General features: G+C 43.9%; 7 protein-coding genes and 1 long non-coding RNA gene across 58 annotated transcripts; 3 read left to right on the top strand and 5 right to left on the bottom strand.

The window, feature by feature from the left end:
- The first annotated feature begins 5,705 nt into the window (after positions 1–5,705).
- Positions 5,706–20,802, top strand: SLC22A7 (solute carrier family 22 member 7). 6 transcript variants are annotated; one of them, XM_036916799.2, is made up of 11 exons: positions 5,707–6,168; positions 6,801–6,904; positions 7,047–7,201; positions 7,312–7,480; positions 8,308–8,431; positions 8,752–8,861; positions 9,327–9,541; positions 9,697–9,805; positions 10,429–10,635; positions 11,021–11,078; positions 11,482–11,876. In XM_036916799.2, exons 1-10 carry the CDS (start codon positions 5,779–5,781, stop codon positions 11,073–11,075), a joined length of 1,638 nt encoding a protein of 545 aa, XP_036772694.2. In that variant the 5' UTR covers positions 5,707–5,778; the 3' UTR covers positions 11,076–11,078; positions 11,482–11,876. The 6 variants fall into 6 exon arrangements, with proteins under 6 accessions (XP_057349825.1, XP_057349826.1, XP_036772694.2 ...); XM_036916798.2 differs by having other exon boundaries at positions 11,021–11,876; XM_036916800.2 differs by having other exon boundaries at positions 5,736–5,805; positions 11,021–11,876.
- On the bottom strand, positions 11,836–20,341 carry CRIP3 (cysteine rich protein 3). 13 transcript variants are annotated; one of them, XM_036916803.2, is made up of 9 exons: positions 14,497–20,322; positions 14,262–14,312; positions 13,760–13,821; positions 13,544–13,663; positions 13,322–13,372; positions 12,710–12,781; positions 12,487–12,581; positions 12,334–12,391; positions 11,836–12,175 (listed from the first exon to the last, which is right to left on the bottom strand). In XM_036916803.2, exons 1-9 carry the CDS (start codon positions 14,619–14,621, stop codon positions 12,114–12,116), a joined length of 696 nt encoding a protein of 231 aa, XP_036772698.1. In that variant the 5' UTR covers positions 14,622–20,322; the 3' UTR covers positions 11,836–12,113. The 13 variants fall into 13 exon arrangements, 12 of the variants coding, with proteins under 12 accessions (XP_036772698.1, XP_036772703.1, XP_057349835.1 ...); XM_036916808.2 differs by lacking the exon at positions 12,334–12,391 and having other exon boundaries at positions 14,497–20,341; XM_057493852.1 differs by having other exon boundaries at positions 12,334–12,581; positions 14,497–20,339.
- A 34,784-nt stretch (positions 20,803–55,586) lies between the features above and the next one.
- Positions 55,587–82,888, bottom strand: ZNF318 (zinc finger protein 318). Of its 8 annotated transcripts, none has more exons than XM_036916809.2 (12): positions 81,100–82,873; positions 78,519–78,670; positions 73,196–73,832; positions 70,669–72,114; positions 68,239–68,338; positions 65,989–66,290; positions 63,074–63,109; positions 62,546–62,620; positions 61,851–62,054; positions 61,291–61,390; positions 60,290–60,408; positions 55,587–60,005 (listed from the first exon to the last, which is right to left on the bottom strand). In XM_036916809.2, the coding sequence occupies exons 1-12, from the start codon at positions 81,583–81,585 to the stop codon at positions 56,679–56,681; spliced, it is 6,984 nt and encodes a 2,327-aa protein (XP_036772704.2). In that variant the 5' UTR covers positions 81,586–82,873; the 3' UTR covers positions 55,587–56,678. The 8 variants fall into 8 exon arrangements, with proteins under 8 accessions (XP_036772704.2, XP_036772705.2, XP_036772706.2 ...); XM_036916816.2 differs by lacking the exon at positions 55,587–60,005 and adding an exon at positions 61,645–61,742 and having other exon boundaries at positions 60,389–60,408; positions 81,100–82,887; XM_036916810.2 differs by lacking the exon at positions 63,074–63,109.
- A 1,811-nt stretch (positions 82,889–84,699) lies between these two features.
- Positions 84,700–116,973, bottom strand: LOC118928033 (uncharacterized). 5 transcript variants are annotated; one of them, XR_008994470.1, is made up of 5 exons: positions 116,788–116,973; positions 112,631–112,694; positions 98,632–98,717; positions 96,953–97,034; positions 84,700–87,996 (listed from the first exon to the last, which is right to left on the bottom strand). It is a non-coding gene; the product is annotated as an uncharacterized LOC118928033 (long non-coding RNA). The 5 variants fall into 5 exon arrangements; XR_008994469.1 differs by having other exon boundaries at positions 84,702–87,996; positions 96,953–98,717; XR_005031056.2 differs by lacking the exon at positions 84,700–87,996 and having other exon boundaries at positions 89,964–97,732.
- ABCC10 (ATP binding cassette subfamily C member 10) lies at positions 116,780–135,990 on the top strand. 5 transcript variants are annotated; one of them, XM_036916820.2, is made up of 22 exons: positions 116,780–116,913; positions 117,279–117,450; positions 119,420–120,638; positions 121,941–122,168; positions 122,805–122,961; positions 123,234–123,343; positions 124,939–125,018; positions 125,633–125,804; positions 127,012–127,110; positions 127,517–127,706; positions 128,475–128,552; positions 128,694–128,888; positions 129,323–129,476; positions 129,641–129,830; positions 131,515–131,858; positions 132,157–132,326; positions 132,795–132,955; positions 133,273–133,526; positions 134,485–134,630; positions 134,717–134,814; positions 135,056–135,168; positions 135,499–135,990. In XM_036916820.2, the coding sequence occupies exons 2-22, from the start codon at positions 117,290–117,292 to the stop codon at positions 135,650–135,652; spliced, it is 4,473 nt and encodes a 1,490-aa protein (XP_036772715.2). In that variant the 5' UTR covers positions 116,780–116,913; positions 117,279–117,289; the 3' UTR covers positions 135,653–135,990. The 5 variants fall into 5 exon arrangements, 3 of the variants coding, with proteins under 3 accessions (XP_036772715.2, XP_036772717.2, XP_036772716.2); XM_036916822.2 differs by lacking the exon at positions 116,780–116,913 and adding an exon at positions 116,921–117,039; XM_036916821.2 differs by lacking the exon at positions 116,780–116,913 and adding an exon at positions 117,101–117,185.
- DLK2 (delta like non-canonical Notch ligand 2) lies at positions 135,922–140,717 on the bottom strand. Of its 6 annotated transcripts, none has more exons than XM_036916826.2 (6): positions 140,680–140,717; positions 139,549–139,679; positions 139,222–139,285; positions 138,119–138,249; positions 137,524–137,668; positions 135,922–136,836 (listed from the first exon to the last, which is right to left on the bottom strand). In XM_036916826.2, exons 2-6 carry the CDS (start codon positions 139,622–139,624, stop codon positions 136,101–136,103), a joined length of 1,152 nt encoding a protein of 383 aa, XP_036772721.2. In that variant the 5' UTR covers positions 139,625–139,679; positions 140,680–140,717; the 3' UTR covers positions 135,922–136,100. The 6 variants fall into 6 exon arrangements, with proteins under 6 accessions (XP_036772721.2, XP_036772723.2, XP_057350277.1 ...); XM_036916828.2 differs by lacking the exon at positions 140,680–140,717 and adding an exon at positions 140,516–140,664; XM_057494294.1 differs by lacking the exon at positions 140,680–140,717 and adding an exon at positions 140,526–140,655.
- Positions 140,718–151,840: 11,123 nt separating this feature from the next.
- On the top strand, positions 151,841–177,191 carry TJAP1 (tight junction associated protein 1). 14 transcript variants are annotated; one of them, XM_057493662.1, is made up of 13 exons: positions 151,841–151,914; positions 152,376–152,519; positions 162,786–162,915; positions 167,557–167,706; positions 169,605–169,702; positions 170,390–170,512; positions 172,214–172,242; positions 172,961–173,122; positions 173,309–173,375; positions 173,590–173,619; positions 174,374–174,481; positions 174,583–174,666; positions 175,396–177,191. In XM_057493662.1, the coding sequence occupies exons 6-13, from the start codon at positions 170,414–170,416 to the stop codon at positions 176,494–176,496; spliced, it is 1,680 nt and encodes a 559-aa protein (XP_057349645.1). In that variant the 5' UTR covers positions 151,841–151,914; positions 152,376–152,519; positions 162,786–162,915; positions 167,557–167,706; positions 169,605–169,702; positions 170,390–170,413; the 3' UTR covers positions 176,497–177,191. The 14 variants fall into 14 exon arrangements, with proteins under 14 accessions (XP_057349645.1, XP_057349641.1, XP_036772727.2 ...); XM_057493658.1 differs by having other exon boundaries at positions 170,387–170,512; XM_036916832.2 differs by lacking the exon at positions 167,557–167,706 and adding an exon at positions 154,632–154,712 and having other exon boundaries at positions 170,387–170,512.
- A 126-nt stretch (positions 177,192–177,317) lies between these two features.
- On the bottom strand, positions 177,318–181,014 carry LRRC73 (leucine rich repeat containing 73). Its single transcript, XM_036916851.2, has 6 exons — positions 180,130–181,014; positions 179,359–179,519; positions 178,904–179,026; positions 178,463–178,563; positions 178,100–178,322; positions 177,318–177,936 (listed from the first exon to the last, which is right to left on the bottom strand). Exons 1-6 carry the CDS (start codon positions 180,399–180,401, stop codon positions 177,866–177,868), a joined length of 951 nt encoding a protein of 316 aa, XP_036772746.1. The 5' UTR covers positions 180,402–181,014; the 3' UTR covers positions 177,318–177,865.
- Between the last annotated feature and the right edge of the window lie 85,571 nt (positions 181,015–266,585).

Genomic DNA, 266,585 nt, shown 5'->3' with positions numbered 1-266,585 from the left:
GAATGTAGCCTATGACCCAGAATCTCTACTTCTAGAAATATTATCCAATGGACAGACTAGTAAACTTACAAAATTTTGTGTGTCCAAAGTTATCTACTACAGCATTTCTGTATAGCTCCACAAAGCCTCATCTGCAATTCTGACACCCAAAAAGTTCTGAGAACTGGAAGTTTTTTCATTAAATTGGCACAAACTCATTTGGTACCAAAACCTGACATTTATAATCTTTTAAAATTCCACTTGGTACACATGTTTGCAGTGGAAATATTAATGTGTTTGATTATGGGGTACTGCCTTAGATCCTCTTAGGGTGTTTCTTATGGAATATGCACTGAATTGCCTTTGTATATGTATGTATATGTCTATTTAAGTTGGAATTCCAAAAGATACCTGATCCCAGCGGTTTGGTCAACACTGCAGACCTGTTAAAGCAAAAGCTCAGAAGCAATCTAAATGTGTGTTAATTGGGGCTGATTAGTAGAGCATGGCTGCCCCTACTGAGGGGACCCCATCACAGGTACTGCAAAGCTACAGTGAAGGAAGTGGCTCTCTGTTAGACTTATGAACTGGTCTCCAAGACTAAAATGAGCAGTATGTATAATGTGCACCTATCTAAGTGAGTCAGAGGTCTCTGGTTGCTTTGGGGAGGAGGGCTGGGGGAAGGGAGGCCTTACTGTAGTGTTCTTGCTGTAGCTTTTGCATTTTGGACCCTAGGTTCACTGGGTGTAAATCTTCTGTCTAGGCAGTACATAAACAATTTCTGTCCCAGGACAGGCTCTTGGGCCTGCCTGGATCAGAGGTAAAAAAGGCTGGGGCTCCAAAGTCCTGCTCTCCCTCTGAAAAGACCTCTCAGAAACAGCTCTGACATCCCAGAACCTATGTAGCCATCCCTCAATCCCCATCATGGCCTCCTAGGACCCCCTTTCCTCCCATGTGGATGCCAGGGGGCGGGGCTCTAGGGTCTGATTCACCAGCCTTCAGTGGGGCCCTCAGATGCTTTCACCTTCCTCATTTTCCAGACTGTCAAAAGCAGGTTGTATTTGTAGTAAAAAGGCAAATGCTGAAAACACATAGAACATGAAAGTCCCCCATCCACAAAGCTGGCCATCTAGAGGTAACCCCTGTGAATGGCCTGTTGTGTACCATTTCAGACCTTCTGCTTTATGTTTATAGTAATTGCACTTGCTGTCTGTATATATATTTCTTATAAATAGAGGAGGGTGTTATAGCTACTACTCTGAAACACGGTTTTTACACTCAACGTTTTAAAATACAGATCTTCCTTGTTTTTAGTATATTTACAGAGTTGTGCAACCATCACCACAATCAATTTTAGAGCATTTTTTCACCCCAAAAGGATCTCCATACCTACTGGCAGTCATTCCTATTCTTCCCCAACCCCTCCAGCCCAGACAGCCACTAATCTGCTTTCTAACTCTATATAGATTTGTCTGTTTTGGACATTATGGTGGAACCATATAGCATGTGGCTGTTTGTGACTGCCTTCTTTCACTTAGCATGTTTTCAAGTTCATCCTTATTGCAGTATTTATCAATACCTCCTTTTCACAGCCAAGTAATATTCCATTGTATGGCTAGACCATGTTTTGTTTATCCATTCATCAGTTGGTGGACTTTGGATTGTTTCTACTTTTTGGCTATTGTGAATAATGAATATTCACAGTGTTTGTGGAGACATATGTTTTCATTCTGTTGGGTAGACACCTAGAAGTAGAATTGCTGGGTCATATGAAACTCTGTGTTTAACATTTTGAGGAATTACCAAACTTTTCCACAATGGCTACACCATTTTACATTCTCACCATAATGTATGAGGAGTCTCATGTTCTTTTAATGGCTACACTCTAGTCCATGGCATGAATGTTCCATTATCTATTTAACCAGCTCCACATTGATTTTTCATTAGATTCTTTCCAACTTTTCACTATTTCAAATAGTGCCAAAATTACCACCCTGGTTTCAGTCTTTGCTTACTTCCATATCTAAACCTAGGAGAAATCCCCAGAATAATCAAAATAGATGAAAAATAGTATCTTGTTCTATATTAAATTAATTTTATTATTATTGAGAATGAATGAATTTCATGGATAATTCATTCATTATTTAGCATCTTTCAATCATTCATTCATCAACTAATTCTGCAGGCTATGTTAAGCCCCACATGTACCAAGAGGCTTTGCCATACATGGGGCACAGTCTGGGAAGTGAGACAAAGCACAGTGCTCCCTCAAAAAGGTGGTTAATTAGTTTTCACTTTACATGTGCCATCTGAGAGGCTCAGACAGGGACACCCAGCCCAGAGTGGGAGCTTCAAGAAAGGCTCTCAGATGGATAGAGTTCATAGACTGACTTTAAAGAACAAAGAGGAGATGCCACAGGAAAAGGAGAGCACATTCCCAGAAGAGGGAGCAGCACGGGCAGCATGCGAAGTGTGTGTGGTGGTCACAGGTGTGAATCAGGGAACACAGAGAGGAGTGAAGGGGGCCAGGACCAGGCTTGGGGCAGGGTCGGCTCTGCCAAGGAAGATGGCTTTAGAAGGCTACAGAGAACCCCTGCCCACTCCTTGTCCCCAGGAGCCTGAGATCTGCCAGGCACACTTTCCTCCCAAGGCCCAGCTTGGCTGTCAGGGCCCACCTGATGCTTCATAGGTGAGGACCTGCCCAGCCCCTGGCCAACCTTCTCCCCACTCCCCTAGAAAGATATTTCTCTTTTCTGTCCTGTGGCCAAGAGACCTCTGAGTAGAGGGACATAGAGAAATTAGTGGCTTGAACCAGGTTGCTAAGTCAGGGGCTAGAAAGGGACCACAATACCAGGGACATTCGAAGGGCCTTTGTTAGTAGAGAGAGGCCCCTTGGGGACACCCTGGAGAAAAGAAATCAGGGTAGGAGTATGGAGTGTCCTGTTTCTGGTCACCAGACACTGGGGCCTGCTGGGATTTTCCTACCGGCTACTCAGGAGTCAAGGCCAGGATGAGAGCTGAGACCAACCCAAGACTGAAGGATGGTCGGGATGGCCTTCTAAGTCCTCAGCGGATGCAGAAGCCTGGTCATTGCCCAGGGTGATGTGGTGACAGGGGAGGCGAGACTGCATGGTCATGGACATTTGGCCATAGGTCAGAGGGCAATATGATGCAAGCCCATTTTCATCACTTAGGTGGCATCTTCTGTAATTCTCCTCCCATGTACCATTAAATGTAACAGTTCTAGTAATAATTTTAACTAACAGGCTGTTATTTTTCCAGTGTACAAGGCTTCTTCCCATCTAGTCTGGTATAAATGAAGTTCTCCTCCATCTTGGCCTCTGTGCTGAGGTTTGTATTACAAGGTTGGAGGGGGATGGGGATGGTTAAAATTCTAATTAAAACCAGCTCTTAACTGGTGATTCAGTACTGATCTGCCCTCTGGGTAAGTTCTTGGCATCTCACAACTTGCCTGTCTAGCTCCATCATCTGCCTCTAAACATCATAGTCACTGTCACCACATCTCCTCAATCACAACAGAGAGGAGAGCTGCCATTTGGGATGGTGGCAGCGAATAAGATGAAGCCAGGGGTACAGTTAATGCCAAAGTACTTTATGTAAGAAGGGGCTGCAGATTTAATTTAAGAGATTTAGATTTAGATCTGAGTTTCCTAGGAGCCAATACAAAGAGGGAGAGGTGACTACTATATGACTACCAGCTACTTCTCATGTTAAAGCAGAAGAGGATTTTTCATTATTAAAGCAAAGGCAGCACAGCCAGTGCCTAGGGTTGGTCCCACTGGTTGTCCTCTCTGGCTGTGGAAAAAACTCAGAGTATCCCCCTGTGGAGCCACTGGATGGAGCATGGAGATGAGATGCTTGCAAAACTTTCCCCTCAGGAGCTGTGAAGGGTATTGGCATTTTATATTTTTATATAAATGATATGATTATATGGTATTAAATGAGAGAGGAACCAGCAGTGTGGGGGTCCCATTTGAGTAAGAGCAAGGAGGACAGAGATTGTCTTGCCCTTGAGCTGGTCTCCAGGGCAGCGTGGGCATCCACCAGGTAAATAAGAGGGAAATCAGTGCTGCCCAAATACTGCAGAGGTGTGAGGTGCCAACCAGCTGGTGTGTTTGGGGACAGGAGGGAAGGGGCATGAAGGGGAGAGGCCAGGGGTAGGCTGGTGGGGTGGAGCCAGTCTTGGGGGTCATGTGGACCAAGCTAGGGAGCTGGGCTTTTACTCTCTAGTAGTTTAAACGCAGACATTATCCTGTCATATTTGTGTTTTAATAAGTTCATTGTGGTGGGTACATGGAGAGAGGGTTGAAAGGGGCGAGGCTGGAGGCAGGGGGTTTTGTGTAACTTGTTTTAACCCTCCAGCTAGACTGTATGCTCCTGAGGGCAGGGACTGTGTCTGAGGCATCTTTGTAGCTACAGAATGCTTGAGTGGCACTAGAGACTCAACAAGTATCTCTTACTATTATCACCTGTCACTGCTGCCAAATCTCTGCCCTCACTCCCACTAAGTACCATTAACATGCACCACGTCACCAGTTTAGGTCTTCCCCCAGAGCTTTCTCAGGGAGCCCAGCTTAGTGCAGGCTGCAACATCTCCAGCTCAGCAGCTTGCATCAAAGGCCTGGGCGAGAGTGGGGGCCCTGGTCCTCTCTTCAGCTCTGTCACTGAGTCACTGTGTGAACACAGCAACAGCACTCCCCTGCCCACCCTCTACCCGCACCATGTTTCTTTCCTGTTCAAAGTGGGGGCTAAATTAAACTAGTGGTTTTCAATTCTTTTTTAAAGCTTGGGCCCTTTAGAAGCCCATTTTCTTAGAAATCTGGAAAACAATTTAACAAACCCCCAGCTCTATCAACCCAGTGTTTGGAGAATCAGATCAGAATAAACCTCACACTGCTGGCCTCTGCTGTCCTTTCACTGCCAGGGCCATGAATGAGAATTCAGTGGGGGAAGTCAGGCAAATCCTGAATCATATGCATTGCAGGTACCTATGGCAGGACCCTGGCAAACTCTGGCCTTCCCTGAGCCCACCCCCCAGGGATAATTGGAAAGCTCCTGCAAATAGGGGCAGGGAGCAGGCAGAAGGGGTAGTGTGTGGGAAGAGTCCCTGGGTGAAGAAGTGGGAGGGTGACAGTTCTGGGATCTCCTGATTGGCCAAGCTTCCCAGTGTGGTTCCAGGTATGTCTCCAGGCCAGGGCATAAACTTCAGGTGGGGGCCCAGGGCTATAGGGAGGCCTGTGGCTTAGCAGAAAGAACCCTTCACCAGGTTAGAGCCTGGGCCTCAGTCTTGAATCCTGGGCTATGCATCAGGTTGTGGCTGCAGATAGGCAAGGTTAACAGAAGACTTCATAGGACCAAGAGTATCCAGGGAGAGGGGGCACCATGCCCCAGGGGACCCCTCCTCTTATGGACCCTTTGAGCTCTGCTGATTAAGGGGCTAGGGTCTCACCTCTTTCACAACTAATTACCCCATCATGGCAGCCTTAGGATACCCCACTTGGTCCCTATGTAAATCTTAGAGCCATGGAATCAGTGACCTCTGAATGGATGACAGCCCCTCCTCCCACGTCCTGAGCCACACAGGTAGAGATCTCTGGAGACAGGGTGGCAGGGGACGGCCCAGTCCCTGGCCAGCCCCTTAGGGCTGGATTCTGGCTGCAGGTTCTCCACCCATTAGTTCATCTGTTCCCGCCTCCAGAGTCCAAGGGTCTAAGTGGGGGGTGTGCGCTGGGCACTGCAGAGGGAACCTGTGCTAAGGACAGTTGGTGGGTGGGCAGCATGAGATTTGAGGAGCTACTAGACCAGGTGGGTGGCTTTGGGCCCTTCCAACTACGGAATGTGGCCCTGCTGGCCCTGCCCCGGGTGCTGCTGCCCATGAACTTCCTCCTGCCCATCTTCCTGGCTGCCGTGCCTGATCACCACTGTGCCCTGCCTGGCATACCTGCCAACCTCAGCCGTCAGGATTCATGGTTGGTGGCCCATCTGCCCCGGGAGCCTGATGGCACACTTAGCTCCTGCCTCCGCTTTACCCACCCCCAGGCCCTCCCCAACACCACGCTGGGGGAAGAGGGGCAGAGTTCTGGGGAGCTTGAGGAGCCCTCCACAGTGCCCTGCTCTCAGGGTTGGGAGTACGACCACAAGGAGTTCTCTTCCACCATTGCAACTGAGGTACCCAAGCTGGGAGGTTGGGGGAAGTGTGAGTGGGATGGGTCTGCCATTATCTCAGGTGATTACTAGGTGGGTATTAGACACATTACTTTCCCTGTTAGCCTCAGTTTACCCACCTGTAGACTGGATTTATGAATTTAAAGCACTGAGCTTGGTTACTGGCTTGCAGTAAGGAGTCTGTACATGGGACCTGCTATTATTATTAGAAAGGTGATTAAGGTAGGGAAAGTCTGAGATGGCTCCAGGAGTTGAGAAGGGTGTTTCTGTAGTAAAAGGTGGAGAAACAACAGAGGCCTCCTTCTCTCCCTTCCTCTTTTTGGGCCCCAGGTGTGGGATTTATGTAATTCAGCTGGAGGTGAGGGCAGATGGGAGCAGAGTCTCTAGGGAGGAGTAGGAATCTTGATGTCTTGGTCAATGTCCTCCATGGGAAGCTGAGGCTGCAGAATTTGGAAAGGGTAAAGTCTCCCACCCCCCCAAGCTGGGGCAAATAGTTGGGGGTTTATTATCTGACATAGAGGTACCAGGATGGCACAGATGACTTTAGAAGGCCCTAGAGTCTGGAGAGGGGGGATTGGTGCCAGCTGGAGTGGGACCTGTGCCCATGGGAGGCCCCTCCCTGCCTGTCCCTGCAGTGGGACCTCGTGTGTGAGCAGAAAGGCCTGAACAGAGCCATTTCTACCTTCTTCTTTGCTGGTGTGCTGGTGGGGGCCGTGGCCTTCGGATACCTGTCTGACAGGTGGAGTGAGGTGGGAGGGTCAATAAGGGTGTGGGGTGGAGCACCCTCTCCCATTAGTGGGGGTTTGGGCCTAGTCTCCTAGTCTACCTCTGTCTTGGGACTTCCCTTCTACAGAGAGTTGACCCTGCATGACCCCGTACAGGTTTGGGCGGCGCCGTCTGCTGCTGGTGGCGTATGTGAGTGCCCTAGTGCTGGGCCTGGTGTCTGCAGCCTCAGTCAGCTACATTATGTTCGCCATCACCCGGACCCTTACTGGCGCAGCCCTGGCTGGCTTCACCATCATCGTGATGCCACTGGGTGAGGCAGGCAAAGGATGAGCAAGGCCTAGAGGGCTGGAGGGAGGCAGTGGTAAAGGGTGAAATTGAACCCTTCTGGCCTTTCTGTCTTTGGCTCTTGCCCTGGACCAGAGATGGAGTGGCTGGATGTGGGACACCGTACTGTGGCAGGTATCCTGAGTGGCACCTTCTGGACAGGGGGTGTGATGCTGTTGGCATTGGTCGGGTACCTGATACGGGACTGGCGATGGCTTCTGCTGACTGTCACCTTGCCCTGTGCCCCAGGCATCCTCAGCCTCTGGTGAGCCCTGCAGGCTGCTGGGGAGTGGGAGACATAAGAAGCTGAAGACAGGATTAATCAGAGGCTGAGATTTAAAGACAGAGAGACTGAGAAGTGATGTTAAAGAGAACTAGTGACCAAGAGAAGGAAAGAGACAGAGAGAGAGGAGACACGAGACCAGTATGAAGAAGATGGCACCGTTCATGAGACGCAGAGAAACAGAATGTATAGAGACAGAGATGGAGAGACAGAGACAGAACCTGTGAGACAGAGCAAGTGACAGAGACCAGGACTGAAAGGCAGATTCAGAGGGACAGATGGAGATGGACACATGTGCAACATCAGAGACAGAACCCAGCACATAAGCACATTCTGAGGCTGGCACCCTGGAGGGGTGGGGACAGGAGCAGGGCAAGCACAGGGGTAGGAGATCCAAGCAGGAGGGAGGGAGGCCAGGCAGGGTAGGCATTTCGTTGCCTTCCCAAAGTGAACTGGCTTGGATGACCCCTCTCGGTATGTCTGTATGTCTCTCCTTTACCCTGTGCTCTCCTGTCTCTTGTGGGAGAAGTGGGTGGCTGGTGCTGGTGGCTGAGGTCTTGGGGCTGAGGCCAGACTGTGGGGGACCTGGGCCTAGGAAAGGGAGTGTGGGCAGAGGTAGCTTTTAAATTTGGTCTTAAAGGAGGAATAAAAGTTCACCAGGTCAGGAGGGTTTGGGAAGGAGAAGACATTCCAGGTGGAGAGGACTGTGTGAGCCAGAGCCTAGTGGCTGCCAGCCTGTGGTGTGCTGGGGAAAGATGGGTAGGGGGTATGGCTTAGGGTGCTGACTGACTGTAGGGCTCCTGCTCCAGGTGGGTGCCTGAGTCTGCCCGTTGGCTTCTGACTCAAGGCCGTGTGGAGGAGGCCCACAAGTACCTGCTCCGCTGTGCCAGACTCAATGGGCGACCAGCGGGTGAGGACAGCCTGAGCTGGGAGGTGAGGGTGAACATGCTGTGTGAGTGCATGCAAGTCACGTGTGTGTGTGGCCTATGTGAAGTGCCCCTTTCCCGGGGCCCATTGTGTGTGCAGGAAAGTCATCCCTGTCTCTCCAGTGGGGAGTCCCAAACTCTTCAGGATGCCCTACCTGGCTCTGGTGGGCCACACCCTTGACTTAGGAACTACCCTACTCAAGCTCTCATGTGCATCCCCACCCCGCTACTGCAGAAGAGAGGAACAGAGACCCAGAGAGAGCTGTGTGCCTTGCTAAGGCTGCAAAGCCAATTCCAATGTCACAAACTCTCCTCCTCCCCCACCAGACCCTGAACAAAGTGGCCACTAGGGAGCGGGTGGTCCGAAGACCTTCCTACCTAGACCTGTTCCGGACTCCGCGGCTTCGGCACATTTCACTGTGCTGCATGGTGGTGTGGTGAGGAAGGGCTGGTCTGGGCTTTGGGGGATGAGCGGGCAGAGGAGGGCGCGGACTCCAGGATGAGCAAACTGAAACGGGGAAGAGCCCTAGGATCAGCCTCTGGCGGGGCGTAGGGCTCTGGAAGGTCAGAAGAGGGAACAAGCTTCAGAGGCAGGTGGGTTCAAATTCAGACTCTGTCATTTCTTACTGTGACACCGTGAGGAGGTCACTTAACACTGTGAGCCTCAGTGCCCTTCTGCAAGACGGGGCGCTGTTGGTTCCTACTTCACAGGATTGCTGTGAAGATCAGGTAAAGGCGCTTGGGCCACTGACACGTGCTGCACCCTCGGGGGGATTATGGGACAGGGCAGCGGGCTCTGACGGCGGGGGAGGTGGTTTCACTCAAAGGCCGAGGCATCCTGAGGAGAAGGGACACGCGGGGCGGGAAAGAGGGCCCCTGAATGGCATCGCGACCCCCCTCAGGTTTGGAGTGAACTTCTCCTATTACGGCCTGAGCCTGGACGTCTCGGGGCTGGGGCTGAACGTGTACCAGACGCAGCTGCTGTTCGGGGCGGTGGAGCTGCCCTCCAAGCTGCTGGTCTACCTGTCAGTGCGCCACGCCGGCCGCCGCCTCACGCTGGCTGGGGCGCTGCTGGGCACCGCCCTCTCCCTGGGCCTCAGACTAGTAGTGTCCTCCGGTGAGTCCCGCCCCCTGGCCGAACGCGCGCCCTTTCCTGGAACCTCCAGTCAAAACCAGTTAAGACCCGCCTTCACCCGAAGCTCCACCTCCCGTCCTGGAAGCCCTTGGCTCTCGCACCAGGCGCGCCCACTGCCGGAACCCCTTTTCCTCCAGAGATGCTGTCCTGGAGCACCGCCCTGGCGGTGGTGGGGAAAGGCTTCTCTGAAGCTGCCTTCAGCACTGCCTACCTGTTCACGTCGGAGTTGTATCCTACCGTGCTCAGGTGAGGGGAGCCCGGGTCCTCGTTAGTCAGGTCTCTTGCCAACACCTTCACATACACAGGCTGCCCCCAGTCCCTTTCACCCACTCCTTACCCCACTTCCGGATTACAGAGCTAACCAGGGCCCTCTGTTTGCCTAAATCCGGGAGAAGGCAGGGCATTTTCTTTACTAAGTGACCCTGAGTGAGGTCAGACAACTCTGGGCCTCCTTTAGAAGAGAAGCTCCCATCCCATTCACCACAGGGCCATCCCAGGGGGTTGCCTCTGGCCATACGTCCTGGAGCCCTTTAAGCTGTCTGTTGACAGGTGGGAAGGACACCTATAGGCAGCTGGGTAGGTTTAGAAAGCCATTTGTCTCCTCTAACAACAAGGCACGGTCTGTTTGAGCTGCTGACACTTCCTTCCACATTCCCCTTTCCCCATCCCCTTATAGTGGCTTTTCCTTCAGTGGCACCTTATTGGTACTGTCAGAACGGAGGCCCCAGGAGCCCAGCCTGGAGGTGGGTGGGTGGGAAGGCCACCTGAAAGAAGCCCCAGCTTTCCTAGCTGTCTGGGGAGCCCTAGGAGGCATGACCCCAAGTAGCTGTGAGCACCAATCCCGTCCCCCATCTTTCCTCTCCGAACAGACAGACAGGGATGGGGCTGACTGCACTGGTGGGCCGGCTGGGGGGCTCTTTGGCTCCATTGGCAGCCTTGCTGGATGGAGCATGGTTGTCACTGCCCAAGCTCATTTATGGAGGGACTGCCCTGCTGGCTGCCTGCACTACCCTTTTGCTGCCAGAGACAAGGCAGGCACAGCTGCCAGAGACCATCCAGGACGTGGAGAGGAAGGGGTACGTGCCCAGAACTGTCTGTGGATATAGGTGCTCAGGTACCTGACACCTTAGGTAGGAGTCAAAGGAAGAAATGTCCGTTATGTGTATCTGGAGCACGTATGGGAGTGTGCACAGGTGTGTAAATTGCATGTATAAAAGTGTACATGAGTCAATATGTATGTGAGTGTATGTGTGTATACAAGTATCAAGATTATCCAGGAAGAGATGGATGTGTGCTCACTCAGGCATGCCCACACCTCAGGGATGTGTACCAGCATGTGTGGGTACACGTGTCTGTACGCCAGGAGCTGGGGGGAGCCCTGGGTCAGCCCTGATGGGGCAGGCTGGACTGGTAGGCTCAGGGGCTGAATCCCACCACTGCTCATGACTGTTTCCTCCCCAGTGCTCCATCCAGCCTTCAGGAGGAAGAGATGCCCATGAAACAGATCCAGGACTGAATGGTATCCAGGGCAGGCCCTCCACACAAGTTCTTCAGCAGGGGGTAGGAGAGCAGAAGCGCAGGCCCTGTGACCAGGGCTGGGGACATAACACCCCCTGTCCCGGGATGGAGTTGCCACCAATGCCCCCTCTCTGTGCTCATCCAGCCTTAGCTATTTGACCTCCAGCAATAGGGTGACTTCCCAGAATGCAGTAGGCTGCTGAAGAATTCTGGCATCCCTAGCATAGCTGGGGGGAATCCTATAAATTAAAGTGCCCTTTGGGTTGGGGCAGCAGTGTGGGGCTGTGAAATGAGCCCTGGCTGGGAAGAAAAGCCACTGACTTTGGCCCTGGATTCTGATTATGGCTTTGCCACTGATTTGCTGTGTGACCTTAAGCATGTGGCTTTCCCTCTCTGGGCTTCAGTCTGTTCATCTCTCAAATGGATAATGAAGCCTCTGAACAGACTCCACCACAGGATCTCTCTGTTGTCATGCTCAAATGAGATGCTGAATTAGGTGCTTCCTCTGGAGATGATGCTAAAGAAGGAACTGTCCTGTGATGACTTCTGGTACCAACAGGGCTGGTAGGCATGCTGTCCAATGTGGGGTGCTGGGGGCTGCCCAATGCCAGGGCCAAGGAACCAGGAGAACAGAGGTCTTTGTTCCCATGGCTGGCTCTGCTACCTCCCAGGCATTTTGCAGGGTAATCCCTCCCCCTCATCCCCCACCCCACTATCTAAGCCCCATGTCCAAAGAAGAGTTGGCATGGGAGCCAATATTTTATTGGAGAAGCCAGAATAAAACAAGTTTTATGAGTAACTTGAAGCTTCAGAATTTGCTGGGGAAAGGGATTGGGAAGCCTAGGAGGCCAACCTTCAAAACGGAATCAGACAGGAATGGGAAAGGGAGGAATTGGCAGAAAAAGTCTAGACCCAGGTTGCCAGAATCCCACCGTCTCCCACCCCATGGGACTGGAGAATTCTGTAGGTCCCACTGAACCTACAATGGAGGCAATGGTGGGAGGCCCAAGTTCAGGCGATCTCTCCTGTGAGCATCTCATTTGGATTTTATCTCCACAGGGTCATAGATGTAGCAGCCCACATCACCAATGTTCACACCTGAGGGAGAGAGCCTTATCACCATGGGCCTTGGGGGTGGCTGGGGGTGCTGGGCTGAGGGCTGGAGGGAATTGGGAGGGGCCTGAGGCATGTTTGACCACCTGGGAAGTTGTCAACAGATTCCCCCAGACCCACATGTCTGGAGTGGGGCTGCCCACCTTTGGGGCCAAACAGGTAGCCATAGCAGGGGATGTGGCAATAGGGAACGCCATCATGCTGGGACACAAAGAGAGAAAACCATCTGAGCTTGGCTGTCTTCCCATCTTCAGTCTCCCTCCTCCCAACAAAACTACCATCCCTTCCCTGTTCACCTCTGCATGACTCCCAGCAGTCAGGGTCTTCCGGCAGCGCTGGCACCTCAGGCAGGGTCGGTGCCAGTTTCTGCCCAGAGACATTACCTTCTCAGCTGGTGGTGGAGAGAGGTGGTCATCCTAGGGGCGGGGCAGGGAGACCCACCTGCCTACTTTGTACGGCCTCCCTGCACTTTGATGCCCATCCTGTACACCCCTCCCCAAACTTCCTGTTGTCACTTACCAAAATAGACAGGTTCCTCACAGCCAGGGCACAGTGAGGTCTCCCCGGTGAACGTCTTCATGTGGGGAGGGCCTTTAAGGGGAAGAGGCCCTGGCTAGGGCTGAGGTGGGGGCCAGGCCTAAGCAGGGCCCACCAGCACCAGCCGGCAGAACACTGTCTTCTTCTAAAAGCCATGCTTATCCCAGAGCCTCCCACCCAGGTGACCATTTGTCTGCCTCCCTTGAGCAGAGCTGAGTCTCCTCTCCCCCGACCTCCTTCCCCATCTCTGTGTGTAGGAGGGACCACCTGCTTCCTTCTTGGAGCTTCCTCCCAGGAGCTCAGGTGCCCACAAGCCCGACTCTATCAGCAACTCAATCCTCAGGAAACCTAAGCTGATAGAGGAGCGGGCCAGGGCAGGGGTGTCAGGTGTTGGGGAGCAGGGGAAAGGACTAAGGAACAGGGAGGGGAGAGGCAGAGGAGTGGGAGGGCTGGCTCTGTCTCAGTGACCCCTTACTCTTAGGTCCATCCCTCCATGGCTCTTGCCTGGGAGTGGTCTCAGGCCCAGGCCAGCTTTGCCTCTAACAGCGTGACTACACAAGGTCACTTGCCCTCTCCAGACCTCAGTGTCCTCACCTGTAAAACGGAGATGATGCCATCTGCCCAGTCTACCTCTTAACTCAGCAGCTGACATGAGGGAACATCCAAAAAGGGGCCATGGCTAAGAGAAAACTTTGCCATGACCAAATTTGTCGGAACGTGAAACAGAGGACTGAGTAGGAGACAGCCAGCTGGTCCCACCCATTCCAGCCTAGGGAGGGTCAGGAGGAGGAGTAGCCACAGGCCAGCCTCACTTACTTTTCTTGCCCTGGGGGAAGCCAATACTGGGCCTGGGGGGGCTGAAGCTGCTGGGGCTGAGAGGAGCGCAGGGAGTGGGGGAATTGTAGAGGTAGGAGCCCACCCCACCAATATTCACCCCTGCAGAGAGAAGAGGGGAGGGAGGTCAGGCTTGAGCTCCAGCTCCCAGCCACAGGCAGGGTTCTGCTGCCCCCTTGGCCCCTTCCAGGCTGGTACTTACCCCTGGGTCCGAAGAGAGCCCCATAGCATGGCCTGTGGCAATACGGCCTCCCATTGTGCTAGGCACAAGCAGAGGGAAGGGGGTTGCTCAAGGCCAAGGGGGGACCTCACCTGTGCCCCACAGGCCTTCCCCCAAGAGAGGCTGCCAGGTATGTCTGTTCACTGGCCTGGGCTGGTGGGACTGGGAGGGGTAGGGAGTGGCTGGCGTGCCAGTGTTGCCACTGTGGTCAGTGAGAAAGGGCAGGGGCAAGTCAGGAAGCAATGCTGCTTCTCCTCTCTCCCCCACCCAAAAGGCCTGGGGTCCACTGGCACAACTCATGCTCCCCAAATCCTGGCTGGTGGTCTTCTGAGTTGGCTGCTGAGGTCGCTTTTGGTGGGCCTCCAGGGCCTAAACTGAGGGCTGGTGCACGTGGACGGTGACAGACACAGGGCTGTGTGTCCTCGCCAAGCCTCACCTCTGCATGCCCTCCTGGGGATAGGACGCTGTGGCAGTGCTCACATTTCAGGCAGAAGCGGTGCCAGTTCTTGCCCAGGGAGCTCACTTTTTCCGCTGTGAGGAACAAGGTGGAATAAGAGGCTGCCTAGAGCCAGGCCAAGCAGCGGGCACCCTTCTTTCCCGGTTCGCCCCGCTTGCCCTGCTTCCCGGAGACTATGGGGAGTGTCTCCCGGAGGCCGACTCCATCCCGCCCGAGGGACCTGTGCCCCACAGGTGGAAAGAGGGTCTGGAACCACACCGTGGCCCGCTCCTCGTGTCCTCGGGGAACCCAGCAGGTCGCACTCTCCCTATCTTCTCCCCTTCCTCAGTCTGGGCCTCACCGAAAAACACGGGTTGCTGGCAACGCGGGCAGGTCCAGCTCATGGCTCCGCTCGGGGCTGCCGGTGCCTCACACTGTAGGCACCGCGGTGGGGCTCCGTTCCCGCCCCCTCCGCTGGCTCCGCCCAAGGTTCACCTTTGAGCTTCATTGGGCTGAATCCGCGGCTCCTTGGCACCCATTGGCCGCCAGAAATTTAGAACTTCTCCACCTGGGGGATGCAGTTGACTTCGCAATTGCACCCAAGCACTAAAGCCTCCACAACCGGGGGAGAGGGGAGAGGGGAGTGGGTTTTGAAACCTGACTGGGAGAGGAAAGAGCAATAAAGACGCCCGGGTGGCCGGCCCTACTTTCTGGCTGGCTAGGAGGAGAAAACTGTCCAGAGTGTAGACGCCGTTAAAACACTATTAATAATTTCGACGAGAGGTCATGGATGTAAAAAAATATGGTTTAATTCTTTCCTGGCAGTCTCACAGGCGTTAAGGCAACGGAATCTGGAGTCCATTTGTATTACTTCCTAACTCTTTGGCTTCAGGCAAATTACTTAATCTCCCTCTGCCTCCGTTTTCTTATATGTATAGTAAGTCTCTACCTTAGAGGATTGTTGTGAGAATTAGATAAATTAATACGTGCAGACTGTCCAAACAGTGCCTGCCATATAAGTGCCAATAAAAGCAATAGTTATCATTATGAGGGGTCCCATAATGAACTCAAGACTCTTAGTTTGGAAGCCTTAAAACATGGTCTGCATACAATTGTTTGCAGGTTAAATTATAATTAAATTTACATAATTTAATAAATACTTATTAAATTTAAAAGTATAATTCAGACACTACACATTCCTAATTTTGTTTAAGATTTTTTAATATTTGTTAAAAGTAGCTCAGCAGTGCTTCAAGGGACATTTCAAGAAATTTAAGCCTACGTAATGGGAGAAAACATTCAAGAACATATATCTGCTAAGGGTCTAACAACCAGAATATACAAAGGACCTTAAATTCAACAATAAAAAAAAACCCAATTAAAAAATGGGCAAATAATGTGAGTAGACATTTTTTCCAAAGAATATATACAAATGGCCAACAAGCACATGAAAAGATGCTCGACATCACCATTCATTAAGAGAGATAAAAATCAGGACCACATAAAGTACCACTTTATACTTACTAGGATATTTAATAAAAAGATATAATAAAAAAGATGAGTAGTAAGGATTTGGAAAAATTGGATTGCCTCATAAATACTTGATGGGAATATAAAATAGTGTTGCCCTTTGAAAAAACAGTCTGGCAATTCCTCAAAAGGTTAAACAGAGTTATCACAGGATCAAACAGTTGTACCTCTGGATATATACCCAAGAGAAATGAAAGAGTATGTTCACAAAAACCTTATACATGAATGTTCTCAGTACTGTTATTCACAATAACCAAAAGGTGAAACCCAAAGTCCATCAACTGATTAATGGATAAACAAAATGCAGCATATACATGATAGAATATTACTCGGCCATGAAAAGGAATGAAGTACTGATGTATGCTACAAAATGGATGAACCATAAAAACATTATGCCAAGTGAAAGAAGCCAGACACGTAACACCATGTGTTGGATGATTCCATTTATATGAAATGTCTATAATAGGGAAATCCATAAAGGCAGAAAGTAGATTAGTGGTGGCTAGAGGTTTGAGGGAGGGGGATTGGGCATATCTGCTAATGGGTATGAAATCTCTTTGTGGGATGAAAATGATATGGAATTAAGATAGTGGTGATGGTTGCAGAACACCATGAATATACTAAATACCAATGAACTGTACACCTTAAAAGGGTGAACTTTGTTATGTGAATAATGTCTTAATAATGCCTGGAGGGCTCTTTTTTTAAAAAAAAAGGTAGCTCAGCAAATGAGGAGCAGGAAACAGAGCTGATTACCTTGTACCAGTGCCCCAGCAGAGGAAATAATCCCTGAATGAAGTATCACGGTGAAATGAGGAGTTTGAGTAAATCCCTCTGTTTTGTCAAATCAGCTTGGAAAAGGCTGATGGGAGTATGTGTGCTAAACTCATCTCTGGGCTGCAGTGCTGTGTCCTGCCAGGTGAAAGGAGTCCTATTTGCATATTGGGAGCGCCAGACCCTCTCAGGACTTCAGTTCCCTCAACTGGGCAATGGGGATGGGAACTTCCATTCAACACTCCTATTTCCTCACTTGTCTCTATCAGTACTTTTTGCTTATAGTGACACTTGTTTTATCCTCCTTGTTGACTTTTAAAGATAGACGGCTTGCACACTGTGAAACAAACTTTTCTATACTTGATCATTATTTGTTTTTTGTCAGGGACTATTCCAAGATCCTCAGTTTTATAACCATTTTTTCACAGGCTTCTTTAACAAACTTGAAAAATATTAGTTTTAACCTCCTCTGTTATTTTACTCTTGTGTTTCTGCCTTTTCCATTTGTTTCTTCTTGAAGAAGGCAACTTGAGGTTCACTGTCATTTGCTCTCTATGGCTCTCATGGAAAAGGCCCCACTTCAGGAGGTTAGAAGGTCTTCATTGTTATATTTATTCTTAGATACGTTGCTTTCCCTTAGGAAGGCTAGCTTCATCTGCCCAAGGAGCTATCCTCAGAATTTCTAGGGCATATCAAATAATCCTTTTCCAAGGCTCCCCAGCTCTGTGTTGGATCACCTTCTGTGCATGCCTCAGTCTCCTGGACGGGCAAAGGGCCTCACACAAAGAAGCAAGTACTGGAGTATGAGTACCATGTTGCTTTCACACAACTTACAATGAATCAGTGGGGCAAATGCTTTACTACTCCCCATCTTCTGTGACCTTCCCATATTGTATGGTCATGACAGTCAGCGTATGCCTTGGCTCTTCTACTTCAGTGTTCAGCAAAGAATAGTTGAAGTTCCTCCTTTCCAAATATTTGCTATCAACATGCAGGCACAGAAAACCACAGTGTTCCATTCTTCTTCCTTGCCTGGTTTCTATTATTCCCACTCTAAAAGAGGTTTTGTAAGGAATGCTAACAGAAAATTAACATTTCTTGTAGAAATGTATTTGCAGTTACCGAGAGTGGCTGCTCTGAATACTTTGTGTGACTAAAGCCTCTAAAGTGATATTTTAACAAATACACAAATGGATAAGTCCAGTTGAGTATATGTATTACCTACTCAACTGTCAGGGTGCAGGTTGTGTCATCTCTTATAAGAGGTAGGCCCCTTTCATAAAGATGACTGCTCCCTTGGTAGCCTACCTCCATACCCCCTGCTTTTTCCTGAACAGAATTCTGTCACAGTATCTATAATATTGTATTATACCCATTTACTTGTCTTTCTTCAATTTATAGGATTGATTGAGACTTACTTTTGTGTCTATAGCACCAAGTATATAGTGTAGGTGCTCAGTAAATGATAGCTACTATTATTACTAAAATCTTCCATTAACACCTTTTACTTCAGTTTTTAAGCTCTATTTTTGGGTATGTATATGTTGTATAGTTGTTGTGTTTTCTTGATGAATTGATAAAAGATTGTTGTTAGGTTGAAGAAACAAGCTTATCAACTCTAGGTGAGTGGTGGTGGAGATAATGACCTCAACCACCTGGAGGGCTGTCACATGGAAGAGGCATTAGGGGCACTACGGAGACCCTGGATAGAGGTTACATGGAAGCAGATTTGGATTCAGTCCAAGAAAAGAACCTTCTAATAGAGCCCAAACATGGAGTGGCTGCTTGAGACACTAGTGAACTTTCTGTCTCTGGTTATTATAGTAATGTTGGACAACAAACCAACTGACTGTCAGTGCTGCAGTAGGAATGCAAGCATCATATGTAAACAAACCTTTAAGGTTTCCTCACAATATGATAATATACGATTCTGTGATTTCATTCTCAAAGAGGAGTTTGAAATTCTGTTAGCAAAAGAGCATTGTGAACATAGTGATAGCTACCACCTAGGGAGTGCCAGCTACCAGCACTGTACTTGTTATTTCTGATGAGGGATTTAAATGTACATTACCAATTGTGCAGAAAACAATTGCTCAAAAAAGTTTGGAAATTTGTTTAACCTCATACAGACCCAAGCATTCTGACTCTCAAGCTCATATTCTTTCTACTCTCTGCTCCTAAGCATGATTTCTGCTAAACTGCCCATGTGTTTCAGTCTGAAAGGATTCTACAGTTGTCTGCATAGCACCTCTGTCCCAGAAAGTAGAAGGGCCTATCCAGGTAAATAATGGGTTGAGATGCAAGAGGCAGGGAAATGTCATTAAAATTTTTCCACAGCTTCTCAGTGCCCTCAAGACAAAGTTTTTTAACTTGGTTATAGGACCCTCTACCTTTCCAGTCTTCTAGCCATTTCTCCTGTTGCATCAACCCCTCCAACCACATGAAATGAACTTCTTAAGCCTGCTAAGCTCTTTCTTGCCTTAGGGCCTTTGCAAATGCTCTCTCTTTTCTGGGAACTTGCTTCCGCAATATCTTCACCTTGCTAATTTCTGTCTAGCCTTAGCTCCCCTTCAACTACTCAATATCCAGCTACTGGTGCCAGGCACTCTTTCCTGTAGCCTCCTGTGCTGGGGGATAGAGGGAGTACAAGCTATGACAGCAGGATTTTCCCTGCCTGAGTGCTGAATCAAATGAGGGAAAAAAGGCAGATGGAGACCTATGATAAAGGCCATGTTTGTAGCTTAATGGGAGAGTATAATAGATCTGCCAACTTCCTGACCACCTACCCCACCCGAGTCTAGGTTTTCTCTATCCTCTTAGTCTGAGAACTCCATGAGGGACCAGGACTGTTTTGCCAATCACTGTGTATATTTCCAGAGCCTTGCTCAATCTCTGGCATTGTGCTCAATAAATATTTATTGGTGAATGAATGTTAAATGTTAAGCACAACTCTCCCTCAAGTGTGAGCAGATGAGGACTAGTGGGTGAGATGTGGGATTAGGAGGGGACTGGTAAGGGTTGAGAATTTTATGACAAAAGCCCTAGAGCAAGAGAAGCTCAGCTACCTAGATGTAAGGACTCAGGAGTTTGTTTCTTAATATACATGAAGATCAGCATGTATGATGCAAAGTAGAATATGATATAAACTGTTCCTGATTATAAATACTAGGTAACTAATAAAGTAAAAAGAGAGCTCAAAACTTGCTTTGGCAGCAAACCAGTCCCACTAATTACAGTCATTCACAAGAACTTACTAATTAAGCTTAATTAGCATATAGCACAATTATGTCTATCATTAAATATATGGCAAATGTGAGAATGTGAGAATGTGTTACATAAACTGTAAAGCACCTTACAAATATGGCTGTTATTATGTGCCAGGTTAATGTTGCAGTGAGTTTTGATTACAACTATAAATTCCACTCATTTTATGTCTTTGTAGATTTGTTCAAGTGTATGCTTGTGATTTTTAAGACATTATCAAAAACTTTGCTCCTAGATGATTCTTTTGAAAGATTTCACTCAGTTCTGGTATGCTAATGAAAAATCAGTCCTACCTCTTTATCAGTATTTCTTAAACTTCATTACCCATAACCTCAGTGCTTTCTCACTCCATCTTCTGCATATACCTCCAACTAGAAAGCTTTACCTTCTGCATTTAATATTACTAAAGAAGAACAAAAATAAAAATAGAAACATACATACAAAATAAAAACATATTGGAATGCTTTCTTAAGAACACACTAATCCTTCCATCTGTAGAGCACTGCTGTACATTATTAATGGCTCTATCAAGTCTGATTTTATTTTTTCCCCTTGTTTTCCAGCATCAACCTGCCCTCGCATGAACCTCTTGAGGGCACTCTACATAGCTACTTGTGGTTAGCTGCTTGGGGCTATTGAATACGCTACATTTTGTGATTCAGTGGCATCAGCTGGACTAATTTAGAATCAAGACTGCAGGAATGGACCCTGACCCATTGTCATGACTTCTTTCTACCTCTGCTTGTGAAGAAATCAAGAACAGCTTTAGGTGATGACTTCCCATGCAAAAAAAAAAAAAGATGGATTTAGTTTCTCAAGTATTACTTGGAAATGATCCCTCAACTAAAGTAAGAAATCTATTTCATCTGAAAGTATATAAAATAACTACCTCCAAAAGACAAGTACCAAATGATTTCACTCCTTTGTGGAGTATAACAACAAAGCAAAACTGAAAAAACAAAACAGCAGCAGACTCACAGACTCCAAGAAGGACTAAGGATGACCAAAGGGGAGAGGTGGGGGAGGGCCGGTGGGGAGGGAGGGAGAAGGGGATTGAGGAGCATTATGATTGACACACATGGTGTGTGTGGGGGTCATGGGGAAAATAGTGTAGCACAGAGAAGACAAGTAGTGACTCTGTGGCATCTGGTTATGGTGATAGACAGTGGCTGCGGTGGGATGTGGGGGGGAACTCCATAATATGGATGAATGTAGTGATCACAATGTTGTTCATGTGAAACCTTCATAAGATTAATAAACAAGAAGTAACTACCTCCAAATAACTGGCAGCATAAAAATGTTTCCATATGCTGGAAACTAAGAAGAAAAAGAGAGAGTGAAACTTGCTGGTCAGCTTGCTTATAAATCTAATGGTGCCAGTGCTTCTTCCTGTAAACTACCAGCAACTTCCTCATCATTTTAGGTCTGGGGGAGAATTTTTTCCAATATATAAAAATAGTCCTTCCAGGTCATGAGGCTATGTTAATAAGACTAAAACCATCTTATGATTTCAGACAATTGCAAATGCTTACCCCTCTTCATAGAAGAGTCTTTCAGTTCCCTATGCAGCTCAAGGTCACAGAATCAGGAGTCAAGTTCCAGCCTCTTCCCAGCTCCAAAATGAGTGGTCTTTTTCTCTTCTTTTCCTGAGCTTTTGGAACAGGCAGAGTTATAAGGTCTTTATTTCTCATCTTTTATTATTCCCCCACCCAACAACCACCACAAAAGAGCAGCAATTACAAGTATCTTAGTGAGGACAAGAACTTCAGCACCAATCTCTTGATAAAAAGCCACAAAGAGAAAGGCTACAAAATGCGGCCCTGGATCTTTGCAGCTTTATAGGGGACATTTCATTTTCTACTTAGAAGCACTTCCTTTGGAGAACCTCATCTGCACCCATTCCACATTAATTCAACTTAGTCTAGACTGTTCACTAGAATAGAATCTGCCTTCCATGGTGAGCTTATGACAAGAGCCTGATCTAAGTACTTCACCCACCTGGCCATACTAATTGTTCAGGTATAGAAATCACATTAGTCATTCTCCTTGAGACTTTCTGGTGTAATAAGGAAAGATATAAAAGATATACTCTCATTTTCAAGATAAAAGTCTATAAGGATCATGGCAGCTTGAGACCACAGGGGCTATTTTGCCTGAGTGGAGAGAAAATGAGACTGAACAGAGCTGTGGGAATGGGGAACAGAGAGACCTGATGACATCTCTGATCTCTTGGATATAACTCTGCCTTGGTTTTCCAGCTACCAAGCCCATCCATTATTTCCTTAAAGTTGTTTAAGTTTCTGTTACTTACAATCAAAAGTAACTAGCAGTTACTTTTGGTAGTCCTAATTAATACCACATGTAACTTTCTACAGGTAGAAGAGCTTCTTATAGTTAAGAATTATTTCATATTGTGTAAAGTTCTGACACTGCAGATAGCTTTATTTTATTTTCATTAAGGTATCATTGATATACAATCTTTTTGTGTGTGTGTGCCTATGCTTAACACTTTCCCAGTAAAAACATCTGTATCAAAGCCAGTACCTCCCTCATTAAAATAAAAGCTCCTTCACCAGAGAGGTCTGAGGCCCCTGAGGGTCCCTTATAACACTCTCTGGTTTTCAGTCTTTAAATCACTTCTTTTTTTTAAAATTTATTTATTTTTTATTCATTTTATTATCATTAATCTACAATTACAATAAGAACATTATGGTTACTAGACTCCCCCCTTCAGCAAGTCCCCCCTTACAAACCCCATTACAGTCACTGTTCATCAGCATAGTAAGATGTTGTAGAAACACTACTTGTCTTCTCTGTGTTGCACATCCCTCCCTATGCACCCCCCAACCTTATACATGGAAATCGTAAGGCCCCTTTTCTTTTTCCCTGCCCTTATCCCTCCCTTCCCCCCCCTTCTGCCCAGTCCCTTTCCCTTTGGTAACTGTTAGTCCATTCTTGGGCTCTGTGATTCTGCTGCTGTTTTGTTCCTTCAGTTTTTCTTTGTTCTTATACTCCACATATGAGTGAGATCATTTGGTACTTGTCTTTCTCTGCCTGGCTTATTTGACTGAGCATAATACCCTCTAGCTCCATCCATGTTGTTGCAAATGGTAGGATTTGTTTTCTTCTTACGGCTGAATAATATTCCATTGTGTATATGTACCACATCTTCTTTATCCCTTCATCTACTGATGGACACTTAGGTTGCTTCCATTTCTTGGCTATTGTAAATAGTGCTGCGATAAACATAGGGGTGCATCTGTCTTTTTCAAACTGGAGTGCTGCATTCTAAGGGTAAATTCCTAGAAGTGGAATTCCTGGGTCAAATGGTATTTCTATTTTGAGCTTTTTGAGGAACCTCCATACTGTTTTCCACAACGGTTGAACAAATTTGCATTCACACCAGCAGTGTAGGAGGGTTCCCCTTTCTCCGCAACCTCGCCAACATTTGTTGTTGTTTGTCTTTTGGATGGTGGCGATCCATACTGGTGTGAGGTGATATCTCATTGTGGTTTTAATTTGCATTTCTCTGATAACAAGCAATGTGGAGCATCTTTCCATGTGTCTGTTGGCCATCTGAATTTCTTCTTTGGAGAACTGTCTGTTCAGCTCGTCTGCCCATTTTTTAATTGGATTGTTCACTTTTTGTTTGTTGAGGTGCGTGAGCTCTTTATATATTTTGGATGTCAACCCTTTATTGGATCTGTCATTTTATGAATATATTCTCCCATACTGTAGGGTACCTTTTTGTTTTATTGATGGTGTCCTTTGCTGTACAGAAGCTTTTCAGCTTGATATAGTCCCACTTGTTCATTTTTGCTTTTGTTTCCCTTGCCCTGAGAGATATGTTCATGAAGAAGTCACTCATGTTTATGTCCATGAGATTTTTGCCTATGTTTTTTTCTAAGAGTTTTATGGTTTCATGGCTTACATTCAGGTCTTTGATCCATTTCAAATTTACTTTTGTGTATGGGGTTAGACAGTGATCCAGTTTCATTCTCTTACATGTAGCTGTCCAGTTTTGCCAGCACCATCTGTTGAAGAGAGTATCATTTCCCCATTGTATGTCCATGGCTCCTTTATCATGTATTAATTGACCGTATATGTTTGGGTTAATATCTGGGGTCTGTATTCTGTTCCACTGGTCTGTGGCTCTGTTCTTGTGCCAGTACCAAACTGTCTTGATTACTGTGGCTTTGTAGTAGAGCTTGAAGTTGGGAAGTGAGATCCCCCCCACCCACTTTATTCTTCCTTCTCAGGATTGCTTTGGCTATTCGGGGTCTTTGTTGTTTCCATATGAATTTTTGAACTATTTGTTCTAGTTTGTTGAGGAATGTTGTTGGTAATTTGATAGGGATTGCATCAAATCTGTATATTGCTTTGGGCAGGATGGCCATTTTGATGATATTAATTCTTCCTAGCCAAGAGCATGGGATGAGTTTCCATTTGCTAGTGCCCTCTTTAATTTCTCTTAAGAGTATCTTATAGTTTTCAGGGTATAGGTCTTTCACTTCCTTGGTAAGGTTTATTCCTAAGTATTTTATTCTTTTTGATGCAATTGTGAATGGAATTGTTTACTTGATTTCTCTTTCTATTAGTTCTTTGTTAGTGTATAGGAAGACCACAGATTTCTGTGTGTTAATTTTGTATCCTGCAACTTTGCTGTATTCCAATATCAGTTCTAGTAGTTTTGGAGTAGAGTCTTTAGGGTTTTTTATGTACAATATCATGTCATCTGCAAATAGTGACAGTTTGACTTCTTCTTTACCAGTCTGGATTCCCTGTATTTCTTTGTTTTGTCTCATTGCCATGGCTAGGACCTCCAGTACTATGTTAAATAACAGTGGGGAGAGTGGGAATCCCTGTCTTGTTCCTGATCTCAGAGGAAAAGCTTTCAGCTTTTCACTGTTCAGTATGATGTTGGCTGTGGATATATCATATATGGCCTTTATTATGTTGAGGTACTTGACTTCTACACCCATTTTGTTGAGAGTTTTTATCATGAATGGGTGTTGAATTTTGTCAAATGCTTTTTCAGCATCTATGGAGATAATCATGTGGTTTTTGTCCTTTTTTTGATGTGGTGGATGATGTTGATGGATTTTTGAATGTTGTACCATCCTTGCATCCCTGGGATGAATTCCACTTGGTCATTGTGTATTATCCTTTTGATGTATTTTTGAATTTGGTTTGCTAATATTTTGTTGAGTATTTTTGCATCTATGTTCATCAGGGATATTGGTCTGTAATTTTCTTTTTTGGTGGGGTCTTTGCCTGGTTTTGGTATTAGGGTGATGTTGGCTTCATAGAATGAGTTTGGGAGTATTCCCTCCTCTTCTATTTTTTGGAAAACTTTAAGGAAAATGGGTATTATATCTTCTCTGTATGTCTGATAAAATTCTGAGGTAAATCCGTCTGGCCTGGGGGTTTTGTTCTTGGGTAGTTTTTTGATTACCACTTCAATTTCTTTGCTGGTAATTGGTTTGTTTAGATTTGTGTTCCTTCCTTGGTCAGTCTTGGAAGGTTGTATTTTTCTAGGAAGTTGTCAATTTCTTCTAGGTTTTCCAGCTTCTTAGCATATAAGTTTTCATTGAGGTCTCTAATAATTATTTGTATTTCTGTTGGGTCTGTCGTGATGTTTCCTTTCTTGTTTCTGATTCTGTTGATGTGTGTTGATTCTCTTTTTCTCTTAATAAGTCTGGCTAGAGGCTTATCTATTTTGTTTATTTTCTCAAAGAACCAGCTCTTGGTTTCATTGATTTTTTTCTATTGTTTTATTCTTCTCAATTTTGTTTATTTCTTCTCTGATTTTTATTATGTCCCTCCTTCTGCTGACTTTAGGCCTCATTTGTTCTTCTTTTTCCAATTCTGATAATTGTGACATTAGACTATTCATTTGGGTTTGTTCTTCCTTCTTTAAATAGGCCTGAATTGCTATATAATTTCCTCTTAAGACTGCTTTCACTGTGTCCCACAGAAGTTGGGGCTTTGTGTTGTTGTTGTCATTTACTTCCATATATTGCTGGATCTCCATTTTAATTTGGTCATTGATCCATTGACTATTTAGGAGTGTGTTGTTAAGCCTCCATGTGTTTGTGAGCCTTTTTGTTTTCTTTGTACAAATTACTTCTAGTTTTATACCTTTGCGGTCTGAAAAGTTGTTTGGTAGGATTTCAGTCTTTTTGAATTTACTGAGGCTCTTTTTGTGGCCTAGTATGTGGTCTATTCTGGAGAATGTTCCATGTGCACTTGAGAAGAATGTGTATCCTGTTGCTTTTGGGTGTAGAGTTCTGTAGATGTCTATTAGGTCCATCTGTTCTTGTGTGCTGTTCAGTGCCTCTGTGTCCTTACTTATTTTCTGTCTGGTGGATCTATCCTTTGGAGTGAATGGTATGTTGAAGTCTCCTAAAATGAATGCATTGCATTCTATTTCCTCCTTTAGTTCTGTTAGTATTTGTTTCACATATGCTGGTGTTCCTGTGTTGGGAGCATATATATTTATAATGGTTATATCCTCTTGTTGGACTGAGCCCTTTATCATTATGTAATGTCCTTCTTTATCTCTTGTTACTTTCTTTGTTTTGAAGTCTATTTAGTATGATACTAGTATTGCAACACCTGCTTTTTTCTCCCTATTGTTTGCATGAAATATCTTTTTCCATTCCTTGACTTTTAGTCTGTACATGTCTTTGGGTTTGAGGTGAGTCTCTTGTAAGCAGCATATAGATGGGTCTTGTTTTCTTATCCATTCAGTGACTCTATGTCTTTCGATTGGTGCATTCAGTCCATTTACATTTAGGGTGATTATCGATAGGTATGTACTTATTGCCATTTCAGGCTTTAGATTCGTGGTTACCAAAGGTTCAAGGTTACTTTCCTTACTGTCTAAGAGTCAAACTTAACTCACTTAGTATGCTGTTACAAACACAATCTAAAGGTTCTTTTCTATTTCTCCTCCTTTTTCTTCCTCCTTAATTCTTTATATATTAGGTATCAAATTATGTACTTTTTGTCTATCCCTTGAATGACTTTGGGGATAGTCAATTTAATTTTGCATTTGCTTCACAATCAGCTGCTCCACCCTCCCTACCATGGTTTTACTACCTCTGGTCACAGTTGTCCAACCCTAGGAACACTTCCATCTATAGCAGTCCCTCCAAAATAGACTGCAGAGATGGTTTGTGGGAGGTAAACTCTCTCAGCTTTTGCTTATCTGGAAATTGTTTAATCCCTTCTTCAAATTTAAATGATAATCTTGCTGGATAAAGTAATCTTGGTTCCAGCTCCTTCTGCTTCATGGCGTTAAATACATCATGCCACTCCCTTCTGGCCTGTAAGGTTTCTGCTGAGAAGTCTGATGTTAGCCTGATGGGCTTTCCTTTGTATGTGATCTTATTTCTCTCTCTGGTTGCTTTTAGCAGTCTGTCCTTATCCTTGATCTTTCCCATTTTAATTACTATCTGTCTTGGTGTTGTCCTCCTTGGGTCCCTTGTGTTGGGAGATCTGTGGATCTCCATGGCTTGAGAGACTATGTCCTTCCCCAGATTGGGGACGTTTTCAGCAACTACCTCCTCAAAGACACTTTCTATCCCTTTCTCTCTCTCTTCTTCTTCCGCTTGGATTGGTCACACAGTTCTCTCAATATCTTTCATTCTTAGAGATCCTTTTTTCTCTCCGTGCCTCAGCTTCTTTGTATTCCTCTTCTCTAGTTTCTATTTCATTTATTGTCTCCTCCACCATATCCAACCTGCTTTTAATACCCTCCATCGTGCTCTTCAATGATTGGATGTCCAACCTGAATTCATTTCTGAGTTCTTGGATGTCTTCCCGTACTTCCATTAGAATGTTGATGATTTTTATTTTGAACTCCCTTTCAGGAAGAGTCACAAGGTCCATTTCATTTAAATTTTTCTCGGGAGTTGTATTAATAATTTTACTGTGGACAAGGTTCCTTTGGCGTTTCATGTTTGTATATGGCGCCCTCTAGTGTCCAGAAGCTCTATTCTGGAGCTGCTTAGCCCCTGAAGCAATGTCAGGGGTCACAGGGGAGCGGTACTGGTGCCTGGGGGGAGGAAAGAGCTGTTTATTGAAATAAACAATGGATGGATTTAAAAGCAGATTAGATGAGGTAGAGGAGACAGTAAATGGAATAGAAATTAGAGAAAAGGAACACAAAGAAGCTGAGGCACAGAGAGAAAAAAGGATCTCTAGGAATGAAAGAATATTAAGAGAACTGTGTGACCAATCCAAATGAAACAATATTTGCATTATAGGGGTACCAGAAGAAGAGGAGAGAGGAAAAGGGATAGGAAGTCTTTGAGGAAATAATTGCTGAAAAATTCCCCAATCTGGGGAAGGAAACAATTTCTCAGGCCATGGAAGTGCACAGGTATGCTAACATATTGGTTAACCTAGAAGAAATGGACAACTTTATAGAAAAATATAACCTTTCAAGAATGACACGGGAAGAAACAGAAAATCTGAACAGACTAATTACCAGAAATGAAATTGGTAATCAAAAAACTACCTAAGAAAAAAACCCCTGGACCAGATGGCTTCACCACTGAATTTTATCAAACATTTAGAGAAAACCTAACCTATCCTCCTTAAAGTTTTCCAAAAAATAGAAGAGGAGGTAATATTTACAAACTCATTCTATGAGGCCAGCATCACTTTAATACCAAAACCAGGCAAACATACCACAAAAAAAGAAAATTACACACCAATATCCCTGATGAACATAGATGGAAAAATACTCAACAAAATATTAGCAAACTGAATTCAAAGATACATCAAAAAGATCATCATGATCAAGTAGGATTTATTGGAGGGATGTAAGGATGGTACAATATTAAAAAATTCATCAACATCATATACCACATCAACAAAAAGAAGCACAAAATCACACGATCATCTCCATAGATGCTGAAAAGCATTCAACAAAATTCAACATCCATGCATGATAAAAACTCTTAACAAAATGGGCATTGAGGCAAAATACCTCAACATAATAAGGGCCATATACAACAAACCCACAGCCAACATTATACTTAACAGTGAAAAGCTGAAAGCTTGACCTCTATCTACTCAAGATGGCAGCATGAGTAGGGTGGCGAAAATCTCCTCCCAAAACCATATATATTTTTGAAAATACAACTATTCCTAAAAGAGATACCAGAGGATACAGTACAACAGCCAGGCTATATCTACATCTGTGAGAACTCAGCATCTCACAAAGGGGGTAAGATACAAGCTGCGGTCCGGTGGGACCTGAGCACTCCCCCCACCCCAGCTCACCAGCGAGAGGAAAGGAGTTGGAGTGGAAGCACAGGACTACTAAATAATCAGCCCTAGTAATCTGCACCAGGAGCACAGACACACATTGCATGGTGTGCTGGATATTAGAGAAACGGAAGGGTAGGGTCCAAGACGGAGACTGTGAGTGGGTCCCCATAGCTGGCTCCCCTGGGACAAGAGAAAAGCAGGCACTTTTTAAGTCTTAAAGGGACAAGGGCTTAACAGTTGAACAAAATTGTCCCAGCACACTCAGCCTAGCAGTTTGGGAATTTTGATGAACTTTGGGCCCTCCAGCGCCTGGGGGATAAAGCAGCCCCAAAGCCCCTCACGGCAAAAAGCAGCCTACCATTCATTCTCCTGGGCCGGCACTGCAAGTGGACTGACTGACCTGCCACACCTGCAGAGCCGCCCTGCCCATATCAACCACACAGTCTCCTCCCAGCCCACAGCTAATCGGGACAGGCAGTGGAAGCTGGAACAAGGTCCAGAAGGCACAAAGGGGTGCCATTCTCGCAGGAGAACACACCCGGCACAGCTGTGACCCCCCGCAGTGCTCTAGGCTAGCCTGAGGGTGACCACACCCACAGCAGCTGAGATTATCCCACAGACTGGCTCACAGTGTGCAGGTAACCACACAGGCAGCGGAAGCTGGAGCAAGGCCCGGAAGGCACAAAGGGGCGCCGCTCTTGCAGGAGAACACACCCAGCATGGCTCCTGCAGCACTCTAGGCTAGCCTGAGGGCATCCCCACCCACGGAAGCTCAGGAGATTATCCCAGAGACTGCCTCCCAGTGTGTGGATAACCAGCACAGGCAGCAGAGAAGGGCAAGGCAACCAACAAGCAGGAAGAGACTTTGTTTTCCCAGCTGACACATGTGCCACCTGCCTGTGACCACTTCTATCACCATGAAAAGACAGAAGAATCTGGTCCAGTCAAAAATCACTCAGACAACCCCAGAGAGAGGGCCTGGTGAGATAGATATAACGAATATTCCGGAAAAAGAATTCAAAATGAAAGTCATAACCATGCTGATGGACCTGCAAAGAAATATGCAAGAGCTAAGGGATGAAGTCCAGAGGCAAATAACAGAAATGAAACAATTGATAGAAGGGTTTAAGGGCAGACTGGATGAGGTGCAAGAGACTGTTAATGGAATAGAAATCAGAGAACAGGAATACAGAGAAGCTGAGGCAGAGAGATATAAAAAGAATCTCCAGGAATGAAAGAATATTAAGAGAACTGTGTGACTAATACAAATAGAACAATATTCACATTATAGGGGTACCAGAAGAAGAAGACAGAGAAAAGGGATAGAAAGTGTTTTTGAGTAAATAATTGCTGAAAACTTCCTCAAGCTAGGGAAGAAAATAGTCTCTCAGACCATGGAAGCCCACAGATCTCCCACTGCAAGGGACCCAAGGAAGATGACACGAAGACATATAATAATTAAAATGGCAAAGATCAAGGACAAGGACAGAGTATTAAAAGCAGCCAGAGAGAGAAAAAAGATCACATACAAAGGAAAACCCATCAGGCTATTATCAGACTTCTCAGCAGAAACCTTATGGGCCAGAAGAGAATGGCATGATATATTTAATGCAATGAAACAGAAGGGCCTTGAACCAAGAATACCATATCCAGCACAATTATCGTTTAAATTTGAAGGAGGGATTAAACAATTTCCAAACAAGCAAAAGTTGAGGGAATTTGCCTCCCACAAACCACCTCTACAGGATACTTTAAAGAGACTACTCTAGATGGAAGTACACCTAAGGCTAAATAGATGTCACCAGAGAAAATAAAATCACAGCAAAGAAAGCAGACAGACCAACCAAATACTAACTAGAGGCAAAAAATAAAATCAACTATCCACAAAAACAGTCAAAGGAAACAGAAAAGAGTACAGAATAAAACACCTAACATATAAAGAATGGAGGAGGAAGAATAAGAAGAGAGAGAAATAAAGAATCATCAGACAGTGTTTATAATAGCTTAATAAGAGAGTTAAGTTAGACGATTAGATAGTAAAGAAGCTACCATTGAACCTTTGGTAACCACGAATCTGAAGCATGCAATGGCAATAACGACATATCTATTGATAATCACCCTAAATGTAAATGGATTGAATGCACCAATCAAAAGACACAGAGTAATAGAATAGACAAAAAAGCAAGATCCATGTATATGCTGCTTAGAAGAGACTCACCTCAAACCGAAAGGTATACAGACTAAAAGTGAAGGGATGGAAAAAGATATTTCATGCAAACAATACAGAGAAAAAAGCAGGTGTTGCAGTACTTGTATCAGACAAAATAGACTTCAAAACAAAGAAAGTAACAAGAGATAAAGAAGGACATTACATAATTAAAAAGGGCTCAGTCCAACAAGAGGATATAACTATTATAAATACATATGAATCCAATACAGGAGCACTGACATATGTGAAACAAATACTAAGAGAATTAAAAGGGGAAATAAAATATAATGCATTCATTCTAGGAGACTTCAGCACTCCACTCACTCCAAAGGACAGATCAACCAGACAGAAAATAAGTAAGGACACAGAGGCATTGAACAACACACTAGAACAGATGGACCTAACAGACATCTACAGAACTCTACACCCAAAAGCAGCAGGATACACATTCTTGTCAAGTGCACATGGAACATTTTCCACAATAGACCACATACTAGGGCACAAAAAGAACCTCAGTAAATTAAAAAAGATTGAAATTCTACCAACCAACTTCTCAGATCACAAAGGCATAAAACTAGAAATAAACTGTACAAAGGAAACAAAAAGGCTCACAAACACATGGAGGCTTAACAACATGCTCCTAAATAATCAATGGATCAATGACTACATTGAAACAGAGATCAAGTAATATATGGAGACAAATGACAACATCACAAATCCCCAACTTCTGTGGGGCACAGGGAAGGCAGTTCTAAGAGGAAAGTGTATTGCAATCCAGGCCTAATTAAAGAAGGAAGAACAATCCCAAATGAATAGTCTAAAGTCACAATTACTGAAACTGGAAAAAGAAGAACAAATGAGGCCCAAAGTCAGCAGAAGGAGGGACATAATAAAGATCAGAGAAGAAATAAATAAAACTGAGAATAAAACAATAGAAAAAATCAATGAAACCAAGAGCTGGTTCTTTGTGAAAATAAACAAAATAGATAAACCCATAGCCAGACTTATTAAGACAAAAGGAGAATCTACACACATAAACAGAATCAGAAATGAGAAAGGAAAAATCACAATGGACCCCACAGAAATACAAAGAATTATTAGAGAATACTATGAAAATCTATATGCTAGCAAGCTGGAAAACCTAGAAGAAATGGACAACTTCCTAGAAAAATACAACCTTCCAAGACTGACCAAGAAACAGAAAATCTAAACAGACCAATTACAGGAAACGAAATTGAATTGGTAATCAAGAAACTACCCAAGAACAAAACCCCCAGGCCAGATGGATTCACCGCTGAATTTTATCAGACATATAGAGAAGACATAACACCCATTCTCCTTAAAGTTTTCCAAAAAATAGAAGACGAGGGAATTCTTCCAAACGCATTCTATGAAGCAAGTATCACTCTAATACCAAAACCAGGCAAAGACTCCACCAAAAAAGAAAATTACAGACCAATATCCCTGATGAACATACATGCAAAAACACTCAAAATATTAGCAAACCGAATTCAAAAATACATCAAGAGGATCATACACCATGATCAAGTGGGATTCATCTCAGGGATGCAAGGATGGTACAATATTCGAAAATCCATTAACATCATCCACCACATAAACAAAAAGAAGGACAAAAACCACACAATCATCTCCATAGATGCTGAAAAAGCATTTGACAAAATTCATCATCCATAAAACCTGTTAACAAAATGGATATAGAGCGCAAGTACCTTAATGTAATAAAGGCCATATATGACAAACCCACAGCCAACATCATACTGAACAGTGAGAAGTTGAAAGCTTTTCACCTAAGATCAGGAACAAGACAGGGATGCCCACTCTCCCCACTGTTATTCAACATAGTACTGGAGGTCCTGGCCACGGCAATCAGACAAAGAAATACAAGGCATCCAGATTGGTAAAGAAGAAGTCAAACTGTCACTATTTGCAGATGACATGATATTGTACATAAAAAACCCTAAAGACTCCACTCCAAAACTACTAGAACTGATATCGGAATACAGCAAAGTTGCAGGATGCAAAATTAATATACAGAAATCTGTTGCTTTCCTATACACTAATGATGAACTAAGAGAAAGAGAAATCAGGGTAACAATTCCATTCACAACTGCATCAAAAAAAGTAAAATACCTAGGAATAAACTCAACCAAGGAAGTGAAAGACCTATACCATGAAAACTACAAGACACTCTTAAGAGAAATTAAAGAGGACACTAACAAATGGAAACTCATCCCATGCTCTTGGCTAGGAAGAATTAATATTGTCAAAATGGCCATCCTGCCTAAAGCAGTCTACAGATTCAATGCAATCCCTATCAAAATACCAACAGCATTCTTCAACAAACTGGAACAAATAGTTCTAAAATTCATATGGAACCACCTAAGACCCTGAATAGCCAAAAGCAATCCTGAGAAGGAAGAATAAAGCATGGGGGATCTTGCTTCCCAACTTCAAGCTCTACTACAAAACCACAGTAATTAAGACAATTTGGTACTGGCACAAGAACAGACCCAAAGACCAGTGGAACAGAATAGAGAGTCCAGATAGTAACCCAAATATATACGGTCAATTAATATATGATAAAGGTGCCATGGATATATAATGGGGAAATGACAGCCTCTTCAACAGATGGTGCTGGCAAACTGGACAGCTACATGTAAGAGAATGAAACTGGATCATTGCCTATCCCCATACACAAAAGTAAGTTCAAAATGGATAAAAGTCTTGAATGTAAGTCATGAAACCATAAAACTCTTAGAAAAAACATAGGCAAAAACCTCTTGGACATAAACATGAGCAACTTCTTCATGAACATATCTTCCCAGGCAAGGGAAACAAAAGCAAAAATGAACAAGTGGGACTATATCAATCTGAAAAGCTTCGGTACAGCAAAGGACATCATCAATAGAACAAAAAGACATCCTACAGTATGGGAGAATATATTCATAAATGACAGATCCGATAAAGGATTAACATCCAAAATATATAAAGAGCTCACACACCTCAACAAACAAAAAGCAAATAATCCAATTAAAAAATGGGCAGAGGGAGGGGTGGAGCCAAGATGGCGGCGTGAGTAGAGCAGCAGAAATCTCCTCCCAAAACCACATATATCTATGAAAATATAACAAAGACAACTCTTCCTAGAATAAAGACCAGAGGACACAGGACAGCATCCAGACCACATACACACCTGCGAGAACCCAGTCCCTCGTAAAGGGGGTAAGATACAAGCCCCGGTGCAGCGGGACCCGAGCACCCCTCCCCCCAGCTCCCGCTGGGAGAAGAGTAGGCAGAGCGGGAGGGAGACGGAGCCCAGGACTGCTGAACACCCAGCCCCCACTATCCAGACCAGAGCTGAGACACAGTGTGTGCGCGGGGCCCTGGATACTAGGGAAACAGGGTAGCAAGAACGGTGAGAGGGTACCGGAGGCCTGGCGCCGGAGTACATAAGAAAAGCGAGCGGCCATTTTTTTTTTTTTTTTTGCTGTTTTGTTTTGGTGAGCGCTTTTTGGAAGTCTTAAAGAGACAGGGAACCCAATACTAGGGAAACAGGGCAGCAAGACCAGTGAGCATATGCCTGAGGCTGGCACTGGAGAATAAAGAAAAATTTGACGGGTGCTTTTTGGAAGTCTTAAAGGGGCAGGGCGGGACACTTAATCCAGAGATAGGGAATCCGGGGATCTCTGGGCATCCTAATCCCCTGGGCTGCAGGGAGCACGGAGGCCCCTTACGGAGATAAATAGCCTCCCAGCCGCTCCCCCTCCAACGCGACTCCACCACTTTGGAGAGCAGCCTGAGCCAGGCCACGCCCACAGCAACAGCGGAGATAAACTCCATAGCAGCCGGGCAGGAAGCAGAAGCCCTGTCTGCGCAAAGCTACCCAGCACAAGCCACTAGAGGTCGCTGTTCTCCCAGGAGAGGAGGGCCACAAACCAACAAGAAAGGAAGTCCTTCCAGCCGTCACTCGTCCCAGTTCTGCAGACTATTCCTATCACCATGAAAAGGCAAAGCTACAGGCAGACAAAGATCACAGAGCCAACACCAGAGAAGGAGGCAGACCTAACCAGTCTTCCTGACAAAGAATTCAAAATAAAAATCATAAACATGCTGACAGAGATGCAGAGAAATACGCAAGAGATATGGGATGAAGTCCGGAGGGAGATCACAGATGCCAGAAAGGAGATTACAGAAATGAAACAAACTCGGGAAGGGTTTATAAGCAGAATGGATAGGATGCAAGAGGCCATTGATGGAATTGAAACCAGAGAACAGGAACGCATAGAAGCTGACATAGAGAGAGATAAAAGGATCTCCAGGAATGAAACAATGTTAAGAGAACTGTGTGACCAATCCAAAAGGAATAATATCCATATTATAGGGGTTCCAGAAGAAGAAGAGAGAGGAAAAGAGATGGAAAGTATCTTAGAAGAAATAATTGCTGAAAACTTCCCCAAACTGGGGGAGGAAATAATCGAACAGACCACGGAAATACACAGAACCCCCAACAGAAAGGATCCAAGAAGGACAACACCAAGACACATAATAATTAAAATGGCAAAGATCAAGGACAAAGAAAGGGTTTTAAAGGCAGCTAGAGAGAAAAAGGTCACCTATAAAGGAAAACCCATCAGGCTAACATCAGACTTCTCGACAGAAACCCTACAGGCCAGAAGAGAATGGCCTGATATATTTAATACAATGATACAGAAGGGCCTTGAACCAAGGATACTGTATCCAGCACGACTATCATTCAAATATGACGGTGGGATTAAACAATTCCCAGACAAACAAAAGCTGAGGGAATTTGCTTCCCACAAACCACCTCTACAGGACATCTTACAGGGACTGCTCTAGATGGGAGCACTCCTAGAAAGAGCACATAACAGAACACCCAACATATGAAGAATGGAGGAGGAGGAATAAGAAGGGAGAGAAGAAAAGAATCTCCAGACAGTGTATATAACAGCTCAATAAGCGAGCTAAGTTAGGCAGTAAGATACTAAAGAGGCTAACCTTGAACCTTTGGTAACCACGAATTTAAAGCCTGCAATGGGAATAAGTACATATCTTTCAATAGTCACCCTAAATGTTAATGGACTGAATGCACCAATCAAAAGACACAGAGTAATAGAATGGATAAAAAAGCAAGACCCATCTATATGCTGCTTACAAGAAACTCACCTCAAACCCAAAGACATGTACAGACTAAAAGTCAAGGGATGGAAAACATATTTCAGGCAAACAACAGCGAGAAGAAAGCAGGGGTTGCAGTACTAATATCAGACAAAATAGACTTCAAAACAAAGAAAGTAACGAGATAAAGAAGGACACTACATAATGATAAAGGGCTCAGTACAACAAGAGGATATAACCATTATCAATATATATGCACCCAACACAGGAACACCAGCATATGTGAAACAAATACTAACAGAACTAAAGGAGGAAATAGAATGCAATGCATTCATTTTAGGAGACTTCAACATACCATTCACTCCAAAGGATAGATCCACCAGACAGAAAATAAGTAAGGACACAGAGGCACTGAACAGCACACAAGAACAGATGGACCTAATAGACATCTACAGAACTATACATCCAAAAGCAACAGGATACACATTCTTCTCAAGTGCACATGGAACATTCTCCAGAATAGACCACATACTAGGCCACAAAAAGAGCCTCAGTAAATTCCAAAAGACTGAAATTCTACCAACCAACTTTTCAGACCACAAAGGCATAAAACTAGAAATAAACTGTACAAAGAAAGCAAAAAGGCTCAAAAACACATGGAGGCTTAACAACAGGCTCCTTAATAATCAATGGATCAATGACCAAATCAAAATGGAGATCCAGCAATATATGGAAACAAATGACAACAACAACACTAAGCCCCAACTTCTGTGGGACACAGCAAAAGCAGTCTTAAGAGGAAAGTATATAGCAATCCAAGCATATTTAAAAAAGGAAGAACAATCCCAAATGAATGGTCTAATGTCACAATTATCGAAATTGGAAAAAGAAGAACAAATGAGGCCTAAGGTCAGCAGAAGGAGGGACATAATAAAGATCAGAGAAGAAATAAATAAAATTGAGAATAAAAAAATAGCAAAAATCAATGAAACCAAGAGCTGGTTCTTCCAGAAAATAAAAAAAATAGATAAGCCTCTAGCCAGACTTATTAAGAGGAAAAGAGAGTCAACACAAATCAACAGTATCAGAAACGAGAAAGGAAAAATCACGACGGACCCCACAGAAATACAAAGAATTATTAGAGAATACTATGAAAACTTATATTCTAACAAGCTGGGAAACCTAGGAGAAATGGACAACTTCCTAGAAAAATACAACCTTCCAAGACTGACCCAGAAAGAAACAGAAAATCTAAACAGACCAATTACCAGCAACGAAATTGAAGCGGTAATCAAAAAACTACCCAAGAACAAAACCCCGGGCCAGATGGATTTACCTCGGAATTTTATCAGACACACAGGGAAGACATAATACCCATTCTCCTTAAAGTTTTCCAAAAAATAGAGGAGGAGGGGATACTCCCAAACTCATTCTATGAAGCTAACATCACCCTAATACCAAAACCAGGCAAAGACCCCACCAAAAAAGAAAACTACAGACCAATATCCCTGATGAACGTAGATGCAAAAATACTCAACAAAATATTAGCAAACCGAATTCAAAAATACATCAAAAGGATCATACACCATGACCAAGTGGGATTCATCCCAGGGATGCAAGGATGGTACAACATTCGAAAGTCCATCAACATCATCCACCACATCAACAAAAAGAAAGAGAAAAAACACATGATCATCTCCATAGATGCTGAAAAAGCATTTGACAAAGTTCAACATCCATTCATGATAAAAACTCTCAGCAAAATGGGAATAGGGGGCAAGTACCTCAACATAATAAAGGCCATCTATGATAAACCCACAGCCAACATTATATTGAACAGCGAGAAGCTGAAAGCATTTCCTCTGATATCGGGAACTAGACAGGGATGCCCACTCTCCCCACTATTATTTAACATAGTACTGGAGGTCCTAGCGACGGCAATCAGACAAAACAAAAAAATACAACGAATCCAGATTGGTAAAGAAGAAGTTAAACTGTCACTATTTGCAGATGACATGATACTGTACATAAAAAACCCTAAAGACTCCACCCCAAAACGACTAGAACTGATATCAGAATACAGCAAAGTTGCAGGATACAAAATCAACACACAGAAATCTGTAGCTTTCCTATACACTAACAATGAACCAACAGAAAGAGAAATCAGGAAAACAACTCCATTCACAATTGCATCAAAAAAAAAATACCTAGGAATAAACCTAACCAAAGAAGTGAAAGACTTATACTCTGAAAACTACAAGTCACTCTTAAGAGAAATTAAAGGGGACACTAACAGATGGAAACTCATCCCATGCTCATGGCTAGGAAGAATTAATATCGTCAAAATGGCCATACTGCCCAAAGCAATATACAGATTTGATGCAATCCCTATGAAACTACCAGCAACATTCTTCAATGAACTGGAACAAATAATTCAAAAATTCATATGGAAACACAAAAGACCCCGAATAGCCAAAGCAATCCTGAGAAAGAATAAAGTAGGGGGGATCTCACTCCCCAACTTCAAGCTCTACTATAAAGCCATAGTAATCAAGACAATTTGGTACTGGCACAAGAACAGAGCCACACCAATAGAACAGACTAGAGAATCCAGACATTAACCCAGACATATATGGTCAATTAATACATGATAAAGGAGCCATGGACATACAATGGTGAAATGACAGTCTCTTCAACAGATGGTGCTGGCAAAACTGGACAGCTACATGTAGGAGAATGAAACCGGACCATTGTCTAAACCCATATACAAAAGTAAACTCAAAATGGATCAAAGACCTGAATGTAAGTCATGAAACCATTAAACTCTTGGAAGAAAACATAGGCAAAAACCTCTTGGATATAAACATGAGTGACCTCTTCTTGAACATATCTCCCCGGGCAAGGAAAACAACAGCAAAAATGAGTAAGTGGGACTATATTAAGCTGAAAAGCTTCTGTACAGCAAAAGACACCATCAATAGAACAAAAAGGATCACTACAGTATGGGAGAATATATTTGAAAATGACACATCCGATAAAGGCTTGACGTCCAGAATATATAAGGAGCTCACACGCCTCAACAAAAACAAAAAACAAATAACCCAATTAAAAAATGGGCAGAGGAACTGAACAGACAGTTCTCCAAAAAAGAAATACAGATGGCCAACAGACACATGAAAAGATGCTCCACATCGCTAATTATCAGAGAAATGCAAATTAAAACTACAATGAGGTATCACCTCACACCAGTAAGGATGGCTGCCATCCAAAAGACAAACAACAACAAATGTTGGCGAGGCTGTGGAGAAAGGGGAACCCTCCTACACTGCTGGTGGGAATGTAAGTTAGTTCAACCATTGTGGAAAGCAGTATGGAGGTACATCAAAATGCTCAAAACAGACTTACCATTTGACCCAGGAATTGCACTCCTAGGAATTTACCCTAAGAATGCAGCAATCAAGTTTGAGAAAGACCAATGCACCCCTATGTTTATTGCAGCACTATTTACAATAGCCAAGAATTGGAAGCAACCTAAATGTCCATCGATAGATGAATGGATAAAGAAGATGTGGTACATATACACAATGGAATACTACTCAGCCATAAGAAAAGGGCAAATCCAATCATTTGCAGCAACATGGATGGAGCTGGAGGGTATTATGCTCAGTGAAACAAGCCAAGCGGAGAAAGAGAAATACCAAATGATTTCACTTATCTGTGGAATATAAGAACAAAGGAAAAACTGAAGGAACAAAACAGCAGCAGAATCACAGAACTCAAGAATGGACTAACAGGTACCAAAGGGAAAGGGACTGGGGAGGATGGGTGGGTAGGGAGGGATAAGGGGGGGAGAAGTAGGGGGGTATTAAGATTAACATGCATGGGGGGGTAGGAGAAAAGGGAGGGCTGTACAACACAGAGAAGACAAGTAGTGATTCTACAACATTTTGCTATGCTGATGGACAGTGACTGTAAAGGGGTTTATAGGGGAGACCTGCTTTAGGGGAGAGCCTAGTAAACATAATATTCATCATGTAAGTGTAGATTAGTGATACCAAAAACAAAGCAAAACAAAACAAAACAAAACAAAAAGGGCAGTTCCTGTGTGGTAACCTCCAATGAGTTCTACACAAGGGTATAAAGGACATATAAAAGTGTAGGCAAAGGGTCTGTTTGCGTTTATACAGAAGATCAAAGCCTAATTGGGCTACCCCGAAAATGAACTAAGATACGATATGAAAGAGAACTTCCAACATCAGCACTCTCTGGAAGACTCATGCCAGAAGATGATCATCAAAAAACCCCAACAAAGATCCACGCACTGCTACAGCTGTAGATGCACTCATCCCACCGGTTCCTGCACTTGCCATGGGAATGAGGAAGGAGATATCTAAGCTGGCCTGTGCATACAGTAAAACAACAAATTTGACTGGATCTATACTGTTGGAACTCAACCAAGAATTAGGAGAAGTGCAAATTGTAGCGCTCCAAAATCTTACAACTACAGACTACTTACTGTTAAAAGAACATATGGGATGTGAACAGTCCCCAGGAATGGGTTGTTTTAATTTGTCTGATTTCTCTCAGACTGTTCAAGTTCAGTTGGACAATATCCACCATATCATAGATAAGTTTTCACAAATGCCTAAGGTGCCTAACTGGTTTCCTTGGTTTCACTGGAGATGGCTGGTAATTACAGGTATGCTTTGGTTATGTAACTATACTCCTATTATGTTAATGTGTGTGTGCAATTTAAGTAGTAGCTTAAAACCTATACATGCTGAAGTTACTCTACAAGAAGATATGTCAAAGAAATAATCAATCTTCCCATGTTTTCTGCCGCCTGCTACTTCTATAGTTTTTCTTCTTCCTTCCTAATTACAACCCTTAAATAGAATTTGTGCGTCATATCAAATTTACCGAGTATCATAATTCTTCCAAGTGGTAAAGATACCTCAAGACAAATGCTGGGCATAGAAGCCACAGGGCATAAATATGCAAAGAAGTAAAAAGCTAACCATTTCAAACAATAAGGCTTCTCTCTCACTTACCAACTTTACATTTCCCTGTATGGCCCCGGAAGATGACTGGTTAGCCAGAGACGGGTAAGATTCCTCAAGGGAGGAACAACCTAAGACAGGCACAGTCGCAGGGGTGTCATCAGGTGAGAAATTGGGGATCAACAGAGGTGAGGCTTAGAACCTCATCCCCCTGTTCTGAGAGAAATCTTCTGCATACGTGGATGTTTTATTGCCCTTGTCTAGCTTGGATTAACACCTGGTCTACAGGCACACACCTGATCATCTACATTTGCTCTCTTACAACACTAAACTATGTTTTCTACCTTTATCTTGTATCTACCTACCGCTTCAGCATTTTATTAAAAATAATAATAATAAAGGGAGAAATGTGGTATCCACATATAAGTCAAGTATAAAAACCAAATGAGTATTCATATTTGAACTGACTGTTTATAGTTCATAATGCATGAGCAAAACCGAAAGTTTCTGTGATGACTGCCCTTGTACTGTTCACCATGTAACTTATTCATTATGTAAGAATTTGTTCTCCATGTAAGAACTTGTTTGTTATGCCTCAGAAGATTGGAGACTGACGAAAATTAGGCTTGGGGTGGATTAATGATTGTGCATTGAGCATTGACTCCCCTATACAGAATTTTATTGTCGTTAACAACCATTTGATCAATAAATATGAGAGATGCCCTCACAAAAAAAAAAAAAAAATGGAGACTTCCAATGGTAAAATAAATAAGTAACCGGGATGTAATGTATAGCATAAGGAATATAGTCAAGATATTGTAACAGCTTGGTAGGGTGATAGCTGGAACCTAGAATTATGTATATAAATGTTTTATCACTGTGTTGTACACTTGAAACTAATGTAATGTAATACTGTGCGTCGACTACCCTTCAATAAAAAATAATTATCTAAAAAAAAAAAATGACACATCCGATAAAGGCTTGATGTCCAGAATATATAAAGAGCTCACACGCCTCAACAAACAAAAAACAAATAACCCAATTAAAAAATGGGCAGAGGAACTGAACAGAGAGTTCTCCAAAAAAGAAATACAGATGGCCAACAGACACATGAAAAGATGCTCCACATCGCTAATTATCAGAGAAATGCAAATTAAAACTACAATGAGGTATCACCTCACACCAGTAAGGATGGCTGCCATCCAAAAGACAAACAACAACAAATGTTGGCGAGGCTGTGGAGAAAGGGGAACCCTCCTACACTGCTGGTGGGAATGTAAGTTAGTTCAACCATTGTGGAAAGCAGTATGGAGGTACATCAAAATGCTCAAAACAGACTTACCATTTGACCCAGGAATTGCACTCCTAGGAATTTACCCTAAGAATGCAGCAATCAAGTTTGAGAAAGACCAATGCACCCCTATGTTTATCGCAGCACTATTTACAATAGCCAAGAATTGGAAGCAACCTAAATGTCCATCGATAGATGAATGGATAAAGAAGATGTGGTACATATACACAATGGAATACTACTCAGCCATAAGAAAAGGGCAAATCCTACCATTTGCAGCAACATGGACGGAGCTGGAAGGTATTATGCTCAGTGAAACAAGCCAAGCAGAGAAAGAGAAATACCAAATGATTTCACTCATCTGTGGAGTATAAGAACAAAGGAAAAACTGAAGGAACAAAACAGCAGCAGAATCACAGAACTCAAGAATGGACTAACAGGTACCAAAGGGAAAGGGACTGGGGAGGATGGGTGGGTAGGGAGGGATAAGGGGGGGGGAGAGAAAGGGGGATAGTAAGATTGGCATGCATGGGGGGGTGGGAGAAAGGGGAGGGCTGTACAACACATAAAAGGCAAGTAGTGATTCTACAACATTTTGCTATGCTGATGGACAGTGACTGTAAAGGGGTTTATAGGGGAGACCTGGTATAGGGGAGAGCCTAGTAAACATAATATTCGTCATGTAAGTGTAGATTAATGATAACAAAAAAAAAAGGTAGTTCCTGTGTGGTGACCTCCAGTGAGTTCTACACAAGGGTATAAAGGACATATAAAAGTGTAGGCAAAGGGTCTGTTTGTGTTTATACAGAGGATCAAAGCCTAATTTGGCTACCCTGAAAATGAACTAAGATACGATATGAAAAAGAACTTCCAACATCACCTCTCTCGGGAAGACTCATGCCAGAAGATGATCATCAAAATACTCCAACAAAGATCCACGCACTGCTACAGCTGTAGATGCACTCATCCCACAAGTTCCTGGACTTGCCATGGGAATGAAGAAGGAGATATCTAAGCTGGCCTGTGCATACAGTAAAACAACAAATTTGACTGGATCTATACTGTTGGAACTCAACCAAGAATTAGGAGAAGTGCAAATTGTAGTGCTCCAAAATCTTACAACTACAGACTACTTACTGTTAAAAGAACATATGGGATGTGAACAGTCCCCAGGAATGGGTTGTTTTAATTTGTCTGATTTCTCTCAGACTGTTCAAGCTCAGTTGGACAATATCCACCATATCATAGATAAGTTTTCACAAATGCCTAAGGTGCCTAACTGGTTTCCTTGGTTTCACTGGAGATGGCTGGTAATTACAGGTATGCTTTGGTTATGTAACTATACTCCTATTATGTTAATGTGTGTGTGCAATTTAAGTAGTAGCTTAAAACCTATACATGCTGAAGTTACTCTACAAGAAGATATGTCAAAGAAATAATCAATCTTCCCATGTTTTCTGCCGCCTGCTACTTCTATAGTTTTTCTTCTTCCTTCCTAATTACAACCCTTAAATAGAATTTGTGCGTCATATCAAATTTACCGAGTATCATAATTCTTCCAAGTGGTAAAGATACCTCAAGACAAATGCTGGGCATAGAAGCCACAGGGCATAAATATGCAAAGAAGTAAAAAGCTAACCATTTCAAACAATAAGGCTTCTCTCTCACTTACCAACTTTACATTTCCCTGTATGGCCCCGGAAGATGACTGGTTAGCCAGAGACGGGTAAGATTCCTCAAGGGAGGAACAACCTAAGACAGGCACAGTCGCAGGGGTGTCATCAGGTGAGAAATTGGGGATCAACAGAGGTGAGGCTTAGAACCTCATCCCCCTGTTCTGAGAGAAATCTTCTGCATACGTGGATGTTTTATTGCCCTTGTCTAGCTTGGATTAACACCTGGTCTACAGGCACACACCTGATCATCTACATTTGCTCTCTTACAACACTAAACTATGTTTTCTACCTTTATCTTGTATCTACCTACCACTTCAGCATTTTATTAAAAATAATAATAATAAAGAGAGAAATGTGGTATCCACATATAAATCAAGTATAAAAATCAAATGAGTATTCATATTTGAACTGTTTATAGTTCATAATGCATGAGCAAAACCAAAAGTTTCTGTGATGACTGCCCTTGTACTGTTCACCATGTAACTTATTCACTATGTAAGAATTTGTTCTCCATGTAGGAACTTGTTCGTTATGCTTCAGAAGATTGGAGACTGACGAAAATTAGGCTTGGGGTGGATTAATGATTGTGCATTGAGCACTGACTCCCCTATACAGAATTTTATTGTTGTTAACAACCATTTGATCAATAAATATGAGAGATGCCCTCACAACAACAACAACAACAACAAAAAGTACACACTTCCAATGGTAAAATAAATAAGTAACCGGGATGTAATGTATAGCATAAGGAATATAGTCAAAATATTGTAACAACTTGGTATGGTGATAGCTGGTACCTAGAATTATCATGTATATAAATGTTGAATCACTGTGTTGTACACCTGAAACTAATGTAATGTAATACTGTATGTCAACTACCCTTCAATAAAAAATAATTATCTACAAAAAAATAAATAAATAAATATAAGAGATGCCCTCACACACACACAAAAATAATAATAATATGGCTTTTTAAAATCCCCCCCCCAAAAGTGGGCAGAGGATCTGAACAGACACTTCTCCAAAGAAGAAATTGAGATGGCCAACAGGCACATGAAAAGATGCTCCACATCGCTAATCATGAGAGAAAAACAAATTAAAACCACAATGAGATATCACTTCACACCAGTAAGGATGGCCACCATTCAAAAGACAAACAACAACAAATGTTGGCAAGGATGCGGAGAAAGGGGAACCCTCCTACTCTGCTGGTGAGAATGTAAACTAGTTCAACCATTGTGGAAAGCCGTATGGAGGTTCCTCAAAAAACTAAAAATAGAAATACCATTTAAACCAGGAATTCCACTCCTAGAAATTTACCCTAAGAATGCCAGCAGCCCAGTTTGAAAAATACATATGCACCCCTATGTTTATTGCAGCACTATTTACAATAGCCAAGAAATGGAAGCAACCTAAGTGTCCATCAGGAGAGGAATGGATAAAGAAGATGTCGTACATATACACAATGGAATATTATTCAACTGTAAGAAGAAAACATATCCTACCATTTGCAACAACATGGATGGAGCTAGAGGGTGTTATGCTGAGTGAAATAAGCCAGGCAGAAAAAGACAAGTATCAAATTATTTCACTCATATGTGGAGTATAAGAATCAAGAAAGAAACTGAAGGAACAAAACAGCAGCAGACTCACAGAACCAAGAATGGACTAACAGTTACCAAAGGGAAATGGACTGGGGAGGATGGGTGGGAAAGGAGGGACAAGGCGGATATGGGGCATTGCGATTAGTAGACATAATGTGTGTGGGGGCACGGGGAGGGCTTTACAACACAGAGAAGACAAGTAGTGATTCTATAGCATCTTATTTTGCTGATGGACAGTGACTGTAATGGGGTATGTGGTGGTGTCTTGATGATGGGGGGAGTCTAGTAACCATAATGTTGCTCATGTAATTGTAGATTAATGATACCAAAATGAACAAATTTAAAAAAATGAAAACTTTTCCTCTAAGATTAGGAACAAGACAAGGATGCCCACTCTCTCCACTTTTATTCAACATAGTTCTGGAGGTCCTAGCCATGGCAATCAAACAACACAAAGAAATAAAAGGCATCTAGATTGGTAAGGAAGAAGTTAAACTGTCACTGTTTGCAGATGACATGATGTTTTACATAAAAAACGCTGAAGAATCCACTCCAAAACTACTAGAACTAATGTCTGAATTCAGCAAAGTTGCAGGATACAATATTAATACACAGAAATCTGTTGCTTTCCTATACACTAATGGTGAACTAGCAGAAAGAGAAATCAGGAAATCAATTCCATTCACAGTTGCATCAAAAAGAATAAAATACCTAGGAATAAACCTAACCAAGGAAGTGAAAGACCTATACCCTGAGAACTACAAGACACTCATGTGAGAAATTAAAGAATATACCAATGAATGGAAATACATCCCATGCTCATGGATAGGAAGAATTAATATTGTCAAAATAGCCATCCTGCCTAAAGCAATCTACAGATTCAATGCAATCCCTACCAAAATACCAACGGCATTCTTCAATGAACTAGAACAAATAGTTCTAAAATTCATACTGAACCACAAGAGACCCCAAACAGCCAAAGCAATCCTGAGAAGGAAGAATGAAGTGGGGGGGATTATGCTCCCCAACTTCAAGCTCTACTACAAAGCCACAGTAATCAAGATACTTTGGTACTGGCACAAGAACAGAACAATAGACCAATGGAACAGAATAGAGAGGCAGATATAAACCCAAGCATATATGGTCAATTAATATATGATAAAGGAGCCATGGACATACAATGGCGAAATGACAGCCTCTTCAACAACTGGTGTTGGCAAAACTGGACAGCTACATGCAAGAGAATGAAACTGGATTATTGTTTAACCACATACACAAAAGTAAACTCGAAATGGATCAAAGACCTGAATGTAGGTCATGGAACCATAAAACTCTTTGAAGACAACATAGGAAAAATCTCCGAACTATAAACATGAGCAACTTTTTCCTGAACACATCTTTTCGGACAAGGGAAACAAAAGCAAAAATGAGCAAATGGTACTACATCAAGCTAAAAAGTTTCTCTACAGCAAAGGACACCATCAACAGAACAAAAAGGCATCCTACAGTATGGGAGAATATATTTGTAAATGACACATCCGACAAGGGTTTAACATCCAAAATATATATAAAGAACTCACAAGCCTCAACACCCAAAAAGCAAATAACCTGATTAAAAAATGGGTGGAGGATATGAACAGACAATTCTCCAAAGAAAAATTCAGATGGCCAACAGGCACATGAAAAGATGCTCCACATCACTAGTTATCAGGGAAATCCAAATTAAAACCACAATGAGATATCACCTCACACCAGTTAGGATGGCCAACATAGAAAAGACTAGGAACAACAAATGCTGGCAAGGATGTGGAGAAAGGGGAACCCTCCTACACTGCTGGTGGGAATGTAAACTAGTTCAACCATTGTGGAAAGCCGTATGGAGGTTCCTCAAAAAACTAAAAATAGGAATACCATTTGACCCAGGAATTCCACTCCTAGGAATTTACTCTAAGAACGTAGGATCCCAGTTTCAAACAGACATATGCACCCCTATGTTTATCACAGCACTATTTACAATAGCCAAGAAATGGAAGCAACCTAAGTGTCCATCAGTAGATGAATGGATAAAGAAGATGTCATACATATACACAATGGAATATTATTCAGCTATAAGAAGAAAACAAATCCTACCATTTGCAACAACATGGATGGAGCTACAGGGTATTATGCTCAGTGAAATTAGGCAGGTGGAGAAAGAGAAGTACCAAATGATTTCACTCATCTGTGGAGCATAAGAACAAAGCAAAAACTGAAGGAACAAAACAACAGCAGACTCACAGAACCCAAGAATGGACAAACAGTTACCAAAGTGAAAGGGACTGGGGAGGATGGATGGGAAGGGAGGGAGAAGGGGAATAAGGGGCATTATGATTAGCACACATAATGTAGTGGGGGACATGGGGAAGGCAGTATAGCACAGAGAAGTAGTGATTTTATAGCATCTTACTACACTGATGGACAGTGACTGTAATGGGATATGTGGTGGGGACTTGATAATGGGGGGAATCTAGTCACCACAATGTGGCTCATGTAATTGTATATTAATGATACCAAAAAGAAAAAATCAAAGGAACTAGAAATTAAAAAAAAAAAAAAAGCTTGGGCAAGTCCCTGGACCAGAAATGTTTTGTTAAAAGTTTTCTGGTGTTTTAATGTTTTAATAGAGATCACATGATGTGAAAAAAAAATAAGACCAGAAAAAAAAAAGAAAAGGTGATTTCTACCTCTATTAAAAAATTCAACAACCAAGAAAACACCTAAGATAACAGAACAGTGGTTATATTTTGGGAAAGTAGTGACTGGAAGAGGACATGAGGGAGGTTCAGAGGTATCAGTCACATTCTTATTTTTGATTTGGGTATTGGCTTGTTCACTTTATTAAAATTGTTGAGCTTAATACTTGTGTGTATGCTTTTGCTTATGTATACCTTATACTTTAATACAAAATTTATTTTAAGGAAATTAAGAGTTGTCATATGACCTAGTATATACCCAAGAGAATTGAAAAACTTATGTCTGCACAAATGTTCATAGCACCATTATTTATAATTGCCAAAAAGTGGAAATTACCCAAATATCAATCAGTAAATGGATAAACAAAATGTGACATATCCATACAGTGAACTATTATCTAACTATAAAATAAAATGAAGTTCTGATATGTGGTAAAAAATGGAATAAGTGAAAGAAGAACATTATGTTAAGTGAAGGAAGTTAGATACAAAAGACAACATATTAGTCAAATGATGATGGATAAGGTCATTTATTGGTCTATATTGGAAATGTTAAATAAACAATGTGCCTGCCCCCCCAAAGTACTAAATAAATGGTAACCATTATAATTATCATTACTATTATCATCATTAATTCTATTTCAAAATTCAACATGTCATACAATCACAAAAGGACAACTATGGTTTGGTTCCTTTTATATAAGGTTCCAAAGGTTACATTCATAGAGACAGAAAGTAGAATGGTGGTTACAGGGGTTGGGAGAAGGTGTGGGGAGTTGGTATTTAATGGGTACAGAATTTCAGTTGGGGAAGAAGTTCTGGAGATGGGATGTTGGTGATGGTTGTACAACAATATGAATGTACTTAATGCCAGAATTGTATACTTAAAAATGATTAAAATGGTAAAAAAAAAAAAAGACAACATACTGTATGACTCCCTCTATACGAATTATCCAGAATAGAAAGTCCATAGAGACATTTTGGTCTCTAGAACAGACTGGTGACTGCCAGCAGCTTTGGGGCAGGGGATAATTGGGAATGCCTGCTAATGTGTATGTGTTTTTTATAGGGGTGTGATGGAAATACTCAGAAATTAGAAAATGGTGATTGCACAACCCTGAAGATAATTAAAACCACAGATTATACACTTCAAAATAGTGAATCTCATGCTATTTAAAATTGAATGTTATATGAATTACATTTTAGTGACTAAGAATCACAATATATGTGAATCTACCATATTAAGTAAAAGAAGCCCAAAGGAAAAAATATTATTCCAAAAAATGTTCCCTTTCCTCTCCCCATCCCACAGATCAGCACATCTTGGAGATGGACTTCAGATACCAGAGGAGAATGGAGGTCTCAGCAGCATACCAGGGGCTGATAGGTAGGTAAGTCACAGTCACAGTTAGGAATGAAAGTTGTGACCAACATCCTTGATTGTCCCCAAGCACAGGAATGTGGTAACTGATGAGAAACAGATCTTGGGCTGGAGCAAGGGAGAGAAAGTAGAAAGTGGTGGTGACAAAGTGTTGGCAGTCCTGGCACCAGGCTGCTTTCTATTGCTTCATCCACAGGGTCACACCCAGGAATGAGTAGTCCTTAACTGATAGAAACTCAGCAGCAAGAGGCCCTGAGATACCTCTTACCCCTTACTTCTTATTCTATTGGTAGCTTTGAGATGTACATTATGCAGTTCTTTATATTTGCAGTGTTATAAGTATTCCCCAAAGTTCCCCAAAGCTGTAATTAATTTGGGCAGTAAACTACACATCCAGGGCACATCTTCTATTGTACACGGATTTAAAAATCAGGAACAAAACTAGACTTAGTTTTAAGGATAAGTCAAGAGCTAGGACAGTGCGGATTTAAATGAATCTCAGAGTTTAAAGGACTTTCAAGAGAGCTAAATTTTATTACTGGGACAACCCACAGTCCCAAGTTACCATAAAAGCATCTGCTATTGGCATTTTAGATGGTCAGAGTGTAAGGTTTTCCTTGGTATTTTGAAATGATGCGTTCCTGCTTCTGTATGCCACACATTTCAACGTGTGTAGGAGAGGTCTAAGACTGAATGGAAACTGGTAGACAGTTGTCCTGAAGTCTTAAGTCCCAGAATTTTTTAAATACTCCCTTTGTGATTTTCTCCACCCTCCTTCCTTGAGCCTCTTTTGTCTACGCATACTCCACTCCTCTGACATGCCCATTTTTTACCTGGATTCTTGTGTGAACCAGTAAGGAAGAATGAAGCTGAGATAGGATATATTCTACTTGCTGGGAACATCTAGATCAGGGCCCAGGAGGGATAAGATCTGAACTCCACAGCTTTAACATAAGTATCATGGCACAAAATGAGAGATGGAAGTTAGGAGATAATTTGACACGAGGAATGACCAGCTTAACATATATACCTTCTACACCTATCATCTTGTTCCTCTACTGGCACAAAGATACAAACATACATGACATATTTGCTCACTCAACTCAACATTTCCTGGCAGCTAAAATGACAGGGCCTTTTCCACAACTCATTCCTGCCCCAGCAGCCATACCCACCTCCTGGAAGTCACACCTTGGAGATAACTGCCTACTGGCCCCAAGGATGCTCATCATTTCTGTCGTCTCTCATGGCTTCTATACCCACCTCCCTGGAGCGGAGTTCTTCTGCAGTCCTTCCTTCTGGATATCTGAAGATTTCTGCAATTGTTTCTGAAAAGAAAGGAAGATAGGTGGGTGAGAGTCAGTAAACATCATCATAATCATCCTTATGTGGATAAGCTATAGGAGGGCTGAATAGAACTTTAGCAGGGGCAGGGTATCAGAAAGATGAAAGATGTACATTAATGATATCAAAATAAAAAAAATTTTTAATATAAAAAAAGATGAAAGAAATATCTCAATATGGTCTTTATCTTTGTTCTCTCTACATCCTCTATCATTATGTAACTCTGCCTCCATTTTTACTCAGTACATTTTCACTTCACTTAAACAGTTTTTACGCTCATTTCCCTTATTTTCTACAAAACTGCTTTGTTGCTTGATCCTTTACACATGGAAGGAAAAAATGCCTATAAAGCTTTCAGTCAGTACAACTAGATTTGCATTTTTTTCTGTCCTTTGTGATACCATTTACCTGCCTGCATTAAAGTAAGTTTGTGAAAAAAGGTTATCTTGATTTATATTGTTTAATGTCCAGGTGTTTGTACAGCATGAATGGAAATGCATAACCAGTTCAACAGAGGCAGGGGGAAGAGAAAGGGAAGAGGAAGAAGGAACAAAAGAATGGTATTCTTCAAGAATGGAGTTTCTTGGAGAATGTATATTGCTCAGCCTTGGAGTTAGAGGAATTTAGGAAGTCTTGAGGGAAAAGCAACAGGCTCTGTCTGCAGTGAGGGAAAACTGATGACAGAAGTGAAGACAGGATGTACTGAGTGGAAAAGATACAACTTAAACAAAATACTATCTTTTAATGCATACAAGTATACAGAAAAAACCTGGTCTATAATTCCACAGTACCAGATAACCCTTACAGACATAAAAATTATATATTTTATGTGTGTATGTATATTTCATATACTATAATATATATATATAAAAGTATATAATAAAATAAATTTTCATGGTCAGAATGTTGAAACAAAAAAGGATACAAAATAAAAAGTGAAAGCATGACTTCTCTCTTACAAAGACAACCTTTTTTGGTTAGCTTTGTTTCCTTTCAGAAACAAAATCGATAGCTTGATTTCGTCTTGATGAGGTGACAAGAGGATCTTGGGCCATAAAGTGTTGGAATTACTCCTTCAGCCCGATCAGAGGAATCTGGGCTTTGACTGGCTGGCTTCAACATGCCTATGGAATCTGGCTGGAAGGAGAAAGGGAGGCATCTGAAAATCAGTCCGCAGTGGCCTTTTATTGCTAACTCTTACAGTCAGTTTACCTCTCTTCCCATCTTCAGTTTTCCTTTAGGAGTTCAAGGGCAGTGTGTACCCCTCCTGGACTAGCACTATTCCAGAATGCTGTTGAAAGGAAGGGGCCATGGGCAGCCTTGCTTGATATGCACTCTTCGCTATAGACAGTGCTTTGTATACAAAAATCCAGGGCAAAAGTCAGAGGACAGTTGACTTCTGGAGTGCTAAGCACCCAGACAACACAATCGGCAATTTATAGCTTTTATCCACTTATAAATTGTTATTTGCAATCAAGTTAATAAAAAATTGCTCTATTACCACATCGATTCTTTAAATGAATTTTTATTGAGTACTCTTTCTGTGCCAGGCAAATGGGCACTGTAAATACAATAATGAAAAAATAGTAAGCAAAGACATACTTCTTGGAGAGTTTATAATCAAGTTGTGGGGGAAGGAGGCAAATATTAATCAAGGAAACACATGAATGTATAATTACAACCACATTTAAGTGCTACAACAATGTACTTGTTCTTTTGAAAGCATAATAATCACCACCAGGATGGTGGTGATTTTTTTAAAGGTGTAAGATTTTCATTTTAAGTTCACCTGCTTGGCTTATCAATGAATACTGGCAGGGTAGATACAATTTTTTATTAAAAATTACAAAATCATAAAATTAAACCCTAAAGAAATGTGCTCATAATCCCAAACTATTTTCATTTGTCCATGCTCTCACAAAATTGTTAATAAATGAAGAGCTTACTTAGGTTCTATTCCTGGGCTTAGTAGGTAAGCTCTGTTAAGATGAGAACCAAGGTTTAAGAATATGTATTTTTAAAAAACCCCACCTCACTTCCTTTACAGGCTGTATTCTCACTGAACCCATCTTCATCTTCTTTTAAATACAATCAACGTCAACAATTGGATCTTTTATGTCCAATTCTCCCACCCTCACTCCCGCTCCCCATTCCTCCTCAGTCCCTGAACCTGACAGTCTGAGTGGGTTTATGCTCTGGCATGTTTGGTTACCAAACATTAGCTAACTTTTTTGGTTTTTTTTATAGAGAAGGGATGGCATGGGATAAAGTGAGAATATTTAGCAGAACGCTTATTTAGAGTATTATGTGCCCTGAAGCTAGCTGTGAGTAGGAAAAAGACGGTTATCAAGCAGGCCTCTATTCACAATGCCAAGGGGAATTTTTAGGGAGTTACTTATACAATTTAGGTAAAATTTGGTGTTTGCATGAATCTAAACCTGACTGCTGATCATCTGTTCCCATAGTTGAGTGAGTCCAATAAAAACTTCCTGATGTTTGCAGAAATTTAAAACATAATTATGACACTGTAAGCTGCATGTAAAGTTTAGGGTCCACTCCTTGTATATCCCTTTGTCTCCTAAGGTGAAAGTTTGTTCAGTACTAAGACAGTGCTGAAAATATAGCCCTACCTTTAGGCACTGGCAACTGGGTTAGTTCTGTCCTCCCTTTCGCATGGCTTCTCTGGATGGGCTCCAAAGCTAGATCCCACTGATCAGAGAAAAAGGTAGCAATACTTCCTGCTCAGACTACAGAATCCTAAAGCTCTCCCTCCGCTGGTTCAAGGAAGGTATGAAGAATGTTGCTGCTTCAACTCTTGGAAGTGGCATTACTCTAGAAAAAGCCTGAGATTGGTAAATGTCTAGTAAAAAGCCTTAAGTTATCAAAAGAGCACAAGAGTAGTTGCTCAACATACTCCAGCCCCAATTACTTTAGTTCTGCCCTTCCTAAATTTGACTTTCTTCCCTTCCCTACTCTTCTCAAGTGGCCCCTACTAACATAGTAAGACTGTGACTCCCTCTGAGATGGAGTGAGATTAGGAGTGGGATACGGATAGGATTAACCCCTCCCCACTCCTTTCCTAAATCCACCCTTCTCCCCACATGGAGGTGGAATTTACCAAGTTAACAGCTCTGAAAATCAGTAACAACTTACATTTTTAAATCTTAAGTTCTCTGAATTCCTATAAACTCCTAGAACGTGGAGTAAACAAGTATCTCTGAAGCTCACCTGGGTTTAAGTTCTTCTAAAGGGCACTTTCTGAGTCAGTCTATGGTTTCCAGGCCAGAAAAGTGCCTTAAACTTAGGTTTCAGACAAAAAAGCAGGCCTAGGAAGACTAATCAGGATGGCCTGACCCTGTACACATTTGGTGCTGAGATGGAGATAATGATCACCTTAAGGAAGAAAAATATCCCTGTTGGCACTAAGAGGTGAAGTAACTTGTCCAAAATCACAGCAAGGCAAACGGCTGAGGAATATTCAAAGACCTAACTCTCCCAAATCTGTGCCCCTTCCACAACATGAAGAGGAGGCCAGGACTTCTAGACATCAGTCAAAGCTCTCAATAAAGTAAGCAGCTTCCCCAAACTCAAATAGGGATTCTACAGCTCTGCATGCAAAGACACAGGGAAACAAGAATTAGGAAAAAAAGATCAGCAAATGTGCATTGTTTTTGAAGGGTGGGTAGAACAAGACTCTGAAGCCTCTGCTGAGCCAGGTTTTAAACTGCTGACAACAGGGATGTCAAGAGGAAACTGAGACAGAAATTAGGAAATCTGAAGACCTCGATCCTTGATCCCTAAGAGTGCCCCCAACAAAAATACTAGGAGTGTCCTTGGCAGAGCTCAGTTCCCAGATGAACACAGGGAGATCCAACATAGGGAATATAAAAGCTTCAAAATAGGAAGATGCCAAAACCAAACCACTGTTGCCTACTCACTACACACCAGGCAACACTGGGCTGGATATATAACCTAACAATCGGACATGAAAGAACTAGCCCAGATAAGGGGACAAGAATAGTTGGGGGTGCGGGGGAGAAATAAGAGGGCAGCAGGAGTTCATTGTTTTAGTTTTCCTGAGTACAAATGCATGTGGTTTTAAAACAAAAATCCAGAAGGAAACATGAGATTAATACATTTATTCCAAGTAAACACATTAAAAAATAAAGTTAAACTTGTCCAGGTCAACTCATAAATTCTTTAATTTTTTGAACAAAATGTACAACCCCAAACATCACGCTATATGGTGGATATAATCTGGGAAAGGGAGAGGTAGAGGAAGGAATACACATGGGTTGTGGAACAGAGAATGAGTCCAATCCCAAAACAAAGTTTTCAGATGTACCTCTTCAGAACAGAAAAGGCTGCTAAACAATTTAATAGAAATTGTTACTGGATCACAATACAATGAACAAAAGTCATTTTGTAAATAAGTGATCCAAAAAGCATATCTGCTCCTGGGACCGAGCCATGAATAAGCCTGACTGATTTGTAGTCTTGAAAAAGTGAGCCTCCTATATTTTTTTCCATGTTTACTGAAGCCATTTCCAAACAGGCTTGTGGGTTAGCATGACCATCTCAAGCAAAGGCAACAGAATGAGGGAGGTACAGGGGTTGACATGCCACAAGGAAGTAAACAGTAAACAAAAGAGCTACTCACGCTTCATTTCAAACAATGTTAAGGCAGGCCCATTGAAATGGAAGCCTAAGAGATGAACAATCTGTTTCCTTCGTTAGTAGTTTTCCATTTCAGCAGACTTTGTTGCTTCTCCCAGAGATCCATCAGCTGCCCAGGAAATTGGGTGGTAATACAACACAGCAATTGGAGAAGTAAGCTGTCTCCCTTCTCCCCCACATTCCAGAAAGAAATGTCAGTCAAAGCCAAAATACAATCAAAGCACACTATGTGGTGAGCCAGATAGACATTTGATTTTTAATGACAAAGAAGGAGAAAATAAATTGAAAAAAATTAACAGAAAATATTTTACAGTTATGTATAGAAGTTATGATGGATTTGTCTGGTATCTTAGAGAGAAAGGAAAATAGGAAAGAAGGTAAGGTTTTTTTGGCTTCCATCAACATTTACTTTAAGATGCTGACTGTATCTCTTGGTGGAGATTCCAGATAAGATAGCCAACTAGTCCTGGATCATCTGGGCACCTGATTTCTAGAAGCCAATTCCATTCATCTACAAGTAGATCTGGATGTGTATTCTTAGTCATGAACACCGGATTCTGTGTGGTCCTGGATGGCAGCAACTGCAGCTTCTTGTGCAGGTATTTCCTGAGGGACCATATTGCCTCCAAATACCTGCTCCCTTGTAGGGGACCCTGAAGCCAGAGATTTTACCAAATTCAAAGGGTTGTCACTGTCCTCATCTACTTGAGAAATTGCTACCTCTGTGATGGATGTATTCGGTATTTCTAGCTGCAGTGGTCCCATCTCCAGGGAACTACACTCAGGAGGGCTACCTGGCTCAGAGAGAGGAAAACATAACTTCTCTTTTTGAACTCCAGATGTCCGTGTGACGAAGTCCACAAGGTCTGGAAGGCAAGGTGATGGCTCAAAGCCTGCAGGTTTAACTGTTTCTGACCGCAATCTGAGTGAATCTTGATTCTCTAATTGAGAAATTTCTTCTACTTCAGGCATGATTCCTCCTGCTAAAAGGTCAAGGGCCTGGTGGGTTCCCTCTAGGCTCCCCAAGCCAAGGTCAACATTTTCTACAGGAAGTCCGGTTTTCAAAATGTTAGGAGTGATCCTCCCACTTATGAAATTAGATGATGTTTTTCTACCTTCTGCTCCAAAGTTCAGCACCAGGCTTTTGGGAGAATCTAATGGAAACTCAGACAAGGATGGGACTGGTTGAAAGTCAGTGAGAGTGGAGGGATTACATCCTACAAGTGACAAAGAGTTTTCTTCACACGCCTTCTGAGACAGGGCAGTTGGGGATTTATGTGCTGGGTCTACTTGAGTACTGCAGAAATCAACATCCATATTCCCCAGGTTCCCTAGGGCAGCAAGCTTTTCTACTTTCAAGTCTGTAACTTCAAAGTCTTCTAAGGCCTTGGTTTCTATTGTCACTGTTAATTCTGGATGGATACCTCGTAGTTCCAGGGCTTCTGCTTCTGGCTTCTCTGGGCTCTCCCAGGTCTCTGGCTTCTTCTTGTTCTCATCCCAAACAGCCAGTTCATAAATCATTTTACCTTTAAAGTCTTTTGATCTTTCTCTCTTGAGTTTGAGGCTTTTGTATCTAGAAGTTCTAGAAAGTGATTCTGGAGCTGAGTTTTCCAGCCAATCTTCACTAACAGTTGAAACTCCTTGCTCTTGAGCACTATCTGTTAAACACACATCTGACCTGGCTGGGGACTGAAGCAATTCTGGCACAGAAATTTTCACAGGTTTATCCTGTGGGTTCTGGATTAAAGACCTAGCTTCTGATGGAAATGAATCTATTTTTGCCTTTGTATTAGAGAAAACCTGTGCACTCAACTCAATCACTACTCTATTTTGAGTTTCACTTCTTGTCATTAATTTCTTGGACTGTTCTGCTTTTTTGTCAGTCATCTGCAACCTGGGCTGTTCTACTTCTCCCTCCCACATATATCTGTTCCCATGACTCAAATTAGAATCCTCAGTGCTATTGCACACGTTGATACCTGTTTCCTCTCCTACCATCCTCTCAGAGACCTTTGCTCTCCTTTCTTTTAGTTCATTGTTTGTCTTTACCTCACTTTTCCCACAATCCTTAGATTGATGGAGCTTTTGACTTTCTTTATCCTGGTTACCAGACTCCATTATGTGGGTTTCTACCAACCTCTGAGATTCCATGGTATGACCATGTATATCTGACAGGTGAGGGGCTTGTTCCACACCTGGTGGCCCTGGCTCTGTCAGGTCAAGCTCAGTTTTTCCCTCTGGAGATAAATCCCTATTAGCATCACCCTGGAAAGAACTGGAAGTCCACATGGCCAAAGTATTTGTTTTGGGGGTAATAGTTTCATAAGGCCTGCTATGGCACAACCTTGTTAATGGCTGCAGGAAGCCATAGCTGCTGCCTCTACTTCTTGAGTCTATGTGTTCTACAACTGACCATTTCCCTAAAGACACCAGAGTTTTTGCAATGGGCTTTTCAGGGTTGCTGACTAAAGAAGCAGAGACCAAACTTCTATCTGGAGGCAACTCCTCTTGGGATGCACTGATGTTCAAAGTAGAAGTGGAAGAGGTGTCTGAACTTTCAGCTCTAGAGAGGTTGCTGTTTTCCCCATTGGCCAATGGACCACTACTGAGCTTAGTCTCAGGGGCCCCCTTTCCACCACTACTGTAGAATATGTCATACAGGTCCTTAGCATTGGCTGTAGCTAAGCATGAATTTCGCTTTTCCAATTTTTTGGCTTGTTCACTGAACACACTTGAGAGGGGAGGTGGAGGACGCACTAACACAGAGAACAGGGTCTGGTCCCGGTCACTCTCACTCACCCCAGGAGCTGTCTCATCAGAAGGAATGGCAGTTGGCTGTGCTGAGGCAATGATGGCTACTGGCAACACTGGGTTCAAAATGTTAGGACCCAGGAAGCCAGGGCTGAGAGTATGAGATACAGATGGGTTTGATTTCACTGGAGCTAAGACAGCATTTGCTTGAGCAGGAGATAGGGTAGCTGGATGAGGTATAACTGGGGGTGGTGGAGGGGGTGGTGGAGGGGGTGGTGGAGGAGGTGGTAGCATTTGTTCAGGTATATGGGATGGCTCATTCTTTTCAGCCAGTACCATTTTTTCCTCTGGAGACCCTTTCAGTATCACCTCTTCTCCTCCAAATGCTTTGGAGATGATGTCAGGAGGCAAGAGGAGATCAGCTGAAGACTCTTTAACCACTGGCAAAGGCTTAGCTGTGGTTCCAGAGGACTTGATGGATAGAAAGGTGTTAAGAGGAGCTGGCTTACTCACTGTAGCTGAGCCTGACTTGCGGAGTACTGTGGATGGGATAGGCAGGTTGGGTCTGATCTTCGTTTGGGTTGAAGTTGTCACAACGGGCATCCAAGGGCTAGTATGTGCAACAACCGTTTTCCCAGAAAGCTTGATTTTAATGGGCTTTGCCTTTGCAGTTTCAGTTTTACCATCCTCTTTGTCCTTATTGCTTTCTACAATATCCTCCCTGGGAATACTTGGAGCCACTGAACTTTTTTCTTCCTCTTTTTCTGGCTTCTTCCAGCTGAATTTCCCAAAGGAGGAAGATATTGGTGATTCTTTCTTTAATTCTTCTTTTAATTGGAGTTTGATGCTAGCTTTCCTTTTATTTTCCGCCTTTTCTGGGGAGTTCCCACACTCAGAAAGTTGGTCCTCTAATTCCTCAGAGACCTTGTCATCCTCCTTTACTTCTTTCATGATCTTCGCCTTTTTTTCTTTCTTCTCTTCCTTTGGTTTCTCACTAAGTTTGCGCTTCAGCTCACTCTGCCGCCGCCGTTCTGTCTCTAAGACAACAGCCAAGCCAGCTTGGCGGTCCAGATTCCGCCGTTCCTCATACAATGGGTTTTCAATCACATATTTCTGGGAAGAAAAAAGATAAAAGCTCAACAGCTAGTCAAAATACTACAAGAGAGAAAATCTTAGCACCGCAACTGTTAGAATTTAGTAGAAATTCCTAGTCACCTTCCTCAAGGATAGATAGTTCTATCAGGTCAGTATCTCTCACCAGGACTGAGAACTTCCTAGTGATTATAAGGAATTTGAAGGGGCAATAACTTTTTCTGGCTCTAAAGTAGTTTGATAGAGTCAAAAGTCAAATCACTGCAGAAAGTGGGGAAACTCCACATGCTACTACAAAGACCAACCTTGTATTTCTCATTGTGTTGGTGACCCTTCACATGTTGCTCTCCAGAAATTGGATCCCCCAAAAATTCCTCACAGAGCTGGCAATAATATCCCGTGATAGGAATCAGAAACTCAGAGCCTGGAAGAAGCAGAAGAAAGTAAAAAAAGTAAGTCACTTCCACCCAGGATGACAGCAAAGGAAATTCCACTTCCCATTTGCAGTAAAATGGTTAATGGTATTGAGTACCTTACCCATTTTTGAGTCAGAAGTAGCATTTATATGAATCATACTGGCATAGTGTTTCCAACTTAAAGCTTGAACTCAGGACTTCTACCTCTTCTTCCTCTTGAGAACACTAACTGGTTAATTCAGGAGTTTCCTGTGCCATACTCATTTGTTGCTGATTCTCCTCAAACTCCAACTACCACTAGCATCTTAGGAGATTAAAAAACTATACTCCCAAATAGCCAAGTACCATTTGTATAAGATCTCTCGTGTTGATATTAATCACCCAGGAATCTATCTTCTACAGATCTAAAGGATGTAGCAGCACTGACTACCTAAGAAGGTAAGAAATTGAGAAGTTTGAAGACAAAGAATCTTTCTACTTCTCAACTTACCCCCTAATAACTATTCAAAAATATTTTCTGTTTCTTAGTTGAAAAGGCAGTTAGTTAAATTACTGTACCTCATACTGTTTTTTCTTTTAACTGGATTTCAAATAAGTAAGATTTTGGTACATAGGCCAGTGACAAAGAAAATTACATTTTAAAATGGTATGTATATGTTTAACATCTGTTAGATTTGGGGCCATACGGGTAGAGAACATTCTTGTCTTATAGAGCTCTTTATTTCTTCAGGACGTGGTGTACTGTTTTGCATTTAGAAGGCATTCTTACAGCTTTGTTAAAAGGAATGGGTATGTCTCACCCTATGCAGCTTCCTAGCACCTTAGTTCTGGTACATCTCTTCTTTGGCTGACTGTAAGGAAACCACAAAAGAGGCAGTGAGGAAACATACCTTTTGCAGGAACAGTTATCTTGTCAGTGCGCTTTACAGCATCTTGCTTGGCCTCACTCTGAGTCTTTGAAGCCCAAGGTCTGTTGTAGGGATCCAATGTCTATTTGCAAGAGGCAGAGGTGCTCACACAACAGCACTAAAAACTCAATGACCCACTTTTCTCTCTTTTTCTCCCCAAAACCAGGGGGGACAAAGAAACCCCCAGCTACCCACCCCCACCCACTCTGCCAACTGTTTAAATGGAAATCACCTGTGGAAAAGGTAAACACATGTTAGAGCAAGTATTAGCAATGGATAAAATGAAACAAATAATCAGGTTCTCAAGGAATCAAAAGAGGCAGAAGCCTCACTTACACTTATCATGGTGTTTAGTTACAGGCAGGTCCCCTGGACTGAGCCCTGGGGATGGTGTCTCCTTTGTTGGTATTGCTTGGTTCTTCAGATTGGGGCTCCTGCCCATATGAGAATGTTTCATTTTCCAGCTTTGTAATGCAGATGGGGAACAGAAGTTTGAAGGGAAGGAGGGCAAGAGTGGAAATAACAGAGGGCAGGGTACCTACCTGTGTGTGCTTCTTATTGTGCATATGAGTGAAGAAGTCAAACATGGTCCCACAAATGGTGTTGCAGTCTTTGCACCAGTGATTGCCAGCATCATAATACTCATAGGCAGCAATGGACTGATCAGACTGCTTAGCAGTTGGCTGGAGGCTCTCAGCAGGCTTGGGGCTCTTAGTATGGGAATTCTCATAGTTTACCTTTGATTCCTGGACAGGGGGAATAAACCTGCACTTAAAAGGAATTCAAGACAGTCTATATCTGTCTTTCCTCAGAAAAAGTGGCCTACTGCAATAATAGAAATAAGGCCAAATGATATTTCCAGTGCCTAAAGCTACACATACTGGGGAAAACCCCCTAAGAAATCTGTCTGCAAGGCTAAAACAGAACTAAGTAGACTCCACAGTGCAATCTTATCATGGAGAATAAATCATAATGGCAATATATTTACTTGTGTATCCTAAAATATCTAGAAAAAGACTCCAAGATTATGGAAACACTGGCTGCCTCTGTGGAAAAGTAGAGAATAGGATGGATAGGAGCCTTTTTTACTATATAATCTTTGGTAGATATTGAGTGTTACCTATGCAATTAGTTACATTTTAAAATCATAATGACAACTAGGGAGGGAAGCAAACCAAAATGGCCAAGATAATGGACAGGATAAGCTAATGCAGAGAATAGATGACAGTGAACTCACTATCGCAGACACATCCTGGTATGACAAACTGGAAAGCAGAGCTGGTGTTGTGTATAGATACAGCAGACAATTCACCTATGTGGGATGATGACTTAAATATGAGTAAAGTATTTCTAACTGCCTAAAATACCACTAGAATTTAACACCTTTGAGTTAACATGAATTCTCTTTTAAAACATATAAACTCTCCAACATTAAGTTATCAATAATAAATACTTTAGTATGAATTCATTTGTCAGCAAGCTGGAAACAAGGTACTTAGGAAATGAGAATTTTGATTAATGTTGGGGACTGAGACACAGAAAAAAGATAGTTTTGGAATGTGGGAAGGCTAAGTATGAATGAAGTTCTATAGTAGACAATACCAGGTATAACTGGGCACCTGGAATACTGGCCAGTGGGGAGAAGAAGATAGGATGGAGAAAGGAAAACAATTAGGACTTCAAAGATAATCTTTCCCTACTACAGTCCTATTTAAGGGTCATTAAAGAGATCATACCCAGAGGTAAAGAATGGGCAGATACATACATGCATACACTGCTGGCAGTAACTGGTACCACCTTTCTGGAAAATAACTAGAAACACATATTACATATACCAAAATTCTTTATACCCTTTGACCTACCAATTCCACTCCCTGACATTTATCCTAAGGAAATTATGTCAAACACGATTTGATTGGTTAGATTTTGGTATCCATGTAGGAAAAATTAAGGTTGTTAAAAATGGTATCACTGAAGTCTGTTTACTGGCATGGAAAGATGTTCATGATATACTGAGAAAAGTAAGTGACAAAAGACTTTTGAATAATCAATAAATATATGTAAATAGGCATAGAATGTCAAATGTCACCTATCTGAAAGACTTCCCCTAACTACTCTATATCCCTCATCCTGTTTTCTTTTTTTAGGCCCTTGCTATTCCCTAACCTGTACTTGTTTATTTATTGTCTATCTTCTCCTATTTCATGAGAGTAAAGACTTTGTCTATATAGTTCCCTGCTATGCTTCCCATATCTAGAACAGTACCTGGCTCTTTCTTGGAGATCAATAAATATTTGTTAAGTGAACTGATGAACAGAAGAATATTTACAACATACATACACCAAGGTATCAATAATAACTGTTTCTAGGTGGATGGAATTGTGTGTTTATTTTTATGAAATGACTACAAAGAGAAAGAAAACCTCAAACCAACTGTGCATTTCAAAGGGAAGCAAAGGAGGAAGAAATACCAAAGATATGTAGGAAAGAGAAATTGCAGACACAACTTTCCTTACTGGTGAAATGAAAACTGAATGCAACATATCCCTATTAGCTTCAGAGAATATGAAGACTCTCTCAAATGAAGATGATAGATTACCATGGGGTTGGTATATAAATGGAACACCAAACAATGTTTAAGTCAACTACAAAGGGCCAGAACTTTCAAGCTCTTCTCCCATCAAAAGCCCTGAACTCCATAATGCTGGTATAAAAGGAATATAGTCCTACTTGGCTGACAAAAAGAACTTTCCCAGGAATACATGGAAACCTCAGAGCACGGCTGATAGAGAATAGAGAATAGCCTCTTTTCTCCCCCATCCCCCAACATTAACTGAGCATCTACCATGTACTAGACATACCAGATGCTGTGAGAAACACATACAGATAAATAAGTTATATTCTTTTATTCTCAAGAAGTCTCACAGTGGAAGAGACTGGCATGTGAACAGCCATGATTTTAATCGTGTTTTAATCAAGTCAGAATGAGATCAATCTTATAAGGAAACAAAGTAAAACATTATGGGAATGCTACAGAGGGGCTGCCTAAATCTGGATGGAATTCAGGAATTTTTCACAGAGGAGGCGGCACTCAAGTTGTGCTTAGTGGATGGGTAGGGTTGGGAGAAATATTAGCCTAGGATAAGAGGATTATTAATTCAAAATCAGGGAGGCATAATAGCCTATTGCACATCTGGGGAAGTGCAAGCATTCTGAAGTGGTAGGAGTAAGATGTATTATTTCTTGAGCACTACTCATTTACACTATATGCTAGGCACCAAGCTATATAATGGACTATACTGGCAAACGAGACAGATATGGTTCCTGATCCTTTGAACCTTAAAATCTAATTGGAGAACACATGTAATTATACAATTACAACTGTCATAAATACTAAGAAGGAAAATTAAAAGGTATTATGAGAGTGTATATAAGGCAAATTTAACAGTCTGGGTAATCAAGAATCAGGGAAAGAATTTAAGCTGTGATCAGTAGGATGAATATGGGTTAGTAAGAAGTGGGAATAAGGAAAGAGTAGGGTTTGCATGGCAACCAGAGGGAAGAGAAGACGCAAAGACATTAGAGGGGATGATACATTTGAGGAATGAAAAGGTCAATAATGAAATTGTAGTGAGCAGGGGAAAGAGAGGCATGCAACAAGGCTGAAGAAGTGGGCGAGAGAGTATCTTGACCACTGGCTGTATGTGGAGAAAGGATTAAGAGTGCAGCATTACAAGCAAGAACTAAAGGCTTGAACTTGGATGACAATGAAGATAATATGGTAAGATGGATGGAGGTTTACTTTGGAGGGAGAACTGGTGGAATCTGTAACTGATTTGGTATGGAGCAGTTAGGGACAGAGAAGCACTAAGCATACTTTTCAGGTTGCTGGCATGAAAACTGGTGCACAGTGGTGCCATTCATTGAGATGGGAAACACTGGAGAAAGAAAAAGTCAGAGGGAGGTTGAGCACAAGCAAGAGTTTAGTTTAGGATATGCTGATCTTGAGATGTCTATGAGACAATGAAATAGAAATGGTGAATAGTCTGTTGGAAACTCAGGTTTGGACCTCAGAAGAATCATTTGAACTAGAATATAAAACTGGAAGATGTCAGCATGGTATTTCAGCATAGGACTGATGAAACAACCTAGAGAACAGAATTTTGGAGAACTGAGCTAGGACTAAGTTCTGAAAAACTAAAATACTTCAAAATGAGGTATAAGAGAGTAGGAGGCAAAGGAGACTAAGCAGCAGCAGCCAGCACACTAGGAGGAAAAGAAGTATGATAGAAGCCAAGAGAAGATAGACAGTGGTTCCTCATATCAAATACCAATTTGAGAACTGAAATGCATTCACTGGCTGTACAACATGGAAGTGACTTTTTTGCTAAAGTTATGAGAAGATTAGAAGCCTGGCTGGGGTAGGTTAAGCAGTAAATGTTAGAACAGGAACACAGAGGGCCCTGAACGCTGAGTATATGGGATTCTAATCTGTGGGTAATGAAGAATTGCTAAAATTCTAAAGCAGAGTAACATGATGTGTCCTATGTTTTACAAATAACTCTAACAAGAGAAAGAACAGACTGTAAAAGGAAACTAAAAAAATGATTACTTAGAAAGCTTCTCTAGGACTCCATGGAAGTAAAAGATGTGACAGAAAAGGAAAAGCTGAGTTGGTACCTTGCTGTTGGAAATAGAGTTTGAGGACGACACTTTTTCTGGGCTCTTAGATTTTTCTGCTTTCCCAGGCTTCTCTGTAGGCTCTTTACCATCATTTGAAGACTTCTGAGATTTATCCAAAATGTTAATTCCCAATATCTGAGCCACTTTGTCCAGTTCAGATTGCTTCTTTTCTGCCTCTTCTGCCTCTTGTCGAAGTTCTGCGATATCCTTCATAATGTTATCCTGAAGCCGACTCACCTCCACCAGGAGTGGGTCTTTGTGGCCATCCTTCTCCCTTCGTTTCTTGCGCAGCATTTCCCCTAAGTAGTCAAATGTCAAGAGAAAGAATGCAAGGTAAGTTAGTTAAGGTGTTTTTCAGTGATAAGTAGTAATCTTTCAAGACTTTGTGAGAAAAATATTTTCTCACAAAACTTTCAAAATCAAGGGAAAACTCTCCTTCCACATGGGCTGGTTTAGGGGAAGATTCTATGGAGGTACTGGATGAGTGGCCACCTTATCTCTTATGTAAGGGTTATTAGCCCAGGATCTATGGACAGGCTTCAGGAGCTCCATGAATCCCCCAAATGATATACACAAGTTTGTGTGCATGTGTCCTTCAAAAAGGCAAATAAATGCATGAACTATGAATCCACTGGCTATCCTCTTCAGAGAAGCAAAGAATTATTCAAAGGATAAAAAGCATCCAGTCACACATTTGACTTTATCTGATTCAAGAACCCTACACTAATGCCACAGTTGTAGGTTTTGCCTCAGGCTCCCCTAATGCTATCTCCCATTCCAAACTGCAGGTCCTCATAAATTAATCCTCACAGGATTAAAAACTAAGTTTCTCATCCCTAAACTGTCCAAATGCAAACAGAAGAAATTATATCTTCTACTCTCTGTTCTTCCCACTATTGAAGCTATAGCATTTAGAAGCTTTGTTATGTTTGTTCTTTCTTCAGTGTGTATGTGAATTCCTAAAAGCACAAATGAAGAGATGGAATCAAAGAAGGCATAATGGAACATCTTTTGGTGCCTAAAAGTAAGGAAGTCCTCAAAAAAATGATGAGGACCTATCAAAAAGAAACAGGAGTCAACTTAAAGGGGTTCCCACTGGTCATATCTGGGGTAATTTGAGCATGAAAATAATAATGACAGTAACATATTATATCCTATTGTATGAAGAACCCAAGAGTTCGTTCATACTGAATTTCTATCATTTATCCATTTCTAGGATAAATAAATGGAGATGGGGGGATGGGGTGGGAGGTTCCTCTTTGAAAGTCAACTAATAAAGGTAGAAAGAATGATGAAATTAGAAAACCACCAACAACCAACATAACTGATTCAGGCAAGAAACATTAATGAATGCTAAAACTGGTGGGTATAAGTTTAAGAAGTAACAGAATACTTACACAGTCTCAAAGCATCTCCCTTACAAGATACTTATTTAAAAAAGGTAAAATAGTAACTTTATAGTGGAGAATCCAGCAGATACCACCTTAGCCAAAAGACCAAAGTTCATACCATCAGTAATGGGACAAAAATCAACACCTTCTAGAACTCAGCATCATTTCTGTGATATTCTTGCTGAAAATGCATAACCTGAATTTAATCATAAGGAAACATGAAACCAAAATTAAGGAATAGCCTACAAAATACGTGACTTTTCTAAAATGTCAGTGTCATGAAATACAAAGATTCAGGAACAGTTACAGATACAAAGAGATTAAAAGAATATGATAACTGAATGCAATGTAAAATCCTGCATTTTCTTTTGGTTTTGGACATTATTGGGACTAGTGAAATATTAGTATCGGTAGACTAGTATTCATGTAAATTTCCTAAATTTTGATAAGTGTACTATGGTTATGCAAGTGAATTCCTTGTTAGGAGGTACACCCTGAGGTGTATTTAGGAGTAAAGGAGCATCATGTCTACAACTTACCAAAATTATACATATTACATTTTATGTTTCTCTTTTAAAGAGTTCAAGAAAAATTACACAAACACACACACACGGGTTGAAAGAAAGAAAAGAGTAAAATTTAAAAAGGAGTTAAAATTAATAATCACAGAATACCTGAGAATTATTTACTCAATTATTACAACTTTTCTGTCAGCCTAAGACCTAATGTTAATTATGTCAACATTTTTTAAAAGTGAGGCTTTAGGTCACTGAACCTGAGAGTCCCCAAAGCTTTCCATTTGGGTCTCCTACTCAAATTACTAAAAAAGGTAGTCATGCACAGGAGTGTCTGATACCTTGTTGTTTATGAAGCCGTTCCAACTCAGTCCTGAGATAGTACATCTTTTTCTGGCGAGCTTCCCGGTCACTCTTTAGCTTTTTCCTCTCCTCAATAACCTGCAAAGTACAAAGTGGTGAGAAAGTCCTTCAGCCTCTAATGTCTTCCCTTTTCTGCTGCTCTCTTCCTTAAGTCCTCATTCTAGATAATATCTAAATGCAAGGATCTAAATGCCTGCAGAGAGGCTCTGACTTTATAGTAAAAGTGGTATTTCATTCCAATCCAAGTTCCAGAATTAGCCTTTTTAGAGCTACATTGCCCAGAAAGTATTATTGTTATGCAGGAAGCACTACTCTATTGATGTTAACTTAAAGCTACTGACAGCAACTATTAGATAGTGGTTATGAGCCCAAAGGGACCCATTAAGAAGGGAACTAATAAATGTCATGGGTGAGGCACTGTGTTAGTTGCATCTCATATATCATATGTATCATATGATCTTACTTAGTCCTCATATCTAATTTATAATCCATATCATCTTATTTAATCATGACATTACCTGTTTTATAGTAAGAAAACAGATTGTGGAAGATTAACACATCCAAGACCATAATATAGTAAGAGGACTTAAAATCCAAGTATATGTCACCTGCAGCTCATGATCTTTCAACTGTATTACTACCACCTACTAGAAAAAGCAAATCAGGCTTATCTATAATGGGCTAGTGTAAAAAGCCTGTGTATTATCAGCCCTGAATTAAGTGCTAGGTTCTTAAAGGGTAAGTTAAAGGAAAGGACTCAGTCTCCAATGGTGTCTCAGTCTTAGGTTTTGGCTTTATCGAATTGAACCCCCTCTTTTCCAAAACACTTCAACAAAACAGGGTATTCAAGTTTTGGATAATGGAAAATTAAGAGGATATGTTTTGTCTTCCCACGAATTAACTACACTTCTTTTAAACTGGAAAAAAATGAGATTGGCCCTACTATTTTTCCTTTTTTTCTCCCCAGATCTGAATTATTTTTATTACCAAACCAAAATTATACATATTACATTTTACGTTTCTAAATAAGATTATTAGCTACTAAGAACCATTAAAAGTATTAATTTTTCCATTTGAAATCCTTCTATTCTGTATTCCTTATCCCCACATAATTTTTTTTAACTATTTCTCTAAAACATCTAGAATTATTAGATCTTTACACCAGCCATTGCTACCTTCATGCAGCCTGGGAACCCAATGAACCTTGACAGTATAGATGTATTTAAAAAGTATCATAAATATACAGTTCTTCCTGGACTCTAAGACAAACCAGAACAAGTAAAGCTTCTCTCTTGGTTTAATTACCAAGCAACAACTAGTTATTAGCTTTTAACCCCCATAATCACTATAGAAAAAGGATCCAAAACTCACTGGGATAAAGCACAGATATTTATTGATTCTCCTTCACCCAACCAAATTTTGGGTCCTCATTTCCCAATGAGGACCTACTAAAGAGTTCATGGCTGAGGATGTGGAGAAATAGGAACCCTCCTACACTGTTAATGGGAATGCAAACTGGTGCAACTACTCTAGAAAGCAATATAGTGGTTCCTCAAAAAACTAAAAATAGAAATACCACTGGACCCAGTAATTCCACTCCTAGGAATATACTCAAACAAAATCCCTGATTCGAAAAGACATATGCACCCGTTTATCATTGCATTATTTGCAATCGCCAAGATATGGAAACATCCTAAGTGTCTGTCAACAGATGAATGGATAAAGATGTGGGACAAATATGCAATGGAATATTATTTAGCCATAAAAAGCAAAGAAATCTTGCCACTTGCAATAGCATGTATGGCTCTAGAGGGTATTATGCTTAGTGAAATAAGCCAGGTGGACAAAGACAAATACCATAAGATTTCACTTATTTGTGGAATATGTAACAGCAGTAGACTCATAGACACTGAAAGGTGACTATTGATTACCAAGGGGGAGGAGTTGGAGATGGGTGTGGGAGAAGAGGGAGGGGGATAAAGGTACACAATAATTCATAATCACAATGTAAGTTGATCATGGAGACTGTTGAACCATGGTGATGTACATTTGAAACCAACATAAGACTGTGTATTAATGATTTTTTTTTTAAGTGAGGAAAAAAGAAAAGAATTCAGGGCTCCCAGGTTCTATATACATTGTGTCCTAAGGCCAATAATTCTGCCAGAGAAATAAACTTAAAAATGAAGTCTAGCTTCTTAAAAAATAACCTAGAGCCAGATTTCAATTTAGTCCTAAGGAGAAAACATGTGAGAAAAACAGAGAGGGTATGTACATTACTTAGTGGTGACAGCAGCCACCAAAGAACTTAAAGGGCCTTACAAATTTCCAGCTCCCTCTAAAAGACAAACACAAATTTCTATTAAAATAGAAGACTCAGACACAAGATGCCCAAAGCTAATATTCACCTTCTGCTTCTGGGAAGCACGGTTCTTCTCATCAGAGATCTTCTCTGGATTATATCTTATGAGTGATGGGATGGATACCTGGACAGGCACTTGGGCAGCAGGAATTGAACCTAGCACTGACTCCTTCTTCTTGGGCTTGTCAGGAGTCACAGTGGGGATCACACGAAGATTGGGACGGCTACGAGTAGCTAGTTTGGTAATTGGCATTACCCTATGTGGTTCTGGTAGAGGATGGTTTGATGGCTGAGAGGCTGGATACATGGGCCACCTTGAGGCTGCATATGCCATATAGTGCCTGTAGGCATCAAAGGAAGAAGGGGGAATGGCAGGTCCCTGGTAGTTTGGAGGTATTCGAGCTGCAGCAAACTGAGATGCCCTTGGCATATGAAACTGAGACAAAGAAGCAGGGTGTGGTAGTCTAATTGGGGCAGATGGGGCTGAAGGCAACATGCATCTGACTGCAACAGATGACTGAAACCCACTGCCAACTACCTCTGGTCCTGCAATATGACCCACTGGATGGTCAGACTTTAGGAACGGAGGGCTGTTTTTTGTGAGCAGGTAAGGATCCACAGGGGAGACTGGGTGTGGATGGGACACCTCTGGGGAGTGGGTATTGCTATGGTGTGCCTCTCTGTTCTCCAGTCTGTGAGGATCTAAGGAGCGCAGATCAGCTGAGAAATGGTGGTCAACAGAGGAACCGCGGTCTGCTGAAAAGTGCTGGTCAACTGAGGAACGGCGGTCAGTGGAAGAACGTGTTGGCTTTTTGCCATGAAGTCGTTCCTGGGTGCGTGCAGCCAGTTTACTAATCTCTACTACCCCAATATCCAGCCCTATGGTCTTGAGCAAGTCGTGAATCTTAGCATATTCTGGATTGGCTTCTTCTATGGATTCTAACTTTACAGCTGGAGCTGAAGAGGGTAATGAGCTTGCCTTCTGCCTCATAACTTCACTCTCAGAGCCCCCAAGGGGCTTTGCTGGAGATTCTACCTTTAAATCCTCTTCTTCATCCCCATAGAGAAATTTCTCCTCATCCTCAATGTCAGGGAAACTACGTCGCCTTTTTTCCTGTGTGCTGGTAGAATCTGCCAACAGGCTCAGAATGCGGGAAAAACCACTGCCATCCTGGCTAGCTCTCTCATGGGGCAGCAACAAGTCTGTGGGTCGCTCAGGTCCCTCAGCCTTCATATTCAATTTCTCCTTGTGGTACAGAAAACTCCCAAACTTCTCTCTGAGAGGACTGTTGTCTTTGGGCATCCCAGGGAGGGGACCCCATTGGTAGAGGTTGCCTTGAGGTTCCTTCAGGGTAGCCTCTACCACAGTCTCCTTGTTGTTTTCCATCTCTGAGGCAAAGGCAGCTATAGCACCACTTAATGGAAGAGATGGATGTCCAGAGAAGACAGGGTGATTGTGGCTGGAGCTGGTGCTGCTGGAAAAACTCTCAAGCTGCAAAGATAAACACAACTGATTAAATCTCTATGCACAATCTCAGAAAACTAGTAATTGAGATAAATACTTGAATACTTTGTCTGAATTAGCAGGGGAAAGGTAAGTATGGATGAAAGGGAGATACAGTATCCTTAGACAAGTTCAAGATTTGGGTCTTCATCTCTCCAGATGTTTCTGGTGTAGCAAGGAGAAAAAGAAATCAGGCAGACTGGACTGAGTCCTCACTTTTGCCCATTTATTGCAGTCCTTATCAAGGAATTTGAATTCAAAGGGACTTTTAAAGATGCCCTAGCTTACTTATTTTCTTTTCTATGGATGCCGAAGAAAAAAGAAAAACATAAAATGGAACTGCTTTGATAATCATTTGATCAATAAATATGAGAGATGCCCTCTCAAAAATAAAAAATAAAAAAATAAAAATGGAACTGCTTTGGTTGAAGTGGAGTCAGAAACTCTGAAACCCTAACTGATCATCCTCCCCTTGCTCCCATAAGTGCCTAAAGTCACTTCTTCATAAGCCTTTAGCTTCTAAGACGACAGCTAAAAACTAGAGCTCATGCCTGACCATCTTTTCATAGGTAAGGAAAAAATACCAAGGCCCAGAATGGCGAGGTCACTTGTATAAAAACAACACAGAAAGTTGGTGGCAGAGGTGGGCCCGGAATCAGAATTCTTTGATTTCTGATCTAGTGTCCTACCACTCATACATTTTGTCTTCTCTCTAAAGAGACATGAGGAAAATTCTGATCATCTCCTCTCTCTGCCCTTCAAGCTTCATTTCCAAGAAACCCATATTCAAAGATTCCTACAGGGCTATCCAACTGAGAGAAAAAATTTAGAATTCTCTAGAAATGTCTGTTTAGAAAGCTTAATATGTGACAATAGGTGGCCTCTACTGATACATTATAAGGCTAATAGTTTCCTTTAAGGTGCAGCTCATAGGCATAACAATGTTGGTCCAGCATATATTACGAAGATATCACTAGAGACACAGCCCCCAGGAAAGTAACTTAAGCCTCCCAGGCTTTAAGATATTAGAGAGACTAGCAAGGAACTCCAGGAAAAATGCAGCAGAGACCTGCATGGAAGGCTCCGTGTCCACCTCAATCCTCTTCTTCAGAATTGACTTCTTAGGCATCACAGATACTTCCTCAGGCCGATGTAAATATCCTGGCTCTGATGCTGTTAGGACACTGGACAATCCAGGAATGGGGCAACTAGTGCCACCACCATCAACTCCTACCAGTTCCTGACTCAAGCTCCTACTTCGTTCCTCCTCTTCCTCTCGTTTTCGCCTGGCAAGGTCCAGCTCTCGAAACTCAGGGTCAAGAAACCTAGGGCTCGGGCTCCGTCTACGCTGTCGATAGTTGCGTGTCCCTGATGTAAAACTTGGATGGTCACTTCCCACACTGTGAATCTTCTCTGTGTCATCATAACGGGGCCGTTTGGCTTCCCGGCTCCTTTCCTCAGGTCTTATAGTGTAGGAACTTTTTAATTTGTCTCTATTCCGTTCTGTTCCCCGCAACAGCTCATCATGACAACTGATATGGGGACTATAATCAGCACGATGCAGGAAAGTTTCTCTTGTTCGGTAGTCCTCATCAAGTTGTCCCAAGAAGGGACTGAGAGGCCCCTCTTCCCGGGAAAGATATCGTTCTAGACCTCGAGAGCATGCGGAGCTTCGAGTGAAGACAGAATCATCAGTCATGTCATCCCTGAGGAAAGAGATAAATATCACTGAATACTATGGACTTGGAAAGAGGACGACCAGACAGGCTGAGAGAATGACATTCAGCAAAGGGGCTACAGAATGCTTAGGACAAAAGACAATAATCATGAAGTCTGAAAACAGATCTATGTATATACATGGAACATTTCCTTTCCAGGGACACAAGCAACTTCAGCCTCCAAAAGGAGATATTTCTAATCTAGCTAGACCTAGCTCTTAGGCTAATCTCTTTGATTATATTTTGGGGATGCAGAATATCATGCTAGGGTTTGGGAGACGTGAAAACATCACTACCAGGCTACAAAAAGCCCTCAGTCACCCACCTCTACACTAGTTATACTCTAGCTCTTTGCTACTGAAAGTGTGGTCTGAATAGCAGCATCAGTATTACCTGGAACTTTTTAGAAATGCAGGTTGTTGGGCTCCACCCAGGCCTCCTGAATCAGAATCTACATTTTAACAAGATCTCCAGGTGATCTGTATGTACTTTAAAATTTGAGAAACACCAGTCCAGATCAACAATTTTCAAGCAATGTTCCACATTTTGAAGAGATTCTGAAGAGTACACAGAAGATGCCTAATGGAAGGAGGGGCTAGGAAGGCAGAACCCACATGGCTCTGGGTCTTCCACCTCACTGAAATTATACTGGCCCCAGCTTAATTTTTTTATAAAGTAAAGTTCTGTATGATATTTCATTTGAAAACAGGATTTTGCTGGGCGGAAAATATTTTTTAACTACTTTAATTGGAATGGTTTTCTCATAAGTTTATAATCTGTTTTGCTGCCTCACATATTAAAAACCATAAAACTTCATCACAGCCTCTTTTGTTACTACCCTCTTTCCTGTGTCACCTGGATATACACAAGAACTCTACTAATATTGGGCCTAGGAAAACTGTTGTGATGGTTTGGCTCATTATGTATTTTTATTTCAGAGATAAAAAGGTCTTGGACCTTTGCAGCAACAAGGTCAAACAGGATGGGACATCTGTCCTTTGAGCTCAGAGCTCTACACCACACATAACTGTCCTAACCTTTTTGGGCACTATAGTCAACAAAGCTTCTACTTCCCACCACTCCAAATTTCTGATTTAAATCACAGATAGAAATACAGATTGTCTAGCCCTTTAAGCATACAACTTTTAAGTAATATGAAAGAAAACTTAGATGTTACTCACATTCCAGAGTGAATTACTACCCTCCTGAGAATGGTACTCTTTGGTGTCTTCTACAGTTTCTAGTAGCTATTTTTGTTTTGGGAGTTTTTAGTAATGACTTTGCCTTTTTATAATTGTTTTCTTATATCTGGGACTAAGCACAACATCAAAGAGTTGCCTTTTCTTATTCACCAGCCCTTTTTTTGTTCAGAGTTTTAAACCTAGGTAACAGCTATAAATAACTTTATGAAAGACTATCAAGGATAAACTTTATCACCTCCTCTAAAAGAATGCCACCTGTGGGAACTGGCTCCTGTTATTCATCTCTTCCTCAAGAATCTGAGGAATTTTGAGGTCTCAATGTATTATAAAAGAGCAAAGAATGGAAATGAATCAAGGACAATCTCTGAAATCACACATAACTAGAGTAAAATATTTTACTCTGTAGGTTTGTCTCCCACGAACACACCTATTTCCAGAGAGGAATGTCTGTGAGTTGAGTCACTTCATTGCTAAAACACCATGTACTGTACAAAAAGTTTCTGATCATATTAGAGTAGGGGGAAAAACACAGGCTTCATGGGTAGTGGCAAGTTTATCCATGCTCCCATGTTCAATTTTCCACTAAAACTATTACCAAAAGACAAAGTGATCTAATCCAGCACAAAATATCAAGAAGCTAGAAATGAGATAAATCTGAGACTCAGAAAGTCTCAGTCCAGATCTACAATCCAGCAAAAGGAGACAAAAAACAATGAAAGGCATAAAAACAGTTAAAAGAATGAGCTGTCATATAAATACAGGCAGAAATCAGTTCGCCTGTTAGAAGTTTATGTCCTTCTTCCCCAGATCCACCAAAGGATAAGAGAGAGAACTTGCTGCAGTAAAAGTTAGACCTAAAAAGGGCCCCAAGCCCTTGTAGCTCAGAATAGCCCAGTGACAGACTCTCTCTGAAAGCTTTGGTTAAGTCCAACTCTTTTCTAAAATATGGTCTATTTAAAAAACTGATTTTTGGATGTGGGTGATAGGTACTTGGGTCTTGTATTCTCTCCACTTTGTGTTCACGAATTCCATTACACAAGTTAAAAAACATATATGACAACATACGTCCACATAGAAATTTGTATACCAATGTTCACAGCAGCAATATTCATAATGGCCAAAAAGATAAAACAACCCAAATGTTATCCATCCATTAATGACTGATAAATGGATAAATAAAATACATACAATAAAGTATTATCAGCAATATAAAGGAATGAGGTACTATTATTATATGCTACAACATGAATGAACCTTGAAAACATTATGCTAAGTGAAAGAAGCCAGTTACAAAGGACCATATATTGTATGATTCTATTTATATAAAATGTCCAGAATAGGCAAGTCTATGGACAGAAAGTAGATTAGTGATATGCATGGTGGGAGGTGGTGGGGACTAACAGCTAAGGGTACAGGTAAAAAAATGTTCTAAAATTGATCATGATGATGCATGTGTAATTCTGAATATACTAAATCTCACTGAACTTCACACTTAAAATGGGTGAATGCATGGTACATGAATTATGGCTCAATAAAGATGTTAAAAAATGTATAATAAAAAAAAGAAAAAAGTTCTTCCAGAGCCCAAACTTCCAATTCTTTTCCTGCGCTGATCCTCCAAAATGCCTAAAGAAAGCGGCTTGCTTTTCTGTTTTTTCCTTAAGGAAAATCACAGGGAAAAAAATCACACTCCTTCAACCTATGTCAAGGAAAAGAGGAATTAGGTGATAAGAATTCTATGCATGAAATACATAATGGGCAGAGTTATATGTACAGGAGAAATCGATCTCATCCACAAGTCTTCAGAAGTTAAGTGTCTTCACACAACCTGTTCTTTCTCCCTTTTCAGAATAAGTTATAGTTCTACACAGAGAGCTGCCAAAGTGAGGACACTGACTACCCTGGCAATCTGGCTGTAACCCAAACTTGACATAAAATTTGAAAGATTCAATAAAGAAAGAGAAAGAACATCACGGTCTCAGGAAAAAATAAACACCTACATATAAAGGATGGAAACAGCCTGTTTCATTAGCTGCAGACAGGACTGACTGTTAGGAGACATCCTGAGAATGCCAATGGTCCTATGGCTTTATTTTCATGGAAAGTAATTATCCACACAAACCATGCTTGAGCAAGAGTGTGAGGGGCAAAAAGTCTAAAGAATGGCATGGCACCTCCTTTCAGAACCTTAATCTCACTTTCTCTAAAATAGACCTGTCTGAAACACATGATTTTGCAAAGAATACTATCCCAAACTCCCTAAGAAGAAAATTTTGATTTTTATAATGTAAAAACAGTTGGCATCTGAAGCACACATGAATAACAAAGCTTATGGAAAAGGGAGATGACACCTTAAGACCTAACAAGAGGAAATGCTCAAAACCTCAGCAAGGAAGGAAAAGAATCACACTGCGTACCACCTACTTGGACTGCCTACTCAATCATCGCCCAAAATAGCAGCAGCCAGAAGGGCAAGGGCTGTTGCCTCAATTAAGTAATACAGTCACATACCTTGAAGGGCTATCTTCAGAAGCTTCAGTGTTATATGACACACAACTGTCCTGCCTTGCTTCACTGCATCCAATGGCCTCTGGGGCTTTGAAGGAAGTATTACTGAAAGGCAGCACTGGTCCTCAGACTCCTGCCTAGCTGTCCCCAACCTGCCTGCCTATGCTGTCCATCACTGCATAGACAGTCTCAGTTTGAAAGAACATTATGTTGATTTATTGCTACTGCTAATCATTTGTGAAAACTCCCAATGTCCCAATGTGCTGGGCAGAGACTGTAACAGAAACAGTTCTCAGCTCTCAGAAAGAGAGCTGCACTCCCATTCTTATTTTTTCACTTTTGTGAGGTAAAAAACACCTAATGTGATTATTTACTTACCACATATAGTTAAAGTTCCTATTATCTGAGATCTTTATTTAATATTCTGGAGTGTATTTGCTCTTCATCAGCACTCAATACCACTGAAATTAAACATTTTTAAGGATTTGTAACTTTCTATTAATGTTTATGTATTTAATATAATAGCACATATTAGACATGAATTTATCTAAACCCTTTCTGAATCTATATTTAAGCCAGGACAAGTAACGCCATTAAAAAGAGTTTTCCTATTTTGCCCAGAACTTGCAGAGGTCTAGGACCCCTAGGTTCCAATATTTTGGAATCCATATCATCTCAACTGTTTTTAATTTGGGGAGACTTAATGTCATCTCAGCTTTCCCCTTTCTAGTTGGGCCAGAATGCCCTTTAAAATGTCTTTTCTTCTACACAATTCTTTCTGCAATAAGCCTGTGTCAATATACTCTCCCCACTCAGAATGCCATTTCCAGTACTATACTTTCTACTGGACACAGGGCTTAACTTCTATGCTGGTACTACTCTTTCAAATACAGCATTCAGAAAAACAGCAACATTTCTGCCTTTAAGAACTATTATAGTGCACCTTGCCTCAGATGAAGCCTACCTGTCCACATCCTCCAGATTATCCACTGGTGACCCCAGTCGGTCACTAAGCCGCCGCCGTTCTGGTATGCCAACACAGAAGTGGTCGTTGCCAACAGTGATCCTTAAGCTCTGTTCCAAAGAGGAGTCAGAACGCAGACCAGGAGACCGTCTCTACAAAAGTGAAATATAAAAGTCAATAGGGTCAAGACATCCCTATACTCAAAAATCTTTTCCTTCCTAGTCACAAAGTTGTGGTCCAACAAGATGAGAAATGGCTATGGTAAGACACTACCTCAAAAACAAAGCCCTTTAAAAAATAACATTTTCTTAGATGAAAGCCTATACTTCTAACCCTCCCTTATCAGTGACCTCTCGTTCTTTCATTTACTGGTACTGGGCGGACAACTAGAGGAGTGAATTACATCAGCTCTCAGAAGTTATACATTTCTAGAAGGCAAGCCAAAAACAGGTGTGTGTGCGTGTGTGTTAAAGTACTTCTGAGAGTGATAAGTGCCATAAAATCATTAAAACACTGGTAACATGAAAGAGATCGGAGAAAAGGAACTACTTCAGATAATCATTAAAAAAGGCTTTTCTGAGGTGATACCATTTAACCTGAGGCCTGAATGATCAGATGTCAGCCTTGCAAAGGACAGATAGAAGGATGTTTCAGGCAAAAAGAACAACCTCTGTAATGAGCTTTGTGTGTTCTGGGTAACAGAAAGGTGGGTAGTATGACTGCAGCAAAGTGACAGAAGAGAAGACAGGCAGAAGCCACAGTTAGGAAATCTGGATTTTCTTCTTAGTGTAATAAGCAGCCACAGAAAGGTTTCAAGCAGAGGAGTGATATGATCTGACTATCCTTTCTCCAGTGCTTGCATTGCTTATACCCTCTTTCCTTCCAGAAGGTCTTCCCTGGCTACCCTATCAAAAATTGTAACTCTTCTCTGCTTTTTTTCCTTCTTAGCACTTAGTCACATTTAACATGCCAAAACTTTTTACTTCTCCATCTTATTATTCAACTTCCCTGGCTAGATTATAAACGCTAGAAGGCAGGGGTTTTTGACTGGTTTGTTCCCTGTTGTAACCTCAGTACTCAGAACAGATGTTTAACAGCTTTTATACTTTTATACATTTTATACTTCTCAGATGTATAAAATGAAGGTTTAAAGAAATCATTTTGATTGCTAGTACAGAATAAATTGGGCCATAACAACAGTGTGGTATAAAGGAACCTAAAGCAATAATCCAGGCAAGAGGTAACAGGGTCTAGGCTAGTGATGAAAGGAGGGCAATTTGGGGGGATGTAGTCTGAAGGCAGAGCTGACAGATTAGGCAGATCAAGATAATCTTACACAGCAGATATGCAGAAAAGAGAGATGATCACTGTTTCTGGCTGAGCAATGGGTGATGTAATTTACTAAGACATAAGAGTGAAACAATGAAACAATAAGGTTGTGCATCAGAGAAGAAATGGGAGGTTATGGAAACTAGTATTGTTTTCCTTGCTTCCTCTGTAGTGATTAACACTCAGATTACAACTGCTCAGCTACTAAAACCTTAACATAGTGACAAGTCAATTCACCTAAGACCAGAGTACCCAGAGCACTTGCATACTATTAACAGCTACTGAAGAAAACAGAAACTTTGTTACAGAGTTTAAAAAGAAGCCTGGTTGAGCTGAAAATAAGAACAAATTCCAAAACACCAGACCCTGCCCAGAGGTTGTACTAGAGTGGTGGTTATGGTGAGAGATCAATATTATGTCTAAACTTCTTTACCTTATGCTCTGTCTCTCTACCAGGGAAACATAACGGTTAAAATCATGGGTGCTGGACACCAGGGATATATAAATTGAATCGCAGCTCTGCCACTTCTTAGTTGTGTGGCCTTGATTAATTATGACCTCTCTGGGTTCCTCGGCGGTTCAATAAGGAATAATTTTAACTGCCTCACCTAGAAGAGTTGTGAGTGCTGAAAGAGAATGTGTAAAAGGAAGGGCTAAGCACAATTCCTGCCACAAAACCCAGTCAGTGGTACTGGCTATTACAATGTCTGTGGGTATGCACACTTCATTTCGGAGAAGCAGCTCCAATGTAGACAGCTAACCATTTACACTCTAGGCGTCTACTTTGTACACTTAAAGCAACCTAACTCGCCACAAAGACATCCAAATTCTTTTGAAAGATCCAGCGGGGCAGCTCAGGTCTAAGGGGATACAAAACCACGGAACACTGAGGAAACATCAACTGAAAAAGTACCAGCACACGGTTTGGAGGAAACTCCCCTCGGCCTGGCAAACTTTTCCACACCTCACCCAGAGTGAGACAAACAACCTATTCCTAGGAAATGGTGCACGGCCTCCCAACCAGGCGCCCGGCGAGTCCCGGGTCCGTTACTGTGCAAATGAAGTTCCCGGAGCTGACGGAACCTCCAGGTTCCGACGTCGTCGAGGGGGCCCAACCGCGTCGGGGGCCTTCAGTTTTGGCACCCGGGCCTGGGGGCCTACGGGAGCCTGGGCTGCGTACGTTTCTGGAAGCGGGAACTCGCGGGGAGGGGGCTGGGGTATGGTGCGAGTCCCGGTAGAGGGGTGGGATTACCCGGCAGCCGCCGTCGCCTGGATGTTCTCCGCGGCCGTCCCGGGCGAAGTCGGCGCAGGACTGCCCCCGGCTGCTGCCTCGGAAACCGGCCGGGCCCGGCGGGAAGAGTCGTCGGCCCCGCGGCGGTGACGGGGAACCGCGACGGGCCCGCGGCGGTGACGGGGAACCGCGACGGGCCCGCGGGGGGGACGGAGAGACGCGACGACCCCGCGGGGGGGACTGCGAGGCCCGGCGGCCGCGGGGCGGGGACGGGGAGCCACGGCGACCCCGCGGCGGGGACGGCGAGGCCCGGCGGCTGCGGTGCCCGGAGGGCGAGCGGGGCCGGCGAGCAGCGGTCCGCGACGATGAGGAGCCAGAGGACGGCGGTGAGGTGCGGCGAGCCGGGCCTGAGGAGGAGCCGGAGCTGCGGCCGGTGCGCGGGCCGCCCCCGCTGCTCTCTTTAGGCCGGTGCGAAGAGACTGAGGAGCGGGCACCGCTGCGGTACATGGCTCCGGCAGCAGCGGCCCCGGCGGCAGCTCCGACCCGGGGGCGCCCCGGACGCGGGGCCCCAGCGCGCCGCCGCAACTGCCGCCACGGCCGCCGCGCGCCGCCCCCGCAACGGGAGCAGCCCCCTCCCCTCGGCCCCGCACCGCCCCTAGGGCCCGGCCGAGCGCGCCCCCGCGGCTGGCTGTTGGAGGGCGCGAGCACGCGTCCGACACACCCCCACGCCCTCCGGGGATCCCAGCTCCTCCACTCAGGGACCGGCCACGGGAGCCAGAAATGGGGAGGAGCGCGGAAGCCGACGCGAGGCTGGGCGAGGGGAGGGGAAATGAAGCGCGCAACCCGCACTCCGCAAGCCCCGCCTCCAAGCCCGCAAGATGGCGGCCGATGGGCCACCCACTTCCCCCTCCCCCTATCACCACGTGACTCAAGGGCCACTGCGCCGGGTTGGGGGGGGCCGGAGCGGAAGAGAAGGCATTAGCGGGAGCAGAACCGGATATTCCCCGGGTTCTGGAGGGTCTGTGATGCTGCGGGCTTCGAGGCGGCGGGAGCCCCTGCACCCTTTCCTTGTTCCTCAAGCTTGTTAATTACATGGGGATAATAAATGGTCTTAAGTGGCGGGAACATAAATAACCCCAAAACGTTAGGTACGTCGGAGTTAGAATGCACCTCGGCAAGAGCGGCCACCGAAGTGCGGGCCCCTGCAGAAGCCTCACAGCAGCCATCAGTTTACTTCACCGTTTCCTGGATTTCTAGAGATTGAAATTGAGTATGGGCAAGTGCGGAATGCGGGCGTGATGGGGATAGAGAATTGAACACAAAGCAGACATCAGAGTAAACTGTCAGCTCTCTCAACCAGAATACTTACTGTCACTGGGAGGACCGGCCAGGGGTCCACATTATGACAGGAGGTGAGTTATTCAGAACCCCTAATCTATGACCAAGACTTTCCTGGACGCCTGGCTGTAGTAGTTCTCTGTCTCAGGGCTTTTCATACATACTAAGTACAAAAGTCAAAAAAGGTCAACACATACGAAGAAAAACAGTGATCAAACATGAAAAAAATGTTGACAGGAACCAGTAAAACTTAAAGAGAAAACGACGACTTGGCAGTTTTCACCTATCAACTAGGAACACAAACCTTGAAAGTGGTATGAAAATCAGGTTTATGATTTCCAAGGCAAAGGCAGAACTAAGAAAATGTTAACTATAAAAGATGTCTATTTCGAAGTAGTGATTTTACAGCATCTTACTATGCTGATGGACAGTGACTGTGAAGGGGTATGTTGGGGGGACTTGGTGAAGAGGGGAGCCTAGTAAACATAATGTTCTTCATGTAATTGTAGATTAATGATACCAAAAAAAAAAGATGTCTATTTCTCAGTGACTGCAATGGGGTATGGGGGGGACTCGATAATATGGGTGAATGTAGTAAACACATTGTTTTTCTTGTGAAGCCTTCATAAGAGTATATCAACGATAACTTAATAAAAAAAAGATGTCCATTTCGAATTCACATGTTTCTATATTAAATTTAAAATATATCCAATTTCATGTTTGTATAATGGCATATGCTCAGTAAAAACAAAAATTTTAGTAGTTGATTTTTCTTCCACTCTGCTCTTGCTTGCTCCCTTGAATTTCTGATTCCTGACTTTTGGGTTCTGTGGCTTCAGGAGCCTTCACCCTGTCAAAGTTATTAATATATTCTCCTGTATATTTTAAACACATTTTGTTTTTCATATTTACTTCATATGGAACTTTATGTATAAAACCAAATAATCCATTCAATTAAAATCTAAACTTAGTTTTCACAGACAAATAGCCAATTTTGTCTGAAATATGAATTAAAATTACCTGTATACTGGAAAGTCATAGGGAATGAGTTACCCTGTAATGAATAAGCCTTGCCAAAAGTTCATTATCCACATCTCAATCCACAGTTGAGAGACAGCAAAAGCAATTCTGTTGTTTTCTGTTAGGGGTGTAATTTAACAGTGAAGAGACTTTTTAAATGTGATTTCTCTATTGAAAAGGAAACTAAATACCAGGATTGATGATAGAAGTCAAATAAAGTAAAACAATCTGAAAAACTGATGGCTCTTAATCAGAAAATGTGAGTTATATGCGAGATTTTGAGCAGTCCAGGTCATATTTTATAATGTGTCCAGAGCACATTGCAGGGCAACAGAGACCTGCAATCAGACTTTTGGATACACCAGCTCAGTAGTACAAAAGGCCTGTCAGAGAAGGGTAGCAGTCTGTGTATGTGAGGCTGCCATATAAAACAGCCTAGAGAAGTTTATTTTCGTCATCTTTGGCTGGGTGGGATTAGGAGATCTAGGAGACATTACCAAGGCTCACTGAAATCTGTGTCTCCTCTCATTCCGAGCATGAGGAAGACATTTCCTCCCCATTTCAGAAAGGTGGCAGAAGGGATGTGACTATTTCTAGCCACTATGGGCTGTGTGAATGAGTAGAAGCATCTTTTATCACTTCCAGGCCCAATCAGGAAAGAGTAGTTGTAAGACGTCCATGCTCTCTTCCCTTGCTGTGGCAGCTAAGGAAGCCACATGTTTTAGATGGTGCAGCCTCTCAGCCTGGGTCCCCGGCTGATTGTGTGGAGCAGAGTACCACAAGCATGAACGAAAACTTTGTTGTGTTGAGCAGTGAGATTATTTTATTTTATTTTATTATTAAAAAAAAATTTTTTTTAAATTTTGGTATCATTAATCTACAATTACATGAAGAACATTATGTTTACTAGGCTCCCCCCTTCACCAAGTCCCCCCCACATACCCCTTCACAGTCACTGTCCATCAGCATAGTAAGATGCTGTAAAATCACTACTTATCTGCTCTGTGTTGCACAGCCCTCACCGTACCCCTCCCCACACTGTACATGCTAATCATAATGCCCCCTTTCTTTTTCCCCACCCTTGTCCCTCCCTTCCCACCCATCCACCCCAGTCCCTTTCCCTTTGGTAACTATTAGTCCATTCGTGGGTTCTGTGATTCTGCTGCTGTTTTGTTCCTTCAGTTTTTCTTTGTTCTTATACTCCACATATGAGTGAAATCATTTGGTACTTGCCTTTCTCCGCCTGGCTTATTTCACTGAGCATAACACCCGCTAGCTCCATCCATGTTGTTGCAAATGGTAGGATCTGTTTTTTTCTTATGGCTGAGTAATATTCCATTATGTATATGTACCACATCTTCTTTATCCATTCATCTACTGATGGACATTTAGGTTGCTTCTATATCTTAGCTATTGTAAATACTGCAACGATAAACATAGGGGTGCATCTGTCTTTTTCAAACTGGAGTGCTGCATTCTTAGGGTAAATTCCTAGAAGTGGAATCCCTGGGTCAAATGGTAAGTCTATTTTGAGCATTTTGAGGAACCTCCATACTGCTTTCCACAATGGTTGAACTAATTTACATTCCCACCAGCAGTGTAGGAGGGTTCCCCTTTCTCCACAACCTCGCCAACATTTGTTGTTATTTGTCTTTTTGATGATGGTGATCCTTACTGGTGTGAGGTGATATCTCATTGTGGTTTTAATTTGCATTTCTCTGATGACAAGCGATGTGGAGCATCTTTTCATGTGTCTGTTGGCCATCTGAATTTCTTCTTTAGAGAACTGTCTATTCAGGTCCTCTGCCCATTTTTTAATTGGATTATTTGCTTTTTGCTTGTTGAGGTGTGTGAGCTCTTTATGTATTTTGGATGTCAACCCCTTATCAGATCTGTCATTTATGAATATGTTCTCCCATACTGTAGGATGCCTTTTTGTTCTATTGATGGTGTCCTTTGCTGTACAGAAGCTTTTCAGCTTGATATAGTCCCACTTGTTCATTTTTGCTTTTGTTTCCCTTGCCCTGAGAGATATGTTCATGAAGAAGTCGCTCATGTTTATGTCCATGAGATTTTTGCCTATGTTTTTTTCTAAGAGTTTTATGGTTTCATGACTTACATTCAAGCCTTTGATCCATTTCGAATTTACTTTTGTGTATGGGATTAGACAGTGATCCAGTTTCATTCTCTTACATGTAGCTGTCCAGTTTTGCCAGCACCATCTGTTGAAGAGACTGTCATTTCCCCCATTGTATGTCCATGGCTCCTTTATCGTATATTAATTGCCCATATGTGTTTGGGTTAATGTCTGGAGTCTCTATTCTGTTCCAATGGTCTGTGGCTCTGTTCTTGTGCCAGTACCAAATTGTCTTGATTACTGTGGCTTTGTAGTAGAGCTTGAAGTTAGGGAGATCCCCCCCACTTTATTCTTCCTTCTCAGGATTGCTTTGGCTATTCAGGGTGAGCAGTGAGATTTTGAGGGATAATCTGCTACCAGTATAACCTTGCCTAATATGACTATTATGGAGATGGTTTTATTTTCTTTTCCATATTTTCTGACTTTGGGTTATTTATATAATCTATAAATTTTTTAAAACCATAAAATTTATTTTAATTGAAAAAAATCAGTGAAAAAATAGGAGGTATAAAGCCCTGTCTTTATTAGCCTATATATGAATTTTGATTATTCATGCTTTTGGTGGGACCTAAATAATGTGAAGAAAATGTAAATAGGTATTTATAGATATTTGGAGTTAATACATTTTAAATCAGGGTTAGTTATACTGTGTATCAACTTTTCCTCTCCAATCCCTCTCTGATACTGAATAACTGTTTAGCCGGCTTCCATGGTATATAATCGGAAAACTCTCCTGCTTCCCCTTCATATATGCCCTACACATAGTTCTTGCCATGTCCTGCATGAAGCATCTTGCCGATCCCTTTGTTTTTCACACATTTTTCAGTCACAAGTAGTCTTATTGAAGGAGTGAAAATATCTTGTCCAAGGTGACAATTACAACTCTAAAGTTCAAGCTCAAGGTTCTCCCCTCCCTGTGCTGATTCTGCTTCAGGTGCCACTTTGCTGTAATGAAGAGAGGTGTGCCAGGCTTCTCCACATGCCTACCTTTACTCTTCAGTTTACTCCTCCTCTCCCACTGGCTAGCTGCTATTTCTTAACCCTCCACTCCCAGGGCTTGGTGCAGGAGAAGAAGGGACTGGGAGAGATGGCACAGTCATTCCTGGTTAATGCAGGATGCTCTTAATCTTTGAGAGTTGGTTCCCTTTGGACATGTAGGACTCACAAATGCTGGCTTTTTCCTTTATGTCACCTTTGCGGCCTTTTATTGTCTCTATTGCTGGAACTTAGGCAATGCCTCTCCTCTTTTGACAGCCTATGACCCTTTTCCCCATAGTCCTTGGCCTTCTAGAAGTTCATCCCCTGTAAAACTCACTGTCCTGGGGTCCTTCCCTCTCTGGGCATCCCTCATAGGAAGGACCCTTTTTAAATGACTCCAGGTTGGTTCCCTCTAGGTACACGTGTCCTGCAGGACAACTCACACATCTTTCTCACACATCTTTGCCCTGCTGGCAAGGGCAGCACAGCTCCCTTGCAACCACCACAGTGCTCCATATGATCACCTTACTTGCCATCCCTGGGCAGCTAGTCAGCCAGCACCGTGCTTTGCAACCTTCTCAGTTGGGAGTTAGGATATCAGTCCCCATGGACTTTGTCTTGCCAATGGGTTTCAGCCCCGGGCAAGTTTTCTATGGATTGAGTGTGACCAAAGAAATCGACAGCAAAACGTTCTTGGGATGAAAGGATTATACCCAACTTTATTTCCAGGTGGCAGGTCAGTCACTAAAATCCCGTTCACTCAAGAGCAAGTCTGCATGCAGCAAGCTGGTCTCTGCCTCTGGGCCCCTATGTCTGCACAGCTGTCCTTTAGGCCCTTCTTTCTGCACAGCCATCCTGCTCATCTGTCCTCTGGGCCTCTCTGCAGTCGTCCTGCACAGCCATCCTCCGGGCCTCTCTGCACAGTCGTCCTGCGCAGCCGTCCTCTGGGCCTCTGTCCTTGGCGCTGCCACCACTCCAGCCTCTGCTCTGCTCTCCTGCAGCCTTGCAGCCCTGCCACTGTGTCGTGTGCAGAGCACTGGGCGGAGCTCTTTATATAGAGTCAAATTTCCCACAGATGTGCAGTGAGCTAGTCAACCAGGGCCAGGTGAGAATCCTGGCCACAGGAACTCATTTTATCCACAGACTTCCAAACCCCAGGAGATATATACCAAACACTCTGAGAGATGCTAATTGAGGCCTCTATCTCACTTGGCTTCAGGCAGAGAATGACCTCTCTCCCTCCCCAGAGTGGAGGGAGAGGAAATACAGAATGTGCATGTAGCTCCGCAACACAACTTCCATTCTCTCACATAGACTCAATCTGGATGATTAGTAGTGCTGGCAGACTGGTTCACCTCTCTTCCCATCTCCCTTTGAGGGAGATGGGGGAAAGTGGTACCTGGCACCTATTATGTTGCTTTCTGCTTTGGAGGCCTTTGCTGAAACTTCAAAGACAACAAAGAGAATTTAATTAACATCCCGTAACAACTGCTGTCTGTCATCAATTAGAGAAACTCTTACTAATCTGATGAAAATGTTTGATAAGGAAAAATTCTGAAATGTCCTAAAATTAAGTGACTTGAGGGCCAAATGAGAGAGTCAGTCAATTGCCACAGGCTGTAGCTAACCAGAAACTCCATATTCCTGGAGGAAGTCAACAATTATCTAGCAGGTCCCCAGAACCACTGCATCCCCCTTGCACACGAGTTGTGTCTGACCATCATCAACAACCAATGCCCGAGCCTTCACTATGGACTCACCACCTATCTCCAGACTTTCCCTACTTTGCTTTAGCCCACCTTCCTTATCTGTAGCCACCGTGAATTAGAGAACTTTTTTTCCTTGAGACCCCTCTTATATATGCCCTGTGTCTTGAATCTGGCGGACAAGTTATTTCTGTTAACAGGCCTTGCTACTGGTGAAGCAGAAATTTCCTGTCACAGGACTCAGTCCTTATCTGGCTGCATCTGTAAAAGCACAATAAACCCTTTTATTTCGGAGATCTCTGTCTCTAGAACTTTTTGTCATGGTGAAATAGGTTAAGTCTCTCTCTCTTTCTCTCTCTCTCACACACACAAACACACACACTCTGTAGCAGACATATAGCAATGACAGATAAAACATGAAAAGAGAAAAGTAAAGCAACCTAGGCTTTAAAATAAGATAACCCTGCTCCCCCTGTGAACATGCTGAAGCCACAGACCTCCTGGTTTTTGAAATAAGTCTAGAAGCAAGGATAGCAGTCAGAGATTTGGCTCCTGTGGATGGAGATTAAGGGTCTCCCATTAGGTGGAGGGCCTGGACCAGGTTTTCATCTTAAAGTCAAGGATATCCCTGCCCCTACATGCAAGCTGAACAAAACTATTGCCAACTTTCTGCTTGGGGCGATAGCTTTATGGTAAGCTGTGTGCCAAGTGGGTGGGAGGGCAAAAGTTTTGACAGTCTTTAAGTGAGAACTGAGCCTAAGCACTCCCTGCTTTGTGACTACAATGGGCAATACTTAGATATCACCAATGTTCTTATACGCGAGTAGCAAGCAATTAGAAAATATGATTTTAGACCCCACTAAAATGATAGTAAAAGGCTTTTTTTTAAAGGTATAAACTCATGTGCAACCAGGAATGGGAGGGAGATAATTCCCCATGGGGTAGAATTTTGGTCAATGGGACAAGCCAGTGAATAATTTCCCCCATATCTTCCCTTATCTCACCTCCCCTAGATGGGCTTGAGATGCAATTTGTTAATTGAGGACAGTTCCCAGCAATCAGTTTAATCTAGTAGCAGCCAGGTTGATGAAACATCCTTCTATTGGTTCTCCTTTCCTTCCTGCTTGATGCTCCTTGTCCCTCACACCTGCTCCCTGGACTCCCTGATAATAAAATGGGTAACCAAAGCTAACACAACTAACAAGAAAAAGATTGATATATTTGATTTCATTAAAGTTAAGAACTTCTGTTTATCAAAAGACACCATTAAGAGAATGGAGTGGGAAAAGGCATATGCTACACATAAAAAGGACTCATATCTACAATATATAAATAACCACTACAAAACACTAAGAAAAAGACAGACACCCCAATAAGAACTGTTCAAAATTCTTGAGTAAGTACTCAAAAGTGGAAATCCAAATGGCTAGTGAATATGTGAAACCTCATGGATGATCATGAAAATGCAAATTAAAACTATAATGAGATATACCACTTTACATTCAACAATAGAGCTAGAATTCCAAATATTGGTGAGGATGTGAAACAAGGGCATTCCCATACATTGCAAAGGGGGAGTATAAGTCAGCACAGCTACTTTGGAAACAGTTTGGCATTACCTACTAAAGTTGAAAATGACTACACAATTCTATTCCTAGGTATATATCCTACAGAAATGCAAGTACAGATATACCAGGAGATGTGTATGGGAATGCTCACAGCAGCTTTATTTGTAATAGCCAAATACTGAAAATTGTCCACATCTTCTTCAACAGTAAAATGGGTACATTTCAGTATGTTTATAAACATTCTATACAGGATTGCAAATTAACAAACTGCCTCATTCAGTAACATAGGTAGATCTTAAGAACATAATATTGAGCCAAAAAATTTAGACACAGAACTACTACATACTGGATGATTCCATTTACATAAAAATTTTAAATTGTCAAAACTAAACTGTATTGAATAGGAATACAATCTTAGGTGGTAAGCTATAAAGAAAAACACATGGAAAACTGTAAAAATCAGCATGGTGATTGTTGCCATAAGAATACCACCACTACTATTTACTTAATATCATTAAAAGTCAACTTAAAATTCTTTTTAACTTTGGCCCAAATTTAGCAATATTTGTGAAAATATGTGACGTGTCACCATAAGGATGGGAAGGGGAGTGTTGTCATTCACAAGAGTGGGGAGGAGGCTTCTGGGTTGTTGACATTGTTCCATGTCTTAACCTGAGTGATTGCTTTTCCACAGATATTAGCTTTTTAATAACTTAATAAGCTGCACATTTGTCTTATGGACTTTTATGCATATGTGAAATTTTTCACAATAAAAAGGGCTAGAGAGAATTTGCAACAACATGGATGGATCTAGAGAGTATTATGCTCAGTGAAATAAGCCAGGCAGAGAAAGACAAATACCAAATGATTTCACTTATTTGTGGAATAGAAAAACAAAGTAAAACAGCAAGGAACAAAATAGCAATAGACCCGTAGACACTGAGAAGTGACTAGTGGTTACCAAGGGGGAGGAATAAGGATGGGTGTGGGGAATGGGGATAAAGGGCACAATAATTTGCAATTACAATGTAAATTGATCATGGGGACTGTTGAACCATTGTGATGTACATTCAAAACCAACACAAGATTGTATACTAACAACACTTTAATAAAAACAAAAAAGGCTAAAGAAAGAGAAGACAAAATTGTAATTTTATGAAATTTGAAGCTCAGGCAGTATTATTTGTGTGCTAGCAAGCAATTCATGTTTCTAAGATGTGGCCAGCCTCCAAGATGACCCCCTGGTCACTGTCTCCTGGTATTTACACCCTTATATAGTCCCTTCCCATATGGTACTAGGGTTGATTTGTGTGACCAATAGAATATGACAGCTTATCAAATTATTAAAAACTAATATAAGAATTATATTAACAGTTAACACAATGTTCATTATGTACCAACCATTTTCCCAATTTTTTAACATGAAATAGCTAACATTTACAGCAAAGTATCCCAAAGTGTAATATGCATAATGAGGAATCTTAGAGATTAATGTAAAGCAAATATGAAGTTTTATACATTATGTATTTGCTTAATTGTATTAAAAATGACTTGCACATCAAATTTATATTTTCACAGGTATTGCTAAATTTGAGGTAAATTTAAAAAGAATTTACAGCTGACTTTTAATGATGTCAAGGGAACAATAATACTGGTGTGGTTTTCTATGGCAGAAATCACAAAGTCTGATGCAAATACAGGAGGAATGGGAAACACCAATTTATAATCACTGTGTTAGATGCATGGAATAAAGAGTAATCAAAAACTGTCATGGACCAAAAAATCCCAAAAGAAATTAAGAATATCTTCATGACCTTCAGGAGGCAAAGATTTCTTAAATAGGATACAAAAAGCACTAATGTAAATGAAACAATTTTTAAACTAGACTATATTAAAATCAGCAACTTTGGCTGATCAAAAGACACCATTATAAGAGTGAAAATACAAGTTATGGAATGAAGAACAAAACTGCAAAACACTTAACCAAAAATGTATTTGAATCCAGAATATATAAATAACCCTTTTACACCAATAAGAAAACTATAGGTAATCCAGTTAAAAATGGGCTAAAAGGAAAAACAAATGGGCAGAGGACTTGAACAGTCATTTCACAAAAGAAGCTATCCAATGCCATCAAGTATACGAAAAGGTACTAAGCTGTCTTAATTATCAGAGAAATTGAAAAAAAATTACTACACATTTACCAGAATAATTAAAATTTAAGAGACTGATAACACCAAGTATACGCAAGGGCACAGAGCCATGGGAACCCTCATACAGAGCTGGTGGGCATGTAAATTGGTATAGCCACTTTAAATAACTGTTTGGCAGTATTTAGTAAATTAAACATACACAAACCCTATGATTTAGCATATCCTAAGTATATGCCCTTAGGAAATATAGACATATGTTCATCAAGAAGACCTGTACAGAAAAAGTTCTGGAAATGGACAGTGGTGATGGTTATACAGTATTGTGAATGCACTTTGTGCCACTTAATTATACACTTAAAAATGGTTAAAAGGTTAAACATTTTGATATGCATGTTTTACTACAATAAAAAAGATATGTACAAAATGTTCTTTTGGCATTATTTGTAATAGTCAAGATTTCAACTGTAGAATGAATATACTAGATTCATACAGTGGAATACTACTCAGCAACGAAAAAAAACAGATTACAGCAGTTATACACAATAACAATATGAATTTCACAGATACAATGTTGCACCAAAGCGGCCAGACACACAAAAATAGGAACTGTATGACTTTATTTATACTGAGTTCAAAAAGCAGGCAAAATTTATTATGGTGTTTTAAGTACAGATAGTGCTTATACCTGCTAATGTTCTATTTCTTAATCTAGATGTGTTCACTTTGCAGTAATTCACCACACTAATCACTTAAGATGTTAAGTTTCATTTTTCATGTTAGGTTTCAATTTTAAAAGTTTGGAGGAGGAGAAGAGGGAGATAAAGACATAGTCCCTCTCTCATAGAACTTAAGGTCAAGCTAAGGAGACATAAATGATGTAAAATTACAACTGTGATAAGTACTATGAAGGAAAGGCACAGGATGGTCTGAGAACATATAGTCAGGAGATCCAACATGGTTAGAGAAGTTAGGAGGTCACCTCTAAGGAGTGATGTTGGAGCTGAGGTCTGAAGATGAGTAGGAGAGGAAAGCCTTCCAGGCAAAAGGGAACCCCTTATCCAGTGCTTCCCAACATTTACCTTTTCTTTTGTCTTTGGCTCTCCCTACTTCAGCCCACTGGAGGGTCTCCACCCATCTTTATTCCAGGGCTGAGAGGAATCATTCCTTGACACACTTGTTAACACCTTTCTGACATAAGATTTTGGGAAGCTCTGCCATATACAAAGGCCCTGTGGCAGGAGAAACCATAGTGATTTCAGGGGCCAGATGGAAGGCCAATGTGGCTGGAGGGCAGAGAAGAAGGAGGGTGAGGCATGGAGCTGAAGAGGAAGGCAGAGGTTGACTATATTATCCACTATATTAAGTATTTTTAATATTAACGTACTCATGTCTGTGTATATGCTGTATTTGACTCAACTGTTTAATCCTGTTGTATATTTTTTAAGTCCAATATTGATGAGGAGCAACTGACTCTGATGATGGGGTTGCTGGCACATATCCAAACTGGCTCATGTGTCCAATGACTCCAGCCTTGCATATATAACAAGTAGGCCAGAAAAGGGACAGCTAGCCATCTAGAAAGAATGGTATGATGCTCAACTCACTCATGAATTGTTATCTAAAACTGTGATTCATTGTTTGTAGGATGGCCAGGCAAAATACTGTATTTCTACTTACTAAATCTGGCAACCCCACCTGCTAGGATTTTGGGATCTGGAAACCAATTCCACCTACTATCCAGGAGATTGTTAGAACTGATTTATGTACTGTGCTTCTTGCTCATTGCTGACATTTCTTAGATCCTCCAAATAAGTAAACGCAGGTGGATTTACCCAGGTAGTAACTGCATGTGTTTTTTTCATCAATACAAGTCTACTACTAATGCAGTTATATCAAAATATCATTAAACTCAGAGACCAAAGAAGAAATCATAGTGAAAATTAAAAGGCACTTAGAACTGAATGGTAATGAGTATTTAATACATTGAAACTCGTAGGGTGACATTTGTCAAAATTTATCAAATGGTACATTTAATATGCATGTATTTCACTCTATAACAATTTTACTTTAAAAAAATAACTAATTTGTACCACAGGGCCAGCCTGGCCTTGGGCCCCAGGCTTGCCAGCTGGGGACTCTGCACCTGTGCCCACCTGGCTGCTGCATAGCACCTGAGTGTCTGGGTAGTCCTTGAGTACAGCAAGTCCATGATGACAGATTACCATGAGGAGTGGCACAAGAAGCTGGAGGCTCTGGAGTCCATCTACCCTGACTCCTTCCCAGCTCAAGGGAACATTGGTACAAGCCTCCTGACAAATGGTCTTCCAAAATATAACTGGACTCTCCTGACACCACATTCTCCTGCAGGAGTGTTCTGCCTGACATGGTCCTGCTAAGTATTATTAGAAAATCCACCCAGCTTCACCATTATTGTGACATCTGAGGCTGGAGAAAATAACGAAATTGTCTAGATACTCTCAAGTTTACATACAGTAAGAAATACCCAGACCAGATGAAACCCCACCCATGAAGTATTCTCCCAGGAAAATCTAGGATAATGGTGGTGACTCAGATATTTAAAAATTATTAGCATTATAGGCAGAAGAAAACCTTGGTATGGTAATCTTTTCTTTGGTGATGGCTGTGCAAGAAAATTTAAAGGAAATAGTCAATCAAATAAAAACTGGGGGAAAAAAAGAAAAAGGAACAAAAAGAAAAAGCAGAAGTTGAAAAGCAGTTATTTCATGGCACTCTCATTACAACTGAGAATTTAAGTTGGAAGGCCAAGTTTGATGCAGAACCATTGGAAATTAGTGAGAAACAAATGAAGGAAGAACAAGCAGGAAATAAATTAAGTAAGTGGGAAACAGCTATTTGAAACAGATCATAGGCCTAACACATCTGATATCCTGGAAGATGCTGGAAGTAATGTGGAGGTAGCTGAGTCTTTGTTCCAAGAAATGGATCACATGGAGCTGGAGGAGGGTGAGGATGGTAGAGACTACAATCCTGCTGACCCAGACAGTGCCTGGACAGACTAACAGACCATCTCCATCTGCTGGAGAGGCGTGACTCCCACACCATCTGTGGCTATGTGAGATGATGTTTCTTCCCTTTCTTCTCTCCTAATAAGAAATAATTTTCAGGAGAATATTCTTCTGATAGTTTTCATCATTGAATTAAAATGAATAATAGCCTCAAAATTTCCATAAATAAATAAATTGAACTCCAGATAATTGTAGGCATGCAGAGATGTTTAAGAGCAAAAGGTACTGATGCCTGTAACTTCCTTGGAAATGCATTAAAAATAAGATGTTTGATGAATGGATAGAAGGAAGGTGGATAAATGGAAAATTGCATGATAAGGTAAATTTGGTGGAATCTTAACTGTAGAAATTCAGTGCTGGGCATTTGGGTATCACCATGTAATTCTTTCAACTTTTATGTGTGAACATTTTCAGAATTAAATAAAAACCTCATAGGATGAAGATACAGTAATTCACGAAGAGAAATGTAGAGTCCTAAATGCTTATATTAAGGAAGAAAGGTAAAAAATTATTAAGCTAAGCTTCCCTGGGAAAAAAAACAGCACAATCACCTTCAAGAAAGAAAAAGAATGGCCGTAATAAAAAATGAAAGCACGAATTAATTGAAAATGAGACAAAGACACAAAAGAGTTTGCAAAAAGACAAAATAAAATTATTTGAAATGAACTAATAGAAAAGGCAAAACTCTGGCAGACTTGACCAATAAAACAAAAGAGGGCAAATCAACAATCCTGGAAAGAAAAGAGGGATATAGGTAAGTTAGAGTCAGGCCACAACTAGCCCTCACAGAGAGTTAGGAAAAGAAAAAAACCCACCCCCCTGGGTGGTAAGCAGCCTCACCCTGGGTTTGTTACTTGGAAACCTGGGTGAAGGCTGCTCTCATTCATTCCTTGTTCAGATAAGCTTATGCAGTAAACAATATGTGCAACTGTATTGGCAGCCCTGGATTAACAGTTTAAAAAAGTTATGAGATAATATGAACAACTCTGTGCCAATTAATTTTGAAACCTTGAACAATTAGTTCCCTTGAAAAACATAATTTATCCAACTATATCAAGGAAAAGTAGCAGGCTGAATAAACCTCTAAAACATTAAAACTAACATATAAGTAGTAACAAAATTGACTTATAGAAAGTGTGAAATTTCTTATTTTTTTATGCAGTCTAGCATAATTAAACACTATTGGAATCATCTGTTTGCTTAAAGATAGATATAATGCAGCTGTGAAGCCACTTTGTTCTAGTGCCACCTTTCTTTTTAATTGAAGTATCACTGATATACAATCTTATATTGGTTTCAAAAGTATAACATAGTGGTTCAACAGTTATCCATATTATAAAATTCTCACCCCCTCTACTGCAGTTACCATCTATCAATGTGGAAAGATGTAACAGAATCATTGACTGTATTCTCCAAACTGTGCTACCGTCCCCATGACCAACTTATATTGTGATTGTGAATATTGTGCCCCTTTATCCCCTTCACCCTTCCCTGCAAACCTGCCCCAACCTCTCCCTATTGGTAACCGCTAGTTACTTCTTAATATCTGTGAGTCAGTTTCAAACCGAGGAGGACCACATAGTAACCAGCTCTTGACGAACAGCTTGAGTTGCACAGTCATTCTGTGTCCAAAGCCTAGCAGTTAGCCAAGAGCAGATTCTCAGTGGGAGAATATTTGCCAAAGGTCATGGTCAAAGGGCTTCTGCAATGATGCCCCTGTCAGAACTTGCCACAGCTCCATACAGTACCTCGATTTGCCACAAACACTGTGATCAAAAAGATTGTAAGGACCAAGTTGCATGGCAGACTGCACCAGCTGGAGAACCTTTTTTCTTCTGAGTCTCACTCAAATGTGGCTTCACTTTAGGTGACCAGGTAAAGTCAGAGAAGTACACCTGAATATGGTAAACATTGTCTCTAAACTCACCTGAGTGATGTCTCTTTGTTTTTTTCATTTAGTAATAGGTTTCACAAGTAAAACAATTTGTCCTTCATTTGGAGGGGACTGCCTGTGTGCAAAATCAAAAAGCACCAAGAAATTTCAATGAAGTGAAAAGCTCTTGTCCTTTAGTCTCCCTGCCTTTTGCTATACATGTATTTCCTTAAGCATGCACACTACCTGCTGTTTTATACTCAACATGTCCTGTCAGTCTTACATCATCAGTTCAGTGGACCAGTTCAATCTGATATGGCTACAAATCAGAGATTCCCATGGCCCCTTTCTCAGGCTTGGTTATTTGCTATAACAGCTCACAAAACCCAAGGAAAAACTTTACTTATTATTACTAGTTTATTATAAAGGATACACATGAATAGCCAGATGAAGAGATATCAGGTAGGCCCAGAAGGGTCTGAGCACTGTGGATGGGTTCACCAACCTAAAAGCTCTCTAAGACCCACAGGGATTTTTATGATGGCTTCATCACCTAGGTGTCATTGATTATTAACTCATTCTCAGCCCCTCATCCTCTCTCCAGAGGATGGGGGTTGGCGGTTAAAGTTCCAAGCTTCTAATCATGGCTTGGTCTTTCTGGCAACCAGCCCCCATTCTGAGGTCATCCAGGAGCCCCCCAAGACTCACCTCATTAGAACTAAAGATACTCCAATCATCCAGGAAATTCCAAGAGAATCAGGAAGTCTGTATAAGAGGCTCTATTACCCCCATCACTCAGAAAATTACAAGGGTTTTAGGAGCCTCTGTCAGAAACTGGGGGCAGAGATCAAATATATATTTCTTATTACACCACAACCAGCAAGATCTTACGGGATGGGTAAAATGACCAAGATCTCCATGTATTAGATTATGGCACAGAGCCAGATAATTCTTCTAACCACGACACAGTATGATAAATGTATATTGTTGTGTATTGTGTCTGCTGTTTTCTTTCAAATAAGCCAAAGAAAAAGACTTCACCAGTTCAGTATTCTCTTTGTGCCCCTTTCAGTAACACTCCTCCGAAGAAGATGAAACTGCTCTTCTGACTTCTAATATCCTTGATGAGTTTTTCCTACTTTTGAACTTCATACACCAGTAGTGTACAAGTATTACAGTTGTTCCACATCCCTGCCAGATTTTGTATTGTCAGTATGTCTCTCTAATTTAGCCTTTCTAGTAGATGGGGCGCTAGTCTGTGTTTTCTTAGATACTGCATCTATTTGGCATCCATTAATCACAGGACCCTACTAACAGCCCAAGTGGTTTATATCTCCCCTGCAATCCAGCTTTTGCAAATATGCAAAAATCATATTACAAACCTCCCAACCCATATTAAGCCCATCTCCCCAATCCCTTCCTTTACCTAACTTTCACACACTAAGCCAATATTTCCCCTGCCCTAAATCACCCAGGGCCAGGTGCCAGACAACTAGAGACTGTTCCAATAGCCCAGAGCCTGCTCATATTATTCAAACCAACCAATCCTAATCTGTATACCTTGCCTTTCTTGAAACAAATAAATAAATAAAGGCTGTGGCCTCTGCTTTCCCTTCACTTCCGCTTCTGCCTCCTGACCAAACCTGGTGCTTCCACATGTGACCCTGCACGGTGTGCGTACCCCTTTCTCCTGAAAACACTAAGTAATAAAAATTTTCTCTCAATGGCATTACCTTCTTCATGTCCTCATTTAGTCACCTCTGTGAATCCTGGAGATATAATTGATGCAGTATATATCGTTGTTTGAATTTCCAGGTTCCTAATGACAAATAAGATTGAGCATCTCTTAATATGCTTATTGGTCATTCAAATATCCCCTAGTGAATTGCTTGCCTAATTCTCCTGCCTATTTTTCTATTGGACTGTCTTTTTGTTACTGATTTTTAAGAGTTCTTTATATATTCTGCTATGAGTCCTTTGTCAGTTAAATGCATTCCAAAAGTTTTCTTCCATATAGTGGCTTGCCATCTTACTTTCTTAATGGCATCTTTTAATGTCTTAATCAGATCTTGCATTTAAATTGTTATTTTTAAACTCCTGGCAGAGAAAACAGTTTGAGAGAAGCTTTCAGGATAAAAACCCAGAAGCCTGAAAACCCACCTCATAAATTTTATAAACAATAATCTTGAAAGAAAAAGCTTTGAGACAGGTTTTTTTCTCTATAGTCTCAGAAGAAATAAAAAATTCCTTGAGTCAGGGAGAAAAGAGAAATCAGAGGTAAAGCAAAGAACTTGGACTTTGAGGGATTCAAAACCAGGGTGACTTATGTCTCAATTCCCCTTCCTCTATGCCATGCATAGTAATGTAGACGTGATAATGTGCCATAACTAGACAGAGGGGACACAAGACAGCCTCCTAAATTTCCTGAGACCCAAGAGTGTTTTGGAGGAACAGTTTCAGGTTGAACCAGTAACTCAGGTAGGACATGGATATTCAGAGAGATCCTCAGTGCCCGCGAGAGCAAGAACCAATAGGGGACTATTATCAGTGGAGGCGCTGCTAAGTCATGACTGAGCCAAGAGGTTAGACCAACACTTTCTTGAATGCAGACTTAAAGGACAGTTGCCAACAAGGTTCCCAGTGATCAGAAAGAAAGAAAAGGAACACTGCTTCAGAAACCAGAAGTCTCTGATTATTAACTCGTTCTCAGCCCCTCATGTTCTCTCCAGAGACCCTGTGAGAGCAGATCGGAGACTCTCCCCATTCACTGGGAGGTCACAGAACCATACTCCCAGAAGACATACTAGAAAGAATCAAAAGGAGAAGGAAGAATGAAGGAAGAGGAAACTATCTGAAGGTCTAAAAATTTACCTGAAGGAGTTGTTTCAAGAAGTCTGTGTAAACAGAAAGAGATGGAAATAATAGCTCTATTAATTGGCAAGTTCAAGCTACCAACCAACTAGTGGTATTGGGGCTGTCAAGATTTGATTAGCTGTAGCAAATAAACTATATTTTCTTGGCACATGTGATGGTAATTTTGTAAACACACTATTACAAGTGAAAATGATTTTTATGCTTTCCCACCTCTGGAGGGAGCTGCTTTCACAATTATTCCCATCTTTGGTAATAATTTCAATGAGACTAGATTTAATCTCGTTGTGAAATTAAAAATCTAGTAGAGTTAGGGTTTTCATGTTTTGCTTTTGCCAATCGTCCTATTCTGAAGTAGAAACAATGTTTATACTCACAGTATTTATTCTGTTTGGGAACACAGAAATACTACTGATTAGCACAATATTTGAGCAATAAATCAAATTCATGATCAAGTAAGAAAACTAATAAGAACTATAGGTTTATAGTTTTATATGACACCTTTATTTGAATTATACTTCCAAGGACATATTATGTTAAGAGAGAACAGAGCAAGTTGACAGTATCTATGTATAGGCACCAAGTCTCCATTTTGCACAAATGGAAATGGAAAACAGGATTGCCATTTTTGTAAATATTCTCATTCTAATAGCTTATCAAATCAGATTCCTTGAACTAGCTCTACAAGGCAGAATGATAGTTCTCCCTCTTGCTGCCAGGAAGAGGGGACATCTTCATTTTTTTCCACATACATCTTTTTGTTAATTTTTGAGATTTGCTTTTAAAGGCCAGTCTCTGGGTTATGTCCATTATACTTCAATTTTTTAAAAAGTAAAAAATAAAATAAAAATAAAGGCCAAGCTCTAGAATTTCACTAGTTAACCTAAAAAGCTAAATTCAGGCCTTCAGATCTCAGTTTAATTGGCTGAAGAAAGAGATGGAAGGATTTCATTTAATAAGGAATATACTGCAGGAATCTTCTATATTTACTTTCCACATCAATAACTCTCTTCTTCCCATTTATTGACTTTTTCTCTACCCTGAAAAATATAGAAGTCTTATCTCAAAAATGACCTGAACGTGATATATCTGAACAATGGATTACTTACTACTCAGAAGTAGAAAGGAATAAACCAGATACATGCAACAATATGGATAAATCTCCAGAATAGGCTGAGAGGAAGAAGTCAGGCCCAAGAGCATGATTCCATCTACATGAAGTCCCAGAAAAGGCAGGAGTCATATATAATGATAGCAGGTCAATAGCTGCCTGGAACTGGGGGTAAAGTGAGGAACTGACCACAAAGGGGCTTCAGGAAACTTTTTTGGGTGATGGCATTGTTTCATATGTTGACTGTGGTAGTTATGTGAGTGTATACATTTGTCCAAACTCACTGAGCTATACATTCAATTATATAGTTAAACTATACATTTAATTGGTAAATTTTTATATGTAAGTTCTACCTCAATGAGTTAAATTATTAAAAATTAACTGAAAAGATATAGAAGAGATTAAAAGAATTCTAAGAAATTCAACTTTTGTTTCTGGCAACATAGTGAAGTTGGAGTCAAGGTTGAATCTTCCCACTGAAAACAATTAAAATGCCAAAGAAAATATGAGAGAAAAAATTCTCTTGAATGCATCCAGGAATTAAGAGGAAAGCAGGGAATATTTAGACCAGAAATTGAAAAAGGTAGAAAAACAGATAGACCACTGAGGTAGCTTTTACACCAGAGTATTGTCAAACCAAGTGAACTGAACCCTGGATTTTGAGACTCATAGATCAAAGTCAGGGTCTTCGCAAAGTAGGGATTCTAAAAGAAGACACCCCAGTAAAGGCGGGACCCCAAAGGATTATACCCACAGTTAAGAGTTAGAAATAAATCTACTCCAAGGATTTGGAAAGACATTTCTCCAAAGAAGGCCTACAAATGGACAAGATGCACATGAAAAGATGTTCAATATCATTAGTTATTAAGGAAATGCAAATCAAAATGATGAAACACTACTTCAACTCACTGAGATGGCTATACTAAAGAAGACAGTAACAAGTGTTGACAAGGATGTAGCAAAACTGGAAGCCTCATACATTGCTGGTGGGATTGTAAAATGGTACAGCCACTTTGGAAAACCATTTGGCAGTTGCAATTAAATGTTAAATACAGAGTTTACATATGACGGGCAATTCCAGTTCTAGTGCAATTCCACTCCACTCTCCTTGCCAAAGAGAACAGAAAACATACACCCATTAAAAAACCTGTACACAAATATTCAGGGCAGCATTATTCATAATGGCCAAAAAGTAGGAAAAAAAAACAGATCTCCATCAATTAATGAAAGGATAAACAAAACATGATACACCCACACAATAGAATGTTATTAGGCAATAAAAAGGAATGAAGTTCTGATATACGCCACAATGTGGATGAACCCTGAAAATACTATACTAAGTAAAATAACCCAGACACAAAAGGATACATATTGTATCCTTCCATTGTCCAAATGTAGGCTAATCAATGTCCAAAGTAAATGTCCAAAGTAGGCTAATCAATAGAAACAGAAAGTGGATTAGTGACTAGAGGAGGAGGAGGAGAAGAAATCAAGAGTGACTACTAATCGGCATAGGGTTTCTTTTAAGGGGGATGAAAATTTTCAGGAATTAGATAGTGATGATATTTGTACAACCTTCTGGATATACTAACAACCACTGAATTATAAACTTTAAAAATACGTATTTTATGGCATGTGAATTATATTTCAGTACATTTTAAATTTTTTATTAAGTTTTCATTGATATACAATCTTATGCTCAGGTTTCATATGAGCAACACCGTGGTCACTACATTCACCAATATTATAAAGTCCCCACCCCCACCCCATTGCAGTCACTGTCCATCAGCATAGTAAAATGCTGTAGAGTCAATATTTGTCTTCTCTGTGTTACACTGCCTTCCACGTGCCCCCCCCATATTATGTGTGCTAATCATATTACCCCTTGATCCCCTTATCCCTCCCTTCCCATCCACCCTCCCAACCCCATTCCTTATGGTAACTGCTAGTCCATTCTTGGGTTCTGTGAGTCTGCTGTTGTTTTGTTCCTTCAGTTTTTGCTTTGCTGTTACACCCGACAGATGAGTGAAATCATTTGGTATTTGTCTTTCTCCACCTGGCTAATTTCACTGAACGTAATACCTTATAGTCCCATCCATGTTGTTGCAAATGGTAGGACTGGTTTTCTTCTTATGGCTGAGTAGTATTCCATTGTGTATATGTACCACATCTTCTTTAACCATTCATCTACCGATGGACACTTAGGTTGCTTCCATGTCATGGCTATTGTAAATAGTGCTGTGATAAACAAGGGGCGCATATGTCTTTTTAAATCTGTGATCTTGTTTTCTTCGTGTGAATTCCTAAGAGTGGAATTCCTGAGTCAAATGATATTTCTATTTTGAGTTTTTTGAGGAACCTCCATATTGCTTTCTACAATGGTTGAACTAATTTACGTACCCACCAACAGTGTAGGAGGGTTCCCCTTTCTCCGCATCCTTGCAGCATTTGTTGTTGTTTGCCTTTTGGATATTGGCCATCCTAACTGGTGTGAGGTGATATCTCATTGTGGTTTTAATCTGCATTTCTCTGATGATTAGTGATATGGAGCATGTTTTCATGTGCCCATTGGCCATCTGAATTTCTTCTTTGGAGAAGTGTCTGTTCAGATCCTCTGCCCATTTTTTAATTGGGTTATTTGCTTTTTGGGTGTTGAGGCATGTGAGTTCTTTATACATTTTGGATGTTAACCCCTTATTGGATATGTCATTTATGAATATATTCTCCCATACTGTAGGATGTCTTTTTGTTCTACTGATGGTACCCTTTGCTATACAGAAGCTTTTTAGTTTCATGTACATTTTTTATTTTTTAAAAAATAAAATAAATCTGCCTTTGTCACAGGAAATTTTAACGAAAATCATCTGTCTTGACTCTTATGGCTGAACATAAAGAGAAAATGTTTCTTTCTTGAGAATACATTCCCTTAATCCAACACTCACATAGATTTGCAGCCTAAATTCATACTGTTAATACTGAAAAATCTCAAATCAATAATATAAAATGGTTGGAACTGAGAGTGTCCCAAGCATTTGAAAGAGGCTACTGTAAGGATTTTCTGAAAAAAGTTCTTCTTAAACTCATACTCAGTATAGTTTCACAAATTAGATGAAATGATCATCACTTAGTAAAAATACATAAGGAAACAGGGGACCATGAAAGAGAACTAGCAAAAACAAGTAGAGGAATCAGACCTCCAAAAACCAGATTTTGAAATTATCAGACCTAAATACAAAATAAATTTAACAAGTAAATGTAAAGTAAGATAGAGGCTTACAAACAAAAGTAACTAACAATGGAGACCTTACTCAGCGCCATAAGATAAGAAAAAGAAATAGAATAATTGGAAAGGAGAAGATAAAACTTATTATTCAAAGATGACTCGAGTGTGTACATAGAAAATACAAAATGACCTACATGTAAACTATTGGAAATTTGGAATATTAATCAATAGTTCAATATACAAAATACACAGTAAGCTCAATATGCAAAAATTAATTGTATTTCTAAATATAGCAATAAGCAAGTAGAAGATAAAACATTTAAAAATAATTCACTTAACATTACCATAATTAAACACCAAATGCTTATGAATAAAACTAATGAAAGACGGGCAAGACCACTAATCTGAAAAATACAAGATGCTGCTGAAAGAAATTTTAAAAGACCAAATAAAGTTTAAGATTTGAAAAACTCAATATTATAAAGATGTCAATTGTCTCCAAGCCACCCTATAAATTGACTGCATTTCCAACCACCATTTCTCCTAATATCTTTTGTGGAGATTGTCAAGTTGAGTCTAAGATTAATATGGAAAGGCCCAAGAGTATGTTAGACGATCTGGAGAACTAATGAAGTCGGGAAAACTATATTCTCAGATATAAGACAACTTATAAAGCTAGAGTACTTAAAGAAGAATAGTAAAGTATGACAATTGATCAATAGACCAATGGAACACAACAGAGAATGAAACATATGGTCACCTGATTTTCAACAAAATTGTTACTGCAGTACGGTTGGAAAAGGATGAACTTTTCAATAATTGGTGCTGGGTCACCAATAATTAGATGTCCACATAGGAATAAAAACAAAGAATCTTATCCTTGGCCTCATACCACATACTTAGTTGGGGTTCACAGATAATTGCTTCTTATGGGAAAAAACTCACACATTTGTTGCTAGAAGTACTTTTAGTAAAAAACAGATCATATAGTCTTAGGAAACTAATTTGTCAAAACTGTTCAAACTGTACTTGAGATTTGTACATGTGTATGTAAATTATATCTCAATAAACAAAAACAAGAAGGTTTTTTCAAGGATCATGAGATACTATTTAAAACCATCATTTTCCTAAAAATTAAGTATCACAATGTCAGGTATCAGAAAATATAGGAAATTCTCATCCACTTCTAATGGGAGCATAATTTAATTCAACTACTTTGGAAAACAGTATGACACTGTCTTGTGAATTTAAACATTTGCCTGCCAATGACCCAGCAATTACAATCCAGAAACACTTGCACATGTGTTAACTTAAGTGACTGTCCATCTAGAATAAAAAAGATCCAAATAAAATAAAAAAATATTAGAAGAAAACCATGGCAAACATTTGTGTAACTTTAGGATGAAGGCAACATTCTGTGGCAAAAAAGGAAAAGATACATTTAACAATATAAAATTTAAAATAGTATAGCAAAAGACTATAAACAAAGTCAAAGACAATACACTGGGAATAAGTATTTGCAACACCTATGACAGGTAAAAAGTTAATGCCTATAAACTATAAAAAGCACCTACAATTTGTTGAGAGAAAAACAAGACCTTTATTGGAAAATAAGCAAAGCATATGAGTGGGCAATTCACAAAAGAGGAGTACAAATGTCAACAAAAAAAGTAGTAAAAGATGATACGTCTTCATTTGTAATCAAGACACACTGGATTGTGTTTTTGTGATAATTAAAAGAGGCAAACAGCAATCAGACAACACAAAGAAATAAAAGGCATCCAGATTGGCACAGAAGAAGTTAAACTGTCCCTGTTTGCAGATGACATGATATTGTACATAAAAAAACCCTAAAGAATCCACTCTAAAACTACTAGATCGAATATGTGAATTCAGCAAAGATGCAGGACACAAAATTAATACACAGAAATCTGTGGCATTCCTATACACTAACAATGAACTAGCAGAGAGAGAAATCAGGAAAACAATTTCATTCACAATTGCATCAAAAAGAATAAAATACCTAGGAATAAACCTAACCAAGGAAGTGAAAGACCTATACCCTGAAAACTACAAGACACTCATGAGAGAAATTAAAGAAGATACCAGTAAATGGAAATACATCCCATGCTCATTTATAAAGCTAGAGTACTTAAAAGAAGAATAGTAAAGTATGAAGATAGGAAGAATTAATATTGTAAAAATGGCCATCCTGCCTAAAGCAATCTATAGATTCAATGCAATTCCTATCAAAACACCAATAGCATTCTTCAACGAACTAGAAAAAATCATCCTAAAATTCATATGGAACCACAAAAGACCTAGAATAGCCAAAGCAATCCTGAGAAGGAAGAATAAAGCAGGGGGAATTATGCTTCCCAACTTCAAGTTCTACTACACTGCCACAGTAATCAAGACAATTTGGTACTGGCACTAGAACAGACCCATAGACCAATGGAACAGACTAGAGAGCCCTGATATAAACCAACCATATATGGTCAATTAATATATGATAAAGGAGCCATGGACATACAATGGCGAAATGACAACCTCTTCAACAGCTGGTGTTGGCAAAACTGGACAGCCACATGCAAGAGAATGAAACTGGATTATTGTTTAACCCCATACACAAAAGTAAACTCAAAATGGATTAAAGACTTGAATGTAAGTCATGAAACCATAAAACTCTTAGAAGACAACATAGGCAAACATCTCCTGAATATAAGCATGAGCAACTTCTTCCTGAACCCATCTCCTCGAGAAAGGGAAACAAAAGCAAAAATGAACTCATGGGACTACATCAAACTAAAAAGTTTTTGTACGGCAAAGAACACCATCAACAAAACAAAGAGGCATCCTACAGTATGGGAGAATATATTTGTAAATGACATATCCAACAAGGGGTTAACATCCAAAATATATAAAGAACTTACACGCTTCAACACCCAAAAAGCAAATAACCTGATTAAAAAATGGGCAGAGGATCTGAACAGACAGTTTTCCAAAGAAGAAATCCAGATGGCCAACAGACACATGAAAAGAACCTCCACATCACTAATCATCAGGGAAATGCAAATTAAAACCACAATGAGATATCACCTCACACCAGTAAGGATGGCCAGCAATGAAAAGACTAAGAACAACAAATGCTGGCGAGGATGTGGAGGAAGGGGAACCCTCCTACACTGCTGGTGGGAATGTAAGCTAGCTCAACCATTGTGGAAAGCAATATGGAGGTTCCTCAAAAAACTAAAAATAGAAATACCATTTGACCACAGAATCCCACTCCTTGGAATTTACCCAAAGAATACAACTTCTCAGATTCAAAAAGACATATGCACCCCTATGTTTATTGCAGCACTTTTTACAATAGCCAAGATATGGAAGCAACCTAAGTGTCCATCAGTAGATGAATGGATAAAGAAGATGTGGTACATATACACAATGAAATATTATTCAGTCATAAGAAAGAAACAAATCCTACCATTTGCAACAACATGCATGGAGCTGGAGGATATTATGCTCAGTGAAATAAGCCAGGCGGAGGAAGACAAATGCCAAATGATTTCCCTCATTTGTGGAGTATAACAATGAAGCAAAACTGAAGGAACAAAATGGCAGCAGGCTCAGAGACTCCAAGAATGAACTAGTGGTTACCAAAGGGGAGGGGTGTGGGAGGGCAGGTGAGGAGGGAGGGAGAAGGGGATTGAGGGGTATTATGTTTAGTACACATGGTGTGGGAGATCAGGGGAGAACAGTGTAGCACAGAGAAGGCACATAGTGAATCTGTTGCATCTTGCTGCACTGATTGCATTGGGATATAGGTGGGGAGTTTATAATATGGGTAAATGTAGTAACCACATTGTTTTTTCATGTGAAACCTTCATAAGAATGTATATCAATCCTACCTTAATAAAAAAGTTTTTTAATTAAAAATATTTTAAAAATTAAAATAAAAAAATAAAAGAGGCAAACACTTTCAATATTTTCAATACCAGATTCCTTCCTATCATTATTACACTCATCTTCTCCATAATTCTCTGTAATTGGCTTTGATCTCCACACTCAACTGAAATTGCCCTTGGTAAGGTCAAAGGACACCCCTCTCTATCCAAATACAAAGACCACTCCTACTCTTCCTAGAACTCTTGGCTCCTAACCTTTCCTTCCTTGAACTCTTCTCTCAAACTTCTTTAAGGTGCATTCCCACTGCTCTGCACCGTTTCTTGATCTCTTGACTGACTAGTCGCCTTCCTTTTCTTGACCTCTAGTTTTGGCCAGCTGTAGGTGGACATTTCATTTTTGAGGGTGGGGGTGGAAAAACATCTGAAAATTTCTCACCTTCCGAATCTTTTATAAAGCAGATCCCATTTGTCACTATAGATGCTGAACATGCCAGATACTTGCTTTCGCAGCCCTTTTTTGTGGCTCAGTGCTGGCATGGATCTAGGCTGGGCCAATCAGATGCAGCTATCTTAGACTCTGACCCTAGAGTTATTGGTGAAAAGAAGCACAGTCAGTGGAAGAGTGTTTCCAGCAGCAACAACTTCCTGTTTCCACAGTAGCTTTGGCAGCAGTGCCAGGCTCAGGTTCTGGCCTAATGGTGTCAGCAGTGTAAGGCGTGACATCTAGTGGACAGTAGTGTCCTTGCCAGACACTATTTATGGAGTGGTTTTGGCTGTGGTTATAGCTTCTTGGGCTCTGAGCCTGGTTCTCCAGCTTTCCCAGTGACTCTGTGAACTATTTATAACCTAACTTAAAATCAGAATCTATTTCCGTTGCTTGCGACTGAAAAGTCTGACAAATATAGCACTTCAAAAAGCTGTCCTCAGTTCTTTCTCTATACCACCTAAAACCACACAAACTTCTGTAGCATTATTAAAGAATTTATGCACTCTAGCACGTTATCATTTGCCACCTCATACTTTAATTTTTTATTTTGCTCTGTTTATTTATGTATATTTATAGGGCCTGTTGTGCTTGTAAATTATGTCTCTCCAACAATACCATGAGCCTTAAGAACAATTAAAGTGGAAGATAAGATAGCCTTATAGAGTTGCTGATGGAAATAATGGGAACAGGACAAACTGAAGATAGAGGGTGAATGGCTGGCTGGTTCAATGTCTTTGAGTGTTTGAGAGGAGAGGAGATCTACTACCCAAGTCAAGGAATTGGCCTTGGGAGCAGAAACAGGCCTGCTGGAGCAGAAGGAAGAGCAGGCAGAGTGTGGGGGTAGAGATGCTGGCTGTGGTAGTTGTGCTGGTGGGTGCCTTAATTTTCTTTGTGGATTAGGAAGCAATGTCAAATAAACTAGTGAAACAACCCAAATTTCTATCAATAGGTGAAAGGACAAAAGAAATTTTTACCTAGTAACCTCTCCTCTTTTGTTCCCTGACTACTATCAAAAGACCCTTCTGAGAGGGTCCTGTGAGAACAGAGCAAAGGGAATGTAGGTAAGAAACAGAGCAGATAAGGTCACCTGATTTTATTCGTGGATAAATTCACAGCAGGAGGCCTATCTTCTCAATCCATTCAGTATTAAACTTTAGAGTGAGATGTTGTCATCACAGGCCATTATTAACCTGTGTATTTGAATTGAAAGATGAAGTGTGTGACAAAGAGGACTGACCTTGCCAATACACTGATATGGCAGACACTTCCCATCCATTGAATGAGTTAAAAATATACAGCTCCAAGTATAACAACAAAGCAAAGCTGAAGGAACAAAACAGCAGCAGACTCACAGGCTCCAAGAGACTAGCTGTTACCAAAGGGAAGCAAGTGGGGAGGGAGGGAGAAGGGGATTAAGGGGTATTATGATCAGCACACATAATGTAGGGGGACATGGGTAAGGCAGTATAGCACAGAGAAGACAAGTAGTGACTCTATAGCATCTTACTATGCTGATGGACAGTGACTGCAATGGGGTGGGGGTGGGGATTTGATAATATAGGTGAATGTAGTAAGCACAATGTTGCTCATGTGAAACCTTCCTAAGATTGTATGTTAATGATATCTTAATAATAATAATAATATTACAGTTCCAAGATAATATAGGTGAATGTAGTAAGCACAATGTTGCTCATGTGAAACCTTCCTAAGATTGCATGTTAATGATATCTTAATAATAATAATAATAATACAGTTCCAAGATTTTGACAAAAAATATTTTAAATGTAAAAGGTAAGTACACTACATTGTAAATACTTTTCAAATTTTCTGTATATTATGACATTTTGATATCTTAAAAAATCCTTCTGGCTGGAGAGAGACTGCCCCTTCCAGGGAGCTAATTCCTAAAGATAGTAACAACTTGCCTGCAAACTGCTTTTCATATGCAAAATAACCAATACTCCCAACTCCAATTTAATCTAACTCTTCTGCACCAAGCCAATATTTCCCTTGTCCTAAATCATTCCAGGTCCAGGTACCAGGTAATGAGAGAGCATCCTTATAGTTTTACAGCCCACCAAAATTATTCAAACTAGTCAATTCTAAATTACTTGTCCTGCCCTGCCTTGTCTTTCCCATAGAAACCCCAATAAGCACCAAGGACTATGCTCCGCCCTTCCTCCTGTCTTCTGCCTCCTGACCAATGCTGGTGCTTCCCCTGTGGCCCTGCTCGGTAGGTGGTGACCTCTTTCTACAATATAGGAGCTTAATAAATTTCTTCCTTTCAAGTCTCATTCTCGTCTCTTCCAAAGTGGTCATACTGCCTTTACCATGCCATATCCAACATGTACATTCTTAAAACATGCATTTTGTCAAAATAATCCAATTTTAAAATGGGCAACAGATTTTAATACACATTTCACCAAGGAAGGTATATAAATGGCTGGTGAGTACATGAAAATAAGAAGTGGGAAAACATCATTATCCACCAGGGAAATGCAAATTAAAACCACAATGAAATACCATTTCACATCCACCAGAAGGACTGAAATAAAAGAGAGAGACAACAAATGTTTTCCAGGATGTGATGAAACAGGAAATCTCAGACACTGGTGATGTAAATGGTACAGTAACTTTAGAAAACAGCTCAGTTTCTTAAAAAGGTATACATGAATTTACCATAAGACCTAGCAATTTCACAACCAGGTATCTACCCAAGAGTTATGAAAACCTATGTCCACACAAAGACTTTCAGATGAATGTTGATAGTGTTATTCACAATAGCTAAAACTGGAAACAACCAGATCTCCTTCAATGGATGAATGGGTATATAGAATATGGTATATTCATACAATGGAACACTATTCAGGAATAAAAAGGAAAGAATTGGAATGCAAAGTTGGGTTCATATTAGAAAATAAACTAATATACACTCTATTAGAAGGGTAAAAAACAAAAATTACATGTTCATCTCAACAGACAAAGAAGAATTTGACAAAACAACCTTTCATGATAAAAACACTCAACAAATTAGAAATAGAAGGGAATTTCCTCATCCTGACAAAGACCATCTCTGAAAAACACATGGCTAACATCATACTTAATGGTAAAAGACTGAATACTTTCCCCTAACGTCAGGAACAAGACAATGATGTCTACTCTCACCTATCGAACACTGTACAGGAGGTTCTAGCCAGGGAAACTAGGCAAGAAAAAGAAATAAAAGACATCCAAATTGGAAAGAAGTAAAACTATCTCTATTTACAGATGATATGATTGGGTGTATAAGAAATCCAAGGAATCCACTAGAAAGAAGTTTAGCAAGGATGTAGGATATAAGATCAATACAAAAAAATCAACTGTATTTTATACACTTGTGAGACAGGGACTGTGGGCTTAGTCAGAGTAGGGTGAGGGCCTCCGGAAAAAGCAAGGCAGGATATTTGCAGTCAGAGCAATGTAACTGCATGTAAGGAAACCCCCTACCAAAACTCTGTGTTAAAAATTAAGCTCTAGGGTCATTCTTCAGTGAGATCAGTTAATATTGCCCAGATAAAGAAGAGTAGCACGTTTTTATTATGCTAATCATTTATAATCATGTGTAGTATTCACTTTAGCATGCTAAAAGGCCCAGGCGTATGTGCTGTCTTTTCTCCTTCAGACCTGATGAGGTGATTTTGCAAACTGGGCAACTAATTCAGCAAGTAAGCCCAGGCATAAACAACATAGCAAAAGGCAGGAAGGATTCTACCTTAAAGATAAGACTGCATTTTCACACTCAGGAAGTTAAGAAGTTAGAAATTCTTAACTTACTCTTTAGCAAACAATACCTCAGCCCACCTTGGGAGCTGGGCAGGCGACCTTTTTTGATATGCTCCCAGACCAAGAGCTGGTATCTCAGGGAGAAATCATCAGAGCAGGAAGTTGCTTGTGTTAAATTAATTCTAAATATTCAGGGACCACTTAACAAGTCCACACCCCTAAGCCTTTATCCTGTTCCCCCAAATCCTTAACTGCCTATAAAACCCCTAGACAATGCACCACTATGGGCTCTCTTGTCCCCTCCTGGTGTGAGCCAGGAGCTCTGTCCTTTCACTTTATCTCTTAAATAAAAGCCTGTACCTTGCTCTCCTACCTTGAGTGTTTGTGAAGCTCATTCTTCGGTTTCATGAACAAGCACCCTGGCATCACTTGCATTTCTGGAGCAATCCACAAATGAAAGGGAAAAAAATTACATTAAGTGAAATAGGCCAGTCATAAAAAGACAAATACTGGATGATTCACCCTATATGAAATACTTAGAGTAGTAAAATTCATAGAGACAGAAAGCATAAGGTGGTTGCCAGGGGCTGGAAAGAAGGGGAATTGAGTGTATTTAATGGGTATAGGGTTTCATTTTGGGAAGATGGAAAAAGCACTGTAGATGGATAGTGGTGATGGTTGGATAACAATTGGAATGTACTTAATACCACCGAACTGTACACTTAAAATACTTAAATGGTAAATGTTATGTGTATTTTGCCAAAATAAAGAGAGAGAAGGAAGTACGGACACCTGCTACAAATGTAGAGGAACCTTGAAAACATGCTAAGTGAATGAACCCAATCACAAAAGACTATATATTACATGATTCCATTCTGTAAGTCCAGGGAAAGGAAATCCAGGGGCAAAATACCTCTAAAAACCAAAATCAGTCAAAGGGAGAAATAAAGTTTAAAACCATTTATTCCTTACAAACTGCAGGCAGGCCCACCTCTCTCTCCTGCTCCAGCAGCAGCAAAACCGGCCCTCCCCTCACCTCTGGGTACAGAGAAGCCCTCCTTGCCCAGGTAATTACCCATTGATACGGAGATGAACTTCTCTCCACCCCTGAGGAGTGATGCAAATGCCCTAAATCCATACTTCTCTCCACCTCTGAGCGCCTACTGATATGCAGACGTACCAAAGCCAGGCAAGATATTCTGGAAATACTACAATTTTACCCACAGGATATTTTATGATTCCATTCACCTGAAAATCTGAAACAGGGAAATCAACAGAGACAGATAGTAGATTAGGGCTGGGGTGGGTGGAGGGTGGAGAATAAAAGACTGACAGCTAAAGGGTGTGAAGCTTCCTTTTGAGGTGATGAAAATGTTCTGATTGTAACGTTGGAGGCACTGGAGGGAGGAGTCCGACACTCATGACCTGCCAAAGTCCCCGGCTGCTGCCCCCTCCCAACCTGAAAAAGGTGCCTTAGGCTTCACAATCCTCGTGGTGCCGCTGTAAACCTATGCTCTCCCTCCCCCTACCTTCTTTAAAAGCTCACTGCCTGCCCTGCTGGGCGTGACTTCCCCCGGCCCTGATAACCAGACCAGGGAATATCACCCAGGAATTGCGTTCAAATAAACTACCTGGCCCTTTGTTGCCTCTCGTCGCCTGCTTATTTCAGCTAAAATTTATCTTACACTGATGCCAACTGTAGTGACGACTGAATGTACCTGTGAATACATTAAAACCCACTGGATTATACACTTTAAGTGGGTGAATTGTTTATGTGAATTATCTCTCAACAAAGCTGTGTTTTTTAAAGAGGAGCAGACTACTGATACATGCTACAACATTGGCAGACCCCAAAAACATTATGCTTAAATGAAAGAAGCCAGACACAAAAGACCACATAATATGACTCCATTTATGTGAAAGAGAAATATTCTTTCTGGGGAAGAGAAGCAGATGACAGGTGGTGTGCGCAGGCTTAGCTTCTGTTCCCTTCCAAGCCTTAAAACTAGCACCACTCCAAGTGACCTTTCAAATGCTGACCTGGCAGGAGGATGATGTGGGTGGGATGAACACCTGGATGTGGCAGGGCCTTGCCCAGATTCAACCCTACCCACGTTTGCCCCCTTGCCCTCTAGCAAATCACCTTGCTGATAACTATGGAGCAAAGTACGGGCAGAAAAGAGCAAGTAAGCCAAGAGGGTACTGAGGAGACAGAACCTACTGCCTTGGAAGCCACCATCTGAGAGAGCTCTTCTTCATTTCTCAGAGGTACCTTTACTGTCCACCCTTCCTTCCCACCCACTCCAAGGCACTCAGTTGAATCTTCTCACCACAACTCCTACCATTTCTATGAGATCCTGATCATCCAAGCTCAGTTCTTCTGTGAAAATGAATAAAAGAAACCTCCTCCAAAATGGGAGTCAGGAAGCTATTAAGGAGGCACTGTCAGGCATACCAGTCAAGCAACTTACGTAGTTTAGCAGGAACAAGGAAGATTTCCTCTGCCCAGCAACAGCATTGTCCTTGCCTACTGCTAATGAGAAGCTGCCACCAGTTCCAACTCTCACTTTCCCCCAATTAAATCTTGTTCATAACAACCCCTCCCAACTTCCTCCTTCCTCTTGAAAAGGTCAGCTATCCTCCTTGCCTCTCTGGACTTGCCTCTGGTTCTTGGTGGCTTGTGTGTCTCAAATTGCAATTCCTCTGCTAATCCTGACTTAGCTTATTTGCTGCTCAATTATCTTTGTTGTTTAATTTTTAAGATTGACAGTTCACATCAGGTCTGGATGTGATGAGTCTGAAGTCAGTTTTCAAAGTTGTAGAACCTTCCTTCAGCCCTCCAGGTTTTAGGAACTGCGGCCATCCCTCGACTGTATGGACTGTGACTTATCTAGTGGCCAATGATTCCCACCTTTCTCTCCTTATCTCCTGTTCCCACCTGTTAATCCTCTTACCAATAATTCCCAAAGTGGAAGAAAGAAGACAAACTTGTACTGTTGGCCTCATTGTTTAGAAACCCTGTGTAAATTTCTCTGGGAAACTGGGTGAAACAATGGAGCCAAATGATACTGAATGGAGGAATTATTTATCTTTCCTCCTTTATGTTCTGGGAAAACATAAATTAGTTGGTTGTGACAGTCAGGAGGAATCCTGTCTGTGGTATGAGTCTTTTGCCAGACTTTTTGCCAAAAATGTGGACACTGGAGTGTTATGAAATTGAGGGGACCACGTCCTGCACCACCTTCTTCAGATACAGTGGGAACTTGGGCCCTACCACTGTGCCTAAGCACCAAGCTGGCCAAGGGCTGGGGTGGAAGATGGCAAAGGAGGAGTAATCTTTAACAGAAGCACTAACTGCCCCTCTTACTCTCTTTTCAGAAGTGGTTTCTCCAAACAGCCCCCTTGTTCTTTCTTAGATGCCTACACTTGACTATACCTTATCCTGCTTGTACATATGCAATGAAACACTTTAGCTCAGACCTCTGTATAGGATGACCTATTTGTCTACAGTGGCTAATGTAAAGTTACAAATAGCTGCTCACTCTCAAGATAGCTGCATAGTATTATTTAACTGTCTCCTGTATTTCTTGCAAGAAGGTAATTGAACCTAGTGGCTTGATCCAATTAAAGCTGGATTTTTTGGCATGAATATTTTATTTTTCATAAGGAGGCACACAAAATCTGGTTGTCTCTTTTTTTGTGAGTTAGTAGCCACAGGTGATCCATTAATAATTAGAGGTTGTGAAAAACTTCATTTCTTAATTTGTAAAAACAGGAACAATAATTCTTGACGTTAGCGCTACCAGGCTTCTTACTGAAATCAAATGAGATAATCATAGCTATTTGTTGAGCTACTCTTCTTTGGGTGCTGTACACACTTGTGTGAGCTAGGTACCAATAGCACGCCCAATAAACAGAATAAAACTAAATGAAGAGGTAACTTGTCCAAAATCACACTGCTAAAAATTGGTGGGTCAGAATTCAAACCCAGTTCCATCTAACTATATAAAGCTTATGTTTTTCTCACTGCTTCCCTAAAAGACATACATTGTGGGACTACACTTAGCAAGATACTTGCCCTAAGCCCTTTAATTACTCAATTATCTCAACAGTACTTTGGTATTAGTATTATTGCCCCTCTTGTACAGATAAAGAAATGGAGGCCCAAAGAGGTTAGGTAACTTTCCCAAGGCCATGCAGACTTGGAGTAAGGAAACAAATGGTTTAAACGTCCCTAAGCGGCACTATTCGTTTGTGTAGCATGCATGTTTGGCTTCCCAGCTCTGTAAAGTTTGAAAAAATTAATGCAACGCAAATGCCTGCTGGGAAAACAGCAGTGATATGGGAGCGAGTTCTCTACGTGAGAGTGTATGAATGACATGGCACTAGAGCTGAAACCAGTCCATATTCAAGGACGCAGCATAAACGTGTGGGAATACAAGGTGCGACCGCAGCAGTGCACCTGCTTAGGCCGCTGGAAGCAGAGAGAGGTGCGCACGCGCGCAGAAGCCCTGCGAATCGTAGGGGTACCTGAGAGGTCATCCCGCCTCTAGGTGGTGACAAGCGAGCTTGGCTGTCACCGCAACCCGGCACCACGCTCTTTTGCATCCACCAGTGCCGGGGCTCTGGGAATCCGGTGAAAAGCAGCTCCTTCAGGTTGGAGGTTCCGGAGTTCTGGAAGCTGGAACACAAGGGAGGGAGGAAAGCAAGGGCGGGTGGGCGACCAGTCCAGATATCCGCCAACTCCAGGGAGACAAGCCACTTCCCTTTCTATCCCTTGAGGTAACGCGAGACTGGGCGGGGTCTGGCTTCGGGGCGGAAGCGAGGGGAGATCCCGGTTTGAGGGCGTGGTTGGAGGCGGGAGGAGCCGGCTGGGGCGCTCGGCGGGGTACCACGTTCTAGTCAGCGTCCAGCTCCCGCGGGTGCAGGTTCGCCGAACTGGACGTCGTCCTTGGGAACACCGGACCCCCCTCTCCCCTCGGGAGGAACCGTCCCTCCCTCCACCTTCGGCTTCACTGCAGGCGAGGCCTCCATGGAGCAGCTCCTGGCTCAGCTGTGTGGCACCAGCCCGTTGCAACCGCTCCCGGCGTGGGAGGGGGACACCACCGGCCACTGCTTCACCCAGCTGGTGCTCAGCGCCCTGCCCCACGCGCTCCTCGCTGTGCTTAGTGCCTGCCACTGGGGCACCCCGAGGTGGGTAGAGATGGGTGCAAGACTTCTGTCCATGTGTGCCTGCAGACCTCACTGGAAACCCACATCCCTGGGGCAGTGTAATAACAGTAGTGAAGTCTGGAGTAGGGCAAAAGTAGAAAAAAAGCTGGGCAATACCACTTGCAGCAGTGTGGCTGTTTGGGGGCAAGTTACCTTTCTTCTCTATGCCTCAGCATTGTTGAGAGGTTTAAATCAGATAATGCAGGTGAGCGTATAACACAGTGCTTGGCACGTTTTTAAAGGCCATGCATAGTAGAGGTTTATAGATTTTCAGATGTCCAAACAGCTGTTATTAATTGGAGGCAAAATTGGGTGAACAATGTTTTTAGCCAAAGAGGATAATTTGTATTGAAGTTGTAGGACCACTTTCTCACCACTTACATCTATGAAAGCTCATGTTCCTCTGTTAAGAAAAAGCATATGTACTCAGCTAGAAAGGAAGCAGTAGGTAGACTAGAAGAGCAAAAACCAAACCGTAGTCCTTCCTGGGTTTGGGTGCTATAAGGTGTGGCTGCTAAACTCACCTTGATTTTGTACTTATTCCTGTATGGCTAGATAGGGCTAAAATTAGTTTCACTCTGCCTACTGGCAAGGCAGGAGGGAAGTCTAGTCTGCCTTGAGGTGTCCCTAGTGTGTGTGTCTCTATCCAAGATGAATTAGGGAGCTGATGAATCCCTTCCTTGGGAGGGAGAAGTTTTGGATCTGCTTGGTCTAGGAGGAATCCTGATTTGTCCCTTATGCAGAATGAGACAAAGTCTGGAGAGGGTTAGTCAGATAGCACAGACATCCACAAGCTGCTCAGAGGAGTAGCTATTAAAAATTGACACAGTCCTCTGGGAACTCACAGTCTAAGAAGGCAAGAAAGATCATCTTGTAATCAATAGAAATTGTGATTATCTCACTTTACTTTTCAAGCTTTTGTGCATTGCTGAAAAGGGTTAGAGAGATCCAGAATCTCAGACAGGGAAGGACTTCAGAGGGCTCTGGGTCCAGACTCCTCACTGCTCTGATTAGGAAAATGGGATGCATAAAGGGAAAGAGACTCTCCCAAGGTCATAGACTAGTTGATGGCCAAATCAGGGCTAGTGTTCTGTCCCCACATTTCAGGAAATAGAATAGTTAAAGATTGACTCTTATTGCACTATAAACCCCTCCACAGAACTGATCAGCTGGACTTTTTAAAGGACACCCAAAGCAATTTTAATGCATGGTTAGTCTTTTTCAGTAACCCAGCCTTGCTCACAAAAGGAATAACAGATTCAGTCCTCTTTTTATATGAACCTTCAAGTCATTCTCAGATTCACTGCTGTAGGCATGCTTTCCTATACTTGATTTTTAATGCATACTGGTCACCCTTTTGTTTATTAAAAATGTTTTTTTTTGCATGCCAAGAAGATATAGACAAAACTAAAAAGTTTTTCTTCAGCTAATGGAGTCAACAATGATTCACACCACCTTCTACAACCACTGGAGAGTAGAATATTCTGAGGGTTCATAAAATTTAGGTTAGAGAAGTAGAGTGTAGAAGCTGTACATAAATCAAATTTGTATTAATCCAATATGCTTCAGGTGAATTTAAGGGTTATTTTAGATAGATACTTTTGTAAAAATGATTACTCATCCCTTAGTGGTTATCTGTATGAAAATTTAGGATTTCTTTTTTTCTAATTAAAGTCTTCATGTGTGGTACAACCTTCACTCAAAATTGTTAATTTCTGTGGTGAAAAAATGATCAGAAATGTTATGGGTAGATTAGAAAATGGATAAGATCGATCCAGAAAAACTTCCTCAGAGAAAAGGCCCTGGTTTCCAGGGTAAAATGGGATAGAAATAAGGTCTACAAGGCAGGAAAAGGAGTTGATTCCCTCTAGGTGAGTGAGTCATTGTACGTATGTCTGGGCCTTGAGTCAGCCGTAATGTGCCTCCTTCTCTCTTTTCTTCCCATCCCCAGGAACCCAGGTTACACCCTACACTGCAGTCCTGGCTGGCGCCTTCGAGTTGCAGCCTCCTTGCTGCTCGCCATCTTTCCACTGCTAGACCTTCTTCCAGTTGCTTTGCCACCAGGGGCAGGCCCAGGGCCCATAGGACTGGAGGTGCTTGCAGCGGGTGTGGCAGCAGTGGCCTGGATCAGCCACAGCCTGGCCCTATGGGCGTTGGCTCATTCCCCTCATGGCCACTTCCGGGGGCCCTTGGCCTTGGCTCTGGCTGCCTTCCTGCCAGCCCCGGCCCTAGTGCTCACCCTGCTGTGGCACTGCCAACGAGGCACGCTTTTGCCCCCACTGCTCCCAGGGCCCCTCTCCCGCCTGGGCCTTCTCATTCTGCAGCTGGCTGCACTCCTGGCCTATGGAATGGGCTGGGCAGTCCCTGGGGAGGCTCAGGAACCCTGGACCCAGGAGCTCCTCCTCTCCGAGGGTCAGGAACCTGAGGTAGCTGAAGATGGGGAGAGCTGGCTGTCACGCTTTTCCTATGACTGGCTGACACCCTTGCTGGCCCGAGGGGCCCGTGGGGAGCTCCGGCAGCCCCAGGACACTTGCCGCCTCCCCCAAAGACTGCACCCAGCCTATCTGGCCCGTGTATTCCAGGCACACTGGCGGGAAGGGGCCCAGCTGTGGAGAGCCCTATATGGGGCCTTTGGGCGGCACTACCTGGCACTTGGACTGCTGAAGCTGGTGGGGACCATGCTGGGATTCTCAGGGCCCCTGCTGCTGTCCCTCCTGGTGGGCTTCTTGGAAGAGGGGCAGGAGCCACTAAGCAGTGGCCTGCTTTATGCTCTGGGCCTGGCCGGGGGTGCCGTACTAGGTGCTGTGCTACAGAATCAATATGGGTATGAGGTACGGAAGGTGACACTTCAGGCACGGGGGGCCGTGCTGAACATCCTGTACCAGAAGGCTTTGCAGCTGGGGCCCAGACGCCCTCCTGCTGGGGAGGCCCTGAACCTGCTAGGCACTGACTCTGAGCGGTTGCTCAACTTTGCTGGGAGCTTCCATGAGGTCTGGGGCCTGCCCCTGCAGCTGGCCATCACCCTCTACCTGTTGCACCAGCAGGTGGGTGTGGCCTTTGTGGGTGGGTTGATCCTGGCACTGATGCTGGTACCCGTCAACAAAGTGATTGCCACCCGGATCATGGCCAGCAACCAGGAGATGCTACAGCACAAGGATGCGCGGGTTAAGGTGAGAGGGTGCTTCAGGTCCCTCAGCAATCTGGAGACCCCAGCAGCATGCTAGTCCCCAGATTTCCATGCACAGTGCCTGAGGGAGTGAGGGTGATCTAGCAGTTAAGAGCTCAGACTGGAGAAAGGCAGGCATGGGTTCACATCCCATCAACAGGTGCTAATTACCTCAGACATAACTGAACCTCTTTGGGCCTCCCTCATCTGTAAAGTGACAGCAATGATAATAGCTTGTCTCATAGAGTTGTTGGGAGGCTCATATGAGGTAATACTTGGTACAGTGCCATTCACAAAGCAAGCACTAAATGAATGTGGCCCGTTAAATAGAGTATTAGCTCATGCAACCCTAAGCAGCAGCCCTAAGAGGTAGAAGAAACCAAACAGATTTTTAGTGTTCAAGACAGGACCCAAGTCTCCCACTTCCTCACCTTGGGCACAGACCATCCCATAGCCGCCTGTGGAGAGAGCCAGGAGAACCCCAGCTACCTCTTAGGGCCAGGCTCTGGGGAAGGGAGTAGGGAACTCTTCTGCCTGGGCCAGCTTTGGTGTTGAGGGTCTGGCTGAGTCAGTTCTGGGTCTGCAGTGGTTGTGGCCACTTTCACAGAGGGGATGGCAGGCCTGGGGGTCCCTACAACACAGCTGCCAGCCTCTTCCTGGAATAGCTCAGAGTACTAATGAGGGAGCAGCTGTCCCTGGTAATGGCATGTGGCCTTTTCCCCTACCCATGGCTAGGTCTCCAGGGCCTCTGGGAAGGCACTCAGTGCCTCCCTGACTTGCAGGCTGGGAATGTATGAATGTTAGGATCCAAGGAGTTCCTCTGTCTTGCCTTGGCCCATTGGCCTGTCTGTCCCTGGGCTGTAGTGTGGCTTCCTACACCTGCATACTCTGACAGGAATGGCTCCCATACCGCCCAAGTCATGGGCTGGACTGGGGACCACCCCTAGAAGCCCAGGGAAATAATCTCCAGTCCCTCATCTCATGGAAGGAGTGCTTTTACCCCAGTGTGGTAACTCTCCTGCACCATCCATCACTTCATCTCCTAGGGAGGTGGGGGGATTCCAGCTCCAACCTGCCCCAACCGAAACATGGAGGAGAAGTGAAAGCCTGGCAGGGGAAGCAACCCAGGGCTGAAAAGGGTTTGCAGGCAGGATTTCCAGCAAGGGCTGGGGTGAGGAAAAAGGCCAGGGCTACGGAAGTAGAGAGAATCCAGGCTCAAAGTACTCGAGCCAGCAGTGACTAGGCAAAGGAGAATACAAATTAGCAGCATCTCCTCTTCACACTGCCGTCTTGTCCCTGTCCCTAGCTCATGACAGAGCTGCTGAGTGGCGTTCGGGTCATCAAGTTCTTTGGGTGGGAGCAGGCACTGGAGGCCCGAGTCGAGGCCTGCCGAGCTCGAGAGCTGGAGCGACTCCGGGTCATCAAATACCTGGATGCAGCCTGTGTGTACCTGTGGGCTGCTCTGCCAGTTGTCATCTCCATCGTCATCTTCATCACCTACGTGCTCATGGGGCACCAACTCACTGCCACCAAGGTGAGGACTAGGAGAGGCGGGGCTGGCTGTAGGAAAGCATGGGAGGGAAGCAGCCAAGGAGACAGCAGTGGAGTGGGGAGGTAGGCTCAGGCCCTCAGTGCTGGCTGGGAAGGAGGGAAGAGGGCTCCCTGACTGCCTTATCCTTCCCTAACCAAGGGGAAATTCTCAGAAGGAAGCTTTTCCTGGTGTCTCAGATAAATAACCCTTCCCTTGGGGAAGGAATTCCTTTTTTCCCTCTCATCTGTCTTCCTCTCCAGCTTCTAGTCAGGCCCAGGCTCCATGTCAGGTTCTCGTATCTTTGTTCTCTGAAATCCTTGGGAAAAATCTGTGATCTAGTGCTGGCTCTAGCCAGAGGCATATGATGTTGCTTCTTAGAAATTCTGAGAAGGCCTCAGAATGAGGTAGGCCTGTGTGCTTATCAAGGTGCAACCTGGATCCTTGGAGGAACATCTGAAATTTCTAAGACCCTTGGCACAGCCACGTCTGCCACCTCTGACCCAAGGATTGTCCAGCCAGCCCCTCAGCTCTGCTCCATCTTCCCTCCACAGACCTGTCTGTAGGGCCACCCACCGAGCAGACCTTCAAATAGCTCCTGGGCTTCAGGTGATGCTTCACCCCAACTTCTCCCCTACTTAGGTATTTACTGCCCTGGCTCTGGTGCAAATGCTCATTCTTCCCCTCAACAACTTCCCGTGGGTGATCAATGGCCTCCTGGAGGCCAAAGTGTCCTTGGACCGGATCCAGCGTTTCCTTGACCTTCCCAACCACAACCCTCAGGCCTACTACAGCCCAGGTAATGGGAAGCTGGAGGGCAGACTCTGGCACAGGGTGGGGAGGAAACTAGCCCCTAGGGTTCTGTATATAGATGCTGCCAAGAGAAGCGAGAATCCAGGCAGAGTAGGTGGCCATTTTCTGGGAGAGAATCCTCAAACCAAGACAGGATGAATTAGCCCTGAGCAGGTAGATATGGGGCAGGCAAGCCAATGACATGCCCCCGGTTTGCCCTCCCCCAGCAGATAGGTTGTAGATTAGAAGCCCAAGTTGAATGGCTTCTTCCCTGTTCAGATCCCCCCGCAGAGCCATCTACAGTATTGGAACTGCATGAGGCCCTGTTCTCCTGGGACCCAGTTGGAACCAGCCAGGAGATCTTCATCAGCCACCTTGAAGTGAAGAAGGTCAGATACCCTAAGAGAGTCCTCAGACTGATGAGGGAGATGCAAATGCAGTGACAAGTAAACAAGGATGGAGCCAATCATAGCTAGATGCCCTGTAGCTATAATTACCCATGGAAGGACTGGAGGGGTTTTGGTGAGCAGGTTCTAATCAGAGAGGAGCTGACACCTCATCTCTGAAGGTCATTCCTCCAACACATGACTTTTTCAGAGTAGTGACATCTCTCCCTGGTCTTTAGATGGCTCACATCCACCCAGTCCAGGTCAAGAAAAGTGTCTCTCCCTGTCCCACAAAGGCTGTTGGGTTCAGAACAGACCCCAGAGCTTACCCAACATCTCTTCCAGGCTGGGGGGCTTAGGGGAGAGGCCCAGCAGCCCCTTCAGAGAAGGATTTTAGTCTGATTTAAAGGAGTCACACCTTGTGACTCACACCTCAGCACACATCATCAAAGAAACAATTGAAAGAACATTCCTGGCAGGACAGAGGCTTCTCTTCACCCCAGTCCTGTGTGCTGAGTCTTGCGTTTACACTCTCCCCTGACCCCTGTCCAACCCTTTGCCCCACAGCTCAACCCAGCATTCTCCAGTGGTGCCTGAACTTCCGCTGCCACATTTGGCTCACATTTCTGGCTAGGGCTGTGTGTTTTGTTTTCCCTCTTAGTTCAGGCAAGACAAGGCTGGAATATCTTAAAGGAATTTTACTAATGTGTCAGTTGGGGCTTTTTTGGATATAAGTCATAGAAACTCACTGGAGCTAGCTTGAGCAAACAAGAATTTATAGGGCTATGGAGATGAATTGCAGAACCCAAGCATGCAGCTGGATTTCAGCAACAGCCCAGAACCAGGCCTCAACTCGCAGAGCTCTCTCCTTCTGTCCTCTTCTCTGTGTTTACCTCACTCTTCTCTCTCTGTGGACTGCTGTCCATTGAGCAGATGTGACTGCAGAGAGCCCCTCCCTCTTACAGGGTGGGAAGGGTCTCAAATGGGTCTGGTGCCCACTTGTATGTGGGTCAGCCCATTGGCAAGGTGGTGCATCACCAACAAGCTTCCGCGAGCCCCACCTGTTGCAGTAGGAGGAATTTCTTTCCTTTGAGTACAGGAAGATAGCACCATGAATGTATGTTACAACTAAGAAATTAAAAGAGAACAGAAAATTTTAAACTACAGATCACAAAAATGGGCACGTGGGCAAAGCACTGCTTTTTGCACTCACGTATGGTAATTCTAGCTGCAGGTGAATTTAGCCAGCCCAGCATCCAGGCCCCTGCAGCCTGGGGTCCTTCCCTCCGCTCTCCCTGTCTCTGAGGATGCCTGCCTCAGAGCTTTCATTAGAAGTTCTAAGGCAGTTTTCCTCCCATTCTTTCTGGCCTACTGCTTCTCTCCAAGGCCCTCTGCACAGTGAAACAGATAGCTCCTCTGATGGAGAATAAAACACCCACTTCCCTAGGCCCAGTATGGTGTAAATCACTGAGGCACAGCTTAGCCTTTGGGGTGGAGAGTTCTTGCCCTCTAGACTAACTAGGGCCTAGAGAGAGGCCTCGTTTGGATGACTGGCAGTCCAGGGCCTCAGACCTGATCTTTGTGTGGCTTCCTTGCAGGGTGTTCTGGTGGGCATCGTGGGGAAGGTGGGCTGTGGGAAGAGCTCACTATTGGCTGCTGTCGCTGGGGAGCTCCATAGGTAAGCAACTTCTAGCACCCTCCTGTCTTCAGCTTTGCCCTTCAGCAAACACTTGCCTAGCCTTTTTCATGACCAGAGATGCCAAAATGAACAAGACGCTGTCCCTTTCTTGGGAGAGTTTTCAGTCTGGAAAGAGGAAGGCAGTAGAGACGGTGAGTTATAATCATCACTTTAGAGTGTGAGATGTGCTGTAATAGTGAATGAAGAAATAAATAGAAACATCCAGCACCAGCTGCTCTTTCAGAAAACGTGGTTGTACAAGGAAGGGATCCAGAGAGGCACAGAGGTGTGAAGGAGAGCCTTCTGATTTCACAGTGAGAATGAATGAGTTCAGGGTGGGGGCCACACTCCTCTGAGCTTCTGAGTACTTCTAGATATGACAGCTGCTTGGTTGTAGCTAAAGAACAGTTTCTTCCCTTCCTAGTCCAGAATGAGCCTATAGCCTCCTTAGGACCCCTTGACCCTAGTGGCTTCCATCCAGAGAGCCATGTGACATGAAAGGGGACCCTATATAGAAGACAGCAGTCTGGAGAGGCTTCTGGGAGGCAGGGGCTGGGCATGGAGGGATGCAGTTGCGAACTGACTCCCCATGCTGCTGGCCTGGTTCTCTGCAGGCTGCGTGGGCGGGTGGCAGTGTGGGGGCTGTCCAAAGGCTTTGGCCTGGCCACCCAGGAACCCTGGATCCAGTTTGCCACCATCCGAGATAACATTCTCTTTGGGAAGGCATTTGATGCCCAGCTGTACAAGGAAGTGCTAGAGGCCTGCGCTCTCAATGATGACCTCAGTGTGAGTACCTGGCCCCGAAACCTCCTCTTGGCTGCCTGCTTCCCTTGACACCTCAAGTCAGAGACTTGTGTCTCTGGGAAAGGGTTGTTTCTACTCAGGCATCGTTTACCTGGGGCTGGCTGTCAGGCTTAGCACTCCTGGACTGTTCGGCTGCTCCATTCCCCCTTCCGCATAGGGCCTGGAGGGGTGGTGGTGACTGGGTGTTCCTCCCAGCAGCTGGGGAAACCTTTGGGCATCTGGGCCTATGGGAAGGTTCCCTCTGAGGTTTAGTTCTACATAGGTCCAGCTAGTGGTTCTGATTCAAGATGCCCTTCCCAACCTCCCACTGAGAAGGCTTGGGAGAATTAAGGTTACTCTAGGGAAGCCTGGCAAGCCCCTTAGACCCTCCACATCCAGAGTCCTGAATTTAGTGGGGATGAGATTCTACATTTCTCCCACTTCCCCACCCAGCCCCCATGTTCCCTGAAGGACTGTCATCACTGCCACCCTGTCCAGGCAAAGGTGGAACTTCCCTGGAAAAGAGGATCTTTGACTTGACCAGGGGGCATCTTATGTCTATGTCTATATCATTCATTTCTATATCAGGCTTTTCCTAAATGTCTACTGGGTGCTGGAAACCTCTAGGCACTAAGAAAAGTGATGAGTAACAAAGCTTTCCCTTCAGAGGACTCACCATCTGGTGGACCACAGGTGCTTCCTTTGATACAGGGACCCCTTAGCTAAGGAGACTGCTCCTGAGGCCACAGGAAGGCTCAGGGGACATGCCTCCTCCAAAAATCTATGAAAGCTTCACATCGAATTTGTATATCATCACCCTGGCCTGTTAAAAAGGCTGGCAGTGAGTGACAGCAGCAGATCTACATTTGTGTCCCGTCCCTTAGTAGCTGTAGGACAACCTTGGACATGGTAGTTCCTTGGAACTTTGTTTTTGTCTGTGAATGAGAAATAACACCAACTTCATAAGGCTGTGGGTATTGGAGGAGATGATGCCTATAAGTGCTAAGCACTTAGAAAGTGTTCAACAAATGCTAGTTGTTGAAATCATGGTTTATCCTCTCTGGCTTGCTCACCCCAAATTCAGGTCCAGTCCCCTCAAGCTCCCTGGCTATCTTGACTCCCGCCACCTCTTCCCTGCAAAAGGGTGGGACATGAGGTAGAAGGTATTAGGGAGCTCACTGACCAACACTGGGGGACCCTGTCCTGTCAGATCCTACCTGCTGGGGACCAGACAGAAGTGGGAGAGAAGGGTGTGACCCTCAGCGGAGGACAGCGGGCCCGGATTGCCCTTGCTCGCGCTGTCTACCAGGTAAGTTAGGAACGGGGAGAGGGAGTTCGGGAGCCTCAGAGAGAGGGAGGACAGAGATACTTTCATCAGTTTCTTCCCTCCCTACTCCATTCTCCTGAGGTGGTGCTCCCTTGGCCATCCCACCCACCTTTGTAGATTCAAAGCAGAAGTAAAGGCTCTTTAAAAAATATGTGGCTTGAGGCAGTGGGACCCAGCAAAGCAGAGCATTGGCCCTGAGGCTTTGACTTTGCTTGACTGGAAGGAAGTCCATCCTCAGGTCTCATCTCCTCTGATACTGCTATAGAGATAGCCCCCAGAGCTCCTCTCAACCATCTTCTCTGACTCACTCAAGATTAAGACCTCGGAGAGGTCTGGGTTCTAGCTGGAGGACCTGGGACTAGTTGCCCACGGTGCCCCTGCTTCCTAGGAAAAGGACCTCTATCTCCTTGATGATCCTCTGGCTGCTGTGGATGCAGATGTGGCCAACCATCTCCTGCACAGGTGCATCCTGGGGGTGCTGAGCCCCACCACGAGGCTGCTCTGCACACACCGCACTGAGTACCTGGAGGAGGCTGATGTGGTGCTGCTGATGGAGGCTGGGCGCCTCATTCAGGCAGGTAATGTGGGCCCCCGGGGGAAGCCCAGGCAAAGGAGGGAGCCATCTGCCTGGGTTTGACAGGGGAAGGACAGATGGTGGTCAAGTGCAGGCTCTATTACCCCTCCATGTGTGGCCTGGGCCCAGTCTTCCTTCTGTCTGATGGGAGACCTTGTCCTGCCTTCACAGAACTGGTGGGAGGAGATGGAAAGAAGCCCTGGTGTGAGCAGGAGAGAAAGATGCACACTGGTGAAATGCGCATGGGTTTGGGACTCGGGCTTCATGCTGTGTGCTCTGAACTGCGAAGCCCAGGATCGCTGAGAACAGTCTCATGTCTGTGGAGAAGAGAAAGCAGTTTTAGAATAGTCTTTTTATTTAAAAACAAAATAAAACAAAAACAAACCTCTGGTTGATTATCAATCCAGAGGGACATGACCGTCTGCAAGTTACTGGGAGAGAAACAGGAGGAACGAGGCTTCACCAGAGTGCTCGGAATTCGGTGAAGTGGGAGGGAAGAGCTCTGCTGTCATGAGATGTGGCTCTGGTCAGGGGACTCCCAGGTGGCTGTGACTGTCCTGGGGGTGATCGTTTGCTGTCTGTGCTGGCTGGACTCCAGACACAGATGGACTTGCTGGTCCTGCCCAGAGTCTGGGGATCCAGGGCAGGGCTTAGCTGGGGTGGGTCAGGAAGGAGGTCCAAGGGGAATGAGAGGTGGGCCGGCACTCACATTTACAAAGGCACAGTGTCTTCTCAGAACAGCCTCCTCCTAAGCTCCCCTGCTGCCTTCCAGGGCCTCCCTCTGAGATTCTGCCATTGGTACAAGCTGCCCCCAGAGTCTGGACGGCAGATGGACAAGAGTCCGATTCAGGTATGGCCCAGGGGTGAGAGGAAAGGGCTTGCTCTTCACCACCACACTTACAGATACAAAGCTTGCCTGCCCCTCACACTGAAGTGCTCAGCTGTCATCCAACAAACCTAATCCCTGCCCTGAGCTCCCCAATCCTCACAGCCACAGCCCAGTCAATACGGAGCCCAGAGAAAACAAAGGAGGTGCTGGAGGTAAAGGAAAACACATCTGGCCGTCTGCTGCAGGAGGAAGGCAAGAAGGAGGGTGCTGTGGCCTTGCCCGTGTACCGGGCATACTGGCGGGCTGTGGGCTGGGGCCTGGCCCTAGCCATCCTCTTTGCTCTGCTCCTCATGCAAGGTAGGAGCAAACCCCGGAGCCCCTTGTCCCACCTGCAGCCCTGTCATCTAGGTCCCCATCACATCCATCACAAAGGCCAGAGGCTCACCAGGCATGGGCAACAGCTGGGACAGAGGCGTGCCCCCAATTCTAAGGGAGTTCCAGGGCCAGAGGGGTGCACTCTGTAGCCAGCCTTGGAGTCAGATTGGAAGATATGCTCCTAAGGCTGGCTTCCCATCTACAAAGTCAAGATCATGCTCTCCCCAGAGCTGGAGAGCAATGGGCGCGGGAAAGAAGTGCACACTAGGGAGGACATGGGGGGATAGTGGCAGTGGGGAAGGCCAGGGGAGTGCAGAAGGGTAGAAACTAGAGTCAAGGGAGGAGGAAGAGGGTGTCTGGATAGAACGAAGCAGATGAACCTCTCTCACAGCTCTGTTTTCCCCATTCCCGTGGAGCCACCAGAAATGCTGCCGACTGGTGGCTCTCCCACTGGATCTCTCAGCTGAAGGCAGCCAAGAATAGCTCCCAGGAGGCACCAGCCCTGACCAGCCGGGGCTCCGCAGGGCTTCTCTCGGCCCAGCTGCTCCTCTTCTCCCCCAGAAGCCTTTGGTAAGTGGGTGCACTCAGGACCAGGCCTGGTGCACCGAGAGGGGTTGCCAGGCAGGGAGTGAGAGTGGGGGGCTGGTCTTCTGGTGGGAAAACTGGCAGGGAAGGGAAGGGGCCCCTGACTGGCCCTACTTTTGGTTACTCACAACCCCCTCCCCACCACGCAGCACCTCAGACCTCCCACAGCCCCAAGCTGCCCCCAATGGCTCCTCAGACATCCGTTTCTACCTCACTGTATATGCAACCATTGCTGGCGTCAACTCCCTCTGCACCCTCCTCCGGGCAGTGCTCTTTGCGGCAGGCACACTCCGAGCGGCTGCCACCCTGCATCGCCGCCTGCTCTGCCGAGTCCTTATGGTGAGGGAGTGGGAGGGTGGGGGTGGCATGGGGCAGCCCTCCCAGAGCCTGGGCACCATTGGGGGCCCCATCCTCCCTCCTAGTCTGAGAAAATAGCCCGTCTCAGATGGGTGCAGCACTTGGCAGTTTGAGACCTGGAGAGACCAAGTGCAGAGCCACTGCCTGGGTTCAAACCCAGTTCCTTAAACCTATAGCTTTCTCATCTGTAAAATGGGGAGGAAAGCATCTCCCTTAGAGTCCACTTTGGACTTGAAATGCAGAGGGCTGAGTTTATCACCCCTAGTTCATGCAAGGTCCCTTTTTGATTGATTGGTTTATCTATCCCCTTTTATCTGCACCCCCTATTTCCATCCCCCCTCTTTTCTCGATAAACATGTTCTTAGTGTGTTTAATATGTATCTTTTTGTCTTGCAAAATGTTTTGTGTGCACATATTTTATAAATGACATTCCATTTCTTATGACTTTTACTCAGGGCTGTTTCTAAGAGCCATCTCTGTTGCATTGTGTATATCTAGTGTATTGCTAATAGGATTATGAGGACTAAATTAATTAGCACATGGGAAGTGCAGTAGTGCCTGGCACATACTAAGTGCTCAATTATTATTAGTGATCTTATTACCAGGCCCTTTCTTGTCCATTATATTAGGGCCTCGTAATAACCCTGCATGGTAGGTACTGATATCCCTTTCTGCAGATGAGGAAACTGAGGTTCTGAGAGCGTAAGTGACCTGGGCAAGGCTCGTGCCAGGGAGAGCCAGGCCATGAACCCAGTCCTCTGTGGGTCTCCCCATTGTCTGTCAGGGAGCAGCTGCCCACTGTTGTGCCTCTCCTCCAGGAGCCAAGGAGGGACATCTTCAGGCTGTGAAGGGATTAGTTTTTCATAGGCTGACATTAGAAGGGGCTTTAGAAAGTCCTTTGACCTAGTCCCCTGCCTTAAGATAGGACTATCCCCTGAGTAAAGGCGGAGAGTTTGGGGATGGGGAAGGTGGGAGAAGGGCTAGGGCTGTCTCTAGGACGGTGGTCTAAATAGCTAGCAGTTACTCCATGACAAGCAGGCTGTGCCAAGCACCTGACCGCTCTGTGTATATATACAGTCTTTCATCTTACTAACAGCTCTGTGAGGTGCAATTTCATTACTATCCTCATTTTTGAGATGAAGATCCAGGGGCCTTTTGAGAGATTAAGCCCCTTGCCTGGGGTCTCACATCTAGTTAGTGGCAGGGCTGGGACCCAAATAGCAGTCTGACTCCAGAGACGGAGTGTTTAACCAGGAAGTAATACTGACTTTAACCGCTGCCCTCCCACTTTGTCCAGCCCCAGACAATCAGGATGTTCCTCCTGACATCTAACTAAATCTCATTCAGTGGCTTCAAGTCCCCATCTTCTGGAGAGAAATTTGCTCCCTGCCCTCAAAAGGGGAGGAGGCTTGCCTAGCACAGAGGTAGAGGAATGAATGGCATGGCCTCTCGGGGTTGCCACTGGCCAGAAGGATGGGGGAGTCTCTATCTACCCTAGGATATTCTTCCTCCAAGCTCTGCCAGCCCCTGCTCTCTGCCCCCAAACTCTGGGGGCAAATCCTTTCCTCTACCTGGGGCCTTTCTCCCCACCCCACCTCCCCCAGGGCTGCCCCCAACCCCTCTTCTGCCAGACCCTGCCCTTCCTCAACCACACTCCCTCTCCCAGGCACCAGTGACTTTCTTTGACGCCACGCCCACGGGCCGGGTCCTCAACCGCTTCTCCTCAGATGTGGCCTGTGTGGATGACAGCCTGCCCTTCATCCTCAACATCCTCCTGGCCAACGCAGCGGGCCTGCTGGGCCTCCTGGCTGTGCTGGGCTCTGGCCTGCCCTGGCTCTTCCTGCTGCTGCCACCTCTGAGCGTCATCTACTACCGTGTGCAGCGCCACTACAGGGCCTCCTCCCGGGAGCTGCGGCGCCTGGGCAGCCTCACCCTGTCTCCACTCTACACACACCTGGCTGACACCTTGGCCGGCCTCCCTGTGCTCCGGGCCACCGGGGCCACCTACAGGTGTGCGGAGTCTGCCTCTCTCAAACAGAGCCAGGGGATGAGATGCTGTGGGCAGGGGGACTTCAGGTCTCCTAAGAAGAGAGGGTGGGTGAGGGCAGAGGAGGAAGAGGAAAGAAAACAGACAAAAAGTGATAGGTATGGAGGCAGAGCAGACCCTCAGCAGGAGAGCATGCCGGCCTCTCTACCCCTGAGGTGAGGCCTGTGATCTGCTCCAGGAAGGAGGCGTTCTGTGGGGAAGGAGTCTGGGCAGGTCAGTGTGACAGCCAAGTGGCCTTGCTTCCCTCCTGGTCTCCTCCAGGTTTGAGGAAGAGAACCAGAGGCTCCTGGAGCTAAACCAGCGGTGCCAGTTTGCAGCTAGTGCCACGATGCAGTGGCTGGACATCCGACTACAGCTCATGGGGGCAGCTGTGGTCAGCGCCATCGCAGGAATCGCCCTGGTGCAGCACCAGCGGGGCCTCGCCAACCCAGGTACCGCCCTGGGACCCTTCCCTCTCCCCTCAGGAGTGTGTTAGTCCCAGCCCCTTCTCTGCACCGTCCCCCCAACATTTTCGCCTCCCACCCAGGTTCCCTGTGAGACTGTTGGAATTCTCATCACCCCTGTTTTAGAGTTGAGGAAACTGAGTCTCAAGGGGTCATTCACCCTGGTGGTGGTGGACCTGAGACTGGAAGGAGTCCTCTGACCTTTGTCCCTTCCCTGCCCCACCCCACCCCCAGCACTTGGCCCTGGCCTGCCCCGTCTTCCACCTAGCTGCCCTCTAGCCTCTCCAGGCCCACTCCCCTCTCTTGCGTCTAGCCTCCTGCCGTTGTGGTCTGGGTCCTGCTTCTCTGCTGGCTTCCTTTAAATGCCCACAGTCCACAGCTTGGATGCTTCCATTCTGCCCCATGTGCATCCCATTATCCCGGCCTCCCTTAGCAGCTGGTGCTCTTTCCCCCCAGGACTGGTGGGCCTGTCACTGTCTTATGCCCTGTCCCTGACGGGGCTGCTCTCGGGCCTGGTGAGCAGCTTCTCGCAGACAGAAGCCATGCTGGTGAGCGTTGAGCGGCTGGAGGAGTACTCCTGTGACCTGCCCCAGGAGGCCCAGGGCTGGCCGCCACAGGTAGGCCTGCACCCGCACCCCACGCCTGGCCGCTGGAGCCCCAGAGGACCCTCCTGACATCCCGTCTTTCCCCCAGTTGCTTTCCTTTCACTCCTCACCATCTTTCTCAGTTCCTCTAAGGTCCCCACACGATCTTCCCATTTTTCCCTGGGGTCCCTCATCTTTGTGTCTGTTCTCCCATCTCCTCTGCACTTGCCCTTGCTTTCCTCTCACAGCATCCATTTCCCACTGTTCTCCCCCACTTCCACTCTCCAGCCACCCCCCACTCACTCCTCCATGTCTCACACATCTCCCACCCTCTCCATGGACCCCACCAGCTGGGCACCAGCTGGCTGAGCCAGGGAAGCGTGGAGTTCCAGGATGTGGTGTTGGTGTACCGGCCAGGGCTGCCCAATGCCCTGGACGGGGTGACCTTCTGCGTACAGCCTGGGGAGAAGTTGGGCATCATCGGCCGCACAGGCTCCGGCAAGTCTTCCCTGTTGTTGGTGCTCTTCCGGCTGCTGGAGCCCAGTTCGGGGCGAGTGCTACTAGACGGGGTGGACACCAGCCAGCTGGAGCTCGCCGAGCTCAGGTCTGGGGGAGGGAGAAGAGGGGAGCCAGTCTACTGGCACTTAGAGAAAGGCCCAGCTGGGAAGGTTTTATATAGTTCAGGGCAGCCAGGGCCGATCAGGGGGTGGGACAGAGGGTAGGACAGGCAGGCGAGGATACCAAGTTCCTTTTGCTCAGGGGCAGACTCAGAGCTGTGGTCTCAAGGTCCTCAGGCTGACGCAGGCCCACCTTGCCAGTTTCTTCTTTCGTGTACTTGCCAGCATACACCCTCCATTCCAGACCACCAGCCTGCTTTCTGAAACAGAGCCTCCCACAGTGCTGTGCCCGAGATTCTGACACCCTCAGCTCTCAGGCTCTGCAGGAGGTGCTTGGGACAGCTCGGGCCTGGGCCACTTGCCCCTGTGGCCTCATCTAGAGCTGAACACCCTGCCACGACCATCACCAAATTAGCCTAGTATCATTTTTGCTGAGTTCCCTGACATGGGAAGGGGAGGAACGCTCTGTCTTCAAGCCCATTACTGGTCCTGGGCTCTGGCCTTAGCCTTCCTGCCTTCTCCTTTAACCTGTGGTGGTCTTACCTTAGAGCTCCTCAGGACTCAATTCCAGGCCTGCCTCCAACCTTGAAGCACCCCCCCCCCACCCACCGTTCAAACTCTCTGGTCCTTGACAGTCACTGCTTCCCTGGTGACTGCTGGAGTCAGGGCCACACAGTTGAGGCCACTCCTGTTCTCTGTATTCTCTGCCTCAGTGAGATGTAAGCCCCTCATGGTCAATCAGGCCTTTGGCTTTTCGGGTATTCCTCATAGCACTGGTATAGTTCTAGGCATGGCTGGCCAACTGGGAAGCAGAGGGGGTTATGTTCAGATCTTCTCCCCAAGCCATCCTGGAGGTGCTAGATCTGGAGCTAGAACCTGTGCTGGGAGCAGAAGTGGCTGCATCTCCAGCCGAGACCCCATGTCCTTTCCCTCCTTATCCCCCAGGTCCCAGCTTGCTATCATTCCCCAGGAGCCCTTTTTGTTCAGTGGGACTGTTCGGGAAAACCTGGACCCCCGGGGCCTGTATGAGGACAGGGCCCTGTGGCAGGCCCTGGAGCAGTGCCACCTGAGTGAGGTGATCGTATCCGTGGGTGAGGACTAGGCCTTTCCCTGCTGGGTGGCAGAGGAGGGAGCGAGGAGAGGCCGGGCCTAGGGGTGAAGGTGCTGTGCCTTGCAGGTGGTCTGAATGGCAAGCTGGGTGAGGGGGGCCGGAGCTTATCCCTTGGGCAGAGGCAGCTGCTGTGTCTGGCCAGGGCTCTCCTCACAGATGCCAAGGTAAGGCGAGAGAAAGAGACATTCAAGAGGGTGAGGAAGAAGGTAGGGGACCTGGCAGGAGAGAGGGAACAGGTTTGGGAGAGGTTTCAGTGGACCAGGTTGGTTTTCTTTCCTTTTAATGCTTTAGAGCTGGAGATGGGGGCTGTGGGCCAGGCTGGGCCAGACTAGGAGCTGAGGTCTGGGGGTTGGGGCTTAGCTGACCCTCTTCTTCCTCCTCCTTAACCGTCTCTACATGTGTCAGATCTTGTGTATTGACGAGGCCACAGCAAGTGTGGATCAGAAGACAGACCAGCTGCTCCAGCAGACCATTTGCAAACGCTTTGCCAACAAGACAGTGCTGACCATTGCCCATAGGTTGGGAAACATTCAGAGTGAAAATTAATCAGGTGCTATGGTGGCATGGACCTAGAGCCTCCCTTCCTTTCAGGGGCCCGAGGGGTTAGGGTCTAGAGATCCCAGCCCCTGCCAGAGTCTCAGCTCATTCTCTAGGCACTGACCCAGGCCCTTTGCAGAGCATTGTCTGAGGGAATCTGCAGCCCCGCCCCTAGCACAGAGCTAGGGCTGCCCCAGCACTGCAGAGCTGTGGACAGATCCATGCTGCCCAGGAGAGGAGAGGGGAAAGCAGGTCAGCTTTCTTCAGGGCGTTGTCCTCCTTCCCCCCACTGACCACCTTCTCCCACACAGGCTCAACACCATCCTGAACTCGGACCGGGTGCTGGTGCTGCATGCAGGCAGGGTCGTAGAGCTGGACTCCCCTGCCGCCCTGTGCAGCCGGCCCCACTCGCTGTTCCAGCAGCTGCTGCAGAGCAGCCAGCAGGGAGCCCCCTCCCCTCCCTAAGGGCCCCGCCCTGATCGCCCACCCTGCAGGCCTGCTCACTGTCTTACCCACTGCTGGGGGGCGCAGATGTGCTGGCTGCTTGTTTACATTCTCCTCTGTAGATCTACCTCTCCCTCACCTCCCCAGAGGGGAAAAGGATACCTGGGCTCCCTCTTTGGAAACCAGTGTTCTTGGGAGGCAGAGTCTTGAGCTTCCTCAGTACCAGGCCTCTCCTCTGACCCTCTTACATCTGGGGCCTCCGGGACACTTTTCCAGCAAAAGAGCCCACATGCACTTTCATAGTTTTATTTGATAAAATTCCCATCTTACATTCTGTGTACTAAAAAAATAATATTTCTGGTGTGGGGCAGAGGTCCCTCTGTGTGCCCCGCTGAGGGGTGGTGAGGAAGGACCACTCCAGTCTGAGGGTGGAGGAGGTGAAGGAGGGGCCGGAAAGCCCCCACGTCCATCACAGTGCAGTAGTCTTTCCAGGCTCTGGGGGCAGGTCAGGGGGTAAGGGGAGCCCTGCCGGCAGCATGCTAACCTGGCACTCCTGGTCCTGACACGCCGGGGCATAGTGTGGGGCAGGGTAGTAACAGGGCACAGCAGGGCAAACACCTCGGCGCCAGGCCCTCAGGGTCAGCAACACTGTGGACAGGACCAGGGCAGCAGTGAGGGCCCCAAATACCACCACGGCCACCAGGCTAGACTCACCTAGCCCGGCCTCCTGCCTCCGCACCACCTCTTTCACTGAGATGCGCAGCAGACCAGCCCCCACACTGTGGGGGACAGGCCCTGTGGCAGGTGCCACCACAGCCGAGGTGGGCCCCAGGGGGATGCCCGCTGTGGTGGTGGGATCTGGGACAGGTAAGACTAGCTCACAGGTCTTGCCACCATAGCCACTGGGGCAGAGACAGTCAAAGTCATGGACGCGGTCCCGACAGCGGGCTCCTCTCTGGCATGGGCGGCTGGCACAGTCATCCAGGTTGATGGTGCAGAAGCGTCCAGCAAAGCCCTCAGGGCAGAGGCAGGAGAAGCGGTTTATGCCATCCAGGCAGGTGGCGCCGTTGGCACAGGGCCGCATCAGACAGTCATCTGCATTCACCTCACAGCGGGCACCCACAAAGCCTGCCAAGCAGCGGCACGTGAAAGTGAGGGCAAAGCCCTGGTCATCCTGGCACTGCCCGCCATTCCGGCATGGGGATCTGGGGTGAGGAAGAGGGCACTGAGACCGACTTACACCTGCAGAGTACCCTGGGCAGCATCCTGACCACTCTCCCACCCCTTTTCCAGCTGTGCCACCCTGAGCTACTCTCTGAGCCTGAAATGCCTTATTTTAGAAATGGGAATACAAATAGCTATCCAAATTGTGAGGGTTAAATTAGATGATCCAACGTCAAGCAGTTGGCACAGGGCCTGGCCCAAAGGCAAGAAGCCTATGATCAGGCCTGAGGCAGAAATGAGAACGAGTCCAGCCCGCCCTGCAGGTCCGTTCCCTCATTCACAAAGAGGCATGAGGCTGCTGTGTGGAACATCTTTAGGGGTTGCGTGCCAGCTCTCCTGGGAGGATGAGGGAGTCCTAGGTCCTCAACCTCCCCACACCCCCACCTCCCCAGCCAGAGCAGTCACACATTGAGCTGGTACACCTCCAGCTCCTACAGATTCTTGTTGGAGAAATAGTTCAGATGGAATGGAACTATTTCTTGAAAGAGTTGAGCAACCCTGAACGAGGGACACTTAAGCAGGCTGGGGTTTCATCCTGGGGTACCCTCATGTGGGACTTCTGACAGCTGTAATACCTCACCACCACCCTCCCAACAGTCCTGCCTCCTCTTCCCTCTGTCATCAGAGTCTCATCTAACCTCCCGTTCACCCCGAAGGCCAGTACTCACCCTGCCTGCTCGCAGGGTCCAGCCTTGCGCTCACAGTCATGCCCATGGAAGCCTGGTGGGCACATACAATGGTACTCGCCACCGCCATCATATACGCACTGGCCTCCGTTCAGGCAGGGGGTCTGCGTGGTGCAGATGTGCTCATCTGGACAGGAGACAGGGAAGGCTCTGGGTTAGCCCCTTACATCTGGCACCCAGACGTGCCCAGGCCCTACCCAGAGCTCTGTGGCATGATTCATACTACAAACCCACCCGAGGCTGGTATGGTGTCATGGGGGAAAACAACTGAACTTGGAGTCAGAAGGCTCCTAGCCCTGGCACTGTCTGTCTCAAAAGTGACTTCAGGCAAGTTGTATCTCATCTGTGGTTCTCACTTTTCATCTGTAAAAAGTACAATTTTCAGCAGCTGCCCTGCCTACCTCATGGGGTTATGTTGAGGACCAGTTCAGGCAACAGATAGTTATAAAGTCTAAAATGATACAATGCCATGTATCTGAGGGTTTGAGCCAGACACATCAGGTGCTCAATATAGATGGATTGTCTCCCAAGACACGTGGAGTCCCCAGTCCAACAGTTACCCCCTCTACTTCCCTACCTTTGTCACAGAACTTGCCCGCCCAGCCACTGTAACAGATGCACTGCCAGGGCTGGTGGCAGGTACCATGCTGGCAACCAGGCATCCGTACACAGCGCTCACAGTGCAGCCCCTCCCAGCCTGGGTCACACCTGATGGGGAGAAGCAGAGGCTCAGGGCTCTGGGTAGGCGGAAGTGAGGAAATGGAACAGGCAAGGCCAGAGCTGGGAACAGGAGGATGTGTGGTAGCTGCTAAGGGAAAGCCTGCCTATCCCGGGCAGGTGTAGGGTTGTGCAGAGTCAGAGGACACACGTATGGAATCAGACCATCAGACTCCAGCATTCAAGTCCTGGTTCTGCACTTTGTCTAACCTTTTCACATGTAAACTGGGGATACACGTGGCAGGGATGTGTTGAGGAAGAAATTGAATAAGATGATATCTATATAGGCCCCCAGTATAATTCCTGGCATGTCTGAGTTGCTCAGATATGCTTTAAAAAAAGAGTGACCTTGAAAGGTCATCAGGACTACCTTCCCCCCTTGATCCCAGGGTAAAGGCCTGATCTATTCTGGAGAGTCCCAAACACCCTCAGCCCCTCCAGCAGCTTGCCCTGTCAGCTTATTCCTTAGGTCCATACACAATTTCATCTTGCTACAGAATTTGCCCAAACCCCACCCCAGTGACTCAATAACCCAAATTCATTAGGAAAGATCCTCTTTCATAAGTGCTTCTTCCTAGCAACCCTCCCGCCCTGCAGGCTTTCTTTTCCAGGCTAAATTCTGTTTTCCTCCATCTCCTCCCTATGGCTCCCAATCTCCAAAATCTCTCAAGCTTCAAGTCCTTCTCCTGGTATTTTGAGGAGTGTTTCAGAATTCCTGGATCAGGCTTGGGAGAATAAAGAAGTGGGGAAACATACACTAGAAGTAAAAGAGGCAGGGCAAAGGGAAGCTGGGGGTCAGGGAGAGGCTGCCCAGTCAGCTCTGCCTGCCACCAGGGGATGGGGAGTGAACAGTGGGGTCTTAGGCCATTAGACCCTCTGCGCTGGAGCTTAACCTGGTGGGTGTGGAGGGCTGGGAGATGGGGAGCAAAGAGTCTGTTGGGAGCACGTGCTTGAGAGAGGTACCTGCAGGAGCCGTCAGGCGCACAGCAGCCGTGGGCCAGGTCACAGTGGGAGCTGCAGTCATCGGCTGCAAGAGATTGATGTGAGAGGGGTGAGCCCGCAGTCAGGGTTCGGCTCTCTGGGATACAGGTCTCCGGAGACTATTGGGAGCCCCAATCGTTGGGTGCCCTTAGCTCTGGGACAGAACAGACTCATCCTGTTCAAAGCTGACGATCTGGATCTCTCCAACCCATCGCAGCGGCTGCAGTGCCGTCTCCGGCCGGCAGAGGTCAACATGCAAGCGAGGGACGGCCGGACAGGGCCGGGACCCGAGCCCCGGGGCGCGCTCACCTCGGGCAGGCTGAACGGGTGCCCCCAGGATGCACAACAGGCACACGAGATGTAGGCAGCGGCAGCCGTTGGGCATGGTCAGCGCCGGCCCCAGGAGGGACGGACGGATGGACGGACGGACGTGCGGACACCTGTGGGTGGGACAGCTCAGACTAGCAGGCGGCCGGACGCGGGGATAGCGGCACGGATTCCGGTTCCGAGTGACAGGAGCCGAGGAGCGAGAGGGGCGTCCAGACAGAAGGGAATGGGAGCAGCGGGAGGGCGGGTGCGGGGAAGGGTTGAGCAGGAGAGAGGGTTGGAGGCAGGAACCCTGGAGCGAGCTCTCTGGGAAGGAGGCGAAGGATGGGAGGCGCGGGGCGAGGTCAGGGAGCGCGAGGGGCCGCGACTGGGAACGCAGTGGGCCCGGAGGGGTCAGCGTCTAGAGGCGGCCCTGATCACCGAGGGGACGCCGGGGCCAGTCTCCACTTGCTCCTTCGTGCCCTTCCTATCTCCGCCAAGCTCTGCTCGGCCGCGGCGCTGGGCCTGGAACCGCCAGAGCGCCCCTAGCCCTCTCGGTCCTCACCTCCGGCTGGGAGGCGGCGCGCCCCTGGGCGCAGAGCGAGGCCGGAACCGACGGGCTCCGCCGAGGGGCCGGAGCGCGGGGCCGCCCCTAGCGGGCTGCGGGGCCGGGCGCCGAGGTGGTTGCCATGCGAGCGGAGCGCTGGGGAATCTGGGGCTCAAGGCGACCCCGAGCGGCGGCGGCGGCGGCGGCTCCTCGCGCGCTCTCAGGCCGCCCGCCAGGGGCGGCGTGTGCGGGCGGAGCCCGCCTCCCCCACCCCGGGGCTGCCGCCGGCGCGTCCCCCACCCGCCCGCGCCCGGCGGCCGGCGGCCACCCCCTCCCAGCACTGCTCACACCGCGCCCGGGCGCTCGCCCCTTCCTCGGCGGCCCCGCGCTCCCCTGGACCCCCACCCTCCGCTGCCACCTAACCTCTCCCAACCTCGCTGTCTTCAACGAAAGGAGGAAATTATGGGAGTCTAAATGAGAGCCGACTGTCAAGTGCCGGCCAAATGAGCGCAGCCGTTATTCTCCCATCTCGCATCCCGGCTTTCCTGAACCGCGCCCCTCACCGCGCGCCCCACCTCTGCTCTCACCAGTCCGCTTTCCCATAACGCTTCTCAGTTATATCCCTTGCACGCTCAGGGCACACTTGCCTCTCCCAGCCCTCCTCCTGTCACCAAGCCACGCCTCCTCCGTTTGTAAATCCTGCATCACCTGCTACATCCATCTACTCTTGTCCTCCACGCTCTCAGCTTCTTTCTGATCTCTTTGCCCCATCCATAGCCTTCGAGGATCTACCTATGCTGACCTAAGTATCAGCCTGACCCACCTCTCTCCGTCCCTCCTTCCATCAAGTCTGTCTTTCCTATCCCATTCCTTTCCGCGACCACCACTGGGAAGCCTCCCCGGACCGGGAGCACCCCGGACTCTGTAAACGTGCCCCCCAAGTCCCCACTTCTGTACCCCGGATCACATCCATTCTTGACCTCAGGCTAATCGTCAGCTGCCTAAACCCAGAGCTCAAACTGAGAGGACCCCATGCGGAGGACTATCTCTCCAGGCCAGTGGCTCAGAGACACCTGGGCAAGGCAAAGACAGGAAACAGTTTGCGTAGGGCAAGAAGGCAGAGATCAGGAACACGACTGCTTATCTCTAGTTTCTTCACATGAAGATTTCACCAACTTTAAGCTCAAAACATTGGAAGGAGAAGCCCCTACCCTGTGGCTGTCTTCTCCACAGGGGCTGAGACGCTGGACTAATTTTTCTTGCTGTCTCCAATGGACAAAACAGCTTCACCCAGCACATGCCTCGAGCCAATTTACCAGAAACTCCGATCACCTCTTTCCTGAAGAGCTCTCTGAATTTGAGTGCCATGGCTCTAGCCACTTACTTTGTTTAAAAATTTTTTTTCAGTGAAAAATTGCAAACGACCTATAATGTCCCAAATTACTGGAGGCTAAATAGATTATGGTATGTCAACACGATGTGACTATTAAAAGTCACCTTTATGAAGTCTAGAGATGTTTAAAAAAAAGTAAGAATACGTTAAATGGGGATAAGAAAGCAAGAAACAAAGCAAAACCTATCTCAGTGTTGGCAGTGATTTTTTTACTCTAGACGATAGAAATAAAGGTTATTGTTTTCTTACCGAAGCTTTTCAACATTTCCCCCTTTTCCACAATGAACGTGTACAACTTCATTATAAAAGAAATTCAATAACATTAAAGAATTTTTAGAATATAATAAAAAGAAAAAATCACCCATGATCCTAACTTGAGAAAATCACTATTGTTTTGATCCCTTTTCCCAACCAGATGTTTTTTTAACCAGTGCTTATCATGTTGTATCCTGCTTTTTAAAAAAAAAAAACATGTACCTTTAATGTATCCTGCTTTTTTCTTTTTTACTTCACATCATATATTAATAGTCCTCAAATGGCATAATTATTTTTATGGCTGCCTGATATTTCAATAAATAAATGTATCATAATTTACTTAACCTAGCTCTCATTATGGGATACTTAAGTTGTGCTTACCTTTTTGCCATTATAAATTCATTCAACAAATATTTACTGAGCACCCTTGCACTACTACTATGTGCCAGACATCATCCTAGGCACTGGGGATGCAGCTCCCAGGTAAATAGTAGTGCCACAAATTTTCATGCACACAGTTTTTTTCCATGGTTTAGGTTTTTTACTTAAGATAGCATCTGAACTGATGAATGACTGATTCAAAGAAGTTGTGAAAAAGGAGCAGGTCCTTTTCACTGATGATACTCATTGGCATTCACTGATGAAACAATAAAGATATTTGGAAGTTGATGGAATCAGACTGTATCACTTAATACTCCTTCATGCTTTGAAGATTTTAGCACCTGGCTTGTTGTCAGTCTCTTCCCTCCCACTTCTGTCAAATCCTTGGTGATCTTGATGATTCAATATCACATAGACAATTCTTCCAATAAGGGTGATAGTTTACTTGCAAAGATGGTCACCATGCTTCCTCCTGTCTGATGTGACCCTTTGCAATGATTTTGCTGCTTCTCCCAGCAAGTGATGGAGTCTGTTTCTCAAGCCCTTGAATCTGGGCTGGTCTTCTGTCTTGCTTTGACAATTAGAATGTGGCAGAAATGCCATTGTGTGAGTCCTCAGAGTCTGAGCCTCAAGAGACCTTGTAGCTTACCCCTTTGCCCTCTTAGAACACTCCCAGCATGATGTAAAAAAAAGTCCATTGTAGCCTCTCGGAAGACGAGAAGCCCCATGGAGGGGAACTGAGGTGGCCTGGCCAGCAACCATAAGCGTGTGAAGTCATATTACCCAGCCCCAGTCAAGATTTCAGATAACTGCAGCCACCTGAGTGAGTCTGGGCACACCAACTGAACAGCTTAGAAGATTCCAGCTATATTATCAAACTACTGGCAGACAAATGGTGGTTGTTTCAAGCCATTAAGTTTTGGGATGGTTTGTGTCATAAAAGACAACTGATAAAACCAGTCTCCCATATTTTTGATTTCTTCTTCTCCTCCAGGGAGAAGTATGGTCCCACCCAAATGTTGCTATATGACCAATTGCTTCACATGCTCCCTAATCTCAATTTTAAGTATAGTGCTTTCCTGTTACCAACTCCTGTCTTTTCAGCCCATGCCCTCTGGTACCTGGACACAAACAACTCTGGATACTTAAATTGTGTTTACTTTTTTTTGCCACTATAAATTCTTTCAACATATACTGAATTTGAATCCACTGGGATCACTGATAAGGTCCACATTACAACTTTTGTGGGCTATAGGCATTTCACCTTCATGGGCCTCTTCCTCTACAAAAGAATGTTAAAATTTGTATTCTATTATTGCATTGCATTGGATTCATTATTATATATTAATTTTTCTTCTAGTTTTAAAATAAAATTAAAACATTTTGTGGACCCCTAAAAGTACTATGGGCCTTAGGCACTATGCCTCCTGTGGATAAATTTGCCCTGTTTCTCATGCACTGATCCTACCTCCTTTCCAGTGACCCTAGCCCCATCACAACCACCCTTCTTTAATTTGTGATCTATCATTATAATCAGTCCCTTGCATATACCAACTCCTTGACCCCTCTCTCCCATCATATTCATCTGGTAAAACCCCACCACTGTGCCTTCTCCAACCTGCAATGAAGCCGATGTATGTGGCTGAAATAAAAACACATCCTCAGGCTGACTGATCTCACTTAAATTCATGCCCCTCAAACACCCTTTGTGTTGACCATCAATGCTCATAAGTTCCTCATTTCCTCAGTTCTATGTACTCTCCCACCCTCCCCAATAGCTATTTTTACTTTCTCCGCTCTCCTCCAACCTCCAACCCCTCCTCCTTTCTGCTCACTATTTAGTGGTCTTGCTTTCACTTCCATGGAGAAAATAGAAGGAGTCTGAAGAAAATTTCCACATGCTTCCACCGCCTACCTGCGTCTGTCCCCACACACTGTGCCGTTCCTCTTGTCACCATAGAAGCACTGCCTGTGTCCTTACCTAGGTGAACTCCTGTCCTGGGACCCCATTCCTCTCTTCCTGTGTAATTACAGGGCTCCTGCAGGGCCCCCCAAATCTTGTGCTTAATCAGTTTGCTCTTCTCCATGGGTTAATTTTCCTCATCCTCTCTTCCATCTCAAAATAAATAAATAACCTCTCTCAATCCCATATTCTCTTCCAGCTACATTTTTCTGCTTCACTTTACTGAACACTCATCAAAGACATTTGTCTGTAATTGCGATCCTCACCTCCTCTCTTCCAGTTTTCTCTTGAACTCACTCTGACCTCACCACTCCAAAAGAATTACTCCTGTCATGGTCCCCAGGGCCCTCACCATTATTAAATCCAATGATGACTTCTAAATCCTGATCTCACTGGCTCTGTAAGCTGTATCTGAGTTGTTCACCGGCCTTCTAGGGCCATTCACTAGCTTTTCCACCTATTATGATGACCACACCTCTTCGGTCTTCTTTGCTTCCTCATCTCCCCAATTTCTTCCTCAGCCCCATGGCTCAGTCCTCAGACCTCTTCTTTTTTCTACCTTCACTCACTCCCTTCATGATCTCATCCAGCCTAATGGCTTTAAATACCAGCTCTAGGCTAACAATTCCCAAGTGTATATTTCTAGCCAAGATTTTTTCTTGAAATCCAGACTCATGTATCCAACTGCCTACTCAACATCTCCACTTGGATTGGCCAATAGGCAGCTCAAATTTAGCCAGTCCACATGCAAACTCCTGATTTCCAGCCTGAAACAGTCTTCCTATGCCAGTCTTACCCATATCAATAAGAGATTATTCCATCAGTTCAGTGTTTTAGGCCTAAATCCTTGGCATCATACTTGACTCTCCTCTTTCTCTCAAATCCCACGTCCTGCAAACTTTGTCAGCTTGCCTTCAGGTTCATCCAGAATTTGACCACTTTTCACAGCCTGACCTCGAATGCTCTGGTCCAAGTGCTGTTATCTCTTGCCTGGACTGTTGCAATGGCTTCCTAGTGGGTCTTCTATTATCATATAGTAGCTGGGGTGATCCTGATCAAATGGAAGCCAGATAAATGCAATGTGGTAGCCTAAACTGGATCCTGAAACAGAAAAAGATCAGTAGGGGAAAAGCGAAGTCTGAATAAATTCTAGAGTTTAGTTTACACTAAGGTACCAATGTTAGCTTCTTAGTTTTGACAAACATACAATGGTAGTATATAATGTTAACACTGGGAGAAACTGGGTGAATGGTGTATGGGGAACTCTCTTACTATATTTGCAAATTTTCTGTAAATATAAAGTTATTCAAAAATAAAAAATTTATTTAAAAATGGAAGTCAGATTATGTCACATCTCTGCTCAAAGTCTTTCAGTGGATCCTATCCACCTTATCCCCTCCACTTCCCTGCCTCACTCTGCTCCAGCTAAACAGGACTCTGTTGATCACTGAACACATCAGGCAAGTTTCCTGCCTCAGGACATTTGCACTAGCTGTTTCCTCTGCCTAGAATGCTCTTTCCCAGATATTCTCATAACTCACTCCCTCAAGTCATTCAGTTCTCTGTTCAAGTTTCATTGTAGCCCTCTCCGATCACTCTATATTTTAATCCCATCCCCAACTCTGACATATTTCCATATTTCCCTGACCCATAGGAATCTGAGACGTAATAAAATGATTGTTGTCTTAAGCCACTAAGTTTTAAGGTGAATTGTTATACGCAGTGATAGATAACTGACATTAACAAAATGCCAGAGGTATTCAGTAGGTATGTCCTTTCTTTCTGGGCCTAAGTTTCTCTTGTAAGCTTTAACTCAGTGGGCTCTAAGGATGGTTCCAGCCCTGATGGCTCTCACATATCCTCAATGTTGCCACATCTTTCATTGTCCATTTTCACTTCCTCCTTAGCATACAGGAATTATCCCACCATTTCATCACTCTTAGAGAAAAACTAACACCCCCAGACACCAAGGGATGACTGTGGATCTGCTGAGGCAAGAAGGTGGGCTCCTGGGGCCCAGTTGGCTTGAGATGTCTTGAAGTGGAGGCATGGTGTAGTGAGTAAAATGAATCCAGTCACTGATTAGTGTTGGCTGTATGATCTCTGAGAAAGTCTGAAATCTTTCTGGGCCTCAGTTTTCTTATTTGTAAAATGGGGAGAACAGTCCCAGCCTTACTCTGTAACAGGGCGCTGTGAGGATAGAATGAGAGAGGGTGTGTAAAAGTGTAGTGATGTGAACAGGAGGTGGGAGAGTAGGGGCTGGGCTGGGCTGAGTGGGTACTGAGGCTTTGGGAAGGGGAGGGTCCCTGGCAAAGTCAGTTTCCCACCCTGCAGTGGGAGAATAATTTGGTGACAAGAGCAGTGATGGGAAGTTGAACTGGGCTGTTCTGGCTGTGCTGGGGCTGGTCTCTTAGCTACAGTTTCTGTTCCATCATCTTTGAGAATCCATCTGCTACTAGGCATGGGGGCCCCTGGACGTAAAAGGCCATCATTTAGTCCAGGTTTCTGTCTCTGTAAAACTGTTTCTAACACACATCCTTCCCCGATTTAACAGTCTCCTAAGAAAGAAGGCTCATCTCACTGTGGATTTCCAAAAGTTCTGTTGAATCGATCCCTTTTTCTGTCAGAGGCCTCATGATTCTCTGGGTAACTGAGCTTAAAACCCTTAGGTCATCCTTGATTCCTCTCTCTCCTGGTCCCCTGTCCTGACTGCCCATCAAATGCTACCCCATCCTCCTTCTCCCATGGCCCTGAGTCCATTTTGTCCCACTGCCTCAGTCCTCATCAACACTCTCCTCACCATGCCAGACTCATGACAAGCATTTCTTACCTGGTCTCTCAGTTCCAGGCCCACCCCTCTCTCCCACACACACCCAGTCTGCAGGGTGACTTGAGGTTAAATGTTCTGCCACACCCTCATTGTCATCTCACTCCGTGGTTCAGCAGTCCAGGATCACTCCTACTACTCTTCAGGCTGTGCAATGTCAAGGCAAGAGTACCACAAACTGCTTCAAATCCTGGCTCCAGCATCCTTAGTTGGGTCACCTTTAAGAGACACCTAACTTCTCTGAGCCCCAAGGTCCTTGCTGGGAATTGGACAGGCATCTTATATGTTCTAAGCACTTTAAGTGCATGAACTCGTCTGAGCCTCACAACAACTCTGTGGGGTAGGTACTGTGCTTAATATATTTTTATAGATGCGGCAACTGAGGCACAGAACACATCAGTCATTTGCCCACATTCACACAGTTGGTTAAATGACAGAGCCAGGATATAAACCCAGGCAGTCTTCTTCGGAGACCCTTCTCTTAACCACTGTCCTGTCCTTGGGAAGAGTGACTGGTGTGGGCTGTGTGGTGAGAGCTCCCTGACTGATGCTGGCCAATTCTTGGCTTTAATTTCTGCTTCACAGTAGAACTTAGTGGCTGTTCTTTGGAGGACTTTGGGAACAAATTGGTCTGGAAGCCTGATTACTTTAGGGTCCTCCTAAATATGCCTTAATAGTGGTGTCTGTGGTTTGTTTCTTTGGTGGGGGGGCACTAGACATATGAAGCTCATTTATGGCTTTAATCCAAGACCTGAACAGTAACTCCTGCTCTAGAACACCCCAGTCTCCCAGCCCTCAGGATTCCCCACTTTCCTGAGCATTTCTTCTTTTCTGAGTACGTGCCAGTAAGTCCCTCCTCCAGAGCACCCAGCCACCTTTCTTGTCCTCCCCACTGCTCACGTGGGAAGGTGGATTCTCAAGTTCCCTTCCTCATTTCCTACCTTCTTTTCAAATAAGATTTCATGTATTGCCAACACCAAAGGAGGGTGGAAAGACAAGAGAATGGGGAACAAGGGTAGTCACTCATTCATTCACACATTCATTGATAGATCCACAAATACTTCTCTTCCTCACTGTCTGAGCCTAGCATGACAATAAGCACTGTGATCAGGAGCTTGAAGGGGACCTCAGACGCTCAATAGGCATTAGTGGAATGATCAAATGAATAAACACAAATGAAAAAAACTGCTGGGCCCTGACCTTCAACAGCTTGTAGTCTAGTGGGGCAGGCACACTCGCTCACTGCCCATATACTCCAAATAAACAGGGAACCAGATGCGCCTGTGGGCCCTGGACCTCAGAGAGACCCAGGGGCATGCAGGACTGGCCCTTGTCCTCACCAGCTAAGGGGCAATCATCTACCTGCTTGTTTTGTCCTGCCACCATCTCTCCAAAACAGTCTGGCCAGCCCAAGAAGTGGGGGCTACAGGTGAGAGCAGAGCCTGTGCAGAGTGGGAGACAGGCATATCTGAGTAGGCTACCCTTCACCAGGACTTTCTGCCAGTGCAGGGGCCTTTGGGTCCTGAAACAAATGTCCTCCCCCTCTGGTTGTTTCCTGTCCTCCACCCCCACCCCTACCTCCCAGCAGGAGTTGGAGCCAGCTGCTCAAGGGCTGAAATCCAAACCAGCTATCGTGCCCCACCTTTTGGCTGTGTTTGACTCTATGTGTGTGTTGGCAAGGCCTGTTGTGTGCCTCAGAGCTGGAGTGTCATGTCTCAGGCTCTGGATACCATGCCTGGAGTATCTGGAAGTACTTGCCAGGGAAGGGGAAGCAGCTGGACTTGGATAATATAATAGTGGGCTTTGGCGTCAGTTGGGAAGCACCAGAGGGGAACTCTCTGCCTGCTGACAGGCCCAGTGTGCAGTAATGTAGCAAGTGTCCAAAATGTCAAGGGAGGGAACATGTCCATTTGTGACCATGACAGTATGCAGACACATGTGCACAGGCCTGGGGAGACAAGAGGTTCTCCCATATCCAGAACTAGGAGAGTAAAGCACGGAAGTACCAACTGTTTACATACTTGTGATGCCCTGCCACCCTGGAAGCCCCCAGTGCCCATGGTGGTGAGAGGAACCAGCACCCCAGGCAGGTCATACTCTAGCCTCTCTAGCAGCTGCTAAAGGAGCCATCCTGACTTTAAACTCAGTAGATAATGTTAACTGTAACTAAAAAGGTTCTGTAAGGCCTGAGGGCCTTCTAGCTATCAGGATGAACAATTCAAAGGACTATGAGGCTGAGCCCAGGACGGTTTCAACTCTTTTTCAACTTCCTCCAATACCTGGAGCTCAAGTTGTTATCTTTGATAGCACTTCTATTCCAAGGCCCTTTTCTGCCTATGCGGTCTGTCAGGTCAACCCTGGATTCCAAGCAACACATTCATTCCAGCAGGGAGACTAGGTCTACATAAATGAAGTCAGGAGAAAGAACTGTCTTGGCCCTGGGGTGATTGTGCCCTGGGAAATACATGATAATGCTTGTGCTGGTGGGCCCTGCACCACCTGGCAGCCCCATGGACACAAAGGTGCAGCCGCTTGAAAACTGCCATCAGGAAGTGGTGAACTTGACTCTTCTGCAAAACCACCCTCCTCATAGTTCTCTTACAGTGATGGTGAACAATTATGTAATTTGGCCTAATGCATACATAGGTGTACACGAGTGCATCTGTACATCCACAGGGTAATGAGGCAAACCATCCTCCTCACAGTGAAAAGAAGTTTATCTCACATATCCTAGAAGTGTAGAACTCTCCAGGACGGTGACCTTTCTTTCAAAGGTATGTCTATGTTTACTGATACTTTCCCTGTTTCCAAAATATAAACTTGGATCACTTTTCAAATCTATACAACATAAGTTTGTTTACTTAACAGTTCACAGGCCTTTCTCTGTGGATCCCAAAACAATTTCTGGAAAGGTATAGAGAGGAGCTGGGGGTTATACTCATTTGGAAAAGAAAACCACTTCCTTATTTCTTCCTTCAGGCAGATTTTAGTAAACAATATAAAACGTCATATTTCAAAAAAAATCTGAGTTTGTCATCTTATATCACAATGAATGCCACGTTTTGGAAGTACCATATGGGTAATGTAAGGGGAACCATGTGGAGATGTATAATGATGGGAGTCTTTATTTTAAGATCTTTTAGTGTATGTTATTATTAAATTAATAATAGCAAAAAGTTGTAGGGGTCTGAAAAGCATGGACAGGATGGAAAACTAAAGATGACTCGTCCTGGGACTCTCTACTGAGGTTTTATTTGTGTTGATGGAGAAGCAAGTGCTAGAGGCCAGTTCTGCAAGAGATCGACCCAGCTCCCATCCCTAGACCCAGGGAAATGGGACACCTCTCCGCTCTGAAATGTTGATGAGCTGGCAGAGGGGAGAAGGACAGGGGAGCAGATGGATTCCTGGACAATTGTTCCGGCTGTCACCAGAGAGCACAGGCAGGAGGGAGCACTGGATAATTTACAGGGGAACAGATGCTGAGGCTTCTCCGGAACCATCTGGCCAAGAGAGGCCTGGGCTTGGGGTGGATGTTGTCTTTAGATCTGAGTAACCTCCTCGGCCTCCAGCCCACCCCATTTCCTCTATCTGCACTTGTGGTTTTCCCAGGAGGGCCCTGCTCCCTGAATGCCCATCTCCAGAGTTCCATCTGGTTCCCGACCACCTCCCTTCTTCCCTGAGCATGGCTTCTGTCTTTGCTATTATTTCTGACAGGGAAGTTTGGTCCTGGGGGTGGACTTCACCTATGCATTTCTATTTTGTAGTATTTTCAAGCCCTCCTCCCCTCCACTATATTCCCTCTGTCACTCATCTCTGTGCCATTTAGTGATTCAACAAACAATTGAGCACCTATTATGCCAGGCATTGTTTTAGACACTGGGGATACAGTGATAAATGAGAAAAAGTCCCAGACCTCTGGAGTTTGCATTATAGTGGGAGATGGTCAAATAAACAAACATCAGATAATAGTAAGTGCTATGAATGAAAATATTAAAGCAGAGTAAGGGAGAGAGTGATGGGGGTGTGTTTTAGAAAGAGTGACCAGGAGAGGCTTCGCAGAGGTGGTGACATTTGAACAAAGACATGAATGGGAGAGACTATCTGGAAGAAAAACATTCCAGGCTCAGGGAACAGAAAACCTGAAAGTCTCGAGTATGCTTTGTGTGTTGGAGGATGCCATGCTGTTTATTCATTAGCTATTTACCGTGTGCCAGGCATCTTCTAGAGAATAAGAAGATGCAATCAGACATTGTTTTTGCCCTGAAGGAGCAGCAGCTTAGCGAGGGTTAGAGCACAGGAAATAAATAATTACAATACAGGGTAGCTACAATGAAGTTACCTGCCAGTAGCTAGAGATACCCAGCAAAAGGAGCCACCAAATCTAGTCTGGAGGATTGGGGAAGGCTATCTGGAGGAGGCGACAATTTGAGCCGAGGGTTGAAGGAGTAGGAATTAATGCAAAGGGAGGAAGGGGCATGGACATTTTACGGCCTGATGGCCTGGAAACAGGGCAACTAGGAACCTGAAGTACTCTGGAGAGGTGGAAAATTAGGCTGGTGAGGGTATTAGAGGCTGGGTTATGCAGACTTCTGCGCGGCAAGCTAAGAAGCTGCTTTTATTCTTTGGATGATCTGGAGTCAGTGCTACGACTCTCTGACTTATCTTTGTCCTTTTGTCCTGTTTTCTGTCCCTGTTTCTTGTGTGTGTGGTCTTTTTATCTTGTTTTGTTTAGCAGAAAAATCTTTCCCCACGCTTCCTGCTTATTGCCCTACTCCTCACACCTCCTTCCTTCTCCAGCAGCCAGGCCCCCAAACCTAGCTCTAAGGAGAGTTTTACCTTCCCCCATCACAGGGTGCCCCAGTTTCCCACCCAAGGCCACGCCCCATGGGCACGCCCCCGATGACGCGCTGCGCCTACTGCGTGGGGATTCCCGCGGTCGTGGCCACTACCCGGCCTGCCCTGCGGCAAGATGGCGGTCTGAAAGCATCGGGCAGCAGCAGAAAGTTTGTTGTGGGATTGGAGTAGTTGGGCTGGGATGCTAGAGCTGGGGAGTATCGTGGGGACACTAGCATGGCGTAGGGGCGGAGGAGGGACGAGCTCCGGGGTTGAGAAGAGGAAATGGAATGGTGGAAGGTTGGAGGCGGAGAGAAAACAAGAGGGAGATGGAGGAGGAGGGGAGGGGGCCTAGGAACCGGCGGCAGGCTTAGGGGAGGTTCGGGGCGGGGGAACCAGAAGTAGGTGTGCAAGCCCTGGAGAAGCAGTCAGGAATTGAAGGGGAGTTTCTTAACCGAGAGTAAAGAAGCCTGGAGCCTGTGACTGAGGCCCGACTATACCAGGCCGGTGGGAGAGGACAGGGGTCTTTAACATGGAGGAGGACAGTGGGAAGTGGGGAGAGAGACCTGGAAGATGCTGGGCGGGTTTGGTAAGGAGGGAACTAAAGCCAGCCGAAATGACCCTCTTCCAGACTCAGACCAGCCTTTCCACAGTTCCTATAGCAGCATCTGCCCCAGTTTCAGCTGAAGACTCAGGGGCCCCAGGGATTGGAAGACATCACAGTACTTGGAAAGAAGAAGAGGTAGCGACTTGCCCCAGCCCAACCCCAGAGCGGGTAAGGTGGCCTCCAGTGACACAGGCTGTTACGCTCCCTGGAAGCAGGATGTATGGGCTCCGAATGGTGCTGAGATCATTTAATCTGAGAAGAGCACGCTTCTGTAGAGGTTGCCCTTGCCTGTGGTCCCTAAATTAGTGTTCTGCTTAGATTGCACGCTGATTTGTGAGAGTTGGGGGTGGAATTGAGCCTTGTGTGCCTTCACCTGTGCAAGTGAACACTTAAAAGATCAGGCTGAAAGTATTTTAGCACATCCCTGTCAGAAGCAGTTTCCTATGTGCTCACTGAATATTTTTTGATCACTTCTTCACATCTTCAATTTGGCATCCTGTCTGAAGTGGAGATTTGTGGGTGACCGATGGTGGGGAGTTATGAGAAAACAGATTTCTGATGGTGTTCACTGACCATTTAGGTACCTCTGTCACCACCTCTTGAATTCACTCTTGGAGCATGTTTACTTCTTTCGATCTTTTCTTTTGGTAAGAAGGGCCCGTCAGTGTTCTTTTGAGGATGTGCATTTGGTGGGCAAGTGGGTTCAGAGGAGGGGGGAAAGGCAGTTTGGGATAAGGGGGAAGAAACCCAGATCAGTTTATAGTAAGAGGTCAAGCTGACAAGTGTAAAGCTCTGGGAATGTTTGTCACATGACTTTCTGATGCTGAGACTCTTGATGTTTGAGAGCTGCTTTACAATCTGCACCAGTGTGGGTAATGGAAGGAAAGGATTATGGAACTTTTCTCTTTTAGTAGCTTTCTTTTCTTCCTTGTAGTCTCATCAAACCACATTAAAAAAAAAAAAGCTTTACTCGCCAAACTAAGAATGGCTTGAGAGATAGTGGATTTGTGATTGGAGAAAAGGGAAGAGGTCTAGAGCCACAGAGTTATAGTGAATATGCCCTGTGGTTATGCCCAAGACCAAATTGGGAGCAGACTTCTTATTGAAGCCTGTTTAGGGCTAGCATCTGCTCCTTGATTGAACTGGGAGGTCTGGTTTGATCCAGGACTCTTCATTAATCATCTCCTGCAACTGCACCCCCCTCCCAAAAAAAAAGGCTCCAGACAGCCAACCCAAATCACTATTACTAGGTTAGCTTCAATACTGTCTGGTATTTGAAGAACCAATGCTGTTTAGCTGTGAGTCTGTTTCTTGAGAATCTTCTCTTTCTGAAGACAATTTGTGGATTCCCTCCTGGAAATTGTAGTCACCAAGGACAGTGTGCTGAGCACACATAGTAGTTAAGAGCACTGACTCTGGAGCCAGACTTTCTAGTTCAGATCCTGACTTTTCCATTTGTAGCTCTGTAACCTTTAGAAATTGCATAGCTCTCTGTGCCTCAAGTTTCTCACAATAAATGTGGTGATACTAAGAGTACATCTCATACAGTTATTGTGAGGGTTAAATAAGTTAATACTTGAATGCATTTAGAACAATGCCTGACAATATGTATTTATTATTATGCTAGTCAGATCTCAGCACTAATTTCTGCCTTATGATTGGATGTGGTGTCTGTGAAGGGCCTGTATTGGTTTGGGCTGCTATCCTGATAGAGAGGTGAAATACAGCTTTTGGATAGTATAGTTTTGCATGTAGTGGGATGGTCTCATTAAGCTTTTAAAAGTAATATTAAAATGACAGTGATTTCCTGTTTGAAGTTGTGAGGCTATAGAATTATCTTTGCAATTGAGCAATAATAATAATACTGCTTATTGAGCATATTCTATGTGCCTGGCACTGTGGTTGACTGCTTTAAATGTATTTACTAATTGAATTTTCATAACAACACTACAAAAGAGACACTGCTATTATCCCCATTTTGCAGATGACTAAGTAGAGGTGCAGAATGGTTATTTTGTTCAAGATCACCCAGCTAGAAAGTGGCAGAGCTGGGGTTTGAGCCCAGGCAAAGGGGCTTCAGCAATTGACCATTTTCTTGGGTGGGGGAGTGGATTTGGTATGAAGTTAACTTTTAAATATGCTTAGTGGTGGTTTGTATCTCGTTGATTTGACATGTTGGTTAGATATATATACCCATATTGTAGTAAAATTGTTTTGGTTATTTAAAAAATGTGTTAGGAGCTGAGCTCTTACCACAGCTCTCTTCCTCATTCCTCTGAGAAATAATGAGTGGTGCACGGACTGTGGTGAAGGAGGCCTCTGTGACTTGTTAGCTGAATCTGGACTCTCTTCATGATTCAAGTTGGTGACTGCCCTTTGGAAAACCTTGGGGTGTGGGTTGGGTGAGCAGACTGATATTAGGATCCACTCTTAACATGCCTTACAGGGGTGTGTGTTTAATGTAGATGTAGATAAAAGACTCATTCCTGACTTTGATTACTGACATGAGCAGTTGAAGTAGCCATAGTCTTAAATTCATAGGCAATCTGGATGTCCTCTGTTTTTTAAAAAATAGCAAGTATCAAACTCACAGAAAAAAATAAGTGGTTATTTTAAATAGTTCCCTCCCCCCAGCTTCAGGGGAAAATGGAAAACAAATGTGTTGCTGAGGCTTGCGGCAGAGGCCCTGGCGCAGTGCTTGTCTCTTATCCTTTAACCAGGCAGGAAGCCTGTGTGCAGCCTTGGGGCAGAGGTGTGCCCAAGGTTTGATTGACTGGCTTTTCCTTTGCCCTGTATTTAAGACTCACTCTTCCCCTCCTTCTGACTCATGTCCTGTCTATTTAACACACCCTCAGGGCCCATCTTTTTCTTTAGTAAATGACTCTGTACTCTGCTCTCAGAGTAGGCCCAAGCCTGGTGTCTTAAACAGATTTCAGGGGAGTTGGGGGCTCAAGACGTAGGGCTTTCCCTGGGAATTCTGACCCAGCCCTGTGATGAACTTTTCTGCTTGTTATGGCACATGTGATTTTGAGACTTAGAGTCTGGCAGACTCTGCTTCCCTCCTCCATTAAATTAGGAGCCACATATCTCAGGGTAATGTACTTTATTTTGATTTGCACTGCAGTCAGCATGCTGAAACGTGTTATTGCCATAAAGTACACCTTTGAGTTTTTGTAGAAGCCCTCAGACTTTCTAGATTCATGTCACATTTTAGCAAATGATTGAACTGCAGGGTAAAGGCTGAGGGATTTTGAGCTGATATCTCCCCCTTTACTGTTTTCTTTTTGTTGTTATCTAAATCAGTTTCTTCTAATAACACCCCTTATTCATGTATTAGCTTGAATCTAATCCCTCACCTCCTCTCTTCAACATATTTTGAGTGCCAAGGACTTGGGTAAATTGTGCCAACATTTCTCACCTCATTCAGCATCTTAACAGCTCTCTAGACTCAACCTCATTCTCTCTAGCTTCTGGGCCTTTGCACTTGATAGTCCTGCTGCATGGATTAATTCCCCCTTCTCCCATTTATCTTCTTTCTTTGTCCTCAGTTCTCAGTTTAAATGTCACTTCCCTTGGGATCCTTCCCCACCCCTGCCCCTCCACCTTTAGTGCTCTTCTGTGCTTGCTTCTCTTTTAACACTTAGGCTGTGTTGTAAGTGCCTATTTTCTTGTCTGACTCTAGTAAGACTGTTAAGTGCCTGAGAACAGGGACCATATTTTACTATTATATTCTAGTATAGTAGAATATTGCAGGACACCTAACAGGTGCTTTATAATGCTGTGGTGCATATAGAATGAATAAAATGTGGTGGAGTCTCCCCACTCCAATCTGTCTTACATGCTATTGTAAAAATTACTTTCCCTGGACCAGATGAATTCACCACTGAGTTTTATCAGACATTTAGAGAATACATAATACCCATTCTCCTTAAAGTTTTCCAAACAATAGAAGAGGAGGGAATACTTCCAAACTCATTCTATGAAGCCAGCATAACTCTGCATATGAAGTCAGCATAATACCAAAACCAGGCAAAGACACCACAAAAAAAGAAAACTATAGACCAATATCCCTGATGAACATAGATGCAAAAATACTCAACAAAGTATTAGCAAACCAAATTCAAAAATACATCATGAGGATCATACACCATGATCAAGTGGGATTCATACCAGGGATGCAAGGATAATACAACATTCAAAAATCCATCAACAACATCCACCACATCAACAAAAAGAAGGACAAAAACCACATGATCATTTCCATAGATGCTGAAAAAGCATTTGACAAAATTCAACATCCATTCGTGATAAAAACTCTCAACAAAATGGGCATAGAGGGCGAGTACCTCAACATAATAAAGGCCATATAGGACTAACCCACAGCCAACATCATAGTTAACAGCGAGAAGCTGAAATATTTTCCCCTGAGATTGGGAACAAGACAATGCCCACTCTCCCTACTTTTATTCAACATAGTACTGGAGGTCCTAGCCACGGCAATCAGACAACACAAAGAATAAAAGGCATCCAGATTGGTAAGGAAGAAGTCAAACTGTCACTATTTGCAGATGACATGATATTGTACATAAAAAACCCTAAAGAATCCACTCCAAAACTACTAGAACTAATATCTAAATTCAGCAAAGTTGCAGGATACAAAATTAATACACAGAAATCTGTTATATTCCTATACACTAATGATAAACTAGCAAAAAGAGAAATCAGGAAAACAATTCCATTCACAATTGCATCAAAAAGCATAAAATACCTAGAAATAAACCTAACCAAGGAAGTGAAAGACCTATACTCTGAAAACTACAAGACACTCTTAAGAGAAATTAAAGAGGACACTAATAAATGGAAATTCATTCCATGCTCTTGAGTAGGAAGAATTAATATTTTCAAAATGGCCATCCTGCCTAAAGCAATATACAGATTCAATGCAATCCCTATCAAAATACTGATGGCATTCTTCAACAAACGAACAAATCGTTCTAAAATTCATGTGGAACCACAAAAGACCCTGAATAGCCAAAGCAGTCCTGAGAAGGAAGAATAAAGCAGGGGGTATCTCGCTTTCCAACTTCAAGCTCTACTACAAAGCCACAGTAACCAAGACAATTTGGCACTAGCACAAGAACAGACCCATAGACCAGTGGAACAGAATAGAGAGTCCAGATATTAACCCAAGTATATATGGTCAGTTAATATATGATAAAGGAGCCATGGATATACAATGGGGAAATGACAACCTCTTCAATAGCTGGTGTTGGTAAAACTGGAAAGCTATATGTAAGAGGATGAAACTGGATTACTGTCTAACTCCATACACTAAAGTGAACTCGAACTGGATCAAAGACCTGAATGTAAGTCGTGAAACCATAAAACTCTTAGAAGAAAACAGGCAACACTCTTGAATATAAACATGAGCAACTTCTTCATAAGCATATCCCCATGGTCAAGGGAAACAAAAACAAAAATGAACAAGTGGGATTATATCAAACCAAAAAGCCTCTGTAAAGCAAAGGACACCATCAGTAGAACAAAAAAGTATCCTACAGTGTGGTAAGAACTTGTTCGTTATGCTTCAGAAGATTGGAGACTGTTGAGAACTAGGCTTGGGGTTGATTAATGATTGTGCATTGAGTCTGCTATACAGAATTTTATTGTTGTTAACAACCATTTTATCAATAAATATGAGAGATGCTGTCTCAAAAAAAAAAATGGGCAGAGGATCTGAACAGACAGTTCTCTAGAGAAGAAATTCAGATGGCCAACAGGCACATGAAATGATGCTTCACATAGCTAATCATCAGGGAAATGCAAATTAAAACCACAATGAGGTATCACCTCACACCAGTTAGGATGGCAAATATCCAAAAGACAACAACAAATGTTGGCAAGGATGTGGAGAAAGGGGAAACACTGCTGGTGGGAATGTAAAATAGTTCAACCATTGTGGAAAGCCGTATGGAGGTTCCTCAAAAAACTAAAAATAGGAGTACCATTTGACCCAGGAATTCCACTCCTAGGAATTTACTCTAAGAATGTAGGATCCCAGTTTCAAACAGACATATGCACCCCTATGTTTATTGCAGCACTATTTACAGTAGCCAAGAAATGGAAGCAACCTAAGTGTCCATCAGTAGATGAATGGATAAAGAAGATGTCATACATATACGCAATGGAATATTACTCAGCTATAAGAAGAAAACAAATCCTACCATTTGCAACAACATGGATGGAGCTACAGGGTATTATGCTCAGTGAAATTAGCCAGGCAGAGAAAGAGAAGTACCAAATGATTTCACTCATCTGTGGACCATAAGAACAAAGCAAAAACTGAAGGAACAAAACAGCAGCAGACTCACAGAACCCAAGAATGGACTAACAGTTACCAAGTGAAAGGGACTGAGGAGGGTGGGTGTGAAGGGAGGGAGAAGGGGAATAAGGGGCATTACGATTAGCACAGAAAATGTGTCGGGGGCCATGGGGAAGGCAGTATAGCACAGAGAAGACAAATAGTGACTCTATAGCATCTTACTACACTGATGGACAGTGACTGTAATGGGGTATGTGGTGGGGACTTGATAATGGGGGGAATCTAGTCACCACAATGTTGCTCATATAATTGTATATTAATAACCAAAAACCCAAAAACTGTCTCTTCCCTTAGAAATGCCATTGTTTCTCTCTCATTTAGGATAAAGTCCACCCTCTTTGGCTCAGCATGCAAAAAGCTTTCTTACGCTCTGGTCCAAACTCAGCCCTGTAGCCTGAATTGCTGCCACCCAACTTCATCTGTCCTGTTCTTCATTGCTCCGAATTTCCTACTGCTCTTGAACCTCTTGTGGCAGTCCATTTACTTTATTCTTGGCTTGTGCAGCTTACCTCTGTCTGAAGCTCTGCTCATTCCCTAAGACCCAGCTCCTCTGTGATGCCCAGTGAGAATTCTCTGCTTTCCTTTCCTTCTCTTGGCCCCTGCAGCACCCTGTTTAAACCTGTTTTCTGGCACTTACCATGTTGTATGGTGAGTTCTCTCTTTATATGTCTCTTTCACTGAGCTGACCCACTGTAGAGGAGGGGCCCTCCCTGGTCTTGAGGTGGGGTTGGGGTAATACTGAGGAGACTGAGAGGGTGGGAGGGGTAGGAATTGGCAGCAGGGTGAGCAGTGTGATAGAGTTTGGAGCTGGGCAGACTTGTTTTCAGTCTTGACCGTGCCACTTACCAGCTGTGTGACTTTAGGCCTGCTGCTTAACCAGTAGGATCCTTGGTGTTTTCCATGTAAAATGAGGGTGACCTCATCTTTTTTGCAGAATAATGAGTTCATAGATGTAGAATGGTGCCTGGCCATGGGATAGGATGCTCAGTAAATATTTGTTGAATGAATGCATACCATTTTTGGAAAATGCAGTGGATAAAAAAAAGGCTTTGTTTACTCAAGCTGGACTAAGCCTTTTGACTTCAGGAGCGTTTTTGAGGTGGGAGTGAAATTGAGAGAATCTCCTTTCTTGTGATGAAGCAATAAAAAAGGTGAGACTGGGGAATATCATGAATGAGTAGCCTGTGCAAAATCATATTGTTGATGCTTCTCCCAATCTCTTATGTTGTAATGACCCCTTTGATGGATCATGCCATGCATGTGAGATTGGTGGTAACCCTGCTGGATACAGTCAGGAGGTGAGTAGGTGGTGGATTTGTAATGTAGTTAAGGCTGTGCATGACTTGATGGGGTGTTTGAGGATCCATACTCCATGGTGCTTTGTGGACTAAAAATGTTGAGTGACGCTGATGGAACACATTTAGGCATTGGGGAAGCCGGGCTTCTTGGCCCCAGTTTTCTTAGGGCTTTGATGATGTCCTTGTTCCACAGAACAGGCTTAGCTCAGATACTCCCCAGAAGTGGTGCTGGTAGCTGAGAGTTGCTGTCCTTTTTTGTTTAGATAATGGGGGTCATTCTTAAGGCACCAGCAAACACCAAAGGAATTTGTTTCCAGATCCCTAGACCTCTTAACTGTATAAGCTAGGTGGTGGTCCAGTGTGAGTTTACAATCAGATGAGGAAGGAATATCTGAGTTCTTGGGAGGGCAGCCTTCTTATCTGGTCCTTAAACCCCTGCCCCAGCCAGGTGCCTCTCCTCTGTGATCTTAAAGCACTCACCAAACCGTCAGGCAAGTGGCTGTTAACTTGTCTCTCCCCAACTAGGGGCAAGGTCTTTTATCTGAAGCTTCTTAGGAGCAGGGTCTTTTACTGAAGGCTGAGCATTTAGGCCCTAAATAGTAGGTGCTAAACAATCCTGGTTACTGTGTGATCTGATCCAGTCCTTCCTCAGTGAGACTAAAAGATTATCTGGCAAAACCTTTTGAACTCCTAGGAAGAATATTCTGCAGAAACAAAATGAATGTAGTAACAGTAGCATTGCAAATTATTTTCCAGGGTTGAGTTAATGTGGTTAAGTGATCTTTCAGGTATTTGGCTTCAGCTATCTCACCTTTCAGCCTTATGTTCTATAACACATCCCTAAACCAGCAGGAAGGGGTTAAAAGATGAGGCAAAATACACACCACCAGTATATTTTCTTGCTCAATCAGCATCTCCTAGTCATTCTCATCATCCTTAATCAGGATCCTTCTAATCATTTTTGTGTGTTTGTGTTTCTAGACATTACTTATCATGTGTTGTCTGTAAAAGAAACAAAACTCACTAATCATATGTACTGTTGTTCAGCTTGCTCTGTTACCTAGCAAGTTACCTAGGGGTAGAGGAGTGCCTGTTGGAGGCTTTGAAGGGCCTGGCTGTAGCCCACTTCCCGCTTGGTGGGTTCCTCTGGGGCTGGCTCCTTGGCGGGGATGGTGAAGCTTCACTCGAGGTGCTTGCTGCAGCAGGCTCCCTGGTTGTCTCTGAGGGGTTGATTTTCACTCTGAGATGAATTGTCTGGTAGGGGTGTCCTCGAGTGGGAGTCGGAATGGATACGAGCCTGATGTAGGCATTAACATTTCTTCTCACTTGCGTTTCTCACCTTCATTCCTCTTTAATCTCTGCCTAGGAAGAGTGAACTTACCTGATTTCTCAACCTCTGTTTTAGTACAGGGAGAGTCCCTGGTCCCTGAAACCTTAGATCAGCAGGTCACTTGCTGCTCTACATTTTGAAAGCAAACCAGACTGAGCTGATGTTTTTAAATTTTTTTGTGTGGGTGAGGATTCTGAAAGTAGCCTGTCAATGGCCTCACTTTCTTACCAGTCTAGGGAAGAGGCCAGAGGCCACAGGAAGAGTTGTTTTCTTCTCTTCTTGAGGGTTATCTCACCCTCTGTGGTCAGGCCTTGGCCTTTTGAGCTCTGGGGCTGTTGTCAGAGCAATATGGGGAGCCCGATGATTAGGTGGTTGGGAAGCCTAGTGGAGGTTTTTCCTGCCCGCGGTAATCATTAACTGAGGCTTCGGAGAGGCCAGGCTCGTTGTATTTGGAGCCAGAGTGGCCACTATCTTCCCTTTCTACCCTGAGTCATCTCATCATCTGCAGGGCTTTTTTTTTTAATCTTATTTTTTCCGTGTCAACGTGTTGCCCCTCTGTACTAAGCACCAGCAGTATTTGCTGAGTATTCTCTGGCTTTCCTGTCCTGCACCCTCGGGGTTGCATCTTGTGGGTCTTTGGGACTCTGCTGTGGCTGCAGTTGTCTTGAGATCTCTAAGCCAGAGTGTGTCACTTCCTTTAGGGTGGTTCTGGAGGCTTCAGGAAGAGTGCATTCTGCTGTGTACTGAGCTAGCTGGGGGTGAAATAGTCCCTGTTGGAGTCTGGGGAGCCTGGCTCTGTCCTGGCTTTATTCTTTCTGTTGGTTTTTCTGGGGCCAGCTCCCTGGGAAGTGCCATCCCCCTGGCTTTTTTAGAAACTGAAAGATGGCAGTGTGCCACCCCTTCCCTTGACTGGCCCAGGGGTGGGCCAGGTCACACACTGCCCCATTGTACTGTGCTTTGACGCAGCTCTGGTTGTAGCCTCTGATCCCTGGGCCAGCCCTCTCCCAGCCCCTTTGCTTGGAGCCTGTGGGAATAAGGTGAACTCTGTTGGCACAGGCATGGGATGGGTGGCAGCTGCAGCTGTGGGTGGCTTTGTTCTTAGAGCCCAGCTTTCAGAGCTATGGTTCAGTCTGGCAGTGGTGTTTGGGACTAGGTGAGACAGGGGAACTGCCCCCCTGGTGGGAGGGCCCCCTTCCAGAACAGCCGTCTTTTTTTGACCAACCAGGGAGCCTTGTTACCTGGGGTCAGCAAGCTGGACTCACTGGATGGCAGGGGGATTGCTACACTTCCATGTGGCATGGTTTCTGGATGGGAGAAAACCCCTGGGAATCTAGAGGGAAGTCTGGAAGAACTTCCCGTCAGGAGAGTGGTGTGTACCCTTGGGCATCCTGCAGCTTGGCATTCCTTCTGCTCTCTCTTTGCAGCTCCGGAGTTGGGCTGCTCACAAACCAAGCTGTCTGTTTATATGGAGTGCCTGGAGGGCGTCTGCCATGAGTCTGTCGCTAACCATGCTAACCAGGAGAGCTGGCTGGTTGGGGAGAAGACACTAACCCTGTGAGTCTGACTTGGGCCTGCTAACCTGCCCTGGGAGTACCATCAGCAGTGCCTGTCCTCTCCCCTCCCCGAGCCCCCTCTCCCAACCCCCTCCTCGTAGCTTACATCATGCTATCCATTCTGCTCCCTTGTCCTTGTACTGGGTTCTCTCCCTCTTCCCAGTGTCCTTTCTGGGGTGGGGATGTGCCTCTTCCAGGGCCAGGAGAGGGGGTTTCCTGTGCACAGTCACCTGCTCATCTACCAGCTGCTGCTGGACTCTGCCCTCCACCCGTCTCAGTTCTCCCTTAAAAGAAAATTGCTTAGTTCTGTTGAATCTGCTTTTAGCACATGGAGTTTGAGAATACCTTTCAGCTACCATGCTGTTTGTGTTTCATGCCTCAGAGACAGATGGAGCTAGAGTGGGAAGGGAATTTCCTTCTAGATGGATAATTTCCTTTTTTTCAAGAGGGAGTATGGAATGGTGTTCACATTATTTTCACCCCAGGATAATAATTTAAGATCCACCAGAAGGTTCTCCTTGGGGTTGGGGAGGTTGAGGAGAACCTTGGCCTGGCTGTGGGAAATTCCCTTGGCAGAAGAGTGAAGCTACTTAAGCTGGAGCCCAGAACTAGGTACCCATCTGAGATGTAGCTCCTGTTGGTGACTGTTGCTCTGGTAGGTGGCATGGGTGCAGTTTGGTCCCCTACTTCTTTCCAGGCTGGAGCTTCAGGTTGACTTGAGCGGGGAAGAATAGCTAGGAAGGACACTGTAGCCAGAAGGGCAGGACCTGGCTGTGTACTCCACCATGGGCCTAAGAGAGGCCTTGTCCTCAGCCTGCTGCGGAAAAGCTCCTGCCAAGCTTCCTTCTCCCTCCAGGCTTGTAAAGGAGAAGGGGGCTCTGGGATAGAAAGGCGGCCAATTGCTTGGGCTCCTTGGTGTTCTGCACAGCAACTCTTTAGACAGACTCTTTGTGTCTCTAGCCTCTGGAGGCAGTACAGTATGGGTAGGCTGGTTGCGGGAACCTGAGACCAGAAGGCCCTATAAGCATATGGATTCTGTTTCCCCTGGGCTAGAGGGAAGAAGGCAGGGAACTGCTTGCTAGCAGGGGATGGGAGTGCATAAATGTGAGAAGGTATAGGTGCTGCATGGATGTGCAAGGACCCTGAATCGGGAGTCAGCAAGCTGGAGGGGTCTGTGGCTTGGCTCTGACCAGGAAAGCGCAAGGGGTCTGGGGTGGAGGGCTGCTTCAGGGCCATGCCTCACTTTGCCCTTCCTTAGGAGAGGGCATGGGGACTGGTGTCAGATGCTGGTTAGGACCTTGGGGATTTTTTTGCCCGCCCCTTATGAGGGGGTGGGCAGTTTGGCTTACTTGGATCGTCATCATCAGTTTCTTCAGTCCCTTTGTTCCTGTCAAGTGTTTGCTTGAAAGAGAGACCAGGTGGATAGACTTGAGGTATTTGCTCAGGTGGGGAGCCATATGAGCTCTTACAAGTCACCAGTGTTCATTCTGGGCAAAGTAATTCCCACCCATTTTGGCTTTTAAAAACCTATCAGTCTGTTCTGCTTAGAGCAGGCAGGGCTCCAGGTCAGGGCCACAGGCAGCTTGTCCCAAGAGGGTGAGGTTGTACTTGCCCAGAGGGGCAGCAGGCATGGCTGTTAGAAGGGCAGCAGGGCTGGCCTGGGCACAGACTGGCATCTGCCAGCCTAGTTCTTGGCCTAGAGTAGAGCGCACCCAGGCTCCACCTCATGCTCTGTTGGCTGCTTGCCTGCCACGCGTCCAGGATTGCTGAGGGCTTTGCTCATGTATCTCAGGAACAGCTGCAGGCCGGAAATGGGGGGCTGGTGGCAAGCGGGAGGGAAAGGCTGAACGTAGCCAGCTTTGGTAGGATTGGCTCACTGTGCTGCTGTTACTGACAGGCAGGGTGGACAGGGACTAGAATAATGGTGGGGGGGTGGCCCTTGTGGGCAGTCCCCAGGGCCCCTGCTAGGTCAGCTGGTTACAGGGCTGGCCCTTGCAGGTTGGTGGTTTCTGTTTCTTGGGCGTCAGCTGGAGGCAGAGCCAGGATTTCAGAGATCTGAGAAGCAGCCAGACTAGTATGGAAGGAGTGTGCCCTGCCCCAAGTGGCACAGCTTCCTCCAGGCTTGTTGAGTTCAGAGACGGTGTCCAGGGTTTATAGCTGAGGACTCTTCCCACAGTGGAGGCACTAGTCCCTGAGTTTATGTTTTAGCAGTTGATGAGGGGCTTTAGGAAGGGTCTGTGTTTATTTTTTATTACTTTCATCCTGCTGGGTTCCAAGGGAATTGCAGGATACAATATGACTTGAATATTATGAAAAAGAGCCAGTATTCCTTTCATTTTAAAAGCAGTAGTAATTGCTAACTTCCTTTTGACTTTCTTTGGGTGAATTATGAGGAAGAACTTTAATGATTTTTATGGTGATGTATGGGCTCCTTGATCCCAAAGATTGGGTTCATTGACCCCTCAGGTCCTTCACTGCCCGATTCAGTGGCAGCTGTGAGCAGAAAGGCATATCAGTAGGTTTGGAAATGGTCTGAGCCTAGACAAACTGTTGGGCCATAATTTCTTAAAGAGAATGTGGGTGATGCGGGGAGTTGGGGAGGCAGCTTGTCTCTCCTGGGCAGGACAGCTGAACTGGAGTGGGGGTGCAAAGGGAGATAGTCACGTAGAACATGGGGAACCGAACAAGATGTCTGGTGGGGAAAGGCTGAAGTTTGAAAAGCTAGAGCTACACCCATTTTTAATTCAACCTGTCTTCCTCTGCTGGACCAGTGTTAAGGGGGTGGCCTCTGAGCCCTCAGCAGGGAGAAAGCTGGATACTTGGATCTCCCTTCCTCTCCTGTGCTTTTGACTTTGCCCAGGGCCTTGGGCAGCCCCAGAGACAGGGTGGCAGAAGGAAGTAAGAGGGTGTCCTTGACTCTTGGGCTTGAACCTTTTTGCTGTTGCCTCCTGTGGATGTTTTCAGGGAGTAGGGGTAAGGATAGAGTTTGGAGACAGTTCAGTATTCTGAAGTGGATTCTCCTTGTCCTACTCTGTCGCCAGCAGCAGTGCTCTCTGACCGTGGTGGAAGCCTCTGGTCACCTACATACACATACTCTCCATGTCCACAAAAGGCAGCAGGTATGAGTCCTGTCTCCTGGTTAAAGGGTGATGGTTGGCGTGCTTTGTGTCCTTTGATTAAAGGACTCTACTCAGTCAACTTCTGGTGCACGTTTCTCCTTGTATCTGTCTCTGACTACACTCTGGCTCAGCTGTTCAGTGGGTTCATAGTGCAGGTTTGCTGTGCGTGCCGAGTCCCATTTCTAATGAAAGTAGACTTTGTTCTCTGGAGGCAGCTAATCATGCCCTATGGGCTGTAATCAGGGAGAAGGTATTTAATACAGGGCAGGCGGCAAGAGGCGGCCTGCACTGACTGGCAGATTGCAACATGGCAATTAGGAGGCTATCACCCCCCTCTCCATCCCAGCAGATACGGGGTTGAGTCTCTCCACTGGTCTGATTTTGAGTAAGGGAAGAATGAATACTATGCAGAGGAGGGAGGCGGAGGGGTTAGGTGGAGTGGCGTGGGGGCGGTGAGGAATGAGAGCTGCTTTCCCTTCTCACCTCATCTGCATGAGGTGGGGAAGTTGTGCTGCGGCTCTGGGTGTCTCCCTCAGCAGGGCCTGCAGGTCCAGCCTAGGAGCCGCAGACTAGCCTGGGTCAGCCAGAGGTTTTAACCCAGGCCTCAGCCTTTCCCACAGCACAGCTGTTCTTGGAGTACAAACTCAGCATGTGATCTGGTAGGCCCACATCCTCAGGCATCTGCTCCCAATTCCTTGAAGCTCCAGTAGTTTGGGGTGAGGGGTGGGCGTGGGATTCTTCCCTGCCAATTTCTACTCCTTCCGGAAGACCATCTTCTTGGCAGTGCCCTGGAACAAGCTCAGCGTCAAGCAAGAGGCCCTAAAGGCTCTTGGCTTGCTCATCACAGCCCATGTCCCATTCTCAGTTGTCCAGCTGCTTACCCTGGGGACCTTCTCAACTTGACACGATATCGGGAGTCCTCCGCGAGCTGAAACAACCTGGGAACTTTGGGGGAAGGAGATGTGGCCGGTGGAGGCTGCACCTAGTAGCTGAATCTTCCTGGAGGGGCTGCTCTGCTCCCTTGCATCTCACCTTTCATCTCCTACCTTGTGGGCCTTGGGTCTAGATGCTTCTTGGCTTTGTTCTCCACTGCATCTGGCATTGCTCTCACCCCTGGGTCTGTCCTTCCTTGAAGCACTTCCAGTTAAGGACAGCAGCCTGCCAGGCCATTGTGTTCCTGTTTAGTGCTGGAATTGTGGCCCCCTATGGACTGGATCTGGGGCACTTAGCAGATCTCAGGAGTGGGAGCTAGGGCCCCAGTAAACACTGGTATTTATAAACATGGAGCAGGGAGTAGCATAGATTCTCCCTTGGGAACTTGTGTTGGGGACGCTGCCGGCCCCCTGGTAGACTGTCTCCCCAGTTGGGAGTGGTCCTACCTGCTGTGACTGATGTGTATGAAAAGAGGAGGCTTTGCCTGGGAGAGGGAGACCTCCATCACCACCACCATTCATCCCATAGAGTCCATCTGCAGTTACTCCCCATCTCACTGCAAGCCACATCCATGCTGTCTGTCTCTTCAGTAGGGCAGCTCATCTGGCCCAGAAAACGCTGGGAATATGTGCTGTAGGGCAGAGGAGTGGGGATTGAGGTCAAGATGAAGCAAGAGGAGCTTGTAGGATGTGTGACAACTAGAGGCTGGGCTGCAGAGCATGGAGGCCACTCTCCTACAGGTAGATTTACTGGGTATCTGAGTATGTCAGTGTCTTCCCTGCGTGCATACTGCCCAGCCAGGAGTCCTGGTGCCTGGAAGACAGCGTGGGCATTGGCAGGAATAGGGCTAGAGAAGTAAAGAAGAAGATACCAAGAATAGAGGTGGGGGTCACAAAGAAGCCTGCAGGGGGTTGGGGGCTACCTAACTGGTTAGGGAACTGATGGGGAACGGAACAAGGGGCCTGTTTTCTCTGTAGAGAAGGGGATAAGGCAGAGGCCAGCTCTGGAACCACTCCTAGATTTTGTAGAAGCTCTTGGCAACCTTAAGGATTAAGAGTATCTCCTAATCCTGTGTCTCTTGCTCTTCATTTTTCAACTCATGTACATGCCATACTCAATTCACGCTGAGTATCACAACTCAACCCAGGCTGGCTTGGGACTTTCTGGGCCTCTCCCTAGGCCATAGGAGCTCCCACCCTGGGGCCCTCTGGAGGGGTAGCCCCAGGGAACCTGTGGGGGTGGCTTGTTTGTTCCCGCACACCCCAGGAGTGTGCTGTCCTTTCAGGCCTGCCCGGATTCCTGAGAAGGGAGTCAGCCAGACACAGCATGCTGCTTGTGCCCTGTGGGGACACGTTCTGCCTCACCATCAAAGGGGTGGAGGTTGGCGGCTCGTGCCTGCTGCCACGCCCTAGAACCCCAAGCCAGAGACCAGGCTGCCCAGATGGAGGAGGAAGGCCCCTCCTGCTTCCCTGCCTTCTCTACTCCGCATAGTCCTTCCTGCTTCGGGCCCGTTGGAATGTGACAGGAGTCATGGCCAGAGCAGGTCCCGACAGCAGCAGCACTTGCTTTAGCCTGCAAGGCTTCCCTCAGCCCCCAGCTCTATTTAGATGGATGGCAGGGGGAGAGGGTTTATGCCCAGAAGGCCACCTAAGGTTACTCTGTTGGTCCCTGTGGTGGCTGCTGCCCCCGTGCTGCAGCCTAGCTCATTACAGGTGGTGGAAGAGCTTGGAACCCTGAGAACCTGGAGGGGACCTCATAGGTCACGCAGTCAGCCACCTCTGTGTGGATGAGCAACAGGCTTATCCAGTGAGGAAAGGACTTACCCAGGGCCACACAGTGTGTCGGAAGCAGCACTGAGCCTGCAACTGAGGTGTCTCAGCTCCTAAGACTTGGGCTCTCTGCACCAGGGTTTCTCAACCTTGGCACTTGTCAACCTTTCAAAGAATTACCTTTCTTGAGGGGGCAGTGCTGTGCACTGCACAGTGTTTAGCCACATCCCTGGCCTCCATTCATTAGATGGCAGTAGCTCCCACCTGTGTTATGACAACCCAAAATATGTTTAGACATTTGCCAAATATCTGGGAGGGGGAGGGGGAGGGGCAAAGTGTGTGTGTGTGTGTCCCTCCTGGACCTAATCCTCCTCATTACAAGGTCTGTTTACTAGCATTGTACACAGTAGTCATCTTTGGGCTCATTTTGGAACCATTGTAGGAGCTTTCTTTCCCATCTTCTCAGGTCTCTACTAGGCTTTTTCCTGGTATTCTCTTCTACAACCTATGTTCTACAAATCTCTTAGTTATTTCCAGACTCTGAGAGGACATATGTGGGTAGCATGGGGACAGGACAGGGCCAGAGCTATTCCAGAACCAGGCATGTGGTAAACTGAGGCCATGAATTCTTACAGACACACATGTATCCTATCGGGCCTGTGACATTGCTTTCATGGAGAAAGTCAGGAGCCCAGCACTTCTAGGTCTCTCCTGTCCCTACCACTTTCCCCTCAGACTCTGTTCCATGGCTTTCCTGCTTGGCTCTCCCTAGGGGGCCTTCAGGTCCTCCACTGGACAGGCTGGCCTGTGGCGCTGACAGACAGGCGGCTGACACCTGGTTTCCACTTTCTTCCCTTCTCTGGTTTCAGGAGCTTTTGGCTAGAGGAAGTGGAGGGGCTGTGGGATGTGGAGAGCCGAGGGCTAACTCTTGGACAGCGGAACAGAGAGAGCTGCCGACAAACAGACGGTATGTCCCATGAGGCCTGCGCCCCCAACTTGGCTCCCTTCCGGGGAGGATGGCAGGTGAGGGGTGGCCCACCTCTTGGTGGGGGTTGGTGGAAAGAGTGGTGGAGGCCAGAGAGGCTTGGCCTTCAGGGCTCTCAAACTGGGAGACCCCCACCGAGAAGCCTAGGTACACATCCTTAACCCTCACCTGGTTATGACTTTTTAGGTTAGCATTTACTGCACATTTCCTAAGTGCCAGGTACTGTTGTTAGTGCTGTATATAATCTTCACAATGACCTATGAAATTGTTGCTCTTTTGATCCCCAGTTTAGAGTTGAAACGATACACTGGGGGCAGTTTTCCCTCTGAGGCCTTCTAAGCCCAGAAAGGTGCATAGTGTGCTGCTCTTGGACCCCTCGCCCCACCGCTAGGGCATAGTCTCCTCTTCCTGGTACCCAGGCCCTAGGCTCTGCCTCTCCCACCTGTCTGTTTCCATTGGACCCGTGCCCTGCTCCAGCACTCCCTTGACCTATGGGCACTGACACACCAAAGTCCAGCCCTTCTAATGACCCCAGCAATGGCTCAGGCCCATCTGCCTGCCTGCTGGCTCCTATATATGTCATGTCCCCTTTTACTTACTTTTTCCCTCAGTCCAGAGTCATCTCACCCATGTCTCTGAGCCTCCTCCTTCCTTGCATCCCCTCAGCAGGTTGAGGAGCACCCAACTCCCAGAATGACCAGCGCAGCCCCTGCTAAGAAACCCTACCGCAAGGCACCGCCTGAGCATCGGGAGTTGAGGCTGGAGGTTCCTGGATCGCAGCTGGAGCAGGAGGTCAGGAAGACTGGTAGCCCTTCCCTGGCTGGCAGATGCAGTCCCAGAGGCTAGACGTCTATCTGACTTCTGCCCGAGGGGACCTCTGGCCCCCCAAGTCAGGGTGTGGGTATGGCATTACTGACAAACGCTGGGGTCTCCCAGCTGCAGCGCTGCTGGTGGGGGCAGTGCAGACTCAGGGGATAGCTGTGCTACATGTCCACATGTCAGGGAACCTCAGAGCCTTTGGGGTCCAGCAGAAATGATCCCATGCAGTACTGTTGTTCCTGCAAGAGGCATCCCACCTGGCTGAGGGGTCCTAGCCTGTTGGAGCCTGGACTTCCATCCTTTATTAGTAGAGGAGAACCAGTTACCCTGCAGCCCTTTGGGGGCTATTAGGAGGTGGTGCTCCAGCCATGGCCCACCAGACCAGCTGTTCCTCATTATCCCCAGAAGTCTGGCCCTTCCTCCAGCTTTGCTGTGTTTGGCTAACATTTGTTAAATACATGCTTCATGCCAGGAACTGCCTTAGGTTCCTAAGGAGCGTTTTGCAGGCAGCTGCAAAGCATTGGCCTAAATGGCCATGCTTCCTCATTAAGCGCACTCTCAGGTTGAAACGAGTGTTGGCGTGTGTTCACCTTGCTGCTGTGTTTCCACTCTGTTGTGTGTGGAGGACAGTTAAAGAACTCGATAGTCAACATGTGCTGAGCCTCAGGCGTACCATGGCCTGCTTTGGTCAGCCTCAGGGCAGAAAGGCCATGACTTGCCCATTTTCAGTTCAGGGAACATTAAATTAAAAGGGCAGGTATTGTACTAGGTGCCACCCAGTAGGCCTTTCCCTGGTTTTGAAGATGAGGACACTAAAGCTCAGTGAAGTTAATATAACCAGTGTGTGGCAGAACGGGATCAAATCCAGGCTCCGGTGGCTCCCAAGTCCATGGTTGGGGCTCCCTGCCTCATTTTCCTGCCTGTGATTGGTGTGCTGAAGCAGTCAGCTCCGTTTGGGGTGGGTCCTTCTCCAGCTGGGGACCCTTCCCTCTTGCCATGGCATATGCCTGCTCTGCTTTGTGGTTAGCTGAGTTCTGTCTCTTGGGCTGTGACCAACACAGAGGGCTTGGGGCAGGAGGAGGACAAGGAACGGCTTGGGGAGGATGGGGCAGGAGGTCAAAATCAAGAGAAGACCCTTGACTCCCCTCAGTCAGGATCTGACTGTGCACTCATTCCCCCTGGCCTCTGTAACGGCCTCATTCTGCCCCTTCTTTCCCACCAGAGGCCAGGAGGGCCCAGTCAGAGCTCAGAACCCTGCCATAGTTTGCCTAACTTCTTCACTTCTCTGGAAGGAAGGTTTCTGCCATGCCTACAGGGCCTCCCAGGAGCCCTGGGAACAGCTGAGAGGCTCTCTATCTTGGGGAAAGGTGGCATGGGTACCAGGATTCATTTGCCACTGGCTGTCGGATTAAGAGAGGGGTTAGAACAGGTATGGGTTGGGGTGGGGATTGGAAGGGGGTCCTTGAGTCTTCTGGTTGGCTTGGAAGAGAGTCTTCTAGGCTTGTCCAGGTCTTACTGGACTGCCTCCATCTCTGCAGGGCCCTGCTGCCCACTTCTGCTGTCAGATTCTTTGGGCTTCAGATATGGCCCTTGCCAGGGCTCTTTAGAGGGTGGGCCAAGCAGGAGGCCAGTGGTCCAGAGCTGAGCCTCACACTTCTGTTCTTTTGTGCCCAGGAGCCCCTGACTGATGCAGAGCGGATGAAGTGAGTATTGGCTGCCTGAGAGCCTGACCTGCCTTACCTTAGCTCTGTCCCACTTAGCTTGGGGCAAGGGTATTGGTACAGTTGGGCTTTTCCTTGGATTAAGTAGAGGTAGGGGTGGGCTGTTCAGGAACTCTGGGACAGGAGGCTTGATGTACATATTCCTTCTGGAAAAAGAAACTTTGTTCCATGAACTCCAAGAGAACCGTTGGATGGCTCTGAGGGGACTGCTCTTGTCAAAGAGCCTTTCCCAAGCTCCTAGCCCTCCCGCGCCAGCTGCCTCCCTGCAGTCCTGTCTGTCAGCCACATGAGGCCTCTGGAGGGGAGCGCAGTGCTGGGCTGGATTTCCAAGAGATTAATAATGGAGCAGTCTGATTGTGAAGTGGGGAACTGGAGCTTGGGGCTTGGTGGCTGGCTGGCTTGGGCTGTAACCAGAGACAACTGTACCCTTCCTCAATTCTGTGTTCCCATTCTTCTCCACTGAGGGGGGTTGGGCTGTCCTTTGCAGTCCCCTCTGCCTCCCCACAGTCTCCAAGCCAGGCTGTGATCTCAGCACCAGCAGGCCTATGGGATGTGCAGGCTGAGTTTCACTGAGTCCCCTGTCCCCAGTTGCTTGTTTTCATGTCCTCCCTGCTTCTTCCGTCCTGAGCCCAGCCTGGGGCTCCAGGGCTGGCCCTTCTCTTTCTGATGCCCCTCTACTCTTGACCCCTCATCCTGCCAGGCTCTTGCAGCAGGAGAATGAGGAGCTTCGCCGGCGCCTGGCTTCAGCCACCAGGCGCACTGAAGCTCTGGAGCGTGAGCTGGAAATTGGGCAGGACTGCCTGGAACTGGAGCTGGGCCAGAGCCGCGAGGAGCTGGACAAGTTTAAGGACAAGTTCCGCAGGTGTGGCAACAAGGGGCTAGGACACACATACACACATCTCCCCATTACAGGAGGCTGCCTGGAAGAGGCCTTGGAGAGCATTGATTCTGATGAGAAAACTGAAGTCTTGGGAGGAGAATGACTTGCTTTAAATCCCACATGAAGGCGGGATCTTGACCCAGGGGTCTGCCTTGTATTCCTCTGCAGGCTGCAGAACAGCTACACAGCTTCCCAGAGGACCAACCAGGAACTGGAGGACAAGCTGCACACGCTGGTAATCTGTCCAGGAGGCAGTGTGACTGGCACTGTGCTCACAGCATAGCAAGGGGCTAGAACCTGCCTGGGGAATGCCTTTCTGCCCTGGGGCTTGGGCGGGAGGGGGCGGTGCAGGCAGTGTGCTGTGCGAGTCAGGACTGTCTTAATGCTCATTCTGTTTCTCTCTGTCTTTCCCTCATGCTGCCGTCGTTGCTGCTGCACTCTCCTCTCAGGCCTCTCTTAGCCACAGCTGGATTTTTGCAGTTGCGTCTGAGTTTGAGTGTTTTCTCCTTTGCCCTGGCCTCCTCCTCAGCTGAGATCGGGGATTGCTGGGGCCCTGGCTATTCCCCCTGCCCACTCCTTTCCTCTTTCCTCTGTGAGGCCCGTTCAGTCATCACCGCCTCCCTCCTGGGGTTCGGCTGGGGAGCCTGCTCTTGGCTTAGGCAGAAGTACTGATTGCTGTCACCACTGAACACGCACAGTTTCTCGGCTGCAGTGGCAGCAAGCCCAGGCCATTTGGGGGCAGGGGGGTGCAGAGCCAGTGAGCTGAAGATCAGAAGGCTGTTTTTGAGCCTACAGCCCCTTCCTGTTGAACTAGTTAATCTCACAGGCTCCCCCAGCTGCCCCCCAGCCACTACCTCCTCCCTTCTCCCAGCCTGATCCGGGAGACAGCTGCACACTTAGGCTTCACTCCCTGGGTTTGCACATTTATTGCCTCTGAGGTGCCAGCTGCCTTACTGGTGCATAGAGTTCCTCATGCTCCCTCAAGGGACGGGCAGCTCTTCTGCTGCCTCTGTCCTGGCCCAGGTGGCAGCAGGCCATGCCCAGAAAGTGCTGACCCCACAGCTACCCAGACCACAGGAGAAGTGTCTGGTGTCCTTCTGTCTGTCCATCATCTGTCTCTGTCCGCCTTGCTGCCATGGTACCTGCAGCTTCCTGTGTCTCTGGTCTGGGAGAAGGGAGGGGAGGGAGGGCTGTCTGGGGTGTGGGCTGGATTCACCACGTCTTGTGCCTCAGATCAAGAAGGCTGAGATGGATAGGAAGACACTGGACTGGGAGATTGTGGAGCTGACCAACAAGCTGCTGGATGCCAAGAACACCATCAACAAGCTGGAGGAGCTCAATGTATGTGCTCTTGGGGGGCTTCCTCGCCTGTGGCTGGCTTTGCCTGGCCCAGCCCTGCTCCTTGGGCAGGGCCGGGCTCTGAGCCAGGTCTGTATCTGCAGGAGCGGTACCGGCTAGACTGCAACCTGGCTGTGCGGCTCCTCAAGTGCAACAAGTCTCACTTCCGTAACCACAAGTTTGCTGATGTGAGTAGAACACTCTCCCTGTCAATGCCAGTCCCACCTTTTTAGGACTCTTCTAACTCCAGTTTCTACACCTCTTTCTCCACCCCCTTTCTGCTTTGCCTTCCCTGTTAATGTCTCAGGTCACCTCTCCATGTCTCCTCTCAAGCCAGTCAGCTCTGCTACTGGTTGGTGTTCCACGGTGCTGTCAAAGGCCCATTATCACTAGGACTGTTGGTGGTTCTGGAACAGAGACACGGAGAGAGGGACTCAATTTCAGTATCCCATGCAGGAAGGTGGGGGTGGCCAGAAGCTATCAACCATAAGGATATTGAGAGAGAATTCGGCCTAACTGATCCCAGGGGGCAGACTTGAGACCCCAGAGCCTCCGGCCTGAGGTTGATGGGGCCTAAGGAAGGAGTGAAGGTGTTCCCAAGGCTGCTCTTCAGGACAGATTCTCAGCTTATGTCTGGTTTGGGCAGAAGCCACTGCTGAGATAGGGGAGAGCATATGGGGTTTCAGTTTGGGTTCAAGTCCTGACTGCATTAAGGTGAATCTTCATGTTATTTTACCCCTTCTGGGCCTCAGATATCTGTGCAATGAGGATATACTTTGGCATACTTCAGGAATAGGAGACAGCCAAGTGCTGAGCACACAGTGGTACTTCTGTGTGGTAGCCATTATTTTTGCCATGAGTCAAGCTCTTTTAGGCTGGATCATTCATGTCTCCCTTCTTCCTCTCCTGTACCGCAGCTGCCCTGTGAGCTACAGGACATGGTTCGGAAACATCTGCACCGTGGTCAGGAGACTGCCAGCCTAGGCCCTGCCCCCAGCCTGGCACCAGGGGCCGTGGTGCCCACCTCGATCATTGCCCGGGTGTTGGAGAAGCCAGAGTCTCTACTGCTCAGTTCGGCTCAGTCAGGCAGTGCTGGGCGCCCCTTGGCTGAGGATGTCTTTGTGCATGTGGACATGAGTGGGGGTGCCCCTGGCGACCCAGCCAGTCCCCCAGCCGCCGGCAGCCCCGCACCCCAACCCAATGGAGAGTGCCGCTCTCTGGGTACTGCTGGGGGCTCCCCAGAGGAGGAGCTGCCCCTGCCCGCCTTTGAGAAGCTGAGCCCCTACCCTACCCCATCTCCTCCACACCCACTGTATCCTGGCCGCAAGGTAATAGAATTTTCTGAGGATAAGGTGCGAATCCCCCGTAACAGCCCCCTGCCCAACTGCACTTATGCTACCCGTCAGGCCATTTCCCTGAGCCTGGTGGACGAGGGGAGTGAGCAGGCCCAGCCCAGCCCAGCGCCCAGCAGCCCTGCCTCAGCCCAGGCCTCACCCCACCACCAGCCCAGCCCTGTGCTCCCAACACTCAGTGCCCCAGCCAGCTCTGCCAGCTCTGAGGAAGACCTGCTGGCCAGCTGGCAGCGGGCGTTTGTGGACCGCACTCCACCACTTGCCACTGTGGCCCAGCGCACAGCCTTTGGACGGGAAGCACTCCCTGAGCTACAGCGCCATTTTGCCCTTAGCCCCCCTGACAGAGATGAGGAGGTTCAGGCACCTTCATCCCCACCCAGTGGGAGTGGGCTTTTGCTGCCAACAGAACTTGACTCTGGCCTTCCCAGGGAGGAGGAAGAGGAAGAGCTGAACCTGCCCATCAACCCCGAGGAGGAGCGCCAGAGCCTGCTGCGGAGTGATAGTGGCCCAGAGGAGGGGCCTGGCACTTCCCACACTGAGGGCAGGGCCTGGGCACTCCCCAGCTCCAGCCGCCCCCAGCGTAGCCCGAAGAGGATGGGGGTGCACCACCTGCACCGCAAGGATAGCCTGACCCAGGCCCAGGAGCAGGGCAACCTGCTCAACTAGGACCCCTGCTTGCCTGCCTGCCCGCCACTGCTGCACTGGGACTGCAGGGAGGCCCTACCCTGCAGCTCAGGGTCCCCTGCCCAGCCCAAGCCCTTGAACCCTCCCCCATGCCTGCAGAGCTCTTCCTGTGTGGGTGGGGTCAGGCAGTGGGCCACACCAGGCCTCTCAGATGCACTGACAATAACTGGCACCAGCTTGCCTCATGGTTTTTTCTGTTTCTCCTTGGAATATTTATTCTCCAAAGGTAACACGCAGCTGGGCTCAAGACCTTTCTTCCAGTCAGCCCAAATTGGGCTGTTCTGGGGAGGAGCTGAGGGTTTATTTCATCAGTGTTCATGCCACCCTCCTTTCACATCCACGAGCTGTGTTGTGTTTTTTGAGGTGGGGCAGTGTTGTCAGGATTACTAACCTCCAATTCCTATTTTCTACTTGTTTCCCTCTTCCCTCAAATCTGTGCGAGCTGTTGCCTTCAAGGGGCCCTTGGGGGAGGAGGGAGAGGACTGACTCAGGGCTCCCCTCTGCTGGCTCCATCCTCCCTCTGGAAGGGAGTAGAGGGTGGGATTCAGGGGTCTCAAGCTGGACTCAAGGTGAGGCCTGGCCCCCTCCCAGCCTTGGCTCTAGACTGTTACTCCCAGCTTTGGGAAATTTTCTCACTGATGACTATTTTAAAATTAAATAAAACTATTTTACTGGTATGGCCTAATTTGTCTATTAATGACCTTCCTTCTGTCAGTATTCCCAGTCCTAGTCATGGCCTAGTCTCTGCTAGTTAGTGACTCTCCCCTGCCCCACTGTGCCTGGAGCTTCTTGGGGCACTGCAGGAGGCAGTGGCAGTGGGTGTAGCCTTGCCAGGGCCAGAGTCTCTCCTTGAGGGTCAGTCCACGTCAACTCTGGAGGTGGGCTCTTTACCTTAGTTCTAATCCTTGGGAAGGCCTGTGTTAGGTGTCGGCTAAGAACCCCAGGTCCTAGAAGTCGGAGACCTGAGCGAGACCCGTGAGACACTTGGGGCCAGTGGAAGCTACCTAGAGCGCAGGCCATGAAGCGGCACTGTCCCCTAGCGGTGTCTCGTGGTAGTTCCAGTTCTTCCCCTACTGCCAGCCCCAGTGACCACAGCCACACGCCAGGTTGTAGAGTTCATAAAATCTCTTCCGAGCCAGCGGGCTGCAGCCAGAGCTGCCAGCAAGTCCAGAGGCTGTCGCTCAGTCACAGCTTCCAGAGCCTCCCACCACACCGCCAGAAGCTGCCAGAGCCCCAGGCACTTCCCACTCCTCCCCCCTGCCCTCCCCAAGCCCCAGGGCCTGGGCCTGGCCCTGACACCTCGGGCAAAGTGCTGGGACAGACAAATGTACTGATGGGCCCAACTGGAGAGTCACATTTCGGTCTCTGCCAACAGACTGTCCCCTAGTCCTGATGTCATTAGCACCATCTGAGAGCTGGGATCTGTGGAAGGGCAGAAGGGCAGAAGGGTATTCAGACCACCATTCATTCCTCCACTGGGGACCACAAATAGGTGAGAAGTGGCCTAGGCTTCCCACACCCACTCTCCTTGGGGTCTCAAGCCACTTTCAGACGTGGATATATGATCAACCTTCAGGGCTCTTACCACCGGGGCACATCCAGGAGCTGCTGCCCCTCTGGTGGGCAGCAGGCTCCCGCCTTCTCTCTCGTTCCTGGGCATCACCAGCCCCTCCTGTCACCTCCTCCTCCTCCTCCCCCTCGGAGAGGAGGTCACAGATCTGCTGCTGCAGCTCTGGGCTAATGCTGTTCTCAGCCAACACCAGGCTCCGCAAAGCTGTGGGGTAATTTTCTACCATGTCCAGCAGGGTCTGAGGTGGGGAAGAGTGTGGAAAAGGATGAACACAGGGTGCCTCCTCAGCCGCAATATGCCACCCCTTTGGTATGTCCCCAGGCACACGGGCTAACCTCCACTCCAACTCCTGGTCCATCTCCAAACATGAAGACTCACCTGAGCTGACTGGTTAGTGAGCCCTGTGCCCTCCAAGTCTAGGACCTCCAAGGTGCGGCTGGAGGCCACAGCCACAGCCAGCATCCCTGCCACGTGGTCACCTGGGGAGAGAGCACATACTCATCTGCATTTAAACTCAGGCCTGCTAACCCTTCCTCCTACAGCTTCCCCATTGCCCCAACAACTTTAGACCCACCCCCAGGCCAGAAAACATTTAGGATTGGTAGGCAGCCAGGATGGGAGCACTGTGATTGGTGAGTGAATGGGTGGTAACAGAGGCTTTGATGTACCTGTTGGTCATCTGTTCCTCCACAGAGGTGGCTCCTTTACTACCTCCCAGAACCCACTCCCTGACCTTCTGCCCCTCCAGTGTGGGGGTTACCAACTGATAGTCCCAGCTTCTTGAGTGGGGGAATCACAGGGGGCTTTCTTGAGCCTCACCTAGGGGATTGTAGTCCAGATTGAGGACGCGGACCTGGGAGCTGTGGGCCACAGCAATGGCAAGGCGGCTCCAGCCCTTAGGGGTGATGCCAGGGTTGGCACTCAGTGTTAGCTCCTTCAAGCCTGGGGAGTACCAGGGATGGAGGTCAGGCTCTCCTCAAGTCGTCCCCATTACCCTGCCCCCACCCTACTCTGGCAGGCAGTGGCTGGGAGCCATCCCACCCCCCACCTCTGAGCTCCAGGGCCATTAGAGACCCGTACCTTCCCTGCCCACCACAGCCTGGAGGCCTGAGTCTCCATCCTGCTCAGCCCCCAGTGTTTCTCCTTCCTGACAGGATTTAAAAAGCATTGTACGCATACTGTCAGAGCCCTCAACTTTCGGCTATGCTCCCTGCCCTCTGCACTTAACTCTTCAAGGTCATACCAGCTCATACCCTCCACAGGATCCTGCTCACCAGACTTGGCTCCATCTGGGGGGAGGAGGCCACAGATGAGGTTGATGGCTTCATCACCCAGCATGCAGTCCCCCAGGTCCAGAGCCACAAGGGCAGGGTGCAGGGCCAGGGCTGGGTTCAGCAAGGCCAGCCCTGCATCTGTCAGGGGACTCCCATGCAGGCTGGTGGTGAGACCAGAGAGCAGAGGTTACTGCTTTCATCGGCCCTCTCTGTAAGGGGAAGAGGCACCCTCCTTTATGGGAGCCCTAGAGTTGAGGCGGGCACTCAGTAACAGCACTTAGGAGAGGTCTTGGGGAAGGGAGAAAGAAAATTGTAGATTTTAAAGGAGTACAGGCAGAAGGGGAGTCTGGTTTCTTTTCTGGGGCAGGGACTGGGATCCAGGACAGAGCACAGAGAAAGGGTGGTGGATTGGGATTCTTCAGTGAGCAGAATGTAGGGGAAGGGGTCCAGTCTGAAGGAACTATTCGCTCTGGGGAATATTTCGCGAGAAGTTAGTGCGGGTGATTAGGTGGTGAGGTACATACGCCTTTCCAGAAGGGGGTGGTATCCCATCTCATTTGGCGTGGGGCTGCGTGTGCAAAGTCCGCAGATGAGATAGATGCTCGGAGGGCATCGTGGAGGCATGGGCAGAGGGATGAGGTGTATGTATAGGGCGAGATGGTAGGTGAGTGGAAAGACAGGTAAAGGAAGGAGTGCGGACGAATAGGAAGTGGCGGAGGAGCGAAAGGAGGGATGCAGGGCCCGGGACCGCTTGCGAGGGAGTGCACTCACAAGAGGGACTGGATGGAGCGGTTGGTCCGCAGCGCCTCCGCCAGCTGCTTGATGCGACTAGGGCTGGAAACGACACCCAGGTTAAGGTTGAGCTGCGCCAGGGACGCGGCCCCGGCCAGGGCCCTGCAGATGCGGCCGAAGTCGCGGTCGCAGAGGCGGCAGCCGCGCAGTGAGAGCAGGCGCACGGCGTTGTCGCGCAGGCCGCGGCAGATGTCCCGCACCTCGGCGCCTGACAGCGGCTCCCCTGAAATCTGGATTGAGCTGGGCAGCATCGCACCCACGACTGGGCCTCCCGGGTGGGGGTCGCGGCCCGGGCCGCGGCCGAGGTTGGCGGGGGCGGGGCCGGGGCTGGGGTCTGGGCCCCGGCTGGGGTCGCGGACGGAGCGGGGGCAGAGGCGCAGGCGGCGGCGGCGGCGACGAACAGCGCCTGGGCCCCGGTGGGAGCCGCCGGTGTTGCGGATTCGCCGAGGTCACCGGCCGGGCTGAGACCGCGCGGTGCAGGGGCCGGAACGAACCGTGCGGTCCGTGTCTGGGCGGAGGGCCGGGTGAGCGATCTGACGCCGGGCGGACGCTGCTCCGCGCTTGCCCTCCTTCCTCGCGGTTGCGGCAGAGGCTCAGGGGCCTCGGCTTACGACCCACGGCTCCGGTCTTCGCTCGGAGGCTACATCCACTCCCTCCCTTCCTTCAGCCCGGCTTCCCTTACCGCCCCGCAGGAAGAGCCCGAAGTGGGAAGGCGGGCAGCGGGTAGCGGGCAGCCGGTGGCAGCTCTGGCTTCGGCTCCTGAGCCTGAACGTGAGGCGGGTTCCCATGGCAACGGTCGCGTCACTGCCGCTCGCCCCGCCCCCTGCCCGGCCTAGGCCTTAAGAGGGCCCGACAGGTTTGCGCCGAGTGGTTCACGAGCTGTGGGGACGCTCTTCTGGGTGTGGGACCAACAGGCATAAAGTAGGCGGCAGCGTTGAGGTCTGGGACAGATGTGGGGGGGAGGGGAGAATGGAGGCACGTCAACAGGGAGATGGCGTTTGAGACTATGACCGTGTTCTTTGCCCATTCTTGTGTCGTTCCCAATTCCTAAGGACCAGACCCCAAGTTCCCTCACCTGGATCCTAGGGGCGCACGGTCGCCGCGTTTGTAAGTCCCCTGGGCCTCTTAATCCAGGCCTCGCCCCAACCCCTCGACGAGACGCAGGGTGTACGGTGATTCCAGCCTGCGAGAGCTTCCCCGCGCGCCCCTCACCAAGATGGCGGCGTCGCAGCGGGGGCCCAGGGGGCCACGGCCGGGCAGCGGCGGCCTGAGCTGCTATGCATAGCGATTTCCAAGGGGCCCCCAGGGCAGGGGAACAGCAAGCACATGAAGGGTGCTGGTGTCCTACGTAGGGTACGTCTGATACCCTGAGCCGTTCAGTACTCATGAAATTGGGGTGGCCCAATGTGTGTGTGGGATGCTGGAAATGTCAGCATCAGCGACCTGGAGTGCCAGGGAAGTGGGCCGGGGCTTTCAGCAAAGGTACCACTGCTTGGTGCGAGCAGTGCTGTTAGAATTTTGTTGACTAGTGCTGGTGTGAGGGTCTCCTATAACAAATGGTCATGTAGGGCAAATGAAGGGCAAGTCTTTCTTGTCCCTTTATTAGGAAGAAAAGATTGCAAACTCAGATTTACTAGGATAAAGACTTTTTTTAAACAACAAATTGCATAGTGGTCAAAAATTCTTTCAACCACCTGACCTAACTCCTTAGGTGGAATAGATTGGGTGGTGGTGGTTTTCAACAGTAAAGAGCACTCTTAAAAGAGAGAGAGCAGAGAATACTGAAGACAGCTTTGTTCCTCTGGCCCATAACCAGGAATGTGAGCTCCCACAGGAAAATTATCCCTACACAATGGCCCAGGTGCATAAAGGCTTTGTCACGACATGGGGTCAAGTATCAAAGTTTTTGCCCAATTGTCATTGTTCCACTGGTGTCCCAACAGTGAAGCCGTGCCCACTCAAGCTGGGTGCACTCTTCCATCAGACTTAGGGTTCTTTTGTTTGACGTTTCCCTGGTGCTCCATGGGTCAGATGTCCCCTGCCCTCAGGGACAGGTTCCATATTCAATCACTGCCTTCAGTGCAGTCTGGGGTGTTCCCACCTTCATCCTGCCTGGATGAAGGTATAAAGAAAGAACATGTGAAACTGCCCCAGAAAGAACAGAGAAGTGTACAGGAAGTAGGGTGGCAAGCAGGACCATTCCATTTTAGATCTGATCACCTACCTGGTATTTCTCTAAACATAAAAACATTCAAAAACCATCCCAAACTGAGACTATCTAAAATTCCTATCAAAATAATAGTCATAATAAATATAAAGCCCCCCCACCTCCTTCCAATTCTCCTCCAAGTTGATGTGAAATTGGGCTTCCTGAGAAAACAGTGGATGATTTAGGTCAGTGGTTCTCAAAATTTATGGTCTCTGAACCCCTTTAGACTCTCAAAAATTACTGACAATACCAAAGAGCTTTTGCTTATCCAGATTCTACCTATCATTTTACCATAACAGTAATTAAAACTGAGATGTTTTAAAATAAGTATTCATTTAAAAAGTAACAATAATAATCCCATTATGTTAATATAAATAACATCATTCTTACAAAAATAATAATTTCCAAACCAAAAAGCAATCAGTGAGAAGAATGGCATTGTCCTGCACTTTTACAGATTGTTTGAGCATCTGGCTTAATAAAAGACAGCTGGATGCTCCTCTCTGCTTCCGCACTCCATCAGTCACTATGGGGTTGTTTGGGTTGAAGTTTAATGAAAATCTGGTGTCATGCACTCAGGTAGTTGGACATCTGCTCTTCAAACAGTACCTGAAAGTGTCTTGGGCACCAACCAGAGGTCCTCAGACCATGCTTGGAAAACCACTGGTTTAGAAAATGATGAGGCTCCCATGCCCACCGCCTGTTCATGCCCTGAGGCTGAGGGTGAGCAGAGCTCAGGATGGGAAAGAAGACAGGGCAGGGTGCTATCATGGAGCAGGTGCTTCATTGTCCTCCCATCTGTCCCCACGCCTCACCACATTTGGCCAGGAGCAGCCTGACCCCACCTGGCTCCCTCCTCCCAGGGGGAGCAAATGCTGAGATGGAGCATTCCTACAAGTTGTCCCTGAACTACGACTGGCAGGGACCAAATGCTGAAGGGGAACAATTTGGGGGAGAAAGCACCGGGGACCTGGTAAGGGCAGCGCAGCAGTACTCAAGCCAGGATGCACAGATCACCTGGAGATTTAAATGTTCCTCTGACCAGGTTGAAAAAGGCCCAGACAGCAGGAGTTAGGGAAGTCCCCCAGGAGTGTAGCCAGGCACCAGAACCACCAGATTGTAGTGGGCTCAGGAAGCAGACCACCTGGGTTTGAATCCATGCTCCACCAGTTATATGTATAACTCACTACCCAACACTCAGCTTCTGTTCACCCTTCTGTAAAATGGGAATATCATGCTAGCTATTGCGAATATGAGGCAAGACCATCCATATAAAGTTCTTAGCACTGTGAATGACATAAAGTCAGTAAGTTTTGAGCTGCTGTTATTGGCTATGGTAATTTGGGTGCAGGTCATCAGCCTCTGCCAGCTTCCAGGGGCCAGCGACTCAGAGGAAGCGGCCACACACACAGGACAAGGCACCCCCGAGGGCAGGCCACAGCTGTAGTCCTAGCACTGCTCAGAGTAGATGTCCCACCTGCTTCCTCTCTCCTCAGGAAGTACAGGGTGTCAGTGACTTCACCTGCCCATGATCCAGCCCCGCAGGAATCCGCACGGTGCCAGCAGCTGGCTGACGCACAAACATGATGTCACTGGAAACAGGTGGAGGAGTCGACCAGGTGCACTGATGGTGCTCACACTGTGTGCACATGTGTGTGTGTGCACACTCTGTAGTCAATTCAGATACTCTTGTTTCCTTTTAAAATTATTAGAACATTTCAAATCTAATGCAGATGGCAGAAGGGAAACATAGAGTGGAAATATTTTAATGGCTTATTCTTGGCCTGTGGACTGTCCATAGAGACCCGGAACGAATGGGGCTCATTCCTCACTTGTCCTCGAGAACACCATCATTACTCCATACACACTGTGTTCTGCCTGGGGGCCCAGCAGATCACCCACAGAAGTTAACAGCAACACGAAATGGGGCAGGGAAAGCTGGAGGGACCTGGAACACTCTGAACAGGCAGTGTAGCCATGACTCCATGTTTCACTAAGAGGCACAATGAATCATGTAATACTTCATTCCTGGACATGGGTGCTCCCCCAGAGTTTGCAGGGTGGAATCTGAGAGCCTTCAAACACTCTCAGTGCTGCTGAGTTTCAGGACATCCGCCCGACACGGTGAGCCGGCCACACTGATGACCGGGCAGCTGGCCAGCCTTCTGGCTCCGTAGCTTTTTTGAATTCACACAGAGAAGTGCCAAAGAGGCACTTAATTAAGTGCTATAACTAACAGAAATGAACTGGAGGGGCCATCTAGGGCCAATCCTGTGCCTCCTGGAGGAATTATATCTAATCCAGGACAGAGTCTTCTGGATGGCCTAAGACCACGAAGGGAACCAGGAGAACAGGAAGATAATTGGATCCAGGGCTCAACACGTTTCATCAGGAACACAATTATACAGGCTAATCCTCCAGACTCAGTGGGTCACGCAGCCATTAGTAAACCTCATTAAAGGATCAACCCTCACATCCGGGTCTTGAGCATGGATGCAAAGTTAAGCCACAGACACGTTGGGCTGATTAAGAGAGGAGACTGGCCATATGTTAGGATTACACCTTCCAACCAGCCCCACGCCAGATGCATTTGGAGGCCAGACTGATAGAGAAAGTGACTGAAAGCAAAGAGGGTTTGGGTTTTTTCTTTTCTTCTTCTTTCATTGGTTGTTTCCTCAGCTCTAAATGCATGTTGAGAGGTAGCCTCCTAGCTTGCAAATCTACCTTGCCAGACTGCTTGGTGTGAAACGATTTTTTAGGCTTTGCAGCATGCATCACTCTAGTTTTCCTTCCACACACTCTCCATCTGAGTGTGGCAATACCACCTCCTTGTCACCTTGGAGGTGGCTACAGTCTCTCAACAGGAGGTGCAAAGCTCTGCCTGTAATTTCTTGCTAACAAACCGACGCCGAGTTCTGTCCTTGCCTCCTCGGGGCAGCCAGCCAAAGGGGGTCATAGGGTGTGATCTATTCTCAAACAGGGACCTTAGCCCCCCACTGGCTCTGATCCACACTGCACAGAGGAACCAGCCCCCAGTGGCCTCCTGAATGAAGAACCTCAGCAATCCCTCCACAGACCACACTGGCCAGGAAGGGGCCAGCCCCCTGCAGGAGAGGCCTGGCGCCTCCTCTAAAGCTGAAGCTCATCACCAGTTCAGGCCCCTCCCCATGGTGTCTCACCAGGAGGGGTTTCATTTTCCCTTAAGTGTTAGGATTAAGAAGGCCATGAAGCTGAATGGAGTGGACCGAGGTTTAAACTTGGCTAATATATGGCTCCTAATGCTAGCACCACACAAGAATCCTCAGACCCATCTTTCTTTCCTTTTTTCTTTTTAATGAGGTTACACTGACTAAATAATTTAATTAAATTTAGTAGGGCACTTTTCAGACAAACAGCTCATACATTTTGGACAAGTCTAACATGCTTCAAAAGCCTATAAGATGAGTTAATTACACTTCTCAGATATTTGAATTTTTATGCCCAAGATAATATTTGTTTTGTGAACAAATATTTCATTACTTCTTCTGTTTCCCCTATTCCCTAGCCTCTGAGCTTAGGAGGAGTGAATGTGGGGGCCAAGGTAAGGGGTCTATTAGGGTAACGGGCGGTGGGGCAGAAAAGGGGCAGAATAGGGCATCCGCCATACTGAGGATATTGTCAGTTTGCCCCAGGACAAAATAAGTATCCTTCCACAGGTCACAGAAGCAAACGTAACCAAAACCTCTTTCTCTGTCTCCCTTTCTTTCTCTCTCACAGACACACATTACAATACAGTGACAATGACACTTACCTGTTCCTGAATTGCACGTTTTAACAGAGGTAGACCCATGATAAACTTCACTCTCTGAACGGTCAAAGCTCTCATTTCATCAAGACTTAGATCATAACTGTCAATGACAGATACAAAATGGGCGTTAACACTCTGAATTGCTAGTGACTCTGAGAAGAGCCTCCAGACCTAGGGACCTGCTAGAAGGAGCATCTTTGTTTCATCTCTTTGTATCTCTTGTTAGATACTGTGTGTCAAAGAAGGCCCCCTGTGTATGTAACATAGGCTGTGTGTTCAAAACAGGGGGGGCAAAATGGGAGGCAGGAAGGATTTCCTGACAAGACAATCTTGAAACAAGATTCCAACATCTCTGCAGGAGTAAAGGACATTTTCATGGTCTGAGATGACTCAAGACCAGCACTTGAGGAGATGGGGGAGAACGGACTGACCTGTGCAGTACAAGGGGTGGATTATAGCGGCCATAAGGAGGGTTGCTTAGGGTTTCCTTTAAGAGAACCTGCAGCAGGGATCATCCTCCCCAAAGCCTCCAGCGGCCATACCTTGGAACTTACTGTGGTGTTCACACCAAGGCCACTTTTCTCTCCCACTGTTCCAGCTGGTGATGGAGCACAGCCAGGCTCTACAGTCAGGCCATTCCTGCCTAACAGACAACTCTGGCCCAGGGGGCCCTACCGACTCACGGAGACTCCCCCACCGCTGCCCTGCACCCTCCTTCTCTCACCGCCAGGTGTCAGCCTGCCCGCACACATGCTGAAGGCTCTGCCCACCTCCTCCCCGCTCCCTCCCGTGACCCTTCACAGATGCTGCCCCCTAAGTTGCTTGCATATCTAGTCCCACCCTGTGGTCTGCTCCTCAACAAACCTGACTTTGCTTTGATAAATAAATTACTCAAACTTAATTTATACAAAGTTACACTTTGTATAAATGATATTTATATATTTAAATAAAGGTAATAAATACTCAAAGCTCATCACTCCCTAGTTATTTTATTATTATAAGCTCTTCAGGCAGAAGTACTGTAAGGATAATAAAGGGCCAATTTTGCCCAGATGTAATATCCCCATTCGTCCCAGATCCTCCTTCTACAAACTAACAAACCCTGGACATCACACAATAAACAGGCACAGGAAGACTCTGAAAGGTGCAAAAAAGAAGTCAGACTATCCGAGGGAACTCAGGACCTGAGGAATGACATGGCAGCAAATTCTCTGGGTTTCCTTATTGCCTCCCATCTAAGCCAGACAAGACACTGTAGAATCTTCCAACCCAGAATCTCCAGCAAGCACAGACAAAAAATACTCCAAGAAAAGTTCTCCCTAGTTGAAGAGTGCCAAAAAGGCCTGGAGTTGCTTGGCAAACAATAGACCGTCTTTGGGAGTGTAGGTGGGGAGGTGATCACCAAGCAAGTGGCAGCAAGGGCATGCAGTGTGATTCCAGGCATCAGTGGGGCCTCAGCGGGCTTTCCCTACAAGTGGGCGACTGGGGAGCTTGCAAAGATGTGGGCTCGGCTGCAGGTTTGCTTCAGCCTGATTCAATGGGAAGCCCTGGAGTATAAATGCACCTCGGAGTCGTGCACTCTATTAGTTCATCATTCCCAAGGAGCAAGCAGAACCTCCTGTGTTTACCAGAAAGGGAACTTCCATGGGTCTAGGATGATTCCAAGGAGGCTCAGCTGTGAGCTGGTACCAGTCAACATGACAGCAGCCGAGAAGAGGGCCAGGCCTGGTCAAGTGATGGGGAGGGGTATTAACATCAACAGCTATAGCAGCTGACCAGATAAGTTAGAGACCCACAATAGCAACAAATTAAATAGGAAAAGATAACAAAGAAAAGAAAACCAGAAATGCAATCAGAGAACAGAAAAAGTGTAACCAATGAATCCAAATGCTGGCTCTTTGAAAACAACCATCACCACAGATGATTGTTAAACATTGTTCTGGAGGAGTTAACCAATGCGAATAGGCAAGAGAAAGAAATTAGAAAAACCAAAATTGGAAAGAAATATGGAGAACTATCACTATGTACAGATTGTACTGATGACCCCCATGCTTGACCTCTCCTTGATCCCTGCACTTTGACACTGCAGTTCACATAAAGAGGCAAAGTCTATTTCCCTACCTCTTGAATCTGGGCTTGGCCATATGACTTGCCTCGGCCATTAAGACACTGGAAGACCTGAGGGAAAAAATAAAGGCTTGAAAAGGTCCCTGTGCATTCTCCTTCCCCTTGCTACTCTACAACCCCATGGGAACATGATAGAGCTGATTTAAGAACATGCCCAGTCTAGTCTGTTGGGGTACTAAAAAGTAAAGGACATGAGAAGAGCACAGTTGTCTCACCCAAAGCCATCCTAAGCCAGTCTACCTCCAGGCAGCTCCAAACTATGTACAAGAGCCCAGTCAAGACCAGAAGAACCGACAAACTCATGATCAATACAAAAAGTCCAGTGCTTTGAACTACTAAATGTGGCATAAGAGCTAACAGATACAATATGACTGTATCCCTGGACGTCGCCAAAACAACCAAATAGAAGTACTACACAATAAGAGTTGGAGGCTACACAACTGAGAAAAGTCAACAGATTTCATATAGATACATAAACAGTCAGAAAATACACGAGAGTAATTATCTTCCTGCAAAAGTACTAAAATAAAAGAAAAATATATGGAAGAATAAACTTTTAAAATGCACAGAATGTATACAAAGAAAACTTTAAAACGCTCCTGAAGAGAAGACAAGTAATGACTCTATAGCATCTTACTACACTGATGGATAGGGATTGAAATGGGGTGGGGGAGGACTTGATAATATGGGTGAATGTTGAAAACACAATATTACTCATGTGAAACCTTCATAAGATTGTATGTCAATGCACAACGAGATATCACCTCACACCAGTAAGGATCACCACCATCCAAAAGACAAACAACAACAAATGTTGGTGAGGATGTGGAGAAAGGGGAACCCTCCTACACTGCTGGTGGGAATGTAAATTAGTTCAACCATTCGGAAAAGCAGTATGGAGGTTCTTCAAAAAACTAAAAATACAAATACCATTTGACCCAGGAATTCCACTGCTAGGAATTTACCCTAAGAATGCAGCAGCCCACTTTGAAAAAGACGTATGCACCCCTATGTTTATCGCAGCACTGTTTACAGTAGCAAACAAATGGAAGCAACGTAAGTGTCTGTCAGTAGATGAATAGATAAAGAAGATGTGGTACATATACACAATGGAATATTACTCAGCCATAAGAAGAAAACAAATCCTACTATTTGCAACAACGTGGATGGAGCTAGAAGGTATGGTGCTCACTGAAATAAGCCCGACGGAGAAAGACAAGTATCAAATTATTTCACTCATCTGTGGAGTATAAGAACAAAGAAAAAAACTGTAGGAACAAAACAGCAGCAGACTCACAAAACCCAAGAATGGACTAACAAGTTACCAAAGGGAAAGGGACTGGACAGGATGAGTGTTAAGGGAGGGGTAAGGGAGGAAAAATAGGAGGCATTACTCTTAACAGACATCATGTGGGGGGGTGGGCAGAGGAGGGCTGTACAACACAGAGAAGACAAGTAGTCCCTGTATAGCATCTTAGTATGCTGATGGACAGTGACGGTAATGGGGTATGTTGGGGAGACATGGTGATGGGGAGAGTCTAGTAAACATAATGTTCCTCATGTAATTGTAGATTAATGATACCAAAATTAAAAAGAAATAATAAATAACAGGGCACAAAAGTATGAATAATTGTCAGGAAAAAAGACACTTCTTCAATAAGTAAGAGACACTCAACCCCACTTACAAGAGAACTGCAAATTAAAACAATATTCTATCATTTTTTGTAAAGACAAAGATCAAAAAGTGTAACAGTTTGGACACAGGGGTGGCAAACAAGACTTCTCTTAAACCTTTCTTCCACAGACAAATTTAGCAAAATATATCAGTTTTTTAAATTTATATTCCTTTTGCTCAGCAACTTTACTTTTAAGAAGTAATCTTATAATTCGACATATATGCAAAATTCTATATGTTCATGGATAGCCTTTAAGGATCACAAAGTATTAGGGTCCAAAAAATGTCTATCGAACTGGGTCTTGGCAAATAAGTTATGGTGCGTACAAGTGACACAATACCAAGAAACCATTTTAAAAAATGGGCTGTTCTATATGTACTTACATGCAAAAACTGACAAAATATAGAGCAAAATACTAAAAAGTAAATGTGGTATGCTATCAATTGTACTTTAAAATAATTATATTCAGATACACATACACACAAATACACATGCTTGCCTACACACCCACGGGATGGGCGAGGAGAAACCACTAAGTGTGAAGCTGCAGTGAGCGCTCTCCCCTACCTGCCTCTTCAGTAGTAGCTGGACAGCCTGTGTTAAAAGCCCTAAAAATCTTGCTGCAGCCCATGTAATTCCACTTCTAGTAATCCATCCTGAAGTACTGAAAAAGCTTTCTGTTCACATGTGTCCAAAGACTTATCTATCCTCAAGAAAAGTTGGAAACAAGTACCGTGTGTGTTGGTTGTGCCATTTAATACTCCTCAGTTCAGCTCTACAGAACAAAATAACTGGATGGATGGAACTTAGGACATGTCATGTACAGAGAGTAAACAAGCATGGAGCTTGCAAGACATGTTAGTCATAAATGAAGTAGAACACATATGGTCTAAACATAGACAGGAAGGGATCGAAGAACCAAGTGGTCACCTAGTACTCATGAGCACCCAAATTGGCCACCCACTGCTGGTACCCATTCTGGATCAAAGCGTCTGCCTGAGACAGGGGGAGACAAGCTCTTGATACCCAAGAGGGGCTTTGACAAGAGACCTATGGCCAGGCATGCTTGCCTCTGCTCTTCTCCAACAGAGCGTGTGTGTATGGGCTCCGGGCCCCTTCCATCTCCCGAGTCCCGATGCCCATTCCCAGATCTGGTCCTCAGGACCACATCATCAGCAGGGAATGGCGTGCAGGCAGAGAGAAAGGGACAGGCTATGTGAATGCTGCCCAAGCCAGGATCCAAATACTATAGTTTAATATATAAACCTACTCTGTCTTCTTACCTTGCTTCTTAGGGTGTTTGAATCATTTATTAAGTCAATTTAAACAGCTTAATTTGGTCTGTGGGTCCGTTTATGTCTTCTAGGACAGTATCTTTGGAGGCCACAATAGAATCAATATAACTTCCCACCACCACAATTACAGGAAATGATTAGGTAAATTCTCCTATATCTACATAACAAATTATCTATTTAAACTACATTTACACAGTTTCAAACAACATAAACATTGTTAATATTAATTGAAAATAAAATATAAATACAAACAGAATGTAATTAAAAATATCCAAATTTTATTGAAGGAAAAGGTTTCTTTAGATTTATGTATATACTTAAGGAAATGCACTAAAATATTACCAAGTTATCTCAAAGGTAAATATATACACGTGATCTTTAAATTTTTTGATATTTTTCAAATGTGTACTTTTGTAATATGGAAAAACTATAAACTCTAAAATATGCACAGAGAAGTTCAAGATTCAAGATGGCGGCATGAGAGGTGAGACAGAGAACTCCTCTCAAAAACATAAATAGCATGAAAACGTAGTTAATTCATGCAACTGACCCTAAAACAGCCATAGGAAAGACGGCTGCACCAGACTGCAGGCCGACCTCACGAACAGAGCGGACCTCACCAAACAGGGAAACGAACGAAGGCCTTGATCAGGCGGGACCCGAATCCTTCCCCCGCCCCAGCTCACCGGCGGGAGGAAGAGAAACTGGGCAGGGGAGGGGGTGGAGGCCTGGGACTGCCGAACACCCGGTCCCGGGGCTCTGCTTTGCGAGCAGAAACCTACCTTGTGTGGGTCTCCGGAGGATGGGCAGCTCGGACAGGCTGAGTGCTTGAGAGACTTGACATTCCGGCCATTAGTGGAGGACGGGATCCACACCCGGCCGCTCCGGGTCACGGGAAAGGCAGGCGGTCTGAGAGGCTTCCTTGCAGCCAGAGGGCTGTCGAAGGGGCGGGGTTCGCGAGGAGCTTGCTGTGCAGGAGGAGGGGAGAGCTGGACGAGCTTGTCTGCGCCTGCTGCCCAGCAGGTTGGGAACTTTGGGGAGCTTCAGCCGCTCCATCCCCCTGGCTGCCTGCTCAGCTCCGAGGCCCCCCACTGTGACACGCGCCCTGCTGCGCCTCCTTCCTAGACCGGGGCTGTTCGGAAACCAGCAGTCGCTGTGCTGGCGTCAGGCCAGCCAGAGGGAGGCCCGGCCCACCACTGCTAGAGACCCTGAGCACAGAGGCTTCCACCTGTGTTTTCCGCCCACTGGCTCTGACACCTGACACAGACAGCGCAGACGGGAATCAGGAAACAGATCTCTCCTCCCCGCCCAGGCAGCACCTCCACTCCCCTACGGCCCCCAACCTCACTCTACGGGCTGAGCAGCTCCAGAGACTGGAGCCTCTGGGCACTAGTGGGCACCTCACAGAAAAATTAAATGTCAAAAGAACACGGTTCACACCAAAATCTCACAAACCCCAGAAAAAGGCCCAAATGAAACTGAACTCAAAAATCTGCCTGAAACAGAGTTCAAAATAAAAAGAACATATGCACCCTAATGTTTATAGAAGCACTATCTACAATAGCCATGAAATGGAAGCAACCTAAGTGTCCATCAGCAGACAAATGGATAAAGAAGATGTGGTACATATACACAATGATTCAACCCTAAGAAGAAAACAAATCCTAGCATTTGCAACAACATGGATGGAGCTAGAGGATATTATGCTCAGTGAAATAAGCCAGGCGGAGAAAGACAAGTATCAAATGATTTCACTCATCTGTGGAGTATAACAACAAAGAAAAGCTGTAGGAACAGAACAGCAGCAGACTCACAGGACCCAAGAATGGACTAACAGTTACCAAAGGGAAAGGGACTGGGCAGGATGGGTGGGAAGGGAGGGATAAGGGGGAAAATGGGGCATTACTGTTAGCACACAGAATGTAGGGGCGTGGGGGCACGGGGAAGGCAGTATATTCAGAGAAGACAAGTAATGATTCTATAGCATCTCACTACGCTGATGGACTGTAGTAATGGGGTATGTGGAGGGGACTTGATAATAGGGGGAATCTAGTAACCATAATGTTTTTCAAGTAATTGTACATTAATGATATCAAAATAAAAATAAATAAAAAAAATTTTAAATGTGAATCTCTAAGTTGGCTTCTGTCTCTTTAAGAAGAGAGAACTCTCAAGCCCTGAGTTCCAATCTCGAGGAGGGGGCCTCGAGCCAGTTCAGTTGACTTTCAGCTGCGGAAGCGGGATGTTGCAGGAACTCCTCTCTGAGAGTAGTTTGTAAACGGGAAGCTTTCAAAGTTGGCTAATTGATTACTTAAGGATCAAGACCGAGAGCTTGCGGAGGTTTGTTTCCCTTGTATTGGTTTGTTACTTTGTATGGACACTTTTCACTTAACCCAGGTTTGTTACTTTGTGTGGACACTTTTCAGGTAACCCAGCAACACTAATTATGGTGATGAAAGATTTTGTGAAACAGTTGAATGAAATTTAAGTAAGTTCAGAAACAACATGCCTTCTTCAACTCTCAAATTTGACAAGTCCATTCAAATTGGACAACAGTCAGATGCCATCTGTCAGTTTCTTCCCTCTTCTTTCATTCAGCTTCCCTCTTCTTTCAAAAAGTATTGACACTTTTCAGAGACTGCTGGTCATTTCTAGTTACTAAGGAGGGATTTCATGCCTCACCAAGATGCCTGTAAAAGTCATACTAGCATGCGTTTGATTAGTATAGTGACCCGTTACTAACAAAGTTGGGTCCTACTGGAAAAAATAAAGTATATTCCTTTCTCATTTTTAATACCTTTAAGAAATTCTTGTACTTTGATTACAAGTGAGTGGTAAATGATTGCTTTCTAAAAACCTCAAACCATACAGAAACCTTTAATGCAAAAGATGAAAGCTCTCAACCCAGTGCTGTCAATTTCTACCCTATAATTTCAGTCCCAAACTAAGGGTATGTTTTGGTCGTCTCCGTCGTATATCAACATAAGTTGTTTTACAAAAAAGAATACTATTATAACATTTATTTGTACTATTCTTTTACAAATGATCTGTATTTTCTATCAGTTGGTACAGGATCTTACTCATTAAAAGCGTTTTTTAGCCGTTTTAGAGTATATGGTAATTTTATCTTTCTTGTAAAAATCAAAGACTGATTTACAAAAAGGAAAAAACACCTGAGTTCAGATTTTCCCTTTCACTTCTGTCCTGCTCAGTTCTCCATAAAACTTGTAGTTATTATTTCAAATTAATATTCCTTATTTTGAAAGTTCCAGTGAAGTAAACGATCAGAAAATAAATGCAAACAATATGAATTTGAATTACTGTTTAGGTTTCTGTATTCAGACTATCTGAAAAAATTACAGTGTTTCAAAATGTTTTTAAAGGCCTGACATGTCCGTGGTGGTGGTATTTTCTTATCTTGTGTGTCTTTTTTTAAAAGTATGGCTTTTTATTGGTAAAAGAGCCAGTTTAGAGTTACTGCTTTTTTGGAACTTGAATTCTAGTCAAGGGACTTGTATAATATACAGTAAATAGGCTAAGGAAAAAATTTCACTCACTGGAAAGTCAAGTACCTGCCAAAAATATGTGATCTGAGAGATGGCAAAAATTGGTCCTTTAAATGGAGTGTGTGTTAGTCCATGTCCTCTGAGAAACATGCCACAACAGGATTAAATGTGCCAAGGTGGGTTTTTTTCATTTGCTGGTAAAATACACATAATTGAAAATACAGTATTTTAACCATTTTTTAAGCGCAGAGTTTGTCATTAAGTACATTCACCTCGTTGTGCAACCATACCATACCATACAACCCTGCCTTTCTAAGTGTACAATTCAGAACAACCATCACTGCACTCAGTTTTAAAACACTATCAGTTCACCAAAAATAAGCTCTACACATTTTGGCTAACACAGCTCAATCCTCCTATTTGCCAAAGTCCAAGCCAGTCACTAATCTGACATTGGCGTTAAAGGGACTCTTACAATATGTGATCTCTGTGACCGATTTTGTTTACTTAGTATACTAAGTAAACTAGTATACTGGTTTGTTTTTGAGGTTGGTATCATGTTGTAGTATAAATCAGTACTTCATTTCTTTTATTAAACAAGTAATATCCTATTGGATTTTATTAATTCATCAGTTGACAGATACTTACTTATACTTTTTGGCTACTATGACTAAAAGTTTTATGAGTATTTGTGGCTACACCATTCTACATTCTCCCAGCAGTCTGTGAGGGTTCCAGTTTCTTTACATCCTTGCTAACAACACTTGTTATTATCTGGATTTGTTATTATAGGCATCCTAGTGGGTCTCTCTTGAATCTTAAGTCCCATGTACCTGTGCCTTATCATTGTGACTTGGTTTCTTGCATTTACCTGTGGTGATTCTTGTCTGCCTGGCTGGCTGCCTCATGTCATTTGCTCATGGCAGTGCCCACATGTTCACCCAGCTTTGTGGTCCTCCTTTACTGCCGACCTTACTGAACGCCAAGCAGGCTGCGATGGCTGATCTTAGATACAGCACTGAATTCATACTATTTCATGATTTACAGTAATTCATCTAACATCATAATTGTCTAGATGTGCACAAAATATTTAATATAATTACCACTTTAAAATGTGATACCAGGAGAAAAAACACTGTTGATGAATAAAAGTCTTTCAAATTGTAATCCTTTTATCTACTCTCACCATAGTAAGTTTTGAAGAAATTATTTCATTTTGATCAAATATGTTGCTGAAAGTAGGAAGATAATACAGTAAGACAAGTTCTTGGTTTATAGAAGTTTTCAAGTAGGCTTATGTTCTGCGATTTTTACTGTATTTGTAAAAATCTGGTATATGGGAAGAGAAAAATGTTTTATAAGAACAGTGAAATGACTCATGACAGCAAAGTTATATCCTGATGCGGAAAAGGCCATTTTGCCCTATTTAGAGGGATGTTGTCAGTGGAATCTGGGAGCTCTTCAGTGAAGTAGTGTGATAAAACACACTGACAATCTTGTAAATGTCCAATTATGTCTCCTAGGCCTTTGGTAAAGCTCCCCACCTCTCAACGGACTCCTGAATAGAACAAACCCTATACCTCATCAGGGGATGTGAAGAGGGAGATTCCTCCTGATGCCCAAAGACACAGGAGAGCCTGAAAGGGACCCTTGTGCACCCAGGCCCACCGGGGCAGCCAGAAGGGTTCCTGCAGGAGCCGAGATGATTTCTAGTAAAGTAGGGGGAGCATGTCTATTGAGTGCTGGGCATTGTGCAAGTCCTAATTTTGAATTCTGTTACATTATTTCTATGGAGATACCTTGCATGAAGGACTTTACAGTGCATTTTGAAAGAAAGGCTTATGATTTCTTGGGTAACTAAAATTTTTGTTCTTTCTTATATTTACTAATTTAATATTGATGTCATTTAAGGTCTCCTTCAACACTTGGACGCTCCACATACCCCTGGAGCCAACGTCCAAGCCCCCATACTCGTCGTCCACAGGAGCCAGGCACCCGCAGCTTGGCTTCCGCTGTGATGCAGCGTTTCAGGCCGAATCCAGCAGAGGTTGTGGACCTCACCGCTGACGACGATGACGACGGTAAGCTGGAGGAGCAGCAGCACACAACTATGAGGAGAATTTGATAAAATGAAATATCTAATTATTTCAGAAACTTCTACTCTTGTTTACTGGTAGTACATGACTAGACCACAAGGAAGTTGTCAAATATCCTAATCTTATTTTTTAATTGACATCATAAATTCATTCATAAACTGAGGTTTGCACATTGTGTCTAGAATGCTTTCTGGTTATTGTTTTATTACTTGGCCATTACCTTCTTGGACAAAAAATATTTTGACAAGTGGTAGTTTAATCGATCCTCCTATTTTCCTGTTAATTTAGTTTGTAATATTGTTGTCGTACTTTAACTTTGCTACGAAGAACTGAAATGGCATTTTTTAAGTACACACTACAGACAGCCAGTATGACTGACTTAAATGGTTAATACTGTTTATTTGAAATAACTAATTTTTTTCTTTTAAAGTTATCATCTATATACACTCTTATGAAGGTTTCACCAGAAAAACAAAGTGGTTATTACATTCACCCTTATTATCGAGCCCCCTCCCATACCCCATTGCAGTCACTGTCATCAGTGTGGGAAGATGCCACAGAGACCCTAATTGTCTTCTCTGAGCTGCACTGTCTTCCCCGTGACCCCGTACATACCACGTGCACTAATCATGATACCCCTCAATCCCCTTCTCCCTCCCTTCCCACCCACCCTCCCACACCCCTCCCCTTTGGTAACCACTAGTCCCTTCTTGGAGTCTCTGAGTCTGCTATTTAGTTCCTTCAGTTTTGCTTCATTCCAGAAATGAGGGAAATCATTTGCTTTGTCTTTCTCTGGCTGACTTATTTCACTGAGCATAATACCCTCTAGCTCCATCCATGTTGTTGCAAATGGTAGGATTGATTTGTTTCTTACGGCTGACTACTATTTCATTGTGTATATGTACCACGTCTTCTGTATCCATTCGTCTATGGATGGACACTTAGGTTGTTTCCATATCTGGGCTATTGTACCTAGTGCTGCAATAAACACAGGGGTGCATTTATGTCTGAGAAGTTGTTTTCTTTGGGTAAATTCCGTTGTGTGTATATACCATATTTTAAAAAATCATTTATCCATTGAAGGGTATTTGGGTTGCTTTGATCTCTTGGCCAGGAGCATGGGTATAGAAATATCTCTTTAAGACAAAAAAAATGTGAATTTTAAAGTAGAAAGTTATACCTCAGAAAAGCTATGTAAAAAAAAAAGAATCACCCTGACACAGTGTATATCAAAGGAGATGAATAGATGGCTTCAAGATGTAATCTAAAAAATGTAAGAATATTTAAGGGAGGTACCAAAACCTAATGAGGGAAAAGAAAGGGTTTTTCAGTAAGTGGTTTGGTGATAGCCGGTTAGCTACGGAGGAACAAGAGTGCATTCTGTTTACACTCTTATCTGATACCATAAAACAGAAATTAGTTCCAGATGAAGTAAATCATTAAGGAAACATACCAAACGAAACATAATAAGTACCCATTGTCCAAATAAGGAAGCAGTTTCCAAACTTACAATAATTTGGAAAAGAACACATGCCCCAGATATTACAGATTTCATAGCATAAAACAGAAAAGCTGTTGTGTATTTCTTAGAAGAATTACGTATCATGTTGTTAAAAATAACTTTGGAAAAAATACACAACAAATGTACCCTATTTTAGAACTAAAGGGTTAATATCTTAAAGAATACGAGCACCTTTAGAAATTGCAGGATTGATATCACTATATAGGATCATAAAAATTCTTATGGAAACTATTAAATATATAAAGAAAAATCATACAAGAGATAATACGTGAAGATGTCCAGATCCAGAGTAAGTATTGCTTTCACTATGTGCGTTGAGCTGCTTTTTAGAAATTTTCATTTAGACACATAGGATTTTTATGTTTGTAACGAATTTCATATGCTTCAAAGTAAAACATTTTGTCCATCAATTAGTTGAAAAGCAGACGCCCTTTACAAGTTTTTTCCTTTTGTTTCTAGCACATATCGATGAAATCGAGGAAGCTTCGTCCACTCCGGAGGTCACTGCCCATGCAGAGATTGCTGTCACCTTGACGGACAGTGACTATGCAGAGACTGATGTCACCTTGAGCGACACTGAAGTGGAGACTGTGACAGATGGAGAAAGCCATCAGTAAGATTGAAAGAATTTAACATTTGAAGTTTTAAATGTAAACTTAAACATCTTTATGCTGCAGATATTTCCATTCTTTTCTTTTCTTTTATTGAGATTTAGTTTGTGTATGTATATACCAGATAAGTGATTTTAGTGGTTTTCAAACCAGGGTACTGTAGACTCACTCCCCTGGAAAGATCATAAAATAAAGATACATTATTGCCTGGATTGTATCTCCCACCAGATGTGCCAGAATCTTAGGGGTGACTATTTTTAAAAATAGTGTATAGTCAGAGTTAAGAGTCTTTGCTCGAGGTAAAAGGTAATTTCACTTAGTGTTTTAGAAAATTCAGTTTGCTTTCTGATTAAGGGAATTCATGAGCTCCTTTGAAGTTTAGATGTTCATAATGCATGAATACTGGGTATGGGCTAAAATTAAAAGTGAAGAAAACTTTAAAGGAGTATTGATGCTGAAGTAGGACTTTTTGGTCTGATTTGTTTCATCACAAGATCACAGTGTTACTAGGGAATTTTGTGCTATTATTTTAGGGAAGCATAGCAGGAAACATTCTTTTGACCTTCACTCAGTAATTTCATCTAACCCTTTGCCAAAAAATGAATGAAAACCCTCATTTGCTCTGATAAATAACTGGAAATGACATTGTCCTTTGGGAATCATTTTGACACCCCCTGCAAGAAACTAAACTAAACTAAACCCTGACACTGCATTCATCTTGTGCTTTAGATGATTACAGACATTGGTAAGAGTCCCTCTGTTCCATTTGTCCCTCTTCCATTTGATTCATCATACTAAGCTCTGGATTAATCTCAATTTTTGTGTTGGAATGAATTGAGAAATGCATTTGCTGATGATGTTTTAATGTGTGTTGTTACAGGTTGAAAAAACAGACATTCTAATTTTGCAATATGTCAAAACACACCTAGAGCGTGTGCTTCTCCACTTGCCACTGTCCCACTGAAGCGCTGCTTCTCATGGCCTGGAAGAGAGCGCTCTAGAATATATCCCCGGTTTAAGTTTCAAAGGATTTTCACACACAGAGAAAAACTGACACTCCCCAGTTTGTGCCCCATTATCCCGTGACTTGGCACAGTGCCTGGTACAACAGTGACTCAGTTTTTATGAGCTACAAGAACTGCTGAAATTAAGGATCCCCTTTTCTTTGTGGAACGGATACCTTTCTGGCCACGGAGCTGCTGAATATTTAAGCAGATACATTTACCATAGTACACGGATAGGGCTCCTGACGCGTGTCTTTCCTTACTGTTACTGGGGGTATTAGCTTTGTCACTGTTTAGCTGGCCCCTAGAGACACTGCATCTGCATTTCAGATTCCTTGCTGTCAGGACTTGACAGATGCCACTAAATTGGAGTTAGGACATCCTATGAAGCTTTTACAAAAGTACTACAAAATGGACCTGGAACTTTTGGTAGCTATTAACAGCTTTTCATGAATGACAGACTTCTCATCACGGACTCTGGGTTTGTTTCTCAAGAATTTCACACAGTGACCTCGGTCCTCCTTCAAAGCCATTGTGATCCTGAGACATTCGTTTACTCTCGTGCCTCAGCCTGTACTGTCCTTGCTGGAATGAGCTGCCCTTTCTTCACTGTCTCAGGAATTAATCTTTTCTACTCCTGATAACTCGAGAATTTCATTTTAGAGTTTGAACTTCTTTATGAACTCTTAGGCTGTACACTTGGTGAGGCCATCCACAGCCCAGTTTGAACGCTGGGTTTCTTTCCTGAGGGGTCGAGCTTGTGCCCCCCAAGACTGCATGTCAACGGGTCTGGCCCACCCTTTCCACACAAGCTGACGATAAGCTCACAGTCAGTTTCACATTCAGTTTGGATAACACAGAAAAAGACATTTTCATAAGCCCCACCTTTCTAAACACTCATTTTTCTCTGGGAGCTTTAGGACTGACTGTGTATTCTACATGCTATTCCTCTGAACCCTCAGTCTAGATCATTACAGACAATCCCTTAAAATTAAAAAAAAAAAGAAACCTACAGCAAGTAACAATACAATACAATGCCATACACATCATAAAAAGATGATAAAAATATTCAGCCAAACAAGTGATGTTTTGTTATGGCTCCCAATCCGGTCAAGGAGCTGCAGCTCTCCTCGCCTCTGCTGATCCCAGGAAATTTCTCTGCGCCTTCGATCTCTTTTAGGGCAGCACCAGAAACATAGCTTGGTTTAGAACTCCCAAAGCTGTGTTTCACAAATTCAATCTGGACTAAATATACAAGATCATGCAGATGTTATTAAATGTTCAGGGTGTTGATAGTTTTGTTACTTCACGGCTGGTGCATAATTTCAGGTACTAACAGAAAACGTGAACATTTTATTATAACCCCAGATGCATACTCAAAATAACCATTGAAGAGAGTGCAGCATTCTTGATCTAGAATCCTGTATTTTACACCAGTGATTGGTCTGGCATATCATTTCTCACATCCAGAGGTCAGTTGATTGTGGAGAACATATGCTGAACATTTCATTCAGCATGTTTATTGAGAGCTGGGCATTGTGCTAGTCATGATTTTGAATTCTGTTACATTATTTCTATGGAGATACCTTGCATGAAGGTCTTTATAGTGCATTTTGAAAGAAAGGCTTATGATTTCGTGGGTAACTAAAATTTTTGTTCTTTTTTATATTTACGAATTGAATATTGATGTCATTTAAGGTCTCCTTCAACGCTTGGACGCTCCACATACCCCTGGAGCCACCGTCCAAGCTCCCATACTCATCGGCCACAGGATCGAAGCATCCGTAGCCGGGCTTTCGCTGCGATGCAGCGTTTCAGGCCGAATCCAGCAGAGGTTGTGGACCTCACCACTGACGACGATGACGACGGTAAGCTGGAGGAGCTGCAGCGCACAACTATGAGGAGAATTTGATAAAATGAAATATCTTAAAATGTTAGATACTTCTACTCTTGCTTAATGGTAGTACATTATTAGACTACAGGGAAGTTGTCAAATATCCTAATCTTATTTTTTAATTGATACCACAAATTGATACATAAACTGAGGTTTGCAAATTGTGCCTACAGTGCTTTCTGGTTATTGCTTCATTACTTGGCCATTATCTTCTTGGACAAAAAATATTTTGACAAGTGGTAGTTTAATCGATCCTCATACTTTCCTGCTAATTTCATTTCTGATATTATTGTCGTACTTTGACTTTGCTGTGAAGAACTGAAGTGGCACTTTTTAACTACACGCAACAGAAAGCCAGTATGACTGACTTAAATGGTTAATACTATTTATTAGAAATAACTAATTTATTTTTTTCTTTGAAAGTTATCATGGATATACACTCTTATGAAGCTTTCATAAGAAAAGCAATGTAGTTATTACATTCACCCTTATTATCGAGCCTCCCCCCATACCCCCCTGCAGTCACTGTCCGTCAGTGTGGGAAGATGCCACAGAGTCCCTATTTGTCTTCTCTGAGCTGCACTGTCTTCCCCGTGACCCCATACACACCATGTGCACCAGTCGTGATACCCCGCCATCCCCTTCTCCCTCCCTCTCCACGTGCCCTCCCCAACCCTCCCTTTTGGTTACCGCTAGTCCCTTCTTGGAGTAAGGAAGCAGAACTGAAGGAACAAACTGGCAGCAAACTAATTTACTTTTGAAAGTTGCTACCCTTTAGTGTAATATTGCTCTTCCCTTCTGTGCTGCTCAGCTTTAGCGTTTTGTTTTGGCTGAGATCTGCACTCCAGTAACTGAGGAAGCAAACTAGAACTGGAAACAGGTGAGGGAACGCGGTAGCACGTGTGACTAGCTGAATACATCTGTAAGTTTCCCCACATATTGAGAATTATCTTCAGGAATTATCAGTTACATCTCAGAATGGTCAGTCATGATCTTCTTAAAGGATGAAGGCAAGTCATATATAAATGTGTTTGCTTTGGGAGTTAGCTATAAATTGGAGAAAGGATCCATTAGGGAGGGAGGAAGCGTCAGAGGCCGTGGGCACTCGGCTCCCACGGACGCTCTGCAGTCTGGGTGATCATGACTCTCAGAGCACCAGGGCTCTGGGATTATGTGTATGAAAAGATCGTTTATTTTTACCAAGTGCATTTCATTCAACAGTGTCTTGCTTTTTATTCTGAAGCACCACAAATTATCTGTAAGAGAGTGGTTAATATAATAGGGAATAATTTAAGATTGCTCAGAGTTAATTAAATATATGACAACTGTTTTGGAAACTTCTTGTGTGTTTTCCCATGCGACACCTACCAGCCAGTAAGTAGGAGAAGGTGACAGAACAGCCTTCTAACCCACTGGAATTAGTTCAGGCAGAATAATTTTACCACGTTAAAAGAATGCCAGTGATAAGTAGATGCCTCCTTCTCCCACTGATTTCTCTCAGTGGAAAGCTTCTAACCTATTAAAAATAAATCCAAAGCTTAAGCGTCTGGGTCCCCTGCATCCTCACTGGCAGCCATTTAGTCTCCTGGAGGCATCTGCAATGTCTGCAGACATTTTCAGGTCTCTCTTTTGGGGTAGAGGGCTGCCATCACCCAAGTGGTAGAGGCAAGGGATGCTACGAATCACCCCACAATCCACAGGACAGCCCACCCTGTATCCCCACTTCCTTCCCCTACACAGAATTGCACAGCCAAAAGTGTCAATACTGCCAAGGTTGAGAAACTAAGATAAGTCATTTGCAAATACACAGAAGTTCCTCCCTGCCCTTTTTATATGTAGCAAATATGTTGAAGCATCCAGAGTAGTCTCCCATACAGGACAACAGGTACTGTCTGCATTTCAGAAATCAGCCTACCGCTCTGCACTGTATAGAATACATTGTATTCTCGATCTGAAACACATTAAGATAATCCCTTCGTTTTCAAACAAATTGTTGTGACTGTGCTTTGCACAGATTTATTTCTATTCTTCTCAATTTTTAAACAGCCATTTTATAATCAGAGTCTAAAATATAGCTCATTCAGAAGTTAATGTCTGCCTCAAATTTACTTCCTACTACAGAACTTTTTCACTTTTATTATAAAACACTGATGGAATTAATATTTGCATTTTTTTTGAAAATAAACAAAAAGAAGTGTAAAAAAGTGAGAGAATGCTTAGATTACTTATCCATGACCATACTGTCAGTGGTGAAATTAAAATTGCTTTTCAAGCAGTCTGACTCTAGAACCCATAGTGTACCAAAGAAAGGACAGTTTCTAACCCTGTTACAGCCTGTGACAATGTATATGAACATAGCAGAAGCACTTTTTCTTTCCTTTTCCTCTCTTCTGCTTGGTAGAGGATCACAAAACTTCCATTATGGTTACTCAAGAAACTATTTCAATAACCTGAATTATTGGAATATGCATGTGTTGGATTTATGAAAACATTTTGTAAAACTATATGTTGTACTTACTGGAGTTCATAGTTTTAAAGTTGGTTTTAAATACCATAAAATGTTAGCTTAGGTTAAAATATAGTCCATTACCTAATTTGTTTTGAAATGGTAAATAACTATTTTACATTCTGCAGAACCTACTGCAGTACCGCTCACTAGTTCAACCATGGAATCTCCGACCACGAGCCCTTCGCTTCACTACTCAGAGTCACCTGCCTCTGAGCAGGCCTCTGACAGTGAATCAACTGACGACAGCAGCGAATGGTCAGAGACGTCAGCTCCTCGTACAAGCAACAGAATGACTGGGACTTATACAGGACGTACGTTTAAAAAAACGGGCTGGGGAGAAGGAATTTTTCATTATTTTTGTTAGAAAAATTCTTGTTTTAAGGATTTTAGCTATGTTAGCAAAAGTGTAATCTTAGAGTGAACATCGTATGTGAGGAAAGTCGTCTCTATTAGACTAAGATTTCATATTGGAGGTGCTGTATGTTATTGAAGTATCATAGCACAACTGAAAGAGATCGGGGACTGTCACCAAAAATATGAGCAGCAACAAAAGAAAACATAGGCAAATTGGACTTCACCAAAATCTAAAACTTCTGTACATCAAAAGACATTATTGAGAAAGTGAAAAGACGGCCTACAGAATGGGAGAAAAATCATGTGAAAATAATTTATGTGATAAGGCTCGAGTATCCAGAATATATAAAGAACTTGCACAACTCAACAGTAAAAAGAGAACCCGGTTTAAAAATGGGCAAAGGACTTGCATAGATAATTTTCCAAAGAAGATATGCAAATAATGGGAAGCACATGAAAACAACCTCAGTAATTACGAGGGAAATACAAATGAAAACCACTTTACACCCATCATAATGAGAAACAAAAAACCGAAACACTGGAAAGAGTAAATGACCAGAGTTGACCAGAATGTGGAGAACCTGGAACCCTTACGAATATTTGGTGGGAATGTAAATCGGAGCAGCTGCTGTGGAAACCAGTTTGGGGTTCCTCAAAAGGTTAAACCTAGAATTATGTGACCCACAATTGAAAACCATGATGAAAGTTTTAGAAGGCTTGATGTCCCATTGTCTCAATTTTTGTTGTTGTTTGGTCTTTTGGTGTCATATACTATATGTAATAACTAAGTTATTTATCTTACTACCCTTGCAACGATGGTCAAATTTAGTGGCCTGAGATATATTTTTTTAAATTAAGTCTCTGGGATTGTCTGAAAGCTCTAATTTATTACTGATGGAAGGGATTTGGGAAATCAGAAATCAGGTTATTATGACACCATTAATTCTACACACAGTAGAATTTTATTTCTTACATTCTGTTGGATCTGAGTTTGGAGACCATAGGAAGGGAAGGGACGTTGGAGGTTAGAGTGGCAGCCAGACAGGCTCTGGTTTGGTGGTTATGTCTTCAGAACATAAGTTTTTAACACATAGTCTGCATTATGTAGGAATGATTTGTGGTATTAGGGGTTCCTGGAGTTCAGGAGAATTTTGCTTTATTGCATATAATAGAAGGACTCATTTCATATTAAAAAGTTTTTAATGCAATTAAAAACAAATCATTTGTTATGGCCCAGCAGAAGATGATCTACTGCCATTCTTAAGTGCCATGGTATATATGAGCCTCCTAAAGAATTCAGGCTTTCAGGAAACTCTCAGTGAAGACTGCTGCCTGAAAGTATATGATACGATATGTTAAGAAAGTGGCACTATCACATTCTTATTTAAGGAGATTTGAATTTACTAAACATGCCTTAATTCCTTATTTACTTATTCATGGAAAACTATTTTTTACACAGTAGAATTTTGTTCTTATACCTCAATAAAGCTGAGAAAAGTGAAATGATTGTTGAAGACTTAAATAAATTGATTCATCCTGAAACAAAACTTTGAAATTTTATACTTGTGAATATTACTTCTTGCATAATGATTATAGAAATAGAAAATTTTTAAGTGAACCTGTGAAAAATGCTGTGAATTTGAGAAAGGATAGTTCACCTTGGTAAAACAGAGACACTTGCTTTTTTGTGATCATTTTTACTACCAAGAAATACTGACCTTTGTGATATCTTAGAGTAAAGCATTGATTGGAAAACATAACTTTTATAAAATAACTTTAAAACTTTTCTCACAACTTACTGAGCTTAGTGAAAGTTTCCTTAAGATACTTGATAGCCAGGTTTCCTTTGAAAATATGGCTGAATGTTTTCATGGTTACCTACCTTTTACCCCAGCTGAATGAATAAAAGAATTACAATTTGAAGGAACTCCTTCTACAATGAAACTAGAGACTTCCCATAGCCTATAGCAGGCTACCAAGGAATTCTTCCAAATAAAATGACATTCGGACTGACATCTATAAACATGTTTTTTACCTCAAATAGATGCATGTTTTGTACAGTAAGAGGGATGCATATTCTGCAGAAGGATCTTCCAACAGTTACTCTGACACATAAAGATTTAGAATGAAGAAATGGGGCGAAGGCATCTGTGTGAAGGACTGATGTCCACGGCCGGTTCCCGGCAGACATGCTCCTGTCATCGTATTAATGAAGTGTGGGGAAAACGGCCTGGGGCGGGGGGAGAGGAGCAGCAAGGAAAGGACGTCTCCACAGTCTTGCCCAGAAGGACTACAAGTTCCTTTCTTCTCTATACTGGTCTTAACTGGGAAATTATAAAGGAAAGCGAGCTTTATATGTTTATAAATGTGTAATTAATACAGCTGACTACACAGAAGCCAACAAACCTGTGTATGGCAAAATAAAATTAACAAAAGACAGTTTGGAAACATGTTTACACTTATTATGACAAAAGCTTCCATTGTATATGAACTACTTACAAATCAGCAAGAAAAAGGTGAATAGGCTATGAAGGTGAATAGGTAATTCTGGGAAGAAATGTAAGTGGCTAACAAATACAAGATTTTTTTCAGATTGGCATGTGAGGACTGAGTGATAGTGGGGGTCCTCAGGGACTCCTGTGTACTGGTGACAGGTGTATTAATTATGGTAACCTTCTGGGCAGGGTCTTTTGTCAACTGGTATCTGAGTTCAAATTATTTTTTGAGACTCAGAACTACTTACAGGAAACTTATGCTACAAACTCTGTCCATGAATGATGTGTGTGTGTGTGTGTGTGTGCTTGCGCATGCAGTTGTGCACGTGAATGTACAAAAGAAGACTAGCATGAGAGGGATCATACAGATAGATATTTATTGGAGCATTCGGGTTGTTTCCAATTTTTATCAATGGAAATTTCTTTGATAAATTTTGGTACATTCTTATAGTAGACTGCTGTGAAGCTGAGAATGAAGTAAAACTGTACATTGACATGGGAAGATCTCTAAGATTATTCAAAGAAGAAAATAGGTTGCAAATAGAACAGAGAAGACACAAGCATTGCTAAAGCACACATAAAACATTAAACATATGCTAATACGTTTCTAAAATACAGTAGGAATCTATACTAGCAATGTACGCTTAACTGCACGATGCCTCTGTTTTCCTTACAGATGCTGCTTTGACAAGACGGCGTCATGAAGCCTCTGCCGGCCCAAACTCCTACGGAAACCCACCTGCTCAGGCTCAGTCTCCACCTGTTATTCCTCACCCTGGGCATGCCTCCCATTCTAACATGTCTTGTCATGCACCCCCACCGCACCCCGTGGCACCCCCACCCCCTACTAATTTAGACACCACAGCTGCACCAATCCCGCAGCATCCTCATGCCACAAACCAGCCAATTCCGTATTACATTCCAGGCACAGCACCTCCAGGACAGAGACTGCATCGTCATGAAGTTGCGCAGAGGATGGAACATCGAAGGATGATGATGCAGCATACAACGTCTGTTTCATGTTTTTAAAAAGATAATCACACATTATTCCTTTTCCTTCTATTCCCATTGGTTTATAACACTATAAAATCAGTAGAAGCAATTTAAGTATACTAAACCACCAGTTCACTAGGTTATTCTTTACTAACCAAAATCTTCCTCTTTCTTACCCTGAGTTGTAGGTGTTGACAAAACAAGTTGACCAAACAAATTTATTTAACGAAACCAAACCATTTTCAGGATGCAACAAAGGGTCATTTATTTTTGCAAACCAGTCTCGTTTCTTTTTTCAGTTTCCATAGTAAAGGCTAATGTTAAAATTGATGATGTTGAGAAACAAGATACAGTGCTCAAATATATGCTCTGTCTTATTATATGTTACCGGCCAGACGGAAGAAGAGTATTAGCATTTTCCAGCTGTGCTTTTTTCAATGTCTTTTAACTCAGTTTATTTAATAATTTAAATATTATTGTATTACCTTACCATGGGAAGACCAACTGAACTTTTCCTTTTTCTTTGAAAATTAAGTATCTGGTTTTCTACTTTAGGGCAGCAAATTCTGTGCTTCATATCCTGTCTGCTTGTTTTTGTAAATACAATTTAACAGGAAAACAGCTTTCCTTGCTCATTTATGCGTTTAGCCAGTACAGCTGCACCAATCCCGCAGCATCTTTATGTGGTTGATTTTGTCTGTGGCGTCTGTGGCTTCTTTCACATTGCGGAGACTAACCTGAGTATTCCAAAGACTTAGTAACCACTTAGGAAGACCTAGTTGGGTACGGCCTACAGAGAAGTAGTTGGCCCTTACAGAGATGTTTGCAAATCTCTTGAAATAATTAATGATCTACCACTTCTGTGACTTCTTCCTTCAGTTGTATAACTTATGATTATATCCGGAATCTCTGGTTCTCGTTGCCATTGTAATATAGTAACCCTTTAGATAGAAAGTTGCCAATGTAACATTAATATTTTCCAGTATCTAGAAGATTGCCTCTTCTAAATTGTTAAGATTAAGCATGCTGTCGTAATCGCAGCGGTGCTCATGTGAAACCTGAGCATAAGACTGTCTATTAATGATACCTTAACAAAAAAAAAAAGATTAAACGCAAAATTTGAAAATGTGTTACAAGCTAGTAGGAAATAAGAATTGGAGTATAAAAAGGCATCGCTGGAACTTTTTTTTGAAGTACTCTGTTCAGAACTGTGCTTCTATTTGTAAATTTGACTGACTCGAGAGAGAAAATATTAAGCTGGAATACAGAATAAAGAGTGTGAATGGAGCTAATATCAGTTTCCAGATGTGGAACGTCTTCTTGCGTGTGTTTGAAATAAATGCACAAGGTTAACATTTTTTTCTCTTAAAAGATTTATCTTTTAAAATGGCTGAATGTCACAATATAAAAGTAAAGCAAAATAAGACACTTCCATTTTCCTGCCTTACGTGTTTATAGATGTGTCTTACTTGCTCCTATAGCATTTGCTGAGGTGTTTAATTTTAACAATTTTATTTCCATGCAAATTCCTGTTATTTTACTTAAAATACCTGCTGTAAAGAAGGTATACAACAAAACGTTCCAATTGTCTTTTTCCTTGGATAAATTTGAATTGGAGGTATTGTAAGAAATGAGAAATGAGAATTTGTGGGGTCATGATTCCTTGATTTAGTAATCATTAAATCTATGTTACACTTCTGTAATTTGTTGTTAGATAATGAATTTCATGACTAATCTATAGACATTTGAATATTAATACTAGGCTATTTTTTCTACATTAAGAAATAACCAATTCTTCAAGTATTTCCTGTGGTCTTTCTGTGTTCTGTTTCCAGGCTGGGACCGGAGCGCCATCCACCTCACACACACAGGATACACCCCTACAGTGGACACGGACATCCTGTGCCTGGGACTATGTCCTTACATCCTCGGTAGGCTCCAGAGAGATCGGCTCCATCAGTATCTTGTCTGTTTCAGGGATATGCTCAGTAGCTTGTGCTCAAACGGCCACAATCAATGCTTTATAGTGGAATGCCACCCAGGGCGGTGCTGTGGAGAAACTGAATTCAGTTTAGCTGTGAGGCACTGCCTCTGGGCAAGTTAGAGACCTGGAGAAGCAACAGGAGGAACTTGAGTTCTGGGGCAGGGGGTCCTGTCACACAGGAGTAAGCTGTTCCGTTGTCCTTCAGGGGTGTCTGCCATGAAAGCCAGCTCGCTAAATACACCCTGCTTCTCACAACTTCTTTATACACCCTCCCCGTTCTTAGCACTTACATCTGCTTGACTGCCTCTAACCCTGGCTACTGACAGGAGAACACCAGCTTGTGCCTTCCTAGTCTTACGGTGTTTACCAGAGAAATGGAACTAGATGTGCATTAACTTTCTATGAAATTCATTTTCCTTAGGAAGTCATTGAGATCTTGGTCCACAGCAGCTTTTGAGGCAAAACATAAAGTGAGAATAAATAAATGGAGATTCGGCATTTAACAGTTTTCCACTTTATAAAATTTTGTTTACCCTTGTATTGTAAGGTAGAGATGTGTTTGTTGTTGTAATTATCTTTGAAGCCAGCAACGCAGAGACACTATTCAACAAACAAAAGTCTTGGGAGCATCTGTAACATTCACATAAACAAACAAACAGAAACACCTAATTTGTGTGCTCCTCAAGTAGAATCAGACTTTTAGATTGGAAGGAACCTATGCATTTTGTTTCCTTTGTAGGATGTGAATGAAACTCACTACAGTGCTTTGCTCCTTGTAATGACAAAATTGAATTTTTGAGTTTTACTTTCTGAATTGAATTTGAGAATTTCGTTAGTTATATCTTAGGGGCTAAATTTATCTAAGCTGTGTAAGTTACGAAGCTTTAGGTAACTTTAAAAAATGTAAACATAGTCCCCCATTCCTACTGATTATCATAAGACACTGCAGAGATGGTTACAAGCTAAAGCGCTCTCATCCTTGGTCAGGGGCCTGGGACCTGAAGCCGGAGGGGCTGCGGCCGCTGAGGCACCTGGGGCATCGCATCCCCACCTGGACCATCACCATGTAGCACTTCGACTTGACTTCGTATTTGTACTAGTTCTTCCTATACTGGTAAAATAAAAACTTTTCAAAATGCTGAAATATTTTTCTTCTTAAGAGTATTCTTCTTCTATTTTATTTTACTGCAAATATTCTCAACTTATTTATTATACGTGTTTTAGTAGAATGTGAGAATTAGTAAATAGAAATTGTGGTATAAAAATGTATTAGATAGATTAAAATCTGTATTTGTATTTGCACTGTAAAATGTACTATATTTCTCTCTCCTCATTACAAGTTTTTTCTTTGGTACGAAGACACCAGTCTTGATCCACTGTCAGTGGGACATGAGCTTGATTTTCTCACAAGGGGTAATTGGTCTGTTCCTATGCGTTTCTACTCTACTCATCTGCCAAAGGACTGTACTTATTCTCTGTACCTGATTTGAGCAGATAAACATTTTCTAGATACCAATCTAAGGTGTAAATTCATTGAGTTTGCAATTCATAACACATACTAGTTACAAAAGTAGGACAGAGAAGGGAGGGGCTTCACCTTGGGGAGGTGGATGTACTGTAGGAAAGGCTTCCGAGATGCTTTATTATGCGTGTGACTTCTCAGCAGGTTTTGGAATTGAGAATGATGCTCTTGCAGTGATTACAGCATGTTAAGAGATCTCCAATAACATACACACAAGCAACTGCAAATACGCTGGTATTTCTGCATCTTAGGAATGGGGATCACTCAGCAATAAGAAATAAAGCTGCCCAGCCAAGAAACTGGGACTCGGGAACCATTGAAAGCGAAGTGACTTGGTCTTACTTATGCTTTTGGAGTGATTTACTCAGATTGTAGTTAGAAGACCACCTGCTCACTTGTTTCAAAAAATAGACGTGAAGCTGAGCGCATGGAATCTAGTTAGCTAAGACATAGTAGAAGAGGTAAAAGTTGATAAACACCTGAACAAGGACAGTGGCAGCTGGTGTAATAATGATGAGACACATCTGAACGACATTTGGGATGACTCCTAGATGCTAGCTTGGTGTCTTTCACTGAGTTGCAGAGTATTAGATTATGGTTTAGGCAAGAGGTTAGGTGAGTTAGGTTTTAGACATACTGAATCTGTGATAAGTGGGTATCAAGGTAAAATGTCCACTAGGGATTTCAGTTTATAGTCTGCACCTCAAAACCATAAACTGATACCTGAGTTAAAGATATGTTGTGATTTGTCAATATATATGAGCTACATACTGTCATAAAACACAAATCTATGGGAGAGGATTAGATTGCCACAAAAAAATGTATAGACTGACAAACTGAAAAAGCCTTGGAGAGTGATAATACTATATCTCAAAGGTAGTCCTGTTCTTCAAAGAAAGGATTCTGAGCACTGGCTAGAGGAGTTGAGAAGAAACAAAATGAGAACAATGTCAAAATAATATGGTCATTAGTGTCTCACCACAAAAACACAAAGTTGGGAAAATGTTGAATGCATTATAGAATGGTTATTGGTGAGGATGGGGATGGTGTCCTTCTTAGATTACAGGGAGGAAGGTAAAACTGTGGGAACAGTGAATATAAACTGCTTGCTTTATAAGCCTGGCTGTGAAGGGAAAGCAGGAAACAGGGCTGCAGTTATTCCAGGATTAAGGAGATGACACTTGGGGAGAAACCTGAAGCTATGTTTAGGCGTAAGGCAGAACATGAGAAGAGGACACAGAAGCAAGAGGTGGGCAGTAGGAGTCACTGAAGAATGTAAGGGTGACTTTGTCGCACCACCTCAGCGGGTTGAGAAAAGAAGTACAGACAACCATTTGCCTTAACATACTGCAAACACTGTATTTATATTGCAGGTTTATAAATATGGAGCTTTATTGCTTTTACACTATCGACAGTGCTATTCAAGGAATAGTCATCCTGGCTTTTAATACTAGTTGTTCTTCACCTTCAGATACTGGAACCTTTACAAGAAAGAGAAGATCACAACAGCGGAGCATCTCAGGAGACGATCGAGAGATGCACATACCCACATAAATACAAAAAAGTAAGAATTTCTTCTGTGCGATGTCTACATTATTGAAATGCATAAGATTTAGTATTATGGACCTCTGAATTCAGCTACATTATTACTAAAGCAACACATGCATATGATTTTTAAAAATTTGAAAGTTTAAAAACATATCTTCTGAGGTTTCTTACCCTGAAGTCCCAAGTTTTTCTTCCCAGAAGAAAAATCATAGTTAAGGGTTTCTTACGTTATCTAGGCATTTTTAGGCATTAATAATGTACATCTGTACATATTTTCCCTTCCACTTTAAAAAATAACACAAAGAGGATGACAAGCGCACCGTTTTTGGGCATTATGTTTTCATTCTGGATCAGCACCCAAATGGCACCCATATTCTCTTGAATAACTTATAGTGTAATTTAACTGGGCACTTATTTTGACATTTAGTTATCCTACATTTCTTACATTGTACCCTCAATTTATAGTATTATTTAGAGAAGTTGTGCAATAGACATGTTATATAGATTTCTTTCAACAAACAACTATGCTATGCAGACTAATAATAAGAAAGTGAAAAATCACTGTATTTTTCTTCTATTTTCTAAGAGTAAAAAAGAGCTATTACCACTAAATTTAAGTCCTTTCAGTTGTCTAAACTAAAGACTATGTCATCGGATTAATTTATTTGGAGATTATTTGAAAATTCCTTAGTGAAGGCTATGTGTGATGATGGGACAAAAATAGAGTTTGTAATCATCCTAACAGTGTATTAAATATAGTACTTTTTCCAAGTAATTAGTTACTTTTTATTTTCCTTTTGATGCTGCTTATTTAAGTCTTAAAATAACTTAGTTGAAATTACTCACTTAACTCATCCATTAACTCATCACAGTTATACCTTGGAGATGAGTTGTGGCCAAATGTGTAGTTTTCTTTGGCATTGTCTGTCAAATAAACTGAGACTTTACTCAGTTGTTCAGTAATGTCATCCCACTAACACGGTGACACCCGATCGCCTCTCACAGAGGGACCAGCCCCGCCAACAAGCCGGCGAAGCACCGACTCAGGAAGCCACCGAGGAGCAGTGCACTATCTGCCTCTGCACTTTAGAGGAAGGGGAAGATGTGAGGTAACTAGACATGAATTATCTAAAATCCGTTGTCAAAACTGTGCATGAGATTTTATGTGAAAGTAGACTAGAAGCCACATAAACATCACTCCTGGCATATCGTGATACCAATCTCCGACGGGTAGAGAATTGCTTTCCCATAGTGAGTGAAAGGAAAAGATCTAAGTCTCTGTATTGCTACCAGTGGGTTGGGATGGGAAATATACTTGGGCAGGGAAATTTTGTGGTCAAATTGTCTTCTCTCAATCTCGCAGAAAGGAGAACTTGACAGGCTTTGGAGGCAGAGACTGTCAAATCAAAGTATTCTCCGAGGCTTAAAGAGGGGGAACTCGATTAACTCCACACAGTGTTAGACAGCATCTTCTCATAAATTGATTTTGTCCTAAAATGCCCTCTTACTTCTGGGGACTATTCAGTTCTTACACCTTTGCAATTTAGAAAATGTTATGCTAACCCAATATTAATTTTAGGGATTTTCTTTTTATACTCTCTTCATTATTTTGCACCTGTTCTGTTTTGATCCAAAGTACATAATCCCATGTGAAAAAGGTTCTATAACATATGTAACAGAACCGTATGCTAACTCTGTTGCCCTAATTGATGAGGGTAACTTTATCCTATGTCTTCACTTGGCTGAGAGAGAAAAAAGCTATAAACATCTGTCTGCCATACCACATACAGGTTATTTGATCACTGTGTTGCCAGTGAAATTTATAAATCTGGAAGCTAACTTTTCTTACAGTAGTGGTAATACCTTTCAAAGAGGAATTGGAGCATCTCTTTTTAGCAAGAACTGGGAAGTCTAAAAATGTGTGACAGCTCGGAGCAGTGGATTAGAAATGCATACTTCCATCACACCCTTCACTCAGATTTACCCTGTCTTGCCTCAATGCCTTCTTTATTTCTCAATTGCTAAGTGATGATTTAGTGAAGTATACCAAAGTAAATATCTGATTTGAAGCTACTTTCTTTCCAATTAATTACTTTTCGTGGAGATATAACTGGCACATATTAGTTTCAAGTGTACATGATTCGATATTGCAAATATATTACAAAGTGGATTAAGCTGTTTTTCAAAAAGAGTGCCATAGTATTCAGTGGCTGTAACAATTACCCACAAAACCCTTATTAACCTTCAATCAATCTGTACTTTATAAAGATCCTCTAGATGGAAAATAATATTACATATAAGATTTCTTAATTAGTGTAACTAGAACTCATGCTAGAATGAGTTCTGATATTTTTGAGAGAGAGATACATTTCTCAAAGTGTTTCACAAATTTATTGGATAGGGAAAATACATATTTTTGCAATTTTAGGTAACAGGGACATACTGCCAACTCAGCAGACTGGCAGCTCAGGTACAGAAACAAAACTGGAATAACTGCCAGTGTAGGTTTTAAAATCCTTGAGTTTTTACATGATTTGCTTCCATAGATGAAACAGTTAGTCATCTTGTGTATTTCTGCCTTATTCTGTCCAGTGTTAATTTAATGTAGGTGTGACTGTCATTAGAGAGGCCTCGAGGTTGTTGAATGTTTTACAGATAAAAGAGATAGATGTCTGGTAACTTTGAAACACTCCTGAATTATTACAGGTATACCACGGGCAGTTGTCATAAGATTAATTTTGTGCTTCCTGTTGTTTTTGCCTATCATAGACGTCTTCCTTGCATGCACATTTTTCATCAAGTGTGCATCGACCAGTGGCTGGCTACGACTACGAGATGCCCCTTATGCAGAGGGGACATCGAAGCCCAGCTGCCACGTGAAAATTAACACCACGGTCGGAACTGTCGCCCTCCCTCTCCTTCCCACCCTCCTGGTACACAATCCTATGAAGAACAAAAAAACAACACTAGAAAACATCCAAGTAATAGCAGAGCTCACTAGAGAGGAGTTAGGCACTCTTTGAAGACTCCACAACGACTATTAGGAGTTTAAGGCTTCAAGAACAAGCACTTTAATCTGCAGAGCTGAATAACACATTTGACTACTGAGACAGCACATTAAAAATTTCAGTATTTATTTCTTAGAGCTACATTTACACGTGAGACCTGATTATAGTCAAACAAATGCTACATGACAGTGTGCATGTACCTGCCTGTGTCTGAATGCGCGCGTGGGAGAGGACACGGGGGACACTCTGCTTGTTCCCTCAGAGGCCCAGTGATGAAACTGTGATGCCTCTTATCCCTCTACAGCCCTCGAAGGAACGTGGAATCAACCCCAGCATGTACATCAGGTTCATTTGGGGTGGGGAAGTAGACTGTTCTTTGCTAATACAGGATCAGGACCTCTGAAAGGGAAGGCGGAGCTCTCTGCACTGTCACAGAGTCCACAGATAGGGATGAGAACTCCTGCTCTGGAGGCCTGGGGTCTCCACTCGTCTCATTGGCAGGTGTTGCCTCCTGGGCATCTCAGCACATCCGGTTCAACTCGTAAAGGTCAATTCCTCCAACACAGCCTCCTTGATCCTGGCGCCCCTAAGCAGGGCACGCTCTCTCCTGTTCTAGAATTAGACACTGAGCAGTCCCTTCGCAAATCCATGGCCGTGATTCATGGTAATTATCATTTTCTTAAAGCATAAGCTGCGGTTCTTTGGAGTTCCTCACGAGGGCCAAGCGATTCTCCATACACGGGCACGCACAAACCCCCGCCCCACAACGACAGGCAAGGCTGCGCAACCCCATTTCCCTGTGCCGAGACCCAACACCACCGTGTGCACCCCCATCAGCAGCTCGCTCTACTTCCACTCCCTGTGCCCCACCCAAAGCACACTGGAAGGCATACAAGGGAACAGCAATCTCACAGGAATCACCTCACCTCCTCTTAGCTCGTAGGTCAGCCACAAAGCTTAGGACCTTTACCAGAAATTACTAGCTAATTACTTCAACAGTCCTTACAATTGGTTGTGACACACTGAGTCACAAAACTGATGTGAAGAACTGTTGACTTAACTAGTTAGTGAATGCATAAAGACGGTGTTGGAAAAGGAGAAAGCAAAGACTAACAAACGATCGTCCTTGGGAAAGCACAAATAAACTGTTTCATAATCTTTAAAGTCTACATGACTGTATTTTATGGCAAAAACTACGCACTAACAGGACTATTAGGAATTTAGGGATTCACAAAAGCTTTAAGACAAAGGTCTAACTAAAAATAGATTACTGTACATCATCCACTACATCAACAAAAAGGACAAAATCCACATGATCACCTCCACAGATCAGTTGGTGTTCCCCAGGTGGGGAAGAGTGGCACATGTTCAGTGACGCTAATCATTTGAAGCCATGTGTAAGAGTCACTTTGGCATACTGAAAGGCCCAGGCCTATGTGCTGTCCTTCCGCCTTCAGATCTGACGAGGTGATTTTGCAAACTGAGCAACTAACTTAGCATGGAGACCCAGCGGTACACGACATGGTAAAAGGCAGGAAACACTCCATCTTAAAGATAAGATTGCATTTTAGCACCCAGAAAATTCAAAAGGCAGGATTCTTTCACAAATAGACAATACCTCAGCCCACCTTGGGGGCTGTGCAGGCAGCCTTTGATGTAATCCCAGACCAAGGGGACAATGTCCCAGAGAGAAATCAAGACAGGAAATTCCTTACGTTAAGTTAATCTTTAATATTCAGGGAACACCTAAGAAGTCCACACCCCAAAGTTTTATTCATGTTCTCGAAAAATCCTCAACTGCCTATAAAACCCCCAGACAACGCCCACCACGGACTCTCTTGACCCCTCCTGGCCTGAGCCGGGAGCTCTGTCCTTTCCCTTTATCTCTAAATAAAAGCCTGTACCTTGCTCTCCTACCTTGACTGTTTCTGAAGCTCATTCTTTGGCTTCGTGAACAAGAACCCCGGCATCACTGAGAGGGGCCCTCTCTCCTGTCCTTACGAATACACAAAAAGAGCAAACCTTAAGTAAAGTGATGTGACCAAGACTGTCTCCCAAAAGCCATTCGGAAGAGCACCTCCCTTTCCAGTCCTTCCAAGAATGTCTTACTAGTTCACAACTGTGGGGCAAGACACAAAAACACCAAAATTAGTATGACAAAAGCAGAGGATTGAACCCAAATAGCTGCTACTACATCAAGGGGAAAGCCAACCAAACACCATCACAAAGTCTCTTTCCACACTTTTAAATCCATTTCATGAGTCCAACAAAGAGGCGGATCAGCCATGTGAATATGGGTTTTCTATTATCTGAAACATTATAATACAGCTCCACTATCTGGCTTTATCTTAAAGGGGAAGTCCCCAGCAACAATCTATTTCAATAAAGCCACATGGTTTGCAGCAACTCCTTCTCTTTGTCCGCCAATCGGTCAGGAAAGAGCCCCTTTCACAGGTGGAAGAGAGCAGGGAGCTCAAGTCAGTGCCTCCCTCCCTCCCCACAGTCAGCCAGGCCGACCACCCACACCCCGTATCAGAGGAGCTGCAGAAAAGGCTGTGCCCTCATCAAGTTTCCACTCTTCCAGAATGTTCCAGCCCCACCTAATGTCCTGCCTGAACGTCTGGTTTACTTTTTCACAGAACCAGCCCATTATAGAAAGGAAACAAAATCCAAAGACCTGGGATGCACACAGAGAGCTAAGTCCTCCCCAGGTGCACTACCAAAGAACGTGGAAAGAACTGACAGGATCGGTCTAGGTCCTCAGCTTTGAGGTGATATTCTGGGTATCATTCAACTATTATTGATTGAGTGCCCAGTCAGAACAAGGCACTGTCAATGCACACCCAGTTAAGTCTGTACCAGGGTTCGGAGATGATTACGTTTCACCAGTGCACAGACAGCAACATGGAGTTAAGCCCTCTGTCCAGGAACAGGGAACAATTGCTCCTTATTGATTTACATGAGCAGAAAAAGGATTTGCCAATTTGCAAAAGATTTGTAGCCTCTGCTATGCCTGGAACGTTGCCAGAAACCTCGGGAAAGAATACATCCGCGCACACACAGAGAGCAGCAAGATGTACTATGCAAATGTAAACTCACCAAGAGGCTGCATCACTAAAAACGTTTCCCACCCTTTTAACCATCCTTTTCCCACCATCTCCCTCTTTCCTCTTCCACGGAAGACTGCGAACTTATTTTTCCACGACTTTAAATCACTGTTGTAAGAAGCAATTTACGGAAGGAAGAGCAAAGAAATGTACTGTTCTTCACTGCCAATTCTCCTACACACATCAGTCAATAGAAGAAAAACAGTAACACACACAGGAAGCTGTTCCCTGAAGTCATCCCCGAATCCCCGCTGAGCCAGCACAGCTCCAGGGCTGTTCGTGGAAGGGCTGCACGGCCACCATCGATAAGCCACAAGGAAAACCAGAAGAAAGCTAATTGGTCATGACACCATTTTCTGACTTCCATTATGACTCACTGTGGAGATACCGCACTCATTTTGTGGTAACTCTACTCAAACTTGCTTTTGAAAGACTTTTTTGCCAAAAAGATTAAATGCAAAGAGGGTAGGAGAGAAGAGAAAGTGTGTGATGGCGTAGTGGCAGATAAGGTAGGAACAGGTGCTCCAGGAAATGAGAAGTGTTTCAAAGCAGATCAGAGCCTAGAATCTTTGCGAAGGTATGGACTTTATGTGTCTCCTTTTCAGGAAAATAGGACCATTCCTGTCCACACTGCACAGGTTTTTCTTCCAGGCATGTGTGGTGACAGCTGTTCTAGAAATACATGTTGTCTTCCTTCCTGGACATCATTACTTATAATAGAGTGGAAAGACCAATGAGAAGATTGCTGAGGATACACATGCCCCAGGCGAAGCTGAGACCAGAAGGCTGGGAGTCTAGAGGAAGGGGCCCCATGAGCTAGCTCAAGGAGGGAGGGGGGATACGGGAAGAGGCTCGGACCACCCCAAGTACACCTGTGACAGGGAAGAATCGTCTGCAATATTTAAAAGACCTGGAAAAGTAATGACTCTCTACCATCTTACTACACTGATGGATAGTGATTGCAATGGGGTGTGTGAGGGGGACTTGATTTTATGGGTGAATGTGGGAATCACAATGTTCCTCATCAAAACCTTCATAAGATTGTGTATCAATATACGCGAATAAAAAATTTTAAATAACCACTTAAAAAAAAATTTCTGGTGAAACCAGGAACAATATTTTGTGAACTTTCAAGTAGTGTTGTTAACTAGAATCACCGTGCCATACACTAGATCTCCAAAACTTACTCATCTTGTAACTGAAAGTTTGTACCCGTTGACCAACATCTCCCCATTCCTTCCACCTTCCAGCCCCTAGAAATGTCCATTCTGTTTCTATGAATTTGTTTTTTTTGGAGTCCACATGGTACTTGCCTTTCTCTGAGTTATTTCCCTCTGCACAGTGCCCGCCAGGTCCATCCACGTTGTGACAAATGGCTAGATTTGCTTCCTTCTCATGGCTGAAGAATACACCATTACACACACACACACACACACACACACGCACACAGAGACACACACACACCTCTATCCATTCAAGGGTCATTATTTTTAAGGCATTTTGAAATCTGGATTCTTTAACATAAAGAACCTGTTTGAATAGAAAATCACCAAGTGCAAGAAGATGAATGAACCCGTTGCAGGGCGTCAGAGGTGTGTGTCCCGCCCGCCCAGCTCCCCGACACAGGAGAAGCATAAGGGGCCCGCAGCGTCCACCACTAACTCCGGGAAACACCGGGGCTGGAAGGAGATCAGTGTCCCTCAGGGCTGGAAGGGGCCTCCACCTGCCTCGCCCCTCACACCCGCCCCAGGCCCTGGGTGTGGGCGTCCCCAGGGCCCACCCTGCTCCTCTCCCAGTCCACCCAGTCCTCCCTGGGGGTGCTCCGTGCTTCCCCACAGGAACACTGGGCAGAACATAAAATGATATATTTGTTAATGATAACAGATAAAAATGGAGACTGTTGGATTCATTAACTGTTTGCTAATGGCCAGGCTTACGTGAGAGGCCCCATATGACATATTTTCCACCATTTAATTAATGCCTCTTTGTCCCAACAGATAGTAGCCCTCCCTATAAGGGCAGCAGCCATGTATACATTGCATGTATTGTAAATTCAACCCCTGACATAGATCTAGACATAATAGGCACTTAATAAACATGGGATGAATTCACATTGTTGAACCCCTTACTTCAGAGTGGAGCATACTGTGCCTCTGAACAATCAGATGCTATGGGCAAAGTCATACTCCCAGCCGATGACAGGCCCCACCCAGAGTAAAACCAGTGCTTCCCGAGGAACAACGCTGACGGTAAAGGCTCATCAGACACTGCTTGGGGGAGAGCAACTTCAAGGGAGGCATCATTTGGATTACAGCGCCCTGGAATTGGACAAAGAGCACTACATTCAAGCCCCAGGTCTGTGTCTCTGCAGTGGACACCTAGGAATAGCCTCCCAGCACTCCTTTCCTCCTAACAAAGAGCCTCGCTGGCATTGCACTTCTGAAGAAGCTAACCTCACTCCACAGCATCAGTACACACCCCAGGGTCACACCCAGCAGGGGAGTCCACAACGAGCCTACAATGACCAATGCAGAGCCAACCAACAGACTCACCCAGGTCGGCCTCAGTGAATGTCAAGACCTCTGCTTCTGACGCTGTTTGATAGTCCTTCGACTGTCGATGGAGCACTCATTCATGAGATTTACAACTCCCTAACACCAGCATGAAGCTCTGCATCAAACCATACCTGAAGCCCATCCCATGGCTGGATTTTGTCAGTTACAAGAACCACTAAATTCCTTCTATTATTTAAGCCTGTCTGAGGGTTTTCTTTTGCTTGCAGCCAAAATAAAATCCTAGTATATACTAGATGTCTAAAACTGGAAAAGTAAACATGGAGAGAACTTTCACTTCAAAAGCACATCTTGTAGATCAATGAAGGACAAGAAAGGGCCTAAAACTATGTCTGGCAGTTAACCAGTCCTAAATATTCTTTACTTCCATGGAAGGCTCCACCACCACGTTCCTTTAAATAGTCTTTTCACCCAATACACTAAAGAAATGATTTATAAGTGATCTTACACTTACCAAAGTAGCAAGAGCAGCCAAAAGTAAAGGCATAAAAAGGCTGAATGTCATTGATAACTGAAGCTCAATGCAAAGTGGAAACAAACATCCCTTAAGTTAAAATAAACATCTACATAATGTCTACAGGCACACAGAGTCACAGGCTTTATTATACACATACCCATGTATAAAGAAAAATGTGATGCAATGAACATCTAATTCTTACAAAACAAGAAGACGTTTGCTGCCTGAAGGGGGCCGTGATCAGCTGGGCTGCGTTTGGATCCCTCCCCGCCCACCCCGCTCCCTCCCCATCCCACCTCCCAGCACGCACAGTACACACGGAGGGACCAGGACAAATAAGGTTCCGGTCAAGTGGGCTGATACCAAGACTGCGGTGCTCAGTAGAGAGGGATCCCTAGGCGAGCAGGACAAGGCAGAAAAAGGAGGTAGAGACGCGTCCTTGCAAGAACCATCCAGAGGCAAAGCCAGACAAGCCGGGTTGCCTCAGTTCCACAGGGCAAAGTCCAGGACACACAGGGGAGAAAGGGCCAAGGAAGTCAGAGGTAAGAAACAACAGTGGGGAAGGGAGAGTGAAACTCAGCCAACAGTAGCCAATATCACCAATAGTCAATACTTACTAAGCACAACACCATTAACATCTTTACTTGTGTTACAGATCTCACTTAATTCTCACAAGAACCCTTGAAACTATTATTCTTCCTATTTTTATACTTCCGGAAAAATTCTATCATACATAGTAGTAAAGAGAGCAGTTCATGAAACGTTATCTGTAATGTCTAACGATAAAACTCATCTATGGCAACTCTTGATTTATCAGTACTTCCCCTACCTGCTTCTCACCACTGTTCTCACCCTCAGTACCAAAAAATCACCTGCAAGACATGTCAGCAAGCTCAGGCAAAAATTTGAGTCAACTTCATAGTTTTGACTTTGTAAGCTTATGGACTGGTTTCTAAAGCAAATGAATCTCCCTTCCCCTGGTAGGAATAGGCTCCATCTCTGCTCTGTCCTCAGCAGTAACCCCAGAAAACACCAGTGAGACAGCACAGTTGTGCTTCCATGTGGGTCCCTCCCTGCCTCTGAACCGCAGACAAGGGAGGAGATGCGATGAGGTATCGGAAACCTGAAAGGACCAGCGAGGGGGCTCAAGACGTAACAGCACAAGAGTGGTGCTGAGAGGGCCCTTCTCATATTTATTGATCAAATGGTTGTTAATAATAAAATTCTGTACAGGGGACTCCACACACAATCATTAATCAACCTCGAGCCCAACTCTCAACAGCCTCCAGTCTTCTGAAGCATAGCGAACAAGTTCTTATATAGGGAAAAAGTTCTTACATGGTGAATATTGCAAAGGGCAGTCACATCACAGAAAGTGTTTCGGTTTTCATCACGCATCACGAACTATGAACAATCAAGTCAGATATGATTACTCATTGGATTTTTATACTTGACTTATATGTGAATCCCACACTGCCACATCCAAAAACATGAGGGAAAGATCTCCAAATCCCACCCATTCTCCCTATATTTCATTAGGGACAGACCTTTGCCTCTTGGCACACTAATGCTGACTGAATTCCTTGGTTCTTTTCCTCATGAGTATGTTAACTTTGTCTTTCCAACCAGATCATGCACTCTGACCCTGTAAGTCCACTGCCTAAACCTCTTCAGGATCAAATCCAAACTACTGCCCGTAGGCAGAAAAGGCTGCCACATCTGGCACTCACATATCTCCCTAGTTTGTCACCACTCCTAACACCACAAGGACATAGAAGATCTTCGTGTTCTAATGTGCAGCTCCAGCTGTCGGCAAGCATTTTCCCGCCTCTTACCCTTTGACTGAAATGTCGTCCTCTTCGAAGCCACCTGCCAGGGTCCCCATGCAGCCTGGCTACGGCTAACATTCCTTTCCTTACCTTCACAGAGCCTTTTGTGATAATCCATGCTACCCCAAGACTGAGCTGGGAACCATGCCTCTGTATTCCCATAATGCCTTGTACATCTCTTTCTGCATACCTACCACACTGTTTATACTGACTGGTCCTTAGGTCTCCCACTGCCCATTTGATGCAGCACTCCTTGAGCATTTACTCTTTTTTTAATCCCTTTTTTTTTGCATTTAATGGAAACCCAGGACACAGTGAGTTCATTTGGACTGAGTCCAAGTAAGAGTATTTATGAATATCTGCACAAGGAGCTGGAGATCTAGTAGCTAAGTAGAAATATACTTTTGCTCATTTTTTAGTCTCCCATGCCTCACAAAGGACCCAGAACATAATAGGCCTTCACATGATGTTTACTGAACAAAACAAGGCAATGGAAGGGTAAGACGACAGCCAGATGGATAGCAGGGAGCACACCTTCCACTTTGTAAAGTCTCTCACGAGGGCTTCAAGGCTGGTAGATGCTTAGGTGTCTGACTGACCCACCCAGGTAATAAGCCCCTAGGGTCCGTTGCCCACCATGCACTGGAACTTCTTCCAACTCTCCTAATCCTTCTCTCCTCTTCCACTAATCCTAATGCTCACTTACTGGAGAGACAAGCATGTGCTCACCCTGCCCGCGCCCTTCACGGTGATGCTGACTTAATCACCCCTTCCATCAGGCCCTTGTCTGACCCTGTCCGCACACATCTACTCTCTGGAGCACCCCACTCCCGCTCAGGATGCACTATCACCCCAGTCATGAGAGCTACCCTTTCCTGGGCCTGGGCCCACTCAGCCATGGATTTGGTAGGAATGCCACATCACCGCCATGAGGACTGTTCAAAGCACTGTGCGTCAAGGTACCAATCCCACCTACCACCCAATCTCGGCACATGCATCTTGTACCATTCTTCACGTTTAAGAAAAAACTGCTTTGAGAAATGCCATATCACTATTAGCACTGCCTTGGACTTTGTCTACTTGTATTGACTAAAGTATGTTCTGGGGCCTGGGGGGTAGGAGGCAGCCACGAGAGAGAGGGGGAGTCATCAGATCTCTCCCTGCAGTCAAGGTACAGTTTCTGCTTTGAGGTAAACCTTAAAAGTTAGATTCCACTAGTATTCTCTTTGCCAATCACAATTGAATCGTCCTAAATCCCCCACCAGATGTAAGCTACAGGATCCTGTACTTTGAGTTCTATTGTCATTTTATGTTCCCCTGAAAATGAAGATGTTTTATTATGGTAATCAGCAGGTTATCAAGCACTCACCCTCTCTCCAGAGTAAATCAAATCAGATATATCTTCCCCCAGCTGTTTTTTTTAAGGCCTTTCATTTGTTCCAGAAGTTGTAACAATTTTTCAGTGATGGTCCTGGGTTTATTGACTCACAAATGGCCCAAGTCTGTCAAGTAGGGTTATTTTTCTTCTCATACAAAGGGGTTAAAGGGAGGATTTAACTTCCTAATTTACAGGTAGCACTAACGTTTTTTTTTTTTTGCCTTTTAGGAATTATACATGGAACCCTGTGATGCAAAAATCAACTAAGACTCCAAATCTATAACCAAAGAGGAAGGACATTCTAAGGGCCCCTCAAGCGGACATGCCACAACATAATTTATTTCTGTAAGTATATGTCCCTGAAAAGACTTTCCATTCCAAAATTTTGCAATAATTTATTCATCTGACAAAGATGACTTCCACTCTAACACCTCTGAGGCCTTAGACAAATTTTGTTTTATCTCATGTGAAATACTGATGACTATCCTTCATAGCAGTGTTCCTTTACAAATCTGGGCTAATGAGGGAAAAATGCTCATAGATGCTCCTTACCAAATAGCCATTCATTACTCTGTTAGCCTGAAACTCTTGAAAGAACGGAGTGGTATTAGAAGAGTGAAAACAAAGAGAAGGCTGGTGTTCTTCAAGGCCTAGGAGGAGCAGAGTTGTTGTGACAAGAGAAAGTGGGTTAGACAGTTTAGCAGGCTCCTGAACACCATCAAAAGGAAAAGTGCCCTGATTAAATTGTCTCAAGTGGGCTCAGAGTATGAACCGACGGAGCAACCCAGTTCATCACTTCCCTTGAGGCTCAGTTTCCTTATCCATGAAATGGGATTGTTCTAAGCAGCCAATGAGATAATTTTTTAAATAAGGATCTTTTAGTAACTTTATACAAAGCTTTTTGGCATTATACCACATGAGAAGCTGAGCACGTCTGGGTGAAATGTTTCAACCTGTACATTAAATAAGCACAGTGAGATGAGCCCTTAGCTCCTGAATATCCAGGAGCTGTTAGTCCTAGAGGTGAAGGTATTCCTGAATACTACTTATTTAGAAAACACCCTCTTAGAACTACAATTACAGCACCTATTCTAGGAAACAGGTCAGTCAGGAGAGCATTTCACAAAGCCTCCACAAAGCCCAGGCAGAGTGCAGCCATCGCTCCCCTCACTCCCGCAACATAAGCACAAACGAGCCTGACGACGTCACTGAGAAGAGGGCCCACTGCTGGGCTGACGGCGGGATTACCACGAGCTCAGATGGCCCACAGAGGAGAGACAGAACCACGGTGTCGCCGTATGCACGGACAGCCTTTCACTGCAAGTAGGAAAAAATACAAAAGGGAATTCGAAAATTCATCAACATCATCCATTACATCAACAAAAAGGACAAACACCACATGATCATCTCCATAGATGCTGAAAAAGCATTCGACAAAATTCAACATCCATTCATGACAAAAACTCTCAACAAAATGGGCATAGAGGGCAAGTACCTCAATATAATAAACGCCATATATGACGAACCCACAGCCAACAAGATACTGAACCGCGAGAAGCTGAAAGCTTTTCCTCTAATATCGGGAACAAGACAGGGATATCCACTCTCCCCACTGTTCTTCAGCATAGTACTGGAGGTCCTAGCCACGGCAAGCAGACAAAACAAAGAAATACAAGACATCCAGATTGGTAACGAAGAAGATAAACTGTCACTATTTGCCGATGACATGATATTGTACATAAAAAAACCTAAAGGCTCCACTAAAAAACTACTAGAACTAATATCTGAATTCAGTAAAGTTGCAGGATACAAAATTAAAACACAGAAATCTGTTGCTTTCCTACACACTAATGATGAACTAGCAGAAAGACAAATCAAGAAAACATTCCATTCACAATTGCAACAAAAAGAATAAAATACCTAGGAATAAACCTAACCAGGGAAGTGAAAGACCAATACCCTAAAAAGTACAAGACACTCTTAAGAGAAATTAGAGAGGACACTAACAAATGGAAACTCATCCCATGCTCTTGGCTAGGAAGAATTAATGTTGTCAAAATGTCCATCCTGTATCTAAGCTGGCCTGTGCATACAATAAAACAACAAATTTGACTGGATCTATACTGTCGGAACTCAACCAAGAATTAGGAGAAGTGCAAATTGTAGCGCTCCAAAATCTACAACTACAGACTATTTACTGTTAAAAGAACATATGGGATGTGAACATTCCCCAGGAATGGGTTGTTTTAATTTGTCTGATTTCTCTCAGACTGTTCAAGTTCAGTTGGACAATATCCACTATATCATAGATAAGTTTACACAAATGCCTAAGGTGCCTAACTGGTTTTCTTGGTTTCACTGGAGATGGCTGGTAATTACAGGTATGCTTTGGTTATGTGGTAGGTGGGTACAAGATAAAGGTAGAAAACATAGTTTAGTGTTGTAAGAGAGCAAATGTAGATGATCAGGTGTGTGCCTGTAGACTATGTGTTAATCCAAGCTAGTCAAGGGCAATAAAACATCCACGTATGCAGAAAATTTCTCTCAGAACAGGGGGGGGGGGTGAGGTTCAAAGCCTCACCTCTGTTGATCCCCAATTTCTCAAATGATGGCCCCCCTGTGACTGTGCCTGTCTTAGGTTGTTCCTCCCTTGAGGAATCTTACCCGTCTCTGGCTAACCAGTCATCTTCCGGGGCCATACAGGGAAATGTAAAGTTGGTAAGTGAGAGAAAAGCCTTATTGTTGGAAAAGGTTAGCTTTTTACTTCTTTGCAGATTTATGACCTGTGGCTTCTATGCCCAGCATTTGTCTTGAGGTATCTTTACCACTTGGAAGAATTATGATACTCGGTAAATTCGATATGAGGCACGAATTCTATTTAAGGGTTGTAATTAGGAAGTAAGAAGAAAAGCTATAGAAGTAGCAGGCAGACGAAAACATGGGAAGATTGATTATTTCTTTGACATATCTTCTTGTAGAGTAACTTCAGCATGTATAGGTTTTAACCTACTAATTAAATTGCGCACACACATTAACATAACAGGACTACAGTTACATACCTACCACTTCAGCATTTTATTTAAAATAATAATAATAAAGAGAGAAATGTGGTATCCACATATAAATCAAGTATAAAAATCAAATGAGTATTCATATTTGAACTGACTGTTTATAGTTCATAATGCAAGAGCAAAACCGAAAGTTTCTGTGATGACTGCCCTTGTACTGTTCACCATGTAACTTATTCACTATGTAAGAATTTGTTCTCCATGTAAGAACTTGTTCGTTATGCTTCAGAAGTTTGGAGACGGACGAAAATTAGGCTTGGGGTGGATTAATGATTGTGCATTGAGCATTGACTCTCCTATACAGAATTTTATTGTTGTTAACAACCATTTGATCAATTAATATGAGAGATGCCCTCACACACACACACAAAAAAAACTACACATTTCCAATTGTAAAATAAATAAGTAACCGGGATGTATTGTACAGCATAAGGAATATAGTCACAAATATTGTAACAACTTGGTATGGTGATAGCTGGTACCTAGAATAATCATGTATATAAATGTTGAATCACTGTGTTGTACACCTGAAATTAATGTAATACTGTGTGTCAACTACCCTTCAATAAAAAATAATTATCTAAAAGAAAAAAAATGTCCATCCTGCCTAAACCAATATACAGATTTGATGCAATCCCTATCAAATTACCAACAGCATTCTACAACGAACTGGAACAAATAGTTCTAAAATTCATATGAAACCACCAAAGACCCTGAATCAGCAAAGCAGTCCTGAGGAGGAAGAATAAAGTGGGGGGAATCTCGCTTCCCAACTTCAAGCTCTACCACAAAGCCACGGTAAACAAGACCATTTAGTACTGGCACAAGAACAGACCCACAGACGAGTGGAACAGAATACAGACTCCACACATTAACCCAAACATATACGGTCAATTAATATATGATAAAGGAGCCATGGACATACAATGGGGAAATTACAGCCTCTTCAACAGCTGGTGTTGGCAAAACTGGACAGCTACATGTAAGAGACTGAAACTGGATCATTGTCTAACCCCATACACAAAAGTAAATTCGAAATAGATCAAAGACCTAAATGTAAACCATGAAACCATAAAACTCTTAGAAAAAAACATAGGCAAAAGTCTCCTGGACATAAACATGAGCGACTTCATCATGAATATATCCCCCCATGCAAGGAAAACAAAAGCCAAAGTGAACAAGTGGGACTATATAAAGCTGAAAAGCTTCTCTACAGCAAAGGACACCATCAATAGAACAAAAAGGCATCCTACACTATGAGAGAATATATTCATAAATGGCAGATCTGATAAAGGGTTGCCATCCAAAATATATAAAGAGCTCATGCACCTCAACAAACAAAAAAGCAAATAATCCAATTAAGAAATGGTCAGAGGAGCTGAACAGACATTTCTCCAAAGAAGAAATTCAGATTGGCCAACAGACACATGAAAAGATGCTCGTCACTAGTCATCAGAAAAATGCAAATTAAAACCACAATGAGATATCACCTCACGCCAGTAAGGATTGCCACCATCCAATACACAAACAATAACAAATGTTGGCAAGGTTGTGGAGAAAGGGGAACACTACTACACTGCTGGTGGCAATATTAAATTAGTTCAACCATTGTGGAAATCGGTATAGAGGGTCCTCTAAAAGCTCAAAATAGAAATACCATTTGACCCAGGATTCCACTCCTAGGAATTTACCCTAAGAACGCAGCAGCCCAATTTGAAAAAGGAATAAGTACCCCTATGCAGCACTATCTACAATAGCCAGAAAATGGAAGTGACCTAAGTGTCCATCAGTAGATGAATGGATCAAGAAGATGTGGTACATATACACAATGGAATATTACTCAGCCATAAGAAGAAAACAAATCCTACCATTTGCAACAACATGGATGGAGCTAGAGGATATTATGCTCAGAGAAATAAGCCAGGCGGAGAAAGACAAGTATCAAATGATTTCACTCATCTGTGGAGTATAACAACAAAGAAAAAACTGAAGGAACAAAACAGCAGCAAACTCACAGAACCCAAGAATGGACTAACAGTTACCAAAGGGAAAAGGACTGGGAAGGATGGGTGATAAGGGAGGGATAAAGGGGAAGAAAAGGAGGCATTACTATTAGCAGACATAATGTAGGAGGGGCGGGCACGAGGAGGGCTGCGCAACACAGAGAAGACAAGCAGTCACTCTACAGCGTCTTAGTATGTGGATGGACAGTGACTATAATGGGGTTTATGGGGGGGCTCAGTGATGGGGGGAGTCTGGTAAACATAATGTTCCTCATGTAATTGTAGATTAATGATACCAAAATCAAAAAGAAATAAATAATAAATAAATAACAGGGCACAAAAGTATGAGTAATTGTCAGGAAAAAAGACAGCCCTTCAATAACTAGGAGGCACTCAACCCACTTATAAGAGAAATGCAAATTAAAATAATACACTATGATCTTTTGCAAAGACAAAGATCAAAGAGTGTAACAGTTTGGACACGGGGGTGGGCAAACAAGACTTCTCTTAAATCTTTCCTCCACAGAGAAATTTAGCAAAATATATCAGCTTTGTGAATTTATATTTCTTTTACATGGCAATTTTACTTTTCAGAATTAATCTTAAATTCACATATATGCAAAATGCTACTTGTTCACGGATAGTCTTTTTGGCTAACAAAGTATTAGAGTCCAAAAAATGTCTATTGATCTGGGTCTTGGCAAATAAGTTATGGTGTGTACACGTGACAGAATACCAAGAAGCCATTAAAAAAAATGGGCTGTTCTATATGTCCTTACATACAAAAACTGACAAAATATAGAGCAAAATACTAAAAGTAAATGTAGTATGCTATCACTCGTACTTCAAAATAATTATATTCAAATACACACACACACACATATGCTTGTCTGCACACTCACGGGATGGGCGAGAAGAAACCAACTAAGTGTGAAGTTGCAGTGAGCGCTCTCCCCTACCTGCCTCTTCAGTAGTAGCTGGAGAGTCTGTGCTAAAAGCCCTGAAAATCTTGCTGCAGCCCATGTAATTCCACTTCTAGTAATCCATCCTGAAGTACTGAAAAACCTTTCTGTTCACATGGGTCCAAAGACTTATCTATCCTCAAGAAAAGTTGGAAACAAGTACCGTGTGTGTTGGCTGTGCCATTTACTAATCCTCAGTTCTGGGCAGAGTACCACAGAGAAGAGAGCTGCTCAGAAAGAAAGCCCAGGAGATCTTTAGAGGCTCTTGAATATTCAGCTGAGTAATGACCAACGCATGTATGTCAGGCAACTAGCAAGAAAATGCCAACAGAAAATATTAGAAGGAATAATATCTATAGTTCATACAGGTGCAAGAATAATGCCTACTATCAACAACTAGAAAGAGAAACCTCATGATTTGGGGCCCTCAAGAGAAAAATCAGAAGAGTTTTGCTTCAGTAGTATGAGGGAAGAAAAACAACACCCTTGGATTGGTCCCACTTAACAGGGCTTAATAGCAAGACATGATAGAATAAAACTGTCTCCAAGTGATTTAACCATATCCTAAAAGTAGTTCAAAAAATGTTAGAGGTATGCAGTATATCTAGCACTCAATAAGATTAAATTCATAAAGTCTATCAGCCAATCAAAAATTACCAGGCATGCAAAAAACAGAAAAATAAGACACATAATAAGAAAAAGCAATGAATCAGAACTGAACTGGAAATGACACAAGTGACAAACTTAGTATACAGGAGATTTAAATGATCGTTATATGTTTATTCCATATGTTCAGGAAGCTACAGGAATGGTTGAAGGTAAGTATAGATGTGGAATATACAAACAAAACTCTCATACCAAATTTCTAATGATTAAAAAAATACCATTTCTGACATGAATAATATACTGGATGGGATTAACAGTGGACTTGAACTTACACAAAAGTAATAAACTTGAATGCATAGCAACAGCAACCGTCCAAAATGAAAAACAGACTGTAAAGAGACTAAAAAATATAAAAGAAGCAGAGCTCCAGTGAATTCTGGTACAGCCCCATTTTACTTGAGTCTCTATAAGAGAGGAGAAAGAGGGAATTAAAGAAAAAAATGGCCAAAATCTTCCAAATTTGATGAAACTATAAACCCACAGACCCAAGAAGCTCAATGAATCCAAAGTACAAGAAACAACAAAAAAAAACACATGAAGGCACTTTATAATCAAACTGCTTAAAACAAACGGTAAAGAGAAAACCTCAAAACCAACCAAAGAAATAAGACACTGTATATGGAGGAACAAAGACAGTGATGGCGGAACATTTCTCATCAGAAACAATCAAAAACAGGGAACAGCAGAGGAACACCTTTAAAGTGATGAAAGGAAAAATCCTCACCCTGTAAGTTTTTACCCATTAAAAATATCTTTCAAATAATGAATATGAAAGCCTTAGTGCCTCTGGAAATTTGAATTGTATGGAGATGAATAATGAATAAGCAGAATTTGGTAGAGAAAAAAAGTAGTGGGAAAGTAAAACTTTTGAAACATACAAAAGCTAAAACAATTCACCAGTAGACTTGCACTACAAAAAATGTGAAGTCCTTCAAGTAACACCAAAGTGAGGCCACATGAAAATATCTATCTAAACAAAGGGATGATGAGCCTAAGAACTATATAAACATTAAATCTCACTATTAAATCTCCTTAAAATAAAATCAAGTGTTTACAACAACAACAACAACAAAAGAATAATCCTCAGTTCTGCTAGACAGAACTAGAAAACTCGATGGATGGGACTTAGGACATGTCAAGTACAGATTGTAAACAAGCATGGAGCTTGCAAGACATGTTAGTCATAAATGAAGTAGAACACATATGGTCTAAACATAGACAGGAAGGGATCGAAGAACCAAGTGGTCACCGAGTACTCATGCGCACCCAAAATCGGCCCCCACTGCTGGTACCCATTCTGCATCAAAGCGTCTGCCTGAGACAGGGGGAGACAAGCTCTTGATACCCAAGAGGGGCTCTGACAAGAGACCTACGGCCAGGCATGCTTGCCTCTGCTCTTCTCCAACAGAGCGTGTGTGTATGGGCTCCGGGCCCCTTCCATCTCCCGAGTCCCGATGCCCATTCCCAGATCTGGTCCTCAGGACCACATCATCAGCAGGGAATGGCGTGCAGGCAGACAGAAAGGGACAGGCTATGTTAATGCTGCCCAAGCCAGGATCCAAATACTATAGTCTAATATATAAACCTACTCAGTCTTCTTTCCCTTGCTTCTTAGGGTGTTTGAATCATTTATTAAGTCAATTTAAACAGCTTAATTTGGTCTGTGGGTCTGTTTATGTCTTCTAGGACAGTATCTTTGGAGGCCACAATAGAATCTAGATAATTTCCCACCACCACAAATACAGGAAATGATTAGGTAAATTCTCCTATATCCACATAACAAATTATCTATTCAAACTACATTTACACAGTTTCAAACAACATGAACATTGTTAATATTAATTGAAAATAAAAAATAAATACAAACAGAATGTAATTAAAAATATCCAAATTTTATTGAAGGAAAAGGTTTCTTTAGATTTATGTATATACTTAAGGAAATGCACTAAAATATTACCAAGTTATCTCGAAGGTAAATATATACACGTGATCTTTAAATTTTTTTATATTTTTCAAATGTGTTACTTTTATAATCTGGAAAAACTATGAACTCTAAAATATGCACAGAGAAGTTCAAGATTCAAGATGGCGGCATGAGAGGTGAGACAGAGAACTCCTCCCAAAAACACGAATAGCATGAAAATGTAGTTAATTCATGCAACTGACCCTAAAACAGCAATAGGAAAGACGGCTGCACCAGACTGCAGGCCGACCTCACGAACAGAGCGGACCTCACCAAACAGGGAAACGAACAAAGGCCTTGATCAGGCGGGACCCGAATCCTTCCCCCGCCCCAGCTCACCGGCGGGAGGAAGAGAAACTGGGCAGGGGAGGGGGTGGAGGCCTGGGACTGCCGAACACCCGGTCCCGGGGCTCTGCTTTGCGAGCAGAAACCTACCTTGTGTGGTGCTCTGGAGGATGGGCAGCTCGGACAGGCAGAGTGCTTGAGAGACTTGACATTCCGGCCATTTGTGGAGGACGGGATCCACACCCGGCCGCTCCGGGTCACGGGAAAGGCAGGCGGTCTGAGAGGCTTCCTTGCAGCCAGAGGGCTGCTGAGGGGGCGGGGTTTGCGCGAATCTCGCGGCACGTGGGAGGAAAGAGCATGACAAGCATGTCTGCCTGGGAGAGGGGAGAGCTGGACGAGCTTGTCTGCACGTGCTCTGCCAGCATGTTGAGAACTTTGGGGATCTTCAGGCGCTCCATCCCCCTGGCTGTCTGCTCAGCTCCGAATTCCCCCATTGTCACACGCAGCCTGATGCGCCCCCCTCCCAGCCTGCCGGCACCGGGTCGCAAACCAGCAGTCACTCTGCTGGCGGCGGGCCAGCCAGAGGGAGGCCCGCCAACCAAAGCTAGAGATGCAGAGCACCGAGGCTTACACCTGTGTGCTCGGCCCACTGGCTCTGACACCAGAGACAGACAACGCTCACAGGAATCGGCAAACAGATCTCTCCTCCCCCCAGGCAGCAGCTCCGCGACCCTACGGCCCCCAACCTCACTCTACGGGCTGAGCAGCTCCAGAGACTGGAGCTTGTGGGCACTAGTGGGCACCTCACAGAAATAAGAAATGTAAAAAGAGCATGCTTCACACCAAAATATCACAAACCCGAGAAAAAGGCCCAAATGAAACAACTCACCAATCTGCCTGAAACAGAGTTCAAAATAAGAAAGACATATGCACCCTTATCTTGATCGCAGCACTATCTACAATAGCCAAGAAATGGAAGCAACATAACTGTCCATCAGGAGACAAATGGACAAAGATGTGGTACATATACACAATGGAGTATGATTCAGCCATAAGAGGAAAGCAAATCCTACCATTTGCAACAACATGGATGGAGCTAGAGGGTATTATACTCAGTGAAATAAGTCAGGCAGAGAAAGACAAGTACCAAATGATTTCACTCATCTGTGAAGTATAACAACAAAGCAAAAACTGAAGGAACAAAACAGCAGCAGACTCACAGAACACAAGAATGGACTAACAGTTACCAAAGGGAAAAGGACTGGGGAGGATGGGTGTTAAGGGAGGGATAAGGGGGAAAGAACAGGAGGCATTACTATTAGCAGACATAATGTAGGGAGGGTGAGCACCGGGAGGGCTGTACAACACAGAGAAGACAAGTAGTCCCTCTATAGCATCTTAGTATGCTGATGGACAGTGACTGTAATGGGGTACGTGGGGGGGACTTGGTGATGGGGGGAGTGTAGCAAACATAATGTTCCTCATGTAATTATAGATTAATGATACCAAAATGAAAAAGAAGTAAATAATAAATAAATAACAGGGTACAAAAGTATGAAAAATTGTCAGGAAAAAAGGCAGTCATTCAATAAGTTACAGGCACTCATCCCCACGTATAAGAGAAATGCAAATTAAAACAATACTCTATCATCTTTTGTAAAGACAAAGATCAAAAAGTGTAACCGTTTGGACACGGGAATGGGGAAACAAGACTTCTCTTAAATCTTTTCTCAACAGAGAAATTTAGCAAAATATACCAGTTTTTTAATTTATATTCCTTTTACCAGCAACTTTTAAGAATTAATCTTATAAATTTACATATATGCAAAATAGTGTGGAGGCAGAGAGAAAGAGACAGGTTACATGAATGTTGCCCAAGCCAGGATCCAAATACTATAGTCTAATATATTCACCTACTCTGTCTAATTTCCCTGGCTTCTTAGGGTGTTTGAATAATTTATTAAGTCAATTTAAACAGCTTAATTTGGTCTGTGTGTCTGTTTTTGTCTTGTAGGACAGTATCTTTGGAGGCCACAATACCATCAAGATAATTTCCCGCCACCACAATTACAGGAAATGATTAGGGAAAATTCTCCTATATCCACATAACAAATTTTCTATTTAAACTACATTTACACAGTATGAAATAACATCAGCATTGTTAATACTAATAGAAAAACAAAAAATAAATATGAACAGAATGTAATTATAAATATTCAAATTTTATTGTAGGGAAAGGTTTCTTTACAGCTTTATGTATATACTTGCACTAAAATGTTACCAAGTTATCTGCAAGGTAATGATATACACATGACCTTTAAATCTTTTTATATTTTTCATATGTGGTACTTTTGTAATCTGGAAAAATCATAAACCCTTAAATAGGCACAGTGAAGTTCAAGGTTCAAGGTGGCGGCGTGAGAAGTGAGACGGAGTCCACAAAGATCATGAAAATGTAGTTGATTCAGGCATGTAACCCTAAAACAGCAACAGGAAAGACGGCTGCACCAGACTGCAGGCCAACCTCACGAACAGAGCGGACCTCACCCAAAAGGGAAACGAACGAAGGCTTTGATTCAGCGGAACCCGAGCCCTTCCCCGGCACCAGCTCACCGGCGACAGGAGGAGAATCAGGGAGGGAGGGGGTGGAGGCCTGGGACTGCCGAACACGCGCCCCGGCGCTCTTCTTTGAGAGCAGAAACCTACCTTGTGCTGGGCTACGGGGGATGGCAGCTCTGACAGGCGGAGTTTTGAGAGACTTGACATTCCGGCCGATTGTGGAGGACGGGATCCCCACCCGGCCGCTCTGGGTCACGGGAAAGGCAGGCGGTCCGAGAGGCTTCCTTGCAGCGAGAGGGCTGCTGAGGGGGCGGGGTGAGCGCAGAGCTTGCCGCGCGGAGGAGGGGAGACGTATATGGGCTTCTCTGCGCGCGCTCGGCCCAGCAGGTAAGGAACTTTGGGGAGCTGCAGGCGCTCCATCCCCCTGACTGCGTGCATGGCTCCGAGGCCCCCACTGTTACACGGAGACTGCTTGCGCCTCCCTCCAAGCCTGCTGGCACCGGTTCACAGACTGGCAGTCACTCTGCTGGCATCAGGTCAGCCAGAGGGAGGCCCTGCCCACCACAGCTAGAGACCCCGAGCACAGAGGCTTCCACCTGTGTTTTCCGCCCACTGGCTCTGACACCTGACACAGACAGCGCAGACGGGAATCAGGAAACAGATCTCTCCTCCCCGCCCCGGCAGCACCTCCACTCCCCTACGGCCCCCAACCTCACTCTACGGGCTGAGCAGCTCCAGAGACTGGAGCCTCTGGGCACTAGTGGGCACCTCACAGAAATATCAAATGTCAAAAGAACACGGTTCACACCAAAATCTCACAAACCACAGAAAAACGCCCAAATGAAACTGAACTCAACAATCTGCCTGAAAGAGAGTTCAAAATAAAAAACACATATGCACCCTTATGTTCATAGCAGCACTATCTACAATAGCCATGAAATGGAAACAACCTAAGTGTCCATCAGTAGACAAATGGATAAAGAAGATGTGGTACATATACACAATGATTCAACCCCAAGAAGAAAACAAATCCTAGCATTTGCAACAACATGGATGGAGCTAGAGGATATTATGCTCAGTGAAATAAGCCAGGCGGAGAAAGACAAGTATCAAATGATTTCACTCATCTGTGGAGTATAACAACAAAGAAAAACTGTAGGAACAGAACAGCAGCAGACTCACAGGACCCAAGAATGGACTAACAGTTACCAAAGGGAAAGGGACTGGGGAGGATGGGTGGGAAGGGAGGGATAAATGGGAAAATGGGGCATTACTGTTAGCGCACAGAATGTAGGGGCGTGGGGGCACGGGGAAGGCAGTATATTCAGAGAAGACAAGTAATGATTCTATAGCATCTCACTACACTGATGGACAGTGACTGTAATGGGGTATGTGGTGGGGACTTGATAATAGGGGGAATCTAGTAACCATAATGTTTTTCAAGTAATTGTACATTAATGATATCAAAATAAAAATAAATTAAAAAATTTTAAATGTGGATCTCTAAGTTGGCTTCTGTCTCTTTAAGAAGAGAGAACTCTCAAGCCCTGAGTTCCCATCTCGAGGAGGGGGCCGCGAGCCAGTTCAGTTGACTTTCAGCTGCGGAAGCGGGATGTTGCAGGAACTCCTCTCTGAGAGTAGTTTGTAAACGCTAAGCTTTCAAAGTTGGCTAATTGATTACTTAAGGATCAAGACCGAGAGCTTGCGGAGGTTTGTTTCCCTTGTATGGGTTTGTTACTTTGTATGGACACTTTTCAGTTAACCCAGGTTTGTTACTTTGTATGGACACTTTTCAGATAACCCAGCAACACTAATTATGGTGATGAAAGATTTTGTGAAACAGTTGAATGAAATTTAAGTAAGTTCAGAAACAACATGCCTTCTTCAACTCTCAAATTTGACAAGTCCATTCAAATTGGACAACAGTCAGATGCCATCTGTCAGTTTCTTCCCTCTTCTTTCATTCAGCTTCCCTCTTCTTTCAAAAAGTATTGACACTTTTCAGAGACTGCTGGTCATTTCTAGTTACTAAGGAGGGATTTCATGCCTCACCAAGATGCCTGTAAAAGTCATACTAGCATGCGTTTCATTTGTATAGTGATCCGTTACTAACAAAGTTGGGTCCTATTGGAAAAAATAAAGTATATTCCGTTCTCATTTTTAATACCTTTAAGAAATTCTTGTACTTTGATTTCAAGTGAGTGGTAAATGATTGCTTTCTAAAAACCTCAAACCATACAGAAACCTGTAATGCAAAAGATGAAAGCTCTCAACACAGAGCTGTCAATTTCTACCCTATAATTTCAGTCCCAAACTAAGGGTATGTTTTGTTCGTCCCCATCGTATATCAACATAAGTTGTTTTACAAAAAGGAATCCTATTATAACATTTATTTGCACTATTCTTTTACAAATTATCTGTACTTTCTATCAGTTGGTACAGGATCTTACTCATTAAAAGCGTTTTTTAGCAGTTTTAGAGTATATGGTAATTTTATCTTTCTTGTAAAAATCAAAGACTGATTTACAAAAAGGAAAAAACACCTGAGTTCAAATTTTCCCTTTCACTTCTGTCCTGCTCAGTTCTCCATAAAACTTGTAGTTATTATTTCAAATTAATATTCCTTATTTTGAAAGTTCCAGTGAAGTAAACGATCAGAAAATAAATGCAAACAATATGAATTTGAATTACTGTTTAGGTTTCTGTATTCAGACTATCTGAAAAAATTACAGTGTTTCAAAATGTTTTTAAAGGCCTGACATGTCCGTGGTGGTGGTATTTTCTTATCTTGTGTATCTTTTTTAAAAGTATGGGTTTTTACTGGTAAAAGAGCCAGTTTAGAGTTACTGCTTTCTTAGAACTTGAATTCTAGTCAAGGGACTTGTACAATATACAATAAATAGGCTAAGGAAAAAATTTCACTCACTGGAAAGTCAAGTACCTACCAAAAATACGTGATCTGAGAGATGGCAAAACTTGGTCCTTTAAATGGAGTGTGTGTTAGTCCATGTCCTCTGAGAAACATGCCACAACAGTATTAAATGTGCCAAGGTGGTTTATTTTTCGTGTGTTGGTAAAATACACGTAATTCAAAGTACACTATTTTAACCATTTTTAAGCGCAGAGTCTGTCATTAAGTACATTCACCTCGTTGTGCAACCAAACCATACCATACAACCCTGCCTTTCTAAGTGTACAATTCAGAACAACCATCACTGCACTCAGTTTTAAAACACTATCAGTTCACCAAAAATAAGCTCTACACATTTTGGCTAACACAGCTCAATCCTCCTATTCGCCCCAGTCCAAGCCAGTCACTAATCTGACATTGGCGTTAAAGGGACTCTTACAATATGTGAACTCTGTGACCGATTTTGTTTACTTAGTATACTAAGTAAACTAGTATACTGGTTTGTTTTTGAGGTTGGTATCATGTTGTAGCATAAATCAGTACTTCATTTCTTTTAATAAACAAGTAATATCCTATTGGATTTTATTAATTCATCAGTTGACAGATACTTACTTACACTTTTTGGCTATTATGACTAAAAGTTTTATGAATATTCGTGGCTACACCATTCTACATTCTCCCGAGCAGTCTGTGCGGGTTCCAGTTTCCTTACATCCTTGCTAACAACACTTGTTATTATCTGTATTTGTTATTATAGGCATCCTAGTGGGTCTCTCATGAATCTTAAGTCCCACGTACCTGTGCCTTATCATTGTGACTTGTTTTCTTGCATTTAACTGTGGTGATTCTTGTCCGCCTGGCTGGCTGCCTCATGTCATTTGCTCATGGCAGTGCCCACATAGTCACCCAGCTTTGTGGTCCTCCTTTACTGCCGACCTTACTGAACGCCAGGCAGGCTGCGATGGCTGATCTTAGATACAGCACTGAATTCATACTATTTCATGATTACAGTAATCCATCTAACATCGTAATTATCTAGATGTGCACAAAATATTTAATATAATTACCACTTTAAAATGTGATACCAGGAGAAAAAACACTGTTGATGAATAAATGTCTTTCAAATTCTAATCCTTTTAACTACTCTCACCATAGTAAGTTTTGAAGAAATTATTTGATTTTGATCAAATATGTTGCTGAAAGTAGGAAGATAATACAGTAAGACAAGTTCTTGGTTTATAGAAGTTTTCAAGTAGGCTTATGTTCTGCGATTTTTACTGTATTTGTAAGAATCTGGTATATGGGTAGAGAAAAATGTTTTATAAGAACAGTGAAATGACTCATGACAGCAAAGTTATATCCTGATGTGGAAAAGGCCATTTTGCCCTATTTAGAGGGATGTTGTCAGTGGAATCTGAGAGCTCTTCAGTGAAGAAGTGTGATAAAACACACTGACAATCTTGTAAATATCCAATTATGTCTCCTAGGCCTTTGGTAAAGCTCCCCACCTCTCAACGGACTCCTGAATAGAACAAACCCTATACCTCATCAGGGGATGTGAAGAGGGAGATTCCTCCTGATGCCCAAAGACACAGGAGAGCCTGAAAGGGACCCTTGTGCACCCAGGCCCACCGGGGCAGCCAGAAGGGTTCCTGCAGGAGCCGAGATGATTTCTAGTAAAGTAGGGGGAGCATGTCTATTGAGTGCTGGGCATTGTGCAAGTCGTAATTTTGAATTCTGTTACATTATTTCTATGGAGATACCTTGCATGAAGGACTTTACAGTGCATTTTGAAAGAAAGGCTTATGATTTCTTGGGTAACTAAAATTTTTGTTCTTTCTTATATTTACTAATTTAATATTGATGTCATTTAAGGTCTCCTTCAACACTTGGACGCTCCACATACCCCTGGAGCCAACGTCCAAGCCCCCATACTCGTCGTCCACAGGAGCCAAGCACCCGCAGCTTGGCTTCCGCTGCGATGCAGCGTTTCAGGCCGAATCCAGCAGAGGTTGTGGACCTCACTGCTGACGACGATGACGACGGTAAGCTGGAGGAGCAGCAGCGCACAACTATGAGGAGAATTTGATAAAATGAAATATCTAATTATTTCAGAAACTTCTACTCGTTTACTGGTAGTACATGACTAGACCACAAGGAAGTTGTCAAATATCCTAATCTTATTTTTTAATTGACATCATAAATTCATACATAAACTGAGGTTTGCACATTGTGTCTAGAATGCTTTCTGGTTATTGTTTTATTACTTGGCCATTACCTTCTTGGACAAAAAATATTTTGACAAGTGGTAGTTTAATCGATCCTCCTATTATCCTGTTAATTTAGTTTGTAATATTGTTGTCGTACTTTAACTTTGCTACGAAGAACTGAAATGGCATTTTTAAAGTACACACAACAGACAGCCAGTATGACTGACTTAAATGGTTAATACTGTTTATTTGAAATAACTAACTAATTTTTTTCTTTTAAAGTTATCATCTATATACACTCTTATGAAGGTTTCAGCAGTAAAACAAACTGGTTATTACATTCACCCTTATTATCGAGCCCCTTTCCCATACCCCTTTGCAGTCACTGTCGTCAGTGTGGGAAGATGCCACAGAGACCCTAATTGTCTTCTCTGAGCTGCACTGTCTTCCCCGTGACCCCGTACATACCACGTGCACTAATCATGATACCCCTCAATCCCCTTCTCCCTCCCTTCCCACCCACCCTCCCACACCCCTCCCCTTTGGTAACCACTAGTCCCTTCTTGGAGTCTCTGAGTCTGCTATTTAGTTCCTTCAGTTTTGCTTCATTGTTGTACTCCACAAATGAGGGAAATCATTTGCTTTGTCTTTCTCTGGCTGACTTATTTCACTGAGCATAATACCCTCTAGCTCCATCCATGTTGTTGCAAATGGTAGGATTGATTTGTTTCTTACGGCTGACTACTATTTCATTGTGTTTATGTACCACATCTCCTGTATCCATTCATCTACGGATGGACACTTAGGTTGTTTCCATATCTGGGCTATTGTACCTAGTGCTGCAATAAACACAGGGGTGCATATGTCTGAGAAGTTGTTTTCTTTGGGTAAATTCCGTTGTGTGTATATACCATATTTTAAAAAATCATTTATCCATTGAAGGGTATTTGGGTTGCTTTGATCTCTTGGCCAGGAGCATGGGTATAGAAATATCTCTTTAAGACAAAAAAAATGTGAATTTTAAAGTAGAAAGTTATACGTCAGAAAAGCTATGTAAAAAAAAAGAATCACCCTGACACATTGTATATCAAAGGAGATGAATAGATGGACTCAAAATATAATCTAAAATATGTAAGAATATTTAAGGGAGGTCCCAAAACCTATTGAGGGAAAAGAAAGGGTTTTTCAGTAAGTGGTTTGGTGATAGCCGGTCAGCCACGGAGGAACAAGAGTGCATTCTGTTTACATTCTTATCTGATACCATAAAACAGAAATTAGTTCTAGATGAAGTAAATCATTAAGGAAACATACTGAACCAAACATAATATGTACCCAACGTCCAAATAAGGAAGCAGTTTCCAAACTTACAATAAATTGGAAAAGAACACATGCCCCAGATATTACAGATTTCATAGCATAAAACCGAAAAGCTGTTGTGTACTTCTTAGAAGAATTACGTATCATTTTGTTAAAAATAACATTGGAAAAAATACACAACAAATGTACCCTATTTTAGAACTAAAGGGTTAATATCTTAAAGAATACGAGCACCTTTAAAAATTGCAGGATTGATATCACTATACAGGATCATAAAAATTTTTATGGAAACTATTAAATTTATAAACGAAAATCATACAAGAGGAAATACGTGAAGATGTCCAGATCCAGAGTAAGTATTGCTTTCACTATGTGTGTTGAGCTGCTCTTTAGAAATTTTCATTTAGACACGTAGGATTTTTATGTTTGTAAAGAATTTCATAGTCTTCAAAGTAAAACATTTTGTCCATCAATTAGTTGAAAAGCAGACGCCCTTTACAAGTTTTTTCCTTTTGTTTCTAGCACATATCGATGAAATCGAGGAAGCTTCGTCCACTCCGGAGGTCACTGCCCGTGCAGAGATTGCTGTCACCTTGACGGACAGTGACTATGCAGAGACTGATGTCACCTTGAGCGACACTGAAGTGGAGACTGTGACAGATGGAGAAAGCCATCAGTAAGATTGAAAGAATTTAACATTTGAAGTTTTAAATGTAAACTTAAACATCTTTATGCTGCAGTTATTTCCATTCTTTTATTGAGATTTAGTTTGTGTATGTATATACCAGATAGGTGATTTTAGTAGTTTTCAAACCAGGGTACTGTAGACTCACTCCCCTGGAAAGATCATCAGATGAAGATACATTATTGCCTGGATTGTATCTCCCACCAGATGTGCCAGAATCTTAGGGGTGACTATTTTTAAAATAGTGTATAGTCAGAGTTGAGAGTCTTTGCTCGAGGTAAATGCTAATTTCACTTAGTGTTTTAGAAAATTCAGTTTGCTTTCTGATTAAGGGAATTCATGAGCTCCTTTGAAGTTTAGATGTTCATAATGCATGAATACTGGGTATGGGCTAAAATTAAAAGTGAAGAAAACTTTAAAGGAGGATTGATGCTTAAGTAGGACTTCTTGGTCTGATTTGTTTCATCACAAGATCGCAGTGCTACCAGGGAAGTTTGTGCTATTATGTTAGGGCAGCATAGCAGGAAACATTCTTTTGACCTTCACTCAGTAATTTCATCTAACCCCTTTGCCAAAAAATGAATGAAAACCCTCATTTGCTCTGATAAATAACTGGAAATGACATTGTCCTTTGGGAATCATTTTGACACCCCCTGCAAGAAACTAAACTAAACTAAACCCTGACACTGCATTCATCTTGTGCTTTAGATGATTACAGACATTGGTAAGAGTCCCTCTGTTCCATTTGTCCCTCTTCCATTTGATTCATCATACCAAGCTCTGGATTAATCTCAATTTTTGTGTTGGAATGAATTGAGAAATGCATTTGCTGATGATGTTTTAATGTGTGTTGTTGTAGGTTGAAAAAACAGACATTCTAATTTTGCAATATGTCAAAACACACCTAGAGCGTGTGCTTCTCCACTTGCCACTGTCCCACTGAAGCGCTGCTTCTCATGGCCTGGAAGAGAGCGCTCTAGAATATATCCCCGGTTTAAGTTTTAAAGGATTTTCACACACAGAGAAAAACTGACACTCCCCAGTTTGTGCCCCATTATCCCGTGACTTGGCACAGTGCCTGGTACAACAGTGACTCAGTTTTTATGAGCTACAAGAACTGCTGAAATTAAGGATCTCCTTTTCTTTGTGGAACCGGATACCTTTCTGGCCATGGAGCTGCTGAATATTTTAAGCAGATACATTTACCATAGTACACGGATAGGGCTCCTGACGCGTGTCTTTCCTTACTGTTACTGGGGGTAATAGCTTTGTCACTGTTTAGCTGGCCCCTAGAGACACTGCATCTGTATTTCAGATTCTCTGCTGTCAGGACTTGACAGATGCCACTAAATTGGAGTTAGGACATGCTATGAAGCTTTCACAAAAGTACTACGAAATGGAACTGGAACTTTTGGTAGCTATTAACAGCTTTTCATGAATGACAGACTTCTCATCACAGACTCTGGGTTTGTTTCTCAAGGATTTCACACGGTGACGTCCGTCCTCCTTCAAAGCCATTGTGATCCTGAGACATTCGTTTACTCTCGTGCCTCAGCCTGTACTGTCCTTGCTGGAATGAGCTGCCCTTTCTTCACTGTCTCAGGAATTAATCTTTCTGACTCCTGATAACTCGAGGATTTCATTTTAGAGTTTGAACTTCTTTATGAACTCTTAGGCTGTACACTTGGTGAGGCCATCCACAGCCCAGTTTGAACGCTGGGGTTCTTTCCTGAGTGGTCGAGCTTGTGCCCCCCAAGACTGCATGTCAACGGGTCTGGCCCACCCTTTCCACACAAGCTGACGATAAGCTCACAGTCAGTTTCACATTCAGTTTGGATAAGACAGAAAAAGACATTTTCATAAGCCCCACCTTTCTAAAACACTCATTTTTCTCTGGGAGCTTTAGGACTGACTGTGTATTCTACATGCTATTGCTCTGAACCCTCAGTCTAGATCATTACAGACAATCCCTTAAAATTAAAAAAAAAAATGAAACCTACAGCAAGTAACAATACAATACAATGCCATACACATCATAAAAAGATGATAAAAATGTTCAGTGCAAACAAGTGACGTTTCATTATGGCTCCCAAACCGGTCAACGAGCTGCAGCACTCCTCGCCTCTGCTGATCCCAGGAAATTTCTCTGCGCCTTCGATCTCTTTTAGGGCAGCACCAGAAACATAGCTTGGTTTAGAACTCCCAAAGCTGTGTTTCACAAATTCAATCTGGACTAAATATACAAGATCATGCAGATGTTATTAAATGTTCAGGGTGTTGATAGTTTTGTTACTTCACGGCTGGTGCATAATTTCAGGTACTAACAGAAAATGTGAACATTTGATTATGACCCCAGATGTATACTCAAAATAACCATTGAAAAAAGTGCAGCATTCTTGATCCAGAATCCTGTATTTTACACCAGTGATTGGTCTGGCATATCATTTCTCACATCCAGAGGTCAGTTCATTGTGGAGAACATTTGCTGAACATTTCATTCAGCATGTTTATTGAGAGGTGGGCATTGTGCTAGTCATGAGTTTGAATTCTGTCACATTATTTCTATGGAGATAGCTTGCATGAAGGTCTTCATAGTGCATTTTGAAAGAAAGGCTTATGATTTCGTGGGTAACTAAAATTTTTGTTCTTTTTTATATTTACTAATTGAATATTGATGTCATTTAAGGTCTCCTTCAACGCTTGGACGCTCCACATACCCCTGGAGCCACCGTCCAAGCTCCCATACTCATCGGCCACAGGATCGAAGCATCCGTAGCAGGGCTTTCGCTGCGATGCAGCGTTTCAGGCCGAATCCAGCAGAGGTTGTGGACCTCACCGCTGACGACGATGACGACGGTAAGCTGGAGGAGCCGCAGCGCACAACTATGAGGAGAATTTGATAAAATGAAATATCTTAAAATGTTAGATACTTCTACTCTTGCTTAATGGTGGTACATTATTAGACAACAGGGAAGTTGTCAAATATCCTAATCTTATTTTTTAATTGATACCACAAATTGATACATAAACTGAGGTTTGCAAATTGTGCCTACAGTGCTTTCTGGTTATTGCTTCATTACTTGGCCGTTATCTTCCTGGACAAAAAATATTTTGACAAGTGGCAGTTTAATCGATCTTCATACTTTCCTGCTAATTTCATTTCTAATATTATTGTCATACTTTGACTATGCTGTGAAGAACTGAAATGGCACTTTTTAACTACACACAACAGAAAGCCAGTATGATTGACTTAAATGGTTAATACTGTTTATTAGAAATAACTAATTTATTTTTTTCTTTTAAGGTTATCATTGATATACACTCTTATGAAACTTTCATAGAAAAGCAATGTAGTTATTACATTCACCCTTATTATCGAGCCTCCCCCCATACCCCCCTGAAGTCACTGTCCGTCAGTGTGGTAAGATGCCACAGAGTCCCTATTTGTCTTCTCTGAGCTGCACTGTCTTCCCCGTGACCCCATACACACCATGTGCACCAGTCGTGATACCCCGCCATCCCCTTCTCCCTCCCTCTCCACGTGTCCTCCCCAACCCTCCCTTTTGGTTACCACTAGTCCCTTCTTGGAGTAAGGAAGCAGAACTGAAGGAACAAACTGGCAGCAAACTAATTTACTTTTAAAAGTTGCTACCCCTTTAGTGTAATATTGCTCTTTCCTTCTGTGCTGCTCAGCTTTAGCGTTTTGTTTTGGCTGAGAACTGCACTCCAGTAACTGAGGAAGCAAACTAGAATTGGAAACAGCTGAGGGAACGCGGTAGCACGTGTGACTACCTGAATACATCTGTAAGTTTCCCCACATATTGAGAATTATCTTCAGGAATTATCAGTTACATCTCAGAATGGTCAGTCATGATTTTCTTAAAGGATGAAGGCAAGTCATATATAAATGTGTTTGCTTTGGGAGTTAGCTATAAATTGGAGAAAGGATCCATTAGGGAGGGAGGAAGCGTCAGAGGCCGTGGGCACTCGGCTCCCACGGACGCTCTGCAGTCTGGGTGATCATGACTCTCAGAGCACCAGGGCTCTGGGATTATGTGTATGAAAAGATCGTTTATTTTTACCAAGTGCATTTCATTCAACAGTGTCTTGCTTTTTATTCTGAAGCACCACAAATTATCTGTAAGAGAGTGGTTAATATAATAGGGAATAATTTAACACTGCTCAGAGTTAATTAAATATATGACAACTGTTTTGGAAACTTCCTGTGTGTTTTCCCATGCGACACCTACCAGCCAGTAAGTAGGAGAAGGTGACAGAACAGCCTTCTAACCCACTGGAATTAGTTCAGGCAGAATAATTTTACCAGGTTAAAAGAATGCCAGTGATAAGTAGATGCCTCCTTCTCCCACTGATTTCTCTCAGTGGAAAGCTTCTAACCTATTAAAAATAAATCCAAAGCTTAAGCGTCTGGGTCCCCTGCATCCTCACTGGCAGCCATTTAGTCTCCTGGAGGCATCTGCAATGTCTGCAGACATTTTCAGGTCTCTCTTTTGGGGTAGAGGGCTGCCATCACCCAAGTGGTAGAGGCAAGGGATGCTACGGATCACCCCACAATCCACAGGACAGCCCACCCTGTATCCCCACTTCCTTCCCCTACACAGAATTGCACAGCCAAAAGTGTCAATACTGCCAAGGTGGAGAAACTAAGATAAGTCATTTGCAAATACACAGAGGTTCCTCCCTGCCCTTTTTATATGTAACAAATATGTTTAAGCATCCAGAGTAGTCTCCCATACAGGACAACAGGTACTGTCTGCATTTCAGAAATCAGCCTACCGCTCTGCACTGTATAGAATACATTGTATTCTCGATGTGTCACACATTAAGATAATCCCTTCTTTTTCAAACAAATTGTTGTGACTGTGCTTTGGACAGATTTCTTTCTATTCTTCTCAATTTTTAAATAGCCATTTTATAATCAGAGTCTAAAATATAGCTCATTCAGAAGTTAATGTCTGCCTCAAATTTACTTCCTACTACAGAACTTTTTCACTTTTATTATAAAACACTGATGGAATTAATATTTGCATTTTTTTTTGAAAATAAACAAAAAGCCGTGTAAAAAGTGACGGAGTCTTTAGGTAACTTATCCATGACCATACTGTAAGTGGTGAAATTAAAACTGCTTTTCAAGCAGTCTGACTCTAGAATCCATACTGTACCAAAGAAAGGACAGTTTCTAACCCTGTTACAGCCTGTGACAATGTATATGAACATAGCAGAAGCACATTTCTTTCCTTTTCCTCTCTTCTGCTTGGTAGAAGTTCACAAAACTTCCATAGTGTTTACTCAAAAAACTATTTTAATAACCTGACTTATTGGAATATGCACGTGTTGGATTTATGAAAGCATTTTGTAAAACTATATGTTGTACTTACTAGAGTTCATAGTTTTAAAGTTGGTTTTCAATACCATAAAATGTTAGCTTAGGTTAAAATATAGTCCACTACCTAATTTGTTTTGAAATGGTAAATAACTATTTTACATTCTGCAGAACCTACTGCAGTACCGCTCACTAGTTCAACAACGGAATCTCCGAGCACGAGCCCTTCGCTTCACAACTACTCAGAGTCACCTGCCTCTGAGCAGGCCTCTGACAGTGAATCAACTGACGACAGCAGCGAATGGTCAGAGACGTCAGCTCCTCGTACAAGCAACAGAATGACTGGGACTTATACAGGAGGTACGTTTAAAAAAACGGGCTGGGGAGAAGGAAATTTTCATTACGTTTGTTACAAAAAGTATTGTTTTAAGGATTTTAGCTATGTTAGCAAAAGTGTGATCTTAGATTGAACATCGTATGTGAGGAAAGTCGTCTCTATTAGACTAAGATTTCATATTGGAGGTGCTGTATGTTATTGAAGTATCATAGCACAACTGAAAGAGATCGGGGACTGTCACCGAAAATATGAGCAGCAACAAAAGAAAACATAGGCAAATTGGACTTCACCAAAATCTAAGACTTCTGTACATTAAAAGACATTATTGAGAAAGTGAAAAGACGGCCTACAGAATGGGAGAAAATCATGTGAAAATCATTTATTTGATAAGGCTCGAGTATCCAGAATATATAAAGAACTTGCACAACTCAACAGTAAAAAGAGAACCCAGTTTAAAAATGGGCAAAGGACTTGCATAGATAATTTTCCAAAGAAGATATGCAAAAAATGGGAAGCACATGAAAACAACCTCATTAATTACGAGGGAAATACAAATGAAAACCATTTTACACCCATCAAAATTAGAAACAAAAAACCGAAACACTGGAAAGAGTAAATGACCAGTGTTGACAAGAATGTGGAGAACCCGGCCCCCTTAAGAATATTTGGTGGGAAAACCAGTTTTTACACAGGAATATTTTGTTCCTTATACCTCAATAAAGCTGAAAGAAGTGAAATGATTGTTGAAGACTTAAATAAATTGATTCATCCTGAAAAGAAACTTTAAAATTTTATACTTGTGAATATTACTTCTTGCATAATGAATATAGAAATAGAAAATTTTTAAGTGAAACTGGGAAAAATACTGTAAATTTGAGGAAGGATAGTTGACCTTAGTAAAACAGACACACTTGCTTTTTTGTGATCATTTTTACCACCAAGAAATACAGAGCTTTGTGATATCTTGGAGTAAGACATTGATTCGAAAACATAACTTTTAGAAAATAAGTTTAAAACTTTTCTCACAACTTACTGAGCTCAGTGAAACTTTCTTTAAGATACTTGATAGCAAAGTTTCCTTTGAAAATATGGCTGAATGTTTTCATGGTTACCTATCTTTTACCCCAGCTGAATGAACCAAAGAATTACAATTTGAAGGAAATCTTTCTATAATGAAACTAGAGACTGCCCATAGCCTATAGCAGGCTACCAAGAAATTCTTCCAAATAAAATGAAATTCGGACTGAAATCTATAAACATATTTTCTACCTCAAGTAGATGCATGTTTTGTATTGGAAGAGGGATGCGTATTCCGCAGAAGAATCTTCCAACAGCTACTTTGACACATAAAGATTTAGAATGAAGAAATGGGGGGAAGGCATCTGTGTGAAGGGCGGCTCATGTCCACGGCCGGTTCCCGGCAGACATGCTCCTGTCATCGTATTAATGAAGTGTGGGGAAAACGGCCTGGGGCGCGGGGAGAGGAGCAGCAAGAAAAGGACGTCTCCACAGTCTTGCCCAGAAGGACTACAAGTTCCCTTCTTCTCCATACTGCTCTTAAATGGGAAATTATAAAGGAAAGCGAGCTTTATATGTTTATAAATGTGTAATTAATACAGCTGACTACAGAGAAGCCAACAAACCTGTGTATGCAAAATAAAATTAACAAAAGACAGTTTGGAAACATGTTTACACTTATTATGACAAAAGCTTCCATTGTATATGAACTACTTATAAATCAGCAAGAAAAAGGAGAATAGGCTATGAAGGTGAATAGGTATTTCTGGGAAGAAATGTAAGTGCCTAATAAATACAAGATTTTTCTCAGATTGGCATGTGAGGACTGAGTGAGAGTGGGGGTCCTCCGGGACTCCTGTGTACTGGTGACAGGTGTATTAATTATGGTAACCTTTTGGGCAGGGTCTTTTGTCCACTGCTATCTGAGTTTAAATTATTTGCTGAGACTCACAACTACTTACAGGAAACTTATGCTACAGACACTGTCCATGAATGATGTGTGTGTGTGTGTGTGTGTTTGCGCACGCACTCGTGCACGTGAATGTACAAAAGAAGACTAGCATGAGAGGGATCATACAGATAGATATTTATTGGAGCATTCGGGTTGTTTCCAATTTTTATCAATGGAAATTTCTTTGATAAACTTTGGTACATTCCTATAGTAGACTGCTGTGAAGCTGAGAATGAAGTAAAACTGTACATTGACATGGGAAGATATCTAAGATTACTCAAAGAAGAAAACAGGTTGCAAATAGAACAGAGAAGACTCAAGCATTGCTAAAGCACACATAAAACATTAAACATATGCTAATACGTTTCTAAAATACAGTAGGAATCTATACTAGCAATGTACGCTCAACTGCACGATGCCTCTGTTTTCCGTACAGATGCTGCTTTGACAAGACGGCGTCATGAAGCCTCTGCCGGCCCAAACTCCTACGGAAACCCACCTGCTCAGGCTCAGTCTCCACCTGTTATTCCTCACCCTGTGCATGCCTCCCATTCTAACATGTCTTGTCATGCACCCCCACCTCACCCCGTGGCACCCCCACCCCCTACTAATTTAGACACCACAGCTGCACCAATCCCGCAGCATCCTCATGCCACAAACCGGCCAATTCCGTATTACATTCCAGGCACAGCACCACCAGGACAGAGACTGCATCGTCATGAAGTTGCGCAGAGGATGGAACATCGAAGGACGATGATGCAGCATACAATGTCTGTTTCATGTTTTAAAAAAGATAATCACACATTATTCCTTTTCCTTCTATTCCCATTGGTTTATAACACTATAAAATCAGTAGAAGCAATTTAAGTATACTAAACCACCAGTTCACTAGGTTATTCTTTACTAACCAAAATCTTCCTCTTTCTTACCCTGAGTTGTAGGTGTTGACAAAACAAGTTGACCAAACAAATTTATTTAACGAAACCAAATCATTTTCAGGATGCAACAAAGGGTCATTTATTTTTGCAAACCAGTCTCGTTTCCTTTTTCAGTTTCCATAGTAAAGGCTAATGTTAAAATTGATGATCTTGAGAAACAAGATACAGTGCTCAAATATATGGTCTGTCTTATTATATGTTACGGGCCAGACGGAAGAAGAATATTAGCATTTTCCAGCTGTGCTTTTTTCAATGTCTTTTAACTCAGTTTATTTAATAATTTAAATATTATTGTATTACCTTAACATGGGAAGACCAACTGAACTTTTTGCTTTTTCTTTGAAAATTAAGTATCTGCTTTTCTACTTTAGGACAGCAAATTCTGTGCTTCATATCCTGCCTGCTTGTTTTTGTAAATACAATTTAACAGGAAAACAGCTTTCCTTGCTCATTTATGCGTTTAGCCAGTACAGCTGCACCAATCCCGCAGCATCTTCATGTGGTTGATTTTGTCTGTGGCGTCTGTGGCTTCTTTCACATTACGGAGACTAACCTGAGTATTCCAAAGACTTAGTAACCACTTAGGAAGACCTAGTTGGGTATGGCCTACAGAGAAGTAGTTGGCCCTTACAGAGATGTTTGCAAATCTCTTGAAATAATTAATGACCTACCACTTCTGTGACTTCTTCCTTTAGTTGTATAACTTATGATTATATCCAGAATCTCTGGTTCTCGTTGCCATTGTAATATAGTAACCCTTTAGATAGAAAGTTGCCAATGTAACATTAATATTTTCCAGTATCTAGAAGATTACCTGTTCTAAATTGTTAAGATTAAGCATGCTGTCGTAATCGCAGCGGTGCTCATGTGAAACCTGAGCATAAGACTGTCTATTAATGATACCTTAATAAAAAAAAAAAAAAAAGATTAAACGCAAAATTTGAAAATGTGTTACAAGCTAGTAGGAAATAAGAATTGGAGTATAAAAAGGCATCACTGGAACTTTTTTTTGAAGTACTCTGTTCAGAACTGTGCTTCTATTTGTAAATTTGACTGACTCGAGAGAGAAAATATTAAGCTGGAATACAGAATAAAGAGTGTGAATGGAGCTAATATCAGTTTCCAGATGTGGAACGTCTTCTTGCGTGTGTTTGAAATAAATGCACAAGGTTAACATTTTTTTCTCTTAAAAGATTTATCTTTTAAAATGGCTGAATGTCACAATATAAAAGTAAATCAAAATAAGACACTTCCATTTTCCTGCCTTACGTGTTTATAGATGTGTCTTACTTGCTCCTATAGCATTTGCTGAGGTGTTTAATTTTAACAATTTTATTTCCATGCAAATTCCTGTTATTTTACTTAAAATACCTGCTGTAAAGAAGGTATACAACAAAACGTTCCAATTGTCTTTTTCCTTGGATAAATTTGAATTGGAGGTATTGTAAGAAATGAGCAGTGAGAATTTGTGGGGTTATGATTCCTTGATTTAGTAATCATTAAATCTGTTACATTTTTGTAATTTGTTGTTAGATAATGAATTTCATGACTAATCTATAGACATTTGAATATGAATACTAGGCTATTTTTCCTACATTAAGAAATAACCAATTCTTCAAGTATTTCCTGTGGTCTTTCTGTGTTCTGTTTCCAGGCTGGGACCTGAGCGCCATCCACCTCACACACACAGGATGCACCCCTACAGTGGACACGGACATCCTGTGCCTGGGACTATGTCCTTACATCCTCGGTAGGCTCCAGAGAGATCGGCTCCATCAGTATCTTGTCTGTTTCAGGGATATGCTCAGTAGCTTGTGCTCAAACGGCCAGAATCAATGCTTTATAGTGGAATGCCACCCAGGGCGGTGCTGTGGAGAAACTGAATTCAGTTTAGCTGTGAGGCACTGCCTCTGGGCAAGTTAGAGACCTGGAGAAGCAACAGGAGGAACTTGAGTTCTGGGGCAGGGGGCCCTGTCACACAGGAGTAAGCTGTTCCGTTGTCCTTCAGGGGTGTCTGCCATGAAAGCCAGCTCGCTAAATACACCCTGCTTCTCACAACTTCTTTATACACCCTCCCCGTTCTTAGCACTTATATCTGCTTGACTGCCTCTAACCCTGGCTACTGACAGGAGAACACCAGCTTGTGCCTTCCTAGTCTTACGGTGTTTACCAGAGAAATGGAACTAGATGTGCATTAACTTTCTATGAAATTCATTTTCCTTAGGAAGTCATTGAGATCTTGGTCCACAGCAGCTTTTGAGGCAAAACATAAAGTGAGAATAAATAAATGGAGATTCGGCATTTAACAGTTTTCCACTTTATAAAATTTTGTTTACCCTTGTATTGTAAGGTAGAGATGTGTTTGTTGTTGTAATTATCTTTGAAGCCAGCAACGCAGAGACACTATTCAACAAACAAAAGTCTTGGGAGCATCTGTAACATTCACATAAACAAACAAACAGAAACACCTAATTTGTGTGCTCCTCAAGTAGAATCAGACTTTTAGATTGGAAGGAACCTATGCATTTTGTTTCCTTTGTAGGATGTGAATGAAACTCACTACAGTGCTTTGCTCCTTGTAATGACAAAATTGAATTTTTGAGTTTTACTTTCTGAATTGAATTTGAGAATTTCGTTAGTTATATCTTAGGGGCTAAATTTATCTAAGCTGTGTAAGTTACGAAGCTTTAGGTAACTTTAAAAAATGTAAACATAGTCCCCCATTCCTACTGATTATCATAAGACACTGCAGAGATGGTTACAAGCTAAAGCGCTCTCATCCTTGGTCAGGGGCCTGGGACCTGAAGGCAGAGGGGCTGCGGCCGCTGAGGCACCTGGGGCATCGCATCCCCACCTGGACCATCACCATGTAGCACTTCGACTTGACTTCGTATTTGTACTAGTTCTTCCTATACTGGTAAAATAAAAACTTTTCAAAATGCTGAAATATTTTTCTTCTTAAGAGTATTCTTCTTCTATTTTATTTTACTGCAAATATTCTCAACTTATTTATTATACGTGTTTTAGTAGAATGTGAGAATTAGTAAATAGAAATTGTGGTATAAAAATGTATTAGATAGATTAAAATCTGTATTTGTATTTGCACTGTAAAATGTACTATATTTCTCTCTCCTCATTACAAGTTTTTTCTTTGGTACGAAGACACCAGTCTTGATCCACTGTCAGTGGGACATGAGCTTGATTTTCTCACAAGGGGTAATTGGTCTGTTCCTATGCGTTTCTACTCTACTCATCTGCCAAAGGACTGTACTTATTCTCTGTACCTGATTTGAGCAGATAAACATTTTCTAGATACCAATCTAAGGTGTAAATTCATTGAGTTTGCAATTCATAACACATACTAGTTACAAAAGTAGGACAGAGAAGGGAGGGGCTTCACCTTGGGAGGTGGATGTACTGTAGGAAAGGCTTCCGAGATGCTTTATTATGCGTGTGACTTCTCAGCAGGTTTTGGAATTGAGAATGATGCTCTTGCAGTGATTACAGCATGTTAAGAGATCTCCAATAACATACACACAAGCAACTGCAAATACGCTGGTATTTCTGCATCTTAGGAATGGGGATCACTCAGCAATAAGAAATAAAGCTGCCCAGCCAAGAAACTGGGACTCGGGAACCATTGAAAGCGAAGTGACTTGGTCTTACTTATGCTTTTGGAGTGATTTACTCAGATTGTAGTTAGAAGACCACCTGCTCACTTGTTTCAAAAAATAGACGTGAAGCTGAGCGCATGGAATCTAGTTAGCTAAGACATAGTAGAAGAGGTAAAAGTTGATAAACACCTGAACAAGGACAGTGGCAGCTGGTGTAATAATGATGAGACACATCTGAACGACATTTGGGATGACTCCTAGATGCTAGCTTGGTGTCTTTCACTGAGTTGCAGAGTATTAGATTATGGTTTAGGCAAGAGGTTAGGTGAGTTAGGTTTTAGACATACTGAATCTGTGATAAGTGGGTATCAAGGTAAAATGTCCACTAGGGATTTCAGTTTATAGTCTGCACCTCAAAACCATAAACTGATACCTGAGTTAAAGATATGTTGTGATTTGTCAATATATATGAGCTACATACTGTCATAAAACACAAATCTATGGGAGAGGATTAGATTGCCACAAAAAAATGTATAGACTGACAAACTGAAAAAGCCTTGGAGAGTGATAATACTATATCTCAAAGGTAGTCCTGTTCTTCAAAGAAAGGATTCTGAGCACTGGCTAGAGGAGTTGAGAAGAAACAAAATGAGAACAATGTCAAAATAATATGGTCATTAGTGTCTCACCACAAAAACACAAAGTTGGGAAAATGTTGAATGCATTATAGAATGGTTATTGGTGAGGATGGGGATGGTGTCCTTCTTAGATTACAGGGAGGAAGGTAAAACTGTGGGAACAGTGAATATAAACTGCTTGCTTTATAAGCCTGGCTGTGAAGGGAAAGCAGGAAACAGGGCTGCAGTTATTCCAGGATTAAGGAGATGACACTTGGGGAGAAACCTGAAGCTATGTTTAGGCGTAAGGCAGAACATGAGAAGAGGACACAGAAGCAAGAGGTGGGCAGTAGGAGTCACTGAAGAATGTAAGGGTGACTTTGTCGCACCACCTCAGCGGGTTGAGAAAAGAAGTACAGACAACCATTTGCCTTAACATACTGCAAACACTGTATTTATATTGCAGGTTTATAAATATGGAGCTTTATTGCTTTTACACTATCGACAGTGCTATTCAAGGAATAGTCATCCTGGCTTTTAATACTAGTTGTTCTTCACCTTCAGATACTGGAACCTTTACAAGAAAGAGAAGATCACAACAGCGGAGCATCTCAGGAGACGATCGAGAGATGCACATACCCACATAAATACAAAAAAGTAAGAATTTCTTCTGTGCGATGTCTACATTATTGAAATGCATAAGATTTAGTATTATGGACCTCTGAATTCAGCTACATTATTACTAAAGCAACACATGCATATGATTTTTAAAAATTTGAAAGTTTAAAAACATATCTTCTGAGGTTTCTTACCCTGAAGTCCCAAGTTTTTCTTCCCAGAAGAAAAATCATAGTTAAGGGTTTCTTACGTTATCTAGGCATTTTTAGGCATTAATAATGTACATCTGTACATATTTTCCCTTCCACTTTAAAAAATAACACAAAGAGGATGACAAGCGCACCGTTTTTGGGCATTATGTTTTCATTCTGGATCAGCACCCACATGGCACCCATATTCTCTTGAATAACTTATAGTGTAATTTAACTGGGCACTTATTTTGACATTTAGTTATCCTACATTTCTTACATTGTACCCTCAATTTATAGTATTATTTAGAGAAGTTGTGCAATAGACATGTTATATAGATTTCTTTCAACAAACAACTATGCTATGCAGACTAATAATAAGAAAGTGAAAAATCACTGTATTTTTCTTCTATTTTCTAAGAGTAAAAAAGAGCTATTACCACTAAATTTAAGTCCTTTCAGTTGTCTAAACTAAAGACTATGTCATCGGATTAATTTATTTGGAGATTATTTGAAAATTCCTTAGTGAAGGCTATGTGTGATGATGGGACAAAAATAGAGTTTGTAATCATCCTAACAGTGTATTAAATATAGTACTTTTTCCAAGTAATTAGTTACTTTTTATTTTCCTTTTGATGCTGCTTATTTAAGTCTTAAAATAACTTAGTTGAAATTACTCACTTAACTCATCCATTAACTCATCACAGTTATACCTTGGAGATGAGTTGTGGCCAAATGTGTAGTTTTCTTTGGCATTGTCTGTCAAATAAACTGAGACTTTACTCAGTTGTTCAGTAATGTCATCCCACTAACACGGTGACACCCGATCGCCTCTCACAGAGGGACCAGCCCCGCCAACAAGCCGGCGAAGCACCGACTCAGGAAGCCACCGAGGAGCAGTGCACTATCTGCCTCTGCACTTTAGAGGAAGGGGAAGATGTGAGGTAACTAGACATGAATTATCTAAAATCCGTTGTCAAAACTGTGCATGAGATTTTATGTGAAAGTAGACTAGAAGCCACATAAACATCACTCCTGGCATATCGTGATACCAATCTCCGACGGGTAGAGAATTGCTTTCCCATAGTGAGTGAAAGGAAAAGATCTAAGTCTCTGTATTGCTACCAGTGGGTTGGGATGGGAAATATACTTGGGCAGGGAAATTTTGTGGTCAAATTGTCTTCTCTCAATCTCGCAGAAAGGAGAACTTGACAGGCTTTGGAGGCAGAGACTGTCAAATCAAAGTATTCTCCGAGGCTTAAAGAGGGGGAACTCGATTAACTCCACACAGTGTTAGACAGCATCTTCTCATAAATTGATTTTGTCCTAAAATGCCCTCTTACTTCTGGGGACTATTCAGTTCTTACACCTTTGCAATTTAGAAAATGTTATGCTAACCCAATATTAATTTTAGGGATTTTCTTTTTATACTCTCTTCATTATTTTGCACCTGTTCTGTTTTGATCCAAAGTACATAATCCCATGTGAAAAAGGTTCTATAACATATGTAACAGAACCGTATGCTAACTCTGTTGCCCTAATTGATGAGGGTAACTTTATCCTATGTCTTCACTTGGCTGAGAGAGAAAAAAGCTATAAACATCTGTCTGCCATACCACATACAGGTTATTTGATCACTGTGTTGCCAGTGAAATTTATAAATCTGGAAGCTAACTTTTCTTACAGTAGTGGTAATACCTTTCAAAGAGGAATTGGAGCATCTCTTTTTAGCAAGAACTGGGAAGTCTAAAAATGTGTGACAGCTCGTAGCAGTGGATTAGAAATGCATACTTCCATCACACCCTTCACTCAGATTTACCCTGTCTTGCCTCAATGCCTTCTTTATTTCTCAATTGCTAAGTGATGATTTAGTGAAGTATACCAAAGTAAATATCTGATTTGAAGCTACTTTCTTTCCAATTAATTACTTTTCGTGGAGATATAACTGGCACATATTAGTTTCAAGTGTACATGATTCGATATTGCAAATATATTACAAAGTGGATTAAGCTGTTTTTCAAAAAGAGTGCCATAGTATTCAGTGGCTGTAACAATTACCCACAAAACCCTTATTAACCTTCAATCAATCTGTACTTTATAAAGATCCTCTAGATGGAAAATAATATTACATATAAGATTTCTTAATTAGTGTAACTAGAACTCATGCTAGAATGAGTTCTGATATTTTTGAGAGAGAGATACATTTCTCAAAGTGTTTCACAAATTTATTGGATAGGGAAAATACATATTTTTGCAATTTTAGGTAACAGGGACATACTGCCAACTCAGCAGACTGGCAGCTCAGGTACAGAAACAAAACTGGAATAACTGCCAGTGTAGGTTTTAAAATCCTTGAGTTTTTACATGATTTGCTTCCATAGATGAAACAGTTAGTCATCTTGTGTATTTCTGCCTTATTCTGTCCAGTGTTAATTTAATGTAGGTGTGACTGTCATTAGAGAGGCCTCGAGGTTGTTGAATGTTTTACAGATAAAAGAGATAGATGTCTGGTAACTTTGAAACACTCCTGAATTATTACAGGTATACCACGGGCAGTTGTCATAAGATTAATTTTGTGCTTCCTGTTGTTTTTGCCTATCATAGACGTCTTCCTTGCATGCACATTTTTCATCAAGTGTGCATCGACCAGTGGCTGGCTACGACTACGAGATGCCCCTTATGCAGAGGGGACATCGAAGCCCAGCTGCCACGTGAAAATTAACACCACGGTCGGAACTGTCGCCCTCCCTCTCCTTCCCACCCTCCTGGTACACAATCCTATGAAGAACAAAAAAACAACACTAGAAAACATCCAAGTAATAGCAGAGCTCACTAGAGAGGAGTTAGGCACTCTTTGAAGACTCCACAACGACTATTAGGAGTTTAAGGCTTCAAGAACAAGCACTTTAATCTGCAGAGCTGAATAACACATTTGACTACTGAGACAGCACATTAAAAATTTCAGTATTTATTTCTTAGAGCTACATTTACACGTGAGACCTGATTATAGTCAAACAAATGCTACATGACAGTGTGCATGTACCTGCCTGTGTCTGAATGCGCGCGTGGGAGAGGACACGGGGGACACTCTGCTTGTTCCCTCAGAGGCCCAGTGATGAAACTGTGATGCCTCTTATCCCTCTACAGCCCTCGAAGGAACGTGGAATCAACCCCAGCATGTACATCAGGTTCATTTGGGGTGGGGAAGTAGACTGTTCTTTGCTAATACAGGATCAGGACCTCTGAAAGGGAAGGCGGAGCTCTCTGCACTGTCACAGAGTCCACAGATAGGGATGAGAACTCCTGCTCTGGAGGCCTGGGGTCTCCACTCGTCTCATTGGCAGGTGTTGCCTCCTGGGCATCTCAGCACATCCGGTTCAACTCGTAAAGGTCAATTCCTCCAACACAGCCTCCTTGATCCTGGCGCCCCGAAGCAGGGCACGCTCTCTCCTGTTCTAGAATTAGACACTGAGCAGTCCCTTCGCAAATCCATGGCCGTGATTCATGGTAATTATCATTTTCTTAAAGCATAAGCTGCGGTTCTTTGGAGTTCCTCACAAGGGCCAAGCGATTCTCCATACACGGGCACGCACAAACCCCCGCCCCACAACGACAGGCAAGGCTGCGCAACCCCATTTCCCTGTGCCGAGACCCAACACCACCGTGTGCACCCCCATCAGCAGCTCGCTCTACTTCCACTCCCTGTGCCCCACCCAAAGCACACTGGAAGGCATACAAGGGAACAGCAATCTCACAGGAATCACCTCACCTCCTCTTAGCTCGTAGGTCAGCCACAAAGCTTAGGACCTTTACCAGAAATTACTAGCTAATTACTTCAACAGTCCTTACAATTGGTTGTGACACACTGAGTCACAAAACTGATGTGAAGAACTGTTGACTTAACTAGTTAGTGAATGCATAAAGACGGTGTTGGAAAAGGAGAAAGCAAAGACTAACAAACGATCGTCCTTGGGAAAGCACAAATAAACTGTTTCATAATCTTTAAAGTCTACATGACTGTATTTTATGGCAAAAACTACGCACTAACAGGACTATTAGGAATTTAGGGATTCACAAAAGCTTTAAGACAAAGGTCTAACTAAAAATAGATTACTGTACATCATCCACTACATCAACAAAAAGGACAAAATCCACATGATCACCTCCACAGATCAGTTGGTGTTCCCCAGGTGGGGAAGAGTGGCACATGTTCAGTGACGCTAATCATTTGAAGCCATGTGTAAGAGTCACTTTGGCATACTGAAAGGCCCAGGCCTATGTGCTGTCCTTCCGCCTTCAGATCTGACGAGGTGATTTTGCAAACTGAGCAACTAACTTAGCATGGAGACCCAGCGGTACACGACATGGTAAAAGGCAGGAAACACTCCATCTTAAAGATAAGATTGCATTTTAGCACCCAGAAAATTCAAAAGGCAGGATTCTTTCACAAATAGACAATACCTCAGCCCACCTTGGGGGCTGTGCAGGCAGCCTTTGATGTAATCCCAGACCAAGGGGACAATGTCCCAGAGAGAAATCAAGACAGGAAATTCCTTACGTTAAGTTAATCTTTAATATTCAGGGAACACCTAAGAAGTCCACACCCCAAAGTTTTATTCATGTTCTCGAAAAATCCTCAACTGCCTATAAAACCCCCAGACAACGCCCACCACGGACTCTCTTGACCCCTCCTGGCCTGAGCCGGGAGCTCTGTCCTTTCCCTTTATCTCTAAATAAAAGCCTGTACCTTGCTCTCCTACCTTGACTGTTTCTGAAGCTCATTCTTTGGCTTCGTGAACAAGAACCCCGGCATCACTGAGAGGGGCCCTCTCTCCTGTCCTTACGAATACACAAAAAGAGCAAACCTTAAGTAAAGTGATGTGACCAAGACTGTCTCCCAAAAGCCATTCGGAAGAGCACCTCCCTTTCCAGTCCTTCCAAGAATGTCTTACTAGTTCACAACTGTGGGGCAAGACACAAAAACACCAAAATTAGTATGACAAAAGCAGAGGATTGAACCCAAATAGCTGCTACTACATCAAGGGGAAAGCCAACCAAACACCATCACAAAGTCTCTTTCCACACTTTTAAATCCATTTCATGAGTCCAACAAAGAGGCGGATCAGCCATGTGAATATGGGTTTTCTATTATCTGAAACATTATAATACAGCTCCACTATCTGGCTTTATCTTAAAGGGGAAGTCCCCAGCAACAATCTATTTCAATAAAGCCACATGGTTTGCAGCAACTCCTTCTCTTTGTCCGCCAATCGGTCAGGAAAGAGCCCCTTTCACAGGTGGAAGAGAGCAGGGAGCTCAAGTCAGTGCCTCCCTCCCTCCCCACAGTCAGCCAGGCCGACCACCCACACCCCGTATCAGAGGAGCTGCAGAAAAGGCTGTGCCCTCATCAAGTTTCCACTCTTCCAGAATGTTCCAGCCCCACCTAATGTCCTGCCTGAACGTCTGGTTTACTTTTTCACAGAACCAGCCCATTATAGAAAGGAAACAAAATCCAAAGACCTGGGATGCACACAGAGAGCTAAGTCCTCCCCAGGTGCACTACCAAAGAACGTGGAAAGAACTGACAGGATCGGTCTAGGTCCTCAGCTTTGAGGTGATATTCTGGGTATCATTCAACTATTATTGATTGAGTGCCCAGTCAGAACAAGGCACTGTCAATGCACACCCAGTTAAGTCTGTACCAGGGTTCGGAGATGATTACGTTTCACCAGTGCACAGACAGCAACATGGAGTTAAGCCCTCTGTCCAGGAACAGGGAACAATTGCTCCTTATTGATTTACATGAGCAGAAAAAGGATTTGCCAATTTGCAAAAGATTTGTAGCCTCTGCTATGCCTGGAACGTTGCCAGAAACCTCGGGAAAGAATACATCCGCGCACACACAGAGAGCAGCAAGATGTACTATGCAAATGTAAACTCACCAAGAGGCTGCATCACTAAAAACGTTTCCCACCCTTTTAACCATCCTTTTCCCACCATCTCCCTCTTTCCTCTTCCACGGAAGACTGCGAACTTATTTTTCCACGACTTTAAATCACTGTTGTAAGAAGCAATTTACGGAAGGAAGAGCAAAGAAATGTACTGTTCTTCACTGCCAATTCTCCTACACACATCAGTCAATAGAAGAAAAACAGTAACACACACAGGAAGCTGTTCCCTGAAGTCATCCCCGAATCCCCGCTGAGCCAGCACAGCTCCAGGGCTGTTCGTGGAAGGGCTGCACGGCCACCATCGATAAGCCACAAGGAAAACCAGAAGAAAGCTAATTGGTCATGACACCATTTTCTGACTTCCATTATGACTCACTGTGGAGATACCGCACTCATTTTGTGGTAACTCTACTCAAACTTGCTTTTGAAAGACTTTTTTGCCAAAAAGATTAAATGCAAAGAGGGTAGGAGAGAAGAGAAAGTGTGTGATGGCGTAGTGGCAGATAAGGTAGGAACAGGTGCTCCAGGAAATGAGAAGTGTTTCAAAGCAGATCAGAGCCTAGAATCTTTGCGAAGGTATGGACTTTATGTGTCTCCTTTTCAGGAAAATAGGACCATTCCTGTCCACACTGCACAGGTTTTTCTTCCAGGCATGTGTGGTGACAGCTGTTCTAGAAATACATGTTGTCTTCCTTCCTGGACATCATTACTTATAATAGAGTGGAAAGACCAATGAGAAGATTGCTGAGGATACACATGCCCCAGGCGAAGCTGAGACCAGAAGGCTGGGAGTCTAGAGGAAGGGGCCCCATGAGCTAGCTCAAGGAGGGAGGGGGGATACGGGAAGAGGCTCGGACCACCCCAAGTACACCTGTGACAGGGAAGAATCGTCTGCAATATTTAAAAGACCTGGAAAAGTAATGACTCTCTACCATCTTACTACACTGATGGATAGTGATTGCAATGGGGTGTGTGAGGGGGACTTGATTTTATGGGTGAATGTGGGAATCACAATGTTCCTCATCAAAACCTTCATAAGATTGTGTATCAATATACGCGAATAAAAAATTTTAAATAACCACTTAAAAAAAAATTTCTGGTGAAACCAGGAACAATATTTTGTGAACTTTCAAGTAGTGTTGTTAACTAGAATCACCGTGCCATACACTAGATCTCCAAAACTTACTCATCTTGTAACTGAAAGTTTGTACCCGTTGACCAACATCTCCCCATTCCTTCCACCTTCCAGCCCCTAGAAATGTCCATTCTGTTTCTATGAATTTGTTTTTTTTGGAGTCCACATGGTACTTGCCTTTCTCTGAGTTATTTCCCTCTGCACAGTGCCCGCCAGGTCCATCCACGTTGTGACAAATGGCTAGATTTGCTTCCTTCTCATGGCTGAAGAATACACCATTACACACACACACACACACACACACACGCACACAGAGACACACACACACCTCTATCCATTCAAGGGTCATTATTTTTAAGGCATTTTGAAATCTGGATTCTTTAACATAAAGAACCTGTTTGAATAGAAAATCACCAAGTGCAAGAAGATGAATGAACCCGTTGCAGGGCGTCAGAGGTGTGTGTCCCGCCCGCCCAGCTCCCCGACACAGGAGAAGCATAAGGGGCCCGCAGCGTCCACCACTAACTCCGGGAAACACCGGGGCTGGAAGGAGATCAGTGTCCCTCAGGGCTGGAAGGGGCCTCCACCTGCCTCGCCCCTCACACCCGCCCCAGGCCCTGGGTGTGGGCGTCCCCAGGGCCCACCCTGCTCCTCTCCCAGTCCACCCAGTCCTCCCTGGGGGTGCTCCGTGCTTCCCCACAGGAACACTGGGCAGAACATAAAATGATATATTTGTTAATGATAACAGATAAAAATGGAGACTGTTGGATTCATTAACTGTTTGCTAATGGCCAGGCTTACGTGAGAGGCCCCATATGACATATTTTCCACCATTTAATTAATGCCTCTTTGTCCCAACAGATAGTAGCCCTCCCTATAAGGGCAGCAGCCATGTATACATTGCATGTATTGTAAATTCAACCCCTGACATAGATCTAGACATAATAGGCACTTAATAAACATGGGATGAATTCACATTGTTGAACCCCTTACTTCAGAGTGGAGCATACTGTGCCTCTGAACAATCAGATGCTATGGGCAAAGTCATACTCCCAGCCGATGACAGGCCCCACCCAGAGTAAAACCAGTGCTTCCCGAGGAACAACGCTGACGGTAAAGGCTCATCAGACACTGCTTGGGGGAGAGCAACTTCAAGGGAGGCATCATTTGGATTACAGCGCCCTGGAATTGGACAAAGAGCACTACATTCAAGCCCCAGGTCTGTGTCTCTGCAGTGGACACCTAGGAATAGCCTCCCAGCACTCCTTTCCTCCTAACAAAGAGCCTCGCTGGCATTGCACTTCTGAAGAAGCTAACCTCACTCCACAGCATCAGTACACACCCCAGGGTCACACCCAGCAGGGGAGTCCACAACGAGCCTACAATGACCAATGCAGAGCCAACCAACAGACTCACCCAGGTCGGCCTCAGTGAATGTCAAGACCTCTGCTTCTGACGCTGTTTGATAGTCCTTCGACTGTCGATGGAGCACTCATTCATGAGATTTACAACTCCCTAACACCAGCATGAAGCTCTGCATCAAACCATACCTGAAGCCCATCCCATGGCTGGATTTTGTCAGTTACAAGAACCACTAAATTCCTTCTATTA

Source organism: Manis pentadactyla, chromosome 16, assembly GCF_030020395.1.
Source record: "Manis pentadactyla isolate mManPen7 chromosome 16, mManPen7.hap1, whole genome shotgun sequence".
NCBI lineage: Eukaryota > Metazoa > Chordata > Mammalia > Pholidota > Manidae > Manis > Manis pentadactyla.
This window is presented reverse-complemented; position numbering and strand designations above follow the sequence as displayed.

Coding starts and splice junctions, on each gene's coding strand:
- CRIP3 (XM_057493845.1), bottom strand. CDS start 14,621: ATGAGCTGGACCTGCCCGCGTTGCCAGCAACCCGTGTTTTTCGGTGAG. Junction 14,313..14,496: donor GACACGAGGAGCGGGCCACG/GTGTGGTTCCAG, acceptor TGTTCCTCACAG/CGGAAAAAGTGAGCTCCCTG. Junction 12,582..12,709: donor TGAGGAACCTGTCTATTTTG/GTAAGTGACAAC, acceptor CTCCACCACCAG/CTGAGAAGGTAATGTCTCTG.
- LRRC73 (XM_036916851.2), bottom strand. CDS start 180,401: ATGCTGCCCAGCTCAATCCAGATTTCAGGGGAGCCGCTGTCAGGCGCC. Junction 179,520..180,129: donor CGCTCCATCCAGTCCCTCTT/GTGAGTGCACTC, acceptor TCTCACCACCAG/CCTGCATGGGAGTCCCCTGA. Junction 179,027..179,358: donor CCCAGATGGAGCCAAGTCTG/GTGAGCAGGATC, acceptor GGTACTCCCCAG/GCTTGAAGGAGCTAACACTG.
- TJAP1 (XM_036916848.2), top strand. CDS start 170,414: ATGACCAGCGCAGCCCCTGCTAAGAAACCCTACCGCAAGGCACCGCCT. Junction 172,243..172,960: donor ACTGATGCAGAGCGGATGAA/GTGAGTATTGGC, acceptor TCATCCTGCCAG/GCTCTTGCAGCAGGAGAATG. Junction 173,123..173,308: donor TTTAAGGACAAGTTCCGCAG/GTGTGGCAACAA, acceptor ATTCCTCTGCAG/GCTGCAGAACAGCTACACAG.
- SLC22A7 (XM_036916799.2), top strand. CDS start 5,779: ATGAGATTTGAGGAGCTACTAGACCAGGTGGGTGGCTTTGGGCCCTTC. Junction 7,202..7,311: donor CATCATCGTGATGCCACTGG/GTGAGGCAGGCA, acceptor GCCCTGGACCAG/AGATGGAGTGGCTGGATGTG. Junction 9,806..10,428: donor TTGTATCCTACCGTGCTCAG/GTGAGGGGAGCC, acceptor CTCTCCGAACAG/ACAGACAGGGATGGGGCTGA.
- ABCC10 (XM_036916820.2), top strand. CDS start 117,290: ATGGAGCAGCTCCTGGCTCAGCTGTGTGGCACCAGCCCGTTGCAACCG. Junction 132,327..132,794: donor GCGGGGCCTCGCCAACCCAG/GTACCGCCCTGG, acceptor CTTTCCCCCCAG/GACTGGTGGGCCTGTCACTG. Junction 134,631..134,716: donor TGAGGTGATCGTATCCGTGG/GTGAGGACTAGG, acceptor TGTGCCTTGCAG/GTGGTCTGAATGGCAAGCTG.
- ZNF318 (XM_036916809.2), bottom strand. CDS start 81,585: ATGTACCGCAGCGGTGCCCGCTCCTCAGTCTCTTCGCACCGGCCTAAA. Junction 73,833..78,518: donor AATCTGGAGGATGTGGACAG/GTAGGCTTCATC, acceptor CTCTTTCCTCAG/GGATGACATGACTGATGATT. Junction 62,621..63,073: donor ACTGCCAGCAGTGTATGCAT/GTATGTATCTGC, acceptor CATCCCACATAG/GTGAATTGTCTGCTGTATCT.
- DLK2 (XM_036916826.2), bottom strand. CDS start 139,624: ATGCCCAACGGCTGCCGCTGCCTACATCTCGTGTGCCTGTTGTGCATC. Junction 139,286..139,548: donor ACCCGTTCAGCCTGCCCGAG/GTGAGCGCGCCC, acceptor AATCTCTTGCAG/CCGATGACTGCAGCTCCCAC. Junction 137,669..138,118: donor GGGCAAGTTCTGTGACAAAG/GTAGGGAAGTAG, acceptor TCTCCTGTCCAG/ATGAGCACATCTGCACCACG.